This window comes from Triturus cristatus, chromosome 4_2, assembly GCF_964204655.1.
Source record: "Triturus cristatus chromosome 4_2, aTriCri1.1, whole genome shotgun sequence".
NCBI classification, from domain to species: domain Eukaryota; kingdom Metazoa; phylum Chordata; class Amphibia; order Caudata; family Salamandridae; genus Triturus; species Triturus cristatus.
The window spans coordinates 288,354,098-288,618,135 of record NC_140586.1 but is presented as its reverse complement, the minus strand read 5'-3'; the positions used below and the strand labels follow the sequence as shown (position 1 = coordinate 288,618,135).

At 47.1% G+C, this 264,038-nt stretch overlaps 1 protein-coding gene and 1 long non-coding RNA gene across 4 annotated transcripts; one reads left to right on the top strand and one right to left on the bottom strand.

Moving 5' to 3' along the window:
• Window positions 1-54,049: 54,049 nt before the first annotated feature.
• LOC146833663 (uncharacterized) lies at window positions 54,050-128,754 on the top strand. Its single transcript, XR_014960607.1, has 3 exons — window positions 54,050-54,150; window positions 54,232-54,288; window positions 128,085-128,754. It is a non-coding gene; the product is annotated as an uncharacterized LOC146833663 (long non-coding RNA).
• LOC146833662 (polyisoprenoid diphosphate/phosphate phosphohydrolase PLPP6-like) lies at window positions 69,553-244,289 on the bottom strand. Of its 3 annotated transcripts, none has more exons than XM_085601546.1 (3): window positions 244,102-244,289; window positions 93,033-93,485; window positions 69,553-75,517 (listed from the first exon to the last, which is right to left on the bottom strand). In XM_085601546.1, exons 2-3 carry the CDS (start codon window positions 93,370-93,372, stop codon window positions 75,147-75,149), a joined length of 711 nt encoding a protein of 236 aa, XP_085457672.1. In that variant the 5' UTR covers window positions 93,373-93,485; window positions 244,102-244,289; the 3' UTR covers window positions 69,553-75,146. The 3 variants fall into 3 exon arrangements, with proteins under 3 accessions (XP_085457672.1, XP_085457673.1, XP_085457670.1); XM_085601547.1 differs by lacking the exon at window positions 244,102-244,289 and adding an exon at window positions 115,456-115,530; XM_085601544.1 differs by lacking the exon at window positions 244,102-244,289 and adding an exon at window positions 114,658-115,363.
• Window positions 244,290-264,038: the final 19,749 nt, after the last annotated feature.

The following is a 264,038-nucleotide window of genomic DNA, read 5'->3' as shown; positions in this document are numbered from 1 at the left end:
ATTGGTGTGGGATCCATTTGTGGTTTGTTTGTCACTGTGTAACTGTTTGAAGTGTCGCACAAATACTATACACATGGCTTTGAGGTAAGCCTGACTGCTCCGTGCCAAGCTACCGGAGGGTTGAGCATAGGTTTATTTGGAGTTGTCTTGTGACTTCATCCTGACGAGAATTGTGGTTGCTGCTGGAGAAGGGTTTCACTCGCCTCAACCAGTAACCCAATGTTTTACAAAGAGTTTGCAGGTGGGTCAGATAAAGACTACGAGTGGTGCCTCTTCTTTCTAGGCAATTGCACAAGCCAGCTTTTGCTTTGTATATTTTCTGCATTCATCAGGTGTCCAGTGCTGCAAGGCTCAGCACTATCATCACTTTTATTCAATGTTTATGCAAGACCACAGCATCAATTGCCTCTCAGTATTGGTGTAAATCATCTCAAAAACATCAATGACAATCTCTTCTCCAAGAATAATCAATATCTGCTAGCAGCAGCAGCTCGATTAAAGACTGATCCAGAGAAAAAAGCGGATGATGACCAAAGGCCTTGGAAGCCTGAGATACTGTTGGCATGATCAATGACCAACACCAGCAAACAACTCCATTCCCACTCATCACTTGCGATCAAGAGCTTTAAAAAAAAGTAAAAACACAATGGGGGTAGTTTCTTTAACTGCACTTTAGACATGGCATTGAAAGTCAAATAACCACTTCTACCATTATTTATTACATGAAACATTTGTGGACTATTAAGCCATTTTCAGTTCAGTATAATGATAAAAATGTAGGGACTTTTAAAGACATCCATAACCCATATATTTTGTTTCAACATAATTTCCAGGTCATGCTCTACCTAAAGTAAAAAGCAGCTCAGCTAGTAATGGGGTGAAGCTGCAAATACATACAACAGCGCTCCAGGTAACACCGACCAAATGTGAAGTAACTCCCGACACACCTTTCTAATTTGCAAGCGGCAAGGTGAAACATTTGCAGTATAATAACTGGGGCCTTCAAGTTACATTTAGTGCACGTCAACCCCGACAGGGAACCAACAAGGGAGGATGATGTAAGATTGGAAATTCCTGAGTCAGCCAATACACCCCAAAGAATCAACCCTCTATGTACCTATTTAGTTGAAGAGCTGCACTCCAGGCCATGAGACCCTAAAACAGGCACTTGCCCGCTGCATCCTTCACTCACACCACTAAAAACGTCAAAACGGTGTTGGATTACACCCTCACCTTCATAGAGCTAGTAAACAAATTTCAGTCATTCAAATTGAACATTTGCTAAAAAACGCAAGCAATGATCTTGAACACCAAGGAATGCACAATGCCATGCACTAACAAACATTTGCAATGCAATAGGTCTCGCATTTGCGAGTGTTTAAGCTACTGGCATTGTAAATGACTATGCCTTTTATTTATGTGTTTTGCAAACCAAAACATATATAAAAGGCATTGTCATTTCTAATGCCGATAGCTCAAACTTTCGCAAATGCGAGACCACTTTAATGGCGGCCAGGCCCCTTTCTTTAGACGCTGCTCGCCGTATTCAGGTTACAGCGAGCACGTCTAAAGAAAGGGACGCAGCATCATTAAAATGAAAGCACAGCATGGGGTGAAGTTCACAAACAAATGTTTTTTTTGTAAAAGCGCACCCTGCTGTCCTTTCAGATTAATGGCGGCAGCGCCCTTTTGTTTAGACGCGCCTCACTGTAACCTGAATACAACGAGCACCGTCTGAAAAAAGGGCTGTGGCCACTATCAATGTGAAAGCACGGTATGGGGCGCTTTCACTCAAACAAAACAAAATAAAAAAAAAGGTTTTATTGCACGGCCACTAAAGTTAAAGCGGACCACGCAGACAACTACAATAAATAAAGAAGTGCCGCCGCAATACTTAAAGCGGACCACCATAACTAATTAAAATATAAAAGCGGGCGGCATGATGCGTTGTAGGAAAGCACGTCATGGGTGGAATAGGGGAATATCATAAAAAAAATAGTGCTCACAGACTAGATAAAGCAGACTGTGTAACAACACAAGTAAAAAGTCCAGTCCTCATAGGAGGTTACAAATGCACACAAGGCGGTACCAAGGAGGGATGACTAAGCCTATTCATGAATCAAAAGCAACGATTTAGAAAGGACAGTAACAGGAGCCAATTGAAAAGAAGGGCAGGAAATGGGCGGAGCTTCAAGTCCCTACCTGATTACAGCATACCTCGCAGAGCAGCACATGCGCTACCCAGGCTCGACCTAAAAAGATAGGGAGAGAGGTGGCCGTGCACAAAGCAAAACAAGTAAAATGGTGTGCAAATGTGGAAGAACTGCTGCAAGAATGAGTGATGAACACAACCATAATTTTTTCTGGCTTTTTAACAACATAGTCAAAAACTAGCAACCCATATGATCCCACCACCTGGCATGAAACTAGGGATAAAATAGGATGCATTCTAAGAACAAACAAGCAAGGCCACAAATTAAATACTTCAGTAAACATCAAAACATGATTTAAGACCGAATTAAGACCGGAAAAAGATGACGGGAGGCCAAACAAATTGCCAAGTAAAAGCAGTGGGTGTTCCTCCACAAATCCAGCTACTCTGAGAGCATAGGTGATATGGGTTAACAGAATTTCCTCCACTAGCAGTACTATTGCATGCAACGACGTAAAAGCTACTGAATGGCGAGATTATCCAAAAACATTATATGTGTTAAAGAATGTAATAAAAGAAGGCGATTTTTGATCAGATACCGATCAGAGTGCATTCACCATTACCAAAAGATCAACGAAGCAACTAAAAGAAAAAGGCCCATGTGCCCTGGGCTGGAACAAACATGTACATCTGCTCGGGATAATAAACAAAAGCCGAAAAGATGCAGCACCAGGACCAAATGGGATGCTGACTTCAAAACAAATCCATCTTATTGCTGACAAATTTGGGAAGGGTCTTTGAGGGCTGCTACTTCTCGTCCAGGGTTCCTGCATCATAACAAGGATATCAAATGTTTCCAATCTATAAAAAAGTTAATAAACTATATCCACCAAATAATAGGCTCATAGCCTTCTCCAATGGGAATGCTATATACTATGCTTCACTGATATGGGATGACCTCCAATGGGCGTCCAAACATAACCCGATTCCCTGGTTCCAAACAAGGTTCAGGTAAGAAAGCAAACCCACTGGCAACATGGTGGCACTATCACTACCTGTCCTATAAAGCAAAAGACAAGAGCAGAACCGTATACGCATGTTTCATCAAAAGCTTTTGATTGGATTGACAGAAAACTACTCTGGACAAAACTAAACAAGTGGGGTATCTCAGACAACATCTTAAAAGCAATCCTATCATTAAATTCCAGGAACTGGATCCAAGTGAAAATGAGACCAAAAGGTACTCTAAGAAAATATTTAGAAACAGAGGATTGAAACAAGGATGTATCCTCGCTCCAGTTTTGATCAATTTATTCATAGAAGATGTACAGAAGACCCTAATCAACCCAGAGCATGTCCACCACAGCTAACTGGGCATCCACTACACGCAATTCAATTCCCAGATGACAGTTAATTTAAAACTACACTTCTGTAGGTCTCCAGCACACTCTAAATAACCTGAATGCTCATGGTGTAGCCAACAAACTAGAAACAGGCTGAGAAAAGACTAAAGTGCTGAACATTTTGAAATGTTGCATTAGCAGTTCCTCGGTCACATCTTACAAATATCTAGGGGTGGAATCCAAATCACAGATAAATGCAAAATTCATATGCAGGGTCTTGAAAGAAAAGCAGTACCGTTAAAATGTGAACTTGCAAAGCTATCAAAACATCTTGCGGGTCCATCAATAGAGCCACTCTTCAATGTAATAAGTGCAAATCAATTTTTTTACCGTGTTAAACCTACGGGATTGAAGCGAGTCCTGGAAATCTAAAGTGTTGGCTAAATCAGGCTCTAAGTAAACTCTACAAACAACTATTAAGGCTGCCGACCTCTGCCAAGATAAAAAAGACTGGAATTTAATTATTACAACAAAACATTTGCATTAAAGCAGCTTTAGTGAGATTTTTCAAATTAAAAAAAGCGATCAATGATTTCTTCAAATGCTTTTTCTGTTAAACATTCAATCATGAGGTAAACACCCCCTGGCACTCAGGTATACACGAGTCAGAATTTATCAGGGCAAGCTAGGTTTATGCCCTAATGGCCTCTTCTAGTGAGCAGACAAAGAACAGGTGTTCTGTTCACTCAGAAGGTGTATGAGCAATAAAGATGCCTTTAAATCTTGTTTTTGTCTAGTAACATTTGCTCTGCCTTCAGAGACAGAGGTCAAAAGTCAGTTTATGTCTTCTTACAAGTACTTTTCTTTATCTGACTTATAAGCTAGAGGATTTTAGAAAGTGAACTGTCTGTCACTGGGGCTGTGCATAGCGTGTGAAATAAAAGGCTGTAGGATGTGCAATTTGTTTTCTAACACACATTTAAATATACAATAAGTGAACTGTGCACACATTCCAAAATATGCTTTACTAGTTATGAAAAAACATTTTTGGTAATTCTGTGTGATGAAAAACAAGATTTTAATAGGATGAAAACAAAACACAACACTTGGTGAAGTGCCAATGATAAATATTTTTGCTGAAACCCATTTTCAACACATTATTGTTGATATGCTATATTGTTTTATCAGTAAAACTGCCTGTTAGTGGGAACGTTTGTGGTAATTTCATTAGTGATGTGCTGTCTGTCAATAACGGTGCAACACCATTTCATACTTAAGACATCCTCTAGACATCCATAACCTGATAGAGGACAGTAGGCCAGACACCCTGTTCCTGACGGAAACTTGTATGAGCTAGGACTCTTGCCCTGATTTGCAAGTAGCTAGCCCCTATATTTATGCATGTGTGCACGCAGGTGGGGTTGGCAAAAGGGGGAGGGGGGCATCGTGAATAGGAAGATTTTTAAGTGTCAGATGTGTCTGATAGATGAGCTGAAGGGGGCAGAAACTCTCGGCTTTAGCATTTCTCCGGCGCCAAACACTCTTTTTCCAGTGTATTGATATACCACCCCCGGGATATGCAGGAGACTTTATAGCATCCCTAGATCAGGCCATAGCCCCTAAATGCATTGATTATGCAAACTTTACCACTAGGTGACTTTAATATACACCTGGACAAGGCAGATGACCCACTGTCCATTCGCTTTTTGGAAACCCTAGCTACACTCAACCTTACACGATCTGACATGGGCCCCACGCAAAGGACAAGTCATGCCATTGATAGCATCCTGTCTAATATATCAGCACAGTGGGAGAGCCCTGATCAGGTGGTTTGGTGGGATCATATCCTACTCCTGTTTTCTTGGCCTCTCCCAAGTCTTAAGGAAAGTAGAGTAACCCAACAGGAACTGTGGAAAAGATCTTGGAACAAAGTATCATTACCAGACCTCCAGGGAATTCTGAGTGAGCCTAGACCTGCGCTCTCAGGCACAGCCGCAGATAACAATAGAGCTATTAATACCTGGCTCATGAAGGCGGCCGATACAGTGGCCCAGATGGTGCCCTCTCGTAAGGGAGTTACGGCCTGTTTGGCCCACCCTTTCGCAGGAATTAGCCCTGGAGATAACAAAATGTAAAAAGCTCGAGAGAACTTGGCGTCGCCACTGTCGTGAGGCCGACAAAGCACACACAAAACAGGCCCTCAACTCATATCACAAAAGCATAAAGCACCTTATATTCCCAATGCATTAAAGAGGCCGACAAGGAAGGGAAGCAGATCTTCAAGATCGTCACAAGTTTCATGGACCCAAAGGCTATGGTCCCGCCAGCTGATTCCAATCGAGTCCAATGCTCGAGGCTTAGTGACTTCTTTGACAATGAGATCTTCAAATTTCAGGCAAACCTGTTGGGTCTTAACATTATGGATCCTGTTTCAGGGCTTGGAGACATGTCTGGGCCAACAACAAAAATGAAACGGACGCTTTTCCTACCTCCCACGATAGAGGAGCTGAAGGCGCAATTCGCAAACTGTAGATCTGGGTCCCCTGATGACCCATTTCCAACATACATCCTGAAGGTTATTGCAGACAATGTTGCCCCCTCTTACCATGAGCTATTCTCAATTTCTCTCCATTCTGGTATAAAACCGGACTCATGGAAGAGGGCAAATGTAATCCCCCCTTCTTAAGAAGGGCAACGCTGGCCCTGAAGTGCTAGTAAAATTCAGACTGGTCTCTCTACTACCAGGGCCGCCAACATTTTGGAAAAGACAGTGAACCGTCAGCTTACAACTTTTCTAGCACAAAACAAGCTGCTGCACTCTTCCCAATCCAGGTTCAGAGGACGACAAAGCACTGAAACAGCACCTCCGAATCCATTAAGATAAACCTTGATTCAAGACTCAATGTTGCATTAGTGCTATTGGACCTATCAGTAGCATTTGACCTGGTGAATCACAACATTCTGCTTCATAGGTTGGAATTCCTGGGGGTGACTGGATCAGCCTTAGACTGGCTGAGCTCCTTTTTGGAGAAACGAGAGCAGGTAGTCTGGATGAAGCCCTTTTCCTCCATAGCAAAACTTCTGAAATGAGGGGTTGGGGGGTCTCTCTGAGCCCCACTCTTTTTAATATATATGCATGACCCCATTAGCGTTCCTGATTGAGTTCTGCATGAATGTCATATCATACGCGGATGGTACACAGCTTCTGCTTACATACGAAGGAGACTCAGCAAGTGCCAAACAAATGTTTGCACTCTGCATGAATGCGCTACTTGACTGGCTCAGTGCAAACAAACTGCATTGCAACTCAGACAAAACAGAGATCTTACTGTTTGGGTTGGACCTACTCCCAGGGTTGACAGGAGCCTAGCCCAATAGCTTTTTCCCTCTGCCTCCCACCCCCCAACGGCAGCGGCAAGAAATCTGGGTGTTCTGTTTGACTCACAACTCTTAAAGTCAAGATTTCGGCAGTAGTGAAATTATGCTTCTGGATCCTATAAATGCTCAGGAAATTCCCCAACTTCCTTCCACATGAAGCACAGGCTACAGTGGTCAGGGCATTGATTTTGTAAAGGTAGGAATACATCAATGTTCTCCCAGTTTATATATCTCAACGTCTGCAACCTGTCGGGTTGCCTACTCTATCCGTCACCTAAAGACTCCTCTGTCTCTCATTTTCGAGAGAAACTACATCGACTACCGATTTGCAAGTGCATCATGTTTAAAACGGGAAAGAACCCTAACAGCGCAGGCATCACATTGTGATGCCATTACAACGTGGTCGTTACAATGACCGCGATGTAACCACCCAATGCCGTTACTACGCAAGTCGTTACATCGACTTGCGGTAGATGGCGTGCTAACATTAGAAATAGTATAGTTTACTATTCCAACACCTTCCCTACTGTTACGTAGGCTGGAGTTGGAATAGTAAATTATACATTTCGAATGTCAGCGCTCCATCTACTGCAAGCCGATGTAACGACTTGCAAAGGGATGGCTTTGCGTGGTAACAACGCGGTCGTTGTAACGACCGCGTTGTAATGGTATCGCGATGTGATGCCTGCGATGTAACGAGTCATATTCGTATAAAACACTAACACTGACCCATCAAACCCACCACAACTCTGGTACCTCCTACCTGAAGGAGAGGCTCAAGAAGAACAGACCTGGGAGATCGCTGCCTTCTAGTAATGCTTGCTTGCTGTCAGTTCCCGCTTTAAACAACAATGGAAAAGAAAAAGGCAGCTCTGTAAAATAAAATATTTGCCTAGGATCACACAATGTAAGACTAGTATATGGATGAAAGTACATTACAGTTAGGTCGGGTAGATTATTCAAGTTCCTAGGCCTGCTGCTCTAGTAAAGTTTTTATGATTTTTCGAGGTCTGGCTATAGACTCCATACTAACAGAGCTCTAAATGACTCCTCCTTGGGACTCCAATCTCCCATATGGAAGCTTTAAGTAAATGTTTAGGGCAGTAAATACCAAATCCAGGTACAAAGATCTGGAATCTTTCAAAACCAAGTGTCACAATAAGCTAGTCATGAGAAGCTACGAAACAACTAAGGGGCGATTACGATGCGGCCTGTAAAGGCTCTGACCACAGTGCTGCATCGTAATGGGTGCGCGGTTTCCTTTCCGACCACCTCATTATGATTAAGGCGGTCGCAAAGGAAACCGGCCGGTCATTCTGGCTGGCTACCAACAGTCTCAGACAGCCCTTTCTTATTAGGTCGAGCCTAGAACAGCGCATGCGCTGTTGCTCGACATTTAGTATACGGGTTTCCAAAGTGCTACCTACCAGACCTCGCTGGCCTAGCGCTGGCGTTCACGCGAGCGTGCACGTGCGCAGCCGCCAATCACTGCTGCGTGCGCACCACTCGCGTGCTTGACACACAGCGCGTCCCGTCCTCACGATCGTGATCACTTTCGCTGTGATCGTGATTACTTTCGCTTTCACGGCCGCGCGGCCGTTACTTTTACGGCCGCGCGGCCAATGCTTGTTTATTTTATGTTGAAAATACACTGGCATCTACTTTTAGTGCACTTCAAAAGCGCTATCAATATAGATTTGGGAATTTTTCATATTATTCCTGCCCTATTTAAGATGCAGGATTTTTTTTGTTGCTAAGTCTGAGAAGAGGTTGGAAAATAACCTACCTTTAATCCGTGTGTTGTTTCGATTTGCGTGTGCGCAGTCAAGGAGCCATAGCGTTGTGCATGTTTAATGTGCACACACTTGTCAGCAGTACCACTGACTGACTTGCAGTTAGCTACCGTGAACATAGCAGTAACTCGTAATACCGAGGCTTCCATTTTACAGCGCTGTACATTAAACGGGTGCTGCAGGATGTGTCAGTGTGACGTTTAACAGCACAGGCTGCCATTCTTGAGCTTGTAAGAAATGTAAACCTAGCACCCTGCTACTGTGGGAGCCATTCTCGGAATGCTGTGTTTGTCCACGAGTCGAAATTGACAAAGTTTTGGAATTGTGCTAAGGACAAACCAAGTGATTGCATTGAACTGTGTGAAGTGGAGAGGGGGTCAAGTTGAAGTTTTGGCTCTGACTAGTGACGTCATGTTTGTGTGCTACCCTATGAATCCTTTTATTGCGAATGCACCAGCGTACCTTAAAATGCCAAAAAGGAAAGGAAAACCTTCCGAAATTGGCATTTTCGATGCCTAGTTACGTAGCACTTGGTTCTGTCGCATCTTTGAAAAGCAGTTTTAACATTTACTGGGGATTTGCCAAATATAATTCCCACCCATGACATTGCATAGCCATCCATTCAATACCAGTTGATGCAAGCACAACTCCTCTTAGCTTTCGGCCTGTAATCTCACACTGGATTATTGTCCACATACCACATACTGAGTGCGCTGTGAACACTCAAACTACCGTAATTGCGCACGCAAAGGGCCCACGCTCTGCACAAAAATAATTGCTCTGCCCGATTCATGCTTCCCGTCGACACTGTAACTCAATCACAGTTTGTCCAGTACTTTAAGTGCTATGATTCTACACTCTGGCCATACCCTCTCCCACCCCCCGGTACAGTTCTCTGTAGCCAACAATTAACTGCACAAGCATAGTACCCCCAGGGGCACCCCGCTTTCCCCCCTCCCCCAAATTAGGTTACCCAATGAAAACACAAGAAACAGTTGTAAGTGGGTAACAAATGCTGCAGGTTTTATTACATAATTCCAGGATATGTAATAGGTGGGTTATCTTACGGGCGATCCAAGGGCAGGCGGCCATCTACTTCACCTGCCCGCCTGATGAGCCGGGCAGCACGGGAACGACCCGCAAGTGCTGCCCCCCAAGTGATTCTTTTTACGATCACGTGCCGTTGAAATTCTACTCACACCCCCCCTCTCGGGGCGGAGCGTCGCATAGCAAGCCCCCGGTTGTTCAGGCCCACAACCGCCCGCAGGCCTAGCGGGGCGCCGACCGGCTTCCGGGACCTCTCTGGAGGCTCCTCGTTTTGGCTCAGGCACCACGTGGTGCCGCGCAGAGGTACCCTTTGTACCGGCCTGCTTCCAGATCGCCCTGTAACTCCGCCTGCAACGAAAAGGAAAACATTACAACGCTCAGAAAAAACCCCACCCAACCACGCCTACGCCGGGTAAGCGGTAGGGAGGGAAAAAGGCGAGGTGGGCGACAAAAGAGGTCGCCAGTGAGGGTGGGGGAAGGCTAAATAGCCTCCCCCTCACACCTGGGCCCGGAAGTGACGCGCATTGCACGTCACTTCCGGCCCTGACACGGAGGGGGGCACCAGTCTGTGTCCCTGCCCCCCCCCCCGAAGGAGGGAGTGGGGAGGGGTGACCGGGGCCCCGGGGCCACTAAGGCGCCGACCGCCGAGTGGCCCCCTGCGGGAGCCGCGGTCAGCGGCATAGTACCCCCAGGGGCACCCCGCTTTCCCCCCTCCCCCAAATTAGGTTACCCAATGAAAACACAAGAAACAGTTGTAAGTGGGTAACAAATGCTGCAGGTTTTATTACATAATTCCAGGATATGTAATAGGTGGGTTATCTTACGGGCGATCCAAGGGCAGGCGGCCATCTACTTCACCTGCCCGCCTGATGAGCCGGGCAGCACGGGAACGACCCGCAAGTGCTGCCCCCCAAGTGATTCTTTTTACGATCACGTGCCGTTGAAATTCTACTCACACCCCCCCTCTCGGGGCGGAGCGTCGCATAGCAAGCCCCCGGTTGTTCAGGCCCACAACCGCCCGCAGGCCTAGCGGGGCGCCGACCGGCTTCCGGGACCTCTCTGGAGGCTCCTCGTTTTGGCTCAGGCACCACGTGGTGCCGCGCAGAGGTACCCTTTGTACCGGCCTGCTTCCAGATCGCCCTGTAACTCCGCCACAGCCCTGGAGGCGGCTAACCGTCGCAGCCAGGGTCCCCCACCACCTGCTATAGTCTTACCTGCAACCTCTCCTATCTAGGGCTTCCTGCAACTAGCTGGAAGGGAACCATCCTAGTCGAAAGAAGAGTTTGAAATTCTGCCACCTCAAGACAGTGTGACAGCGCTAGCAGGACTCAAACCCTGTGAGATCCCTTATATCCACAGGCCCAAATCTTACCAGTGAGCTATAGCTCCTGGTGTTGTAGATGGCCCCATCTATGCCCCCAAGGCCTGGGGAGATATGCCAAGAACTATTTCGCCCCTCATGCGGGCAGGTTACCCTCTTCACAATTCTGGGCCTGCCCTCTTTGGCTATGAAGGCGAGAAGGGTTTTTACTTAACCTTTGGCCAGACCTCTGATTGCTAAACCTGGAGCACCGGAGTGCTCCTGGCTGCCAGCGCGTGACCATGGTCAAGGGGCGACTCTCGCCCCTGCCCACCATCCCCTATTCCTTATGGGAATTGTGCCCCTACAGATCCCTCAGAGATGTAACCCCCTAGGTATACCAGCTTCGGGAATCTGTCTGGCTTAAACATTGCGCGCTGTCAGTAAAGTTCAAGCATTGAGGATTGACTAAGTCCTACTACGCCCCTCCCATCATGCTCCTCAGAAGGACCCAGAGCATCCCCAGCAGTGCCAAATTCCTGCTCCGTTGAAGTGGAGATTTAGTGCACCCTGGGTGTGTCAAATGTACTATTGACATACTGTCCCCTTGCGATTGCCCCGCTGACACCCCAGTTACTGTGCCAGCAGCACCCTATGTTTGCTGGCAGCGCCCCTAGCGCGGTAACGTGTCCGTACCCGGATCCCAGTCTCCCGCATCTGCGGTACGCAACCAGTGAAACCGGTGGGGGGGTACCCCCAACCGCAATGGTCCTCTAGACATTAAGAAAAGCCCTATTTTCCCTGGGCCCAGCTGAGAGGCCCGAGGCCCGCCTATGGAGCCTAATTACTTGTTTTGCTACTCGGCCCCTTTATGGGTAGGCCTCAGAATTAGGGCAACGCGCGTGCTCCCAGGGCACGGTGCTCCCAGAAAGCAGATGTCTGGTTGCAGTGGAATGCCCCCCAAAGTACACCTGGACCTATTCCTATACGGTTCTTTCCGCTACTTCTCCTGCAGGCCTAACTCTTGGTTATGGTGCCCAGCTCAGTGTGCTGCAGGCTAATCGGCTTAACAATGAACTATCGGTGGATTTGAGACAGAGGTACACTCCAAGACACCGAATAACCATGGGTTAAAATCTGCTCGCGAGCGGCGCACCCGCAACCACCTGGTCAATCACGCCGGTAACCTATGTGGTGCTAAGTCAGGGCGTCCCCGTATTCAATGCGAATGGGGCACTGAGCTACACCCATATGTACACCCATCTAGTGGCTCAATCCAGACTTCCTTTAGCATTAGATAATAACTACCATTCCCTCTCGGTTGCGTTGCCCTACCCGACTAGGCACCCACCTGGGTGTCTAGGTTACAGTTAGTTATGTGTGGTTTCCCCCATGTCAGTGTCACTATGAGTGACAGTTTAAGGCGGCCCACATAAGCATGTTGGCGGGGCAGAGTTGCGGGCATAAGCATACCTCTTATAGACTGTCAGCAGCAACCCGTGTTTAACTGTTACTAATATGGCAATGACCGTTCTACGTTAGGACTATCCCGACTCTGGTCCGACCTACCCCAGGACTGATGCACTTGGGAGCGCGAGGCCGTAGGCAATAGGGGTGGGTGTCGAGACAACAACAACAAACGACCCAAGCCCCCTTTCAGCAAAAGGTTGGAGACGAGCTACACGTGGAGACGTGTGGTCAGGATCGTACTGCGCGACCCTCGCTATCATTATCACTCTCATATTGCGCGAACTCGACCCGAATGGTGTGGCAGCGCTGTGCATGATCAACATATTTACACACATATTCGGGAATATTCATTGATTTACCCAGCGTCGCAACCCAGCGTGAACTCGATCCGAAGGTAATGGCGCGCCGTTCATGAGCACTGTATATACATGCATCATCGGGCACGTGGATATTAAATTATCTGCCCATAGTCCCAGCGTGACCCGCCCGAAGGTGTTGGAGTGCAGTACATGAGTCATAGGTATTAACATACCTATTCGGGCACGGTCGATTAGTGATTACTCAAACCGTAATGAGCGCGAAATTATTTGAGCGCCGGACACAAGGACCGACCGAATAACCCATTCGGGTGCAGGGGGAGTCGTAATGCCCGTAATCATCTAATGCGCGCGAATGTGGGCACAAGCAATTTGTGAATAATACGTGCACTTGTATCATGTGTCTGCCTTATAGCGAGCCAGCACATACATGTTGCATATTGTATAGCGCGAACTCAACGCCAAAGGTATTGCACCGCTTCACATAAGCACTGTATTTACGTTACACATACAGGCACGGGGAGCATGAGAGATTCGTACCATAGAACACAAACCCCATTCCAGGTCACGCGAGCACTGCACCATATTCACCCTTGAGGTGCGTGGGGGGATTAGCAATACCCGTAATCGCCTGATGTGAACAGTGCATGTACTGGTATCATGTATCTGCCTTATCCGAAGCCCAAAGCAGACGCCCGACCAGGGACATGAACCCTGGACCCTCATATTAAAAGTCTGATGCTCTACCGACTGAGCTATCCGTGCCCTTAGGATGCATATTTATCTAGTGCGAACTCGACCGGAAGGCATTTGGAGCACTTTACATGAGCACCGTATTTACATTACATCTTCACGCAGGGGCGCTTCAAAAATTCGTACCATTTTACCCGCTCCCCAAACCGGATCACACGAGCACCGCACCAGATTTTCCATTGAGGTGCGGGGGGTTTATTAATGCCCATAATCGCGTATGTGAACAATGCACGCACTTGTGTCATCTATCTGCCATATAGGAAGTCAGCAATACATGTTGCAGAATTATATAGCGCGAACTCGACCTGAAGGTGTTGGAGCGCTTTACCTGAGCATCCTAGTTACATTACACATTCCAGCACGGGGAGCTTACAAGATTCGTACCATACTAAACGATCCCGGTGCCATGTCCATTGCGCCTGCCGCACGCAGCCCACTGCATGCCCCCCCCTCCCTCAACGGCAGCATAGCCGACGGGAGGGGGGCGATACCCTTTACCAGGGAGCGCCACAGGTGTTGCACCGCCCGCGATCAGCGGGGACCCAGGCAGCTCCCAGCCTTGCAGTGCTGGTGCATTGGGGCCGTGAACCCACGCTAGTCTCCTACCGGCTCCCACGGCACAGGGTATGCGGCTTCAAGCCGGCCGCACCCCCGTTAATTTACTTCGCTCGCGAGGGCGACCGCCATTGTGAAGTATGCCCCGCGGGCGATCACTAACCTGTGTGCTCTGCCGGACCAAACGAAAGGTACGCCAACCGATACAGAATCAATGTAACTTGAACCTGTGACTTTGCGAGCAAGCGTCCCAAGGCAGAGGACTCACGCACGCTCATGCCCGCTCCCACCGTGCGCCGGGTGCGCGGGTTATTGGCCGTCCGCTCCCATACCAACTAACGTGCACGAGGTCCACCGCCAGCAAGCAATCCACCCCAGGACCTTAATGGAGCTTTCAAGAATCTATGGGACTTAAGGGATGGCCCCGGCTAGCAAGAGTCCCATTCCCTCATTCAAAACCGGGGATAAACACATATCACAGGCAACGTGGGGAGAGCCCACCTAGTGTTCTAATTGTGCATGTTTCAACAGCGCAAAGGTATCGGTAATTTGCCCCCTGCGCCACTTACACCCTTGTCCTGTCACGAGCGGGTTCCGTTGGTCAACCGGACACCAAGCACGATCTAAGAGAGAGAATGGAGAGGTGAGCGCAATTGAAACAAGGTATAGGAGGCGCTCGACCTGGTTCTGTCAAGCATGTCCCGATGGCCGTGCAAACGTACTCTCAGTACCCCCCCAAGCCTGCCCACGTATTGTAGCGCCGTCAGGGTCCTGAGGCGGAAGGCAGGTGACGTAATGTCCCGGGGACCTAATACGCCTTGTACGACAATGGCTACCTGAGAGAAGAGTTTGTACTTTTGCCCCCGCATCTTGGGGTCACTTGTATCATTGTCAGGGCCAAGCACCATTCAAGTGTTATTTATTTAATGTAGATTTATATAGCGCGAAGCTATTAGAGCGCTTTACATGAGCACCGCTTACATTCAGGCACGGGGAGATTAAGTGATTCGCCCAGAATCACAGGATGTGGCGTCGACCCCGAGGCTCGAACCTTGGTTCCCTGCACCTAAGTTGGAAATCTATGCATATCTTCTTTATCTAGCGCGACTCGACCCGAAGGTATTGGAGCGTGTAGCACCGTATTTACATACATATTTAGGCACGGGGGGATTAAGATTAAGTGATGTGCCCCGAATCACAGAATGCGGCCCCGAGACTCGAAACACCAACCAGATTGAGATTGAGGACCTGAGCCTCGGTCCTTGTATACGTTTCGCTCTTTATGCATATATCCCGTAGCACCGTATTTACATACACATTGAGGCACGGAGTGATTAAGTGATTTGCCCCGAATCACAGAATGTGGACGCGACCTCGCGGCTCGCCCCTGGTTAAGTACCCTGTATCGTTGTCAGGGCCCTTCGCTATTCAAATCAAAACCCAACTATAGTTGTACATCGCGAAGGTCTGAAAGCGCTGTACCCGAGCACCGATGTAAAAGCCGACAGACGCATTTGCTCCCTACGAGTGGAATCATGGTGGCCTATCGACGCGCGATGCGGACGCGGCTCTGAAGCTCGAAGACCTCGCACCCCCTGAGTCAGTGCGGCGGGGGGTGAGGAGATGCCACGACGGGCGGACAAGGTCCCGCACAGGAGGACACACCATGGGACAGGGATGCTCCCACCGCTCCCGTCCATACGCCCGGCCTCAGAAACCGGCACCGCTCCCCACTCTCCCTTGGGCCATATCCGTTCGCTGGGGATGAAGGTGTCTGCCGAACCAGGGATCAAACCAGGCGCGTCACATTACACAGGCCCTAGTAGAATCAGTGGCTGGCCTATCTCGCGATGCGAAAGCGGCCCCGAGCCGCGAAAACACAAACCAGATTCGGACCTTGAAGCCATGAGGCGTGGTTCATGTCTAGATTACGCTTTTATGCATATTTTATGAATCGTCTCCGCATTCAATATAAAAGACAATACCGACTCTCGCACCCTGGTCCCCGCTCCGAGGTTGCTTGTTTCTTGTTGGGCACGGGGAGATTAAGTGAATTGCCCCGAATCACGGGATGTTTTGCCGACGCCGAGGCTCGAACCTGGTTCCTATTTCCAATCTCGGCAGCTCTGGCCGTTACGCCACAACCTCTTTTTCTCACGCTGATATTGGTGAAAAAGACACCGTTTTAGAGATTAGGGTTTAAAGGATCTACAAAGCAGTGTTCATTATGGTACTTCTTTGTTTGACCTCTCAGATAGCAATGAGTTCATTTACCAGCTGTTGGGCTCGTATTTACATTAACTGGTTAATAGTTGCATCGCTTACTATAAGGAGACCCGTTTTAATCTTTAATTAAAATAATGCCTACAATATGCAATATGAACGTCAGGAGAGCACAAGGTAAAGCCCCCTGTCACTGCGGCCGCCCGGTATCAGAGGACCTGGACAAACAGGCCGAACTAGGCTGGCTCCCTCTCGCATACCTCTGCACGCATACCCGGTAAGCGCTGCCTGCCTCCCGGTTCTGTCGTGCACCACAATCACGCCCAGCACGCTCAGCCCCCGTGGACCTCAGGCGAGCAGCCGAATTATGGCCGTGGAGGGAGGGGGGAGCTTGTTTTATGAGGCAGGGTACCCCCAGAACGCCAACCCGTATCCGAGGTTCGAACCCGGTTCCCGAAGCTCCAAGGACGGGCGCAGATCCCCCACACCCCCCCCCCGACCAGCCGTGAGCACCAGGTGAGGCAGGGTGTCCGCGCGAAATCGCGCGTTAGCCGACAGCCTCCCAGATCCCACAATGGGCAGTGCAGCCATCCCGTCCACAGCGCATCGTGCGAGGGGTGGGGGGGGGGGAGTTACGTGCACGCAACCGGACTTGCCACTCACACCGCATCCCTAACGAGGCCCTGCGCCCTCCCCGCCCGTGGCCATCCGGGCCACAGGGCCCCGTCAACCTGGTACTGCCCAGGGACGGGGCCGGGGCGGGAAGGGTAAAGCAAGACTCACCGTAGTGCAAACGCAGGATGGCGATGGGGCCCGCGAGGCGATGACGACGGCAACGATCCCGAGACAGCGACCGATCAAAAGGCGAGGTGGGCGACAAAAGAGGTCGCCAGTGAGGGTGGGGGAAGGCTAAATAGCCTCCCCCTCACACCTGGGCCCGGAAGTGACGCGCATTGCACGTCACTTCCAGCCCTGACACGGAGGGGGGCACCAGTCTGTGTCCCTGCCCCCCCCCCCCCCCCGAAGGAGGGAGTGGGGAGGGGTGACCGGGGCCCCGGGGCCACTAAGGCGCCGACCACCGAGTGGCCCCCTGCGGGGGCCGCGGTCAGCGGCAGACCTATCAGATCGCTACGTTTGCTCCCTATCTAGAAGTAACCAGTTCCTATAGCTACAGGCTATCCACTCTCACTATCCAGCACAAACTTGCCTGGCCACTCACACCACTTGTTACTTTTAGGAGGAAGTTGGGAAGCACCTTTTGGACCTGCCAGTTCAGTATTTCCTTCAATCCCAAGGAACCTCCACGCTGTAAAGGAGACCATGGATTTTTCCATAATTGGCTCTAAGAAGTCGAATGGCCTTCCTTATAAAAAAAGCCAAACCTACTGCAGGATCTATAACAAGCATTTTCGATGCAATAGGTCTCGCATTATTAAAGTTCGAGCTATTGTTCTTGCATTATTTAGCAATGCCAATAGCTCAAACTTTAATAATGCGAGACCTATTGCATTGCAAATGCTTGTTTTTTGTTACACTTAACGCGATTTTAATAGATCAACTGAAAACAACCAACGCTTCACTGCCATGCCACATGTTAGAAATCCTGGGTATCCAATCTTTAAAAAACACACACAAGCATCTCGTGGCTTAGACTCCAAAACTCTCCCAGTCTGCTCCAGCCGAATGCTCTCTGTTGAGCAGGTCGAAGCTGCGTTTATGGTACAGAAGGCAAGTGGGGTCAAAATTCGTCTGACGCTTTCAGTAGAAGTATTTTATGGTAAAGAGTGTACTGCACCGCCATCTGTTGGCAGCAGGTAAATATGAACATTACAAATACACAAGATTTCAGACACACTAAACATTGGCACAGAGAGTGCACGTTACATATAGTCAGTGCTTTAAATGGGGAAAAAAATAGTGCAGGTACTCATTAAAATGAGGCGAGTGGGCGGGGCTAGGGGAGGGACTAAGAGCAAGACATCCTGTTACTTATTGACTTCGTAGAAGTTGCAGCACGTACCAAAACACACGAGAAATGCGTTTCTATAAACAAAATAGGTTAACTCCTAACAAAAGCCAAACGTGGTGATGTTTTAACATTTCCTTGTTTTATAATATTTGAAGTTTCCATGCTGTTATTTGGTGTTGCTTGGCACAATACTATATATTCTCGAGTGTATGCGCACACACACACGTACGCCGTGCTGCTATTCAACATAGCTTAAAGACATTAACATCGCCAATTGCTCTCGGATTGCCAAGACCTATTGGCTTTGCCAGTGCTTGTTTAAAGTAGTCGTTGGCGCATTCCTTGATGACATACCAATGGAACCGTTGTATAGGGATATGCAGCGGCCAGCATGGCTAATGTTGGGATTCCAGTGGGATCGCTTCAAAAGTAAGGGGATTTGAAACATACATGACATTCCTCCAAAAGTCAGAACCTTCATTTAGCGGACAATGGCGTCCGCCCTGAGCCTAAGAAGGTTGGAGATGGGAAACCTCAACTCAGAGACCCCAACCATGCCACCTTGACCTGGAGGTTTCCAAGCCAACCCCACTGAAACAGACACTGAAAAAAAAATATTGTAACCATGGGTCAATCAATTCCATGTCAGGACCGGAGGCTCCGATTATGCTTCTCAATCTTTACTAGAAGCTCACAGCAGCCAATAAAAACAGAGATTAAAATCCACGTGACAACCATAGAGTCTCGCCCATATAAGGTCCCTGTCAGCACATAGAGTCCTCTTTCTTTGCTGCTCCGCAGCCAGTTAAGTACCCTTATATTTGCTCTAGTTCTTAAGTGTGGTATTGTTACATTTGTATGCCTAAGGCTAGCGTTTCAGGTGTAAGGTGCGCGCTGACATAGGTGCGCGATCGCTGCTAACGCGATTTATTTTCTCTGATGTTTCATCTCGCTGCTGTTTAATTTCGCTGCTGTTTATTCGTAGAGATTAGTTGATTATTGACGCGCTGCGAGCGCTTACCGGAGTAGCGGTTTGTTTCGTTGGGTTCGTTCGTTCCCTCGCATCGCTCGGTTTCAGTGGAGCGGGAGGTTGAGAGGAGCGGGGACGCGCGTCTGACTGACGCACAGTCCTCTTTCAGTGTTGTGCGAGCCGGGGCCAGCGCGCATGCGCGGCGGCCATTTTTTGCCCGTAAACGTTATTGGGTCTTGAGTTGAACACCTGAGCGGCGTGTTTTGCTGCTTATGACCCGCATTGGTGCAGATTTTCAAGCGAAAGGCTCGTTTTGCTCCTCAGACGCCCTTCTGATATTGCACTCAGTGGGGCTGTATAATTCAGCATAGGCTTTGCCTAGAGTGAGGTTTTTTGTACAAGCCCTCCCTCCCTCCACATCCTAAAATAAGCAGTTGGATTCACCGGTTGGTGACTGATTTAGGGCTTGCCTGGGGTTACCACTCCCCCTGATCTCCTTTTTTGGAGTATTTCATTTACTTGTGAGCTTGGCAGAGTCACAAACGCTCCTCCAGGGTCGTTGATTGCACATTGTGTGCCAAAATGTCTGAGTACTATGAGGAGGATTATTACTATTATGAAGAAGAACCCTCAGCCTTCACGAAACAGCTCAAGACCTGGCTGTTCGAGCAGTAGCAGACCCCCTCCCCCAAGCGCCTTGAGACCCTTCCGGGTGAGTAGTGCGCGATATAAATTCCTTGATTGATTGATTGATTGATCAGGGTCTATTGAATATGACCTCGTGGAGGCATTGGACGCGGGTGTCCAGCAGTCGGTAAATTCGGCTTTGGTGAGAGCGTTTGCGCGTTTGAAACACCATCTTTCACTATCAAAATCAGCTTTATTCGGTGCAATACAAGTCACCATAAAAGCACAAGAATTAATTTAAAAAGAAACAATACATATAACTACATTGTCACAGTTTCAAAATACATTTGTAATAGTTAAAAGGTCACATCAGTGCAAACATCGCAATATTATCCGTATTCAAATCAGTTCGTGGGCAGGATAAAACCTATTAATTTGGCACCTTCACCCAGGGATAGACCCTTGATGCCCTTTGGTATTTCTTATTTTAGATGCAATTCTCAAGAAACTTGTTATACAAGCCAGGGTCAAAGGGTCTTCGGCCCTTTGTAAATATAACAACGCAACCTTGGCTTGTCTAAACTTTCCCTTTTTTTAAATTCCGACTAGGTAACGACGCCTGGGAAAAAAATAAAAAGGGCATAACAATACAAAATGAAGGGTATCCTGCGGAGATTTGTTATCGCAGCCGCAGGTTCCCTTCTGCTCAACCGTAGCAGTATAACCCAAAGGGTCCGCTAAAAAATGATGTATTTGGTTTAGCCTAAAACGAGTAAAAAGAAACCTAGTTTGAGCATTATGTATTAAACCGAGGTATGGTTCCATGTCTCCTACTGTCTTGGTCATACAATAAGCACGGGCAAGGGATTTCATACCTTCCTTGTCATTTCTGCAATCTGCAGCCTTAGTTAGGAGCAAACTCTTAATTTTGTTCTTATCTTGGCAAGTGATCGTTAGTGGGTTGGAAAAAAGATCAGAACAACCTATTCCCTCCAGTGTTGTTTTTACGTATTTGAGCCACGGGATGCACATCCCTTTATCTCTACTAATACAATCAGTAATAATCTGTCTTCCCAGTTCTGCCTCAATATTAGACCAGGTCCTGATCCACGCCAAAACAGGTCTAATCTTAATCAGGTCCTCAATATATGGTTTCCCTAGTTCAGCGTGGACAATATACGCTGGGGAGCTCTGCGGCAATTTGAGTATCTTACGCATGAATTTATTCTCTTCGATCTGTATTTGCCGAGCCCCAGCGAAGCCCCAAACTTCTGCTCCATACATTACTTTAGAGCAGCATATGGAATTATAGAGATGCATAACTTGCTCAGGTGACCACCGGCCCAATCTGCGACCATAATTCAATATTGCCCCAGATGATGAAACCAGTTTTAGACTCCGTTCTTCAGTTAAAAGTTTAAAATTTAAAAGCCCATCAAATAAAATACCCAGGTAAGAAAATGTTTTCACTTGTTCTAGTATATGCGCACCTAATCGGAATGTGTATTTTTTACAGGGTTTTGTGCCTGCAGTCAAAACATAGGACTTAGTTAGATTAGCAGACAGATCTAATGTGTCCATGAAGTCCACAAAACCGTCTATTAGACATTGCAGGCCACTTGGGGTACGTGCCAGGAGGACCGCATCATCTGCGTATAGCAGCACTGGGATTGGACGAAGCCCTACTCTTGGAGTATCTGCATTTAGCTTACACAATGCCTGTTCCAGTTCGTTTATATAGAGTGAGAATAAGAACGGGGCTAAAATACAGCCCTGCCTTACTCCACTCGTACAACGAAATGGTGCAGTTGTGTCTCCAGCCAAATTGAAACGTACTTTTGCAGAGGTGTTCCAGTGGAGTGCTCTCATGATGTTTATTAACCCTGGGTCTACTCCTAGTCTAGTCAAAAGGCTCCATAGTTTTTCTCTATTTACACGGTCAAAAGCTGCCGATAAGTCCATAAAACCCAGATAGATAGATTGGTTACTGGCTATAGTGTATTTTGCCACCACAAGATAAAGATTCAGGCATTGATCTGTTGTTGATCTGCCACTCCTAAAACCATATTGAAAATCTGAGATTATATGAAACTCCTCGGCCCAATCCAATAAACAATTTAATATCATTTTGCCTAAGACTTTTGCTGTCACGTCAATCAGGGATATAGGACGATAACACTGCGGGTCGTCCTTTCTTCCCTTTTTAAAAATAGGTACTATGGTAGCTGTTGACCATGAGCGTGGCATACCAGTGGCGATAGAGGCATTAATGACACGTGTCAGTATTGGGGCCCAGAATTCTATATTATATAAAAGGAGATCTGGGGGTATCCCATCTGGGCCTGGTGCCTTGTTAGCTGATAATCCTGAAATCCCCACTTTGGTTTCCCCAACGGTAAATTCGATCCCTGACCTCCATGGGCACATTTCCTCACCCACCTCTGTGTTTTCTGTTGAGAAATCATAGAGTTTTTTAAAATGATTAAACCAAGACTCTGGAAGAATTGAAGTACCAATTATCGGCGCTGCGGAATCCTGGAAACATGGATTGTTTATAGTTTTCCAGAAGGTCCTTAAATCTCTCCTTTCCGCAGCTGCCCTTAAGGTTTCCCAGGTTTGAAACTGTAATGAGGATCTCCTGCATTTAACTGCCTTTTTATAGGCAGTCCTACAGTGTGCTATACGTGATTTGTCCCTTGGCCTCATCTTCAAGGATTCTTTAAGATCTTTCTGTGCCCTTGCACAATCTTTATTAAACCATCTTGGTGCGCTATCTTGTTTCAGAGGGCCCGAAGTTTTTAATAGCCTGTCTATGTGTGTTGCCAGTGTTTCAAAAGCTTTTGTCACGGCCCAATCGGCCGCCAGGGAATCAAAACAGGTTTCAAACTCCTTACCTCCTTCCTTGATTAGAGTTTTATAAAAGGTATCTCCATCAATGCGGGACCATCTTAAGCGCCTCCCCTGGTCCGTAACCTTTTCTATACTGCCTGTCTGTACACTTTTTTTCCATTTAGTGGCTGGGCAATTTTTAATCCATACTATAAGTGGATTGTGGTCACTAAAAATGCTCCAGTCAACACTAGCCTCTTTTATCCAGTCCCAGAGCAGATTTGAGACTAGTATAAAATCTATAGTAGAACTACACCCCCTCCCTTTGAAGGTTGTTGGGGCACCAGCGCCTTCTTCAACCTCTACCAGATCAAGTGTATGTTTTAAAGAATGAGTTTTCATCACCTTCTCTAGCTCGCTTCCCTCCTTGGTGTGTTCAAAGTGCAAACCATTCCGTATAGTACATCCAGACCAGTCTCCCATAGAAAATTTAAGTTTTTGGCACAAGTGACAATTTAAATCACCCACTAAAATTATTTGAGGGGCCACAGTGGGTTTTCCCTGCTCCATCACCTCAGTCAAATGTTTATTTAAATCACATATTATAGCACCTTCCTTATTTGCAGCTGCAGCATTATAGAGATTTACAAGAATACAATTTATTTTGTTTTTATGGTATCTTAGACCATGGAAATAATTGGAACACCAGTTCAAATTGGTCCATACTCCTTCCAATTGCAGGTCTACGTAAATGATTAATCCTCCTGATGGCCTGCCTGGTGTTAATTTTTGAGCCGGGACAACAAAACATCCGTAACCTTCCAAGTGGAAGGGATTATGGTCCACCACCCACGTTTCCTGGAGGCAAATCACATTAAACCTAGTTACATATTCCCTCCATTCGATGTTATCGAATTTGGGGGATAGGCCAGCTATATTCCAGGATACTAGGCCAATGTCCCCAGTCATTGATTTCGCCGCACTACTCAGATTACAGGGGGGTGAGACAGTTAGTCAGTCAACACCCTCCATTCCAGAGAGTGTGGCAAAGCGGTTAGAGGTGGGGACATTAAATGTAGGACCCGCCATTATCTGAGTGCTCCGTTGTGTTGGACTCACATAATTACCTACCAAGGTCTTTGGGTAGAAATAACTCAGATCATAAGTGGATATGCCTCCCCCATAGCCCTCTACATACCAATCTTTGATATGATTAACCACTCTATGATCTCTGAAGTTAATGATGATGACATCCCCCTGTACTTTTTTTGGTCTTTGTCCCACCCAACCTAATCCTCTGACATGGAGAATTTCTCCGTCTAAGTTGGGGGGTAATGGCCTATTAACTCTTAACCAATGCATCGTTTTATTCTTGAGGGTTTGGTAACCTTCATTATTCTCCGGATCGAGTTCTGGTACCCCAATTAGTGCAATAACATAAGGAGCTGCCTCCGGAGGGAGATCAATGTGCCGGGAGGATCTCCTGAGCATTTTAACTATGGGGGCTCTTGTGCCCGTTTTACTTGGCCCAGTGTACTGCTTGTCTGGAGCCCCACTAACTCTTATCTTCTTTGGGTCAGTATGCTTGGACTGTGTAACTGAGCTAATATCACAGGAAGAAGGGGGTGCCTTATCACCCTCAATAGGATTTGTTATCTTCATCTCTGGGTCGGATACCAGGCCAGACAGATTTAGGGGGCGTCTATTCGTCAGTAATTCCCTCAATGTATTTGTGTTGGCCGTGCCCATATCTTGTATGAACCCCAACTGTTCAGATATTATCTTAACCCTTTCTACCAGGGGAGCTATCAATGATTTGACTAGATGTTCTATGTCCCTCATTAGATCTTGGTAGTGATGTACTACCAGGTTAGTTAAATCAATGTTACAATCTGACGTGTCTATTGTGTTCGCAGGACTTGCACTATTTGGAATTATACTGCGGCTTCCTTTTTGTTTATTTGTGCCTTGCTTCCTTTTTTGTTTCCGGGGACCTGGTTGTCTATCTTCTAAGTTAATTGTACCCTGCCCCTTTGTGAGGGAATTATTTGCTGGTTTAGGGCGCTGCTCATCTATAGAGAGATCAGCTTGCAAATTTGTATTATTTGCTATGGTGGGCAGTTCCTTTATACTCATTTGTTGATCAGTTATAATTTGTGGTGTTATGGGACTACTCACAACATTATTTTGTTCTGTATGTTTGGTATGATTAGTGTTGGGTAATGGGGTGGTGGCCAGCTGAATGGCCCCCAAGGAAGAACGTTTCCTCATTAATTCAGAGGATAGACGCCTTTCCGTATTCACAATTTCATGTTCTAGAATCGAGGCTGCCCTCGTAATGAACTGATCTAGGGTGCCTCTAACAGATCCCCCCACCAACGATTTCCTTCTGGAGCTAGGCCTGGTGTTCATACTCTTAATATACAGGAAAAACTTGTCTTTATGGGTTGTTCCAATATTATATGGCGGGATGATTAATTAACAGTGAGCGAGGTCCTTGATCCACAATAATAATCGACCTCACCACCTTTCACACTCTTATAACATACCCATCTGATTGTCTCATGTCATAGTTCAAACGCCAAGGTCGTAGTGTCTCAAATAACCTTACGATAGTGATGCGACTCCACTCCACCCAGTTTATCAAATCGAGTCCACAAACGGGCGAGTTTAGGCCATAGATGCAATCAGCATATAGTGCAACAGTACTTACGGATCCTGCCCCACTACAAACGTTAGGGGGTATGCCCAGCCCAGCCTTCACCGGTCTTCGACGGGCGAGGACGGGCCCGCCCTTGGCCCGGGCTTTGTCCGGGCGCGTCCCGCGCTGGGGTGAATGTGCGTGACTTTTATGGTCCCACGGGTGCCGCCTGATGACCACAAAGGCAGGCGCCCAGAGAGACCACTGGAATGCTGGGAGTTTGAGTCCACTTCGGCCGTTTCCCTCACGGCGATCAGCGATCACGGGCCAAATTCCAGGTTCAACCCCCTGCGGCCGTTCTCCTCACGGCGAATAGCTGGGTGAGTAATGCGGTTCAGAAAGTCAGCAAAGCGCGTCCCGCGCTGCGGTGAATGTGCGTGACTTTTATGGTCCCACGGGTGCCGCCTGATGACCACAAAGGCAGGCGCCCAGAGAGACCACTGGAATGCTGGGAGTTTGAGTCCACTTCGGCCGTTCCCCTCACGGCGATCAGCGATCACGGGCCAAATCCCAGGTTCAACCCCCAGCGGCCGTTCTCCTCACGGCGAATAGCTGGGTGAGAGATGCGGTTCAGAAAGTCAGCAAAGCGCGTCCCGCGCTGCGGTGAATGTGCGTGACTTTTATGGTCCCACGGGTGCCGCCTGATGACCACAAAGGCAGGCGCCCAGAGAGACCACAGGAATGCTGGGAGTTTGAGTCCACTTCGGCCGTTCCCCTCACGGCGATCAGCGATCACGGGCCAAATCCCAGGTTCAACCCCCTGCGGCCGTTCTCCTCACGGCGAATAGCTGGGTGAGTAATGCGGTTCAGAAAGTCAGCAAAGCGCGTCTTTGTTCTTATGCAAAACAACAAGGCTGGCTTCAATCGTCAGCTCCCCGAGCTAAATCTGGGGGTAAAGGAAGAGCGAATCCCCACGCTGCGGATTTTGCTAAGCTAGCAAAGTCAATGGCGGAACAAGAACGCTCTACTTCTAGTAGAGAGGCTACAATTACGGAAATTTCCCAGGAGGATGATTGTCACGACACCACCCCTGACCCTACCACTGACGAAGAGGAATCCCCTCGCCCTTCCAAGAAGGCAAGAAAGGAAAAGCATTCTGGTCCGTCCACGTCACCTAAGGTTCTCACTTTCAAGCCAGCTGACATTATCCATCCTAATTCCACATCCTGGCTTCTGTCCCAAGAGGTGGCGGACTATGTCCAGACCCATCTACGTCAGGCGTTTGACACGGACGTGCGGGCACGACTGCGGTCGGAGTGCCCTAGGCCTGAACTGGCGGATAAGGTGGCGGCTACCCCGGAAGTAGACCCGTCCATGTTGAATTACTTGAAGAAGTATTCTAAGGACCCTAAGAAAGGCTTGGACAGGTCCTGGCGATCCTGCCGAGATAAACTGCTGGACGTCATTGGCCCTCTAACAAAGATTCTCGAGCTCGGCTTTAGGGCCAAAGAGTCAACCCTTGCAATTAATCCTGACGAGCTGATTGGCTGGGCCCAACGGGCGGTGTGCCAACTGGGCAACGCTAATTGTGCATTGTCGACGGAGCGGCGCCGATCCATCCTCTTAAAACTGGATCCCAGGCTGGCCGAATTATCCACATCAGAATCGGGTCTGCTAGCCCAAGGTCTCCTGTTTGGTAAGCCCTTTCTAAAAGAGCTTACAAAGTTTGTGGCCACATTCAGTGGGCTTGACAAGGCCCAGGGTTCTTTAAAACGGGCTTTCCGCCCGGTTTTTGGCAGGGCCGGACGCCTTTGCGGGCGCTCGTTCGGCCGGGGGTATAATCAAGGCGCCCAACGTGGCCAACAAAGGGGAGGTTATCAAGACAACACCTCCACTACCTCCAACTTCTACCCCTCTCGACGTTCCAGAAACCGGTTCCGCAAAGGTGGCAGATTTGGTGGAAACCAACATGATGCCGGAAACTCAGGTGAGCCTAATTCCTTTTTCAGAAGTGACGTTGGGGGGCAGATTGGCATTTTTTCTAAGCAAATGGCACGAAATTTTGCAAGATGCATGGGTGTTGCAGACTGTACAGGGGTACAGGCTGGAGATGTACGCCTCCCCTTCGCAAGACTCTCGCCCTCCCCCTCTATCTTTTTCCCAACAAGATTGGAGCTTTATCACGGCAGAAATCAATTCCTTGTTGCAGAAGGACGCGATTGCGCCCTCCGTGATGCACCCTCATGGTTTCCTGAGCACTGTCTTCCTCGTAGAAAAGAAAGGGGGCGGCTCCCGGTTGGTGTTAAACCTCAAAGAGTTCAACTCGTTGATTGTTTACAGGCATTTCAAGATGGAAGGGATCCATCTGCTACGCGATCTTCTCCAGGAAGGGGACTGGATGGTCCGTTTGGACCTGAAAGACGCGTACCTATCCATTCCCATTTCCCCCCCCCCACAGGAGGTTCCTTCAGTTTGTCTGGGGAAAGGTATGCTACGAGTACAAGGTCCTTCCGTTCGGTCTGTCGTCGGCACGTGGTGCTTCACAAAGCTTCTGAGACCGGTGGTGGAGTCTCTCGGGGCCAGAGGAGTCCACCTCATAATATACCTGGACGACATAATTATTTTGGCGTCCTCCCCTCAGACGGTCCAAACACACCTCAATTGGGCGATAAACCTGCTACAAAGTTTGGGGTTCCTTGTCAACCCGCAGAAGTCAGTGTTAACTCCCTCTCAGTCGATCGAATTTCTGGGTTTTCTGATAAATTCTCTAACGTGTCAGCTCTTGCTGCCGATGCCAAAGGTCAGGGCAATCAAGAAGGAGTTGCGGTCGACCCTGCGCAAGCAGACGACGTCCTTGAGATCGTTAGCCCGCATAGTGGGGCTATTGGCTTCTTCCATCCAAGCGAACTTCCCGGGCCCCCTTCATTACCGAGCCCTTCAGAGGCTCAAGATCCGCCATCTCCGAAAAGGTCTCAGTTACTCAGAACAGATACCTCTCTCAGAGGAGGCGAGGCTGGAGATGGACTGCTGGTTAAACCACATGGAAGCCTGGAACGGCCGGGCGCTATTCGGATCGACCCCGGATGTGGTAATCGAATCGGATGCCAGCCGTTGGGGTTGGGGAGCCCGGTGCGGCACGTTGTCCACGGGTGGTCGCTGGTCGCCGGAAGAGCTTCAATTACATATCAATTGCCTGGAGCTATTGGCTGGTTCCTTTGCGATCAGATGTCGTTCGCCTCAGAAAGCAGATTGTTGTATCCTCCTCCGGATGGACAATATATCGGCGGTACGTTACGTCAACAAGTTGGGTGGTACCAAGTCGCGAATGCTGGCGGAGATCGCCAAAGACTTCTGGCACTTCCGTCTGCAGAACAGAATTTTGGTTGTTGCGGAATACCTGCCCGGTTCCAGCAACCAAGTGGCAGATTGGAATTCCCGCCATCTGCAAGACTCCAGCGATTGGATGCTGTTACCCAAGGTGTTTCGGCTCCTGACCCATCTTTGGGGCCCTTGCCAGATAGACTTATTTGCGTCCCGACTGAACAGACAAGTTCCCCAATTTTTCAGTTGGAGGCCGGACCCGGAGGCGTTAGCCACTGATGCATTCCTGCAGGAATGGCCGAAGTCTCTATGCTACGCATTTCCCCCATTTCTCATGATTCCCAGGGTTCTAGCGCGAGCAAGGACCTTTCAAGCAGAACTCATTTTGATCACTCCTTTATGGAGGGCTCAAGCATGGTTTCCGGTATTGTTAGACATGAGTTGTGCGATCCCGATTCTTCTTCCCCAGTTGCAGAACCTATTGCTGGACCCTCTTCAGAATCCTCACCCTTTGGTGACATCGGGCCAGCTTCCACTCGTTGCTTGGCGGGTTTCAGGGACAGATGGAGTGTCCCGGGCCTTTCACGCGAGGCTAGCAACTTCATCAAAGAAGCTTGGTCGGCCAACACCCACAAAAGATATTCCTCATCTTGGAGAAGATGGTGCGATTGGTGCGCTCAACGGGACGTGGATCCCGCTAAAGCACATGTGTCTTTAGTGGTCAACTTTTTAGCCTCTATGGCTTCCTCCGGGTTAGCGTACAGGACGGTCAACAACTTTCGATCCGCCATATCGGCGGGACATTTACCTGTAGAAGGTAAACCCATAGGGGAGCATCCTTTGGTATGTAAATTGCTGAGAGGAGTCAGGATGGTGAAACCCCCTTGCCCAAGGTACTCTCACCTGTGGGATGTCTCTATTGTCCTTAGATTTCTAGAAACCTGGCCATCCAATAGGTTCTTGTCTCGTAAACAACTTTCGGCCAAGCTGACTATGCTCTTATGTCTCGTTTCTTGCAAACGGGTGTCTGACGTTCGAGCGCTTGATTTGGCGGGGCGTAGATTTACCCCGGAAGGTGTGACCTTCACTTTGTCCAAAAGAACGAAGTGTAACACTACTTCAGTCACGTACCCGAGTTTTCCTAATAATCCTAAATTGTGTGTCGTGCAATGTATTAAGGATTACGAGGTAAGTACTGAGGAATTTCATGCTAATATGCAGGGACAGTTGCTTATTGCTTTGCAGAAGCCGTTACGCCCAGTGACTCCAGCTACCTTATCGCGGTGGATGCGTTGGCTCGTGGGCGAAGCAGGGATTGATATCTCCAAATTTGGAGCTCACTCTGCACGCGGAGCCATGGCTTCGAAAGCATTTGTGACGGGTGTCAGCCTGGCAGATATCATGAGTGCAGCTGACTGGTCTAATGAAAATACTTTTAAAACGTTTTATTATAAACCTATTGTCAATGTTGCCTCAATGGTGGTGGCTCGGCTTTGAACAAGCATAATCGGAACCTCCGGTCCTGACATAGAATTAAAAATTTGCAAACTTCGTGACAAGAATTTTCAATTCTATTAAGGACAACGGAGGCGAGGATTATCCCACCCAGAGATGCACATTGTTTGGTGTAATGCTATTGATTTCATATTCACATTTTATGTTATGATGCTTTATATATTTGATCGGGCTATGTTGTTGATCATGCTATGTATTTGCATTGCTCTGTGTATTCCCCCCCCCCCCCTATTTTTCTCGTGATGTAATGCTGTTGTAACAAGCAACCTCGAACGGCTTTTACGGGGTGTTTTCTTTCTTTCAGGTACTGACAGCAAGTAAACCTGAGTATGGTTTATCGGTGATTGGATGGTTTACAGTTCATTGTTCCTCACTCAAGCGAGTTGTATGGACCGGGATCCAGTGAGAAGTTCGGCCCCGTTGGGCGTGCAGTTTGTGGTTGGAGAAGGCCCTAACTATCGGTGATCCTCAAGAACAGGTCGTGCATGGACTTAACTACTGTTACAAAGAAAGAGGACTCTATGTGCTGACAGGGACCTTATATGGGCGAGACTCTATGGTTGTCACGTGGTTTTTATCTGTTTTTATTGGCTGCTGTGAGCTTCTAGTAAAGATTGAGAAGCATAATCCTCGCCTCCGTTGTCCTTAATAGAATTGAAAATTCTTGTCATGAATGTTCGCAAATTTTTAATTGATACATGCGATCAATACTGATAAGACAATAAAAGGGGCATCCATAATGAATTAAAATATCAGTTCGATCATAAAACCAAGAGAATGATAAGACATAGAACAATCACACAAGATCCATTACTGTATTATGAGCTATTTACAGGGACAACCAGCCTTGTATCCTTATAGCAGCATAAAAACATGACTAACACAAAAACAAATGAATGGTTCATTCAGTAACAGCAAAATAAGAAAAGTAGGCCTGCCTTTGTAAAAAAATAAATTTGTTTAAGAACAGGCACTATAAATCTATTTCTAGGTTTCTAAAATGTACAAAAAAATTAGAAATGTCTGCATTGAGATCGAGTCACACTGATATGCAATCAGGTCCTGGGTAGCAACCCAACGTTTTGTAAAAGACAGAAGGTGATGATATAAACCCAGTCTGAAGCGAGTCAACAGAAAATGATGCCCGAGGGTTAATCTCTGGGGAAAACAGGGCTCCATTCGATTGTTTTAAGTAAATAATGGCTCTTGACCGCTGACTTGGTTTACTCAATCAATTCATGTTTTAAGTTATCAATATCGTAAACAGGTTTCCAAGCCCGCATCCTGTCCTTGTTAATTCTGGCTTGCTAAGAGGGTTGAGTCTACCGGGTCAGACACATGCAGACATCACATGTTTCAACCAGGCCGATCTTGTTGAGAGGGCGGAGTTCAGACAGTCCATGATTATCTGTTTATTAAAAGTAGCTGCAGGATTGGTTCGTACAGCCATCCAGATCTGCGAGGGACACAATTTAACTGTGTCTTCCAAATAGGGTAAACCAAGCCCTCTCTGATACAAAATGCTGGGACAACTCAAAGGAACCTCCAACAGGCGTTGCCAGAATCTATTCTCTTGAACCGGGAGAGAAGGTCTCAGCAGAGCCCCATGCCTTGCCCCATAGCACACTGAAGACATGCGTGTGTTATTTTAAGGAGAGATCCTGCATGAAAGAACATTTCCCCCCAGATTTCGAGGCAGAATTAACCACACATGGCTGAGATTGCATAAAAAGCTTTCGCCCAGAGGCAAGATGTCCAGACCATCGTCCTGTGCTGTCAAAGACCACCCCTAGATCAGACAATGCCAGAGTTTTACAAAGAAAGGTGGTTATTGACTGAAAAAATCTAGATTTTGAAAAACGTAGCCCGAGGTCAATACAAAAGATTTGGATACATTAGCTCTGAAGGCCCTATCATTAATTAATTAATTAATTAATTTGTATTTATTTCATTTGAGGATTTTTATTTAGCGCGAACATGGTCCGAAGACGTCAGAGCACTTTACAGAGTGAATAACACGAGGAACATAAAGAGTAAATCAAAATACATAATAACGTACATAGTAATGATACAAAGCCATCAATAAGTTTCTGTAAACCATTTCAGTGTGAGCCATCAATACAACGTTGTCAGCATAGAGAAAGCTGGAACGTAGCTGGTTCCCACACGAGGCATGTCCTGGCCCATACCCAACGAAAAAGGTTATACAATCATTCCTATAGATCAGAGGTCTTCAAACATTTGTAGGTTGAGCCCCCCCGCCTGAATTATTTTAGATGTTGGGCCCCCCCCCACCACCTGGCAGAAATTACTGGAATTGACCGCCACGCACATATTCCAGGCATATCCAGCAAATAATGTTCAATACAATAAGAGTGTTTAGTAAATGGCAGGTTTGAGAGTGGGTGTAGTGAAATGACAGAGGCTTATTGCACAGCTCAAAACACCACTTTCCAAGATAAAATGTGAGAAAATTGTTTTTACTAGGATGCTTTGTTTTACACATGACATAGATTGATAATAACACCACCAACATAAATGTGAGAGGTGTGCCTGTTTTTCAGAGACGGGCAATCTGTGGATGGATTTTTGCTACTGCCATACTCAGGTTGTGCTCCACGTCCAGTCTTGAACGGTACTTAGGGCCATATGTAGGTAGGCCAGAAATACCGATTCCTAAATACCGAATTTTACCGAATCAGTATTTAGAAATCGGCATTTGCTATGTACCAAATAGTTCTGTAAAAATTACCGAATCGGTAAAATTCGGTCATTGAATACCGAATCCACAATACCGACCGGAGTTCCGAATCGGTATTTACCGAATCGGTAAATACCGAATCGGTATTTACCGAATCGGAAATTCAAATACACATCATGTGAGGAATCAGCCAATCCTGTGCAAGCACAACCCCACCCAACCAGGAAGTGGCCACACCCAGGCAGGTGCACACAATCCGCAGACTCTGGAGAGGCTGGGAGTGCAGAGGAGAGGAACAGAGCCAGTGCCTGATTCAGCACAAGAAACTGACACAATGGCCAGCGAGGACACAGAGAGAGATGGAGGGGAAAGGAAGAGAAAACTTAAATTCAGCCAAAAGGAACTGCAGGTACTTGTGGAGGAGGTGGTATAGCAGCACCATAAGCTGTTCGGAAAACAGTCACTGCAAGTGGCTGAATCGGAGAAAAGGAAGATCTGGCTGGGAATCCAGGCGCAGGTGAATTCCATGGGAGTGACCCCCCGGGACATTGATGTCCTCAAGAAGCGATGGTACGACATCCGTATCATCACAAAGAGGAAGATGGCGGAACTGAAGAAAGAGGCCAGCCGGACAGGAGGAGGAAGGAACCGGGCACCTGCCCTGACAGAACTTGAGGAGCTCGTGGAGTCAACAATTGAGCCTGAAAGTGTTGTGGGGATTGGGGATGCAGACAGCTCTGCCAGAGCCGCCACAAAACAAGGTAAGACGCATGCACAGCATTGTGCCCCCCCTACCCCTATCCCAAATCCCCAATTGGGCAATGAGAATCCCACTCCGGTACAGGTGTTAGTGCATACCAGCAATGCATTATGGGAGATGTAGTCTGTGAAACCCCAAACATGAAAAAAATTGCGCAGGACAACTAGGCATGTTACACACATTAGCGAGAAGCAGGCATAGGACAATGAGAGAGTGGTACAGAAATTTATTGTGATGATAGCAATGCAGGGCTGCAGGTACACTGAGCTGATGTTGAATTTCTGTCCGAAGCCTATACTTCGCGCAGGACTGCACAGGAGAAGCGAGAGAGGGCACCCCGGAAGGACAGCTTAGAGAAGACCACCACGAGCTCTGGCCAGACAACAGCACCACAGCCAGCCGCACCACCACAGCCAGCCACGCCACCACAGCCAGCCTTGCCACCACATCCTGCATCGCCACTCCAGCTGGCCTCACCCGCATCGACACCACCTGCATTGTTCAGGTCTAGGAGGCGTGCTGTTGCGAGATTACATGTCTCAGAGTCCTCATCAGAAGACTCGAGGGCTGCGGAAACATCCACTGTGCCACTGGATGGTTGCCATGCCGGTGTGCACTCCGCCTCTGAGGGAGCACACACCGGTGCCAGACGTCGCCGCAGGGCTCGGGTGCGCAGTCCACCTCCACAGGGTGAGAGCCATGGGGTGTTCTTAGGGCTGGAGGCCACCATGGTCAAGGTACAGCGCCTACAAGGAAAGGCAATCTTGTCAGTCCAGCGCCAAATGAAGGGCCTCAATGATACCATGGGCAATATTGACAGGGGCATAAGCGCAATGGCTGAGGGCATGAGGGAGATGGCTGCGGGCATGCGGGACATGTCCCAGTCCGTCATGCTGCTGTGCACGAAGATGGATGAGGACAGAGCTGCACGGCACAGGGAGAGGCAAAAGAAAGATCACCACACAAGGGCAGTGAACCGCCTGGCAACTGCCACTTCGCTGCTCTGCAGGCGCTCCGTGGCAATGCAGGAGGGGCTTGCGCACTGCAGCAATGATGTGTCAAGGGGGATGGTGAGGGTGGCCAGTGCACTTGAGGTGCTGCTAACAAGCCAGTCGGCCACAACTGGTGCTGTGGATGCTGGGGACAGCGAAGACACCACTAGCAGGAGCAGCATTACCCCCCCTGTCACATGCACACGGAGGAGCAACAGACGGCATGGGGCTGCCACTGGTACCACAGCCAGTGAGGAGACTCAATCCCTGGCATCCCACACTGTAGTGCGTGGGCGCAGACACTGATGCTGCACACAATTGCAGGACACAGTTGGGTGAAGTAACCCTTGACTTCAAACACTTGTTTTCACATGATTGATAGGGCCATTTATGGCATTGTGTTGTGGCGTAGTGCCGCATGATTAAAACTACGTCATGGCATACAACTACTGGCTGTGTCCCCTTACTTACTTAGAAATAGTTGCATGTGATCTCTGCCCGTCTCTCTCTCCCATCTGTTGCTGTTGCCACTCCTGAAGCGTTGGGCTCTGGCTGTGCAGACTCATCGTCATTGTCCTCAAAATCTGTTATTTCCACCTCTGTACCTGTCTTCGTGGCAAGGTTGTGCTGCATTGCACAAGTGGCAATGATCTTGCAGCAGATGATGGGTGTGTACTGGCGTGCGCCTCCGCTTTTGTGGAGGCAGCGGAACCTGCTTTTCAATAGTCCAAACGTGCGCTCCACCACGTTGCGTGTTGATTTGTGTGCCAAATTATATCGTCTTTCACTCAGGGTTGATGGGTGTAGGTAGGGAGTGAGGATGAATGACCGCACGGCATATGCACTATCGAGAGTAGCATTAGTCACATGCCTCAATACACATTCATTTGCGATAAGTATTAGGGAGTGTCACAGTGATTTACCTAGCAGGTATCCTTCTCCAAATTCTCCGGCAACCAGTCGTGTGTAGATCCCACTGTTCTGGAAGATGAAGGAGTCGTGGGTGCTTATGTTGCCTGCATCGCAGATTACCTGCACATTTATGGAGTTGGTGGACTTTCTGTTCCTGTAGATGTGCTCAGTGGCTGCTGGTGGGCAGATTGGAATGTGTGTGCCATCAATACAGCCTATGACATGCGGGAAGTGTGCCATCTGGTAAAAGTCTGTCTTTGTTTTCTGCAGCTCAGCCTGTGTGTTTGGGAAGCTAATGTAGTGTTGCATTCTCTGCATCATGGCATCCAGGAACTTCCTGAAGAAATGGGACAGGCAACTCTCGGATACCCCGCCTACCGCAGCTATCACCCCCTGGTAACTGCCAGATGCTAGTAGATGTAGGCTACAGAGCACCTGCACATGTGGTGGTATGGCATGCGTCCTTGTTGTTGGCTGGTCCAGGAGTGGGTGCAGGTCCCTTATCAGGTCCATGATGGTTTGGGGGTGTAGCCTGTACCTTTCATGTATCTCAGCCTCAGTCTGTTGGAAGAGTGTGATGCGCTGTCTGTAAATGCGTTCCTCCCGTCTCCAAATCCTCAGACCTGCTGCCTGTAGACGTAGGCGCCTTGCAATCACATACAGAGCGGCCATGGTGTTCACGCTGTAGCATTTTGGGATTGCTTATATGCACTGTGGCTGTTTACCACCTGATTTCAATCTGTGTTAATTACCGACTCTTAAATACCGAATTTCATGGAATTCGTAAATACCGAATTTACCTACATCTCATGTATCGTTTTACCATTTCATATTTACCGAATCGGTAAATATGAATTCGGTAATTATGAAGCGGTATATTTGGATTCGGTAAAGATGAATCGGTATTTACCGATTCATAATTACCGAATCCTTCTTTTTGGACTCCTACATCTCAATTGCCTAAATACCGGTCGGTAACGGGATATTTACCGAATTTCGGCCGTTACCGACCGGTATTTAGCTACCTACATATGGCCCTTAGTCTTTAATACCTCAAGTGTTGAGAACCCAATCTCACATAAATAGGACTTGCTGAAAGGCAAGAGAGTTTTGATAGCAGTTTCTCCCAAAGCTGAATATTCTGCAGACATTTTCAGCCAAGACAGGGACTGTAAGGGAGACAGTGTTGTCAGATATTTCAAGCACTCCCTAGTTCAGAGCTGGTACACGAGAAACAAATCTTCTCTAGAAATCATTAACAAACGTTTTAGGCAGCATTATAATGGGATAATTGCCCACCAACCAGTTATGGATCCGAAGACAGTTGAAAGTCTACAGAGAGGGCGCTGAACGAACACCTAATTGAGAATTCCTTAGTGGTACGATAAGTTGCTTGCCTGAAGCAGTGGGGGTTTAGGACACGTCGGGCTTATGTTTAAAAAAATAGAACTAATAATAAATTAATGATGTTGTCTATTTTACTTCAGAGTAATGTTGTCTGACAAACTTTGTGATGGCATGGACATGTTAGGGATTGTGGGTGCCCTGGGCCAAAACTAATTTGGGGGCCCCTGTTCAGTACAGTTTTGAGTTTAAATGATTTACTTTCAGCTCTGCCATACCCTATTTAGCCAGGCTACTAACGGTGGACAGGCGCTGTAGTCGAAATTCTGAAAGCGTTTACATCTAATATTCAGAGATAGTGATGTGTTTTCACTGTTGTAGAAAAGCAGCAGCCCTCTAATTTTACAGTGAATAATATCTGTGATATCCTCCAATTTCTCACATGTGAGGACCCGCTTGGATCTAACTTTTTTATGGTTAACTTTTTTATGATTGTTGCCTGAAACAAACACATTTCTCTGCAAATAGTAATAGACTCCCTCACATCAATCACATTAAACAGAAATTAAACAAAACAGTATTTGCAAGAATCTGTTTAAGAATTTTTCCAGGCCATCAGGGAAAAAACAGAACTGTCTCTATCAAGGGGCCCCTGGAAGGCTGGATTGCAGTGCATTTAGATGTCTTCTTTTGTAATTTAGGATGAAAACCTTGATGGGGCACGACATGCCCATACTTGTGTACAGGGGAGAGTGAGGTGACCATATGAATTTGGGTGCGCATTTTAGTGCAGAGTGGGATGAATTCGTGTATGGTTAGGGGTGGGCTTATTTGAGTGAGATTGCAGATTGAGCAGTGAGGGGGTCAGGTGTGTGAAGTATCACATGAGTGCAGGTTGAGTAGTGTGCGTGTGTGACTGCAGGGTGAGGTACAGGGTGAACAGCACAAGTGCATTGTGAGTGCAGAGCGATCACTGTGAGTGGAGGGTAAGTGAGTGAATGGTGTGAGTGTATTGGATCAGTGTGAGTGCAGGGTGAGGGTGCAAGTGAAGGACGAGAATGAGGAGCGAGTTGTCTGAATGCAAGGCGCAATCCCAGACACTTGAAGTAACTCAGCATGTTATTGACGGCAGAGTAGGGTTTCAAATGTGTTAAACTATTGCTATTATGAAAGTAACCAGGGATCAGGGTGGAGGAAAGAAATAATGTGCTGATCCCTCAACAAACTTCCAGTCTTATGATTAGGGTTGCCAGCTCATTATTTTGATGTCACACACGGTATAAAAATAAGCAGTCACCTAAAGCTGTATTTTCAGAACTTGTCTGTGCATACTTTGAACAGCAAATATAAATAAAAATAACTTTTAATTGTTTTCCAGAGCTGCTTGAATGATCCATGACTGATAATAAAAGGGAACAAAGACAGAAAAGTCGCATTACAAATAAATACATACTTCTTTATTTATATTCATATTTAGTGTCAAGACGAGCAATTTGCAGGCTGTTTAAACACATGGCTGGCTGGCATTTTGCGCGCCTGCCTGTGTAATTTTAAAAGAAACCAAACTTTGTCTCCTTTCTTGGAAGAGCTAACTCTACCAGGAGGGGGTTAATTCATAGGGGTGAAATGCTTCAGCTGCAATGGAAGGCAAGGGGTCTCCTCTGCTATGATATGGAACGCAAAGGAACAGGACAGTCTGTTCGTTTGCTTTCGGTTTTGGCAGAGGAGACATCCTGCCTCCCACTGCAGCTGAAGCATTTCAGCTCTATGAATTAACCCCCTCCTGGGAGAGTTAGCAAAACAAAAACATGGGCACGTAGTGCCCCATCGATTTCCCCTCCCTCCCCCCTCCAACCATACCGGAGTTCTTAGAGTGGAGTGCGCGCCCCCCCCTGAGATGGTGTCACGCCCCCCCAGGGGGGCGCGCCCCACAGATTGAAGAACTCTGCTATAGATGATATAGGGCCTCCCGAGTTCCCTTTTGCTTAAGGCCTCACAACTCGACTTTGCATTGAGTTTCTAGACTAGGGCCTCAAATGGCCTCTCGAGTGGGCTCATGCACACCCCAATTCAGGAAGTCCTTGCTAGGCTCCAGGCAGCCCTCACCTCCCCGAGAGATATCCCATGAGGTGTTGCTCTTCACCCTCATCTCGGTACCAGGTGTGGGCCTCTTTTCGCTCAGGAACTCCCCCTTACTGTCCATGCAGCCAAGTGGCTCTCCTGAACGATACTGGGTTCCCAAGTCTTTCAGGCACCATGAACGCCGCACCTCTTCCAGTCTTCGGCCTCTGTCACTTCCGTCTAGCAGCCCCTGCTCAGCTGCAGCGCAGTGCTTCCCAGGGCACAGGTAGGTAAAACCTACCCAATCCAGCGAGGGGTCTCTCACTCGCCGAGCTGCCTGTTATGAGCTTCTTGCGGCCTTCCTGCTGTGTCGGCTGAAGGCAATCACGAAGCACCAATGGCTTGGGCTTCAGTTGCTCCCACCGGGTCAATCCCAGACGGACCTGGGGGCCCACCAGGCCACATGATTTCTCATTTCCCTCGCGCCACAGCATCCAGAGTGCTGCGTCCTCTCGGACGCCTCCAGGCCTCTGTTCTCTCTGCCAGAGCCGGGCGTCTGTTCTCGCAACGCTCTGCCTACGTGTGCCGCCGCAGTGGGTTTCATGCAGTCCTACCGGTGTTAATCCTGTGCGGGTTGGGGGTCCCACCAGGTGATATGGACCATCTCCTCGCCTTCTGTTAGCACGGACGCTGCATCTTCTCAAACGGTCCCAGTCCTGTGCTTTCTCTGCCAGGGCTGTATACTTGTTCCCCCAGCACACGGACTAGATTTCCGACTCTCAGGTCCTTTTCTCCCGTGAGCCCACCACCGTGTCCGGGGAGGTGTCGGGTAGCTCGCGGGCTGCAGTCATTGGGTCCCAGAGCAGCCGCACCAACTTTTAGTCACCATGTTACACCTGGGCCGAGATGGAGCTGTTCCCTGAGCTTCCGCCGTGATCGCCATCTTGGCCATGCCCCCAGGGCTTTGTCATGGATGCCGGCATCATAAAGTATTGCGCAGAGGGTGTGGTGGGAGACGGTGTCGAAGGCGGCCGAGAGGTCTAGAAGGATGTGGGCTGTTCTTTCGCCTCGGTCGAGGAAGGTGCGGAGGTCGTCAAGGGTGGTGAGTTGTCTCATTGCTATAGTTGCTTCTAAAGCCCAATTGGGAGAGGTCCATGATGTGGTTTGTTTTGATGAACTCTGAGAGTTGGGCGTTGATGGCCTTCTCAATGACTTTGGCTGGGAAAGGGGAACAGAGAAATGGGTCTGCAGTTCTTGAGGTCCATTGGGTGGGCAGAGGGTTTCTCCAGCAGGGGGTTGATGCGTGTTTCCAGTCTTCAGGGAAGGTGACGGACTCGATAGAGGAGTTGATGGTGTGGCAGGGTTCGGGGGTAATGGAGGTGCTGGCTCTGTTGAAGATGTGAGAGCACAGATCCGAGGGGGCTCTTGAGTGGATGCTCATCATGATCATGAGGGTGTCATCAGCGGCATGGGTGGTCCAGTTGGCCAGAGTCTGCTGGGGTCTGGAGCCATTGGGTGCAGTGGTTTTGGGTGGGGTGCAGTTGTTTTGGGTGGGTGGGTCTTGGGTTGCGAAGTTGTTGTATAGATTGCCTTGATCTTGCGGTGGAAGAAGGTGGCAAGGTTGTTGTAGAGATCTTGAGAGGGAGGAATGTCTGCTGTCTCCATGCTTGTTTCGGTGAATTCTTTGGCCATGGTAAAGAGTTCTTTGCTGTTGTGTGCGTTGGTGTTGATACATTCCTGTATGGCTGTTATCTTTATTGTTCTGATGAGGTGGTGGTGTGCGGTGACGGCAGTTTTGAACCAGCTGACTTCTTGGAGGGCTGCCTGATGTGGAGAAAGATCCTTCGCATCAGGCGCCCAAACTGAAATAAAGCTTCAGGGGGCCACAGCGGACTGCGTCAGTTGTAGAGCTAAGCTATTCCATTGGGTGTCCACTGCTACAGGCTCCTGAGGGAGAGGAGGAACGAAGAAAGGAGGAGAGAGGGAAAGAAGGGAAACGACTTGGAGAAAACAGAATTGGGAACGGGTGGGAAGGATAGGAAGCGAGGCCTAAAATGTGTATAAAATAGTCTTACTGTGACATATTGGTGCTAAAAACCTCTTACTGGCACCATCTGAGCCCAAAAGTCCTTCATGGGCCTAAACTTTGGGCAGAACAGTCATAGAGACACCTGCATTCTACTCCAAACTCCCATACAAGGCACTAAGCTGTGCCCAAAATAGGAATTTTGGAGGAAGGATTTAGCCGCAAGTATCAACAATTGGATTGAAAGCGTCCAAAATAAAAGTAGATAGAAGACCTCACGAGGATCAAAATGTGGCCTGCCGGAGAGCTGCCATGTCCTGCAAAGAACAAGAGCCTAGCGGCCCACATTGCACTCACTGTTCACAGCGACATCGTGAAAGAGGAATATGTGCCTGACGAGGAGAGGAGTGTGCACAGATAAGGCCAAAGGAGGAGTGTGCACAGATAAGGCCAAAGGAGGAATGTGCACGTTCGGCCGAGGAGGGAATGCGAGAGATGGTGTTTACACACTCTTCGCTAATATTTTCAGACAAACCCAATTATATATGTGAAACAGTGAACACCGCACCTAGCACCGCCCTGCCGACGTTACAGGACAAGGTGTCTGCACACTCACTGTGCACACGGAGCACACATACAATCCTCACTGAAGGATGGCTGGCTCAGCAGAGTACAAACTGTGCATAATGGGGCAGCTTTTGAACACCAAGACACTCCCTACTCACTGAGGAATCTGCACACAGAGTACAGACTCTTGCACACCTAGGAAAGACCTACATCAATACAACGAAGCACTGGTGTAATAAAGCCTTCAGGTACCCCTAGCAAATGTAACGTGTTACATGCCAGAGAGAACTGAGGCAACCTCAGTCAGAGTGAAATGAAATAAAGCGCCAGGTCGCCACAGCTGACCGTGTGACAAACCGACCGAATATATGGCAAATCGACTGCAGGTAATCCAGAACACCGCAGGGCAGACTCTCTACAAAATTCCAAGGTGTATGTCAGCAGCACCAGCATTTATTTATTTATTTTTTTTATTGACATTTTCAATACAAACATTGCAATACAATAACAAAAAAAAAACAAGCCAGTTGGGCAGTGCGTCTCACCACTACATTATGTTCTAATGTGGGACAATCACCTAGAATAAAGGATACAACATCAAATCACACATTTGACTGGGTTTTTTTTTCCCGCCTGACTCTTAGCGTTGTGAATTTAGTACCTAAATGTTGCCCCCCGGGGACCCCACAAAAACACTTCTTTCCTGCATTTCGGTTCCGCCACCACCACTCCCGACATATTTACAGCCATGGCCACCTCATTGACACCTAATCGGCCCTGCGCACCATTCGTTGAGGCATGCGATAGGCCAAAGGGCCTTACCTGACCCCCACCCTCCCCACCCCCATTAATTCCAGGAACCAAGGGCCCCCTCATATCCACTAAGACGCGTCCAGCTGGCTCTGTGCCCACTGCAGGAATGGCTCCCAAATATCCCGCGGCCTAGAAGTGGGCGGCATGAGCTCCCAGAAAGTAGAGAGCTGAGTGTGCCCAAATGTTACCGCAGCCAGCCAGCCCTCAATCGTTGGCAGCCTCCTCCCACCCCAGCACAACGCCACCTGCCTTTTAGCAAACAATAATAGCAGAGTATGCAGTTTCCGCGCTTTGGGCAAGGTGTCTTTGACATACCCCAGTATCCCCACTTCAGGAGTCGGCAAATCAGATCTTCCAAGTATTTGATTGATGGAGTTAAATATCTTTATCCAATAGTCAATTAATTTTGGGCAGTCCCATGCCATGTGCAGAAACGTGGCAGGGGAGTAACCGCACCTCCAGCACCCATCGTTCTCACGCAGTCCCATCTTGTACAGCCCTATAGGAGTCCTATAAAATCTGTGCAGAAACTTGAAGTGAATAAATCGTAACCTGTAATTTGGCGACAACTCAGTTAGCTGCCCGCAGCAGAACTTCCACTGATCCTCGGTCAGCGGGGTGACCAGCTCAGCATTCCAGTATTGCAATGATTTGGGGCAAACCACCGGGGCCGTATCCTGCATGGTCTTATAAATCCGCGTTACCAGTCTGCGGGGGGACGCCGACCCAGCCACGCTTTCCAGGGCGGCCAGAATCGGCGGGGCAGCCGGAAAGTCCTCACTAAGGGCTTTACACGACGCTCTGAGCTTATGATACAGGAATCTCTCAGAAAAGTGTACCTCTCGGTCCCCCTCCGCAGACGGAGGGGGTCTGAAAACATTTTCCGGGAACAAGTCCGCTAAAATGCGGAGGCCCATTTTCTGCACAAGGGTCCCATCGATTCCGTCTATAACACACGGCAACAATGGATTCCGCGATATTGCCAAAGATGGGGCATATAGCACCGGAACCCCTGCCCTCCTGCGCAGCTCCCTCCACGCCCATCTTAGCGTGCCTGCGGTGTCTATGTCCACCCTAGGGCGGCCAGCTGGTTTGCAGATCGCCACATTCAACGGGGTCGGCGCCACCACATCCCGCTCCACCGCCACATGCGGCTGGAAAGGTGTGGGGTGCACCCAATAGTGTAAATACTGGGCCTGGGCACTGAGCGCATAGAGGCGCATATCTGGCGCTCCCATACCTCCCTGCCGCAATGGAAGCGTCAACAACTCCCAGGATACTCTCGCCTGCCCTCCCGCCCATGCCAGCGTCACAAGTTGTGATCTTAAAGTGTGGAAGAAGTGTGCCGTTAAGGGAACGGGAACATTCGCGAACAGGTACAAAAACTTAGGGAGTACAATCATTTTAGCCAAGGCTAGCCTACCAGTCAGAGAAATCGGGAGCTTCGTCCATATTTCAGCAGCACCAGCATTAGCAGCCCTGCACTGGCTGCAAATCCTGAAGCAAATACAGTTTAAATCTCTCTGCATGGTCCATCGTGCAGTGAACAAAAAAGGCCCCCAGCTCATTTAACACCTGGTGATGCCTTACATGCCAAGAAGAACATTACGCTCGGAGGGTGGTAATCTACTACTGGTCCTAAGGGTCAAGAAAGCAAGATGGGGAGGAAGTTCCTTTGCATATCTGGTGCCCAAACTCTGGAATGCTCCCCATACACACATCAGACTGAACAAATCAGAAATCAACTTCAGAAAACAGCTGAAAACATACCTATTCTAATCTCTAGGCAAGCGTGCAGTAATGTCTGCGAAAGTGTATTACCAGCGCTGGGAGGCCCATTGGGTAGCCATGCGCTATATAAATTCTGACCAATGGAATAGAATAGGATAGAATGGAATGTTGCCTTTCTTGGTGCAGTTTCTTTCTATGGTCCCTACTAGCATTCTTTGTGCACATTCTTAACACCAACAGTAGCAGAAAATTGCTTTAAATTCCAAATGCATATTAGGAGAATAATGTTTAATTGTGTGACAGTTTTTCTCCCATTGTTTTCATGGCTTCACTACCAGCTGCATTTTTTATATATATTTATGTGAGCCTTGACTGATCCTTTTTAGGTCGAGTCTAGGCAGCGCATGCACTGTCTCATGACATGTCGTATTCAGTCAGGGGCTTACAGCCCGCCTCCAGCTTCTGATTGGCTTTTGTCAGTGTCCTTTAAAAAAACGTGGCTTCTAATTGGATAATGGTTTCAGCTTGTCTCACCTTTTTTCCTCAATTGTTGACTCCCATGGATCGCCCCCAGGACTTGTCCTCTTCCACTTGTACTATTGGATGTCCAGTCTTTGAAACTTTTTTTTTTTACATAGTGCAGCACTCGATTCATGGTCGCCACGCTTCACCGAATGCCAGATGATTGGCCGCACGTCACTGCTTTTAAGTAAGTCATTTTAAGCTCTAGATCGAAACCGCACTCTACACTCGAATGGCGGAAGGAAAATCCCTAGCGTCTGTTCCCAAGTGCCACAGTGCTCCCTTACCTACTTCTGGAGCCAGGACACCAATACAGATCTCAGCGACGCCATCGCCAGCAGCCACTGAGACGAGGGCTTCACCACTGCATCCCAGAAGGCTGAATAAAACATCATGACTGGTGATTGTATGCTCCTGAAAAGAGTTTAAAGCAAGGTGAACTATGAGCTGTGGTAAAAACCAGAGTTTCTGCTGCCCCTTCACTAGATTTCTGTTTTTTTTGAGGGGGGGTGGACATTTAAAAACTTCAGTGTTCGCACATTCGTTATGCCTTTTACATTCTGGGAAGATTATAAATCCAGACATAATAAGGGAGGTGCCTATGCAAAATCTTTTTGCCTTTAAGAGAAGCATTTTATGTTTCATTTATTTCATTACAATTTCCATTTAACTCTCACCTCTTCTACACTCTGCCTACTTTATTCCATATATATTTAGCTCTTTAGGATTTACTCCACTTTTCTTCCGTCTTAAATTCTGCATGATTACTTCGAAGACAAGAGAGACAACAAGGCTGCCGTTAAGCTTCCGCTGTACTCTCGCCATCAGATTGCCCAATTTAAATTAGTTAAACATCAAGGGAGGTACACTGGATGCCAGTTTAAAAAGAAAATACATATTTGGAAAGTAATTTAGTGTACTTTCCCATTCATAGCTATCGATATCGAATAAATTGAATTGTACAAATAATATACATCAGCCATGTTTTGTTTCGGCACACTACTATAAGTACCCCTGGGGTATTATTATGAGTTTAACAGACTGCCGGTGAGCTCAGTCCGCAAATGCACTCTTCACAGCCTTCATTCTGTTCAGTAGGGCGGGGAAGAGCAATAAATCAACAAGTGGGGTAGGCGAGCAGCCGGGATTCAAAACTCAGAGGCTCGACCGCAACTATGCCTCACATGCACACTCCAGGCCTCCTCAGGTAAGTATTAGTTCTGCGCTGGCCAAACACGCTCCTTGTTCACATTTTGCATCCTGCGCCAATCCAATTTCAATACCAACATCTCTGCCCCCTCCTGCCTGTGCCACCCAACTGCCAATGTCCATTCCAGCAACCCCCGCTTCAGAACATCGGTGGTGTGGGTGACACAAGGCACACGCCACGGCTGGGCAGCAGCTCAGTCAACACCTACAGCTTCCCCATCGTTAAAAATATCCAGTACTCACCACTGCCCGTGCTTGGCTAACGAGGCATGTTTATATTATTTTCTACCCAAGCCAGTGCCACCCTCCACACTGTGGGGTCTTCCTGTACAGCTAGCCCTCCTGCCTCACCCCAAAGCACTTCTAGGCCTCCTTGCACTGTCAGACTGACCTGCCCCCCCTTCCCTTCTCAGATCCAGCTGCCCCTCTTTGCTGTCTTTAACTGCCTATAGGACTTTCACCGCAGGCTTTATGTGGTAGACCCCATTTTTGCTACTGGCCCCAAATCTTGTCCCAGGCTCATGTCCTTAGTAAATTACAACACCCTGGCCCACCTTCTGTCCGCAAGTGCCATTGACAGCTCTTACCTTATCTGAGGCCCATTACCTTGGAATTAGCGATAGATGCGGTTGTGTCCATCACTACAACTGCAGCACCCGGCCTTGCTTTATCTGTTCATGTCCTTATAATGCACTGTGTTCCTTATAATGGCAAGATAACTATATCATGTCGCTTACTCTTTTCAATAAAGGTTTCTGGATCTTTCTCCAAAAACTGCATGTGTCCATGTTTAGTCTAGGTGGGGTCATATCTCTGGTTAGCTCCAGTTATATGTGACTGCATTTGTGTGTGAGTTACTTATAGTGTAAACGCTTTTTGTTAAAAAAAATTTTTATAGAGGCTTCTATCATTTTCATTAAATAGCACAGAAGCCCATCCTTGGGCGTGTGGCCATTACCAGTAGCACGTGAAGCAACAGTAGATGTTGTAGCCTACAGGATGATATGCTGCATGGCTAAATACTTCTAAAGTTCCAAAGGCGAGACCAATTGGCTATGCCAATGCCTTCTTAGCATTACTGTCACAATGTTGGTTCAGAATCCAGAGGCAGATGGTGTTCACTGTTCATTTACTAATAAGTTGCATATTTACAACCACATCCACTGGGAAGTAACAATGCATGTCTAATAAAGATGACATTGTGATACAAACCGTAATACAGATTTTCGCTTCTATCATCACAATGTAGATCACTTTTTTCTCTGAAAAGTTACCTTAAAACCGCGTTGAAACATTAGAATTTCCTAGTTACAATAAATTGACCAACAGACAAAATAAACATGTTTTTGCTCTTCGTACAATATGGAATTCTGGCTTTTATTTTGAGTTTATCACAGCCTGGAATGGCTTGCCTTGTGAAGGGTTTGGGTATGGAGTTCATCGCCTTCACAGGCTGGATTGGTCCTTTTGCAAAGCGCTCACATGGTCTTTGTAGAAAACTGCATCTGACGCATCGGAACACAGAACACAGTGGTGCTGGCATCTTCAGTATTGGCAATTTACTTCTCGACAGACACAAATACAAAGGAACGAGGTGACACTGACATTCACATGAAGGAAAGAGCAGGGTTTTCACAGTAGTTTGAAGGTGCTTACCTCAAACCGCAATCAGCTAAAGATGTTTAGAGCAGTACTACCAGTAGAAGAGTGATCACCTGCTCTTGAGTAAACATATAACAGCGGATTGTGATAAGGGTAGAATCAAGCAGTATGAGGGGAGTGGGGGAGAAGGGGGTTATAGACCGCTTGAGGTTTAGGTCTAAGAACCTTTAATTAAGATATTGGAAACAATAGATAATATCACAGGTGCCTTCATCAAACTTCACTTGGAAGCAGGTAATCGGATTAATCAATATTGTACTCAGTTTGCAGAGTGCAAAATCTGTGTCCGATGCCAATGAGGTGGATTTACCTAGGTCTGACCACAAGTGTTGAAACTGCTCATTGACGCAATATCTGGAGACAAAAAGAGCAATATTGCAGTTCTGTGTACACTTATTTTCCAGTAGCAATCAGTCTGCTGTCATGGACTAACCCCCCCCCCCCCTGAATTCAGAAGCGTAAACTACATCCCGGGAGTCCGATCGGGTTAGAGGTCAAAGATAACAGAAAGCACACAAATGATTGATAAAAATGGTTGCATCAATTTAAAGCAATTGGTAAGTTACTTTGAGGAATTTGATCTTTTTTAGATTGTCCGTCCAATTGCAGGGATCAATCGTATGTAAATAGTTATGACTCCACCCCAAAAGGGAAAATCCAGACCAAACTAGAAGACAGAGTCAACAGTAACCAGGAACACAAGCAACCCCAAATAAGTTTGGGCCTTTTTGGGCCTCGTCAGTGAGGTTAGCTTGAGTTTCTATGGCAGAGAAAAAACGTGATCCACAGCTGGTGAGAGGAGAACTATAGTAGAACCAATAGCACCCACTGGGAGTTCCTCTAGACACATTCCGGGGCTTATTATCAAGGACGGCGTTAAAATCATCGCCGGTTCAGCGGGAGAAAAGCGGCGATAATGGGCTTGATAATAGGCCCTGGAGAATTCCAATAGAAGCCCATGTTCACACCAGAACATGGACTTCTATGGGAATTCTCAAGGGCATATTATCAAGCCCATTATCACCGCTTTAGCAGCAGTTTTCTGCCGCTAATCAGGTGATAATTTTTAACGCTGTCCTTGATAATATGCCCCTCCATTCCTTTGTTTTTACTCATCTCTGCCATTACTGACACCAAACAAACAACCATTTGTAAATCTGTAAGGGGATCAATGTTCTGCCAGTGCAATATTGAAGTATTCTAAGCCTACGAATCTGAGGACGATCAGTTTCTGAAAAACAATATTCGTGGTTGTAATTATTTTGTGGCATATAATTTTGTCCTTAGTAACGAATCATAAATTCAGGAGCTGGGCAACTCAGATTAAATTCTTGGTAGCAATGGCTCCTGCTGTACACTCTTAAGTGATGCAGGCCCAAATATGCTAATTTTCACATAATAATAAAGTTAAAATAAGATAAGCCCTACTTTGCATTTATTCACAAATCAGTGCTTCCCCAGTGCAACAAACTGCACACCCTTATTTCAATATACTACCATTTGTCATCAGATAATCGGCCAACCCATTACAACCCAAACATCCTACAAGATTTCTAAACATTTCGATCTCACACTTAAGGGGGCAATTATACCTGCCCTACTAACCTGCACAATAAAACACGTGAATTGGTGTGATTTTCACAGTTACGAGGTGTTCAAAAGACACAAATAGGTTGAAAAAATATCACTAAAACTTTCTCTGCTGTCACAATGGCACATTACTACATCAAAACCAAACACAGAACACTTCCTAGGTCTCAAAGATAGGGCCTCCCATTCCTCCTTCTGCACACAACATATTTGACATTAGCTGCAAAGATATTCGTAAAAACAGTGTTGTCTTTCCCCTACATGTAATGGTTTCCCATTTCAGCTACTTTAGAATAGGGACTTCCATTCAATGTGCAGTAGCCCTTCTGTGCCTAACTCAGGTCCAAGGGCCGTTGCTTTTAAAAAGACAATGGCACAGGCCAAAAGATTCCCTGGTTGTGTGAGCCCACAGGCCATGATTTTATCCTCCTTTTTGTGACTGAAAGGTCTCTCATTAAAATAACCTGAAAGAGAAAGAAGTGAGTTATTTTGCCTGGTGGGTGAGAGAACTAGCATTGACCCTGAGCAACATTTAGTCACTTTCATAGCAGCAGCAACGATTTCCCTTGAAGTGATGAGGACAAGGGTTTTTGGGACATTTACCTTGTTGTTGGTACTCTCCTTGCCACCTCTCTCACCATGAGGTTACAATAACAATGCAATTCTCACATGGGAACCTCCTTATTGCAGCACATCTTATACATAATTGTGGGTACCCTTTATCTTCAATTAAATTATGTTACCTTAGGGCCCACTTGAAAGTACTTCTGAGCAGTGACTTTATATTTTATTGCACAGATGTAACCACTTTGGTCTGTCTGGGCTTACAATGTAATGACCACTGAGCACCACAGCATGTGGGTATCAACCAGCAGTGGGATTTCAATCTCAAATCAGGCCCTCCTTACCTTAAAAAAACATCAATTCCATTGAGAAAGGAGCTGGATACTACATGCTATGAAGAATATCAACAAATTCACAACCGAAAGAGTGAATGCTTCTGCAATTGTTCAACCCCTTTGAGAGACTGTTGCTAGCTTCAGGTTGTGGCTTTATGGTGGGGTTTTACTTAAACCCATTCATGTTAATAAGTGGGGTTTCTCCTGTGAAAGAATACATACTTGCATCTTCTGCCTGGAACAAGGGGAACGTGGGACGGGGACACAACCCTATATACATTCTCTTTATCCTTCCTTCATTCTTGGAGCCCAGGGAGAGATCATTCAACAAAGATCTGCAGGGCTATGGTTGGTGTGTGAATGAGTCGGTTGCGCTACACAGAATTTTGCAAAACTGGTAATTTTCAAAGTTAGTGACCTCTTGGTTGGGGAGAGGTAGGCTATTGTTGGCCAATGCAGCTACTAAATCTGCTGCCGCAAGTGAGCAGATTTTCACTAGTGGATATACCAGCTCACCAGTTACGCATTGTATAATTTGTAGTATCCAACAACGGGCACGTTTGTTTAAATCCACTGAACTGCTATGGAGTTAATGACAGTTGTGGCTCGGCTGTTGTCTAACTGTGTCTATTGGCTTCTCTAGTTGGACAGGACTTGTGCTTGGTTTTTTGCTGGAAATATATAGTTTAAATGATAATAGACCACGTGCCACAACTAGATCCAGTAGAAGCAATTGGCAGACGGAATGTCCACTATCATTACAGATTGCTCCATCAAAGATTAAGTTGTTCTAATTTGAGATTGTTTTGGTACATTAAATACACTGAAATTACTCCCCCCCCCTCCCCCCCCCAATTAACTCCGACAGAAAGTTCTGCTTGATATCTTCCTTGCTGGAGAGCATATGAGTGAATACCTTACTCCCTAACAGAGGTGTTCGCCTACAAGCTGCAAGAGAATCAGATACAAACTAAAATTATTTGCTGCATCTGCATTTGTGACTTATTCAGGACACAATACTGCAGCTCAGGCAGGGGGCAGTGGAAAGGTGGCTTTAACCTAGATCATAGGGCCACCTACAAATACCACATAAATCAGCGAAAAATGTTTCTTCCTTTCTCACACAACGGGTTTAAGCACACTGTACTCAATCTCTTTCCTTGTGTATAGTGCCTCAGGATGTAGATTATAAGCGGCATTTAAAAAAGCACTAGGTCTAATTTTGAGTTGTGATTTCAAATCAAAAAAATCTTTCTTTAAAACAGCCCTGAAGCCAATACCTAGCTCCCCTTCTTCAGATCATTTAGGCATCCTGGTATGATCTAGGCCCACTTAAGCCTTTTCCATAAGCATGAACTGTTTGTAAAGCACATTTTGGAAAAGTGCCATGGCAAAATTTAAAAAAAATATATGCTTATAACTACTAGTGCTAAGAGCATTCAGAGTCGCGTCTGAAATAGCAGAATTCTTCTTTCCACAACACTTAAGACTTTGCAGGGAATCCCAGCCTCAGCCACAGCCGGTTACAGTTTTGCACAGAAAAATCTTGAGGAGGTCAGATTCAACTAATTCTACTAGGAAATACGGGGCAGTGAGTGAGAGTGACTAAAGTAGGGGTACAGGTTTGGTTTGAAATAAGGTATTATTTCTTGTAAACAGTCCAATTTAAAAAAAAAATTAAACAATATAATTTCTGATAAATCTTACCCATCATTTAAAAAAAAAAAATTCTCAGGAAAGATGAGTCATTTAATTCAACCCAAAAGTGGGTGCGGCACGCCGGTGTCTAACTAACGCTGGTGACACAAGAGTATCTAGAAATTCTGTTGAATAATAACTATACCCTAGCCTGAAAAATTGGTGCAGGGAAGCCAGATCGGAATCAGAAGTCCTGCTCTCTGTCTTCTCTGCACTCCAAAACACCGGCAATAGGTAAACAATGTGTGAAGGCAGAGATCCAGGAGGGCCTACTTTATTGCAGTAGATACTGGAATTCACAGCCTACATGTGGATACAGTGTCTACCTGCCCTATCTTGCTCTTTACCTATATGTAACCCGCGTTCAACACTGGAAACCCAGAGGCATGAAAATGTGTTGGTTCTGGGAAAAAGCTGCCACCTGAAAGGAGGAACAAACTTAAAAAAAATAAGCCCAACCCCACGCCAAAACAGACATTCACAACAAAAACACAGAGACGTAGACAGATATTGTAGAGTCCCCGTTAGGACAGTCAAATCAATTGTTCCACAGTCTGAAGAGAGTGGGTGCTGAGCTAGGGGACAGCCAGAAGTACTCCACCAAGCTGTACTGCATGTGCCCCATGAAGTAGCCGAAAGCCACGTCTGTGACATTGTGGCGGCCCAGCATGACCCGGGACAAGCTGACTATGGCTGCCCATAGCACAATCAGCACCCGCATAGGGATGGCCAGCACCAGATGGTCCAAGATAAAGCGTGACACCATGGCAGCTCGTGTGGCATGTCCTGATGGGAATGAGTACTTGTTCACGGAGAAAGATGCAAACATGTCCATTCGGTTGTGGGTGGGCCGGCGGCGTCGGACTAGCCCTTTCACTGCTCCCACCAGGATGATATCTAGAATCAGTGCTGAGTGTAGAAGAATGAGAGAGGACGAGAAAGAGAGAGAGACCATTAATCATTTTTATACAAAGGTGACCACAATTTCAATTTTTACACTTAAGAAAGAAAGTGGTGAAGGAAGCCTCACCAAGGAGAATAAAAAAAATATTCTTTTTAAATGGACCATTAAAGCATTTCTATGAACTGCTTATTCAGGTAACCAACACTCACTCAAGATCAATCCCAAGCCTTGTCTTGAAAAAAAACATTAAGGCGTGAACCTAATGCGAAGGTTGGATATCTAAAAATTACAAGTTTAATCAGCTTTTACTGAACTCACCAAAACATTCATAACACCGTGGTACAAGGCATAAACTTTCAAAGTCTGAAATACTCGTAGGTCAGGTGGCATCAGCGGGTTTCGTAGCCTACTGGGAAAACTATTGTTTTCGACAATGAAAGTGCCTCATGGAATCTAAATAGAACAAGCATTTTCAATGCAATAGGTCTCGGATTTTTCATGTGTATATTGGCATGTTATTGGCTGGTTGTGTACATAGTAATAAACAATGATTTATTTTTCCATTTATTTGTACAGCAGGTGTTTTCTGTAAATTCAACATCTGTCTGCGTGTGGTTTTTACAAAATGGTGAGAAGGTATCCAGAAGCGTGATTTATTACATTTTCATAAAAATGTAACGCTTATTTTCTCATGTATCCACCTACTGCCCATGGGGGTAGGTGTTAATCAATGACACACACATCCACACTCAACTTGCGCAGTCAAAGTCTTATATAAATAATACATTTGTGAAAAAATGCAACGGAACATAGTCCTGCATTGCTTGAATACAAATACATCAATATTCACTTAGTAAAGACTAAAAACAAGTTGGTGTAGTACTAACAAAAGCATTCAATACTCAGATAGTGCAGGGCTCCCAACACCCAACACCCAACAATCCAAACAATAAAGGGGTAAGTCATCACTTTCAGCAAAGCTTAACCTGCTTCTCCCAACAAATGCGGGACACATATCTGGCCCTATCAGCAGCAATGAAGTGTGCATGGGCCAAATTTGATAAGTCTTGAAAACCCTCAGCGAAAGCAGCTCAACTAATAAACCACAATGTCTACAGTTTTGCTCTATAATAGATTCAAAGAGTCTTCCTTATAAGCTACATAGATTCACAATGTTTAACTGCGGACAGAAGCAATACCGTGTGGCAATATTATAGACCGTAGTACAGGGCATACTTTCCTATATAGTCATGTTATAATGTTAATGTTATGTTGAAGTAAGTTTGCATCCTTCTGTGAAGTTAATACACCATCGCTCAAAATACTATCACTCTTCTTTGGAAAGCGTTTGAGTTCCCTCAAGTGACATCCATTCCCTAATGGCCGCTACTTTGGATGCGGATCAGATTCAACCACTCCAGCAACCTTAAAGCGCATGCGCCGCTCGGCCATGGTGCGGCACGCACGCGTATCGGCAGCCGGTATTTCAACCCACCAGCCGATCGTGTCTTTCCTATTGAGCACCAGCGAGAGCGGATCGCCGCACGGTTTATTAGGTAAGCCAAATCCCGTAGCTTACTTCTCCCTTGATTTATTAAGTCCGCCAGACTAATTGTGACCGCTATTGTCACTTACAGAACCCATGACGGCAACTGAACAGTAATAAATGTACTCGCTCACCGCTATGCTAATTGGTGAGTAGGGTCAATGACCCACATGCTGCATTGTGAACTTAAGTCTATATTAACTATGTCTTAAGACTAATTTTAGACTGTCAATGTTACCTTTCGACCAGTGAACAAAAATCATCAATAATTGAATTATTCACTCACCGCTCTATATCGGTGAGTAGGGTCACAGACCTCTGTGCTGATTTTAATTAATATATCTACGCTGTACTTTCAGGTGAGGGTAATACCCACCATTAATCATTATACACTGATTAACTAGTCTTTTACTGATAGGACCTACGGTTACCTTGAGTTACTGTGAATACTGCCTGAAGCCATTAAGTGGCTAATTCTTCACAAGAGTAAGCCGTACCATGAGCACCTCGATCACTTGCTTCAATTCATACACCATCCCTGGTGTTGATATTCATTCTTACCCATGCCATTGATAGGCCCCATAAACCTGAATACAACCGAGAAGTACCCATTTATTAGGAAGATTCCTGCACTTTGAGAACCTTAACAGTCCTACTGGGTAAGCAAGTCCTGTCCTTGACCTACAAGCCCACAGATCATTATTATTCCTACACGGTCACTAATACTATGTCCCACCTCCAGTCCCCAGTATTCCCGTCCTGAAGAGACCCCATATCACGAGAGGGTCAAAACGTCGTCGACAACTGAAAAAGGGAGAGCCCCTGTGAACTCTAATTTGTCTATGAAGAAGAGTTTATTATATCTCCCAAGGGCTCCCTGTGAGAAGTTGGCCTGGTATATGATGTTCACTAGTTAAAGTGACCACCTTGTACCATGCCAAGCAACCCTTATGGTGTGGTTGTAAGTCAACCTTTTCGGACTAGCTGCCCTAGTGGTAGCGTAGGCTAAGCAGTCTTTGAGGCTAAACTCGTGAAACGTGTTAAGCAAGCTGTTTTACCAACAGTAACCCCCTTTTATACCAATGAAAGGACACCACACAGATATATATTCAAAATATATATGTATTTATTTCTCAAAGTAACCCCTAGTCTCTTTATGAGCACAGGAGCACAAATCGTCAAACAAGATTACAGTAGAATACACAGAAGTTGCACGTTATATGGATAGGCCCTGGTGGCCACTCAAACCATATACTAAAATAGTGGTATAAGTACCACGAACAGAAAAGGGAAAAGGCCTAGGGCCTCTAGAATCGCTGGGCCTACAAGGAGCTAACTTCAGTTAGTGACCAGGAGGTCCACGGGTTGCGTGTGCAGAGCAAATAGTCACACGCGTGCTCCCATAGGTTTCAATGGGTGCGTAAAAAGTACAAAGTTACTGCAAAGAGGATCTTCCGGATGGACTAGGAACTTAAGATTGGAAACACAGACACTAGAGATGATTCTCTACACTTGGGCACCGGAGTGCCAGCTTTACCTCACCCACAGGAAGCGGGTGCATAGGCGTCGAAGTGCGTCGGGTTTCTTCTATCTGTTCAATGGAGCCTGTGGATAAAGATGCTGCAGGCGGCCGGTCCGGAAGAGATGCGGTGGATCCAAGAGTGGATCGGTGATGTTGAAGACCTGTAAGCAGAGGGGACAGTGTTCACAGTCACTAGCCAGTGACCAGCGTGGCACCAGGTGTGTACCAGGCGATGTCGGGTGCAAACAGGAAGAAAGGTGTAGCTTGTCTCTGCAGCCACGTGGTCCCTGAAGGTCGACGACGTCCAGGAGTCGGTTCACGAGCTGTCCCACGCAGGCTCTCGCTGTCGGCGGTGTCGGCGACTTGATCGAAGCAAACAAGCCTTGGCAAAAGCAATTTGTTGTAGGAGATGAAATAAGCTGATGGTTCTGACCAGCAAGGTCAGAGGGACTGCTCCTTTGGAGGGGAGCAAGGGCCAGTCTGGAGCAACCAGACCAGTGGTGTATTTCTTGAAGTTCGTCGCCAAGATGGCCACTAGCCAGCGGGCCAGCAACCGGTTAGGCGCGTCGAGTGGCAAAATGCAGAAGGGCCCCACGCAGATCGTGGAGATGCTGGAGGGCTCACCTTTGGTGCAGATGCTGCTCGGGTGTTGGGCTTCTCAGATCCCAAAGCACAACTTGGAGGGAGCCTCGGTTGTTGCACTTGCAGCTTGTCGTGGTCTTTTCAAGATGGCTGGCTCCACGTGTCTCGGTGCCTCCACGGGTCTCCTCTTTTCAGGGACTGTGGATCGGGCGGTGAGAGGTCTGGAGGTCCAGGTCTTGTCAGTCTCTGGGCTCGGGCTCCGGCGGGAGGCGGCGGCAAAGCAGACGTTGATTCGCTGGATGGTGCTTGCGTTAGCAAGGTGGTCACTCCCTGACCACAGGGGAGATTGGCTTCAGTCCTCTGTGCGGCAGAGCGTCGAAGTTCCCGTCTTCTTCTTAGTTTCAAGTTGATTCCAGGATGTCTGAAGTCTTAGGACACAGCTCCTACCTTTAAGCGGATTCTAGGGGCCGGACTACCTGCTAGGTCCCTCCCTAAGGGTGGGACCAGGAAGGGGGGTGGTTACACCCCCAATCCTTTGTCCAGCTCGCCCCAGGCCCGGGACTGGTGTGCCCCAGGACCGGATTGAACTGGCATATGCACCGAGGCTCCTTGTGAGCCTCAGGCATGTCTGGTTTCTTTCAAGCCCTACCTGACCAATACACAAAATCCTGTCTGGGGTGGTGCACGCACCTCCCCTGGCAGGAAACCCTTTGTCCACACCTCCCAAGCTGGAAGGACTCCCAGCAGCAGGAGGGCAGACTTGTGTCTGTGGTGGCAGCATCCATTTTGTGGAGCTGAGGCTATGTCTGATTTTACCCGGGTTTCAGGTACTGTACATGTCGTGTCCCTCTAGAAGGGTGGAATGCTAACCCCGTCGCCAGAACTGGCGAGGGGTTAGTATTCCAATTCGTATGACACCTTACTCGACATGTTTTGATAAAGCCAAACCAAAGTTAGCATTTAACCGCGAGGTTCATAATGCACTTAAGAGTATATGGTATGACGATATCTGGAAACAGTAGAAGGAAGTGGTTCCGACCACTGCAGACAGGCCCAGCTCATGCCAGAGCACCATCTCACATGGAACCAAGCACTCTGCCTTCAGGATTGTTAAGGCCTGCCATAGGAGTGACTTATAGGTTACCAGGTGTCCCATTTAAGGTTAGGTATAGGTATACTACACCTAAGTAAGAGGTGGTTACACCAACTTACCCCAGCTGAGTGATCAGCCAGTTGTGTCAAATTTGTTAGGCCAGTCCAGGGGTGGCACAATGCATGCTTCAGCCCCTGGTAGGCCTTAGATACACCAATGCCCTGGGTACCTAGTGTACACTGGTACAGGGGCTCACAGGGTGATCCACTTCCAATTGGTTATGCACCTAGGGTGCATAGTGTAAATTTAGTAGAGAGAACAGCAGGCTGGGGGTCTGATTGGCAGGCCCACAGCCTCAATATGTCAAAAACCAGTGAAGCAAAAAGCAAAAACTTGGGGTGACCATAGGATAGCAGACCCTACTCTCCTACACAACCCCCCCCCCAAACGCAGGGACATTAAACTAGCCTTGACCAGTCTCGTCTTCATGTCCTAAGTGGAAGTACCTGGAGAGACCATCTGCATTCCCATGGTCAGTACCTGGCCGGTGCTCCACTGTAAAGTCCATCCCCTGTAGGGAAATGGACCACCTAAGCAGTTTGGGGTTTTCACCCTTCATCTGATTTAGCCACAAGAGGGGCTTATGGTCGGTCTGAATCTTGAAGTGAGTGCCAAACAAGTATGGCCTCAGCTTCTTCAGGGCCCACACCACAGCAAAGGCCTCCCTCTCAATAGCTGGCCAATTCTTCTCTCTGGGGGTCAACCTTCTGCTAATAAAAGCAATGGGTTGGTCTTAACCATCTACATTAAGTTGTGACAGCACAGCTCCCACACCCAACTCAGAAGCATCTGTTTGGACAATAAACTCTTTGGAGTAGTCAGGACTTTTCAGGATAGGTGCAGAGCACATGGCCTCCTTCAGGTCATCAAATGCCTTTTGACAGCTTACTGTCCACTGAACCTTTTTGGGCATCTTCTTGGATGTCAGATCATTAAGAGGAGTCACAATGGACCCATAGTTCTTAACAAACTTCCTGTAGTACCCAGTCAAGCCCAAGAAAGCTCGAACTTGAGTCTGGGTGGTTGGAGGAGACCAGTCCTTGATGGATTGTATCCTACTCTCCAGTGGTTGAACTTGGCCTCCACCTACAAGGTGGCCCAAATACACAACCTTACTCTGCCCTATCTGGCACTTAGTAGCCTTGATAGTGAGGCCTGCCCTTTGCAGAGCCTCAAGAGCCTTCTTCAGGTGGATCAGGTGATCCTCCCAGGTGGAGCTAAAGACAGCAATGTCATCAAGATATGCTGCACAAAAGTCATCCAACCCAGTAAGGACTTGATTCACCAACCTTTGGAAGGTGGCAGGTGCATTCTTCAGACCAAAGGGCATCACCACAAACTGATAATGCCCACCTGGGGTTGAGAATGCTGTTTTGGCCTTAGACTCCTCAGCTAATCTGATTTGCCAATAGCCAGCTGTCAAGTCAAATGTGCTCAAAAACTTAGCAGAAGCTAGTTTGTCTATGAGCTCATCTGCCCTTGGAATAGGGTGTGCATCTGTCCTGGTGACAGCATTGAGACCCCTGTAGTCCACACAGAACCTCATCTCTCTCTTGCCATCTTTGGTGTGAGGTTTGGGGACCAGAACCACTGGGCTAGCCCAGGGGCTCTCTGAGGGTTCAATGACACCTAATTCCAGCATTTTGTGTACCTCAGCCTTTATACAGCCCCTGACGTGGTCAGGTTGTCTGTAGAGCTTGTTCTTTACAGGCAGACTGTCACCAGTGTCCACCACATGGGTACACCAGTCAGTTTGGCTAGGTATTAGGGAAAACAGATGTTGAAATGATTGTAGAACTTGTCTACATTCAGTCTGCTGATGGGCAGTGAGGTTGCCTCCAAGGGTCACTCCTTCAACTGAGCCATCTTCAGGGTTCTGAGACAACAGGTCTGGGAGAGGGTCACTCTCTTCCTCCTGTCCCTCATCTGTAGCCATGAGCAAGCCCATGTCTGCCCTGTCAACATATGCTTTTAACCTGTTAACATGGAGTACCCTGTGGGGACTCCTGGGAGTTCCTAGGTCCACCAAGTAGGTGACCTCTCCCTTCTTTTCCAGGATTGTATGGGGTCCAAGCCATTTGTCTTGGAGTGCTGCTGGGGCCACTGGCTCCAACACCCATACCTTCTGTCCTGGCTGAAACTCAACCAAGACAGCCTTTTGGTCATGCCAAGCTTTCTGTAAGGCCTGGCTTGCCTCAAGGTTTTTGGATGCCTTCTCCATATACTCAGCCATCCTGGAGCGGAGACCAAGTACATAGTCCACTATGTCTTGCTTAGGCTTTTTGAGAGGTAACTCCCATCCTTCCTTCACTAAACACAGTGGGCCTCTTACAGGGTGCCCAAACAACAATTCAAAGGGGCTGTAGCCAATCCCCTTTTGTGGGACCTCTCTGTAAGCAAACAGAAGGCAGGGTAGAAGGATGTCCCATCTTCGCCTGAGCTTTTCAGGTAATCCTTTGATCATACCCTTTAGGGTCTTGTTGAATCTCTCAACAAGCCCATTGCATTGTGGGTGATAAGGGGTGGTGAACTTGTAGTTGACACCACATTCCTTCCACATAGCTGTCAAGTATCCTGACATGAAGTCGGTACCTCTGTCAGATACTACCTCCTTAGGAAACCCCACTCTGGAGAATACTCCCAGCAAGGCCCTGGCCACAACAGGACCTGTAGTGGTCCTAAGGGGAATTGCCTCTGGATACCTGGTGGCATGATCCACTACCACCAGTATAAATCTGTGCCCAGATGCAGTGGGAGGATCCATGGGACCCACTATGTCTATTCCCACTCTTTCAAAGGGGACCCCCACCACAGGTAGTGGTATTAGGGGGGCCTTTGTTGTGCCACCTGATTTGCCACTGGCTTGGCAGGTCACACAGGAGCGACAAAACTCCTTTGTATCTTCATTCATGTGAGGCCAGTGAAAGTGAGGGACAAGTCTGTGCCAAGTCTTGTTCTGGCCTAAGTGTCCTGCTAAAGGAATATCATGGGCCAAGGTAAGAAGGAAGCCCCTAAATTGCAGAGGTATAACCAACCTCCTGGTGGCACCAGGCTTGGGGTCTCTAGCCTCTGAATAAAGGAGCCCTTCATCCCAATACACTTTATGGGTACCTTGAGCATTCCCAGCAGCCTCAGCAGCAGCCAGCTGTCTGAGGGGTTCAAGAGAGGGACAGGATAACTGAGCCTGCCTCAAGTCAGCCCTTGAAGGTCCCCCTGTCCCCAGAAACTCAACCTGATCAGGTTCAAGCTCTTCAGGGACAGTTCCTTCAGGGTTCTCTAGATCAGCTTCCTGGGAAGGTTGATCATCACTCTGAGGCAGGGGGGAAGGCACAGCCTTGACCCTCCTGTTCTTCGTCTTGGTAGGTGCTTGGTCCATTGTTCCAGGATCCAACACCTGAGGTTCAGTAAGGCACTTTTTGGCCTGTGACCTGGTCACAGCAAGGACATGTGGTGATATACCTAACATCTCTGCATGAGTCCTGTACTCCACTTCAGACCGTAGAGAACTCTCTAGGTCATTGCCCAACAAACATTCTACTGGGAGGTCTGCACTAACCACAACCCTTTTGAGGCCAGTTACCCCTCCCCATGAGAAGTTAACAACTGCCACACTATGTGAAGTAGTGGCATTGCTGGCATTGGTCACCAGGTAGTTCTCACCTGGTATGTACTGTCCAGGGTCCACAAAGCCTGGTGTCACCATAGTGACACTGGCACATGTGTCCCTGTAGGCTTGAGCCACTTTTTCATTTATTAAAGGAGTCTGTCTGTACTTGCCCAGGTTACTGGGGCTCACAGTCAGGGACAAATCTATGTCCCCATCACAGATCAGGACTGCCTGTGTCAGGGTTCTGTCTAAGTCAGAATCTCCTTCAGTTCCCATAGTGATTCCCACTACACCCTTTGTCTGGGGACCAACACTGCTAACAGTAGTACTGGGAGCAGGTGCCTTAGGGGCAACAGTGTTGGGGGCTCCACCCTTCTTACAATCACTAGTCCAGTGAGTTGTATTCTTGCAATGATTGCACCAGGGTTTCTTTTGACCTTCTTTCTTCTTTCCCTTGGATTGTTGTTGGGACCCACCCTCCTTAGCAGTAGTTTGGGGCCCTGTTGAAGACTTCTGGTCTTTAGATTTCTGATCTCCACCCTTTTGGTCTGTTTTCTTCTGATCACCCCCTTGGCCCTGGTTCTGGTTCTTTTGCTTAACCCTGGTTCTGACCCATTTGTCTGCCTTCTTTCCCAATTCTTGGGGAGAGGTCAGATCAGAGTCAACCAAGTGTTGATGCAGTTGCTGGTTTTGACAGTTATTTAAAATCTGTTCTCTCATCAAATTGTACAATCCTGTATAATCAGATACCTTACTTCCCAGCAACCAACCCTCCAAAGCCTTAGTGGCACATTCAATGTATTCAGACCAGTCCTGGGTCTGTGTCTTCTGGGTGTCTCTGAACATTAACCTGTACTGCTCAGTGGTTAAGCCTAACCCATCAACTAGGACACTCTTCAGGACTCTGTAATTTCTGACATCCTCTTCTCTAGTAGTGAGGAGTCTGTCTCTGCCTCTTCCTTCAAAGGAGAGCCAGAGGATTGCTGCCCACTGGTCTTCAGGAACCTGCTGCACTTTGTAGGCCCTCTCAAGAGCAGTCATCCATTTGTGGATGTCATCCCCACTTTTGTAGGGGGGCACAACCTTAGACAGGTTCCTATTGTCAAAGACCCTATCTTTGTCCTTAGGGACAACGCTGCCACCAGTGGGTATAGACCCACTCTCTCTAGGTTGCCTAGCCTTGTTCAGTTTTTCTTCCATCAGGGCTACTTCTAGCTCCTGCTTCCTGATCCTCAGCTGGGCTTCCTGCATTCTGGCTTCATGTTCCCTCCTCTGAGGGGTGGTCATCCTTCTCCTGGAGTGACCTTGAGAGCCTCTAGAGCCATGAGAAGCATTAGATTCACCTGAGAGATTCCTTTGCCTCCCAAGCCCTGTGTTAAGTCCACTGGGGAGATCCAATGGGGTGAACCCATTGTCAGTCCCTAATAGCCTTAGGTTAGCTGGGCCACGTATAACACTTGGCACTGGGCTAGTTCTCCCTTCATCCTCACTACCTTCTGTATCCCCACCACTTTCCTCTTCTGTAGTATGATTCTCATCTAAGGGATGACTATTGGAAAGGGGTACTTCAGTGGCATCTTCAGAAGGGGGGCCTCCTGTCCCTGAGGGGGCTAACTGGGAAGCTTTCTCGAGCTCTTTCTGATTTTCATCATTCTGTAAGAGTTCTCTGAGCTCAGCAGAGGTAGGGTTCTTGGGCTGTTTAAGGCCTCTAAGAGTTGCCAAATGCCTGAGCTCATTCTGATTTAGGGTAGCAAAGATGGATGGTGCCCTCTTGGGGTCACTCTCAACAGAGATGGGTACAGTGGACCCCTCTGCCCCAGCCATTGTTCTTAAGTGTGGGTGGATGTGTTGCAATCTACCTACACTTGGGTTTACCTACTAAACCTATCTAGTAGTTGTAGTCAGGGTGTGCTACTCCCTTTGCTCTACAACAACTAAGTTCAGTAGAACTTAAGTATATCTAATCTTGTTTTATATGTACCTACAGGTACCTATGTGATCTTTCAATTGGTAACCAAGAGATTACAATGGTAAAACACAGCAAGCTCAAATCCAACCGCTGCTCACCAATGTGAGAAGTTGGCCTGGTATATGATGTTCACTAGTTAAAGTGACCACCTTGTACCATGCCAAGCAACCCTTATGGTGTGGTTGTAAGTCAACCTTTTCGGACTAGCTGCCCTAGTGGTAGCGTAGGCTAAGCAGTCTTTGAGGCTAAACTCGTGAAACATGTTAAGCAAGCTGTTTTACCAACAGTAACCCCCTTTTATACCAATGAAAGGACACCACACAGATATATATTCAAAATATATATGTATTTATTTCTCAAAGTAACCCCTAGTCTCTTTATGAGCACAGGAGCACAAATCGTCAAACAAGATTACAGTAGAATACACAGAAGTTGCACGTTATATGGATAGGCCCTGGTGGCCACTCAAACCATATACTAAAATAGTGGTATAAGTACCACGAACAGAAAAGGGAAAAGGCCTAGGGCCTCTAGAATCGCTGGGCCTACAAGGAGCTAACTTCAGTTAGTGACCAGGAGGTCCACGGGTTGCGTGTGCAGAGCAAATAGTCACACGCGTGCTCCCATAGGTTTCAATGGGTGCGTAAAAAGTACAAAGTTACTGCAAAGAGGATCTTCCGGATGGACTAGGAACTTAAGATTGGAAACACAGACACTAGAGATGATTCTCTACACTTGGGCACCAGAGTGCCAGCTTTACCTCACCCACAGGAAGCGGGTGCATAGGCGTCGAAGTGCGTCGGGTTTCTTCTATCTGTTCAATGGAGCCTGTGGATAAAGATGCTGCAGGCGGCCGGTCCGGAAGAGATGCGGTGGATCCAAGAGTGGATCGGTGATGTTGAAGACCTGTAAGCAGAGGGGACAGTGTTCACAGTCACTAGCCAGTGACCAGCGTGGCACCAGGTGGGTACCAGGCGATGTCGGGTGCAAACAGGAAGAAAGGTGTAGCTTGTCTCTGCAGCCACGTGGTCCCTGAAGGTCGACGACGTCCAGGAGTCGGTTCACGAGCTGTCCCACGCAGGCTCTCGCTGTCGGCGGTGTCGGCGACTTGATCGAAGCAAACAAGCCTTGGCAAAAGCAATTTGTTGTAGGAGATGAAATAAGCTGATGGTTCTGACCAGCAAGGTCAGAGGGACTGCTCCTTTGGAGGGGAGCAAGGGCCAGTCTGGAGCAACCAGACCAGCGGTGTATTTCTTGAAGTTCGTCGCCAAGATGGCCACTAGCCAGCGGGCCAGCAACCGGTTAGGCGCGTCGAGTGGCAAAATGCAGAAGGGCCCCACGCAGATCGTGGAGATGCTGGAGGGCTCACCTTTGGTGCTGATGCTGCTCGGGTGTTGGGCTTCTCAGATCCCAAAGCACAACTTGGAGGGAGCCTCGGTTGTTGCACTTGCAGCTTGTCGTGGTCTTTTCAAGATGGCTGGCTCCACGTGTCTCGGTGCCTCCACGGGTCTCCTCTTTTCAGGGACTGTGGATCGGGTGGTGAGAGGTCTGGAGGTCCAGGTCTTGTCAGTCTCTGGGCTCGGGCTCCGGCGGGAGGCGGCGGCAAAGCAGACGTTGATTCGCTGGATGGGGCTTGCGTTAGCAAGGTGGTCACTCCCTGACCACAGGGGAGATTGGCTTCAGTCCTCTGTGCGGCAGAGCGTTGAAGTTCCCGTCTTCTTCTTAGTTTCAAGTTGATTCCAGGATGTCTGAAGTCTTAGGACACAGCTCCTACCTTTAAGCGGATTCTAGGGGCCGGACTACCTGCTAGGTCCCTCCCTAAGGGTGGGACCAGGAAGGGGGGTGGTTACACCCCCAATCCTTTGTCCAGCTCGCCCCAGGCCCGGGACTGGTGTGCCCCAGGACCAGATTGAACTGGCATATGCACCGAGGCTCCTTGTGAGCCTCAGGCATGTCTGGTTTCTTTCAAGCCCTACCTGACCAATACACAAAATCCTGTCTGGGGTGGTGCACGCACCTCCCCTGGCAGGAAACCCTTTGTCCACACCTCCCAAGCTGGAAGGACTCCCAGCAGCAGGAGGGCAGACTTGTGTCTGTGGTGGCAGCATCCATTTTGTGGAGCTGAGGCTATGTCTGATTTTACCCGGGTTTCAGGTAGTGTACATGTCGTGTCCCTCTAGAAGGGTGGAATGCTAACCCCGTCGCCAGAACTGGCGAGGGGTTAGTATTCCAATTCGTATGACACCTTACTCGACATGTATTGATAAAGCCAAACCAAAGTTAGCATTTAACCGCGAGGTTCATAATGCACTTAAGAGTATATGGTATGACGATATCTGGAAACAGTAGAAGGAAGTGGTTCCGACCACTGCAGACAGGCCCAGCTCATGCCAGAGCACCATCTCACATGGAACCAAGCACTCTGCCTTCAGGATTGTTAAGGCCTGCCATAGGAGTGACTTATAGGTTACCAGGTGTCCCATTTAAGGTTAGGTATAGGTATACTACACCTAAGTAAGAGGTGGTTACACCAACTTACCCCAGCTGAGTGATCAGCCAGTTGTGTCAAATTTGTTAGGCCAGTCCAGGGGTGGCACAATGCATGCTTCAGCCCCTGGTAGGCCTTAGATACACCAATGCCCTGGGTACCTAGTGTACACTGGTACAGGGGCTCACAGGGTGATCCACTTCCAATTGGTTATGCACCTAGGGTGCATAGTGTAAATTTAGTAGAGAGAACAGCAGGCTGGGGGTCTGATTGGCAGGCCCACAGCCTCAATATGTCAAAAACCAGTGAAGCAAAAAGCAAAAATTTGGGGTGACCATAGGATAGCAGACCCTACTCTCCTACACTCCCCTTTTAATTACCAATAACCATCGCCTCCTTTCCTTAATAGCACTACGTTTAATGCACCGTTTTGGTTATGGTCACTTCACTGGGTTCACAAAGTCACGTCAAAATTGTGGAAATGTATATAGTGTAAATACACAATTGGAAATTCTTGTATATCTGCTTTTTACTTGAAATACTGTCTATGCAAAATAAATTATACTCACTTCAGCTGAAGTGGGAACAGCTAAAACAATTGTTCTGTGGGTGTCTACAAAAACTTTGCTACAAAAGGGATAGGCCTAATAGAATTATGGTTTAATTTTTCATTTTTTTCTGTCTCTGTTTAAGTCACGCAAGATATATTATTCCTTGCAAGAAATTTTATTAATTGATTCAAATGAGTTGCCCGTGAACGTTGTTTTCTGCTTGAAATGTTGATGTTTATAGCGCACTTATCACCGAAGAGGGTATCCGGGTGCTTGCATATAGTATAGTATGAAGTAAAGAAGATTCAGAGCTGGAGGACTCCCATTTTGTCGCTAAAGATGCAGGCACAGTAGTCCTCAAAAAGTTCTCCAAAACTTCTTTATTACCTCACTTCTGTTTTGAAGAGACAAAATAATAAATAAAGACTGAAATATTTGAGGACCACTGTGTTTGCATCTTTAGGGATGAACTGGGGGCCCCTCCAGCTAAGAATCTTCACTATCTTCTGCATTTGCACCAGCAGTATCCTTAATATGATGCTGTTTAGGGAAGCAATACTGCATAGGTGGAGAGGTGTGGCGCAGCGGCCAGGGCAGCTGACTTCAGAGCACGGGGCTCACAGTTTGATCCCCGGCTCTGGCGGCAGCTCAGCTCAGCACCATGTGACTCTGGGCAATAGCTCACTTAATTTTCACGACGGCCCCCAGCGCCTTGAGACCCGTAGGGGTGAGTAGTTGGCGCTTTACAAATACCGGATATGACCATGAAGGACTGACTGTGGTGTGCGGTCATTACCCATAGCTATTTTTGTAAATTATTTAGTGTTTTGGTAAATAGCACCTCAATTTGCTTTAAAAATAGGGCTTCTTCTCTTGGCTTAAAATCACTGCAATGAAGCTATTTATCAATTAACTCTGTAGTATTGTTTACATTTATCAGAAACCAATTAGCACTCATATTCCATTACTATAACTGCAAAGCTTCGTTGTCAACACTGCTCGCCCACATAACTGTTTATTCTATTAATAACCTCATTCAGGACGAACATGGATTAGCAGATTGGGCAGGAGTGACCCTTTTGAAGCAGACCTGTACTGATTTTCATATGGGTTTATTTATTTTTATTTATTTATTTGTTGAGTTTTGTATTGCGCAATCTTAGCCCGAGGGTATCCGAGCGCTTTACAGAGTTAGCACAATAACAAATTACATGAGGTGCATGTGGCGTACATAGAAATACAAAATATGTAGTGACAATATATAAAAAGTAGAATACAGGGGAAACGGCAAATATAACGACAGCAAAACAACGCATTGCCTTTGCAACATAATAACGAATGCGTCTAAACCACGAATTACATTTACAATGCAAGTCGTTACAAAGACATGCGTTAGGTCAAGCGGCATTGGACTTTAAAGTCCAACGCTTTCCCTACTGTTTTGGTAACTGGAGTTGGAATAGTAAATTATACTATTCCAAAGTCCAGCACCCCCCTAAGGCAAGACTTTGTAATGACTTGCGTTGTAAATAGAATGCGTGGTTCAGACGCATTCGTTGTTCCGCCCGCCTTCTTAAGGAACGTGTGGAAAATCAATGCGTGGTGGTGTCATACAACCAGAATACAGTAGATAGTAGGATTTGTGGACAGTATAGTCCGGAGGTAGATATGGTAGCCCAGCAGCAATTGCATGAGGGGTAGGTAAAGAGAGATGCAAACCTACAGAATGGAATGGAGTGTGCACAGAGAAATTACTCGGGTATATTTAAGTGTCATCCGGCAACTTGCGAGCAGTTTAGGTGAGGATTAAGTAAAGAGAAAGGTCTTAAACTTGCTTCGCCAGTCTCAAAACCCAAAACACTAGTTGGGTGGCCTGTGTTACTGTTCAGCTGGAACATGCCCTATTCATTCTGGCTAGTCAATCTGTTTTTCAGAACATCTAAAATTGATTTGCATGTGGCTGGCCCTTTTTAGTCCTTTATTGCCACTGATTTGGGTTGAAACAATGGAATGCGATGTATTCATACAATTAACAGTGCTAAAAACTGAATCGGGTATTTTTAACCATCCCTTTCTTTCCTTCGGAAGAACCTTTCCAGTGAAATATTGGGTCAATAAAGCCATGCTCGATCCAACCATCATACACAGCTGTAGAAAAATCGCTGGCCTCCCAGTGACAGTTCATATCCATTAATAACTTGCTTTACTGAGCTGCAGCTTATGCCGTCCGTAACCCTGTTTTGGATAACAGTGTTCCCTCATAACTAAGTATTTTCTGCCAAGATTTTTAAGGGAGAAGAGGCAACTGGGCACACATTATCAACATTTCAAATATGACATAAAATTGTAAAACTACCTACAAGTGGTGTGTATGTACGTCCTATTGGCCATCGGCCTGATGTTTTTCAACCAGTGGCAGCTGCCACAGAATAGTACAGGTGGTGTGGGGAGGTTTGAAAAAAAATGGAACTTACCTGGCTGCCAGCCACAGCCTCTCCTCCATCCTGTTTTGTTCCTCCCGGAAGCAGGAAGCATACAGACTCCCCTAAGCCAATTAAGAATCTGCTGTTATTTGCATGAGAGCAGCTTCGTGATTGGTCTGAGCACTCTGGTTCGGTGTTCAGACGGTGAGTTGGAGCCTGTACATGTTCTCCACCCATGTTGTGCAATACAGCCAGGTGGAGAAAATGCCAAGTGCACATGACTGTTTGGCCGGCTGATGAAGGCAGGCCAAACCGTCATGCGCACTTACCTGCACCAACCACTCCTCCTCCTGCTGGCCGTGACTAAAGCCCAGCCCCGCCCCCACAAAACTGCCGGAGTACAGAAAAATAAAATGATAACACTGCATTATCATTTTACTTTTACTATTTCCACTGCTCAAAGAGCAGTGGGGCGGCGCTCCTCCGCCTTAGCGGGGGAGTGGCTGCTGTTTTTAACTTTAAATTTTGTATCATTCTTACCTCTCTCATGCCGGATTCTCCTAGCTTAAGGAAACACATTATTTTGGTTCACATATTTGCTTTTGAATCCCTCTGGATTACTTATTAGTGGCTGCATGAGCTGCATTACTGTTTTGTGTATCTTCAACACTTGTGTTCAGTGATGTTTATGTGGAGTGTGAAGCAAAATCAACAGGACATTTTTTGGAAACATGACTGTGAAGTAGAATCAATGTCTGATGTTTAACAGAAATGTGACATTTTGTATGGTAAAGAGAGGCAATGCACAACAGCAGTGTGGCATTCGCAGCAGACAAAAACTGAGGAACTGATGCATTCTGGGAATTTTAATCTTTGTTCGAGTGCATTGAACCCATTGGAAGTATGCATCTGACAACCATGATTTGTAAAATAAAGCCCATGACTGGAAACATGTGGTCCTTCTGTCAAGGACCAGCATGGCATCTGTAATATTGCATTGCATTTTGAGGGGATCCTGTCCACTGTCTACTTGATTTCCAATTTTTCACGAGTTGAAAAAACAACAGGACAATTTGAACCAGGTAAGAACAATGTTAAATAGGATTTGGACGTCAGCGATGATGATTCAATTTATTAATGAAACTACAAGAGTGGTAAGCACGAGGAAAGAGCAGAAAGGGTGAATCCGAACATCAAAGTCTTCGAAGATCTGTTTATGAAACTTCTGGAAAAGCAGGGCACTCATTAATCTCAAAATACCAGATAAGGTTGAATCAAACAAAGAACTATTTTCCCCATGCCAATGGATGGAGTGGCTTTTAAGAGTCAAAGAGGGAACGACTGCCGCTCCAAACCCAATCTATTGCAAGGTGGGCAGATTAGAAGTTTTGAGAACTGGAAGAGGATACATGGGGTGACAGAGAAAGAATGCTTCAGATACCATGAATTTAGACACTGGCTGAGGAGGTACTCAGTTAGCAGGATGGCGGTGACACAGAAGATGCCCAATGAAACTTTGATCACTACTTTTACGGGAACGCAATAGTTTGTATTGGGGTTATGAAAATTGTTCACAGGCTGGATTGGTCCTTTTGCAAAGTGCTCACATGGTCTTTGTAGAAAACTGCATCTGACGCATCGGAACACAGAACACAGTGGTGCTGGCATCTTCAGTATTTGCAATTTACTTTTCAACAGACACAAATACAAAGGAACGAAGTGACACTGACATTCACATGAAGGAAAGAGAAGGGTTTTCACAGTAGTTCAAAGGTGCTTACCTCAAACCGCAATCAGCTAAAGGTGTTTAGAGCAGTACCACCAGTAGAAGAGTGATCACCTGCTCTTGAGTAAACATATAACAGCAGACTGTGATAAGGGTAGAATTCAGCAGTCAGGGGGAACAGGGGGTTATAGACCTCTTGAGGTTTAGGTCTTAGAACCTTTAATTAAGATATAGGAAACAACATATAATATCACAGGTGCCTTCATCAAACTTCACTTGGAATCAGGTAATCGGATTAATCTATATTGTACTCAGTTTTTGGAGTGCAAAATCTGTGTCCGATACCAATGAGGTGGATTTACCTAGGTCTGACCACAAGTGTTGAAACTGCTCATTGGCGCAATATCTGAAGACAAAAAGAGCAATATTGCAGTTCTATGTACACTTATTTTCCAGTAACAATCAGTCTGCTGTCATGGACTAACCCCTCCCCCTAATTCAGAAGCGTAAACTACATCCCGGGTGTCCGATCGGGTTAGAGGTCAAAGATAACAGAAAGCCCACAAATGATTGATGGAAATGGTTGCATCAATTTAAAGCAATTGGTAAGTTACTTTGAGGAATTTGATCTTTTTTAGATTGTCCGTCCAATTGCAGGGATCAATCGTATGTAAATAGTTATGACTCCACCCCAAAAGAGAAAATCCAGACCAAACTAGAAGACAGAGTCAACAGTAACCAGGAACACAAGCAACCCCAAATAAGTTTGGGCCTTTTTGGGCCTCGTCAGTGAGGTTAGCTTGAGTTTCTATGGCAGAGAAAAATCGGGATCCACAGCTGGTGAGAGGAGAACTCTAGTAGAACCAATAGCACCCACTGGGAGTTCCTCTAGACACATTCCGGGGCATTCTATCAAGGACGGCGTTAAAATTATCGCCGGTTTAGCGGCAGAAAACTGCAGCTAAAGCGGCGATAATGGGCTTGATAATAGGCCCTGGAGAATTCCAATAGAAGCCCATGTTCACACCAGAACATGGACTTCTATGGGAATTCTCTGCGGCATATTATCAAGCCCATTATCGCCGCTTTAGCAGCAGTTTTCTGCCGTAAAAACCGGTGATAATTTTTAACGCCGTCCTTGATAATATGCCCCTCCATTCCTTTGTTTTTACTCATCTCTGCCATTACTGACACCAAACAAACAACCATTTGTAAATCTGTAAGGGGATCAAAGTTCTGCCAGTGCAATAGGGGAGTATTCTAAGCCTACGAATCTGAGGACGATCAGTTTCTGAAAAACAATATTCATGGTTGTAATTATTTTGTGGCATATAGTTTTGTCCTTAGTAACGAATCATAAGTTCAGGAGCTGGGCAACTCAGATTAAATTCTTGGTAGCAATGGCTCCTGCTGTACACTTTTAAGTGATGCAGGCCCAAATATGCTAATTTTCACATAATAATAAAGTTAAAATAAGATAAGCCCTACTTTGCATTTATTCACAAATCAGTGCTTCCCCAGTGCAACAAACTGCACACCCTTATTTCAATATACTACCATTTGTCATCAGATAATCGGCCAACCCATTACAACCCAAACATCCTACAAGATTTCTAAACATTTCGATCTCACACTTAAGGGGGCAATTATACCTGCCCTACTAACCTGCACAATAAAACACGTGAATTGGTGTGATTTTCACAGTTACGAGGTGTTCAAAAGACACAAATAGGTTGAAAAAATATCACTAAAACTTTCTCTGCTGTCACAATGGCACATTACTACATCAAAACCAAACACAGAACACTTCCTAGGTCTCAAAGATAGGGCCTCCCATTCCTCCTTCTGCACACAACATATTTGACATTAGCTGCAAAGATCTTCGTAAAAACAGTGTTGTCTTTCCCCTATATGTAATGGTTTCCCATTTCAGCTACTTTAGAATAGGGACTTCCATTCAATGTGCAGTAGCCCTTCTATGCCTAACTCAGGTCCAAGGGCCGTTGCTTTTGTAAAGACAATGGCACAGACCAAAAGATTCCCTGGTTGTGTGAGCCTACAGGCCATGGTTTTATCCTCGTTTCTGTGACTGAAAGGTCTCTCATTAAAATAACCTGAAAGAGAAAGTGAGTTATTTTGCCTGGTGGGTGAGAGAACTAGCATTGACCCTGAGCAACATTTAGTCACTTTCATAGCAGCAGCAACGATTCCCCTTGAAGTGATGAGGACAAGGGTTTTTGGGACATTTAACTTGTTGTTGGTACTCTCCTTGCCACCTCTCTCACCATGAGGTTACAATAACAATGCAATTCTCACATGGGAACCTCCTTATTGCAGCACATCTTATACATAATTGTGGGTGCCCTTTATCTTCAATTAAATTATGTTACCTTAGGGCCCACTTTAAAGTACTTCTGAGCAGTGACTTTATCTTTTATTGCAGAGATGTAACCACTTTGGTCTGTCTGGGCTTACAATGTAATGACCACTGAGCACCACAGCATGTGGGTATCAACATGCAGTGGGATTTCAATCTCAAATCAGGCCCTCCTTACCTTAAAAAAACATCAATTCCATTTAGAAAGGAGCTGGATACTACATGCTATGAAGAATGTCAACAAATTCCCAACCGAAAGAGTGAATGCTTCTGCAATTGTTCAACCCCTTTGAGAGACTGTTGCTAGCTTCAGGTTGTGGCTTTATGGTGGGGTTTTACTTAAACCCATTCATGTTAATAAGTGGGGTTTCTCCTGTGAAAGAATACATACTTGCATCTTCTGCCTGGAACAGGGGGAACGTGGGACTGGGACACAACCCTATATACATTCTCTGTATCCTTCCTTCATTCTTGGAGCCCAGGGAGAGATCATTCAACAAAGATCTGCAGGGCTATGGTTGGCGTGTGAATGATTCGGTTGCGCTACACAGAATTTTGCAAAACTGGTAATTTTCAAAGTTAGTGAACTCTTGATTGGGGAGAGGTAGGCTACTGTTGGCCAATGCAGCTACTAAATCTGCTGCCGCAAGTGAGCAGATTTTCACTAGTGGATATACCAGCTCACCAGTTACGCATTGTATATTTGTAGTATCCAACAACGGGCACGTTTGTTTAAATCCACTGAATGGCTATGGAGTCAATGACAGTTGTGGCTCGGCTGTTGTCTAGCTGTGTCTATTGGCTTCTCTAGTTGGACAGGACTCGTGCCTGGTTTTTTGCTGGGAATATATAGTTTAAATGAAAATAGACCACGTGCCACAACTAGATCCAGTAGAAGCCATTGGCAGATGGAATGTCCACTATCATCACAGATTGCTCCATTAAAGATTAAGTTTTTCTAATATGAGATTGTTTTGGTACATTAAATACAAGGGAATTACTCCCACGCCAATTAGGTGCGACAGAAAGTTCTGCTTGATATCTCCCTTGCTGGAGAGCATATGAGTGAATACCTTACTCCCTAACAGAGGTGTTCGCCTACAAGCTGCAAGAGAATCAGATACAAACTAAAATTATTTGCTGCAGCTGCATGTGTGACTTATTCATGACACAATACTGCAGCTCAGGCAGGGGGCAGTGGAAAGGTGGCTTTAACCTAGATCATTGGGTCACCTAGTAATACCACACAAAATGTTTCTTCCTTTCTCACACAACGTGTTTAAGCACACTGTACTCAATCTCTTTCCTTGTGTATAGTGCCTCAGGATGTAGATTATAAGCGGCATTTAAAAAAGCACTATGTCTAATCTTGAGTTGTGATTTCAAATAAAAAAAATCTTTCTTTAAAAACAGCCCTGAAGCCAATACCTAGCTCCCCTTCTTCAGATCATTTAAGCATCCTGGTATGATCTAGGCCCACTTAAGCCTTTTCCATAAGCATGAACTGTTTGTAAAGCACATTTTGGAAAAGTGCCATGGCAAGATAAAAAAAAAAATATATGCTTATAACTACTAGTGCTAAGAGCATTCAGAGTCGCGTCTGAAATGGCAGAATTCTTCTTTCCACAACACTTAAGACTTTGCAGGGAATCCCAGCCTCAGCCACAGCCGGTTACACTTTTGCACAGAAAAATCTTGAGGAGGTCTGATTCAACTAATTCTATTAGGAAATACAGGGCAGTGAGTGAGAGTGACTAAAGTAGGGGTACAGGTTTGGTTTTAAATAAGGTATTATTTCTTGTAAACAGTCCAATTTAAAAAAAAAAAATTAAACAATATAATTTCTGATAAATCTTACCCATCATTTAAAAAAAAAAAAAATTCTCAGGAAAGATGAGTCATTTAATTCAACCCAAAAGTGCATGCGGCACGCCGGTGTCTAACTAACGCTGGTGACACAAGAGTATCTAGAAATTCTGTTGAATAATAACTATACCCTAGCGTGAAAAATTGGTGCAGGGAAGCCAGATCGGAACCAGAAGTCCTGCTCTCTGTCTTCTCTGCCCTCCAAAACACCGGCAATAGGTAAACAATGTGTGAAGGCCAGGGCCGTTTCTAGGTGTTTTGCCACCCTAGACAAGAATTGAAAAATGCCGCCCCCTCCCTTTTTCTACCATCACTCTCTCCCCCTGTCAATTAGGCTAGAACAATGAATGCATTAGATATTCCCAAACTCATGTTTTTTGCCGCCCTCCCCCTTGTGCCGCCCTAGGCGGCCGCCTAGTCTTGCCTAATGGTAGAAACGGCCCTGGTGAAGGCAGAGATCCAGGAGGGCCTACTTTATGGCAGTAGATTCTGGAATTCACAGCCTACATGTGGATACAGTGTCTACCTCCCCTATCTTGCTCTTTACCTATATGTACCCCGCGTTCAACACTGGAAACCCAGAGGCATGAAAATGTGTTGGTTCTGGAAAATAGCTGCCACCTGAAAGGAGGAACAAACTTAAAAAAGAAAAATAAGCCCAACCCCACGCCAAAACAGACATTCACAACAAAAACACAGAGACGTAGACAGACATTGTAGAGTCCCCGTTATGACAATCAAATCAATTGTTCCACAGTCTGAAGAGAGTGGGTGCTGAGCTAGGGGACAGCCAGAAGTACTCCACCAAGCTGTACTGCATGTGCCCCATGAAGTAGCCGAAAGCCACGTCTGTGACATTGTGGCGGCCCAGCATGACCCGGGACAGGCTGACTATGGCTGCCCACAGCACAATCAGCACCCGCACATAGATGTCCAGCACCAGATGGTTCAAGATAAAGCGTGACACCATGGCAGCTCGTGTGGCATGTCCTGATGGGAATGAGTACTTGTTCACGGAGAAAGATGCAAACATGTCCATTCGGTTGTGGGTGGGCCGGCGGCGTCGGACTAGCCCTTTCACTGCTCCCACCAGGATGATATCTAGAATCAATGCTGAGTGTAAAAGAATGAGAGAGGACGAGAAAGAGAGAGAGACCATTAATCATGTTTATATAAAGGTGACAACAATTTCAATTTTTACACTTAAGAAAGAAAGTAGTGAAGGAAGCCCCACCAAGGAGAATAAAAAAAATATTCTATTTAAATGGACCATTAAAGCATTTCTATGAACTGCTTATTCAGGTAACCAACACTCACTCAAGATCAATCCCAACGTAAATGTAAGATGAACAAATATTAACCAATCAAACAGACAGTTGCTCATCTTATTTCAGGGGGCTTCGAGCATTGTCTTGAAAAAAGCGTGAACCTAATGCGAAGGTTGGATATCTAAAAATTACAAGTTTAGTCAGCTTTTACTGAACTCACCAAAACATTCATAACACCGTGGTACAAGGCATAAACTTTCAAAGTCCGAAATACTCGTAGGTCAGGTGGCATCAGCGGGTTTCGTAGCCTACTGGGAAAACTATTGTTTTCGACAATGAAAGTGCCTCATGGAATCTAAATAGAACAAGCATTTGCAATGCAATAGGTCTCGGATTTTTCATGTGTATATTGGCATGTTATTGGCTGATCGTGTACTTAGTAATAAACAATGATTTATTTTTCCATTTATTTGTACAGCAGGTGTTTTCTGTAAATTCAACATCTGTCTGCGTGTGGTTTTTACAAAATGGTAAGAAGGTAACCAGAAGCGTGATTTATTACATTTTCATAAAAATGTAACTCTTATTTTCTCATGTATCCACCTACTGCCCATGGGGGTAGGTGTTAATCAATGACACACATATCCACACTCAACTTGCGCAGTCAAAGTCTTATATAAATAATACATTTGTGAAAAAATGCAACGGAACATAGTCCTGCATTGCTTGAATACAAATACATCAATATTCACTTAGTAAAGACTAAAAACAAGTTGGTGTAGTACTAACAAAAGCATTCAATACTCAGATAGTGCAGGGCTCCCAACACCCAACAATCCAAACAATAAAGGGGTAAGTCATCACTTTCAGCAAAGCTTAACCTGCTTCTCCCAACAAATGCGGGACACATATCTGGCCCTATCAGCAGCAATGAAGTGTGCATGGGCCAAATTTGATAAGTCTTGAAAACCCTCAGCGAAAGCAGCTCAACTAATAAACCACAATGTCTACAGTTTTGCTCTATAATAGATTCAAAGAGTCTTCCTTATAAGCTACATAGATTCACAATGTTTAACTGCGGACAGAAGCAATACCGTGTGGCAATATTATAGACCGTAGTACAGGGCATACTTTCCTATATAGTTATATTATAATGTTAATGTTATGTTGAAGTACGTTTGCATCCTTCTGCGAAGTTAATACAGCATCGCTCAATATACTATCGCTCTCCTTTGGAAAGCGTTCGAGTTCCCTCAAGTGACATCCATTCCCTAATGGCCGCTACTTTGGATGCGGATCAGATTCAACCACTCCAGCAACCTTAAAGCGCATGCCCTGCTCGGCCATGGTGCGGCACGCACGCGTATCGGCAGCCGGTATTTCAACCCACCAGCCGATCATGTCTTTCCTATTGAGCACCAGCAAGAGCGGATCGCCGCACGGTTTATTGGGTTAGCCAAATCCCGTAGCTTACTGCTCCCTTGATTTATTAAGTCCGCCAGACTAATTGTGACCGCTATTGTCACTTACAGAACCCATGACGGCAACTGAACAGTAATAAATGTACTCGCTCACCGCGATGCTAATTGGTGAGTAGGGTCAATGACCCACATGCTGCATTGTGAACTTAAGTCTATATTAACTATGTCTGAAGATTAATTTTAGACTGTCAATGTTACCTTTAGACAAGTGATGAAAAATCATCCATAATTGAATTATTCACGGGGCGTGGCCGAAGGCGTCGGGATGGCGGTCGCACTTTGAAAGTGCTCTGGACCCCCTCCGTCATCCGCCTTTTCTACGGCCGCTTCTGCTGCCTTCTACCTGGGTCCCGTGCTGCTGGGGCTCCCGTGCATCTCCGGCGCTGCTCCGGAAGGTTTTGGGCCCGCGATCGAAGCTGCCGCGGCCGGTGGGCGTCAGTTCACCCGGCCGGCCGCCGCGGAGCAAGATGGCGGCCCCGCTGAGGTCCCGCTTTGCTGTGGCGGCTCCCTGACGCGGTTGACCCCTCCACCCCCTTGGCAGGGGCTCTCCCGGTGGTGTGGACGGCGGGGAGTCCTGGCTGCTTCGTCGGAGTGTCCTTGAGCACCGCTGTGGAGGACTTTCAGGGTTGGGCGGTTCCCGCGTGCGGGAACTCGCTACCTCTTGACTGCGGTGAGTGCGGGCCTCAGGGAGCGGGAGATCGGCTGCCGGTACCGGGCAGCGGAGTGAGGGGAGGCTGCTTGCACCTGTTCACAGTCTCTTCACAGCGTCCCCCTCCCGTGCGGTGGTGCTGAGCAGCGGGGGAGGTGCGGCAGCCCTGGCCAGCCTTAGCTATCGAGCCCTGATTCCCCCCCCCTTGGACTGAACCGACGGTGCGGAGTGGAGGATGATGCTTTGAGGGTTTGATTCGTCATCCTGCTGGTTGACCTACAGAACTTGGGGCGGCCGGGGGGGCGCAGCACGGCCTGAGCTGCTGACCCCCAGGCAGGCTCTTCGGCACCCACCTCCAGCCTGATGTGTGTGGGCCCAGGAGGCTTGGTGAGGTGCTGACTTTGGCTACCATGGCGGGTAGCAGAGGGTGTGCCCAGGGTCGGGCCGACGGTTCGGCTGGAGGCGTTGATGTTGGCAGTGACTAGTGCGGGGGTCTGCCGGCCGCACCGAGGGTGACTCCGGTGAGTGGTGTGGGGGTCGGAGATCGGCCACTACGTCGGGTGGCGGGGGCGGTCGGGCGGATTGATACCCTGCCCCCCCTCCTCTGCTGCCACCCTCTGTTCCCGCGCCTCCTCTGGTCCTGGACCGGTTCCCTCCACAGACCGTCAGGGCCGAGCATTGGTCTGCCTCTCCAACGGAGCCCCTGGGGGGGGGGGCCGAGGTGGGATTCAGCCACCCTGTTGGGTGGCGGCGAGGCAACGCCTCCTGCCCCCCTCGTCGGAGTGGCATCCCCCGCGTCCTTCTAAACCGCGCTCCCGGATCTGAGGCGCGTCCTTGACCCGTCCGGCGGGAGTGGGAAAGCTTATTACTTATCGGACTCCGGGCCTCGGCCTCACATGGACTGCCTGTTCGTCGTGGCCCTCCGCTTTGCCCCCGAGGGGAGGTGGCGGCTACTAGACGGGGGGGACCGGTTTGAAAGCGCTGGAGTAGTGGTCGCCAAAAGGAGTGCCCGTTCCCCGCTGGTTCATCGTGTGGGGCCTACCACCTGGAGCAACCCATTGGACTGCGACCGCCTGTCTTGGGCTCGAGGGGGACTTTAGGCGCCTGGACCCGAGTACTGACGGTCTGGGTGTGGCGGGTCCCCTCCCTCCTCCACCGTGGAACAGCTCGCCCGTCCTGTGTCGTTAGGGGCCAGTTTTGTTGGCCATGGGCAAAAGCCGTACCCAGTAGGCTTCGGCCCCCCCGGACCCAAACGACAATGGACCAATTTACTACACCGGACAGAGACCAGGGCAGCGGTGCGCCCAGTGGGTCGGGTGCCCCCGGGGGTGACCTCACCACCATCCTGCAAGCGATAGGCGCATCGCAGGCATCCGTCGAGAATAAGATCGGAGAAGTACGGATCGACATGGCTCTCATCCGTCAGGATTTGCGCAACGCGACGGCACGAGTCGCAGAGGCGGAGGCTCGTATCTCGTCAGCGGAGGACGACATCGGCCAACTCAAGACCCAGGTGGCGCACCTTCAGACTCAGACCTCGGAGCTCCACCGCAGGGCTGAGGACGCCGAAAACAGGTCGCGACGTAACAACCTGCGCCTGGTAGGATTTCCTGAAGGAGTGGAGCACGGTCGTGTTGACACTTTTGTGGAATCCTGGGTGCGCTCCTGGATGCCTAAGGACTCCCTCTCGCCATGGTTTGCTGTCGAGCGGGCCCACCACTCCTTGGCTCCTCAACCTCCGCCCGGAGCTCCTGCCCGCCCCATAATTCTGAGGGTCCTTAACTTTAGAGACAGAGACGCTATCCTGGGCGCGGCCAGGGCAAAGGGCCCGCTACACTTTCAGAACGCCAGAATCTTGGTCTTCCCAGACTACGCCAGGGAAGTGCAAGCTCAGAGGCGAACTTACGACGAGGTAAAGCAGAAGCTCCGGCAATTGTGTCTCCGGTACGGCCTTCGCTTCCCGGCCCGGCTCAAGGTCCTCTTCCAAAATCAAACTATCTTCTTTGATACCCCACAGGTGGCCTGGAGCTGGCTCATGGAGGAGCGGCCCCTTGCGACTCGGTTGCCCTCCCCTTCAACACACTGGGATCCTTCACAGGCGCTCCCGACTACACCTCAGCCCCGGAGGCGTCGCACCAGGTCCCATAAGAAGAATGCCCGTCGGGGGGGGCGTCCCCATCACCAGGGGTATCGTCCGGGCGCCCCCCTCTCAAGCTTTGATCCAGGGCTCCGGTTCCGCAGACCCGCCTGTCCGGCGGGTGGACTTGAGTGGTAGCCCGGGCGGCCCGAAGACCCCATGCCAAGCAGTGTCCGACTCTGACCTGTCTCGGAGCCCGGCGCTCCGTGGCTTTGGTGACGACGAGGTTGCTTGACTGCGGCTGACACCGATCACTTACCGATTCAACTCTCGACCTCTTAAGTACGGAGCCGCCCTTCTGCCCCCTGGGGCAGAGACCCTGCAGCCTTTGGCTGGAGGTCAATGTTGTGATCGGTCCCCCGGCTTGGCTCTGGACCCGCGCATCTGTCCCCTTAGCTCTGGAATTGGGGGGGGAAGCGCGCGCTCTGGGGACTCTTCACTGTTGTTTGACTCATTTCCTCCTTCATTCCCTGGATTTACCTGCATTTCATAATGTATGCAGTTCTATGTGTTGTGGCAGCTGATATGGCATTTCATCCGTATTTAAGGAGGGGGGTCCATCTTCACAGTATTCCTGCCTCGCTAAACTTTTTAGCTTAGCACCTAGTCTGTTTATAAGGTTGCTCTTTTGACTTATTTCCTTTCAGGGTGACAGATGCTTCCTTTTCAGAAGTGTAGGGTGGGGAGAGTTGGGGGAGTGGGAGGGGGGGAAGACCGTTGTCTCCCGATTGTTGTTTTTAGCCGCCCACGGGCCACTGTCTCTGGGCTTTCTTGTTAGACACACACGCACAAAAGCCTTCGACGCCGACAAGCGACTCCTTGCCCCACGCGCCCCTCACACCGAGGCACTGGGTGAGGTTCATTGTGTTCCCTGGGGCCGTTCACACTGCGGTCCCTCTTTACGCACATTACCCACCAAGATGATATCCACTCCGCATAGGGCCCTGCACATCCTTTCTTGGAACGTGAATGGTCTTTTGGACCGGACCAAACGTACAGCGGTTCTACGCAGTGCTCAGCGCCATGGCCCGGACATCTTGCTCCTCCAGGAGACGCATCTCCTGGGTTCCCGATGTAACTTCCTCACCCGCTATGGGTTCGACAGGGTTTGGCATTCAGGTTTTACGCGAGGTTCCCGAGGGGTGGCGATACTGCTCCGGAAAGGGCTTCCCTTCACCCTGACGCAGGTTGTAACGGATTTGCAGGGCCGATATGTGGCCATAACGGGCATGATCGAGGGACATCCTCTTAGCCTTCTGTGTACTTACATTCCTCCCGCCAATCTGGCCGCTACCCTTACCCAGCTAACGCAGGTCCTTGCTTCCCTTCCCTAGGGTCTGATGGTTGTGGGGGGCGAATTTAACGCGGTCCTGCATCCCTCACGTGATGCGACGGGCACCCCATCAGCTTCCCGTTTGTCCTCTGCAAAACGACTATCTGACTGGTCCTCCGCCTTAGGCCTCTGTGACACCAGGAGAGTTAGGAATCTCCGTAGAGCGCAGTACACACATACATCCGCAGCCGACGGCACGCACTCTCGTGTCGACCTGCTCCTGTTACCGGCAGCAGATTGTCAATTGGTGACCAGGGCCGCGATCCTACCAAGGGGCATCTCTGATCACTCCCCCGTCTCCCTCCGTCTCGGAAACCCCCTGGCCGGCGGATGAATGCCTGGTTCCTGCAAGACACAACCTTTGAGTCTCTCAGGCAGGAGTTGAAACACTACTTTTCCACCAACGCCGGCTCGGTCTCCTCGCCGGGGACCTTGTGGGTGGCCGGCAAGGCGGTAATGCAGGGGGTGGGTAGGGGTCTGGTGCATGCGAAACGCAGAGAGCGGTCCGCCAGGCTGGCGCAGTTGGAGGCCCAGGCGGCGCGGCTAGAAGGCGCCTAGGCGGACCTTGAAGATGTCGTCTCCATTCGTCAGCTCGCACTGATCCGGGAGGAGATCTGCCAGATCTCGCTGGAATCGGCCAAAACGCTTTGGCGCTCCTCGGTCGCACACATTTACGGTTGGGGCGACAAGAATGGCAAACTCTTGCACAACCTGGTGTCCTACCCCAAGGCCAACCGCATCATTCCGGAGATCCGAGGTGAAGGGGGGCTCACCATGTCACCTCTCAGGCCATCGCTCGGACCTTCGCCAGCTATTACGCGACCCTTTATGCCGCCCGAACCCCTCGGTCTTCCTTGGGGGCCCTATTGGCGGACACTGGGACCGAGTTGCCCTGCCTCTCGCAGACTGATTCAGCAACTCTCGACCGCCCCGTCACGGCCGAGGAGGTACAAGGGGCCATCTCATTGTTGCGCTCCGGCAAAAGGCCCGGGCCCGACGGCTACCCCCAGGAGTATTATGCTGCGTTTCGGGATATGCTGGTCCCGTGTTTGGTGGAATTGTTCAATCACGTGGTGGAAGAGGGGTCCTTTCCACCTGAGACGGACGTGGCCACTATTGTAGTCCTTCCGAAGACGCAGCCACCCTCCCTCGCCTGCGCGGACTACCGTCCCATCTCCCTTATTAATACGGAGATCAATCTTTTTGCCACAGTGGTAGCCCAGAGACTCCGTCCCCTCTTGCAAACACTGGCTCATCCGGACCAATGCGTTTTTTTGCCTGCCCGGGGCACTCAGCATTGTATACGCCGCCTCCACCTCGCTCTGGCACACCGCAGCCATCTCACCCCGTATCTGGCCCTGCTCCTATTAGACTTTGAGAAAGCCTTTGATACGGTGGACTGGGGCTACCTGGGTGACGTATTGGAAAGGATGGGTGTTGGTCCCGCGTTCCGGCGTTTGATCCGGGTCCTATACTCCACTCCTAGGGCTAGGGTCCTTGTCAACGGTGTACTCTCGGAACCCTTCCCCATCCAGAGGGGCACCCGTCAAGGCTGCCCGCTCTCCCCGCTTTTATTCGCCCTTGTGATGGAGCCCCTGGCTTGCCTTATCCGCCAAGATCCCCTCATTCGGGGCTGGGCCTGGGACCCGACTCAGATTGGCAAAATAGCCCTATACCGGATGACGTCCTCCTCTTTCTGGCGGATCCCGAGTGTTCCGGCCCGAGATGTCTGAATGCTCTTTTGGCCTTTGAGCAGTCTTCCAGGCTCAGGCTTAACTCTGCGAAATTCACGCTGGTTCCCCTGCACCCCACACGGGCGTGCTTTGATTGGCAGACATCCATCCCCCTGCGTAGGCAGTCCTTTAAATATCTAGGGATGTGGATTGCTTTACACCCGGAGCTCGAGTGGGCCTTGAACATCACCCCCCTGGTTACTAGGGTGAGGGCGGACCTCATGAACTGGCAATCTCTTCCCCTCAACCCTCTTGGTAGAAGCGCCCTTTTCAAAATGTATTTATTTATTTATAAAGCGCCTGGTTACACCTAGCGGTGTGTCCCCGCGCTGAGATATCAAAGGGTAGACCTAAATAGTGACGTGCGCCAATCAGAGATCTGTTTTATGAAATAGCCAAGTCTTCAGAGTTCTGCGAAAAATATTTTCGCTAGGTTCTGTTCTCATGGTCATTGGCAGAGTATTCCATAATTTGGCCGCCAGGTACCTAAAGGAGCGTGCTTCCATTCTGGCTCTAAATATTCTAGGGACAGTCAGTAAGGCCATATCCCTGGATCGTAGATTACGTCCAGGGATGTATCTTGTCAATAGTGATTGAAGATAAAGAGGGCTTTTGTATGTGAGTATGCGATGGCAATAACACATAGCCTTGAATAGGATTCTCTTTTCTAAAGGCAACCAATTCAAGGTAGCCAGGGCTCTTCTAGTATTCGTTCTCCAGGGGAGGCTGAGGACTAAGCGGGCAGCAGCATTTTGCACCCTTTGTAATTTAGTTAGTCCTCTCTTAGATGCACCCAAATACAGTACGTTGCCATAGTCTAGTTGGGATGTGATTATTGCATGGACTATGGTTCTCTTGGCTTTTAATGGGAGCAAATCTATGACCTTCCTCAGGGTTTTCATTGCTCCGTAACACTTTCCCGCAACCTTACGTATCTGGCTGTCAAAAGACAGTTTGGAATCAACCCAGATCCCCAGATTCTTTACTTCTGTTTTAGGGAGGGGGACTTGTCCTAGTGTTTCAGGCCACCATGCAGAAGACCAAATGGTAGGTGTTTTCCCTACTACCAATACCTCTGTCTTATTCCCATTAAGTTTGAGACAGTGGTCAGTCATCCAGCCTGCCACTTCTTCAAGGCATTTTGTAAAGCGGATCGCTGCCTGTTCTCTGTTCTGGGATAGCACAACGATTAGTTGGGTATCGTCAGCATAGGATACGATCGATATCTCGTGCTTTTGCACACACTCAGCAAGTGGTCCCACATACATGTTAAACAGGGTGGGGCTTAGAATAGATCCCTGAGGGACTCCCTGCATTAATGGATGACTGTCTGATATATGTGCGAGTTGGACTACTTGAAAGCTCCGTTGGGATAGGAAAGAAGTCAGCCATTTGAGGGCATTGCTCCTGATGCCACAAGCCTCTAGTCTCTGTAGTAACAGGGGATGTGAAACGGTGTCGAAAGCTGCGCTGAGATCCAGTAGGATCAGCGCAGCTGTCTTCCCTTCATCCGCATATTTTCTTAAGGTCTCAGTTGCTATTAGTAAGGCTGATTCAGTAGAGTGCGCCTTTCTAAAACCTGATTGAGAGGGATGAAAAAGATCATTAGCGTTAATGTGCTCCACTAGTTGTTTATTGGTAATTTTTTCTGCAATCTTTGCCATCAGAGGTAGCAATGAAATGGGACGTAAGTTCTCTAGTACAGTGAAATCAAGTGAGGATTTCTTCCTCAGAGGTTTGACGATGGCCTGTTTCCAACTTAAAGGAACTGTCCCAGTCCTAAAAGAACGTTGGATAAGTTCAGAGATGTACGGCAGGATCATATTAATCCCTACCAATACTCTTTCAGGTCGTGCTGGATCGCGGGGTGATCTCGATTTTATTCCATTAATAGTGGCTATAAGTTCTTCCCTCTCCTGTATTATAAATTTGTTTAATGTCACTCCAGTAAACTCATCCTGATTGCCCGTGGGCTGATTACAGCCCAATTGGGCCTCAGTCGGAAAAGACGAGTATATCTTCGTGACTTTGTTGGCAAAGAAATCCGCCACTTCATTGCAGATCTGTTTGGAGGAGGTGGTAACTCTTTCCTCATCATTGTTTTTGAGGAATTTTAGGATAGTAAACAGTTCCTTGTGGGAGTTATCGGCATTATCAATTTTGACCGAGTAGAAGTCACGCCTAGTTTTTTTTATCAACGCGTGGTAAGCTTTTAAATCCTTATTGTATTTTTCTTTTAATCTAGTACAATAGGTTTTCCTCCAAGTTCGTTCTGCCTTTTTACATCCTTTTTTAGCCATACGTAATTCCTCATTGAACCAGGGTGCTGTTGCTTTCTCTCTCTGTGGGATTCTAGTATTCCAAGGTGCAACTTTATCTAAAGCCTTGGTGATCCAGGCCTCAATCTGCTCATTCGCTGTGTCAATGTTATTATCTAGCATAGGTTTCTGCTCCCCCAATGCGAGTGTGAAGGATGAGGGGTTAAAATTATTCCACTTTCTAGTGGTAATTACCTCCTTGGGAAATTATGGTCCTCCCCCACTTCCTATACATACTACAAAATGTTACCCTGTATCTCCCGGGGAGTTGGTTCCGGGAAATGGACTGGGGCCTTACTCGCTTCCTGTGGGGGGGGGGGGAAAGAGGCCGCGAATGTCCCTGGTGCGCTGCCGCATACCCCCCTATGATGGGGGAATGGGGGTGACTAATCTCCACCTCTACTACCTGGCCACACGGCTTATCGTGATCCATGATTGGTTTGCGGGGGGCTGGTCCGACCCAGCGTACAGAGTGGAACTTAGCTCACTAGATTTTTCGCAGCTCCAAGCCTATCTGTACGGGAGCCCGGTGCCACAGGCTCTTCCCACCGTCACCAGGGCAGTGCTTATGGCCTGGCGTGCTGCGCTGAGATATGTAAAGTGGGATCGGAGACTTACCAGGCACACACCCCTGTGGAGTGGGACGTGGTTGGCGGAGGTTTCCTCTCTCCAGGGCTTTCGCAGGTGGGACCTCATAGGGTTTCGCTGTTGGGAGACGTCTGGGTGGGGCACCATGTCAGATCCTTTGCAGACCTACAACACCGTCACTCCCTCCATTCCTCCCAATTCTATAGGTATCTACAATTGCGGCACGCCCTTCAGGTCCACGTCCCCTCCCCCGTGTCCTTTCCTGAATTCAGCCCCCTGGAGGCCCAGGTGATGATGGGGAACCTGGGTAGAGGAGGGGTGTCGCGGATCTACAGCTCCCTCGTGAACAACAGCCCTGTGGTCCTAGATCGGCTTCGCGCTCGCTGGGAGGGGTGGTTGGGTCCCCTGGAAGACGCAGATTGGAGGGATGCCCTTATGGCACCCAAAACGCTGATGACCTCCTCCAAGCTGCATCTAGTCCAACTCTACTATCGCCATGCAGCTTACCTTTCCCCCGCACGCCTATACACCGCCCGCTTACGTCTCTCTACATCCTGCACACGCTGCCAACGGGCTCCAGCTGACTTCTACCACATGGTGTGGCAATGTCCCGCCCTAGCGACATTCTGGACCGTGGTGGAGCGGGAGCTCACGCAGGCCCTTGGGTGGGAGGTGCCCCATGAACCGCGGCATCTGCTCCTGGGGGTGTTTGACGGCCTTGATGGATCCCGGGCTGATAAGCGCTTGTTGGGCACGGCGTTGGCGGTGGCAAAGCGAGACATTGCGGCATTCTGTCTCAGGCCAAACCCCCCTCAGTTCGGAGATGGAGGAAGGGAGTGGACTGGTGTGGCACTCAGGAGGAGCCTCTCTTTGCAGCCCGGGGATGTCCTGAACTGTTTGGTAAAATCTGGGGCAAATGGTTCAACTTATTGAGGATCTGAGGTTTTCCAGTGTTTTTGTACACGGTCCTTTTCTCAGTGGAGGGTATGCCCTCCCCCGGAAGGCTTTTAGGAATTCTTGTCCCTTCTGTTGCTTGCATTGTGCGTGTATAATGTGTCCGATTCAATGTCAATGAATTCCTTGTTCTCTTCAAAATCTAATAAAATTGATTATCAAAAAAATTGAATTATTCACTCACCGCGTTATATCGGTGAGTAGGGTCACAGACCTCTGTGCTGATTTTAATAAATATATCTACGCTGTACTTTCAGGTGAGGGTAATACCCACCATTAATCATTATACACTGATTAACTAGTCTTTTACTGATAGGACCTAAGGTTACCTTGAGTTACTGTGAATACTGCCTGAAGCCATTAAGTGGCTAATTCTCCACAAGAGTAAGCCGTACCATGAGCACCTCGATCACTTGCCCCAATTCATACACCATCCCTGGTGTTGATATTCATTCTTACCCATGTCATTGATAGGAACCATAAACCTGAATACAACCGAGAAGTATCCTTATATTAGGAAGATTCCTGCACTTTGAGCACCTTAACAGTCCTGCCGGGTAAGCAAGTCCTGTCCTTGACCTACAAGCCCACAGATCATTATTATTCCTACACGGTCACTAATACTATGTCCCACCTCCAGTCCCCAGTATTCCCGTCATGAAGAGGCCCCGTATCACAAGAGGGTCAAAACATCGTCGACAACTGAAAAAGGGAGAGCACCTGTGAAACTCTAATTGGTCTATGAAGAATTGAGTTTATTATATCTCCAAAGGGCTCCCCTTTTAATTACCAATAACCATCGCCTCCATTCCTTAATAGCACTACGTTTATTGCACCGTTTTGGTTATGGTCACTTCACTGGGGTCACAAAGTCACGGCAAAATTGTGGAAATGTATATAGTGTAAATACACAATTGGAAATTCTTTTATATCTGCTTTTTACTTGAAATACTGTCTATCCAAAATAAATTATACTCACTTCAGCTGAAGTGGGAACAGCTAAAATAATTGTTCTGTGGGTGTCTACAAAAACTTTGCTACAAAAGGGATAGGCCTAATTGAATTATGGTTTAATTTTTCTTTTTTTTCTGTCTCTGTTTAAGTCACGCAAGATATATTATTCCTTGCAAGAAATTTTATTAATTGATTCAAATGAGTTCCCCATGAACATTGTTTTCTGCTTGAAATGTTGATTTTCATAGCGCACTTATCACCGAAGAGGGTATCCGGGTGCTTGCATATAGTATAGTATGAAGTAAAGAAGATTCAGAGCTGGAGGACACCCATTTTGTCGCTAAAGATGCAGGCACAGTAGTCCTCAAAAAGTTCTCCAAAACTTCTTTATTATCTCACTTCTGCTTTGAAGAGACAAAATAATAAATAAAGACTGAAATATTTGAGGACCACTGTGTTTGCATCTTTAGGGATGAACCGGGGGCCCCTCCAGCTAAGAAACTTCACTATCTTCTGCAATTGCACCAGCAGTATCCTTAATATGATGCTGTTTAGGGAAGCAATACTGCATAGGTGGAGAGGTGTGTCACAGTTCGATCCCCGGCTCTGGCGGCAGCTCAGCACCATGTGACTCTGGGCAATAGCTCACTTAATTTCCATGACGGCCCCTAGCGCCTTGAGACCCGTAGGGGTGAGTAGTTGGCGCTTTACAAATACCGGATATGACCATGAAGGACTGACTGTGGTGTGCAGTCATTAGCCATAGCTATTTTTGTAAATTATTTAGTGTTTTGGTAAATAGCACCTCAATTTGCTTTAAAAATAGGGCTTCTTCTCTTGGCTTAAAATCACTGCAATGAAGCTATTTATCAGTTATCTCTGTAGTATTGTTTACATTCATCAGAAACCAATTAGCACTCATATTCCATTACTATAACTGCAAAGCTTCGTTGTCAAAACTGCTCACCCACATAACTGTTTATTCTATTTATAACCTCATTCAGGACGAATATGGATTTGTCAGATTGGGCAGGAGTGACCCTTTTGAAGCAGACCTGTACTGATTTTCATATGGGTTTATTTATTTTTATTTATTTATTTGTTGAGTTTTGTATTGCGCAATCTTAGCCCGAGGGTATCCGAGAGCTTTACAGAGTTAGCACAATAGCAAATTACATGAGATGCATGTGGCGTACACAGAAAGACAAAATATGTAGTGACAATATATAAAAAGTAGAATACAGGGGAAACGGCAAATACAACGACAGCAAAACAACGAATGCGTCTAAACCACGAATTACATTTACAACGCAAGTCGTTACAACGACATGCGTTAGGTCAAGCAGCATTGGACTTTAAAGTCCAACGCTTTCCCTACTGTTATGGTAACTGGAGTTGGAATAGTAAATTATACTATTCCAAAGTCCAGCACCCCCCTAAGGCAAGACTTTGTAATGACTTGCATTGTAAATAGAATGTGTGGTTCAGATGCATTCGCTGTTCCGCCCGCCTTGATAAGGAACGCGTGGAAAATCAATGCGTGGTGGTGTCATACAACCAGAATACAGTAGAAAGTAAGATATATGGACAGTATAGTCCGGAGGTAGATATGGTAGCCCAGCAGCAATTGCATGAGGTGCATAAGGGGTAGGTAAAGAGAAATGCAAACCTACAGAATGTAATGGAGTGTGCACAGAGAAATTACTCGGGTATATTTAAGCATCATCCGGCAACTTGCGAGCAGTTTAGGTGAGGATTAAGTAAAGAGATAGTTCTTAAACTTGCTGAGCCAGTCTCAAAGCCCAAAACACTAGTTGGGTGGCCTGTGTTACTGTTCAGCTGGAACATGCCCTATTCATTCTGGCTAGTCAATCTGTTTTTTGGAGATCTAAAATTGATTTGCTTGTGGCTGGCCCTTTTCAGTCCTTTATTGCCACTGATTTGGGTTGAAACAATGGAATGGGATGTATTCATTCAATTAACAGTGCTACAAACTGAATCGGGTATTTTTAACCATCCCTTTCCTTCCTTCTGAAGACCCTTTCCAGTGAAATATTGGGTCAACAAAGCCATGCTCGATCCAACCATCATACACAGCTGTAGAAATATCGCTGGCCTCCCAGTGACAGTTCATATCCTAGTAATAACTTGCTTTACTGAGCTGCAGCTTTTGCCGTCCGTAACCCTGTTTTGGATAACAGTGTTCCCTCATCACTAAGGATTTTCAGCCAAGATACTTAAGGGAGAAGAGGCAACTGGGCACACATTATCAACAGTTCAAATATGACATAAAATTGTACAACTACCTACAAGTGGCGTGTATGTACGTTCTATTGGCCATCGGCCTGATGTTTTTCAACCAGTGGCAGCTGCCACAGAATACTACAGGTGGGGTGGGGAGGTTTGAAAAACAATGGAACTTACCTGGCTGCCAGCCACAGCCTCTCCTCCATCCTGTTCTGTTCCTCCCAGAAGCAGGAAGCATACAGACTCCCCTAAGCCAATTACGAATCTGCTGTTATTTGCATGAGAGTAGCGTCATGATTGGTCTGAGCACTCTGGTTCGGTGTTCAGACGGGGAGTTGGAGCTTGTACATGTTCTCCACCCAGGTTGTGCAATACAGCCAGGTGGAGAATATGCCAAGTGCACATGACTGTTTGGCCGGCTCAAGAAGGCAGGTCAAACCGTCATGCGCACTTACCTGCACCAACCATTCCTGCTCCTGCTGGCCATGAGTAAAGCCCAGCCCCGCCCCTTAAAACTGCCTGAGTATAGAAAAATAAAATTATAATAACACTGCATTATCATTTTACTTTTACTATTTCCACTGCTCAAAGAGCAGTGGGGCGGCGCTCCTCCGCCTTAGCGGGGGAGTGGCTGCTGTTTTTAACTTTAAATTTTGTATCATTTTTACCTCTCTCATGCTGGTTTCTCCTAGCTTAACTAAACACATTATTTTGGTTCACATGTTTGCTTTTGAATTCCTCTGCATTGCTTATTAGTAGCTGCATTACTGTTTTGTGTATATTCAACACCTGTGTTCAGTGATGTTCATGTGGAGTGTGAAGCAAAATCAACAGGACATTTTTTGGAAACATGAGTGCGAAGTAGAATCAATGTCTGATGTTTAACAGAAGTGGGACATTTCGTATGGTATAGAGAGGCAATGCACAATAGCAGTGTGGCATTCGCTGCAGACAAAAACTGAGGAACTGACGCATTCTGGGAATTTTAATCTTTGTTCGAGTGCATTGAACCCACTGGAAGTATGCATCTGACAACAATGATTTGTAAAATAAAGCCCATGACTGGAAACATGTGGTCCTTCTGTCAAGGACCAGCATGGCATCTGTAATATTGCATTACATTTTGAGGGGATCCTGTCCACGGTCTACTAGAGTGCCCATTTTTCACGAGTTGAAGAAACAACAGGACAATTTGAACCAGTTAAGAACAATGTTAAATAGGATCATGTCTATTTGGACGTCAGCGATGATGATTCAATTTATTATTGAAACTACAAGAGTGGTAAGAATGAGGAGAGAGCAGAAAGGGCGAATCCTAAGATCAAAGTCTTTAAAGATCTGTTTATGAAACTTCTGGAAAAGCAGGGCATTCCTTAATCTCAAAATACCGGATAAGGTTAAATCAAACAAAGAACTATTTTTCCCTGCCAATGGATTGAGTGGCTTTTAAGAGTCAGAGAGGGAGCGAGTGCCCCTCCAAACCCAATCTATTGCAAGGTGGGCAGATTAGAAGTTTTGAGAACTGGAAGAGGATACATGGGGTGACAGAGAAAGAATGCTTCAGATACCATGAATTTAGACACTGGCTGCGGAGGTACTCAGATAGCAGGATGGCGGTGACACAGAAGATGCCCAATGAAACTTTGATCACTACTTTTACGGGAACGCAATAGTTTGTCTTGGGGTTATGAAAATTGTTCACCATGCCTTTAATGAAAATCATATTGAAATATATATTAAGGAGGGGGCTACACTGGGTAGAAAGGTTCTGAGGCCCTGCTGGGTAAGATAATGGAACAACAACATTAAAATATGATAAAGGCACTCTGTACAGACAATCATCCTTTAAGATTTTGACAGATTGGTATTGAACCATAGACAAACAAAGCAGAACCTTTCTGGGATACTTGATCCTCATGCTGGAGGCAGTATGGAGGTGGGTGAACCTATTCCTTTTTGGTGGTCTTGCCCTACGCTAAAGACGTCTTGGAAAGAGACATTAGCGGGCATTAGGAAAGTAGTGGGCTAATAAGCCCTCTCATTCCTGAAGCTCCCTCACACTTGTTCAAGGTTTAAGACTGGTGGCTTGGGAGGAAATGGGTATCAAGGAGTTAAGGATTAGATCATAACTGTTAGTAGTGGCCAGATTGGCAACTAAAAGACAATGGAAACAAACAACTAGTCAAACCATCATCATTTAGTACTGAAAAGTCTGGAAGAAGATAGTCAAGACGGTAAACAACGTTTACCCCGAAACTTTTTCCCCGCTTGGAATCACAACGCGGTCGTTACAACGGCCGCTTTGTGATTCCGCATACCATTACTCCGCAAGTCGGAAGAACAACCTGCGGAGGGTGGGAGGGGGGATGGGGGGGAGAGGTGTTGGATTTAAAATCCAACACCTTCCCTAGTGTCCGCACACACTGGAGTTGGAATAGTAAATTATACTATTCCAACATCCAGCTCCCCCCCTCCGCAAGTCGTTGTTCTGACTTGCGGAGTAATGATATGCGGAATCACAACGCGGTCGTTGTAACGACCGCGTTGTGATTCCAAGCGGGGGAAAAGGCGGCGGAATAACGTCGTACATTCAGTCAAGGCCAACTAACTAGGCACTCAGTGAAAAGACTTCCTGTCAGTATGACTAGCTGTCCTACTGTTTTGTTTAGGTGGGGAATCGCTTAGAAATAACATGCCCTCCTAGAAGTCGGGCCCTACATCTCACTACATGATGACATTAATGAAGCATCTACATCTGAAAAGAGAACTGCAATGTACTTTCGGTGTATACTGCAGTGTGAGCCATGGGATAGGAAAGTTAGGGGTTTCTTGTAAATCCTTAGTTGGTTTATTGCAGAATTATGTGATGGCAAGGATCAAACCTCATGCATATATTTGTTGGCTGAAGGCATGACCTCCTAATACTACATACAAAGTTGTGTCAAAAAGAAAGGAAAAGACCTCACCAACGAAAAGATTAAGGGTGACTTCCTGTCCTGCTGAGCTATTGCTCTTGTATAGGCAGTAGAGGGTTCCAGCGATCCATAGAATGCCATGCCCAGAGATCTCAATGAGTTTCATGAGGGGCCGGGCACTGCCCCAGGATGAGCCGTCACCAGCACAGACCCCAATACGCTTGGACAACCACAGGTCAATGGCCAGGAGTGAGCGGAGGGCGATACCCAGAAAGGATGGATGTCGCTTCATGCAGTCCTCCTCAGGGAAGTCCTTCTGGGAGGAGGAGGAATCCTTGTGCCGCACAGGGCTCTCTGAGGAACGCAGGCGGATAGTGGTGGGGTCTGCCATTTCAGTCCGATTGTTCACCAAGGAGATAAACTCCAGCCTTCAGTTAGTGGGCCCGGCGCTGCTGTTCACTGTTCTGCTCTCAGGCTGGGCATCTCAGTGTGCTTTAGGAGAACCTAAACAGATAATTAAAAAGATCAATTAAAATGATGAATTGTTGTGTGTTGCTCAAACTCACCCTTCAGGGCACGCAAGATTACTCTGAATGGTAAATGCACTTTTAAGGTGTCTGTTTATAATATTTATGTGTGTCTGTGTACCTATGAGCCAGTATACTGTACCAACAAATTCTAACAGTACAGCACACGCACTCATTAACACCAAAATATATCTGTTATGTCCATAAAGTCAGTGAGCGTAGCGTTAGGAAAGAACATTGACCCTTCCCTATTTGGAGTATAATAGGTTGTTCTTGCTGATGTCACAGGGCTACTAAATAGCTGGGAGGCACATTCATGTGGCAGGGTTTCTCAACCAGCAGATGTGTGTGTGCTACCTACAGCCACTGACTACTGTGCTCCGATTCTGGCCAACTCCAGGATCTCACACTGGCAACGAGGAGGGCCTGATCGTTGTCTTACACCCACACATCCAGGATCTCTAGGGGTGCAGTCGCACACACAGTGGAGGATGGTACCCTTTTCAAGTGTCCCGCTAGCACCATCAAGTCCTCATAGTGCGCCCGCGTGTCTGCCAGTGGGCACATGGCCATGTCTTGTTCATCCTGCCTAGCCTCAACATCACTGAAACCAGAGCAAGAAATCAAGGATTGCCAAGTCAACCCCAGCAGCCTCCTGCACAAAAGCATTGCGGCCTGAAAGAAGGAGGAAAGACAAGAAATTAGGGGCACAAAGTGAAACGTGTATGCCTATAATCCGAATACATATAGGGGCATCTGATGGGCAGCACACTCGCTGAAATCATCGCCAGATCCACTGGCTATGCATATGTCCCAACTGCTCAAGTTTGCATTGCTCCCGCACACATGTGGTAAGTCAAGCCACCGAAAGCGACGTTCATCATTGTTAGCACTCCAACAAGCGAGCATTGCATGAAGTCTACTATTCACCATGATTTTCCATAGGCCACATTCAGACACCAAGGACACAATAAGGGCAGTCCTCACAGAGATTAAAGTACTTAAACAACATATAGAACAGACTGTCCTTTGATGTCACTGAATTGTACAGCAAAATGTAGGTACAAAGCACCCCTCCTATTTTGCCATTTTATTTGAGCTGCCTGATAATCAGTGGTTGCAACATAGAATAGGTCACAAATGCTGATAACTACAAAGCAGTGAATAAAGACACCAACTCTGCTAAAATACTCTCCATTCTGCAGCAGTCCTCCCTGAAACCAAGCTGTACCTGGCTGATGAGCCCAAAACTAGGGGGAAAATGGTGCTGGGTTGCTTGTGTTCCGTTTCAGGGAGGACCTGGCTTGACAGTTCGGGCTGGACTGCTCCAATTGGAGCAGGGTCAATCAAGACTGATTTGCATATAGCTGGGTCCAAACAGTGGTGACATGGTGGGCAAAATAATGATGTATTGGGATGTGGCCCTGAGTAATTACCAGTGGCTGAGATTTATTCAAGCATTCATCCATCACTTTTTTGTATATGTTCGGGTATGGATTCTAGCAAGGCTCTGATTCTGCTACTTCTCCGCAAATCTACATTAGCTGGAAGTAGGCGGGAAGCGGTAGTTCTAGGTTGGAATCCCCTCAAAGTCCAGGCACCCCCACAAACTAAAATGTTTAAAAGTATTCAATAACTTTTTGACAATCTCTTCCCACTCTGGAAAAGGTTGGAAATGTACTCCTGACAAGGACAGGAATCAAATATTCTCCAGAGTGAGAAAAAGGGAGGATGTAGGGAAAGTAAATTTGCAATTGATCAGCTGATTTTCACACAAGCAAACATACACGTATGTGTTTTCCAAAGAAAAAATGAAATTCCCCAAAAATTGATAGGAGTGCAGTTTCAAGGCCTATTTATGCATGCCCTTGTGACTTCTGGAAGTTATACATCTGCATCAATGTAAGGACATACACATGTGGTGCAATTTTGTGGCTTTGTTTACGAATCAGACCCTAACTTATTTTCAAGTTGCCCAAAATTATTTTAGACTCATTCTCCTTTGGTAATCTTTTTTTTTTTATATTGACGTTTATCAAACATGTTTTATTAAATGAGGCCTCAGAGAACAGAATTTAAAATTGTGCAATACTTTAGTAAAACCTTTTTTTCAAGCTGCACATTTTTTCTTTACATTTAATTTTGGAAGTGAGCAATCACTGATCATGCTTCCATGATTATGCATGTATCTGTCTATCATCATTATTAACAGCTTCAATTGTTACATAGTACATGCTTTTACAGTGGAACCACTATTGGTAATGTAAGCTGAGTTCACAACTCACATCATTTCCTTAGAGTGTTCTCGCTTATTGTAAAGGTTTGGTATTATTGAATTATTTACACAAGTTGAATGTAGATCCAAACACGGTTTTAATGGAAGACAATCCTCTTTCATGGATCCATACTGTGGGACTGTAAGCTGGCAGCCAAATGGTGCGTGATGCATGAGTTGGGGCTTATTTGTCCAGTGGACACAATATACACGAAAACGTGTTGTCCTTGACCCTAAACAAGAGGTCCTGGGTATTGGGCAATCCCACACTCCTGACAAATCATTGAGATATATAACCTCATGTGTGCCTTCCATGATGTAAAAGCCTGAATTTTACATCTGAAGTGCAGCTGAAGTGTTTCAAAATTGCATTAAAGAAGTACTCTGTGGATTAATTGGGGTCATCAACATCAGTGATGACATTATAGTACATGCCGCCATTGCCATCACTGAGCAACACCATACCCGACTTAGAGCAGTGCGCAACAGAATCTGTGAGAGTGGCCACACACCACTTCTCAGTAAGCGTGAGTTTCTAAATCTAGAAATTACCTGTTTCGGCGATAGAGAAGGGCATCCACATCAAAAGTGCTTCACCTCCACGAGGCATCTCTGAGATATGCAGTTTCTTGGGGATGGCGACCTACAGTAATCGTGTTATTCACAACAGTTCACCAATGGATGGGTCCCATACTTTTCAAACTCATTGGATGTAAAAGCTCATCTTACAATGGGACAGTGTAGACTGCCGGGACAGTGCCCTGTGTCCTTCATGTATGGTACTGCATCATACTCTTGCACCAGCACCAAAGCTGCTGAGAGCTGGGTTAGGTGGAGAAATTACTAGGACGGCCGAGGCAAGCTCAGGCTTTCTCATACTTTGGCTGCTGAGAAAAATACTACATTTAGCCTTAAGACCAACCAAGCCGCAGGTATCCTCTGTGGCAATCATCCTCTCTGAAACAGATTATTGCGATGGTCTGTACCTTGGCTTCTGAGCTCATCTAATGGTCTAACAAAGGTTTACAACTTTACAGTCAGGACTGCCTACAACCTTCAGAAATTCGACGATGTCTCAGAGGAACTACCTGATGGTTGAACAAAGATTGTTTTTGTAAATGTCTCTACTTCAGCCATAGGGTGTTTAATGGACATGAAACATTGGAAATTGTCAGCATCCCACAACCTTACATGTAAGGGAGGACACTTCGCTCTGAAAATCAGGGTTTACTGTGTTTTCCATGCATTAAGAATGTTCCTTTCCTTACCCTTTGGAACTACTTACCCTCACAACACAGCAATATTGAATGTCAATGGGCTTTTAGGAATGCACTGTACACGTGTCTGTTTTGGTAGGGGTTTAATGGTGGGTGATCATGTTTCAGGCAGCAGCTAGTTTTCTTCCTGGTCGTCTAGGTGTCAGGAAGCTTCTAGTTGTGAGTGTGCTTTACAAATAAAATAAGTGCAGAAATAACATACAGCCCTCTTAGCCTTTGGTGACTGTCCCTCTCCACCTTAGTGGAAATGGCCTGGAAAACTTGGCCAGCACTGATTGGCTAGGTTTTGTGTTTGAACATGTCCCAGCTTTACCTTGACTCTGGCTTCCTGCCAATGTCCCTAATCCTGGTCCCTGAGCGAACTCCTTGCATTCAACTGAATCTCCAGCAAAACTCAGTAGCCTCGGTTGGGACGGCTTTCTATATGGATCAAGACTATGGATGTTGCCATGTTCTCCCCAAGCTCTCACTACTGGAAAAAGCTTTACTGCAGCAGGTAAAAAAATGTGCAGCTGTTCAGGTCCCGCTATCTAGATTAGACGATGACTTGAGCAACTGTTGCTGTCATAGAACTAAGACTTAATAGTCAGTTGGCCAAAACCAAATAATAGAAATCTGCTTCACCGGAGGGTTGAGAATGTGCTTGGACCGTTGAAGGAGTGCTCCCGTGGAAGGAGCGCTCCCGTTGAAGGAGTGCTCCTGGTGTTGAGGAGTGCTCCCGTTGAAGGAGTGCTCCCGTTGAAGGAGTGCTGGCGTTGAAGGAGTGCTGGCGTTGAAGGAGTGCTCCCGCTGAAGAAGTGCTCCCGGTGTTGAGGAGTGCTCCCGTTGAAGGAGTGCTCCTGTTGAAAGAGTGCTCCCGTTGAAGGAATGCTCCTGGTGATGAGGAGTGCTCCCATTGAAGGAGTGCTCCCGTTGAAGGAGTGCTCCCATTGAAGGAGTGCTCCCATTGAAGGAGTGCTCCTGGTGTTGAGGAGTGCTCCCGTTGAAGGAGTGCTCCTGGTGTTGAGGAGTGCTCCCGTTGAAGGAGTGCTCCCATTGAAGGAGTGCTCCTGGTGTTGAGGAGTGCTCCCGTTGATGGAGTGCTCCCGTTGAAGGAGTGCTCCCGTTGAAGGAGTGCTTCTGGTGGTGAGGAGTCCGGGGCCTTCACCACGCGTAACTTTATGAGAGCCCTATCCTTTGATTTCCAACCCAGAACAGTGCTTTTCACAATGTACTGGGATGGTGTTCATTTGGCTACAGCTTATTTCTTACTTCCAGAACCATTTGAACCATCGTTCTCCAACATACAGTTCTGGAGATGTCTGAGAGTGGCAGCACTCACACATTTCATTCCAGTGTTTCCAGTAGGAGCAAGAAAAACGGGTGGGTGCCATAGGACAAGTGAGTGTCCCCCACTCTATTTGGAATTATCTTACTGATCAGTTGTTTATGAAACACATCCATTCAGTTTGATTCTCTCATGGCCCTACAATTAAACGCTGATACCACTTATGACAGTAACTTGTTCACCTTCAACTGTGTTACGCACCACCCGTTCAAATACTACCAGATACCCCATTAATAGATGGCCAGTAGGTATTTTATTTTGATACAGATTTCTATTGCCAAACAGCAATCTCTTTTTTGGACTCAGAATACCATCTCTTTAAGGTGTCAAGTTTTCAAATGTTGAAAGATTTCGGGCAGATTCTCAGCATCCCTGGCTTAATCCTTCTGAGCTGTCCTTTCTTGTATCCATGGTGACCGAGAACAGAAACTACAACCAAAGGCAGACATATTGTAGCACACCTAATTCATCAGCATCATTGTCTTTAGTTGGAAAGGCAAGGAGCTATAAACAAACCATGTGGCACACGAGTTACACCGAGACTACTGGAAATGTCAAGCTAGTAAGCTTGTAGCCAGTGCTAAGTCAGGGCTTTTAAGGTCCCTTCAAAGCTACACAGGTATCTTTGCGCCGCAATATGACTGTTTTTTTGGTGCACAGGTTAATTGTCAGGTTTCCGAAGAGTACAGAGTTGAGGATCACTTCAGGCCTGCCAACCCACATGGAACCACAGTGTGTCACAGGGTTTCGGTTCCCTTCACATAGTCACCCGGTGAGTAGCCAAAATCACAGGGTGCTAGAGAAAACTAGCTGAAAACCACTGTAAACAGTAGATTGGTAGCTCACTTTCGGATTAAGTAAGCAGCAGATGTCCATTTAGAGGTGTGAAAACACTGCAGGACTTCGGCAACAGCATCAATTACCCTTTGTTGTGTTTTGGGAGGATGTGGGGGTTTGGTGAGGGGCAGAGGGCCTCTTAGGTAGCTCTTGGCAAAAGGCCCTGCCCCCTCCTAGCCCCTATACCGCCTCTCCTCACACAGTTTCACATGACTGTCTTAGATTGCCTAACTCTTGGTGATAGTAAGAACTTTCTGCAGTGCCCCTGGTACGTCTCCGGGTTCTTTGTTAGGAGTAGGCTATTCTGTTGTCTGCTTTCAGGCTGGTGCATGCATCTGCAATGTGGGATGCCATATACAGTTCCACTGTGGCGTTCTTTAACATTTTCCTTGCATTTGTGGGGATAATAGCTAGTAGGAAAAAGTCTAACAAATTCTCAGCAAAGGCACTCTGAAGCTGGTGTACTAGATTCTGCTTCTGGCTTGCCTCCTTATAAAAAGCTAAGATGTATTTGACTAAACAATCTTCCTCTTAACCACTACAGAAAACCAAACTAATTAGGGGATCAGAAATTTCAATTCCAACTAATAGGATGAGGAGAAGGTCCATGCAAGAATTACTTGCTCCATCTATTCTGACGATACCCAAATAATTCTAAAACTGGAAAAGACTTCAAACTTGTTCATGCCAGGACTCAGGGAATTCTTACAAACAAGAAACATTTGGGTGGTAAAGAACCACATTAAACCCAACTCTTAAAAAAAAAAGTAAGATCCTCACCTGCGAAGCATGGCAAGAATATGACCCCGCCACCATTTTTTATTTTTTTTAATTTTTTTTATTAAGAGTTTTTCCCATATAATTTGCACAGGGCTCAACACATTACAAAAAAAAGAAAAGAAAGCACAGAAGAAGTAAAAAAAAAAGAAAATACAGAAAGTGAAAAGCAGAAAAAATTAATAAACAAAACCGCAATTTATACAGACTGTTCACTACTGCCGTTTTCTTAAACCTTAAACAGTTCATAAAGAATCATATATTATATACAAACATATTATCAATTAATTATAATCTGACAAAATATATTAGCTCAGACGACCCAAATAATTCTAAAACTAGAAAAGACTTCAAACTTGTTCATGCCAGGACTCAGCGAATTCTTACAAACAAGAAACATTTGGGTGGTAAAGAATCACATAAAACCCAACTCTTAAAAAAAAGTAAGATGCTCACCTGCGAAGCATGGCAAGAATATGACCCCGCCACCATTAACCCTCAGGAAACTGGACCTTTCAAAAAACCACTACAGAGGTAAATGATCTTGGTGTAATCATGGACTCCAACCTCTCATTCATCAAGCCTTGGGTTAATCAAGTGACTAAAACTGCTTTCTTCACCATGAAGAATCGCACTCTGGATTGTTCCTCACCTGGCACTCCCCCAAGTATAGCTCCAACATGTCTTGACTGTGTCTAAGGTCTCTATCCTAGGCTCTCAGAGACTCCTAATCAACAAAGAACTCCGAATATAGAATATCACAGCTAGACAAGTGCTAAACCTGAGTTGGTGGGACCACATCACCCCTGCCCTTAAAAAGGCCCAGCTCCGGTTTCCCGTTGCTAGAATTATATTCAAAGTTCTCTGCATCACCCACCAGGCGATTCAGGAGACGGGTCCTATTTTTCTATAAACCATGTTTAGGCTCTGTTAAGGGAGGGACCTCGGATCTGGAATGTCTCACTTGCTATTCATCTTCTATTTTAAAAGAGCATGACTGGGGTAGCGGTCCATCCCAGTAGAGATATGCCATGTTTAGAACATGCTCCGAAAGAAAATTAGCATGATCAGCAATCAACTACAACAACTGACAAGCAAGAAAGGCCTTACAGTTTCCTAAAACTTAATTCCAACTGTTCACAATTTACCAGAACTACTGGGCTGTATATGTACGCTGCAATCATACCTGTCCCTCTTTCGTTCCGTGCCTCATACAATATTTCTCGCTCTACGACATAGCCAGTGCAACACGACTAGACCACACTTGAGATCCTCAATAACAATGTTAATACATGTCTCCTATAGGTAAAACCTCTGTCAACACTCTTTTACCCATGCACAACATATGCATAATACTAAACTCACCATCTTGAAACCTGCTTGGGGCTCTCAAGGGGTAAGGAAGTGCTAAATAAAAGCAAACCCACTGTAATGTGTCAGAAAAGCTCTACTTGAGTGGAAAATTTGTCTAACTGTTGATTATAATCTGATCTGAGATTTCATCTTGTTTCAATCAATTGACACAGTGTGTTAATTGATTGGAACAAAATAATTTTACCTTTTGGCATTGCATTTATGTTACCCACTAACAGTGAAGAGGGGTAGAAATTAGCTAAATGCTGGCAATAAGTAATATTTAACTAAATACGCATTTACATTGACTTCTGTAGTTAGGCATTCGTCTTCCAAATAATTAGGTGATTTTTATATATCCTAAACATATGACTAGTTGATATAGAGAGTACAGCACATGAAGGGATGGTATCAAATGTAAGTGAAACTTTTAAAAACCAACTACAAAACATTTTAAAGGTTTCACAAAACGTATAAATCTGGAGATCCAGTCCTGCATTTATCATTAACTAAATAAGGTAAGTGGTATCAACACTGCCTGGGAGGGTGGAGGGATGTTGGTGTGGGGCGGGGGGGGTACTAGTGAGGGAACTTCGAGGGTCTACACAGTCTACAATCCAGAGATTCAAGTTATACCTGCCATCCATGAAAATGGATACAGCTATGGACTAAATGGAACGTATACCGTGGGAACATATGTGAGCCCCCACTGGCCCCCTCCCTAGAAGAACAATGTAATGGTTTGCAGTCCCAGAATCGAGGCAGCACAATAGTGTGAGTACACTGTTAAACAACTGCTATAACTAGTGACCAACACTGTACCTTGCAAGAAGAAAATGTACGCTTGTAAGCCACTGTCTTTTGTTGTGTTTAATAAAAAGATTTTTTTTTTAAAAGTTAGACCTGCCAATCCCGACCCACTGTTGTCTTCTGGTGGAACCATTCCAGAGTCTAGCTTCCCACTTCACACCTTATTCACTAAATGCAATCTAAATCTGAGATACTCCTGGCCGATCATTTTGAAACGTGCAGAATAGTCCAGTAACACCACCAGCTGTACCCTGTCAACCCTAAGACATCATCACTCAGCCTGATGACAGCTGTCCGTGTCTTATGATTGGGCAAAAAAACAGACTTCAGTGCGCATAGAGTACGACACTTGCCTAGATATTCCTACACTTGCTAACATAGTCATATCTCAATAATTTTGCAGCTCACTGGTATTTGCAATATAGGCCCAAAATTACCGGAAACCCCTGGGTCCAGATTTATTTTGTCTAGAAGGGGAGTTACCATGGTATTTTGTAGACTGCCAAGCATTACTGAATAGGCCAAAAACTTATTTTTAATTCAGGTGATAAACCCTGCCATTATCTCTGCAACATTAAAAGCATTCATTCAATGCTGATGCTGCACTTAGCCGGTGCTAGAATGTTTCTCTGTGAAAGCGTACACAGTGAAGAAGTGGTGTTTTTTACTAGCCTATGTTTCTCTCTTGTGCAAGACAGAGTCTTCTGAGATTTCTTATCTTGTTTTGTATTTCTAGAAATTTTCGCTGATGAGAATACAGTTGAGCAGGTAGACTGTACATTTTCTAGTGAGACGTGAGATTGTGACGATCACTCAGGGGCACAATAAGTTCATCCAAGTATGGTTAAAAGAAATAACTGGCACATGCATCAAAAATGCCATTTGCGATTCCTTATTAGCGAAAAATAAGGATTCGCTAATAAGGAATTGCAAAAGCCTATAGATGTAGGACTCTCTAAAAAAAATAGCGATTCCTACCAATTCCTTAATTGTGACTCGCAAATTGCGAGTCGCAATTAAGGAATGGCTTTCCATTCATTCCTATGGGCCTACAGACCCATAGGAATAAATGGGAATTGCATGCGCAATTTGCGAGTACCCATTAGGTACTCGCAAATTGCGCATGCAATTTCAAGGGTGCAAATGTGTCAAAAGGACACACTGTTGCACCCCTGAAATTGTAATGTGCACCCATGTTGCATACACACATGCCCCAAGGGCATGTGTGCGTGTAACATGTAACTGTGAAAAATGCTCTTTAGTGCATTTTTTAAAAAAGTTTTTGCAAATTACCGACCTGTTTTATTTTTCGGTAATTTGCGACCCCCAATAGCGAAATCGCTATTTTAAATTGCTTCGAGCATTGCATTTAAGGAATCGCAATTTGTGATTCCTTAAATGAAATCGCAATTTGCGATTTTTGCATTTGGGATGATGCATCACAAATGCAAAAATACCAGTTGCAAAGGGGCAGATTCTGAGAATCGTTTGCGACCGGTTTTTAGTTTGATGCATGGGGTCCTAAAAGGGACTTTATCTTCTTGGGTCAATGCTTTGGCAACATCATTGGAACAACAACTTCCCATCCCTCTGGACACTACGTACTTACGTACTGCCCGTTGTGCAGACAGGAATGTAGGAGAGCAATGAAGACCTCCACTTCTGTCTGTCTTGGCATCTTTCAGTATAGAGCACCAGCTGTGGTTCAGGGTCTTAATTTTGGTTTCCACAATTCACCTCTAGGTTTCTTTTGGCCTTCCTCTCTTTCACCTGTTTTCTGGTGTGCAGTGGAGAGCTGATCCTGTTCTCTTTTGTTGGTGTCCCATCCATAATTTTCTCATGATGATGGTGTCCATGCTCTCTTGCTTGCATCTTGTGAGCAGTTCCTGGTTGCAGACGGTCCGTGGCTAGAAAACGCACAAGATTCTTCTGAGGCAACTTGTGTGGAAGGCTGAAGTTGTGGTGATGTCGCTTTTTGTCTTCTGTCAGCATTCTGATCCATACAAGAGTGTGGACAGAACACAGCTCTGGCAAAGCCTTATCCTGGTGTTGGTGCTGCACTGAGATGACCTCCACACATTGTTCAGCATCCTTAGCCTTGCTTAGTCTGCTCTTGAAGTCCCTGCCTGCGTCTTCGGACATTAAGATGGCTGTAATCTCAACGACATTTTCTTCAAGCACTAAACTAGTCAAACACTTTAATTTGCCAAAATACTTTTGTTCAGCTTCCCAAGCATTAATCAGCCTCTCTTAATCCCCAATGGCTGCTTAAAATGCACTACACCATATAGCCGGAACAATCATAAAATAGAAAACAAATAACTGAATTAATCACGGTCACTCTGCTCAATAACCTGAATGACTACCTCTTGATTCAAGAATTAAATAAAAATTGATTTGCGTTAATTGTCTCCATCTGAACAAAACAACAAACTTTTATAGCCTATTGATCATCTTGAGAGGCTCTTGGGAGCATTTGGCAAACCCTCTGTGCACATTTAAATACATAATGGCCATATTTTTGGTCTACAAACAAGGAGTAGCAGCTGACTCTTTGTACTTTACTAATCAGGATCTGAACATAACAGTTAATCTTGTCCATGCTCCAGAAACAAAAAATGATCTTTTTCCAAGTTGAGTGTTAGATAAACTGTTTTTCGAGTCTTCTGTAATGATCACCACTACCCACTCGGTTGCATTCGCCAATCATATTTGTGCCCTCTTCTAGACCCTACTTTAAGCCCTCACCCCTCCCTACATATATATCTCTTACCCACTTTCCCTTATGCGAAGTATGTGTTGTCTGAGGATGAAGACTTTGCACCCCTTTATATTCTCCCTGTGGCACAGTTCTATATAAACATAAATCCTGAATTACTACTCTCTCCCACCTCCCTTTTGTTCCACACTTCATACCCAGAAGTCGTATGTGTGTATATCACAAGAAATATCACTGGTGTGAGCAACTCTCTAATAGTGCTGAATTAATTTTCAGATGTCAGGTAAAAATCTGAACTGGTTCCTGTAAGAGATGATCTGAAGCAGGGTTGGACTGGCCTATAGATGAATTAGGCATGCCCGAAGGATTGCTTTGACAGAACAGTATAGGGCCCATTTTTTAGGGCTGTTGGTGGGCCATTTTATGTGCAGGTGAGCTGTTTTTAGGTCTCGCCTAGACGGCGCATGCGCTGTCTCTTCGAGACCTGTTGTTTTCTATCAGTGGGCTTGGAGTCCTTCCACTACTTACCATTAGTTGGCTTCATTGCCTCTCTCCTTTATTTGCTTCTTATAGGCCAGCTGGTATAATCTCCCATCCTCTTCTTGCGTTTGTGCCTTCCTTGGAGCTTGGCTACATTACATGTGACCTTCCTCTGCCCATGTTTTTTAGGCGCTACTTTTTTCTTTGGGCTTAAACACTCAACCAAAGTGAACATTTTTAGTGTACTTCTCTCCTCTCTGTGCCCCTCCCTTGTGTTACTTGCTCTCACCCAATCACCCTCCATTGATTTCCTCGCTGTCTTTATGCCACCTTCAGTTGTGCGAGTTGCTCGCATCCTTCCTTCCCTTCCTTCGTCTTGCCTACTGAGATGCCCTCCGTAATAAATTTTAAAAAAGCAGTATGACTTGCATTCCCTCGTATTCTACTAGGGTTAGCAGTCCAATGCCTTTGCAGGAGCACTTCATTATTCGTACATTGCTGGCCTTGATCCTTTTGCAACACTCTCTGGGGCTCATGAAGTCATAGGAGCTGTAAATCCAAGATCAAAAGGAGAGAGCAGAAGCAGGTCTAGCACTAACACAAATAGTCACCCCCAGCTCTGCACAGCAGTTCTAAAACTGCCTAATTTCTATCTATTTGCCTGTAAATGATGGAGAAAAATGAAATCTGGGCTTAAGCACTGTACCAGAGTGTGACTTTTCAGAAGAACCCCTCTGTGTTCCTCTCTCTCCTATGTTGTTTTCTTCCATCCGCCCTCCGCTGATGTGCTTGTTGCTGCTTACCCCAGATCCTCTCCACCATCCTTTGCTCTCTGTGCTGCCCCTAGGCCCTATTTCCACCCCCTCATCTTCTGTTGTCAGTTTCTCTCCTTCTCTCCCCCTTTCTCCCTCTGAGTTGCCGAATGATCAGCACTCCTTCCATAATAAAAGAAAAAGCTATGATACGGCCACCGTGTCTTAGCGCTTTTTTAGGTCGACCTGGGCACCACATGCGCTGCTCTGCGAGGCATGCTGTATTCAGATAGGGACCACTCTCCACCCATATTTTACATTGGCTAGTGTCATTGTCCACTGTAAACTGTGGCTGTTCATTGGTCACAAAGCTTAGCAGTACCCCTTTGTCTCATTTTGTAACCTCCCATGTCGACAACCCCTGTTACGTGTGTTGTTACTCGGTAGGCTTTAATTACAGCACTATTTTCTCAAATAGCTTTGTCCTACCTGCTGTTGCAGGCAGGACACGCTCTCTCCTAACATTTAAAAAAAAAACTTTTGTAGCACGGGCGATGGCATTTGCAATGCAATAGGTCTCCCATTTGCAAGAGTTTAAGCTATTGGCACTGTAAATGACAAAGCCTTTTATTTATCTGTTTTAAAAACAACACATAAATAAAAGGCATTGTCATTTACAATGCCAATAGCTCAAAGTCTTGTAAATGCGAGACCTATTACATTGCAAATGCTTGTCCTAACTTCTATCTACTTGACTATATTATCTCAGCATGTGAAGTGCTCTTTGCTACTAAGCAACTAAGCGAGTTTAACACTGGACATGATCAATTTAGTAGATATGAGTCCGACTGCTCCCCAGACCAACCAACCGTTTAGAGGATGAGAGTCATAAATGTGATGGAGTTCAAATTACTTTATTTGCAAGACAAATACAACAAAGATTACTGCAATTACAAACAATGTAAGATCTGAACTTGGTCTTTCCAGGCTTTGATTTGAACCAAGGAGCGATTTGATTCCTCCGAAGCACATAAAAAACACACACAAACATGTCATATCCAGATAAATGACAAAAGGATGTCAAAGGCTCCAGGCCAGAGCAATTTCCACAAGATGAAAGGGGCGCTGTGACTGACAAACTTATTTACTAGCCACTTGGTTTGAATAAAGAGAGCAAAGTACAAGACCCATAAAAATATTTTGTCCTATTGCAGTATATGCTCAACTGAGTCGTTTGCCTTCAAGGATTAATCATGTTCATAGATTGCATGCAAACATATCAAGGGCTAGCAAGAAAATAATTTCCATTGGCTACCTGCTAATCTTCAAATTGTATTACCAGCAGCTGCGTTGTCCTGCTGCCGCCCAAACACCTTCCCTGCCTCCGTGTTGCAGGGCCAGTAATGAAAACAAGCATTGGCAAAGCCAATATGCCATGCCTGTGCAAGAGATATTGGCTCTGTCAATGTCTTTTAAACAGGTTGTGCAGCAGCACGGCTGCTGTGCCTGACAGAAAAAAAAACAGTATAACGCAGCCAGTGCTGTTGCATCATAGTGCTTTTTTTCATACCGATATAATGCAGCACAGCGCTATTTTTTCATAACTTTCAGCCATGCTGCACAGCAGCCGCGCTGTTGAACAAAATGGCTAAAAGACATTGACAAAGCCAAAAGCTCTTGCATAGGCGAGACTATTGGCTTTGACAACGCTAGTTTACTGCTGACTGCTCTGATATTACCATACACATTGCTTGCAACAAGCACACACGCGTTCAGTCTCCCACACCTTGAAAAACACCTATACGTTGCATTCATTACAAATTCAAAACTGCCCCGATTTGAAAATTAGGGTCACTTTTTTAGCTTTCTGATCTATTGATGGGAGCCATATTTATTTTGGTGCCCCGGCCCATTTTTTGTCGCCAGTCCGAGGTAAACACACATTCTTTCCGTAAGAGCCCCAATCTGGTGCCAGTGAAGGGTATGGTCGTGTGTGGGTTTGAAGGCAGTTGCTTGTCTCAGAGCCGTGGATCAGAGGATGACTTAGAGCCATCTCAAATTGAATGCTTCCAAAATGGAAATACTCACGTGTGGCAATTGGAAACGTTATGACCCGCTTGCCACCTGGCCTGATGAACTGGGATCACCGCCTAAAGTATCGAAGGAAGTAAGAAACCTCAGAATGACCATGGACTCCAAGCTATCGATAAATGCCCAAGTGGACAAACTAGCAAGATCATGCTTTATCACTATAAAAATGCTGCAACAAATTTCTCCTCATTTGGGATTACCACACAAGGTCCAACCTACCATCTCCCTTGTTCTGTCCAAACTCGATTATGCCAATAGCCTGTACCATGGATCTCCTTTAACGACCATGAAAAGACAATTGGATTAAGAACTCGGCTGCCAGAGTACTCTTGCATATCAAACCACGAGACCACATCTCACCTGTCTTGGACGCCCTGGATTCGTTACCGGTTGCCAGAAGATCCACATTCAAGTTGCTTTGTATCAACTACAAAGTAATACATGGAATGGGACCGCTCTTCATCAGGACTAAAATCACCAAACACATTCAACAAAGGAACCTCCGCTCTAAAGGGGCACCGCGCGTCAAACTCCCAAGATACAAGAAAAAACCATGGGTGGCACATCCTTCTCTGTTCAAGCAGCCAAACTATGGAACTCCTTACCCCCCAACATAAGATCCACGGACAGCCACCTTATCATCAGAAAACTACTCAAGAATTGGCTATTCCCCACATAAGCACCATACGCAAACATAAATTTACAGCATATCCCTCTGTATATAAGCATTTATTTTCACTAAAGATATGTACCTATCTTTGTGTATTGCTTTGTATAAACATGTAGAATAGTTATGTTGTTTATAAAAAATAAAAAAATTAGGTACAAGAAAACTTGAAAACCGGAGTTTATCTGGTGCATCTTTGGTCTACATGTACATTGCTTCCTTTGTGCATCTATGTACCTTCCATGTACTTGGATCTGTGTGTTTGTTACTTATCTCCTGAAAAAGCATTTCCAATGCACTACCCTATTTCTCATCCTGTACCTCTATCAATATCTTTAATCTACATATACTTACCTCCTTTATGCATCTATATACTTTCAATGTACTTATGTATCTATATATTTATCACTTTCCAATGCCCCTTATTTCTCAGCCTATTCTTCTCTCAATATATATTCTAGCTCAACTTTCTGACTCATCTCAAACTTCTTCCTACTACTTTTTCCACCCTATACATCTACCAATATATCCTCTACATCCACTCTCTCATTTATCCCAAACCCCAAACCATTACTATGATCCCCAAAATAAACCTTTCTAGACTCTCCCCTACTCTACCCCTCCTTGCATGATCTGACACCTCTTTTAATATACCGATCCCCCAAAACAAACCTTTCTAAACTCTTCCCTCTGACTCTTTCCCTCCACAACCCCTATTTACTCATCCAAAAGCCTCCTCTTACTGCTATGACCTCCCAAAAAAAACTGTAAATCCTTCACTCCTCTATCCCTCAACTATCCTTTTCAATCAAAATGACAGACTAACATTTTAACTTCTCAAATTTCATATTACACTATACTAATTCCCCACTAATCAATTATGGGTTCCAGAGTAGAGTGCTACTCGCCAATAAAGCGCTTCAACACCCCATCAGGGTTACAAGCTCTATATAAATGCAAACCTTTTTCCCTTTTCTACCCCTCCCCAACCCTTCCAATGGCGTAACGAAAGTTGAGAGGGCCCCCCTGCCACGGACATGGAGGGACGCCTGTTCCGAATTTAATCCGGAGATTTTGGGCCTAAGCACTGTGCTGAGGGGGCCCCCTGCAGCTCGAGCCCCCCCCCCCGCACCGTGGGGGCTGCGGGGGCCTGTGTTACGCGCCTGAACCCTTCTCAATCCAAATAACTGACTAACATATCCACCACTCAAATTACTTTCATATTTCACTTTATTAATTCAAAACTAATACTATAGATTCCAGAGTAGCGTGCTACTTGCCAAAAAAGTGCTTCAAAACCCCATCAGGGTTAGCAAGTGCTATATAAATAAAAACCTCTTTCCCTCGTCTATCCCGCCGTCTACCCTTCTCTATGCAAATAACTGAATAACATATCCACCACTCAAATTACTACATATTTCACTATACGAATTTTCAACACTAATCCTTTATGGGTTCCAGAGTAGCGTGCTACTCGCCACAAAAGCGCTTCAACACCCATCAGGGGTAACAGGTGCTATATGAATGCAATCCTTTCTTCCCCTTCTAGCCCTCCGCTATCCTTCTCACTCCAAATAACTGACTAATATCCACCACTCAAATTACTTTCATATTTCACCATACTAATTCACCACTAATCCTTTATGGGTTTCCGGAGTAGCGTGCTACTTGCCAAAAAAAAGTGCTTTAACACCCCATCAGGGGTAACAAGTGCTATATAAATACAAACCTTTTTTCCTCTTCTTTCCTTCTGCTATCCTTCCGAATCCAAATAACTGACTTACCTATCCACCACTTAAATTACTTTCATATTTCCCTATACTAATTCAACAGTGATCCTTTATGGGTCCCGCAGTAGTGTGCTACTCGCCGAAAAGGCACTTCGGGGCATATTATCAAGCTCGGCGTTAACATTATCGCCGCTTTAGCGGCAGAAAACTGGCGCTAAAGCGGCGATAATGGGCTTGATAATATGCCGCCGAGAATTCCAAAAGAAGCCCATGTTGACACCAGAACATGGGCTTCCATGGTAGTTCTCAAGGGCATATTATCAAGCTCATTATCGCCGCTTTAGCAGCAGTTTTCTGCCGCTAAAACGGCGATAATGTTAACGCTGTTTCTTGATAATATGCCCCTCAGACTCCTCGTCAGGGGTAATAAGCGCTATATAAATGCAATTACAATACAATAGCGCCCTACACATTTATCACGTCTTTAGGCACTAGGACCTAGAAGACGGACTAGCCCCAATACCCTCAGACGAGTGTGCAGAGCATGGGTTGGCGCCATCAAACCAGTGATCCGAAATCACCTCAAGGCCCAAAAAGCGATGCGAAGCTTCCCCGAAGGGGCGAGGGGGCAGGCCGACACAGCAATCTATCCAATAAGGGAAAAATGTGTTAGTGCTGCAAAAAATAAACGAATGCAAGTATTGACGCGATTAGGGTGACCAACTGGCATTGGTGCAAATGCAGGACGGTGAGTGCAAAAATTCAGGACAAAGGGTCAAAATTCAGGACACAAATTCAGGACAGGAGGTCAAAAGTCAGGACAAAACTTCAGCACAATAGGTAAGTTTTACAGACACATCAGAGGAGGCCGCGCAATAGTATATAAGTAGGCCCAGCCATATCCAAACATATTCAACCATTTGCAAACCTATCCATCATGTATCCTTCCATCTATCATTTCACTCATCCATCCCTTCATCCATCCTTTCACTCATCCATCCATCCTTTCACCCTATCCATCTGTACACTCATCCATCCACTCTTCCACCCATCCATCCAATTACTCATCCATCCAGCCATTTACCCTTTCACCCATCCAGCCATCCTTTTACTTAGCCATCCTTCGTTCCATCCACCCATCCATCTACTCATCCACTCATGAATCCATCCATTGACCCTATCACTCATCCATCCTTTCTCTCATCCATCTATCCTTTCACTCCTTCACTCATCTATTCATCCTTTTGTCGATCTACCCTCCCTTTCACTCACTCATCCATCCTTACATCCACCCTTTTACTCATCCGTCCATCCACTTATCAATTCTTCAATCCATCCATCATTTTACTCATCCATCCACCCACTCACTCACTCCTCATCCACCTTTTCACTCATCCATCCTTTCACTCATCCATCCACCCTTTTACCCATCCAGCTACCCTTCCACCCATACATCCAGCTATTTACCTTTTCTTTCATCCATCCTTCCACTCACTCATCAATCCATCCATCCTCTCTCATTATCCATCTATTCAATCGTTCATTCATCCATTCACCCTTTCACTAATTCATCCAGCCATCCACCCATCCCTTCACTTACTCACTCGCCCACTTTTTCATATTCATTTTGAGCTGAGCCTTTTTGAGAAGAGACCCATCAAGAACTTCACCCTCACTGTAGGAGCCATTCCAGGACTGGGACAGAAGCCACCCAGGGCGGAGACGGGATCCACCACAGTGGGGGGACAGGAGCCATCACAGGGGGGGGCAGGAGCCACCACATGGGGGGACAGGAGCCATCACTGGGGGGGGGTGCAGGAGCCATCACAGGAAGGGGAACAGGATCCACCAGGGTGGGCACAGGGGTGGGCATGCAGTATTCTAGGTCATCTTGGTCTCTTCCAGGGTGGGGTAGGGCTCCTCACCCCCTCCTGGACAAGACCACGAGACAACAGGCTCTCTTTCTAAAATGTTAGTTTTACCATCCCCCACTGTGATGTACAGTACTTAAAGGAGATACTCCAAGAGAACTGATTTAACTGATTGTCCTCCATACTTTGTTAATCAGAGTGGGTGCGATTGTGCCGTTTCTTTATTTTATTACATTATAGACTGCACGTTTGAAGAACAGAGGTTTGCTTACAATTTAGTGACAGTAATTAAGCTCTGTGAAGAGAACCATGTGCTGCCTCGGTGTAATCGGGGCCGGTTCTACGATTTTTGGGGCCCTGGGCAGAAAGGGAATGTGTGAGGCCCCTCTAAATTGCAGAGACATGAGGCATTTAGGGCTGTTTGCATCTGAATAGATGCCCCTGCGCCTGAAGCTGCAGCCCCTCTCTCTCAGTCACCTTCAAGCACCTCTTAACAGCTCATGAAGGGTGGAAGGTGTGAGGGTGGCCATCCCGCTGTGCCTCTCCAATGCTGCTGGGTATCTGAGCTTTGGTACTGCATCGAAGTCAAGAAGGGAGGTGGGTGGAAGCTGTGCCGGCTTTAGGGTGGTGCGATCGGTGCCCGGTTAAAATTACGGACAAATAGCGTCCGTTAAAGAATCCTTCACGGACAACGGACAGACGGCCGAAATTACGGACTGTCCGTGAAATTTACGGACGGTTGGTCCCCCTAGACGCGATGCCTAGAGAGGCTTTTCATGCTGCTCTCGCCACAAACAGGACTTGGAGTGCAGCCCCGCCAGGATATTTATTTCCCGCCCGAACTGCAGCCTTTGATCTGACGATCGAAATCAGGCAGGTTTTCTAGCCATACTTTTTAATGTGCTCTCGCCCTTAAAGGTACGGAGTCCATACCAGGTTCGGGAAATACTACCCATTCTAAGTTCCCGCTCTCGAAATGATTGATAACAGGTGGATTGAATGTTTCTCGCACCACAGTACACGTTTCGCATTTTCACCTTCCATTTCCCCCCCGATTTCACCAGATTTTGCCTGACAATATCTCAGTGGCCGCATGCCATGCACTCATTACAGCTAATCTGGTAATTCCGATGCCTGCGCAAACTCCAGAATTTACCCATGAACTCCGATTCCTGCCCCGCAATTTAACTAAATGCAAAACAGATTTTAGGGTGATAGAATGCAAAAAAATGTACGGTTGAACACAATACATTTGCTTCTCTGCTATAAGCAAACAGAACTTTAACGCAAAGGCGATTGAGCATTTACCCAATAAAAAGCTCCATTCGGGGATCACAGGTCATGCAGGGGCTAACTGGCCTCAACTGTGGGCGTGGAGGTCGTTTGCCACTGGTGTATCAAGGCTCATCCGAATATGAATCTATAAACGAGGCCAAGTACAACCCGCCTCTGCGCTTGACTCTCAGAGTAGTGAGGGTGTCACAGGCTTCTCAGAAAGGTAGTGTACAGGTGTTTGAGCTGAAAAATCAACCAATAGACACGATAAAGTTAATGTCCAGCCCAATGCTGATCTTTGCCTAAAAGAGAGTACTTTAATCACACAGCTGCAGTGTTTAATTTCAGCCAGTGGTTTCCGGTGCTGAAAACCAGCACTTAATTGTCAACACTGGCCCTTGTTTCAGTCCACCACATGGTGGCGCTGTTTGTCTAATTCCGAAATGAGCACAACAACAATTTAATAATTTAATGTACATTAAAAAGGAGTAATACCTGCTACCCAAGCCATTCTTATAGCTTTAGGTGGCCTGGAATGGTCTGAATTGCTACACTTGTAGGACTGTGATGGTTAGTAGTTGTGTTGGTACTGTCATTGGCAGTGCTGGCAGGGGCAATGGCTGGTGCAAGCTGCAATGACCTCCTGACGAGGGTCCTGGCACCTATTATTTTACAAATAAAGCACTGAACAGCTGTACTGAATACTACACACTTCCTCATACATACACAAGTCTGTGACTCTGGGAGATATCTTATGTTGGCACTAAACAACCCGCTCCACTCTGCTCCCTTCCAGTCGATCTATTCGCCTCCTGGGTTCCACCTCTGAGGGCAATCAGCAGTAGCATGAATCAGGCTCAGGGCATGTTTTGAATACCCACAGTTAAAAACTTGCTCAGTCCGCTTACCCCTTTCTCAGTTAGCGGAGCTTTCATGAGTCCTTTCTACTGGTGCCACACTTGGAGTGACTCTCCAGTGAAATGGAAAGACTCCCGGAGAGCCATCGAGTCCTTGTCAGAGTTTGTTGGAGTCAGACGGGGGCTGCGTTCAGCAGTGCGTCATCCCAGCCTTTCCTTCGGGCCCCGGGTCCTGCGGGGATGATGTGGAGGATCCAGCCACAGCAGTTTTGACAGTGCAGTTCTGCTGTAGCAGGTGCAGCACGTGTGTCTGGCAAGCGGCAGCTTTGAAGGGTTATAGTCCTGATCAGACCAAAGGTATGTGAGGTCCCAGGAGATATTTTTAGGTCAATCCTAGACGGCACATGCGCGGTCTCTCAACGTTTTGTAATCTATTCTGTAAGCTTACATCCCACCAATGCATTTACATTCCTCACTTAGACTGTTGTGTCCTTCAAAAAGGTTTCCTCCCTACAGGTCAGTCCTTCTTCTTAGTACCGCCTTATTGGCATTTGTATCATCCCACGAAACAGCAACTTACTTCCCATATCTTTACGCTCTCTTCTTTATGTGTAGTTTATCGCTCCCCTCTCAGCTCTGTTGCAGATATTGTCACTGCCCCAACGCTGCACCGTCTCTAACTAGAGTTTTATAAAAATGCTTTGGAAAAACGCTTGTTATCGACAACAAACCTTCTATCAAATGGCACGCAAGGAAGTGTGCCTGCAGAGCGTTACACATTACGTTACATATTCTGTGCAGTCAAAAAAATTGTAGAATGTAAAACATTGTTTGCTGAGGGCTGTTTACTTTTTTTCTCTGACTTAAAAGCGAGAGAAATTGCGGGTGCTGGACACTGTTTTCTCATCTCCGATCTGCCATCCGACGTGAGTCTTGTCTTCGTCTGTCAGATGCCTTCTGACAGCGATGAGTTTTTGTATACCGAAGCAGTCTCATTACGATCTCGCCATTTATTTGAGTCCCTCTTTTGTTTCTTACACTACAGAACCTTCTATTAAATGGCATGTAGGGAAGTGGTGCTGCATAGGTTAACTAACACTGTTATTAATCACAGTAGAAAGATTATAAAGGTGCATATGTTTCATTTCAGAAATTTGCTTACTGAAATGTCAATTTGGCAAATTATTTAAAACAGTTGCTGGATTCTTCCGTGCAACTGCTACTCTGAAATGGCTGAAATACTCCTCCCACATAAACAAGAGCTCACTCGTTGTCCTTCTTTCATTTCAATGCAAAGAACGACATTGCTGATCTCTATGGTACTGAGGTGGCCCTCTCTTTTCTATTTTGTAATGCTCCTTTATTCACTTTTTCCTCCGCCAATGTATTGGTCGTTGTAAACGCTTTTTCATAGTTGTGGTCTGCAGATCGTCAGCAAATACAAGGTAGTGTACAACGATAGCAAAAATCGCAGTGCCAATAAATATTAGCAAGCATTGTAGCTAATCATCACACGAAATTTGCAGCACTGTTCCTCTAATGAGGGATATGTATGTTCTGTATAAGTCCACACTTCTCGTAGAACCCCTGCCATAAAAAGAACACAGTTGACATGACCATTGGAACCCCTCATGCAAATACAAATCCAGTTGGGGAAGAGAAAGGATATAAAATACTAGGCATGTACCTAATGTAAAATTTCTATCGTGACATCTGTAATTTCTGCGGGATCCACCCAGCCCTTCTGGTACAACCCATGTATGGGGAAAGAAGAGAAAGGCGGGTGCCGGTATCGGCCCCGCCGCAGATATGGCGGGGCACCGACCCCCTCCCCCCCTCGCCTGTTCGCCCGGCCCGGCGCGTCTACCCCGTCAGTGTGACGCGGTGGGCGTGTCGCGGCCGGGATTGGGTGGCGGCAGGGAACCCTTGGCCCGGAAGCAATTAAGGTGCTTTCGGGTCAAGGGGGCGGCAGGGGACAGGCCAGTTAGAACTGGCGTGCCCCCAGTGTTAGGATAAAAGGCCGGGGAGCGCGGGACGCGGTCTGTTGGTTCTGCGCTCTCAGGCAACCGGACGCAGCCCCTGGGAGGCTGCTAACTATTTGTTTGTTTTTGTTTCCCTGCAGGTTCGGGGTCGGAGATTTCATCGGTTTGCTTCCCGGCCAATGCGGTAGAGCAGTATATGCAGCGCCGGTGGCTGTCTACTACGTGGAGTCTCGTGGGCGAGGCGTTCTCTGGGCAGCGCGAGTACGGCGGAAGCAGGCCTGCGGTCTGTCTACGTGGTCGGCGGCGGGAGTGGCATGGGAGAGGCTCCTTAGGTTTGGCGCAAGCTCGCGCCCATAAGGTAGTCTTTGGAAGGGGGGGGGGGGCCCGAGGCTCACAGCGTGTGGACCGGAGCGCGTAATTGAAGGCTGTTGTGCACCGAGGGTGCTCATTGTTATATACGCGTAGGTTCCTGATCGCTAATGCTGTGGTTCTTCGTGGGGGAATACATGCTGCGCGATCGGGCATGATGGGGGCCCTGAAATAGAAGCATGCAGCGTAATCTGACACGGGGGGGGGGGGCACGGAAATGTTGGAAAGAATAACAAGCGGCAAACTGATACAAGAGCTCTTAGACTCTTACTTTCAAGGTTAATGACCAGAAGCTATAGCTCAATGGTAAGTCTGGGGCCTGTGGTTATAAAGGGTCTCTCAGGACAAGGGTTCGGGTCCCGCAAACGCTGTCAAGGTGTCATAAGCTGGCAACATTTCAAACTCTTCCGAATGTTGTGGTGCGATCGGTTAGCACGTTCGCCTGCTAAACTTTAAGGTTAGTGATTCGAAGCACACCCAGGGAGGTTGTTTCAAGTTTCAATTCGGGCGGGGAGGTGGTCCAACTCTGGTGCTGGAAATTTGAGCTAGAGCCTCGAGGTCACGTCCACATTCTGTGATTCTGGGCTAATCACTTAATCTCCCCGTGCCATAAAAAATGTGTAATGAGAATGCGGTGTTCGTGTAAAGCGCTCCAATACCTTCGGGTCGAGTTTGCGCTTTAAAAACCATTGATTCTGTCCGAGTGTCATGTTGGCCGAGCGGTCTAAAGCGCTGCGTTCAGGTCATAGTCTCCTTTGGCGGCGTGGGTTTGAAGCCCACTTCAGACATAAATGAGTTTATTTTGTAAAAAGCAAATGATAGTTCTCTTCGCATATTATGGGGCGGCAAGATAAGGCTAATAGTTAATTTGTGAAACATGAAGGGTGTAGCGTAGCGGCTACGGTGAACGACTCGGACTGGTGGGCGGTGTTTCCCTGACACTTAAAGTACCGTGGGGGGGAAGTGGGACGCTCTACTGAGAGAGCGGGGGGGAAAGTCCAGAAAACTTTGTGATTATAATGACATCGCTGGTCATCCTGCAACACCAGTTTCGCGTTTTGTTTTCTAGTGGCAGACATTACTCACTGTGCGGGTAATAGTAGCATCTAATGTGAGCTGCCATGCTTATTGCCATTTTATTTGTCCCAGAAAGCACCCATTGCCAATGCAAATTAACTCGCTAAATGCTGTGTCACCGGCAGTGGTTCACCATAGAACCTTCTTGCTTAGGGGATCATACCAGCTGCACGATGCCACAAACCCATGCCCTGAAGGCAGGCAACGTCACGGTAAAGAGAGGAGAGGATGTTGTTTGATGGCTAAGAGCTGCCGAGTTTGGGGTTAGAAAGCAGGGATTGAGCCTTGGGTTGGCGTGCAAATCCTGTGAGTATGGACATAAATTTCCCCACGCACACTAAAAAGTACATGGACGTGTTCTTGCGTAACTTACAGGGTGCTCATGTAAGCGCCCCGATACTTTTGTGGCGATTTCGCGTTTTTAATATTTGAGAATCGAACCATATTATTCCATGCCTTACACAAGTTCTCACAGGCTAATTAACAGTGACGTCGTATGTTCCCTTGCGGGACACAAATTTGTTAGTTGTATGTTGAAGTGCTGACATACTAACAAATCCGCCTCTTAGCTAGAGGCATTGCCAAAACTGTTTCAAATAGAGGTACTTTAATGATCTGCGTGTAACTTTGAGGGTTAAGTTTTACGCTCTCGACAAAGACGGTCCGGTTTGGCAGGTTTTGTATACTACGGCAACGTGTACTATGTTGTGCTATGTTATGCTGCGGGTGCTAAGCTAGGCGGTCCCAATCGAAAAATGAGTACGTAACTCCTCAAGTATTACTCATGGTAGGCACTCTCCTTTTGGGTGATTCCAATGTTACCTCATGTGATGCGACCAGTGCTATGCAGGGCACTCCCTATTGTAAGTCTGAATATAGTGTCCTTGAGGTAGTGCATCTGGTGTTATGCTAAGCGCCATTTTACGTTTTAATGTCCGCTTTCAATGTTCCTTGTGCGATGAGACTGGCGGGACAGTTTCAAAGGAGTCTGCTTCCAATGATCCGGAGGTGATGCATTTGGTCTTAGGTTGAGGGCCATCAATTTGTGAGTCTGATTAACAATTGCGGTTGATGCCCATGGCAAAGGTTCTCGGATTGTGTAGGTCTCACCTACAGGGGAATACAGTTGAATAAGGCGGCTGATGTTGACAGCCGTTTTTTAGTTTTCAACATTAACAGGCTTCGGATTAATTGGGAACACATACGGGTGCTATAGGCAAGTCAGTACTCGGTGGCGTAGAGTCAGCATTTACATTTGGGCCAATTCAAACTGTTTTGGAGAGTCATTAAATGGCTGAAGGCAATGCCTTGGCCTGTATTACAAATTCATTAGGTAACATTGTAGGAAGCAGTGTTAGGGGACTGGCAATTGATAAGGGAAAAAGGAAGTAGGCAGGGATTTGAAAAGTAGAATAGGAGTCAGTGTTTTTGTTCATGCAAAGCGGGACAACATGGCCTATGAAAGCGTCCTATGGTGATGTACCTGGTCTAATGAAGAATATTTTAGGATTACAAGGGGTGTGTGCCTTGGCCTCTAAGCCAAGTACTGCTGGTGGGCCTGTACCACCAGCATTGCCAACCGCCGGGGTAGGCCCACTTTTTTAACAATGTGTGTCAGACCTATCACTGTAGGGTCTGCTCAAATAGTAGATATATTGCCAGTTGGTCCAAACCTTCATTTATTTACTTATAAGGTACCTTTATAGTAGGCTACAGGGTTGCACATTGGGCGACATTGCTTAGTTCGCGAGTTAGGCTTAGCATGTTAACCGATGCTTTTAAATGATTATGAGGTTCGGCCCACTAGCACGTATGATGTCAAAACACAGGACATTCCAGGCTTTATTGTCACACCGTCAAGGGTATCCGTGTGTGCGGTGTGGGGGTACATAGGAAGGAGGGGTCTGGCTCAAGAAGCCCTAGGCCCCATGTGCAGGGGAAGTAAGCTGCAGGGGGGCGTTAAGTCACACGGCGTTTCTGCGCTGTCCGCTTATACACAGTGTCTGTACACCCATTTATGCGCATACATGTAGGCACAATGATGTATTGTATCACACGGTATCTCTGCACTTATGTGCTTGTGCACTTGTCATTTGAACGTCGTATGGCGCCACACAGTACAGTCGCTCCCCTAGTGCGTGTACACTGCGGCATTATATGCCTGGGGTGTGTTATGTTGTATATATGCACCATTGCCCGTGCACTTGCACAGTGAAATGTATGTGTGGGGTCACACATTGCTGGCGTGCATTGGACTTGTAAAATATGCAGGTTATTCTTGGGTTGTGTCGCGCTGGACCCACTCTCTGGGGCTGGTTCACATTCGGGGTATTTGGGGGCCTATGTTGTCAGACCCACGCAGTATCAATGCACCCGGCGGGTTATGGGACTTGGTCGTGTCACACCTCGAGAGGGGTTTAGTGTCGGCAGTACCAACGCATCCTTGGTCCGGCGGGCCAAAGAATAGTACCGGTACACTTTAAAAGCCTGGGGGTGTGGTTAGAAAGGGGAGAGTACAATCTCACGAAGTAGCGCTGACTTAAAAAATCGTTGTTGGGCATCTCACAGCATAAGGCACTAATCATTGATCTTTGATTTTCATTTATGTATGCCGGGATCCACGCCTGATGCATGGAAGTGCTACACGCCGCTATGACAACAAGAGGTGGACAATCAAGGGGACGGGTGGATCCGGAACGTGAGTGGCAAGCGGCGACATCAAGTGGGATGGGTGATCAACCCAGTGGCTCAAGCGGTGCTAGCCTGAGACAGTGCTCCATATGCTTCATAGTTGGAATGTATAGTTGTCACCCATTTGTTGTTGCCATTTGTGGTAAGTCGGCAGTACGTCTGCCTGGCAGGTGTATACCTTCAGAGCTGCTCATGCATTATAGTTGAAGGGTATGGTAGTCACCCATTTATTGTTGCCATTCGTGTTATGGTAGCAGTTCGCTGCCTTGTAGGTGTATACCTTTACCGATGGTATAAAACACAAGTATTAGGGGCAGATACGACACATTAATTGCTGTGTCATGGAACGGTTAACTGCCATTACGGCGCATGTGCACGCAGGCGCCTTTCAGTGCGGAGCGGACATTGAGCAGTGTTGGGATGCTCCGTGTAGGGGGATAGGCTGGCACTGAGCCTATCCCAGAACATTGTGCTCGGATGCAGATAGTTCACGGTTTAGGGCTCCAAAACGGCAGGTTCATTCCCTATGAAGAGTCCAGCCCCGTAGCATTATTATCCGGATGCTCCGTAGTAGGGGCAGCAGCCAACACAGAACCTATCTTAGAGCATATTGGTTCGGTTTCAATAGTTCATGAGGCACATGGTAGGCTTATGGGAACTCTTTGGGAGTCTGTGGGACACTACTGGGTTAGTATCCCAATTGTATAATCACATCGGCAAGGAGTACCGGGGTATGTGAGTGGCCGGTTAACCCTGACGGTTTAGAGTATGGTGCTAATAATACTAGGGGTGTGGGTTGCAACGTGTTACATCGCGATGCGTTCAATCAAGACCATTTAGTGGCTCCCTGACGGTATGTCAATTTTGTCTGATTCAGTCAGCCCTGGTATTTGGGTTATTGTACACTAGGAAGGGGGTTGCGGACCCTACGCCTGGGTAGAACAGTGGGAATACTTCGCATGGGAGTTGGAATGTCACACATCTATGCCGAGGTACACCGCGGCATGGATTGCAGAGATTGCAGTAGGGGGGAGGCTAGCTAGCGTTTTTTACACCTGCAGACTATACAGACAGAGCGGAGAGCAGGGTGGTTTCCAAGTATCTTTCCTTGGCCTCAGTCAGTTTAAGGTTTTTTTTATGACTGATCTTCTGAAGAGACACAGTCCTTCGCCACAATAGTCCTTTTAGTTAGTGGGGGTACAACTTGATACCACTAGGCAGAAGGGTCTTGCTGGAGGCGGTAATCTCCAAGGTTGGCTGGTTAGCACAGGAGTGCCAGGGCTGCAGCATAGTCTGGTCACATGGGGTGTCAGGGGGAACTATGCTTCATAGAAGTCGGGGTCCATTCGACTAGGTTAGATGATGAAATAGTGTTGAAAAATTTTCATAAGCTGGGTCAGGGAATTGAGGCAGGGGCATGACCTTTCTGAGTTTTAGGATGGGGGGGGGGGCCAGATAGTCGGTCAACTATACTGGCCTGTGGCGGTAAGGTCATGACTGGTGAGCAGTAAATTTAAGGTCCTTAGGGGGCGGTGCCATTCACGGATGGGGTCCCCCAGGAGGAGGGACAAGGGGTCTCTCCTAGAACTCCAGGGGCGGTACATCCGGTTGGATGGATGGGTGCGGGGAAAGAGGGGAGTCACGCTTTCTTTAGGCTGGTTGGCCACCCCGCACTGGTATGGACGTCATTAAATGGCGCAGAGTGCAAGTCCCCCCAAATTGGAATGGAGTTCAGGGAACGTATGGGGGTAAACGGGGGGGTAAGTACCCTCTCGGTAAGCGGGCCCTCTGCGCATGCGCAACACCTACGGGAGGGCGTGGTTAATTGATAAGGATCTGACACCGGTTAGCGACCTTGCCGTAGGCCCAAATAGGATACGCAGAAAATAATTAATGTATGATATGTCCAGATGTTAGATTCGGATAGAAAAACTATGTATTAGTGATAGTTTAAGGTTAGCCATCTGATATCTGTGCATATGAATTGTAATCAAATGTTGTGTTATGTTTCTGCGTATAATTGTGTAAATATTGTTATTTCAAAATTTTTAATTTTGTTTTCATATTTTAATAAATACGGCCGGGGGTTGTACGACCCCCGCCTCCAAAAAGTAATTACCTTCTCATGTCCCTCATTAGAAATGTGGTTTACGCGCAGGGGGAGGGGGAAATTCGGTAGTCCCAGACCATAGAGAAAGGCGGGTGCCGGTATCGGCCCCGCTGCAGATATGGCGGGGCACCGACCCCCTCCCCCCCCCTCGCCTGTTCGCCCGGCCCGGCGCGTGTGACGCGGTGGGCGCGTCGCGGCCGGGATTGGGTGGCGGCAGGGAACCCTTGGCCCGGATGCAATTAAGGTGCTTCCGGGTCAAGGGGGCGGCAGGGGACTGGCCAGTTAGAACTGGCCTTCCCCCAGTGTTAGGATAAAAGGCCGGGGAGTGCGGGACACGGTCTCTTGGTCCCGCGCTCTCAGGCAACCGGATGCAGCCCCTGGGAGGCTGCTAACTATTTGTTTGCCCACCCACCATCCCCTGTTGCAACATGGTCATTGGGTAATGAATGACGGTGCGGTTTTGTTTTTGTTCCTTAGGTTTTTTCCCGTTTACAGGTCATCTATCGTCGTATTTATTGCTATTCCTTGGTCAAGCGGTAAGGTCATGACTGGTGAGCAGTAAATTTAAGGTCCTTAGGGGGCGGTGCCATTCACGGATGGGGTCGCCCAGGAGGAGGGACAAGGGGTCTCTCCTAGAACTCCAGGGGCGGTACATCCGGTTGGATGGATGGGTGCGGGGAAAGAGGGGAGTCACGCTTTCTTTAGGCTGGTTGGCCACCCCGCACTGGAATGGACGTCATTAAATGGCGCAGAGTGCAAGACCCCCCAAATTGGAATGGAGTTCAGGGAACGTATGGGGGTAACCGGGGGGGGGTAAGTACCCTCTCGGTAAGCGGGCCCTCTGCGCATGTGCAACTCCTATGGGAGGGCGTGGTTAATTGATAAGGATCTGACACCGGTTAGCGACCTTGCCGTAGGCCCAAATAGGATACGCAGAAAATTATTAATGTATGATTATGTCCAGATGTTAGATTCGGATAGAAAAACTATGTATTAGTGATAGTTTAAGGTTAGCCATCTGATATCTGTGCATATGAATTGTAATCAAATGTTGTGTTATGTTTCTGCGTATAATTGTGTAAATATTGTTATTTCAAAAATTTTAATTTTGTTTTCATATTTTAATAATTACGGCCGGGGGTTGTACGACCCCCGCCTCCAAAAAGTAATTACCTTCTCATGTTCCTCATTAGAAATGTGGTTTACGCGCAGGGGGAGGGGGAAATTCGGTAGTCCCAGACCATGTACATAGGAGTTCATTTCTTGCCTTCCAAAAAACTCCTGTACAAGCTACAAAAATTCTTGGGGCGACTTTGAGGAGAAAGTATATAATTCGGATTGTGTATTACAGAACAACATATCTCTGGACCATTGTGTCAGAGTAGGGGTGAACCACGCGCCCAGTGCATAGCAACAACCAGCTTCGCTATTAACAGCCCCATGTCAACCAGATGCCGTATGTCTTTACGTACCCGCTTAGAAAAGCCCAAAAGCGCCAACAGAGGGTCAGGCGTTAGGGTTCCCCCGGTTATGACACTTACGTTTTGGAATATTGAAGTTCAGAAGTTTGCTATTGAGGGGCACAACCAAGCTAGATGCATGAATCCTGCTTGCTCTTCCCCACACCTTTCGCACTTAGCTGTATCACGTAAGCCAAATCTATGCAAACGGGCAGGGGTATGGTAAACCATATTGAGGTGTTTAAACTGGATGAGTCGGTGTCGCCCATTCAAAGAAATACGTTCTGTGGCTTCGCAGCAATACCGCCAGGTGTCATCGTCCAGCGTGACCCCCAGGTCTGTCTGCCACTCTAATCTGGCCTTAAAGTAGTGGTTCTTACGATAATCTTGCACCGTGCTGTAAATATGTGAGACAAGCTTGCACGGTAGTACTGAACGTAGCATTAGCGAGAGGGGGGCAAGTTCCGGAGGCTCCATCAGCTCCTCACCCAGCATCTCGCGGAGTGCATGACGGGCTCTGCAAAAGTGGAACATCGTAATTGGAGAAATATTCTGCATTTCTGCAATTAAGTCTTCCCAGTATTGCCCTATCCCATCAGTGAACAAATCACCTATTCCAGAAATATCCAGATTTTTTAAAGCTCGCACCACTTCAGGTTCCGCAATTGTCGGAACCCAAACACACCACTCAATTGGTGTTAGCAGGGAGTACAAAATGGAGTCGGCCTATCTTTTTGTTAGATTGTGCCAGGAGTGTGTGATGGCACTGATCAAGTCTAAAGTGTTGGTGCGCCTCACCGCAGCGCGGAACAAAGCCGTAGCCAAGTGGGAGGGTGCTGTAGCTACCCTTTCTATGTTAAGATGGGTAGGAGAGGTTTGCTGGTGGAGCCAGTAGAAACCGTGCAAGCACTGCGCCACTCGGTAGCTCCAAATCCGGAACACCAAGCCCACCCATGGAATATGGGAGAGTGAGGATGTCCCACCTAACCTGAGGCTGCTTACCGGCCCAAGCTAGCTTAACCTGCAAGGACTTAAGGTGCTTAAAAAATTGTGTGGGAGAATCATAGGTATGTTTAGGAACAAAAAGAGGAATCTGGGTAACATCACAATCTTCATTAGGGATACACGTCCCAAGAGCGACAGTGGGAGCCTTACCCATCTGTTTATATCTTCCTCTAGTTTGACAATCGCTCTACTGTAATTCTCCATTAAGACCGTCTCTGAGCATGTGTGCACCTGAATCCCCAAGTAACGTACCAGGTCTGTAGACCAGGTCAGAGGGAACTCCAATTCTATCTGTTCCATTGCTGAGGTGAGGGGGAAAATAGTAGACTTAGGCCAATTAATTTTGAGTCCAGAGAATTCTCCAAATCTTACCACCTCCCTTAACACAGGGGAGAGGTTAGTCTCGGGGTCTCTAATGTATAGAAGGGTGTCATCCGCATAGGTGGGAATTATTAAGTTATAATTGGGGAATCTAAGCCCTCTGTACTGTCGTACTCCCTTGGGCGCAAGCCAGTGGCTCCGCCACCAGCGCATAGAGTAGTGGGGATAACGGGCATCCCTGCCGGGTGCCCCTGGAAATTGTGATGGAAGAGCTTACAATGTTTCCTACTCTCACCCGGGCCGTAGGGGAATTATAGAGGACTTCCACCAATCTCAACACCAGAAGCATATAGGTCCACTCAACTGAATCAAAAGTCTTTTCGGCATCTAAAAATATCGCAGCTGCTTTGATATCTGGCTTAGTGTGTTGGATAGCACCGAATACTGTACGTAAGTTACGTTGGATAGCACTGAATACTGTACGTAAGTTATGTGTCAATGTACGCCCAGGGGCAAACCCTGCCTGTTCGGGGCCGACCAAAGTCAGGATAAGGGGGGCCAACCGGTTCGCCAACATCTTGGCGAATAATTTAGTGTCGATGTTTAAGAGAGGCAACGGCTTGTATGATGAGCATTCATGAGGAGGCTTGCCTTGCTTCAATAGCGTGACCAGCATGGCTTCGCGCATTGAAGGAGGCATGATTCCACTCTCACCCACCTCTTCAGATAGTGTGATCAGATGAGGAACTAGTTGCTCCTTGTACTCCTTATAGAAGGCCACTGTTAGGCCGTCTTGACCTGGAGCACTACTTGCTCGCATGGATTTTAGCGCGTCTAGGACTTCCCAGGCTTCTAGAGGCCTCAGAAGATACTCTCTATGTTCGTCTGCCAACCAGGGGAGTTTAAAGTGATCCAGGTAATCTAGCATAGTAGTAGCTGTACTGTGCGATTTGGTATGGTATAACTCTGAATAGTAGCTCCTAAAATGGTCAGCGACAGAGTCTGGGTCACTAGTCTTTGCACCTGATACTGAACTGATCTCTATGGGACCTGACGCCTCCCGTCTACCTTTCATTGTGGTTGCCTATGTAGTGCCGGGGCGGTCCCCCTCCCCATATGTCCTCTCTAGGGCGTACTTCTCCTAGAGTTTAACCTCTCTATCAGCTTCTTCATGATATTCCTCCAGTGTGACTTTAAGCTCGTCCATGACCTGGTCGCTGCCTCCTTCAAGAGTTTCCGGCTCCAAAATAGCCAGTTTCCTTTCTATCGATTTGAGGCGCCCTCTTATAGAGCGTAAGACCCCTGAGTGCTTAGCGATTGCTATCCCTCTGATAAAAACCTTAAAGGTTTCCCATATGGTGGCGAATTGAGGTACTAAAACTATATTAGTATCAAAAAAGGTATCAATGGCCTCTGACATCTCCACCCAAAAGACGGCATCCAGAACAGCATATGGGGGGGAACCTCTGCTGGAGCAGGGTTTTCTGTTGAAAATTAATTGGGTTTTAAGCTCCAGTTTTGTCTATGTGACATAACTAAAATTATTAATTTGTAATCACTAATTGGCGCAAATTGTCAGTCAAAACTCTTAAAGAGTTTCTAAGAAAAAGAGAAAGTCATTACAAGGTTAATCAATAATTAATAATGGCAAAAATATCCCATAAAGAGAAATAAATGCAATTTAGCACCTAAAATCTAAATCTGTTCTGATCATTTCAGCTTTTTCCCTCTGCTTCGCTGTGCTAGTCTGTGTCTCTGTCTCAAGCTGCACCATAGCCCCCACAGAATGCAGCCCCTCCCTGTCTCTGTGTCCAGCACAGAAACTGGGCCTGGAGAGAGACGAAAAGCAAGAAAAAGAAAATAATTAGAGCTAATATTGAAAAGAAACAAAAGAGGTCAAAAAGAGACCCACAAGAAATAGAATTAGAAGAATTAAGAGAGAGTGTTTACTTGGAGACAAAAAGGGATGATGAAAGGGAGTCTGGTGTGTAAAGTTGGGAAGAAAGAAAGAGACATTTCAATTTCTCCTAAATTGGGACAACATTTTTTTTTTGGGGGGTTTTGATTTGGTGATAATATCACCAAAGGGGGGATTGCTGGAGCAGGGTTTTCTGTTGAAAATTAATTGGGTTTTAAGCTCCAGTTTTGTCTATGTGACATAACTAAAATTATTAATTTGTAATCACTAATTATCGTTTTTCGTGACAGATTCTGACTAATCAACATACTAACAAGAGAAACTACACGTGGGAATGCATATATGTTGCTCAATAATATGTGCGTTTAAATAAATGACGAGAGTGCTATTTGTTTTATATTCATGTTTTTTAATAACGTGTACTAATGCTTAAATATGTTGCAGATGGCTAGATAATTACATACACATAAGGGTATTAGTGGGGATTAACACTGTTTAATCATTGCGATGATGTAGTAACGTTGTTTGTGTTTCTTTCAATTAAGATGGTCCGTTTTGGCCTAAATGAAAATGGCTGCCATTTACAGCCTGCGTTCGAGTGAATGAGATGTGACGGAAGGCCTTGCTGAATATGGTTGAAAGTCACCTGATCGCAGCCTCTGCACAATTCGAAAAACTTCCATGATGACAGCGATTCCAGGCGTGCTGCCAATCCGCTGAGTTGTCCTTGGTTGAGAATGAAGCCACAATGAACTATTCACAATTGTGATGGCTTTGCTATGATTCTGAGGAAGAGCTTCTATTAATGCAACATTTTCAAGATTGAGTTTCCTTCTTCCGTCTTTTTATTTTTGTGATTTTTCCTGAGCGGAGGTTTTTCAAATGTAGCGATGCTACATCCTTTCTGCTCGCTCTGCTTAGCGGTTCAACGGATATTCAGAACTTATTTGTTGCTATCATTTTGCAAGTTTCATTATAAATATACTAGACTAGAGAGGGTCTGTGTCTTTGCATTTGGGATTTTTGAGGCCACTTCTTTCTGAACCCATGCTGGTGAGGATCGATGCTGTGAGGACGGCGACTCGAGAGACTTTACTGAGAGACCTGTCCTGACCCATTTATGACATTTAGCTAGAATAGGTAAATATGAGAATAACGATTTTGCTATTGATTGACTTTCACTTGAACTAATTTTAGATAAAATTACTTATGTTTGAATTACAGTGTCAGGTGGTTATTTCTTTGTCAATTATTGAATTCCTTATTGTGACAATTATTGTTTAAATCATAACTCAAAGCAATATCAATTTGGTCGCATCGGCCTTAGTGTAGATGCAGAGTGTTCAAGGAGTTTCCTCTCAGGTTCAGTGCGGATAGAGTAATAGAGCGTATGTTGGTGTGATGGGCCCTAGTGAATGAAGAGTGTATGTGCGTGTATCTGTGAAATTACTCTATCTGTGGAAGTAGGGAGAATTTATATGCTCTGATCTGCAGCAATTTCCTGGTAGCAGAGTAATGGTTTTGATTATTGTATTGATTTGATAGGTTGCTTGTACATAGGCTTTTGGTTTCATTGATTATTGATTAATGTTGATATATGTACTAATACTATATGTTGAAGTCGTTATGTTAAGTTTTATGTAGTGCTTCTGGAACTTGGGAGCTGGTGATGGTTCCGTAGTAGGGCAGAGGGAAGTGTGTGCTGCTCTCGGGAAAGACGGGATTGTTGGAATTACCTGTACGTATGCAGGAAAAACGTGTGACAATTGAAGTTGCGCGTCACATTGTCTGGGTTCGGAATTAGTGACATCGTCGTGTGTTACTACTAGAGATATTTCTGTGTATAAGAGTGTGTATGGTAGCAAAGGTTATCTGTGAAACTCTGGTCTTAAGTCCCAGGGATCCGTAAGGTTTGCCGTTAAAGCTTACCGCTGGAGAAGTAATAGGTATACTCTGAGCTTGCTTGAAGGACTGAAATTGTAGTAACAATGGGGTAACCCAGTATCCCTCAGAACCTGGGCGATCATATATCAAACAAACAATGGTTCTGTCGGGTATGCACTATTTCTTTAAACATTGAATCAATCAAAGGTTAATTTCATGAAAGACAAATTCTCATAAGCAACACACATAGAGACCAAAAGAGGGGGTATATGACAAGTTTTATAAATTACTTCATTTATAAATCCCCACATTCAATTTGTATGGCTGTCACTATAAAAAAAAGTAAACTGTAATTTGTGACAAGGTGAAGAGTGGTGCTCAGTGCTATAGTGAGGTGCGTAATATATACAAAGTGACTTTCGTGATAACGACGTTTTAAAAGGCCAGAATACAACGGCTGTTTGAATAGGTCTGTAGACTGAATAAGTGAGTCTTTATACAGAGTCTTTCAGCTGGTCCAGGGGATATGTCGACGTTTCAACCCAGGTAGGCATTACTGTCTTAGTCAATGCGGGTCTTCATCAGGACAAGGAAATGGGGGACAGCCTGGAGAATAATAATGTTTGGTCAGGTGTGTTGGCGTGAGAGGCTGAATAAATCACAGTATGTAGAGTTTATAGGGTAAAGGACTCACCAACTGGGGCCCGTGGTGATTCAGAGGGCTGGTGTGTATGCAGTAGCAAAGGGGTACTGCTGGTGTTCTTCCAAAGTGAGTATCCTAATTGGGAAAATTCGCATAATAAGATCTCTACTTGTTTAAATCAGGTGATTTACTGAAACTTAATATTGAGGTTGCGGTCGACTTACCCACTGAAGGGAATCGACCACTGTCTTCCGAATTCTAGAGACCTCGATGTGGTGGAAGGTTACAGGCAATCGTCCTGTCTCTTGTGATCACTTTATGATTCTGCGAAGAAGGGGGGGAGGGGATTAGTCACCTATTGTGAGGATCGCATCTGAGCGATTGCGCCATTAGCTGTTATACTACAGCGCTTACCTCAATGATAAAGGTGCCAGGAAAAAATGAATTATTTCGGTCCGTGGGTGCAGGCTAACGTCCTATCTGCTCGAGCTCCGACACCAAGTGTGCCGCTGGGCGTCTATTTCATGGTAGGGCAGAGCGCGTGTACGTAGCGTGTGTGATCGCCTCCAGGGCTCGTTGCTAAGCAACACGCTAAACGTATGACGTACCTCCGTCATATGAGTCAAAGGAAAAGCGTCCCGGTCTTGTTGCTAGGCAACCGGCTACGTGGTGCATGCGACTCAATATGCGTCTATGGTAGGGCAGAGCGCGTAGACTCGGTGCATTCAACTATGTAAGGGGCATTACAATAGAATCTCGTCATGAACAGTCAATGGACAGGTGAACTGGGCGCATTCAAGAGTAGCGGTTTAGAGCCAGCATGGTTGATTCGGACAAATCATACATTTAAACAACAGTATGCAATTAAACAAAAATGTACAAACTTTCTTGGATTAAAACAACCAGAGATCAATGCATAGAATCGCTGATACTGCGTTATAAAGTGAGTAAGCTATACATTGTGATTAATGCTACTGAGTTCATGTTTCGTGAGTTCGTGACCACAAACATGAACTCAGTAGCATTAATCACAATGTATAGCTTACTCACTTTATAACGCAGTATCAGCGATTCTATGCATTGATCTCTGGTTGTTTTAATCCAAGAAAGTTTGTACATTTTTGTTTAATTGCATACTGTTGTTTAAATGTATGATTTGTCCGAATCAACCATGCTGGCTCTAAACCGCTACTCTTGAATGCGCCCAGTTCACCTGTCCATTGACTGTTCATGACGAGATTCTATTGTAATGCCCCTTACATAGTTGAATGCACCGAGTCTACGCGCTCTGCCCTACCATAGACGCATATTGAGTCGCATGCACCACGTAGCCGGTTGCCTAGCAACAAGACCGGGACGCTTTTCCTTTGACTCATATGACGGAGGTACGTCATACGTTTAGCGTGTTGCTTAGCAACGAGCCCTGGAGGCGATCACACACGCTACGTACACGCGCTCTGCCCTACCATGAAATAGACGCCCAGCGGCACACTTGGTGTCGGAGCTCGAGCAGATAGGACGTTAGCCTGCACCCACGGACCGGAATTAATTCATTTTTTCCTGGCACCTTTATCATTGAGGTAAGCGCTGTAGTATAACAGCTAATGGCGCAATCGCTCAGATGCGATCCTCACAATAGGTGACTAATCCCCTCCCCCCCTTCTTCGCAGAATCATAAAGTGATCACAAGAGACAGGACGATTGCCTGTAACCTTCCACCACATCGAGGTCTCTAGAATTCGGAAGACAGTGGTCGATTCCCTTCAGTGGGTAAGTCGACCGCAACCTCGATATTAAGTTTCAGTAAATCACCTGATTTAAACAAGTAGAGATCTTATTATGCGAATTTTCCCAATTAGGATACTCACTTTGGAAGAACACCAGCAGTACCCCTTTGCTACTGCATACACACCAGCCCTCTGAATCACCACGGGCCCCAGTTGGTGAGTCCTTTACCCTATAAACTCTACATACTGTGATTTATTCAGCCTCTCACGCCAACACACCTGACCAAACATTATTATTCTCCAGGCTGTCCCCCATTTCCTTGTCCTGATGAAGACCCGCATTGACTAAGACAGTAATGCCTACCTGGGTTGAAACGTCGACATATCCCCTGGACCAGCTGAAAGACTCTGTATAAAGACTCACTTATTCAGTCTACAGACCTATTCAAACAGCCGTTGTATTCTGGCCTTTTAAAACGTCGTTATCACGAAAGTCACTTTGTATATATTACGCACCTCACTATAGCACTGAGCACCACTCTTCACCTTGTCACAAATTACAGTTTACTTTTTTTATAGTGACAGCCATACAAATTGAATGTGGGGATTTATAAATGAAGTAATTTATAAAACTTGTCATATACCCCCTCTTTTGGTCTCTATGTGTGTTGCTTATGAGAATTTGTCTTTCATGAAATTAACCTTTGATTGATTCAATGTTTAAAGAAATAGTGCATACCCGACAGAACCATTGTTTGTTTGATATATGCTTGAAGGACTGGGCAGAAGTAAATGCTGCTTGGTTAACGTGTGTTATAATTCTGTAGCGGGACAGATTGTTCGCTGTTCTGGGGAAAAGCAGGATTCTGTGTAAGTGTACTATGTTTTCTTGTGTGAAAGTGCGTGAATGTATGAGCATTTAGTTAATTGTGAAAGCTCCTAGGAACAGTCCGGGAGGAAGCAGTTACTGGATGTGTGTTAGAAGGGCAGAGTAGAGGGATGTGCTACTGTGTCAACGAGAGTAATAATTCCGTGGTAGAGCAGAGGTAAGCGCTGTTCTAGAGAGAAGCGGGATTCTTGTGAGAAAGATTTCTTTACTATTCTGTGGTTAGCGAAGCAGACAATGGAGATGTTTATATGTTGTAACTAATAGATTTTGTAGAATTGTGAGACAAGGCCAACGGAGACGGCTTTGTAAAGGAGGGGTAGTCGAGTGACAAGAGACAGGAGTCAAAGCGGCTGCAGCGACTACTGACGTCAGAAAGACCGCGCTCTGATTGGATAGTGAATCGGAACAGTGCTCGCGCTGGGATTGGTGCGTTAGTGTGAGCCGCGCAGGGATTGGAAGAAGTACAGAGTGACGTAGACGCTCCAGGATTGGTGCGTTGGTGTGAGTCGCGCTGTTATTGGACAAAAGATTCGCAACTGTACGGAAGGGACTAGAGAGTTTTGGTAAACGCTGAAATGTATTACCAAGAGGGGAAAAAGAAGAAATCATTGTTCAGTAAAATAAAGAAATGGTTTGACAAGGATAAGGACATTAAAACAAGAGAAGGTGAATTGCTACCTCCGACGAAAACACCTGCATCCTTCATGGTTGCGAAATATGGGTATCATACTTGTATATGGTTGGACAATTGGGTTAGGTATACTAAAGAAGATGGTGTTTTAGCTTTCCCGGAACATGGTTCATTTAATTTGGCTGTGTTGAGAAATTTACAGGAAAAGATGTTGTGTCTTGAGCCGAGACCAAGGCCGACACAGTTCGAGGCATTGGTAGAATGGGAAGATGAGGTGCATGAGCGAGCGAAACAGAGAAGTGGGAGTCAGTATAGGTATATGTTTGGGAGGAAATATGATCGTGAAACTCATCATGACCGAATGAGGAGATGGCGAGATGCGAGTATGACAGAGGGATTATACCCTATGAGGACAGTTGATGAAAAGGAGGACAGGAAGGAAGCAGGGAGGGTACCTGATGCAGAAGTGAAAAGGTTTGGAGCTAATGATTATGAGGATGAGGTTCTGGATGACATGATTTACAAGAGACCACCTCCATATAGACCAGAATCAGAAGAGAGCACACCAGTGGCTACTCCAATAAGGGATACTTTGCGTATCATTGAGACAGAAGTTGTGTCTCCTGATTTGAAAGGTGGTAGCTCTTTCATGGAAAGGGAAAGAGAGAAAGAGCGAGAGAAAGAGGATCAAATTAGTGATGAGAAAACAAAAGAATTAGCCAGAACAACATCTGAGCTGACTGAAAAGATCAGAGAGCTGACAAAGAATCTAGAAGCAGTTACGGTACCTGTAACCATAGGTCCGGTTATGCCTGTTTTTGATAAGCAGAGGACGGGTGAAAGTGGTTTAATGGTTCCATATATAGGGAACGGATTGGCTGGTTCTTCGGGAGAGTCAGGAATGAGGGTGAGAGAAAATCAGTTGAGGCATACCATAGGCGATGATGAGTTAAATGTACAGTCTAATTCAGGATTGAATACCAGTTGTGTAGGAATGCCAATATTGGAACCACAGAGGATGGCAGAACCAGTGAGCACAGTGAAAAAGTCTACTGAAATAACGGCTGAGGATTTGAATGATTGGTTGAAAGTTCTTCAAAAGAAGGAGAAAAAATCTCAAGCAATTGATGTAGCCAGGTTGCGCATAGAATTGGACTAGCTTATTGCAGGAACGGTTTCTATGGAAATTCTGAGAGATCATCATGATGGTGAATTGTTATATATGTGTAAGAGTATCACCTGGAGGGCTAAAAGTACACATGATAGGTTAAGAGGAATAGCGAGTGAATTGGGAGTAGACATGGAAAAAGTGAAGGCTTTGCAGAAACCTTATCGAGTGGATTTTTCTGAAAAGGACATAGAAAATTTGAATAATGTAGGCAGAACAGGGCAAATTAAAGAGATGATTTCCTTGTTGCGGAAATGGGGTGATGTAGAAAGATGGAAGGACAGGTGGTACAAGGAAAGGCAAGAATCCGTGGATAGGACTTATTCTGCATTTCCAGTGAGGGAAAAGGAGAAAACAGTGGATGCTTATCCTATTAGAGAAATACCTGGAGGAGGATATGTACATGTTCCATGGACTAGACAGGATATTTTGTCATTTACAAATGATTTCCCTCGACTGAGAGAAAAGCCCGTCGAGTGGTATAGGCAGGTAGACAGGTTTGTGAAATTGTCAAAAGTGCTGTGGATTGACCTGAATAGTCTGTTTGATATAATTGTTCCGGTAGACTTGTGGGCTGAGTGTAAAATAGTCACAGGTTGGCCTGATAAGGAATACCCAAGAGATCAAAAGACAGGAGCTCCAGATCCAGAAGTTATGAAAAAATACGATCAGGTTATTGTGTTTCTGAAAAACAAGGTACCTCCAAAAGAGACAGACTGGGTTAAAATAGATCGAACACATCAGGAAGCAAAAGAATCAGTTTATGCTTTCTATGAAAGGCTGATACTAGCTTTTAAACAGTTCAGTGGAGAAGAACACCTGGGTGATAAAGATTTGAGTCATTTTGTATACAGATTTGTATATGGCCTGAGACCTGAGATTAGTGAAAGAATTCGTGAGCATACAGTTGATTGGCAGAGTAAGAAAATTGATGAAATCCTGAGACATGCTAAATATTTCAGTGATGAAATTGAAGCAAAACAAAGGAAGCTGAAAGAGAAGGCAATGTGGGCACAGGTGAAAGTTGCAGAGAGACAAGAAGCACAGTTGGTGGAGCAAGCAAATAATCCAGGAATTAGGCCCAGATATGCAGGAAAAGGAAAGGGAAGCTTGGAGGAGGCCAAGAAGAAGTTCCCTTGCCACAATTGTGGTCAACTGGGACATTGGAGATCCGAATGTACGAATCCACCATTAGTAAGTAATGAGAATAAATCTTTGAATCAACAGGTGCAGAACGAGGGGTGTAATCATCAGCAGCAACAGCAGAAGGGTGTTAAGCAGCAGAGTCAAGAGCCAAAACCGCCCTTGCCGCAGAATAGAGGGTCCCAAAAGAACAGCCAGGATTCGGGATTGTACAATGATGAGCAGGTAAACAAACAGAGACGTTCGAACCTGGTACAGCAGTACTGGTTAAAGAATGAAGGGAGTGAGTCTGAGGGTGATTATTGACGGTGCCGAGGAGAGGAGGAAGAGTGCATACTTGGTGCAACTCTAGGAATAGACCAGGCAGGACCATTTGTGGATGGGAAAATAAATGAAGAGAGTGTTACTTTTTTAGTAGACACAGGTGCAACGAGATCAACTGTCAGGTCAGCAGATGTGAGAAATCTTCCTCTCTCGGACGAAGCAATCCAAGTAGTGGGTGTAGCCAACACACAGATTAAGACTCGTCTTACTGAACCAGTAAGGGTAAAAATAGGGAAATTTTCAGACATGCACAGATTTGTGGTCTGTGACACCAGTCCAGTGAACTTGTTAAGTAGGGATTTATTGTGCAAGATGAATTGTACAATTTTCTGTACTCCGGATGGAATAGCTTTTGAGACACCGGATGAGGATGTCTTGTACAGAATGACTCTAGATAATAGAGAAAGTGAAATTGTGAGTACATATGCCGTCTTTAATCCAGATGACTTGCCTAAAGAATTAAGAGACACAGTGAAAACAGCAGTTTGGGATTTTACTGGAGAAGATGTGGGATTGATGAATAATGTAGATCCAGTGAAAATTTCAGTGAAAGAGGGAATTACTTATCCTAATATTCCTCAGTACAAAATGACACCAGAAATAATTGAGGGAATAACGCCTATAATTGAGAAAATGATCCAGCAAGGAGTTTTGAGAGAATTACTGAGTAGTCCGTGTAATTCACCGATAATGGGGCTAAAGAAGCCTAATGGGAAGTTCAGGATTGTACAGGATTTGAGAAAGGTTAACAAAATTGTGGTGGCATGTTGTCCCATTGTGCCAAATCCGTCAGTGATTTTGTATCAGATTCCGCATGATGCTGAATGGTACACAGTGATTGATTTATGTCATGCTTTCTTTTCAATTCCATTGCATCATGACAGTCAGCCTATTTTTGCATTTAGGTTTGGACAGCGTATTTTAGCATGGTGTCGTATCCCACAGGGGTATACAGAGAGTCCTTCGATATTCAATCAGTTATTGAAAAGGTCATTGGAGAGTTTGATCATGCCTGAGAGCTCAGTGCTAGTGCAGTACATCGATGACTTACTTGTGGCATCGAAGACACGTGAAGCTTGTGAAGTAGATACCATAGCTTTACTGAATCATCTGGCAGATGGAGGGTTAAAGGTATCTCCAGCCAAATTACAATTTTGCAAGAAAGAGGTGCATTATCTTGGACACAATATTGAAAAAGGTCTGAGAAAAGTGACTGATGACAGAATTAGAATCATCAGAGGAATGAGAGCCCCAAAGACCCAAAGAGAAGTGAGGATGTTTCTGGGGATGGTGGGTTATTGTCGTCAGTGGATAAGTAATTTTTCCCTGATAGCAAGGCCATTGATTAAGCTGACCAAAAGTGAGGTGAGAGACCCATTGGAGCTGGATGGAGAACAAATGGCAGCATTTGAAGAGTTAAAGAGCAGAATGTGTGAAGCCCCTGCTTTGGGAATGCCTGATTATGAGAAAGAGTTTGAGTTGTACTGCAGTGAGAGAAATGGATGTGCACTTTCAGTGTTAATACAAAAGCATGGACAACTGAGAAGGCCTATTGCGTACTTCTCATCGACACTTGACCCTGTAGCTGTGGGTTTACCAGGTTGCTTGAAATCAGTAGCTGCTACGTGCAGAAGTTTGGAACAGAGTGAGGGTATTATCATGGGATATCCTGTAAGGGTATTCGTACCTCATAATGTGGCGATTCTTTTGACAAGAAGCAGAACTCAATATATGTCACATAGTCGGCTGACTAAATATGAGAAAATCATTCTGGGAGCATCAAATGTGACTCTTGAAAGATGTGTGAATGTGAATCCAGCGACATTGTTGCCTGATGCTGAAAATGTGGTTGTGAAGGATGAAATTGATCATGATTGTTTGGATGTACTTGACTACTGTACGAAACCAAGACCAGATATTAGAGATCTTCCTCTACATGTGAGTGATCATGTATTGTTTGTGGATGGATCTTGTCTGAGGACTGACGATGGTGTGCTGAGTGCAGCATATGCAGTATGTAAAGTTTCAGAAGTGATGGAAGCATCTTCTTTGAAAGGAGTAAAATCTGCTCAAGTTGCTGAATTGGTGGCATTGACGAAAGCTTGCAAAATTGGAAAGAATCTGAGAGTGACTGTGATGACTGATAGTCAGTATGGTTTTGGAGTTGTGCATGATTTTGGCCAATTGTGGCTACAGAGAGGTTTTTTGACGTCGAGTGGAACTCCAATAAAGAATGCTGAAGTGATTGGGAAGTTGCTTGAGGCAATACAGCTGCCTAAAGAACTAGCAGTTGTAAAATGTGCTGCTCATGGACAAGGAGATGATTTTGTTACCCTTGGTAATAGATTTGCCAATGACATAGCACAGTATTGTGCTAAGAATAACCAATCGATTAATCGGGAACGAGAAAAGGAAATGTCTTTTTGTTCTGTGATGTTTACTAATGTCCTAGAAACGTGGGATGAAGTGAAACTGTTGCAGGATGAGGCAGGAAAGGAAGAGAAGAAAGATTGGATTAAGGCAGGTTGTGCTCCGAGAGAATCAGATCATGTTTGGGTCTGTAAAGATGGAAGACCAGTCATGCCAAATAGCATGTTGTCGACAATGGCAAGAATGTATCATGGCCAGGGACACCTGGGGAGGGATGCCATGATTAGGTCTTTTAAACAGACCTGGTATAATGCAAAGTTCAGGCTGATTGCAGAAAGTATCTGTCAAAGATGTTTGATTTGTCAGCAATTCAACACTGGGAAGAAGACAGTGGTGAGCCTAGGAACAATAGGCAGAGAAGGAGGTCCTTTTACCAGAATGCAAATAGATTTCATTGAAATGCCCCAAGTGAACAGATTGAGGTATGTTCTAGTGGTAGTCTGTTTGTTCTCGAGATAGGTGGAGGCTTATCCAACTAGGAGAAATGATGGAATAACAGTGGCAAAGTTACTGTTAAGAGAACTGATTCCTAGGTATGGGTTTCCAGTAACGATTGAGTCTGATAGAGGTGGACACTTCTATAATGAGCTCATGAATTTAATTTGTGAAGCATTAAGCATACAGCAGAAGTTACATTGTGCATACAGACCAGAGGCTTCTGGAGTTGTTGAACAGATAAATGGCACAATCAAGAACAGAATTGGTAAGATGTGTTTAGCTACTGGAATGAAATGGCCTGAGGTCTTGCCTCTAGTGTTGATGACTATTAGGTCTACTCCAGATAGAACTACTGGTTTGAGTCCGCATGAAATCCTAATGGGACGTGCGATGAGACATGCATTTGTGCCTGTCAATAAGTTGATGACAATAACTGATGACATGATTTTGGATTACTGTAAAAGGCCTGGCTGACGCAGTTCATTCTGTGTTTCACCAGGTTGGAGAAGACGCTACTACACTTGAAAGGAAGCAAGCCCATGATCTGAGTCCAGGGGATTGGGTGAGGATAAAGGTGCACAGGAGAAGAAATTGCTTGGTTCCAAGGTGGGGAAGACCAAGACAAGTCATTCTGACTATGACAACTGCTGTAAAGTGTGCCGGTGTGAAGAACTGGGTGCATGCAAGTCATACTCTGAGAGTTCCAAATCCAAGAGAAGGGACTGGTAAAGAGTATTTTGAAGAGTCAGACTCGAGTGATGATGAAGAAACTGAGCCAGTGAGAAGGGAAAAGAATCCTGAAAGAGCTGAAGGAGAAAGAGAGTCAGGTGATTCTTTCCTTCCAAAAGAGGCTTCAAGGCAAGCATTGAGAGTTTCAGAGGAGAGATCAGATTCTGTAAGAGTGCCTGAAGTTCCAACGAGCAGTGGAGAAGAAAGGAGAGAAAAGAGCAATTCCACAGGGAATACTCCTGAATCAGATGAGGAGGTTGAAATTCCACTTGAGATTACACCTGAAGAAGCAGGGTCAGAAGAAGATAGAGAGGGACAGATTGCGGAAGACCCCCGAGGAGGTGTAGGGAACATTTCTAATGAGCTAGGTGAAGGGACAAGTAGACAGCAAGAAGATTGCGTGTTGGAGACCCGAGGAGGGACAGGAATAGGGAAATCTCGAGTGGTGGAAAAGAAGTCTGTGGAGCAAAAAAGAATTGCTGAGGGACAAAAGGCAGATGAAACAGAATCGGATGAAAGTGAGAATGAGAAACATGAGGGTCGAGTTCTGAGGAAAAGGACTTGGATTGGAGAAAGAAACAATAAAGAAGTGAGACCGAAAAAGGTTGTACGAGGAGATATTTGGCCTAACAAGATAAAAAGGCTGAGGTACAGACTGACACGAGTGGATTCGTCAAAAGCTGAACAGGTGAACGAAGTGTCGAGTCAAAACAAAACAAAAGGTGGAAAACAAGGAGAATCGAAGAACCAAGGAAGAATAAAGAGAATTAGACAACCCAACCAAAAGTACAGATCACCGGAATGGTCTTATGTGGCACTGTCTGAAGGAGAAGAAGAAGAAGCAGAGAGTCAAGACAATCCGGAGGGGATCTTGAGAAAAGTGGTTGAGGGAGAGGAAAAGTCTGTTGGAATCTTGAAAGTTATCCTGACTGACATTGGAGAAGAGTCGGATGCACAGGATGTTGTTGAAGATTTGATACAATTCGATGTTGCTGAAGAAGAAGTGAAAAATGATGAAAATCCAAATTGAGTGAACTGAAGGAGTCACTTGGAGAAAGTGAAAGAAGAAAATTTGGAAAATTAGCTGTTTTGAGATAATTTAGAGTTCTAAATCCAGTAGTGGAGTAGAAGAGGCTAAGTCAAAAGACACTGTCAAAGTAGTAAAATGGCTAACACGGAGAATAATCGAAGTAGATGTGCCTTTTTGAAAAGATGGTGTAGAATGTGCTGCTGCTGTACTAGTTTATTAGTAATATTATGGTGTGTACTTGCTTTATTAGTTACCTTTAGGGTTACAATAGACACTTTTGGAATACATACTGAGAATATGACTAATGTAGGGAAAAGTTCACAGAAAATAGTTCCAACTAGAATTAGTAACATTTACATACATAAAGATAGGTCAATTAATGATTTTTCTAGCAATGTTTTTTCAAAGTTGTTGTATGAATACGTAAAGACAATGGAAGTTAGAGATTGCTATGTATGTATGCAATTACCTGCATCTGTTTCAGAAGGTGTTACTTATCACCATTTACCAGCTACGTATGGAATTTCTTGTAGTGTGTTAAGTAGTGTTTTTTATTTGTTAGGGAAAATAGATTATGAGATGTCTAACAAAGATAATATTTTTGGGCAATTGCCTATGAACAAAAAGCTGAATCCAGCTAAAGAAGCTAACATTTTTGGTGAAATTTTTATTAAGAAAGAAGAATTAACATTAGATTACATTTTTAAGAACAATTTAACTTGCAGTTTGAAAGAAGAAGAGAAAGTTTTCCTGGACATGGTAGAGGAAAGGAGAATGAGCATGCATGAGAAGGCAGGGAAATATAAAATGAGTGAGACAATTTGGGACATTGAAATGGGAAGAGAATTGAAGAATGGGGCCAGTCCAACTTTGGCTTTAGATGCACCACAGAAGGGTAAACTATGCATTACCAGGAGGAAATCCCAATATGATAAATATTTTGTTGGGACTAGTGAGTTCCATGATACATACTTTATTGCAACGGGATGGGGATTCAGAGGAGGAGAAGATCCAGTTTTCCCGGGAGTGTATTTTATTTGTGGGAACAGGGCTTATTACAGGTTGCCTGACCATTGGTATGGCACATGTTATGTTGGTCTGGTCTTCCCAAAGATTTTTCATATAGATAAGATAGAAGATGTAGAACATATTAACTTACTAACGCGTTTTAAGAGAGAGACTTGGTCAGAAATAGTAGGTGATATTTTTGGAGCTTTAATTCCAGCAGTGGGAATTTCGTTAAATGCATATGGAATTCGGAAACTGTCAACAGTGGTAGATCGCTTATCGACAAGTACCGCTGGAGGGTTTCTTTTGGTAAATACGGAAATGGTTGCCGTACGTGCCATGTCTATGCAAAATCGACTTGCCCTTGATATTCTATTGGCCAAAGAGGGTGGAGTTTGTGGAATGCTGAAAGTTCAACATTGTTGCACTTACATTCCTGACGAAAGTAAAGACCTGAAGGTCTATATCAAAAATATTACTGATTTGCATGAGGAATTAGTACCACTGGAAGCTGAAAGTATCTGGACTAAATTAGCTAATAAGATGATAGCTGTTAAGAGTTTTATTGCTAAAATAGGTAGTACTATTATAGGTAAGGTGTTGTTTCCTTTGACATGTGTGATTGTTGCTTTATTGATACTAAGATTGGTGTGTTTGTGTTGTAAAAACAGGGGAGGGAAAAAGAAAAGAATTAGAGCTAATATTGAAAAGAAACAAAAGAGGTCAAAAAGAGACCCACAAGAAATAGAATTAGAAGAATTAAGAGAGAGTGTTTACTTGGAGACAAAAAGGGATGATGAAAGGGAGTCTAGTGTGTAAAGTTGGGAAGAAAGAAAGAGACATTTCAATTTCTCCTAAATTGGGACAAAATTTTTTTTTTTGGCGTTTGATTTGGTGATAATATCACCAAAGGGGGGATTGCTGGAGCAGGGTTTTCTGTTGAAAATTAATTGGGTTTTAAGCTCCAGTTTTGTCTATGTGACATAACTAAAATTATTAATTTGTAATCACTAATTATCGTTTTTCGTGACAGATTCTGACTAATCAACATACTAACAAGAGAAACTACACGTGGGAATGCATATATGTTGCTCAATAATATGTGCGTTTAAATAAATGACGAGAGTGCTATTTATTTATATTCATGTTTTTTAATAACGTGTACTAATGCTTAAATATGTCGCAGATGGCTAGATAATTACATACACATAAGGGTATTAGTGGGGATTAACACTGTTTAATAATTGCGATGATGTAGTAACGTTGTTTGTGTTTCTTTCAATTAAGATGGTCCGTTTTGGCCTAAATGAAAATGGCTGCCATTTACAGCCTGCGTTCGAGTGAATGAGATGTGACGGAAGGCCTTGTTGAATATGGTTGAAAGTCACCTGATCGCAGCCTCTGCACAATTCGAAAAACTTCCATGATGACAGCGATTCCAGGCGTGCTGCCAATCCGCTGAGTTGTCCTTGGTTGAGAATGAAGCCACAATGAACTATTCACAATTGTGATGGCTTTGCTATGATTCTGAGGAAGAGCTTCTATTAATGCAACATTTTCAAGATTGAGTTTCCTTCTTCCGTCTTTTTATTTTTGTGATTTTTCCTGAGCGGAGGTTTTTCAAATGTAGCGATGCTACATCCTTTCTGCTCGCTCTGCTTAGCGGTTCAACGGATATTCAGAACTTATTTGTTGCTATCATTTTGCAAGTTTCATTATAAATATACTAGACTAGAGAGGGTCTGTGTCTTTGCATTTGGGATTTTTGAGGCCACTTCTTTCTGAACCCATGCTGGTGAGGATCGATGCTGTGAGGACGGCGACTCGAGAGACTTTACTGAGAGACCTGTCCTGACCCATTTATGACATTTAGCTAGAATAGGTAAATATGAGAATAACGATTTTGCTATTGATTGACTTTCACTTGAACTAATTTTAGATAAAATTACTTATGTTTGAATTACAGTGTCAGGTGGTTATTTCTTTGTCAATTATTGAATTCCTTATTGTGACAATTATTGTTTAAATCATAACTCAAAGCAATATCAATTTGGTCGCATCGGCCTTAGTGTAGATGCAGAGTGTTCAAGGAGTTTCCTCTCAGGTTCAGTGCGGATAGAGTAATAGAGCGTATGTTGGTGTGATGGGCCCTAGTGAATGAAGAGTGTATGGGCGTGTATCTGTGAAATTACTCTATCTGTGGAAGTAGGGAGAATTTATATGCTCTGATCTGCAGCACCTCCACGTAAATGAGGCAGGCCGTTTCTGTGGACACTCAAGGTCTAATAGAAGTGGTGAGTGGTGAATACGAGCGAGTGAGCACCTCGCAGCCACGTATTGCGTGTCTCAGCGAGCCAGCGAGAAACCAGTAGTCGATTCGGGTGCAGAGATCATGTGAGGCAGAGGAGTGTGTGTAACCCCCCCTTATCCCCGAACTGTGAACGCCAGACGTCTAACATGCCCAGCTCAGCAATCGCATCCTCAATCGCCTTAGCTGCTGATGACTGACGCCGAACAGGGCCCCCAGATCTATCAACAGCAGGGTTTAGTCCACAGCTAAAATCACCTCCCCATATCTGCAGGAGCGAAGGTGATGTCGTGCTACATCAAGAAGAGTACGATAGAATTGTGGGTGATCAAAGTTAGGCCCATAGACGTTTATAAGAACGAACTCCCTGCCTTCCCCCTCACAAATCTGCCCTCTGGATCGGTATAGAGTCCTTCCAGGGGGAGACCAGCTCTTGGGTTTGCCCAGGTAAGCACTCCACGCGCAGATGTTAAAAAACCCGCCGCGTGGAACGTGCCGTGCAACTTTCTATGACTTAATACTGGGCTGTCTAAGGGAAGGTGAGTCTCTTGTAATAGGGCAATATCTTTGTTATGCCTGTTGAGGTACACAACTACTTTCCTATTTTTCTGGTAATCATTCAATCCCCTAACGACCCAGGTCAACAATCTTAACCTATCACCCGACATCTATGAAAGGGGGATAGTGTCCCAACTGGGTCCCTCTGATGCCCACCTATGTAGTCATCCCAGAGCAGCCCTTTACAACGGACCTCGTTTGACAATGTTATCAAGTACCGTACCCACACTGTGACCAAAACAAAACAGACCCAGGTCAAGATTGCCGCCCGCCACCCACGCCAGGGAAACCCCAACTCAGTATAGTCGAAGTACCCCCACCCGTCCCCCTTATGTAAAAAAGGTCATTAGCCATAACGTGCGTAACACTCGGGAGCGGATGTTACCAAAGCACCGTGAACTGCCCCGAAACCCACAGCCAGTTTGCTATTCCATCGAAACTAATAAGGCACACCTAAAACCAACAGTGCTAACAGTATTTTAACATTGCGGATGGGAGAAGCATCCACATGTCTATATATGCAAACCATGTGTCACCCAATTGAGCGACGTGTGCAAACGCACCAAAACAGTGGCCCTCCCCCGCTGCCACATTATCACTTAACAATACTTGCGAAAGTCCTGATTTCTCCACACCATCATCTTGACCTTTGCAGAGCACTCAGAGATTCATTGCACAGTGGAGCACGATCTTTAGGTCCCCCTATGGGAGGAGGACACACTGATGAATCAGGGCCGAAGAGATAGGCAGCTGGCGCAGAACTAGGGGTCACTCAGTCTTGATCATCCAAGCCGCCACCGGGCTCCCCGCCAGATGCCTCATCAGGTCTATTCGCTTACAAATTCCACTCTTCTGTCTTAGCAGTCTTTAAGAGTTTTTTGTAGGGATTTGGGATCCGTGAAAATCTTAGCTTTACTGTTCATTATGACTTTCAGCCTGGCAGGGTAGAGCATAGCATAGTCCAGGTTCTGCTCTCGAAGGCGGCGCTTCAGTGGGGCAAATTGTCGTCTAGCTACCTGGACCTTCATGGTAAAGTCCGAGACCAGGGATATCGCATAGCCCTCGTATGACAGAGCACCCTTTTCTCTAGCTTGATTTAGGGCTGCATATCTGTCCCTGTAGTTTAGCAGTTTTGCTATCTTCAGATGCGGAAGGGCTCCCGGCGGTGGCCTAGGGCCCAGCGAGCGGTGGGCACGCTCCACCACAAACATTTCCGAGAAAGTTTAACGCCCCAGCAGTGTGACAATAAGTTTCTCTGTGAACTGTTCAATATTGCCCATCGCGGTGGATTCTGGCAAGCCTGTAATCCAGATATTGCTCCTAATGGACCTGGCCTCTAAATCTTCTGCTTTATCTAGGAGCGCAAACAATGCTCTAGCCATTTGTTTTTGGACTGTGTCGGACTCCGACTGCGCCTCCTCCACTTCCGACACGTTTCGCTCAGTCATGGTGATACGCTGTGTTTGTTTGTCAAGGCGCTTCGACATTCTGTCCATCCCGAATACCAGTGAGTCTATCTTGCCATCGATTGTTAATTAGCTCTTCTGCACTGCAGCATACATCTGTTTGACATCACCAGGTTCCTCTTCAGGGGCATCTACCCGGTCCTCCGAGGAGCGGGCCCCCTACGCCTCCCTGGTCCTTGATTTCCTTTGTTTGGGTTTTGTCCACTTCCATGGTGGTGCCGGCTGGGGTGCACTCTCCTTGTGCTGCGCTCCAGCTCTCCGGTATGGGATCTATATTACTCCTGAGCTTTATGCTGTAATCCTCCAGTTGCTGCGCTAGCCTTGAACACTGGCAGCGGAGGGGAAGTCATCTCCCGTTCACTACCGCCAATCAGGTTCAGATCCACAAGGACTCTACCAGTGCTTATAGAGGTTGTTAGCTGGGGAATGCCCCAGGGGAGACAGGGCCTGGTGTACCAAAGGTGAATGAAACCTGATGATAACCTCCTAGGAGCCGTAGACTCAAAGTAGCAGTGTTTTGTGGTGCAGCTGTGGGCCAGTGTCCGGATCCTCAGCCAGCCGTTGATTATCGCTCAGGGGCTGGATTATAGGTATTCCTAGGGTCACACTGGAGTAGGGACGTCGTCCTTACGGGGCTGCCAGCAGCCACCCCCCTTCACTGAAAGAGCTTGCAGATCCAGCAGCTATATGAAGCTGTCGAAGCAGCCCCAAAACAGCCGCGCCACCAGGGGATCTCCGGAGGCTTAGGCCCAGCAGCAAACCAATTAATCCTTTAGAGGGCTACACCGGTGGGACTAACACCAGGGGGATGATACTCCGCACCATCCACCTGGTCCCGGAGTCCGTCACCAGGGTGAAGCAGAGGGGTGTATAGGGACACCACCCCCCTACGGCCCGTCCAGCTGTGCCCCTCAATGGCAGCTCAGCGGCATCGGGAGGGGCTGTGGCCAGCAAGGTCTGCCGAAATCAACAAGGGCCAGCAATAAGACTGCACCTCGTCCACAGCGTCCCGCGGGGCACACAATGCAGGTGCGACGTCACACCCCCAGCGAGACCTCCTGAGGCTGCGCCGTCCTCCACACCAGTACCGTGTAGCCAGCGACAGACGCACCGGCAGCAAATCGAGCGCAGTGCGTCGCAGGGTAATGCACCCTGCATCCGATTTCTCCCACGAAAGTCCAGGTTCAGGGCTCTTTCTTTGTACTGAACGGGAGCTAAGGTCTTGCCCTACACTCTCCGCCCACAGGATATTGTGCAACGGCCTCAGGTGTGAGGATCCGTGATGAATTGAATGGATGGCTCGCGGAGCTATTCGATCACGCGGCCATGTTGTGCTGCGGTAAGCTCCACCCCCTTCTTTGGGAAATATATATTTTGACTGACTATAACATGGCCATAACTCCGACTGACAATATATGCATGTGAACGGGGAGCAGGAATATTGAGGGTGCTGTTACGGGAGCTGTTTTCAGTTGAACGTGGATTTTCCATCTCAGACTACAAGTGCCCACGAGCGCTTACATATAAGGGAACATGCGCTGATCCCACTGGAACATGCAGTTTATGCAGGAGTCCACCGGGGAACCACACACCGCAAGACCCCGCAGGTGCTACATGTTTTCACGTCATGCAAAGTATGATTTACGGAGTCAGCTAGTTCTTGTCACCTGCAGCACCACCAACCACCCTGGCACCAGGCATTTGGGAAATAGAACATGGTTTCTTGGATTTTTACGTGTGTGACTGCACATACACACATCTCCAGGTGACTGGCACTACAAGCGTTTCAGGCATTTTTGGTTCTTAGCACTGCAAAATGGGGCCCCGCAGTTGCATGTGTGCATACAAAACAGACTCTTGTCATGGCATCACTGATACTCTATAGATAACAAGATTGGGGAGTGTAGAGGTGACACCCTACAGGGGCATCGGAGGTGGATATGTCCTCCACATAGAATCAGTTACAAAACAAAGGAATCCACCTGGGGGGAGGGGGGGGGGGTGGGGTAAGATAAAGACTGGGGTCAGATAGCATGGATAGTGGGAGGTGTGTATCCTACGGTGGTTGGACGCACACTGTGTTTGTTTAAATACCCCTCACACACCAAAATGGCCCTTGGCGTCATGCTTCATCATAGGGGTCTTCCCGCCCAGCTGCGGGGCGGGGCGTGCTACGACCTGCAACTACGCGGGAGCACTGATTCTGTAGTGCTATGTGTAATGCAAGGGGGAGGGTCTGGAGTGTAAATAGGTGGGTGAATTAAAAAGACCTGGCCTCGTTAGACATAAATACTTTAATAAGTCAAGGGAGGCTGGCGCTATTAAAAGTGTGGTGCGGAGATGTCCTGCGTAATGTGCGGATACTCCTAGTGAGTCCTGATACTCTGCCTCATTAAATGCCTTCTGTAGGCTCTCCACCTACAGATTATAAAACTGTTGAAAGCAGCCTGTCAGTGCCTGCCTAGTGATGCCATTATTTAAGCTTCAAGGGTTATCTGATCAGCGGGGATGCGGACTACAGTGCAGTAATGTTAGCCGAAGGCCCAGTTTGGATCACGGCCAGTGTTCGAGGTGTGAATGTAGCTTTAACAAATGTATTTTAAGCTGTTTCGTAGAGTCTGGCAATGGTTTTGTTTTAATGTTACTACCTTCATAATCTGCTCCTCGTATGTATTTTATGTACAGACCTCATCATTAAATGCACATATGTGATGTGGCATGTTGGCCTGGCTGCTTCAACCATATTCCCCGGAGGGATATTGTGCATAAACACACAGTAGGCATTATTTTAAGGGAGTAGGGTGTCCTTTGTAGAGTGAGGGATCATTTATTGCTAATAGGTATTGTTATCACTTTCTAAACGTAGATTTGTAGGCGACTGAAACATCTAAACTTATTTAAGACTGGCTACTGTGAGTCTCACTGACCCGTCTGTGTGTATAGTAGGCATTATCATCTTGACCTGCATTTGGAAATGTGCTTTTGGCTCCTTCCTCTTGCTATTGGTTTGCACTTTAATACGCCTTAGGTGATGAAGGCAGTGGCGCATCACGTCTAGTCCAAAAAACATTCTTTACCCAGTCTGGGGCATGGTTCCTCCTGTGATGTGTTTGCAAAACTGTCAACATTTTATGAATCGGTAATGCACCTCTCTGCTTATCCTTAATATGTTCTACCCACTGTTGATGTTCCCATGCCGTCCACCAGTGAAGCTAAACAAAATCCATTCTGTCAAACTTTGAACTGCAGTAGGTGGCACGCCTTCGTTTCTGAATAATGATGTTTGGTCATGTTGCTGTAAACAGACGCAAACAGGGATTCAGTTATTCCAGGTCATCGGTGTGTAGCTTGACTACAATTAGTTGTAAGATACACGAATACTATACTATAAGTGCGCGGTGGTCAAATGGATATAGGAGTTTTGGCAAGGATTCCATCTCTCCGCCAAACGGAACTGTTAAGTTCTAAATCCTAATCGAGCAAATCGAACATGGACAAAGCATGGAGCATTTTACATTTTTCAGTTTTATTTTATTTGTCCCCAGTATAAAGCCAATGTTTTGCTTCATTGAAAAAGGTAACTATCATATACTTTTCTCAGCTCCAAAATCTTCTAAACACTTGAAAATTTCTTCTGTAATCAAATGTCGAGCACAAAGTTCCCCGGCTGCCAAAGAACGCTGCAGGCTGCACTGCATGGTTTTCAAGGCACACCGAATTTTGAAGAGAATACACATCTATTCAATGTATTAATTTCTTAGTATAGCGCAGTATTCCCAAGTGCAGCTCCAGCAAAGTGACCAGGCGTCACAGATTTTTGACAATTCAGAATGGGACATTGCTACTTTCATAATGGATTTTCATATGGAACACTTCATGCCCTGCTTATGCGCTATCATTTACAGTACTTTATAGTCCTATCCTGTAACCTCTAGTGATGGCGTGTGGTAGTGCCACATAGTTGACACATCGCTGTATGTTCCTATCTGGGAACCTCTAGTGATGGCGCGTGGTAGTGCACCAAAGATCACTCTGCACTGACACTGGCTCTACCGAAACTTCTGACTGTCTGCACATTTGAGCTACTCCCTGTTTTTTAGGTCTCGCGACCTGCGTTGCACTGCGCAATAGTGCTCCCGCAGGCGAGAGTCCTTTTGTCCGGGGTTCAGAAATGGACCTTGGAATCGCACACGCTCGTGCGTGTGTTTTTAGGTCTCGCGAGCCAAAGGCTCGAAGAGACATTTTATATGTGGGCTTTACAAAGTGCTGCCGTGGCCTAAAGCTACAGTGCACGTGAACGTGCACGCGCGCAGCGCCATGTGTCTTTCCTCCGTAGCGATCGTAGTAATCACGATCACTTTCACTTTCGCGGGCTCCTCTGTTGCTGGCATTCCCCCCTCCCTTCTCGCCCAGCCCTTCTTGTCCCACTTACTAACGAATGTTGTTCGCCCCAAGTCACTCTGGCTGAATTAATATAAGCGAGTCCCCACTCCACGGCAGCATTTGTTACTTTATGCCTACGTCCTGATTTACGTCAGCCTTTTTATGTCAGAGCTGTAGATGCCAGGTTACACAGCCCTCGGAGGTCAGCAAACTGAATGCAGCCAAAACTAGGCAATACTAACCACAGTGCTTAGAAACGGCTGTGAAGCGCTATACACATACACAAATATTATTTTTCAGGAAACCGCTTAAACCGTTTCTTTTCTCTGCTTCTTTTCAACTAAATCCCTATTACACTTACAGTCTAGTCAAGATAGCGCCAAGACAACCGGCTCCTGAGTAACGGTGCGCTATGGAAATACTAAAGCAATTCACATCAATACTGACGTCTGTTTGATGTCGTCTCACTGGCTTAAAGATCTGGTTTGCATCTTGTCTCTTTGCCTCCTTCGCCCTTTCCCCTCCTCGTGCCCTCTGTTGCTCGTCGGCTCTGTTTATTCCTAGGGCATGCTTCTCTCTTTGTTACTCTTCCCTGTGTCTCTCATTTGTCACCACAGTCTGCCAGCCGCTTTGTCACACTTGTCTGTCTTCGTCTATCTTCTGAACGCTTTCTTGACACCTCTCGTTGTCTCTATCTCGGTGTTGTCACTTCTCTTGACATTGCTCGCTGTCTCTTTCTTTCCCTGCTCTCTTGACATAGTTCATTTTTTTTCATCTCCATACATCAAACGCTGTCTCTACCCGCGCTCTGCCCTAGTTTCCTCCTAGCGTCTTTCACTCCCTAGCGCTGTGTCTGTTGGAACATCTATCTGGCTGTCTCTATCACGTTCGCTCTTTCTCGCTATCCTAACTTACTGAGTTCCTGTCATTGATTTCATCACTCCCTCGGCGGTCTCTGTCTCTTCTCTTTTAATGAGTTTCAGTCTCCAAACTTTCATATATAGCATGCTAATTCAGTATTGGAAGAGAACTCTGCAACACACCCCTTACATACTGAGTTTGTATCCATTCGCAATCCCATTTTATGAGTCAGAAAAACTTTGCTGATGCCTAAAGTGAGATTAGCACACCTGAAAAATAATTTCTACTGTTATTACTGCCAAATCGGAGAGTTTGTGACTATAAAAATGCTTAGTACATCTTGACCTAAATTTGCCAAGTTTGACTCATCATGGTACTTGGTAACTTGATGTTGCTTCACTTTCCAAAAAGTAAAGCACAGAACAGTCAATCAAAATCTAGAACCAGGGTATTTTCACATGCAAATGACTCAATGGGGGACCCGTGCAGCAGCAGTGCCTCTGTGTGCATTTGCACCCCTCGAGCCTATGTCAGGCGTGCCAGTAGGCATGACTCTATGGGTTCCAAAGCACAGCTTGTTTGTCTAGTTTGCATGGTACTGACAATCATGTAATGATGATGGAAACTCAATGAATGCCATCTTTTCTTCAATTTTGAAAATATGTTTACAAAAGAAAACAATGACTCAATGTGTGTTGTGTGCTGTCTTTGCACTGTCCTTTGTTCCGACTCCCATCTCGTCACTGCACGTATTGTTTCCCAAACTTTAAGTACAAAACATGCTTGAATTGCAAGATTTATTCGTTATTTCCTCTGCCTTGACATTAAATTACTAATGATTTATCAGTCCATATGCTCATATTGATTCATTCCGTTTTAAACAGCGGCCTCTTCTGTCATTGTATCCTCTACAGTGCGTGCAATTAGAGTACATTCCAACTCTTTCAAATCTTTGCAAATGCATACTTTAAAGGCTTCTTGAATGGTTTTGGGTGAATTACAACTGACAGGTGTCGCTGTCCACTTGTCATTTGTACCTGAACGTGAAATAGAGCAATACGGGCACCTAGAAAGGGAAGGCGATGACCTGAATGCTGATTTTCATACTAATGAAACATAATGCCAATCTGTACCTTTTATCTCCCTTGACCCACATGCCTTATATAGCTTAGGTAGAAATGCATGTAAGTTAGATTGCGTTGACGGACTGTCTCTATCACGTTCGCTCTTTCTCGCTATCCTAACTTACTGAGTGCCTGTCATTGATTTCATCACTCCCTCGGCGGTCTCTATCTCTTCTCTTTTCTCCTTCTTCGTTTCCATCCTATCTGAAGGGGGTGGTGGTCTAGCGCCTAGAGCTGCCTGCCATGGAACAGGCAACATCCTGAGATTTAGGGCAAACCACTCAATCTCCCCGTGCCTACAAGGGGGGAAAAGATACATACTCCGGTCCTATTGGAAATTGCTCTAAAGCCCTCGAGCTAAGTTGGCGCTATGAAAACAAGCATTGACATAGCCAATAGGTCTCGCCTTTGGGACCTTATAAGTGTTTAGTTATCCAGCACAATATCTTTGGTGCAACAACATTAACTGTTGCATGGCTAAACACTTATAAGGTCCCAAAGGCAAGACCTATTGGCTATGCCAATGCTTGTCTGTTTTGGGGTCTGTAATTGGGCTTTGAGTGCGTGTTATGTTTCAACAGAGCACGCAATAAGCCAAAGGCGGGCGCATTGCTCCGCCCACGGCCTATTGGTGTCTGTTAAGCGCACCAAAACCCATATGTTTTCAATTATCGTGCCCAGACACGGGCGCGATAATTGAAAACATATGCCTCGCAGTGGCGCGTGCACGCGGGCATACCATTTGGATTTAAAGTTTTCCCTGTTTTCAGCCTGCCTATCTCACCCTGGATCTCGCTCAGCGTTAGATCTTCCTGCAGTAGTTTCCTATCCTCTTCACTGAGTGTTGGGATTTTAATCTCCTCTAAGTAGGCACGTATTTGGGTTCTGTCGGCCAGCACACTAACTTTGTAAAATTGTGCATAGAACTTGGCGAATTCTCTGGCAATGTCTTGAGCCTTGCTAAGGGGCTCGTTCCTACTGTTTACTATTTCCTGCACCCATCTTACCTCCCTCTCCTTCCTCCCCAGCTATGCCAATAGGCGCTCTGCCTTATTTCCAACATCGTACAAACGGTGTTGTGTTGCCAAAATCTGCTTCTTTACCTCATAATTTGCTAGTGCCTGATCTGAGAAGGGAAACATGTTTACATCATTTATTGGTTTTACTTTTCATCAGCGGGCTCTGCGTTGCTGAGAGTGCAGGTAAGCGGAATTTGGTTTGATTTGTGGCAGCCGGCTGTATCACATTTGTTAAAATTACGGTGTTAAAAAGTGGGAGTGAAGAAGTGAAAAATGGGTCTGCTTCTGTGAGCTCTGTGAGCTCTGTGTACCCAACGAGAGAGAACAGTTCTTTGTGTGTGAGCACTTTCCTGCGCAGTATGTGTTTTTTCCGGGCTGAATCTGGTGCATGACCAGGGACATTTTAAGGATTTTGGGGGCCCTGGGCCAAGCATATTTTGGGGGCCCCTGTTAGGAACAGTTTTGAATTCATGATCCAATTTCAGCTTTTTCATGCCCTCTTTGGCTGGGTCATTGAAAATGCACATGCGCACTCGTCCAAATTCCAATGATATTTACATGTAATATTCAGGGATAGTTATGTGCATGGGCGTAGGAAGTGTGGGGGACGCGGGGGATATATCCCCCCCAGATTTTGGAGTGGGGGGGACACGGGGGACAAGGGTGGGGGGGACGAGGGAACAAGGGAATTTCCCCTCTCCCTTCTGTTATCACAGGGCCATTAGCACGCGAAAGCGCTACCTAATGGCCCTGCACTTGACCTGCCTGGAGTCAGAGGCCACCCGCCCTCGGCCTTTTGTTCTGCTGCAGGAAGGCTCAGCCGTTCTGGGAAGGGCAGAGAACGGAGAACAAATAAACGCTGTCACTTTTCCTTCATGGCAAGGACCGTGTCCACTACTCCTGACCTGCCTCTGGCGGCTGCCCTCCTCTCTTTATTCCTCCATCTCTTTCTGTCTCTGTCTCGCTCCTGCTTACGTGCTGATTTCAAGAGGCAGCTCTTAAGGTACTCTCTCTTTCCTCTCCTTTTCTTTATTTGTTCCCCTGTGAAATTGATCCAAAAAAGGCTGAACACTTTGGCTGTAAATGTCCTCATTTTCTGACCGTTTTCTATTGAAAAGAAAAACCTCGGAATGGAGAGAAAAAATAGTTAAATACCTAAATAAAGCAATACAGAGTGGACAGCAGACAGGCCAGACTGTTATTCACACCCACACACATTAGCGCCACTTTACAGAGTTTGCCAGTGAAAGCGCTTCTTTCTTTTTATCTTCTTTCTTTGAACAACATTGTTTTCCCAGGGCGGGTAAGTGCGCCATTCCTAAAGGGACTGCAATACCTGGTTGATGGGTAGAGTGGAAACGTTTAATATGATCGTTTCCACTTTTTAATTATTTTAGCTTATAAAATGCGGCTTTGTGTTTAGGGATGTGGTCTTTTTTAAACCAAACTGCATACATTTTGAAAGGATATAAGCAATGGACATTGAAAGGGGTCCCTTCCTGGTCCTGTAGCCATGTCTTGAACTTTTCAGGCAAAATCACTTACTGATTTCTGAATAATGAGTTTAAAACCGTTAAGGTAACCATGTTTTTTTCTGATTACAGTTCACATGCTTTGCTTATTCTTGCATTCCCTATGAGTGTTTGCTTTTTCCAGGGTGTTATTCATTTTTTTTCAGGCAGCATTTTACTGTTGTCTAGTGCATAATTTGAATTTAGTCGCAGCACAATTGAGTCGTGCTGAAGGCAGTGCGAGTTTCTCTCAGTGGGGCAGTATGGTGTTCAGTGTGGGAGAGAATGTAGCACTCTGGCCAGAGCTGCTGAATTTGGAACTGGAGAACCATGTTCAGACCTTCATGACCAGTTCACCATACCACACTCCTGACAGAGCTTATTCTGATGCTACACCTTAGAAGGCCCGATAGTCCTTAGAAGCCCAGGTGTCTTAGCACCCACAGGTGGACCTGTCCACCACAATCCATACTGCAGTTCACTTCCAGTCTTACGGGCAGGCATATGAAGAAGCACATCCTAGATCGACAGTGAATCTGTCACTGAGGTCACAAGACCCTTGAGGCCAGTCCACCTCACCCATTGGTACCTCCATTGGCCTTTTTCCAGCACTATTAGTGCAACTTGACAGGGGTTGGCAATGTAGGATTTGCATGCACACCAAACTTAGGGGGTGATTATAATGGCAGTGGGACCTCCACGTCACCCCGTCGGTGGCGGTCCCTCCGCCATTGGTGACTGCATCACAGCCCGCAATATTACAATGGCGGGTGGTTACCTGGCGGTCGGAAAGACCAACCACCACGCACCCGACGGGCTTCTTGAGCCCGCCGGTGTGGTGGAGGGGCTTGTGGTTCCTACAATGCTGGTGGTGCCTACCATGCACCGCAGCAGGGATTACGATGTCCCTTACCCGCCAGCTTATCAATGGCGGTTCACCTGCCATGGAAATGCTGGCGAAAGGGACATTGGGGGCCCGTAGCAGGCCCCTTTACCCCTGGCCCTCAGACATGGGTCCTGGGGGGCATCTATGATGCCCCACAACATATCACTGCACCATGTGGCAGGCACCGATATATTTAACATGTTCCTTTTTTTTTTAATTTGCGGCGGATGATGCAGCCAGCAGCACCTGCTGCAATGTAAAAGATAGGCACTGCGAACACCGTAGTGGCAGTCACATTGTAATGCTTATCGTGGGGCCCCCACCTGGAAGGCCAGCGGTCCCATTCCCTGATTCGATGGCGGTGGTACTGAAGTCCGCCTGCCATCGTAGTCAGCCCCTAAGTTTGCATTTTATGAATATGATTCAGCGGGAAATAAATTGATGTTTGCAATTTAATTGACTTTGGTTGGCCTCTTATCTATGAGATTTCCCTGTTGAATGTGCCTTTACATTATACATTTTTGGTTGTATGAATTGATTGCATACTACACTCTCCTACAGGTATTAATTTGAGTGTCATTAGGAGTGTCTGGGACCAATTGTTTTCTTAGGAATTGTTTTCTTTACTAACCTTTGCAAAGGGCCCTAAACTTCACAGCAACACAAGTCACATTTATTTTAGTAATTTGGGATCTGTTTGAGCTACAAAATTGTTTTGGAGGAAATCGTTAGATTATGCAGCAGATGATGTATTATGTGGCAAATATGATACAGCCATAGTTAAGTGGAAAACATTTTTCCACTTAATTTTGCCCCAACATTGTAGTTGATCAATTTGTAAGTTCCCCAAACCCAAAAGTCGAGTTTGGGCACAATTTGCATTTTAAAAGCAGCCCTATAACACAGGGCTACTTTTAAACTGACCTCAGGCTTCAGCAGTGCACACATGCAAGCACAGAAAGGGCTGCTGGCCTCTAAACTGCCATGCCCTATTATATTCTAGGGACTTAAAAGTGGTTCTAATCCCCCTGCCCTATTATGTACTAGGGCCTTATAGGAGAGGTCATGCCAATCATAGGGGTACCCTAACCCATAGTGCACCCTAGTGTATGTAGGTGTTTTCACTGTATTTTTAAGTGCCTCTTTCAGAATAGCACTGGCTGTTTAGGCAGAGGCCAGGGTCAGTCAGTCAGGTACCACCAGTACCAGTCAGCAAAAAGTTGGGGAGTGCCCAGGGCGGCTTTGCAACACTAGAGAAACACAAACTCAGAATGTAAAACATAACACCATGGTTGGGGGGTTCTCTTCAATAATCAGAATTGATTTCTATCCTAATGAACCCATTTTCCAACATTAGGATAGGGAAAGACTGGGGAAAAATCACAACGTTCTAATCTATACAGTGAAGTTTTTATGCAGCTCTTTGATGACGGTTAATAGCTCACTGTTCAATGTTAGGATTTTAACTTATAAACTTCAAATACCAAAAGAATATCTCAGACAAAAGCAGTAACTCACTGACCTATTGAATTAAAACTTTCAATAGACAAGCCTTCGATCTCTCTCAAAAAAAGAACATTAATCACCAAAGTTATCTTCACATTTTTATTGTTGCCTGAAAATTGCTGGAGACCAGGAATGCAGCAGCAGGTACTTTTCAAACCCTAATGCACTTGCAAACACGACGCCCCCATCCTAAGTCAGCGGCCTTTGTTTGCTTTGTGCATTAAGATGCAAGATTCATATATATGTTTTTTTTAAACATTTGGTCTCATTACTATATGAATGTAAATAACAATAAAGCATACATGCAAACTGTGACTACATGCCCGCTTTTCTCAATATTTCACTCCGAAAGTATGCGATTGTATTTGTTTAACAGGCGGTGATTTGTATAGGGTCACTGGAAAGTGCACAAGGTTGTCGCTGTCCCCCCCAGAATTTTAGTGTCTCCTACGCCCCTGGTGATGTGTGTTTTCAATATTGTAACGTAGCAGCTGCTCACTAATATTACTGCAAATAATCTCTGTGACACTCTCCCATTTCTCATATGTGTGGTTCTGATTTGATTTTATAACTTGTCTATGGCTGTTGCATGTCACATAAACACAACTTTTCTCTGCAAAATGTCTATAATAGACACTCACATATCAATCACATGGAAAATAAAGCAAAGGAAAACGGTATTTGAAATAATCTGTGTAAGAGTTATTCAAGGTCATCAGGGCAAGACTGCAGAACAGAGCTGGGTCTGTCAGGGGGCCCCCTGAAGGTCTGGGGCCCTGGGCCAGAGCCCACTTTGCCCCTGCCTTAAAACGTCTCTGTGCATGACTTTATGAAAGAACAGGGATTTCAGAACAGAGATTATCATTTATAAAGTTTTTGAAAATACGGCGTCCTGTGTCTTGAAACGTTTTAACATGCAAAACGTACTGGGAATAGTTTGAATTGGAGCACGTTTTGCTCACATGCAGCTGTTTCGTCTTATGTTTACAAGGAAAGGCATTTTGGAAACCGACAGAGAAGTAAAAATGTTTGGTTACTGTTCCCGGCATTTTAAGCTCTGTGGCATTTCAGCATTGTAATGTCGTGCCCCTTACTCACAGGTGATACCCCCACAGAAGATAGTAGTCGTGGTGGTGGTGTTGAAGGGTATTTATTACGAATTACAATTGCCAGCAGGAGCGACGGTACGGAGCTCCGATCCCCTTTGAATCGGCGCGCTAGTGCCGAATCCAAGATGGCCGCCGCCGGAAGTCCGGTGACGTCGCACGTCGTGCGCGCCGCGGACTAGACCGCAACACCACATCTCCCTCCTTTATAAACACCACATGCCATGTTCCCCTTACGCACGTGCACAGTCTTACTTGTGGTCCAGGCTGAACTCTTCGAATCTTCGTGGCAGCATTATTCTCCTCCCGCAGCGTGTTCTCCTACCTCCTGTGCTCGCGGTTGGAGTGGTGCCCCCCCCACTCGGGGATGCTGCTCCACTCGCTTCATAGAGTTCAGGACCACCCATCTCTGTCTCTATCGCTGTCTCTTGGTCTCTGAGTCCTGGTGTCTCAACTCCCCCTCCTCTTGGACTCCAGGCCTCTTGAGGAGAGCCTCCCGCTTCTTCTTCCAGTCTTCTCCTATCTCCCTTTGTCGCCGGTGTGGACCTGGTTCTGTCCATGTTGTTCAGTTCCGTTCCGTGCTCTGTCTCCTCGGCCCTGGTACATCTTGCCATACGATCTTGGGCCCATATCTTCCCGTCGCTCAGTAAGGCCGATGTGGAGTAGGGTTCCACTACTTGGAATGGGGGCGTGAATTTGCTGTCCCCCTTTCTCCCGGGTGTTGGGAGCTTCACCCTAACCCACTCCCCTTTTTCCAGTGCGACTTCCTTGGTGTTGTGCCTTGAGTCATAGTAGTTAGTGTACCCGGCTTGCGCCTTCTCTAAGTTCTTGCGCACCACTGCCGGTGACCAATGACTCTGCACGGTGAGCCTCTTCCATGCCACGTTGTCTCGGGTGAACGGTTCTCTTCCTCTCAGTATTCAGAACGGGCTGTTGCCTGTGGAAGAGTGCGTTATCCTGTAAGCCCATAGCATACGCTTAAGTTCCTTCTCCCAGCTTGCCCCTTGTCCGATTGCAGCTTGCACCGACCCCATTATTACTCTATTGAATCTCTCCACTGCTCCATTCCCCGCGGGGTGGTAGACGGGGGTGCGTCTGACCGTTATCCCATTTCTGTCCATGAAGGCCTCCCATTTGGTCGACGTGAACTGCAGGCCGTTGTCGCTTAGGATTCCCTTGGGGATTCCTTCCCTGATGAATATGTCCGTGAGGAATCCTAAGATGGTGTCTGTCTCCGCGTTCTCATCCACATGGATTTCTGGCCACTTCGAGTACCTGTCCACGACGACGGTGAGGTACTTCTGGTTACCACTGGCGTCCTGTATGGGGCCTAGGACGTCTATTGAGATTTCTTCCCACGGATTTTCCGGACACTCAAAACGTCCCAGTGGTGGACGCAGCATCCTTTGTGTCTTGTCTGCATTGCTGCACTGTTCGCACGCCCTGACGTGTCGCTCCACCGCGAGGTCCAACCCTGGCCACCAGTAGTCCTCCTTCACTCTTCCCTTCGTTTTCACGATTCCCAAATGCCCTTCGTGAGCCAAGGCCACCCCTCTAGGTCTCAACGCCATCGGAGGCACTACCTTGTTACCCCGGAACAGGAAACATGGGTCGTCTCCCAACGACAGCTCTTCTCTGATTTCCCAGTACTGTTTGAGTTCTTCTCCGAGTAGCCTCTTCTCCGGCCACCCTTGCGTCACATACGTTTTGACTGCCTTCACCTTCTCGTCAGCCTCATACTCTTCTTCCCACTCTTGCCTGCTGATGGCTTTCTCGTGATCCCCCATGAACGCCACTGCGTACTCTGCCCACTTTTCTGTGTCTTGTGCCTCTGCAGATTCCTTCGCTGCTGCCCTGCTTAGGTAGTCTGCTACTCTGTTCCTGGTACCGGGTATGTACTCCACGTCGTACACGTAGTCGAGGAGCCGTAGCGTCATTTTGGCGATCCTCGGTGTTGCGTGCTCATGGCCGTTGGACGTGAGGACTTTTACCAGGGGTTTGTGATCTGTTCGCAACAGGAATCTTCCTCCCCACAGGAACTGTCGGAACCTCTCCACCGCCCACACCACGGCCAGCATCTCTTTTTCAATCACGCTGAATTTGCGTTCATTGTCAGCCAACGTGCGGGATGCAAAGCTGATCGTGGCTGCCGCTCCTTGTGCGGACTGTTGAGTTAGTACTGCGCCTAGACCTTGGTCGCTCGCGTCTGTGGTCAGGATCGTGGGAGCTGTTGGGTCGAATCCTTGAATGGGCACCGCACCGCATATTTCCCCTTTCATCCTCTCGAATTCCTGCTGTTGTTCTTCCTTCCATGCAAACGCCGTCTTGTCCTTCAGGATCGACCTCAGGTGGTGTGTCTTTGACGCGAAGTGGGATACGAACTTGCTGTAGAATTCAGCCATCCCTAAGAACGTCCGTACCTCCTCCTTGTTTGATGGTGTGGGTGCGTTCCTGATAGCCGCCACGTTTGACGCTTTGGGTTTTATGCCGTCCTGGCTGATTTCATGCCCCAGGTACGTGACACTCTCCATTCCGAACCTGCACTTGTCCCACTGGGTTGTGAGACCATTATGCTTGAGTACTGCCAGTACGTCCGCCAGCTTCCGGTCATGTTCTTCCCTGGAGGCTCCCATCACCAAGATGTCGTCCTGGAAGTACTGGATTCCCTCCATCTTGTTGAACAGGCGGTACATCAATTTTTGGAACACTGCTGCAGCAGAGGCCAGCCCGAACGGCATCCGTAAGAATTTGTAGCACCCAAACGGCGTTATGAACGATGTGAGATGGTTGCACGATTTGTGGAGTGCGATCTGGTGGTATGCGGACGTTAAGTCTACCGTGGAGAACCACTTGGCGCCCTTGGTCTTGGCCAGCATCTCGTTGATGCGGGGAAGAGGGAACTTGTCCACTACGATGTTTTTGTTGAGCTCCCTGAGGTCCACACACAACCTCACCTTCCCGTTCGGCTTCTGTGCCACAACTAAGGGGGCCAACCATTCCGCATTGTCGATGGCTTCAATGATCCCGTTGTCCTCCAACCTCCGCAGTTCCTCTTGTACTGCCTCTCTGGTGCGGAACGGAATGTTCCGCACTTTGTGTGACACCGGTTGGGCTCCTTCCTTCAGGTTTATTCGGTGCGTAAATTTCGTTAACTTCCCTATATCATCTCTGAAGACTTCGGGAAACTCCTCCTTCCACTGCCTTGCTCCCACTCCAGGGTCTTCCTCCATCATGAGCACTTGAACGCGACCTCCCGGGTTCAATTTTATCCCAAGCTTTCCTTGATCCCTCCATCCTAATACTGATGGCCCTTTTTCTGCCACGTATAGTTTCCCTTCGCACGTTCTGCCCTTGAACTCGAAGGTTAGAGGGCAATACCAGACCATCGGTATGGGTTCCCCGGTGAATGTCACAGGATGGATGTCTGTGGGACGCAGTTGGTGTGTTGTCACCGGTTCGAAGTCCTCCTCCCATATCTTCCTTCTTATGATCGTGTAGGGGGAACCCGAGTCTGCGACCATTGTGACTCTCACTCCCCCGATGTTCATGTCGCATCTGGGTTTCTTGTCGACCGCCCCGTCAATCCCCAATATCTGATCCTCTATCATCAGGATCTCTTCTTCGTCCTCCTGGCTTTCCGCTTCTTCCTCCTTGCCCGTCTCCTGTGCCACGTACTTCACTTGCTGCCTCGGCGCTTTCCTTCGGCATACCCTTTCGTAATGGCCCATCAGGCCACAGTACGTGCATTTGGCCTGGGCACCCTTTGTCGTTGGCGGCGTGTCTATTGCTGCCGCATCTGTAACACGTGTTGGTGCTCCCCTGTCCCTGTACTTGCTGTTTCGCGCCCTTGGTCGTGGGCTTCCTGTATGGTCGCGTGTTGTGTTGTTCCGCCGCCGCTTGGCCCTTCCGTTCCTCTATCCTGCACACCGCTTGTTCCGGGAGACGGTCTTTCTTCGCCACCTCTGCACACCTCTTGGACAATTCGGCTTTCTTTACCATGGCCACCACTGTCTTAAGGGGTTCGTCGCCATTGGCCCACAGCTTGTCTTGGATGGACGTGTTCGCCGCATGCATAACTATTTGGTCCCTGATCAACTCTTCCTGGAAGGTCCCAAATTTGCACGTTAGGGCCAGCTTCTGTAACGCCGCCACATACTGGTCGATCGTTTCCCCTTTATGTTGCGCTCTGTGGTAGAAGTTGTACCTGTCGACGACTGTACACACGGTCGGGCGGTAGTGGGCATCCATATCGTCGATCGCGTGCTGAAACACATCATCGTCGTCTGTGGGCCGCACTACCTTCACCAGATCGTCGTACACTCTCTGACCTGCTGGGCCCAGATGGTGTAAGAGTATCCTCTTCCTGCACGTGCTCGAGAACTCTGCGCCGCCTTCCTCCTCTAGAGCGAACAGGTAGTTCAAGAAATACCGCTTCCAGTCCTCCCACGGCATCTCCGGGACCCCCGCCTTCGTTAGGAAGGGTACTGGGTTCGGCAACCCGGTCGATGTGGTACTCATCTTACTCCCAGCCTCCGTCCGCCGCGTCCTTGGGCTCGAACTTCTCGACGCACTGGTGCCGCTGGAGCCCCCTTCGCCTGGGCCGTCGTCTTGGTCGGATTTTCCGCTTCCCGCGTGTCTTCCTGTGACCCCCGCCACGGTGCGTGGAGTTGCCTGGCCACGTACACTCTCCCTGGCGCTGTCCCTTACTGCCGGGCTGCTGCCGTCCTGAACCAGGCTCGGGTGGGACCTTTCTGCCCTGATGCGTGCCCTCTGCCGCTCTCCGTGACACTGCCGCGCTCCTGCCGGTTTGGGATGGTGACCGTGGGTGTAGACAGCGTGCTCACCACGTGGCACTCACCCTGGAGGCAGCGCTGGGCCGTTTCACCTCCTCGTCGCCATTGTAATGTCGTGCCCCTTACTCACAGGTGATACCCCCACAGAAGATAGTAGTCGTGGTGGTGGTGTTGAAGGGTATTTATTACGAATTTACAATTGCCAGCAGGAGCGCCGGTACGGAGCTCCGATCCCCTTTGAATCGGCGCGCTAGTGCCGAATCCAAGATGGCCACCGCCGGAAGTCCGGTGACGTCGCACGTCGTGCGCGCCGCGGACTAGACCGCAACACCACAAGCATTACCGTTAAACTGTGCTCGCATTACAAGATTGTCGGTAATACTGTGCCAGCATTACAAGATTGTCGGTAATACTGTGCCCGCATTACAGCATTGTCGGTAATATTGTGCCCGCGTTACAGCATTGCCGGTAATACTGCCTGTTCTCACTGGAATAATTCTTGGCTGGGTTTTCAGGCGGCTAGAACATGCCAATAAGCACACCGGGGAAGATGGAATATACCGACAGAGGGCATTTTATCTCTCGTCTCTAGCAATGACCACTAGTGAACGTGGTGGTGGTAAATATTTCCTAATTAATTATTAAGAATGAGTGAGGAATATTCAGGGAAACTGAAAAATGCTTGACGCTTGGAGCTTTACATGGGTATATTCCCTGTGTGTCATCTGATCTAAGATGCCATGTACTCAGAGTGTAACCTGAGCGTGATAGTCACTTTAACCCAGGGTTATAATAAGTGACATCACGCACCCACTGGCCTCCCCCTGACGTCATAGGGGTGACACCTTCTCACAGTCTGACCCATGAACAGCCTCCTAGTTGCAGCGGAAGTGGGGGGGCGGGGTAGTAAGTGTGGACTGCACGTAGTAAACAAGTCTCTTTGAACCCTTTTTGTTTTCTCGTCCCGTCAAAACTTTCATGACCCCTGAGACCAGGGAGAGTAAGGAGAGTAGTAGGGGGTTCAGCACCAGCCGCCCTAGCCTACCTCTGATCAACACCTTCAACAATGCTGCCCAGTTTAATGCCCTTCCTGCATATCCAAGACCCGAAGGCTGGAAGACCCATCTCTTCTGAGAAGTTTACCTCTATCAGGGCCTCCAGCTATTTTCCGGTCCCCCTTCTGTCTGTCTGGTAGACACTATCAGGTTTCCTCTCCCAGCCCCTCTAAGCCACCAGAGGGCTCTGAAACTGATTGCATGGTTCTATTGAGTGAGTTTGGTATTATCATTTAGGAGGCAGATAAAAATGAGCAGCATAGGTGGTGGACACAGACAGGCCAACGTGACATAATTACTCTCTACTTAATGCAAGATAAATACACTCCACACAATACCACTCTGTGCCACATAATAACACAACACATCATTACACTGTACTCAATGCAACATAAATACACACCTTTCACTCAAGTTCGTGCTACATGAAAAAAAAACAATTGCAATGCAATAGGTCTCACATTACTGAATCTTTGAGCTGCTATTGGTGTTGCATTATTATTAGCAATGCCAACAGCTCAAACTTTAACAATGCGAGACCTATTGCATTGAAAATGCTTGTTCTTATTTGCGATCTTTATTAGTAGCATTTAGGCCGATTCCACAAATGTTATTTTTGTGATTGATGTGTGCCTTTTCCATCTTGTTTAACTTTATGTATCCCTTCTTTAACTGTCTGCCTGCCTTGTTGTCATGCTCTGTTTACTCTTCCAGTGGCTAGCTTTTCCACGCCTTGTATCTGCCTTCCTGTCTCTCCTAGTCACATGGCACATGCCTGTCCAAATATTCATTCATCCTTTTGCTTTTTCTATCGGCCTCCTTTGGCCATTGCTCACTCTGTCTTCTTGCTCTCATTTTCATTTTTAAGTCTCACCTAGGCAGCACTTGCGTTGCCTCTGCGAGAAATGCTGTGTTCAGGATATGGGCTTTAAAAGGTCCTCCAATTTTCAAGGACTGCACCATTTACATGTGTTGTTACACCGAGCTTGTGAGCACTATTTCTTTTTTAAGATGAAGCACTGGAGACCAGTTTTCGTGGTTTACAAGCTCTGGTGTAAACTGGGCTTGCTTTTATCTTGTAATCACTTGGGGGTAGCTGTTCCTAAAGAATTGTAATAATGAGAGTCACCGCCAATTGTGGCTGTGAGTCTTGCTTAGTGAGATGTCCGTCTCATTCAAGTTGGGTTTTGAAGTGACGGGGGATCCCTCCTTTTAGAATATAGTGGCCTCACACACCCTTGCGAGTGTCATGCTTCATCATCGGGCGTTGCTCCTCGTGGGGGTGGCGCTGCTGTCCTCCACGGGCCTCGCGAGAGGGCTCTTTATCGGAGATGTTTTAAGGAGACGCCGCAGTTGTGCATGTGGGTGTGTGGGCTCAGGGTGATAAAGAAGTGAGTGAGTTAAAATTACCAAGCGGTACCCAGAATCCAATTTTATTCGGGGGTCCGTGTGGCAAAATTAAAAGCAGGAGTTAGAGATTGGAGCTACCCCTGTCCAGCAAATAAGGAGAGGGGGGATATGATTGTCTGCCCTTTACTCTCAGAATCTCTATATGTGTGCGTGATTATAGTGAAGAATGTTCAACATGTTTTGCGCTTCTCATTGGTCCATAAGGGATCCTTGGGCGCTTCGTCAGGACCGGAAAGAATGTGAATGAGGAAATAGTGTTTTAAGTAATCAGGGGGAATAAAAGACCCCCTGTATACCTGTGATACCCCTAGTCAGGTATAGATGCATCTTCGCGCTGGAACAAACCTATGGTGCAGGTTTCTAAAACCCAACCTTGTAAAATAAAGAGAGAGAGAAGGACGTACATATACATATAAAATTCACATACAGTACATGTAAACAATGGATTTCACTGGAGCTTAAATTAAACAGTGATTTGGCATACCACTCTGTAGGCGATCGTATGTGCATGCCAGAAGGGGTGTGACCAGTGGTGGCTGGTGACTTATGAAAGTGGTAGGGCATAAACGTTAGAGGTAAGTATTGTGACGCGAGCGAGCCTGACCGTCGTCATGAGAGTTCAAAGGGGTTCTCACCACAGGAGGATTTTTAAACAAGCATTGGCATAGCCAATAGGTCTCGCCTTTGGGACCTTATAAGTGTTTAGCCATGCAACAGTTGATGTTGTTGCACCAAGGCTATTGTGCTGCATAACTAAATACTTATAAGGTCCCAAAAGCGAGACCTATTGGCTATGCCAATGCTTGTTTTCTTTGACTTTGCCCCTTTATTTTTTGCTCGTAAGTGTCTTTGAACGTCATAGACTTTGTTCAGTGAAAACAATCGTCATGAAAAACTACTTGATGTCACCAACTGATACAAACTCCAACGTCCTACTCATGTAGCTCTTCCACCCTCAGATGAGGGCCTCTCGCTCGGTTTACATGCGTGTTATTACAATTTCAGACCCTTCAGAGTCTTGGTTGTATCTCGATATTACAATAGTCTCTGTGAGTGAAGGTTGTAAGCACCAGAGGCCGAATAAACAGTAGAAAACAATTTAGCTGCCTTCTGCATTATCAATTGTGAAACATCTTGCTGCATGTAAAACTAATCAAATATACAGTCAATTTATACACCGAGAAATAATACAAAAGCAGCGCATGGGAATAGAATATGACCACTTGCTATTGGTACTACATCGGAAGAATGGACTGCGGTGAATGCAATTTGAAACCTAATATCTGCTAAAATATTAAAATCAAAATACAGATTAGAGGAATGAGAGAGTCATTTGGAGATAGCCCAAAAAACAAATTGCCTAAATTGGGAAAAAACAGAAACCTTGCCCACAGGAGATTACAGTACAATACTGTAATAGAATGGAAACATTACAAACAAAACACAGAGGGTTTGAGGGAGTTACTAGAATATATTTCAAACAAGTGGAAATAATTTCTCTAAATGGAGGGAAATTTATTTTAGACGCCTTAAGCACGCCTCAGTCAAAGAAGCACTTCTTAGAAGCAAATCCGCTCAAGAAAAGCTTCTCCACAACCGCTTGAAATGAACCAGTCACGGCATTGCTTATTAAGTTTTGCTTGATTCCTCCAGACAACCGCTTAAACAATGACTGTTGGGAAATGCCCCTCAAAGAATCGACAACAATGGCAGGGAACCAGGACTTTATATATTTCGCTAATACTGGTTAAAAGAAGAAGGCATATTTCTTCCTAAAGGGATTAATGGCCGATTTATAAGAAGACAGCTGCAGGTGAAACAATTGGCAAGAGATCTTTATCGTTCCTGATAATATCCACGCCCTTTATACCCACTGGGGCTCGCGCTGAGACAAATATTGCTCTCGGCCCCGACCGCGCGCGCTGGAAAGTGCTAAGCTAATGTTAGCACTGTTACTACTTAGTTAGCAAAGAGACAAATCCTAGTAAGAAAAGCGACTGTACAACAAGCAGTTCAGAAAACGACGGCAGTGCGCTCCGAGCCATCTATTGCGCTAGAACGGGGCACGCTGTTCCATTCTACCTCAACCATCCCAAATACAGCCCATTGGCGGCATGAGTTCGCAGGCCAAAATCACGTACGACAAACTGCACGAGAGACACAGTGGCGGCCGGTATGCTCGAGGGAGGGGGAAGTCGCGGGTGGGGAATACAAAAATCAACAACAACAAAAAATATACCTACCCGAGTTGCCTCCGCTTAAGGCCGGCCACACTGTACTGGTGGGTCTGTGTGTTCCCTCCCCTACGCAACGCAGCTCAAGCCAATCGCAAGGCTGGTAGGTGCAGCAGGCGAGCGCCCCAGCCGGGACATTTTCTGTTGTGGGTACTGTCTGTTTGGTCGGCTCCAGGGCCGACCAAACAGTCAGTACCTACAACAGTGGGTAAGCCACTCCCCCCTGCCCTGGAGCAGGACCGCCCACCCTCCCGCCCCCAACCACACACAGCGGCACTTCTGCTTTCTCGCAATGCGAGAAGGCAGAAACCTAAATGGTAGTTTTTAACGTTTATGTTTCTGCCTTCTCGCACAGCGAGAAAGCAGTGGGGCGACGCCCCAATGGGCGAGCCGCCACTGGGTGTGACTCATATTCTACATCATGGCTAAGTTCTCCATGAGTGTGGTGTGGGTCCAAACCAACCCAGTGAGGCCACCGCTATCTGTGCTGATACAACACACAGGATATATATCTGTATCGGCAGGCCGTGGTGGCGGTGGAAACGTGATATGTAGGCAAATACAGGCACAGGTGTCTTGTCTATTCAGTGAGGGAGGTGAGAAATGAACATCATTTAGGATGGAAAAACAACTTAGTATCGTGTCGTTCAATACTACAACAATGGCATCTCAGTGGTGCCCTTAAAAAAAGACAGCCAGAGGATGTCATGTAACTATAAGTAGGAGCATCCGGGTAGCTATGCATACGTGAGGTTATAAGGATGAAGAAAAGTATTGCGATGTGCCGGAAACAGGCTATGTTAATTAACGTGAGGACAACGGTGTGGCATACATCATGTTTTGAAAAAGCATCGATAGAAACTAAATGTTAATTTTGACAGCATACCCCCAAATTCCGCAAGGTGGGCACCTTTGGCGCTCTCTAAGTTCAAGGGGCTGAGTATCTGTAGATAGAAATCACAGCATACAGTATTACCTCCCAAGTTTGAGGATCCAGTAGTAACTAGAGAACCCACGTACCTTGAATTGGTGATATGCGGTAGAAACTTACAGTCGCTCACCCCTTGAGACGTCTGTAGACCTACCCGTCCGTCTTAGTGGCGCCGGAACATGCTGAGCGTTCAGACTTGGCCGCCATATATCTCCATGTTGTGCCCCTTGTGGATGGGCGGAGCTTGCGTACGTGTAGCGTGGTGCGTCATAGGGAGGCGGGACGAGACTGGGTGAAGACTCCTAGTGGAGCTGGTGAAGGTCGCGGCCATGTTGGAAGAGGCAACAAGTGTGTAGTAGGCCATGTAAAAATGAAGGGATAATGGAATAGGTCAGGGCAAGAATTTATAGAGTGGGCACAATGTGGCAATTCAAGTACGATTGTGAGACATAGAATTACCAGTTATGATGATACTGGTAATTGAGGTATTGTGACTCCACATATCGGTAATTGAACCGGGAGGTGAGCACGACCCATTATGCTGTTATGTAATATTCATGTACAGACCCTCCCAATTTCACGTGGCAAATGTGTACAAATGTGAAACATGAGTTGGGATAGTGGTCATGTTCCAAAAGATGTCTATGGTGTGAGATGTCTATTCATAGAGAGCGCTTAAGCTGGCTACAGGTAAGAGAGGTGCACGACTAGGTCACATGCACTTTTAAAGTCTCAGGGTGCATGATGTATCCAAGTTCCCAATTCGGCCCAGGGTATCTCATCATTTAGCTCTTCAGTGTCGCATTTCAATCTGTGGACCCAGCACTGTTCATGCCTGAACAGCGTCTTTTGGGTCCATTCTGGGTTCGATTCTATCACTTTCCAGCTCAGATTATCCGGGTCGTGATCTTTCTCTAAAAAATGATTCAGTAGTTTGGTGTTGGTTTTTCTACGTCGAATAGTGCTCCTGTGCGCCCCTATTCTTATCTTAACAGGCCTGGTGGTCATGCCAACATATCTTTTGCCACAAGGGCATAAGATGGTATAGATACAATTCTTGGTGTTGCAATTTGTATGTCTCTTCTGATGCCAAGGTCTGGCCAGACCCAGGTCAAGATGTTTGGAGACTTTTGTGAGAGCACACACAGAGCATAAGCCACATGCAAAGTGTCCCTCCACTGGGGGAAGGGCCCAAAGGGTTTTTTGTGTAGTTGGAGATGCCTTAGGATGGGTGTGTACCAAGTGATCTCGAAGATTCTGGGTGCATTTGAAAGCAAAAAGTGGTTGGGGGCCAGGGGAAAACGTGCCCGTTTCCAGTATGCCCCAATGTTTCCTTATCACTTTTTGGACTTTGTTAGAACTGGGTGTGAACGTGGTCACACATGTAATGGCTTCCGATTTAGGTCTCTCCTTGATCTCAAGTAGGGCTCCTCTATGGTTATTCCTGGCTCTTTTTCGTGCTTGGCGAATTATTTTCTTGGGGTAATTGCGTTAGGTTGTCAGAGTATACTGGCTTGTTTCTCAAACTCAGTCAGGGTGTCACAGTTCCTGCGGAGTCACAGGAACTGACCTACAGGAAGGTTGTTTCTGAGTGCCTTGGGGTGGTGACGGTCGTAGATCAGGAGACTGTTCCTGTCAGTGGGTTTCCTATAGTTGGTCGTGTGTAGGGAACCGTTGTCTAATGAAATCAGAAGGTCCATAAATGGGATATTATCCCGCGACATGGTGCTGCAAAATTTGAGGAAAGGGTCGAGTGTTGACCCACTCACAGAATGTTGTGCATAATTCTTCCTCACCCTTCCAAAAGAGGAGGATATCATCAATCTAACGACGCCAAATCAAAATGTTTTCTTTGTAGGGGTTATTTTCTCCTAAGATGAATTTCTCTTCAAAGTTGGCCATGTTCAGGCAGGCTAGACTTGGAAGCAAAACTGCTTCCCATGCTGGTACCCTGGACTTGATGGTATAGCTGGGTATGGAATGCGAAGAAATTTTCTTTTAGGGCTATCGTTGCACATTCGCAAATGAATCGGATGGGTGTTTCATAGGGCCAAGGCTCTACATTGCCCATGGTAGATTCCAACAATCCCAAAGTAGCATCCTGGGGAATGTTTGTGTAGAGGGCCTCTACATCTAAAGTTACCAACAGGTTGATGGTTGTTGGTTCAGTGAAATTGTCAATGAGATTCAGTACTTCAGTAGTATCCCTGAGGTATGATGGTGTTTTGCTCACCAGGAGGCGTAGGTAGAAATCGCAGAATTTGCTTAGAGGTTCCAGCACAGATTCAATGACTGCTCTTATCTTGCCATATTTGCGGTGCACTCAGAGACGGCGGTCTCTTTTGGCTGCAGCTGCCTCCTGCTCCCTCTGGCTTTTGAAACCCACAGCCTGACGTCACGGTCCTTGCTTTCATATGGCTGCTGCCTTCATCTCAGAGCTCAACAAGCATTTGCAATGTAATAGGTCTCGCATTTGCGAGAGTTTGAGCTATTGGCATTGGTAATGACAATGCCTTTTATTGATGTTTTTTGAAAACCTGCAAGCAGTGCGTAATCACACAATCTGGGCTTACACTCGTTGCTTACGAGAAGCAAGGCTAGCAGTAACTGCACCTCATTTACTGCCAGCCTTACTTGTCGTTATAAAGGACTAGAAGGACAAAGTGCGTATTTGCGTGTGGTTAGAATCCGAGTTCTCTGGTTGGCACAGGTAGGTACTTGTGACAAGCAGGGAACCTTTCCTCTAGTCAGGGTAAGGGGGTACACTCCTAAAATAACCCCTGCTCACCCTCTAGGTAGCTTGGCGCGAGCAGACAAGGCTTATCTCAGAGCGTTATAGGTTAAGCATTTGAGAACACATACAGTAACCCAGTGACAACACTACAAATGGGCACCACACATGTTTTTATATTAAAAATAAGGATTCTTTATATAGAGTTACCACAAGACCATTAAACGACAAAAATACACAATACTGTTACTTTAGATGGTAGAATTTTGCTTAGTTCTCTTAAGTTCTTAAATGTGACACTTTAAGTCAATGTACCTTTTAGATGTGACACACAGGGCAACGAAAGTGTTGCAATGATGTTGATGTGATGAAGTTTTTGGTGCAAAGAAATAAAGACGTGAAGATCTTCCAGATGCGTTACGCTTCTCCGATGTTGCGAGAAGACTCGACTCGATGCATCAGTTACAGCGGCGTCACCCTTTACGCGATGTGACGACAGAGGCCTTGGCAGCGGCACTCTTCTCTGACGTTTGCGAGACGCTTCCGCTCGATGCGATGTTACAGCGGCGACACCCCTTTACGCGATGCGACGACAGCAGCTCCGACGGCGGCACACTTCTACGTGGATGCGAGGCGCTTTTCTTGATGCGGTGCAATGCGACAGCTGCGATGGCGACACGCTTCTTCCTCGATAAGAGACTCTTCTCTTGATGCGTGCGATGCGTCAGCTACTATGGCTGTGATGGGGACACGCTTCTTCGGCGTTGTGAGACACTTCTTGGATGATGCGAGACGCTTCCGCTCGATGCGATGCTGCTTTACGAGATGCGACGACAGCAGCTCCGACGGTGGCGTGCTTCCAGCTCCTTGCGATACGCAGTCCCTCAGAAGGCCCAACAACAGCAGCAGGCACTTCCAAAGAACTCTGGGGAGCTGGGGGGTGAAGTCTGTTGTTCCTGAGACTTCAGCAGGAGGCAAGCTCTATTCCAAGCCCTTGGAGATCTTTTTAAGCACAAGTTGAAATAAAGTCTTTTGTAGTCTTTCTCCTCTCCTTCAGCAGCAAGGCAACCACTGCAGGCCAATCCCCCAGGTCAGGGACAGTACTCCTCCTTACAGCTTTCCCAGTTCCTTCTCCTCAGGCAGAGGTTCTTCTTGTCAAGCAGGATCTAATTTCTTGGGAGCAGGGTCCCAATACTTATACCCCTAATTCCTTTGTTCCTCTGGGGTAGAGGGGCCTTTGCCCAGTCCAAACCAGTTCCTGAGCACTTTGTTGACATGACTCTGACTTTCCATTCAGGGTACAGGGCAGAGACATCAGCCGCTCCACAGGAGGTGGAGCCAGCATTGTGGTGGCAGAGCACATCCCTATTCAGAGTCCAGGTGCACTCCTCCCACCCATCTGGATGTCAATCTCTCTATTCACCTCCAGACTACCTAGCCCTGCCCCTCTGGGTTTCCCCAGCCCTGTCACTCACACAAACCAGACAGGCAGATACACATCATAGCAGAGGCGGGCTGAAATGGTTAGGCAAGCAAATACCAACTTTCTAAAAGTGGTATTTGCAAACACAGAATATTAAAATAAACTTTACTAAAAGATGTATTTTATTATTCTGAGTTCAGGCATACTAAACTCGATTTTCTACCATGTTCCCTGGGTCTGTTAGGATCATAGGATGTAACAATTCTAACAGCCCATTCTGGCCTATGGGAACAGGTAGCCTTGTAATAGTGAAAAACGAAAATGGCTGTAATTCACTACTAGGACATGCCACACACATCAGGGCTTGTCCTACCTTATGCTTATAATGCACCCTGCCCTTGGGCCTACCATAGGGGTGACTAATATGAAGCTAAGGGAAGGTTTAGGGACTGGCAAGTGGGTGCACTTGCCCAGTCAGCATGACAGTACCAGCCTGCATGCAGGTTCTGCAGTGGCAGACCCTAGATACATTTTATTAGGCCGCTTCTGTGGGTGGCACAACCAGTGGTGCAAGCCCACCAGCAGCATTTGTATTTACAAGCCCTGGGCATTCCTGGTGCACTTTACTGGGGTCTGACAGTAAACCAAATAAGCCAATCATGGAATCCAACCAACATATACATTTTAAATAGGGAGCACTTGCACTGTGGCACTGGTTGGCAGTGGCACAGTGCTCTGAGCAGCTAACACCAGCAAAACACATGAGGTACAGTGAAAAAGAGTGGCAGGGAGACTCGCGCCAAGGTGCCAGGTTTAACACGTGTTGTTTTAATTTGCAATTGCAGCCTCTGTCCAACCCTATTGCAGATGCAGCCCGACTGGGCCTTCGGCAATCATGCGATCACAGTGTTGTGGTTCCCGCCAAGACCTGGAGAGAGAGTCTGAGGTGAGATGCCTACAAATTGCTCTTGTGCAGTCTGCCTCTTCCTAGATTACTTACAGCCACTGGGGATGTGCTGGTCCTCGCTCTTTCCTGGACAGTTTCTCGTCTTGCAAGGCCAGGCAGGTTTCTTTCCTTTTCTCAGAAGCAGGCAAGGTTCTAGGTGCTTGAGGGCAGGTACACAGCTCTGCCGGCAGGAAATAAAGACTTCAGGTGATGTCCCTCTGCCTCTGGAGACAGGCGGTCAGGGAAACACCAGCCTTGTTTGCACAGTAGTCCTCTGAGTGCTCTACAAAGCACCTTCTTATTTGAACCTGGAACAATGTGGGGTCATTTTGGTACCACATTTATACTCAACTTCTACACTCAGGAGTTGTGGATTCTCTGTCTCAAACCTTGGAACCGATTTGGAGTGGTTTTTCTTAAACATGATCTTTACAGGCTGTTCTTCAGACACAGCCTTTATATACAGTGAGGGTTCCCACAGCAGGCTGCCCTATGGCTGTCACCATCCTAGAGTACCCACAACACAGGGACAAAAGAAATGTGAGGTTTAAGCACCAGGCTATCACTAGCCCAACTGAAGGAGTAATCAGGGGAAGAAAAACCTGCAGGCCTCACCTAGAGCCTTCCTAACGTTTCACATGCAACATCCTGGCACTGTGCAAACTGGTAATGGAGAGGGGGGGTGTGCCCCCACTCCCACCCCCACAAGCCATGGTGGAGGCCCTGCAGTCGTGGGGTGAGTTTCCACACTCTGGGCAGAATCTCCACAATGAAAAATCTAATTGCGGTAATTCCGCCCAGTGCGGATACTCTCCCGTGACTGTGGGGCCTCCGCCACGAGTGCAGAGGCCCTTTGTGAATCAGATCCTTAATTTTAGCAATAGTAATTGTTTAGCAACAAATGCTTACGCATGATGGTAACATACAACAATCCCCAGCACACGTCTAAAGGTGTCGCAAAATTATAATAAAAGCACAGAGTAGGCAAAGGTTTCTTCAAAACACATATAGATTCTCTTGTTTTATTCCTGTATGTCTTCAGACAGTAGCAGCCACTGTCTGAATACATACAGGAATAAAAAACAGAGAATCTATATGTGTTTTGAAGAAACTTTTGCCTACTCTGTGCTTTTATTATAATTTTGCGACACCTTTAGATGTGTGCGGGGGATTGTTGTATGTTTACATGTTGTTTTTTTTTAACAACAACTTTTATTTGGTCATTTTGCAAAACAACAAGCAGTGATCTTGTATTAGCTCGTTGAAGTAGTCTGATAATATGCACATCTATAACTATTTCCATAAAAGCAAACAGTCCCTGGGAAACATGCAGGTAAATAAAAATGTAAATATACAGACAGTGGGCAAGTATCGGAATACAGCACAGAATACAGCAGGTAGGAAAAGCCCAGTCCAGTGAAACAGTAGAACAGGCAAGCAGCAAGTACTAGGGAGACCCCTGACAGAGGATGGCAGATCCCACTCAGAGGTCCTCCTCAGGGAGAGGGGGTAAGTTAATCCCACGATATACCGCCCACCGTTATCATATCTTACGATGTTTCCGTGGGCAGCCCCTAGCTTCGAACACGGCAATTTCAGCTCCCATGCACCTGTCCATTTCAGTCTTCCATTTGCTGAGTGTCGGAGGAGAGGATGCCTTCCATCTCTGTGCAATGTCACGTTTGGCGATAGTAAGAGCAAGGAACAAGAGGTGTTGCTTATATTGGTTACCCCCAATGTCATCAGTAGAGTGCAACAGAAACAATCGTGGGTCCGATGGGAGCACCCACCCCAATACCTCGCCAAGACATGACCAAATTCTGTTCCAAAAGGGCTGTAAGGCAGTGCAAGCCCATACAGTATGGAAGAAGGACCCCTCATCCCTGCCACACCTCAGACATACTGGTGATTGAATAACTCCCATTCGCCACAGTCGTACTCTTGTATAATAAACTCTATGTAGGCATTTGAATTGAATGAGCCGATAACGTGATGTTTACATGTTTTGCTGGCCTAGGCCACACAAATTTTGAGGAGGCTGGTGGTTCTCACCACCCTGGTAGCACCGTTACCCAGATATTTGCTTTAGTATATAATTTAGTGATATTCTCCTTAGCGGCGCCGATTCACCTATAGAAATATACCACTTATCAATCTATTAACTTACTCAAGATGGTATTTACACCTCCAAAAATAGGAGAGGGCTTCCAAACACTTAGGAAAGCAACATTAGGATTCGAGTTTCCAAATAAGGAACTCAAGTGCTGTCTATTGGTGATTGGGGTACTGGGAAGCTGACAAATGAGTTTCAAACTAGACACTCTAGACTGAAGCAAGAAAACTATCCTCTTTGAAAACAATGAAATACTGTCTATAATTGACAAACTAGAGTGCTCCATATTTTCACTTTTCTGCAAGATTGACACCTAAAACACAGAAGTCTCATCACAAGAGTGTTGGGATTCACCCTTTCTGCAGAGTCCTCCCCATACATTTTGCCTTCACTCCTATTTCTTTTTTTCCAAAACATATTTTATTGTATCAACAACCATACATGGTCCGGTTCGACCGAGTTTCATAGTAGAGGCAATATAATTCAGTAATACATATATATGTTGTCAACATGCATTTTATCAATATGAAAAAAATAAATTAACTAAAACATTAGCATTCAAAAATACAACATGTTGTGTGCCATGTCAATGTTACAGCCCCTATGCTGCTCCCCTCCACCATGTCCTATATGTTATTGGATCATAGTATCATACAATCCCCCCTCGCCCTGTTGTCCCAGTACTCCTATATCTGTTCTTGTTGGAGCGCGAGGCTCTAAATATAGACCTCGGTATTCCGCCCACCTTTTTCCAAAATTTGGGGTGCTTCTGTGGGCATCCACTAGCTTTAAATATTGGTGGCTCCATACCCATGTAGAAATCCAACCCCTTTTTCCAGACTCCCAATGAGGGAGAGGACGGGGCCTTCCAGACTCTGACTATGTCCTGTTTCACCAATGTGAGACCAAGGATTAGTAAATGGCGCTTGTAGCAATTGCCCCATATCCTATGCTTGATGTGTAGTAGGGCCAGTTTTAGTGACATAGGAATATCCCATCCCAGTACCTCGGAAGGGCATGCCGTAAACCCTCTCCAGAACCTAGTAACAGCAGTACAGTGCCAAATTGTGTGTATAGAAGTGCCATCGATGTTACTGCAGTGCAAGCATGTAGGGGACGCCACGAGACCCGCTCTCCACAGCTTATATCTGGTGAAATATACCCGGTGAAGGTATTTGAATTGAATAAGTTGTAAGCGCGAAGCTATAGCTGCTCCATGCAGGGATTCCAGCGCCTCGGTCCAGTCATCATTGTCGAGTGGACCCAAGGATTCCCGGACCTGAGCATTGATTCTAACCCACCCCGCTAGCGGTTCCATAGCCATCGCAAATAGATACAGGGATAGGGAGCATCCTTGATGGGTGCCTCGTCTAATAGGAAAAGTATAGGAGACCGAGTCTGCCACCTGAATAGAGGCTGTGAGGTCTGTATATAGAAGTTGTATATATGAAAGAAATCGGGGGTCTATATTTAAACGTTGAAAAAGCGCAAAGAGATTTGCCCAGCTCAGCCAGTCAAAGGCTTTATCTAGGTCTGCTAGTAGCAGTGCTGCAGGGCCATCCAAGCAGTCTATTGCTGCTATGCCATTATAGCGGCGCAACAGATATTATGGCGTGCGGAGCGACGGGGCATGAAGCCCGCCTGATCTGGGTGAACTAAATCAGTCATGTATGGCAAAATGCAGTTTGCATAAGCTTTAGCAAGTAACTTGGCTTCCACATTTAACAGAGAGATTGGTTGGCCTGGCTTAAGGAACACTGCTATCTCTGCATGCCTCCAATCAGATGTGAGACGCCCCACTTTCATGGCCGTGTGGATCACTCCAAAGTAGTGGGCACCGAGCTGGGATTGTTACTGTTTAAAGAATTTGCACGGAAAACAGTTAGGGCCTGGTGCTTTGCCCAAGCACAAGTCCACCAGGGCAGCGTCGGGTAGAGCTCTTGGGGGCAAGTCGTCCAAGAAATGTTGTATGGTGGGTTCCGGTAATGTCTTACTAAGGGCGTACAACTCTGCATAATATTCTGCAAAGCTAATTGCAATCTGTTAGACGGCGACCTCAGAGGAGCCCGGAAAGGGGGTCCTGACTACCCTGAGACCCACCCTCAAAGTATCGTAGCCGGGCACTGGCGGGAGACTCCTCAGGAGGAGGAATCCCGTATCGAGGATCGTACTTCTGGCACCACACGACACAGAAACACCACACCGTACGTTCTTAGGAATCACTCTTTATCAAACAGGTTAGCACTGCAAATATGTACAGGGAGAGCGCGGGCTCAATGAGTCTCGGAAGGGGTAGGGGGTAGCGGGACAGTCTCTGGTAAAAGGTTCACGGCAAGGACGTACCCGGCGCACAGCTCACAATCCTCAAGCTGGGGGGGAGGCTTGTTGTCATTGGGGTCCGGCGGGACCAGTGGAGTCTGTGGAAGCCGCGAGTCACTCAGCGGGCTCAGGTACAAGTTCGGAGGTCTTACGATCTTCAGGGAGCCGCGAGTCACTCAGCAGGGCTCAAGTACAAGTTCGGAGGTCTTACGATCTTCGGGGAGCCGCGAGTCACTCAGCAGGGCTCAGGTACAAGTTCGGAGGTCTTACGATCTTCAGGGAGCCGCGAGTCACTCAGCAGGGCTCAGGTACAGTTCGGAGGTCTTACGATCTTCAGAGAGCCGCGAGTCACTCAGCAGGGCTCAGGGGGTTTTAAGTTCCAGGAGCCGCGACCGCGTCAGCAGGCTCTCGTTGTTCCAGCGTCGAATCTGCCGGACAGTCTCAGAGCACCCCTTGTTATAGGTCGACCCCTCTTTGATGTCCGGAGTCTGTGCAGGCAGGGGTCTTGTCACCTGGGGGTCGCTTGTCGGGGTTTCCTGCCATTGTCTTTTGATCCTCTCAGGGCCGGGTCGGGAGGAGTCCCAGACACCCATCAGGCGTGGAGCCAGCTCTCAGGGAGGCCGGAGGGCCGATCGAAACTCATCGTCCCAGGGGAGTTCAGAGGTGCGATAGAAACTGCTCCTCCCTCTCTCATCCCCTGGCAAGCGTGGTGTCCTCCAGCCGGAGTGGCGCCGCTAGGCCCGGGTCGCGCTGGGGCCGGGCGGCCATCTTGGTGCATGAAGTGGGCACGCGGGCCCGGGGTGGCCGAAGGGAGAGAGGCCATGGACGAGGATGTCCGGGTCGGGTACGTGTGTTCTGGTGGAAAGGATCGGCTAGGCCGTGGGCTCGGGGCTGCAGGTACCAGGTTAGGTGGTGCGGTGACAAGTAGAGCCATGCTACGAGGCCGGGACCAACACAATCTGAGACGGGTCGGTGAGTACCATGCCGTCTGAATCACGGATACCGAGAATATTAGGTGGGTGCAGCGCCTGTTGACATAGTCGAAGTAGTAATGTGTTCGATTTATCCCCCCCATTGGTATATCCTGCTGCGTGACGCACACTCCTATTTTTTTTGCTGAATTATTTTTTGTTGGCCTTAGTACTGCGCACTTTACAGCTAACCAGTGCTAACGTGATTGTGTTACAGTGGTTCTCTGGTACCCAGAGTCTGTAAATTAAATGCTACTATTGGGCCTGTAGCACTGATTGTGCCACCCGCCTAAGTAGCCCTTTCAAAAATGTTTCAGGGCTGCTATTACACCCTGTGTGTGCAGTTTTAAACTGCTGTTTCGACCTGGCAAAATAAACCTTTTGCCAGGCCCAAACCTTCCTTTTTAATATATGTAAGACACACCTAGGGTGTCCCTGGACAGCCCAGAGGGCAGGGTGCAGTGTATTTAAAAAGTTGGATATGAACTTTTAAGCTTTACATGCCCTGGTAGTGAAAAACTTCTGCAAGGCTTACCTTTCCCGTAGGATAACATTTGGGTTTCCTTATTGCATTTGATAAGCTGTAACTTTCAAATGGGAAAAGGTGACCAGTTCAAGTTTGATATCTTTGGAATTGTAATGAGAAATCCTCTCCTATGGTAAAGTCGGATTTTAAATTACAATTCTGAAAATACCACTTTTAGAAAGTTGGCATTTTTCTGTCTTAACTACTTACAGCCTGTCTCTGGGTCACATGACTGGGTGTGCCTGATAGTTGGGCCTTTTGTATTCCTCCTCCAAAACCACACACAACAGAGCTTAGGTGTGCCTAGATGGGCCATCACAGGCAGACTGGGATGCCAGAGCTGGGTACAAACCTACTTACACTTGAAAAGGCTGTGTCCTGCTCCACACAAATGGCAGTATACCCCCTATAGTTAGTCTGAAGCCAAGGCAGGGGAGGCAGGACACCTGAACACTTCAAAGGCACACCTTTAGAAACTACTCTGACTTCAAAGGAGGCACCTGGTATAAATATTGAGCCTCAGACACAAAGTCTTCAGTACACTTCTGGACCTGTAAAGACTCTGCCAGGAAGAAGGGCTGATGTGCTGCTGAAAAGGCTGCCACTCTACTGGATTACTGCTCTGCTGGACTACTGCTTTGCTGGACTGCTGCCCTCTTGCCTCAGTCAGAGGGATTTCGACCTGCACCTGAACCTAGAACTCTCAGAGTGACTCCAAGGGCTAGACTGCTGGCTTCCTGTGCAGAGCCAACAGGAAATAACAGACTCCCAATCCCCTGACCCAGCGCCTAGATCCAGAAGGAGCCTGACCCCCAAGTGGTGCCCCTCAGATACTGGACCCTTGATGTTGCCTCAGAGAGGCTGATTTGAAGTTTTGTGGCTCTTCATGACTGCAAATGGGCCAACGCAAACTTCTGTCAGCCCAACCCTTCAAGCTACAGAATCTTGCGGGGAGAGCCACTGTGAAGCACCAACTTGACCGTTCGCAACAACATTAGGATCTTCGCACTTCAGCAGTGCCCATCCGCAATGCAAGGCCTGCTCTTCTTGCTAAATCGATATCCATTTGCGACGCTTCCCTGCTCATCATGGCCCCCTCCACCACGAACAGGACTCTCTGAGCTGGACTGAGAAGGAAACTTTTCAGCAGGACTAACCTAGTCCCTGTACCCGGCCCACACGCCATTGTGGTCGGCCTGAACTTGTGACTTTCCCCCAGTCTTGCATGACCAGATGACCAAGAGTAGGGCTTTGTTCTTTTTTGCGCTAATTTTACTTAAATCTTTAAAATTGCATATCTCTGATCTTCCTGACTAGATTTTTGTCGTTTTGGTCTTGATTTATTTATTTAGTTCTCTATTTTTCTAAATTGGTGTGGGATCCATTGTATGGTTTGTTGTTACTGTGTAACTGTTTGAACTGTCGCACAAATACTGTACACATGGCTTTGAGTTAAGCCTGACTGCTCCGTGCCAAGCTACCAGAGGGTTGAGCATAGGTTTATTTGGGGTTGTCTTGTGACTTCATACGGACGAGAATTGTGGTTGCTGCTGGAGAAGAGTTTCACTCGCCTCAACCAGTGACCCAATGTTTTACAAAGAGTTTGCAGGTGGGTCAGATAAAGACTACGATTGGTTCCTCTTCTTTCTAGGCAATCACACAAGCCAGCTTTTGCTTTATATATTTTCTGCATACATCAAGTGTCCAGTGCTGCAAGGCTCAGCACTATCATCACTTTTATTCAACGTTTATGCAAGACCACAGCATCAATTGCCTCTCAGTATTGGTGTAAATCTTCTCAAAAACATCAATGACAATTTCTTCTCCAAGAACAATCAATATCTGCTAGCAGCAGCAGCTCGATTAAAGACTGATGTAGAGAAAAAAGTGGATGATGACCAAAGGCCTTGGAAGCCTGAGATACTGTTGGCAGAATGAATGAGCAACACCAGCAAACAACTCCATTCCCACTCATCTCTTGCGATCAGAAATTTAAAAAAAAGTAAAAACACAATGGGGTAGTTTCTTTAACTGCACTTTAGACATGGCATTGAAAGTCAAATAACCACTTCTACCATTATTTATTACATGAAACATTTGTGGACTATTAAGCCATTTTCAGTTCAGTATAATGATAAAAATGTAGGGACTTTTAAAGACATCCATAACCCATATATTTTGTTTCAACATAATTTCCAGGTCATGCTCTACCTAAAGTAAAAAGCAGCTCAGCTAGTAATGGGGTGAAGCTGCAAATACATACAACAGCGCTCCAGGTAACACCGACCAAATGTGAAGTAACTCCCGACACACCTTTCTAATTTGCAAGCGGCAAGGTCAAACTTTGGCAGTATAATAAATGGGGCCTTCAAGTTAAATTTAGTGCACTTCAACCCCGACAGGGAATCAACAAGGGAGGATGATGTAAGATTGGAAATTCCTGAGTCTGCCAATACACCCCAAAGAATCAACCCTCTCTGTACCTATTTAGTTGAAGAGCTGCACTCCAGGCCATGACACCCTAAAACAGGCACTTGCCCGCTGCATCCTTCACTCACACCACTAAAAACGTCAAAACGGTGTTGGATTACACCCTCACCTTCATAGAGCTAGTAAACGAATTTCAGTCATTCAAATTGAACATTTGCTAAAAAACGCAAGCAATGATCTTGAACACCAAGGAATGTACAATACCATATATGAACAAGCATTTCAATGCAATAGGCCTCGCATTTGCGAGTGTTTAAGCTATTGGCATTCTAAATTACAATGCCTTTTATTTATGTGTTTTGAAAACCAAAACATATATAAAAGGCAATGTCATTTCTAATGCCAATAGCTCAAATTCTCACAAATGCGAGACCACTTTAATGGCAGCCGGGCCCCTTTCTTTAGACGCTGCTCGCCGTATTCAGGTTACAGCGATCCGCGTCTAAAGAAAGGGATGCAGCATCTTTAAAATTAAAGCACAGCATGGGGTGCTTTTAAAAAAAAGAAAAACATTTTTTTGTGAAGTTCACAAACAATTTTTTTTTTTTGTAAAAGCACACCCTGCTGTCCTTTCAGTTTAATGGCGGCAGCGCCCCTTTGTTTAGACGTGGCTCACTGTAACCTGAATACAACGAGCAGCGTCTGAAGAAAGGGCTGTGGCCACTATTAAAGTGAAAGCACGGTATGGGGCACTTTCGCTCAAACAAAAAAAAAAGGTTTTGTTGTACGGCCACTAAAGTTAAAGTGGACCATGCTGACAACTACAATCAATAAAGAAGTGCGGCCGCTATACTTAAAGCGGACCACCATAACTAATTAAAATATAAAAGCGGGAGGCGTGCTGCGTTGTAGGAAAGAACGTCATGGGTGCAATAGGGGAAAAATCATGAAAAGAAATAGTGCTCACAGACTAGATAAAGCAGACTGTGTAACAACGCAAGTAAAAAGTCCAGTCCTCATGGGTGGTTACAAATGCAGACAAGGCGGTACCAAGGAGGGACGACTAAGCCTATTCGTGAATCAAAAGCAACCATTTTTGAATGGACAGTAACACGAGCCAATTGAAAAGATGGGCAGGAAATGGCCGGAGCTTCAAGTCCCTACCCGATTACAGCATACCTCGCAGAGCAGCGCATGCGCTACCCAGACTCGACCTAAAAAGATAGGGAGAGAGGTTGCCGTGCATAAAACGAAACAAGTAAAATGGTGCGTAAATGTGGAAGAACTGCTACAAGAATGAGTGATGAACACAACCATAATTTTTCTGGCTTTTTAACAACAGTCAAAAACTAGCAACCAGCATGATCCCACCACCTGGCATGAAACTAGGGATACAATATAATGCATTCTAAGAACAAACAAGCAAGGCCACGAATTAAATACTTCAGTAAACATCAAAACATGATTTATGACCGAATTAAGACCGGAAAAAGATAACGGGAGGCCAAACAAATTGGCAAGTAAAAGCAGTGGGTGTTCCTCCACAAATCCAGCTACTCTGTGAGCATAAGTGAGATGGGTTAACAGAATTTCCTCCACTAGCAGTACTCTTGCATGCAACGACATAAAAGCTACTGAATGGCAAGATTATGCAAAAACATTATATGTGATAAAGGATTTTTGATAAGATACTGATCAGAGTGCATTCACCATTACCAAAAGATCAATGAAGCAACTAAAAGAAAAAGGCCCATGTGCCCAGGGCTGGAACAAACATGTACAACTGCTCGGGATAATAAACAAAAGCCGAAAAGATGCAGCACCAGGACCAAATGGGATGCTGACTTCAAAACAAATCCATCTTATTGCTGACGAATTTGGGAAGGGTCTTTGAGGGCCGCTGCTTCTCGTCCAGGATTCCTGCATCATAACAAGGATATCAAATGTTTCCAATCTATAAAAAAGTTAATAAACTATATCCACCAAATAATAGGCTCATAGCCTTCTCAGATGTAAATGCAATATACTATGCTTCACTGATATGGGATGACCTCCAATGGGCGTCCAAACATAACCCGATTCCCTGGTTCCAAACAAGGTTCAGGTAAGAAAGCAAACCCACTGGCAACATGGTGGCACTATCATTACTTGTCCTATAAAGCAAAAGACAAGAGCAGAACCTTATATGCATGTTTCATCGAAAGCTTTTGATTGGATTGACAGAAAACTACTCTGGACAAAACTAAACAAGTGGGGTATCACAACATTTTAAAAGCAATCCTATCATTAAATTCCAGGAACTGGATCCAAGTGAAAATGAGACCAAAAGGTACTCTAAGAAACTATTTAGAAACAGAGGATTGAAACAAGGATGTTGAAACAAGGATGTATCCTCGCCCCAGTTTTGATCAATTTATTTGTAGAAGATGTACAGAAGACCCTAATCAACCCAGAGCATGTCCACCACAGCTAAATGGGCCTCCACTACACGCAATTCAATTCCCAGATGACAGTTAATTTAAAACTACACTTCTGTAAGCCTCCAGCACACTCTAAATAACTTGAATGCTCATGGTGTAGCCAACAAACTAGAAACAGGCTGAGAAAAGACTAAAGTGCTGAACATTTTGAAATGCTGCATTAGCAGTTCCTCGGTCACATCTTACAAATATCTAGGGGTGGAATTCAAATCACAGATCAATGCAAAATTCATATGCAGGGTCTTGAAAGAAAAGCAGTACCGTTAAAATGTGAACTTGCAAAGCTATCAAAACATCTTGCGGCTCCATCAATAGAGCCACTCTTCAAAGTAATAAGTGCAAATCAATTTTTTTACTGTGTTTAACCTATGGGATTGAAGCGAGTCCTGGAAATCTAAAGTGTTGGCTAAATCAGGCTCTGAGTAAACTCTACAAACAACTATTAAGGCTGCCGAACTCTGCCAAGATAAAAAAGACTGGAATTTAATTATACAACCAAACATTTGCATTAAAGCAGCTTTACTAAGATTTTTCAAATTAAAAAAAGCTGTCAATGATTTCTTCAAATGCTTTTTCTGTTAAACATTCAATCATGAGGTAAACACCCCCTGGCACTCAGGTATACACGAGTCAGAATTTATCAGGGCAAGCTAGGTTTATACCCTACTGGCCTGTTCTAGTGAGCAGACAAAGAACAGATGTTCTGTTCACTCTGAAGGTGTATGAGCAATAAAGATGCCTTTAAATCTTGTTTTTGTTTAGTAACATTTGCTCTGCCTTCAGAGACAGAGGTCAAAAGTCAGATTATATCTTCTTAAAAGTACTTTTCTTCATCTGACTTATAAGTTAGACGATTTTGGAAAGTGAACCGTCTGTCACTGGGGCTGTGCATAGAGTGTGAAATAAAAGGCTGTAGGATGTGCAATTTGTTTTCTAACACACATTTAAATAGCCAATAAGTGAACTGTGCACACTTTCAAAAATATGCTTTACTAGTTATGAAATTTTTTTTGGGTAATTCTGTGTAATGAAAATCAAGATTTTAATAGGATGAAAATATAACCGAACACTTGGGTGCCGATTCCGATCCTGTAAAACCCGGGTACGAATGGTCGGACGGAGCGTTTTTGCCGTCCGAATGGTACCCGGGAAAAACACCTTACAAACTCGCAAGTACCATTTGCACAGAAATACCATTGCCGCCCGAGTCGGAAAAAACACAGACCGGCAAAATTTGTACATACGAATCACTGTCGGGACGGCACACGTGCGACGTCCGGACGGAGTCAGGCAGCGTTTCACGGACCAGCAAGTACGATTCGTGCCGACGTCACTCCGCACGCTGCAGTTTTTACGGGAGCCAAAAACTGCCGGGAAAGTGAGGACGCCGCGAACAAGGAGCCCCGGCACGCCTACCACCTCGTATACAGAAACCGACGCAGACGCCACAGAAGGTCAGAACAACCCCCAGGGACAAAGGGGGGGGGTGTGTACAAGGGCCAGGAATCATAACCCACACCCCACAAATAACTACAACAGCATGCACAGCAATTGCCACCATGGACTGGTCACTTCGGGGGGCGTGTCCACCAATCCAACGTCCAGCCACAACGGAAGTGGACGTGGACGCGTACCCGTCACCACCACAATGGTGGCACGGCACATACCACGCCCACCCCTACGTCACACGAACCATGCCGGTACGGCCACACCTACGTCCCAAAGGCATGTGTACGGGCCGCACCCCCAAAGTTGGGGCACCCTAGGGGCACGGGCCCCACCCAGGCCATCAGCGCGTGGTTACGGCACATACCACGCCCACCCCTACGTCACACGAACCACGCCGGTACGGCCGCACCCACGTCCCAAAGGCATGTGTACGGGCCGCACCCCCAAAGTTGGGGCGCCCTAGGGGCACGGGCCCCACCCAGGCCATCAGCGCGTGGTTAAGGCACATACCACAACAGTGGACAGATACATAGGGGTGTGTGCCTATCACTCCCAGCAGTGCCCAGACATATGAGGGGTGGGTGCTGAGGACCCCCAGCAGTGGACAGAGACATGGGGGGGCCAACATCATTATCAGATGACCACAGCTCCATGGGTGAATGTACGTATCCCTAACTCAGGACAATGACGATAGTGCCATAACAACACATCACTGACAGCAGTGTCCCACTCCCAGGAGGATGGTCGGCCTACCCCCACTGCATGACACACCACATGTGGGTGTGAGGACAAATTGCACATGCATACCCACCCCTGGCGGAGGCAGCACAATACACACACTGAGATTTTGCCACAAGACGGCACCCTCATGTCAAACACCACTAAACAATGCGAGCCAAAGGGAACACACACTGTCACGCACAGTCCACGAATGAGAGGAATGCACAGGTGCCGGGGCAGCCAACAAGCAGTTGGCCCCCATGGAAGTGAAAGGGTGGAGTACACACAGATACAATGCCCACAATTGCCAGGCAGGTGCCCAAATACTCTGCAGAACACGCAACACATGTGTGTGAGGCAGGGAGTACACACATGCAAAGTGCGGAAAACGGAAAATGTCCACATGAAGTCATGTCAACTTACGCCATACACAAGTACAGTGACCAGCAAGGATGCCACAAACGATGCAGGTGGAGACATTGCAGAGCATGCATGGCCAAAGTCGAAGGGATGTGTCACACACCGAGGCAATGTTGACACAGCTCAGCACAACAATTGGGAAACACCATGCAGGGAAGATGACAGGTGCCACAGAGGAAGGAACACACCTTGGGACAATGTCACCATGCAGTAAGAGCCAACGTGACCCACGAATATATGCAGATACCATGTGACGGCATGCAGATACCAGGGTCCACCCCGTGAGCAGGACACAACAACATTTATCAGACACCCAAAACATCATCACCACCCCAACCCAGGGAGCAGCAGCACCAGCAGCAACAGCAGAATAGAAATAGTGTGCAAACGAGAAAATACCAACCACATTCAGCATCTCGAAGGAAAGTAGCCACAGTACACCATTCCACAAGCCCATAGGCCACACCAGATGCGAAGCACCGGGGGGAGACACGTAGGGACGCGTCTCCCCAGGCTCGCCTGCACAGTACACTGTACCATATTATCCACAGAAGTGGGGGCATCATGTGGGGGGAAGAACCAGACACCGCAGGGACAGGAGGGGCACGGGTAGGTGTCGTGGCTGCAGGGACGGACGACCCCACCACAGGGGGTGCGGTGCCTGGCACGAAGGAGACATGTTTGGCGTACCACAAACTCCCCTCAGAACCCAGAACCCCACATCCGACTAGCTAAGTGTCCCATTCGATATCCGAGGTTGGGCCCGGCAGTCCCAATGTATAGACAAGCCAGAACAAGCGACTTACAACATCCCCATGAATGGTGTGAATCAGACATAGCTGTGCGTCATGCTTCACAGATCAGTCCACAACAGAATAGACACAGACAAGGTAAAGTTTAATGAGTACACTCAATGAACCTCGCGTCCTAAGATGCAGGACTGTGGCCAACATAAGCAGACAAATGGTCAAGGCCAGAAACATCAGCATTGTTGCAATATCATAGACATTGAAAGGAACAATCTTAAGAAACTGACAGTGGAAACAGCAATCTTCCTGTCGGCAGTAAACTAATAGTAGTATCATTCGACTAATAGCAGGTCCCTAAGCTAGAAGGGGGGACCCCCCACCGCACAGATCAGCTCAGTGGTATCACATCACAGGATCATCTAGTCCCATCTCCTGCAAAAGTCCTCCATCCATTAGGGGCGCTAATTCGAGAACGCAGAGTTCAAGTTTGATAGAACGGAACCAAGGGCATGAACTGGAAGTCCATAGAAGGGAAGCGAAAAAGTCAGAAAAGAAATGTCAAACCTGAACGATGTTGCAGGGAAATCAACCATGTAAAAGGGGAGGAAAATATCACATCGACGGATGCACCATGAAATGAGCGGGGCTAAAGTTCATCCATCAAGGCATAGGCACTATAAGTTGCAACAGCTTCCAAGAGGAAATCATCTGCACGTTCCGAAAAATTGTCTGCCATCCAGTTAAGCAGGGGGAAAGAACACACGTGTTCCTCAACAATCGGGCCATCCAGCACAACTTGTGGACAACAGGTGGGGACATCAAGATAACTCCTGGTTAAGAACTCATTTGCTGCTGTTCGGATGTCCCAATTCCCCAGGACTCCATGTGCAGCAGCACAGGCCATGACACTGACGCCAGAACAGTCCAACTCATGAGCCACTAAGGGGCACATCAGTCCATCCAAATCCGGGTCAGGAGGCACCGAGTTACACAGGCACACATCCAGAGCCCATTCAAATGGACAGTCTAGGCAATGAAAGACAGGTTGCACGCAGGGAAAGAAGGGAAACCGGAAGGACAATCCATAGGCACTGCTTAAGGTCGCCAGCGGCAGAGTGCCGTATAATTCAAGCATCATGTTCCGAAGATGGAGCAGCCGGTGTATGCTGTCTTGTAACGCAAGAGGTGAAGCCACAGCGTAGTACGCTGATCTATTATGGCACCCCAGCTACGAGGGCGAGAAGCAAAGGGACACCTCCGAAGACGGTAGACAAAAGCGAATGATGAAATGCGGGGAGCACACCAAACAGAGTTTGAAAGGAGGTCACGAGGCCGGAGACCACAATGTAAAAAAAAACAGCCAGGCCACCTGTTGACGAGGCATGAAAGTTAGTCTGAATCCGAGTTCCAAATATGTAGTGGGAGATCAGTGTTAAAAAGCCTCTTGCACCTCTGTGGGCGTGTGATCTTCGTGAAGGCCAAATGTTTCTCGGGAAGAAGTCAACACGACTTGTGTTTGAGACAATGGAGCACTTATACTGCTCATCTTGTTGAACTCCGCTTTCAAGGTTGCAATGGAAGGCCAGATGGATACATCCAGCCGGACATGCGAGGGTGGGAAAAGACGAAATGACAGAAAACCACTCGTAGTGATACAGTCACGATCTCAGGAATTGCCGGAAGCATCCCACAGCAAGCTTCTGCATTGAATAGCACATAATTGCCGTTAGCAAGCAGCACACAAGATGGGGTCATGACTGGCACACGAATCCACTTCAGTATACAAGCCACGTCATGAGCGTGCATGTAACAAGCACCATGCACTTGAATGTGCCTACACACCACAGAATGATCCGGAGTGGAAGTGCACTCTCACCCCTTGAATACACCTCCTTGCCGTCTCTCACGCACCTGTTGTCGCCTAGCACGGACACAAGGGACCCGAGCAACTGGGGGGGCGGTGATGAGAATGGAGGGTGCGCCGAGGGATGGAGTGCTGCCTTCAGCACTGGGGGCAGCCTCCGCCCCCTCTGGGGGCTCAGCCCCGGACCGGTCAGCGTCATAGTCGGTGTTGGGACTAGACGGGTCTTCCGCCTGACTCCCCTCAGCCTCCGTGCCACATGCTGCGCCAGACTCCCCAGCACTGGTGGCCCCGGTGCTGGCTACCTCCCCCACGTCCATGCCAGTGTCTCCCTCTGTTTCCCCCGACGATGCTGTGGCCAAGGTGAAGAGACAGGAAATGACCAGACACCTGTATACACATGACACATGAGTCCAATCTACATAGGACACAGCGCATAGCATTAACGCCAACATGGGTGACATCTACAAAACTACTAACATAAGTGGGCCCTGCACCACACAGTTGGTTTACCCACCATGCCACTGGGAAACAATGGGGAGCATGACACAACAGAAATTTACTTGTCCTATATCGATACAGAGGAGCTACTCACTGGGGACAGTCGAGCACTGCATCACTGGCATGCCACGGTCACCTACACCGCAACTGTCCACCGATGCCAGGGACACGGTTAATGACACCTCAAATGTTACTACCGGCGTTGCACGTTGTGACTATGTCATGTGAGTGTCATGTGATCCCATGAGCCACCCGTATGAGTTCCGTGACATGCATCTGCATTTGCTGCATCCAACATGTGTGTGCGTGTCGATGGGCATGGCACACTATTACGCACACCAAGCCACATGTGGAATCAGACGTAACGGGTGTATGTGTGCATCGCACATGCACTTGCGAGACAAGGACTATTCTGCGTAGTCTCAATGCATGTGTCATCATACCCGACATGTCCCCCTTCCTGCCAAGGTGTGTGGACTGTCCTGTTTCAAGGACATGCGACCTGTGCCTCTAGTGTCCCACAACCGGTCTGTGTGATAATACATCCTTCTAATGCACATATGTGGATGTCTGTCACTCCTGTTATGCGTCAGCCTCTTCACTTACACTGGCCCACAGCTAGTTCCATGTCATGTCATGTTGACCTTGCGCACCCATGTGTGTAGCTGACTGTTGTTAGGGGTGTTACCTGGCTGGCATACGTGTCCTGGATGCATTGCACAGTACAGACTCTGTATGTAGCATATGTGTATTAGCTGTTGAACATGTGCTCAGTTCATTGACAGTGGTGTATTGCTGTACTCAATCTTCGTTATTCCTTCCAAATTTCTGCAGGGCACCGCCTCTCCCCCGACCAATGCCAGACTTGGCTGCCATGAGGGAACGTGACTGTATACGCCGCTGCCGCTTCACCCAACCGTTGATTAACGACTTGACCACAAGGCTCGAGCCACACCTCCAACCGCTACACAGGTATCCTACTGCACTGACACCCAAGATGAAGGTGATGGCAGCCCTACATTTCTTTGCCACCAGTACGTTTCAATTGACTATAGCTGATGTAGGTGGCATGTCCCAGACCATGTTCAGCCGTGTCCTGCATGATGTGTTAGAGGCCAAGTTGGTACACCTTGATGAATTCATTGCCTTTCCAACTCGTGACCAGTTGACAGGTGTCAAGGGTGAGTTCTATGCCCTGGGAGGGATGCCCCATGTCATTGGGGCCATTGATGGGACACATGTGGCTTTGGTGCCACCACACACACAGGAGGTAGCCTTCCGTAACCGCAAGCATTACCACTCCATCAATGCCCATGTGGTATGTCTTGCCAACATGATGATATCCCATGTCTGTTCACGTTTTACAGGATCAGCACACGATGCCTACATCATGAGGCGTAGCAGGGTGCCCGAAATGATGCTGCAGCTGCGCAACGAACGTGCATGTCTTGTTGGTGGGTATGATCTGTTAGTCCTGTATTTAGCCGTTTCTTCATGTCCTACTGCTTCTCCTGACCCACTTCTGTCCATGATGTTTCCATGTAGGGGACGCTGGCTATCCCAACATGCCATGGCTGATGACGCCTCTCCGCCACCCCAGAACAGCCGCAGAACACCGGTACAACGACACCCATGGGCAGATGAGGCGCGTGATTGAGATCAATCAATCAATCAATCATCGCATTTATATAGCGCGCTACTCACCCAGAGGGTCTCAAGGCGCTGGGGGAGGGGGGTACGCTACTGCTCGAACAGCCAGGTCTTGAGTTGCTTCCTGAAGGCGAGGTGGTCCTGGGTCAGGCGGAGGTGGGTGGGGAGAGTGTTCCATGTCTTGGCGGCGAGGTAGGAGAAGGACCGTCCCCCTGTGGTGGCTCTTCGGATGCGGGGGACGGCGGCGAGGGCGTGGCTGGTTGATCGAAGCTGGCGTTTGGGAGCGTAGAAGTTGAGGCGGCTGTTGAGGTATCCTGGGCCTTGGTTGTGTAGTGCTTTGTGTGCGTGGGTGAGGAGACGGAAGGTGATTCTCTTGTTGACTGGGAGCCAGTGCAGGTCTCTCAGGTGACCGGAGATGTGGCTGCGGCGGGGGATGTCCAGGATGAGTCGTGCTGAGGCGTTCTGGATCCGCTGGAGTCTCTTCTGGAGTTTGGCAGTGGTTCCGGCGTAGAGGGCGTTGCCGTAGTCCAGACGGCTGGTGACGAGGGCCTGGGTGACCGTCTTCCTGGTCTCGGTGGGGATCCACCGGAAGATCTTACGTAGCATGCGAAGGATGTTGAAGCACGACGAGGAGACGGTGTTGACTTGTCTGGTCATGGAGAGGGAGGAGTCCAGGACGAAGCCCAGGTTGCGTGCGTGGTCTGTTGGTATGGGTGCGCTGCCTAGGGCGGGGGGCCACCAGGAGTCGTCCCAGGCGGTGGATGAGGATCCCAGGATGAGGACTTCCGTCTTGTCTGAGTTCAGTTTCAGGCGGCTGTTCTTCATCCATTCGGCTACCTCTTTCATCCCTTCGTGAAGGTTGGCTCTGGCGGTGGCAGGGTCGTTGGTCAGGGAGAGGATCAGCTGGGTGTCGTCGGCGTAGGAGATGATGTTGAGGTTGTGCTGGCGTGCGATGTCTGCGAGGGGGCTCATGTAGGCGTTGAAGAGGGTAGGGCTGAGCGAGGAGCCTTGAGGGACGCCGCAGATGACTTCGGTGGCTTCAGATCTGAACGGAGGGAGGCGGACACTCTGTGTCCTTCCGGCGAGGAAGGAGATGATCCACTCCAGTGCCTTCTCCTGGATTCTGACGTTGCTGAGTCGCTGCACTAGTGTACGGTGACAGACAGTGTCGAAGGCTGCGGAGAGGTCGAGGAGGATGAGGGCCGCTGTTTCTCCGTTGTCGAGCAGCGCTCGGATGTCATCGGTGGCTGCGATCAGGGCGGTCTCGGTGCTGTGGTTGGCCCGGAAGCCAGACTGCGAGGGGTCGAGGGATCCGTTCGTCTCGAGGAAGGCGGCCAGCTGCTTGTTGACGGTCTTCTCGATGACTTTTGCAGGAAAAGGGAGCAGCGAGATGGGGCGGTAGTTCTTGAGGTCGGTGGGGTCGGCCGATGGTTTCTTGAGTAGGGCGCTGAGTTCGGCGTGCTTCCAGCTCTCTGGGAAGGTGGCGGTGTCGAAGGAGGTGTTGATGATGTCCCGCAGGTGGGGTGCGATGACAGTGTCGGCCTTGTTGAAGACGTGGTGTGGGCAGGGGTCGGTCGGAGACGTTTGGACGTTTGGACTCCTGAAGCGCAGATTCAGGTGCCTCCACAAGACCGGCGGCGCCCTCCCATATGCCCCGGTGAAGGTCTGCAAAATCTTCCTTGTGTGCTGCATGCTGCATGCTGCACAACATGGCAGTGGAGAAGGCCGTGCCACTCATCCTGGATCCTGATGAGCAAGATCATCCACCCGTGGAGGATGAAGGGCTTGGGCACGGGGCAAGTGAGGATGAGGATGAGGATGAGGACATCCGGAGTCAGCTGATCCGCAACTTCTTCTCATAATGGTGAGTTCCGGTGTCTGAGTGTGCACGCCTAGTGCCTTGTGTGGCATGTGTTGCAATGTGTGTGTCGAGCTGACTGTGTGCCAAGTTACTTGGAGGTGTGTTCTGATGTGTCACACAAGTGCAAATGTCATTCCCCATATTTGTGCAGGTGCACAAAAATCATTATTCCCATGGTGACAACATCAATCCTGTAGGGTGCATGTACATGTGTGCGGATTACTAGCTCCTCGCTGACTTGTTGTGTGTCTGTCCTCCCCAGGTTCCTGCGGCTGTCGTCTGCTCATGTCATCACAGCACTCCTGCTATTCCTCATGATTTTTCCAACGTGTGCTGGATCAGAGTTACATGCACAGAGATGGTGAGAAGTCTTTTTTGGTAAGGAGTGCAGCAAGGCCTTTTGTGGGTGGTACGAGTTTGTGATATGTGGGTACTGCTCCTGTGCATGTTGTGTTACCATGCATACATGTCGACTCACCATGGGCAACGTGACATGTTGCATGGCCCCCATTAAATGATAGTCAACCTTCCTGACAGTCATCTGTCATGGATTGAGGATTCTGATGAAGGCATCAATGTGTGTCTAACGTCCCTCAGGAACATACAGGATGGTCATGCTGGACATGGTGTGGGACATCCCCATATGAGGCTCAATGTGGAATTGTAGACTCGCCGTGTGCAGCAAGGGGTGTGAGATCAACCCCTTCACTTGTGTGCCAGCTCAGTAGGATTTACCACATCTGTGTGTTGCAGGGGGTGTCCAGTGTGGGTCACACATGTTCAGCCGAATGACCTGTGATTCTGTTCCAATGGATGCAACTCCATTAGTGTGAGGCTGAGTAATAAAGGTGTTCGTCATACTCCAAGGTGCCTCGTCTCTGTCAATGCTGGTCTCTTGCCACTTGGCATGCGGCATCTCTTGCATACTTGCTGTAGATAATGCATAGGAGTCCTTGTGTAGTTTAGCGACATGTATGCAGTTGCTCATGGATTTGGCTCCCTATTGGGCATGTAGTATATGGTCTTTTAAATTTTTTTTTTTTAGCGAGGTCAACCACACAATGGGCCATCACCAGTTGCTGAGGGTGTGTCTCCAGTGCGCAGGTCGACCTTCAGTTTCCTGATCTTGTGTAATGGTTCTTTGGGGATTGGGCATGCATTGTCTCTGGGTGTGCCATGTGACACTGGACACTCCTCACTTTACACACGCGCCTGTTGCAGTTGCCCTTCTGACATCCTAGTGTTTGTGTGCAAGATGGGCCATTTGGCAGGGGGATGGCGCCTGCTGCTGCAGGCCCTGCACAGGCACACAGTGGCCACACTCACAAGATGTTGTGCATCATGTTTTGCTCGCTCACATTTGCCATGCTAGTCCACAGCATCTGTACCCCATGCTGTAACGCACTCTGCATCATGCACATGATCCACAGATAGATCCACTCCAAGTTACGACAGGCCATCCCCCAGGTCCATGACGACATCCATCTCATATACTGCCCTGCCCTCTACGGAGCAAGTACATCCACACTCCAAGGACACTGGTCCACTTCCAGGGGGCATCTGCACACCTCAGCTTCTACGCCCTGCACCCCAGCCACCTCACCGTCCACCATAGCTGGCTGCAATGGATCACTGTCTGCTGCAGGATGTCCTCCGCACACCCCACCCACACTCAGGAGGCAGTCCACAAACCCGACCCCACACCAACCTTGTACGTCTGTCATCCTAGATCCCGTTGGTCCATCTCCGTGCATCCAACTTTTCCCTGGCCCCCGTTCTTCTCATCCACCGTACTCCAGCATACAGGACATAGTTCTCCCACCTGGCCACAAATCCCTGGGACTCCCTCCCCGGGTACCTCCACATGGGCCATGACCTCTACGCCTTGATGATGATCTCCCAAATAGGTCTGTCCGCACAGTTTAGCAAGCCCCCCCTCAGCAGCCAGAGGCCTCACAAGTGAGTGTTGTGCTCCATGCCTACATTGACTGATACTTGTGACCCATGTGTGTCCTGTACCAGACTCTGTTCCCAGGGGATGGATGGCTGGAGTTGGTTCAACACTCACGCATAGCTAGACATTTCCACACACATATGTCGTAGAATAATGCAAAATGACAGCAACATCTCATGTGCAGAACAATGTGACTTTATTTTTGGTGGGGTGCGTCTTTTGGTAGATGTGCTAAGGTGCACTACCGGGGGAATAGAACCCAAAGTTCACTGGGGGAGATGGCATCCTTGGCATTGGAAGTCATCAGAGTCCAGACCACAGTGTTGGTCATCATTGGTCAGACTGGGACCAGCAAGTCCATGTGGCAGAGAATGTCATTGGGTGAGGTGCTGCTGTTGCGCCCGAGGGCCAGGTGCCAGGCCAGGTGACCTGGGAGATGGGGATGGCCCGCTGACTCTCATGGTCTCTTACGTGGACGACCCACTTTCCTCCGGGGACCCTCAGATGCAGGCCTTGACGATGCTAGGGACGCTCCATCAGATTAATCCTCCTCCTCCTCCCTCCCTGTGTCTGGTGCTGGTCTACGCCTGGTGGCACAGGGAGGGTTTGCCAGACTTTGGGCGATCTGACGGAGTGATTGGCTCACGTCCCTGTGCACCGCCAGGAGCTCAGCCTGTCTTGCCTCCATCCGTCCTTGTTGTTGTTGGTGACTGGCATGATGCTCGACCTGCAGGTTCTTGATCTCATCGAGGGTCCCCTGCATCCCGGAAAGTATGACCACGACCTGGTCGATGCCTCTGGTGTCACGCCGGTATGAGTCCAGGATGTTGCGTAGGTGGGCCATACCGGGCTCCTGAGCTGGCTGGTTAGGTTCGCGCCTCCGCCTGCCTCCACTCCCACCACCCCTGCCCACACGTGCCTGGCCTGCCGTTGTGGGCACATCGGGTCTATGGGACCCCTGAGGAATGGTATCGGCAGGGTTGTCTGCCTCCTCCTGGGTGCCCGCAGAACATTGTCCCTCCCGGTCAGACTGGCTGTGTTGTTCAGTGCGAGCAGGGATCCTGGGTGTGTCCTGGGATGTGGCTGGAATGGGGGTGGTGGTTGATACAGATGTACCTGACGCAGGTGCTGCAGGAGCTTGTACACCAGAGGGGCCAGGTTGGTCGGGGTCATCCACGGAGTGGTGAGAGTCGTCGCTGCCGGTGGGATCATCGTCACGCGGTGCCTGGGACTGTGAATCTTCCCCCCCAGTGTTGGGGGGAGATCGTCGACATTGCCCTGTGTGTGAGAGAGGGACAATGTTAATGCTGTTTCATGCCACATCCATGTTTCATACATATTCAAGTTGACACAGTTCCCCCAGGTATTTGGATGTCCCTGGCATTCCTCTCAGTGTCCACTTGGGGATGGGTATGTTGCGGGGGACAGATTGGGATGTTCTCCTGAGTGTGTGGCCTGTAGATAGTTGGCTCTGATCAGGCGCGCAACACCCATTGGGCTAACCGGGCTTGTGCCCACCCCCCGTCATGTGTGTCAGCCCGGATGAGACAGCCTCGCGGGCTGGCGTCCGTCTAATTGCATCCGGACCCGAGAACTTCACAGGTGTATGGTAGACCATTTACTCGAACATTCGGCTTTTGTGGTGTTTTCACCCACTCTTACAGCCACTCTGCCTAGGGCTGGTTGATTTGCCCCCCCCCCCAATCTTTTACTGCCCCCCCCGGAAGTTGGCTGTAGTTGCCCGCCTGGCTCTGATGCTTACTTGGCTCCGGATTGGTCTTGTTGTGTCACATGTCCATTGTGGGAGTGGGTGTATCCGTTGCCTGCCCCGGGGGTGTGTGCTTGTGGGGGGGGGGGGTGACCTGGCGTGCTGTGGTGTGTTGTGTGAGTCGTCATTGGGTCTCCCAGGTGATTTGCGTGTCCCCTCATGGTGTGTGCTGGCATGACAGTGTGTGTGGGTTCCTGTGCTGGATGCCTGTGCTTGTGGATTTGGTGTTTGAGTGTACAGTGGTCCCAGGAGGGCCTTGTGCTGCATACAGCAGGGCCCAGTGTCAGCGACCTTGTTAGTAGTTTGCCAGTCTCTGTGCATTGTGCATGGGTATGTCCCTATGCCATATGGGCTGGGACATTGGTGTCTGCGACTCATTTTCACGATGTGTTGTGTGGGGCCCAGCCTCCCGGACATCCTGTCTTGTGTTTGTGGTTGTTGTGGCCTTGGACATGGCCTTGCCTTGATTTGTGAAGGGTGAATGGTGACGTTCGTGGCATGGCCATGGTTATTGAGTGTGGTTGTGTGCGGTGAGTGCTTGGGGGTGGGTGCGTGCATTTGTTGTGGTTGGCAGGCACGCAACACCCATTGGACTCACAGGGCTTCAGCCCCACCCCTGTCGTGTGTGGCAGCACGGGATGAGACAGCTTCCCGGTGCACTCACAGCCGCACCCGAACACTTCACAGGTCTTTCAGAGGCCATTTGCGTGTTAATGAGGCCTCGCGGTTGTTTCACCCCTTTGACAGCCCCTGCAGCTCCACTCTGCCTATGGCTTACAAGATTCATCCCCCCACGGCAATTTTTCTTAGCCTCCCCCGAAATTTTGCTATAGTTGTGCCTCTGGTGGTTGGGGTGTGGATGCCATTCCCCCAAGTTACATGAGTTGTTTGTGTACTCACCAGGCTCTGCGACTCCGTCCACTCCGTGTACTCCCACCGGCGGAAGCATGGCCATCACCTTCTCCTCCCAGGGATGGTACTGTACGCGTCTGCGGGGCGGCCCACCTCCAGTGATGTTGGCCTGGGCATGTTCTTCATTCATCTTCCTCTTGACCGCCCTGCGCAGATCGTACCACCTGGCTTGGCATTCATGCCTGGTCCTTCGAGCGGGCGCAACAGCATTCACCTTGTCGACGATCCTCTGCCACATGGCAGATTTTTCAGATATGCTGTTCTGTCTGACCATTGTTCCAAACAGCTGTGGCTCGACTCTGATGACTTCGTCGACGAGGAGCTCCAGCTCCGCCGTAGTGAACTTTGGATTCTTGTCTGTGGGCATGGTGTGGGGTGTGGGCGGTTGTGGGTGTGAATGTGTGTGTGTGTGACTGTGAAGAGGGGGATGTTTGTGGGGGAGGTTGTGTGAAGGTGTGTGAGTGGCAGGGTAGCAAAGGTATGAGTTCTGTGGGGTGGTTTGTGTGTGAGCTCTGTCCGCAGTAGGTCTGTTGCAAGGGCTCATGGTTTGTGTGTGTGGGCCCTTTTTATTGGTCCATTGTTGGGTGTGGCTGTGTTTGAATTTTGGTGGCTGTGTTATAAGAGGTGGTTGTGTTTGGGGCCTCTGTTGGGCAGTTTGGATGTGGCAGGTCAGTCATTGAGTTGTGTTTTTTAGTGTAAACGTGTTTTGTGTGTTTGTGCGAGTCGCTTTGGACCTCCTTTTGCTGTTTTCCACTGTCCTGGTTCTGTATGTGTGATTTTCGCGTTGGTAGGCGCCGTACATTCGCGATGGTGTGTGAGGGTGCTGGGTTCGGGGTTGGTGTACGGCAAGTTAATGCGGTGGGGGGGCTGGGGGTACAGTGCGGACAGGGTGGTGTACGGTGCAGACGTATGGGGGGGCTGTGCGACTCGTACACGGGCATGAATTTACCAGTGTACTTGTGTGCTTCAGCGTTGGCTCCGTACGGGCCTTTTTCCGTGCGATTGGGTTTTCAGACGGGCGGTCGGGATCGTACTTGCGCGCGCGGACTTGTGTTTTACGATTTGTAAGTGGAACTGTCCGGATCACTTTCGTACACTTTTCCAGACGATATTCGGACGTGGTCACTTTCCGACGCACGCTCGTAGACTTTTCCCAACACTATTCGTAGTTATTTTTCACGTCCCATTCGTACTTGCCAGTTTGTACGGTACTTGTGCGACTCGTACGTAAAAAACATACGGATGCGAGTCGTACGGTATTTTTTTTTACCGGATCGGAATCGACACCTTGGTGAAGTGCCAATGATAAATATTTTTGCTGAAACCCATTTTCCACACATTATTGTTGATATGCTATATTGTTTTATCAGTAAAACTGCATGTTAGTGGGAACGTTTGTGGTAATTTCATTAGTGATGTGCTATCTGTCAATAACGGTGCAACTATAAAAATGGGTGGTGAGCGCACTCGCTTTTAGTTGTTAAGCTGATTTTTTAGCGGTATGCGTGCAAAATTGCCATATGCTTGCGCAGCACGTGTAATAAATAAGGGGGGTGGCCTAGTATGAAAGTAACTAGGGCTACAATATGCACTGCTGTGTGGTTCTTTCAAACATTTTATTATTTTTAGTTATTATCTTCACAGACCTGAGATTGTGCCACATCATTTCATACAGAACCATATACAACCGACCAGGTATGAATTAGGGATTCTAATGCGCGTTTGAATTGAACTAAATTAGAGAGATGAGTTTTTCTCAATTTCTACTTCTCACACTATTTTTTAGAAAATGAATACGCTCATTAGCGAACACTAAAAAGGTATCGTATACCCTACTTTAAGTTCACACTACCATTTACTGATCACGCAATGTATAAGATTTTGATATTTTCTCCTTCTCTTTTTACAGTTTACCCCTGATGAAGGGACTAAAAATGTCCCGAAATGCATTGGGTACATGTATTGTAATTTGTATTGCAATTATTGTTTGACGATTGAGCATAAATGTACATATATTGAATGATTATGTATATTCAACAACCATCGAAATTCTCATTTAAAAAATGTATATGACCATTGTTAATTGATGAAAAAATAATTAAATGTTTGAAAGAACCACACAGCAGTGCAATAACGGTGCAACACCATTTCATACTTAAGACATCCTCTAGACATCCATAACCTGCTAGAGGACAGTAAACCGGACGCCCTGTTCCTGACGAAAACTTGGATGAGCGAGTATTCTTGCCCTGATTTGCAATTAGCTAGCCCCTATATTTACGCATGTGTGCACGTGGGGGTTGGCAAAAGGGGGGGGAAGAGGCGTTGCCATCGTGAATATGGAGATTTTTAAGTGTCAGATGTGTCTGCTAGATGAGCTAAAGGGGGCAGAAGCTCTCGGCTTTAGCATTTCTCCTGCGTCAAACACTCTTTTTCCGGTGTATTAATATACCACCCCTGGGATATGCAGGAGACTTTATAGCATCCCTAGATCAGGCCATAGCCCCTAAATGCATTGATTATGCGAACTTTACCACTAGGCGACTTTAATATACACCTGGACAAGGCAGATGATCCACTGTCCATTCGCTTTTTGGAAACCCTAGCTACACTTAACCTTACACCATCTGACATGGGCCCCACGCAAAGGACAGGTCATGCCATTGATAGCATCTTGTCTAATATATCAGCACAGTGGGAGAGCCCGGATCAGGTGGTTTGGTGGGATCATATCCTACTCTTGTTTTCTTGGCCTCTCCCAAGTCTTAAGGAAAGTAGAGTAATCCCACAGGAACTATGGAAAAGATCTTGGAACAAAGTATCATTACCAAACCTCCAGGAAATTCTGAGTGAGTCTAGACCTGCGCTCTCAAGCACAGCCGCATATAACAATAGAGCTATTAATACCTGGCTCATGAAGGCGGCCGATACAGTGGCCCAGATGATGCCCTCTCGTAAGGGAGTTACGGCCTGTTTGGCCCACCGCTTTTTCTCAGGAATTAGCCCTGGAGAGAACAAAATGTAAAAAGATCGAGAAAACTTGGCGTCGCCACTACCGGGTGGCTGACAAAACACACACAAAGCAGGCCCTCAACTCATATCACAAAAGCATAAAGCACCTTCTATTCCAATGCATTAAAGAGGCCGACAATGAAGGGAAGGAGATCTTCAAGATCGTCACAAGTTTCATGGACCCAAAGGCTATGGCCCTGCCAGCTGAGACCAATCAAGTCCTATGCTCGAGGCTTAGTGACTTTTATGACAATGAGATCTTCAAATTTCAGGCAAACCTGTTGGTTCTTAACATTATGGATCCTGTTTCAGGGCTTGGAGACATGTCTGGGCCAACAACAAAAATGAAACAGACGCTTTTCCTACCTCCCGCTATAGATGAGCTGAAGGCGCAATTCGCAAACTGTAGATCTGGGTCCCCTGATGACCCATTTCCAACATACATCCTGAAGGTTATTGCAGACAATATTGCCCCCTCTTACCATGAGCTATTCTCAATTTCTCTCCATTCTGGTATAAAACCGGACTCATGGAAGAGGGCAAATATAATTCCCCTTCTTAAGAAGGGCAACGCTGGCCCTGAAGTGCTAGCAAACTTCAGACTGGTCTCTCTACTAACAGGGCCGCCAACATTTTGGAAAAGACAGTGAACCGTCAGCTTACAACTTTTCTAGCAGAAAACAAGCTGCTGCACCCTTCCCAATCCAGGTTCAGAAGAAGACACAGCAGTACTGGGGGTCTCCGAATCCATTAAGATAAACCTTGATTAAAGACTCAATGTTGCATTAGTGCTATTGGACCTATCAGTAGCATTTGACCTGGTGGATCACAACATCCTGCTTCGTAGGTTGGAATTCCTGGGGGTGACTGGATCAGCCTTAGACTGGCTGAGCTCCTTTTTGGAGAAACGAGAGCAGGTAGTCTGGATAAAGCCCTTTTCCTCCAGAGCAAAACTTCTGAAATGAGGGGTTGGGGGCCCCACTCTTTTTAATATATATATGACCCCATTAGCGTTCCTGATCGAGTTCTCCTGCATGAATGTCATATCATACGCGGACGGTACACAGCTTCTGCTTACATACGAAGGAGAGTCAGCAAGTGTCAAACAAATGTTTGGACTCTGCATGAATGCGCTACTTGACTGGTTCAGGGCAAACAAACTGCATTGCAACCCAGACAAAACAGACATCTTACTGTTTGGGCTGGACCTACTCCCAGGGTAGACAGGAGCCTAGCCCAATAGCTTTTTCCCTCTGCCTCCCACCCCCACGGCAGCCGCAAGAAATCTGGGTGCTCTGTTGGACTCACAACTCTCTTTTAAAGTCAAGATTTCAGCAATAGTGAAATTATGCTTCTGGATCCTACAAATGCTCAGGAAATTCCCCAACTTCCTTCCACACGAAGCACAGGTTACAGTGGTCAGGGCATTGATTTTGTAAAGGTAGGAATACGTCAATGTTCTCCCAGTTTATCTAGCTCAACGTCTGCAACCTGTCGGGTTGCCTACTCTATCAGTCACCTAAAGACTCCTCCGTCTCTCATTTTCGAGAGAAACTACACCGACTACCGATTCACAAGTGCATCATGTTTAAAACGGGAAACAACCCTAACAACGCAGGCATCACATCGCAATGTCATTACAATGCGGTTGTTACAACGACCGCGATGTAACCACCCAATGGCATTACTACGCAAGTCGTTACATCGACTTGCGGTAGATGGCGTGCTAACATTAGAAATAGTATAGTTTACTATTCCAACACCTTCCCTATTGTTATGTAGGCTGGAGTTGGAATAGTAAATTATACATTTCTAATGTCAGCGCACCATCTACTGCAAGTCGATGTAACGACTTGCATAGTATAGGCTTTGCGTGGTAACAACGCGGTCGTTGTAACGACCGCGTTGTGATTAACCCTGAGCAAAGCACTACGCTACGCTCGCGTAGTTTGCGCTACTTCGCACTACGCGAAGTACACGTAGTACAGTGCAAACACGCGTAGGGGTCATTTTTTTCTTGCTCACGGTTCTCAACGTCAAGTTGGCGACCGCGAGCAAGCAAAATGACATCCTGGCGAGACTTTTTCCTTGTTCGCGATCAGCAACATCAAGTTGCCGATCGCGAGCGTGGAAAATAAACCTCCCGGCGAGATTCTCAACGCGGGGAGGTCAGGTTTCTCATTGCGAGTGGTGGCGTATGCTCGCGACTGCTCGCGATGTGAAACTGCCAGTCCGCGTTGAGAAAGCTGCCGCTCGAGTAAAAATCGACTCGAGCGGCAGAAAACTACAGCTCGTACTGTGCAAGATGCCGTTTTCAATGATTGCACAGTGCCGGATGCTTGTCCGCACTGTGCAATCATTGAAAACGGCATCTTGCACAGTGCGAACAGGGTACTACGCAGTTCGCGAAGTGCTACGCGGAGCTCGCGTAGTGCGAAGTGCACTTTGCGTAGCTTCGCATAGCGCTACTTCGCGAACTACTCCCAGGGTTAGTTGTGATGGTATCGCGATGTGATGCCTGCGATGTAACGAGTCAGGAAATTCCCCAACTTCCTTCCACACGAAGCACAGGTTACAGTGGTCAGGGCATTGATTTTGTAAAGGTAGGACTACGTCAATGTTCTCCCAGTTTATCTAGTTCAGCGTCTGCAACATGGTGGTTTGCCTACTCTATCAGTTACCTAAACACTCCTCTATCTCTCATTTTCGAGAGAAACTACACTGACTACCGATTGACCCATCAAGCCTTCCACAACTCTGGTACCTCCTACCTGAAGGAGAGGATCAAGAAGAAAAGACCTGGGAGATCGCTGCCTTCTAGTAATGCTTGCTTGCTGTCAGTTCCCGCTTTAAAAAACAATGGAAAAGGGGCTCCTCCGTCATGGTCATGGCAGGAGGAGGTCACCTCATATGCAGATAACACCCAGATGATCCTCTCATTAGATAATGGTACCATTGATGCTGAGACTAATTTTAAAAGTTGCCTGACTGCTGTTCTTTGGTGGATGAGGAATAATCAGCTAAAATGCAACACGGACAAAACAGAAATTCTCCCGATAGGGAAAGATGTCCTCTTCCAGCCTTCCAAATGGTGGCCTGAAGGCGCGACTCCTCCGCCAGATGTGGTAGAAGTTGCTAAGAACTTGGGGGTACAATTTGACACCTCACTCTCCTTCTTACCTCATGCTAAGGCAGTGGCAGGAACCTGCTTCAGCCTGATTAAATCTTTTTAAAAAATGCTTTAAATTCCTCCCTTTGGCAGCAAGGAAATCTGTGGCTGTGGCTTTGATACTCTCGCGCCTAGATTATTGTAACGGTCTTCTTGCAGGAGTTAATAAAGCCATTTTAAAGAAATTACAGTTTGTGCAGCATGCAGCAGCACGGCTAGTGCTTAAACTTCCAAGAAGATCTTCAGGCTCGGCTGCTTTGAACAGTCTGCATTGGCTCCCGGTGCATAAGAGAATCCTTTTCAAGATTCTCTTGATCACTTTTAGAGCTAAGCTTAATGTGGGACCCAAATACCTGGCGGCACGTTTTGTCCCATATACTACAATAAGACCTCTTAGGTCTTCCTCAGCAAATTTACTTAAACTCCCCAACTTTAGATTCAAATTGAAAGGAGGTAAGACTGCGGCTTACCTGGGTGCCAAAGCCTGGAATATGCTCCCTTCCCATCTTAGGCTTTGCAATAGTGAATCTGTATTTAGGAAGGCTTTGAAAACCTGGGTTTTCAGTGCCTCTGATGAATTCTGTCTAGCTCTGATCTAATTTCTCATAGGGCTCATTCTCACCGCCAATCCAGCGCCAGGATACTCCTTGCGGAGTGACAGTTGCGCTTTACAAGTACTTCTTCAAATCAAATCAAATCAAGCAGCAAAGATGTGGTATCAGATGCCTGTTCATCTGGGATTGACTACTGACGAAGTAACTTCAAAATAAACTCTGAAAACCTATTGATTCAAACTTTAGGGAATGTTGGGCACCTTACTGACCAGACACCCCTTCACCTGGTAAATAGACATAATATCGAATTAGAAATATCGAATAAGAATAATATCGAAGTAGAAATATCAATATTGCCCTAATATAGAAGTATAGAATATCGTTGTAATAAATATCCCTTAAATTTTTATGTTTAAAATATCGAAGTATAAAATATCGATGTAGTAATATCGTTTGTAGATATCGATTTATTAGTGTTGTGAGAAATATCGAAAAATAATATATAGAATGTGTAAAATATCGATTTTCTATATATCGAATTAATAAATAGTTTTATTTTATTATTACTTAAATTGTTTAAATATTATAATTCATTTATTTAAATAATTTTATGTAAAATATGTTTTAGGAGCGGGATGTTGGGTTATTAGGGGATAAGGGTGGGGAGTGTTTTAAAAATATTAATATAAAATTACATATAAATTACGAAATTTAGAATTTTAAATAATTAAACATTTAGAAATTTAAAAATAATTTCGAAATTATATAATTAAAATTTTTAAGTAAATTTGAAAGTTATATTTGAAAATGTATAGAAAGATTGAGAATTTAGAGTTATAAATGTTAATTAAAGTTTTAAGTAATTATTTTGTTTGAGGAGCGGGATTTGGGTTAATAGGGGATGAGAGTGGGGAGTGTTTTAAAAATAATAGTATAAAATCAGATATAAATAAGAAATTTATAAATATAAATATTATAAAAAAGCGAAATTTTAATTTAAATTAGAAATTATATATTTTAAATGTATAAATTCAAATGTACAAAAAAATTGTGAAATGCATAGTAATCTTGATATTATATATTGATAAATGTAAGTATTATTTTTAACAAAAAATGTAGTTATAGGAGTGGGATAATGGGTAAATAAGGGATAAAGGTGGGTATTTTTTTTTTATAAAAATATGTAATATCTATAATTATAGATTACAAATAACAAAATAATGGAGTAGTAAAATGTATGTTTTACATTGGAATATAGTGATGTACTCTAAATGATATTTTATTAATTTCTATAGTATTGTATTTCAATATAAATGAATAATGTTGGGGTTGTGAATTATTATTTATATATGTTTACTGACCAGTATATTACCACAAAAAAAATGATTATGTGGGAATAGTAAAATGTATATAGTTAATGTTCTGCAAATTCCCTGACTTTCGAATAACTGGAGTGGGAATTGTAAAATATATGTATTTGCTGTGCAGCACCTTCTTGGATTTAATGTTAAGTGAAGTGAGAATAGTAAGTTAGATATAGGGTTAGTGTCCAGAACATTCCTTAACTTTAACCGAAGTGGAGTGGGAATACTAAATTATATAGGGTTAGTGTCCAGCACCTTCCCTGACTTTATGTTAACTGGAGTGGGAATAGTAAATTATATAGGGTTAGTTTCCAGCACCTTTCCTGACTTTAATCTAAATGGAGTTGGAATAGTAACTTATATAGGGTTAGTGTCCAGCACCTTCCCTGACTTTAAGTTAACTGCAGTGGGAAAAGTAAATTATGTAGTGTTAGTGTCCAGCATCTTCCCTGACTTTATGTTAAGTGGAGTGGGAATAGTAAATTATATAGGGTTAGTGTGCAGCACCTTCCTTGACTTTATGTTAACTGGAGTGGGAATAGTAAATTATATAGGGTTACTGTCCAGCACCTTCCATCATTTTATGTTAACTGGAGTGGGAATAGTAAATTCTATAGGGTTAGTGTCCAGCACCTTCCCTGACTTTATGTTAACTGGAGTGGGAATAGTAAATTACATAGGATTAGTATCCAGCACCTTACCTGACTTTATGTTAACTGGAGTGGGATTAGTAAATTATGTATGGTTAGTGTGTAGCAGTTTCCATGAATTTAACCTAACTGGAGTGGGAATATTAAATTATATAGGGTTAGTGTCCAGCAACTTACCTGACTTTATGTTAACTGGAGTGGGAATAGTAAATTATATAGGGTTAGTGTCCATCACCTTCCCTGACTTTAACACAACTCGAGTGGGAATAGTAAGTTATGTAGGGTAAGTGTCCAGCAACTTTCTTGATTTTATGTTAAGTGGAGTGGGAATAGTAAATTATATATGGTTAGTGTCCAGCACCTTACCTGACTTTAACCTAACTGGAGTGGGATTAGTAAATTATATAGGGTTAGTGTCCAGCACCTTCCCTGACTTTAATCTATCTGTAGTGGTATTAGTAAATTATATAGGGTTAGTGTCCAGCACCTTACCTGACTTTAACCTAACTGGAGTGGGATTAGTAAATTATATAGGGTTAGTGTCCACCACCTTCCCTGACTTTAAGATTTATATTATGTTTATGTAATTTTTTGGGGATTTAAACAATTTATATTATTATTTGTAGAAATATTATAACATATTTAATTCAAATTTTATTACTATAAGATATGTATATTATGTGGTGTTAGTATGTATTTGTATTGTGTCAATGAAGTATATTTGATTATTTAATATTTGAAAATAGTTATTTAGTAGAATATTTTTTAAAAAATTATTAAAATAATATATGTCAGTGAAACATTATATACTAATAAATCATTTACATTTTCTTTGAACAAGCTTTATTTTTGTGGAAGAAAGTAGAAAGATTTATTTACAGAATGGAGTATACATTAGTAGACTTAATGAAAACATGATATTTTTTATTAATTTATGTAATGTTTTAAGGAAAACAACATTTCTTGATATCACATTTTATAACATAAGTATTGATCATTTACAAAAAAAACATTTTTAACAATTGTCTGAAAAAAATTATATTTACAGTATTCATCTAGAAAATGTTTTATAGCATTTATACATAAAATAAATCATTGGCTATTTTATTTCTGAATTATATTTTGAGATTATAATGGTGTTGTTGACAATATTTACAAATTGACAAAAGTATATACTTATGGCATGTAATCCTAAATTTAATTAATAATATTATTATATCAAATATTAATATTATTAAATATTACATTTTTACATAATGTCAAAATAACAGGTAAGTTTTATTTGAATTTTGTCATTAATTAATAAGAATTTTTAATAATGTGTAGAGTTACAAAAGCAAAGTAATGAATAATAATAATACATATGTATTTATATTCATTCTGAATATAATTTTATTAAGTATAAATAAGTAATTTTTGAAGATTAAGAATTTTTTTGTAATATTTACAGTTCATTACTATGCTTTTTTTCCACTGTATTATTTTTTTTAAAGGGATTTAAGCAGATATTTTTTTTTTACTGGGACTATTTTGTAACCGCGTAATGTTCTTTTGGGTCATTTTGGACTGGAGAAGCTCGCTGTTGGAAGCTGCGTCGCGTTCAGTAAGGCAAGGGGAATTTTAAGTATTATATGTTACTAAATACTTATGTTTAAGTGTAGTTAGGATATATATAGTGTATTTCTTGTTAGCTCGTCGTGTTTTTGGTGTGTTGTAGGTGTTAGTTGTGTTTTAGTCAGGTGTCGTGGTTTAGTGTTTGAGACCTAGTTGGCGATTCCGATCCTGTAAAACCCGGGTACAAATGGTCGTACGGAGCGTTTTCTCCGTCCGACTCGTACCCGGTAAAAACACCTTACAAACTCGCAAGTACGATTCGCACAGAAATACCATTTCCGTACGAGTCGTACAAAAGACCGACCGGCAAAAAAATACATACAAATCTGATTCTGGACGGCGCATACGCGACGTCCGGACGGAGTCAGGCAGCGTTTTATGGACCAGCAAGTACGATTCGTGCCTACGTCACTCCACACGTAGCATTTTTTACGGGAGCCAAAAAACTGCCGGGAAATTGAGGACGACGCGTACCCCTACGTCACCGCCACAATGGTGGTACAGCCCGTACCCACGCTCTGGGGGGCGTGGGTACGGGCCGTACCACGCGTACCCCTACGTCACCTCCACAATGGTGGTATGGCCCATACCCACGTCCCCCAGAGCATGGGTACGGGCCGTACCACGCGTACCCCTACATCACCGCCACAATGGTGGTCCAGCCCGTACCCACGCCCCCTACAGCGTGGGTACGGGCCGTACCACAAGTACCCCTACGTCACCGCCACAATGGTGGTACGGGCCGTACCACGCGTACCCCTACGTCACCGCCACAATGGTGGTACGGCCCGTACCCACGCCCCCCAGAGCGTGGGTACGGGCCGTACCACGTGTACCCCTACATCACCGCCACAATGGTGGTACGGCCCATACCCACGCCCCCCAGAGCATGGGTACGGCCCGTACCACGCGTACCCCTACGTCACCGCCACTATGGTGGTACGGCCCGTACCCATGCCCCCAGAGCATGGGTACGGGCCGTACCACGCGTACCCCTACAGCCCCATTACATGATGGATACAAGGCATACACACGCCACGGATGTAGGTGTACGGCTTGGTGCAGCACATCAGCTGTAAATTGGGGGTGGTGTATGCCCAGGACAGCAGTGTAGCACAGCAAGGGCGCAAGTGGGTGGGTGGGTGGTGGGTGCAGAGGAATACCAGCAGTGGACAGGGACATGTGAGGGGTGGGTGCCCATCACTCCCAGCAGTGGACAGAGACATTGGGGTGGGTACAGAGGACTCCCAGCAGTGGACAGAGACATGGGGGTGGGTGCAGAGGACTCCCAGCAGTGCCCAGACATATGAGGGGTGGGTGCAGAGGACACCCAGCAGTGCCCAGACATATGAGGGGTGGGTGCATATCACTACCAGCAGTGGACAGACATATGGGGGTGGGTGGAGAGGACTCCCAGCAGTGCCCAGACATATGAGGGGTTGGTGCAGAGGACACCCAGCAGTGCCCAGACATATGAGGGGTGGGTGCATATCACTACCAGCAGTGGACAGACATATGGGGGTGGGTGCAGAGGACTCCCAGCAGTGGACAGACATATGAGGGGTGGGTGCAGAGGACTCCCAGCAGTGGACAGACATATGAGGGGTGGGTGCAGAGGACTCCCAGCAGTGCCCAGACATATGAGAGGTGGGTGCATATCACTACCAGCAGTGGACAGACATATGGGGGTGGGTGCAGAGGACTCCCAGCAGTGGACAGAGACATGGGGGTGGGTGCCGAGGATTCCCAGCAGTGGACAGAGACATGGGGGTGGGTGCAGAGGACTCCCAGCAGTGCCCAAACATATGAGGGGTGGGTGAAGAGGACACCCAGCAGTGCCCAGACATATGAGGGGTGGGTGCATATCACTACCAGCAGTGGACAGAGATATGGGGGTGGGTGCAGAGGACTCCCAGCAGTGGACAGAGACATGGGGGTGGGGGAGAGGACTCCCAGCAGTGCCCAGACATATGAAGGGTGGGTGCAGAGGACACCCAGCAGTGCCCAGACATATGAGGGGTGGGTGCAGAGGACTCCCAGCAGTGGACAGAGACCTGGGGGTGGGTGCAGAGGACTCCCAGCAGTGGACAGAGACATGGGGGTGGGTGCAGAGGACTCCCAGCAGTGCCCAGACATATGAGGGGTGGGTGCAGAGGACACCCAGCAGTGCCCAGACATATGAGGGGTGGGTGCAGAGGACTCCCAGCAGTGGACAGACATATGAGGGGTGGGTGCAGAGGACTCCCAGCAGTGCCCAGACATATGTGGGGTGGGTGCAGAGGACACCCAGCAGTGCCCAGACATATGAGGGGTGGGTGCATATCACTACCAGCAGTGGACAGACATATGGGGTGGGTGCAGAGGACTCCCAGCAGTGGACAGAGACATGGGGGTGGGTGCAGAGGAATACCACCAGTGGACAGGGACATGTGAGGGGTGGGTGGCCATCACTCCCAGCAGTGGACAGAGACATGGGGGGGTGTACATCATTATCAGATGACCACAACTCCATGGGTGTATGTAAGTATCCCCAACTTTGGACAATGATGATAGTGCCATAACAACACATCACTGACAGCAGTGTACCACTCCCAGGAGGATGGATGTCTTTCCCCCACTGCATGACACACCACATGTGGGTGTGAGGACAAATAACACATGCATACCCACCCCTGGCAGATGCAGCACAGTACACACACTGAGATCATGCCACAACACTGTATAGTCATGTCACTGCCTAATAAACTAAGAGAGCCAAAGAGAACGCACACCGCCACGCACATCCCAGGACTGATAGGAATGTTCAGGTGCTGGGCCAGCAACCAAGATGTTGTCTGTCATGGAAGGAATAGGGTGGAGTTTCCACAGATACAATGCCCACAATTGTGAGTCAGGTGTTCAAATACCCAGCAGAACAAGTACCATATGTGTACTAGGCTGGGATTACACACATGCATTGTGCGGAAAAGGGACAATTTATCCATGAAGGCATGGCAAAATACTCTATACACAAGTACAGTGAGTACCAAGGATGGCACAGACGATGCAGCCGGAGACATTGCTGAGCAGGCATGGCCAGAGTTGAAGGGATCCATCACCAACAAAGGAAATGTAGACACAGGGCAACACAACAATTGTGCAACCCTCTGCAGGGGAGATGTCAGGTGCCACAGAGGAAGGAACACTCCTAGGGACAATGTCTCCAAATACAAAGAGCAGACACGACCAAAGATTCTTTGCAGAGACCTTGTGAGGGCATGCAGATACCAGGTTCCACCCCATGAGATGCAGACTACAACATGTCCATGAAACATAACACATTCCCACAACCCCAACTCCTGGAGCCTCAGCATCAACATCAATACATGAAATGCAAGACTTTCAAAACGGAAAACAAAATGCTTTATTCAGCATGAAAAAATAAGATGTAGTAAAGAACACTATGTACAAAGGCCAATGGCCAGTCCAGATATGAAGTCATTGGGGGGACACATGGCCACGCGTCTCCCCTAGCTTGCCTGCACATACTAAACCTCTGGTTCAGCGACTGGGGGGGGGGCATCATGTGGGGAAGGACCAGGCACCGCAGGGACTGGAGGGGGAAGGGTAGGTGTGGTGGGTGCAGGGACGGACGACTCTACCACAGGGGGTGGGGCAGCGCCAAAGGTGGAGGCGAGCTCTGCGCTGCACACTTCTGCCAGTTCTTCAAGCATCTCCCCTGCACCCGGAGAAACAACAGGCCCCAAGGAGGGGGGGGGGTCGTAGGGATGGGTTGCAGCGCTACTGGTGGAGGTGGTGGACAGGCTGGGGAACTTAACTCCCCTACCCGTGGAGTGCCTTGACCGTTTCCGGCCAGGTGAACTAGTGGGGCTGAGGCCCAGCCCAGCAAAGTAGGCCTCCTTCTCCGAATCTGGGGCAGGGGAGCCAAGGGGAGTGACATCGGAGGGAGTGGGGAGTGAGTCATGTGGACGAGGACTGTGGCTGCGTGCCTGCCTGTGTGCCCCAGACCCAGTGGGTGTGCCTGCTTCCCCCTGAATGTGCGTGTCAGGAGTCGTGCGCTTGCCCTTACGTGGTGGTGTGCTGCTTGTGCCTGGTGGGGTGCGTGTGTATGGATGTCTTGGTGTGCTTGGGACAGGCATGGGTGTGGGACTTGTGGATGGGGCAGGGGTAGGGGGGGAGGCAGCGCTGCAGGTGACTCACTACTGCCATCAGTGACGAGTCCAGGGACCTCAGCAACATCCGTTGGTCAGACATCGCTGATGACGTGCCCTCCATGTACGACACCATCTGGGTCAGCAGTCTGGTGTGGCCATGGAGGACAGTCAGGATCGATGTCTGCCCAACTTGCAACTGCCGCTGAATGTCCACAGACTCGGCAGTGAGGGCAGCAGGGGGGACAGGGGCAGGGGGTGCGGTGCCTGGCACGAAGGAGACACAGTGTGGCCTAGCACGGACAGAAGGGACCCGAGCAAGTGGGAGGGCGGTGATGGGAATGGAGGGGGCGGCGAGAGATGTACTGCTGCTTTCAGCTGTGGGAGCAGCCTCCGCCCCCTCTGGGAGCTCAGCCTCGGACCCGTCTGTCTCGTAGTCAGTGTTGGTACTGGGCAGGTCCTCCGCCTCACTCCCCTCGCCCTCCGTGCCACTAGATTCCACCGACTCCTCAGCAGTGGTGGCACCACTGCTCGATCCCTCCTCCACGTCCGTGCCCTGTCTCCCTCGGTGTCCTCCGATGATGCTGTGGGCAAGGTGAAGAGACAGGAAAAAATCAGTCACCTGTATACATCTGACACATGAGTCCAAACTAAATAGGCAACAGTGCATATCAGGAAGGCATCATGAGTAACATCTAGGATACTCCCCACATATGTAAGCCCTGCACTCCCCAGTTGGTTGACCCACCATGCCACTTGGAAACAATGAAAATTAGGACACAACAGCAAATAACTTGAAATCACAAGATCATGAGAAGCTAGTGTCTGGGATCAGTTGAGCACAGCAAGACTATGAAGGCATGCCACCTCTTGTTTACTGTGAACCAAACAGTATTGTCGCACCCAAGGCCAAATACCACATGCCAATGCAGAAGGTGTCCCCACACTCAGAGACCTGTGAGTACTTTTGACACCCCAAAGAAATACATTGTGACTCCTGGAGAATCACAACCCTTTACACAATGGACATGTCTAGCATGTGTGAATGTGGCATTCTGTGAACACAACACACATGTGTGTGTATAGCAGAAGTCACACAAGGAGGTGCACACCAAACTACATGTACACAGTCATTGTCTGAGCTGCCAGACTCATTCAAATCAGCCACTGTTAGGCAGAAATGGCGTATCAGTAAGTACATATACATGGCACCACGGTGGTCTGGATGAATTGACACTCGTAAGTTGGTATCAGCAACAACCAAGGACTAACCCAAATGCTACCACACTGTGGGAACATGTATATGTATGAACTCCAAACAAGTGTTGTTCAAACAGTGCCTTACTTTAAAATGTGCCAGCGTGTCCCTGGAAAGTGTAAAGGTGGTGTCTTGTGCACTTCCTTGGGAGACATCTGTCATGCAGGCACATCATTGTCCTTCACAACAAAACAACAAGGTCAAGCATATGAAACATTGAGACATGTTGACAGGTGTAGTGAGTGCCAATGGACATTTTCTCTGAGAAACAACTTGAATAATGTCATTTGTCACATGGCTATCCGTCACCTCATCACACAGTTGGCTACACATATGACCTACTGACTGTCATCTGGAGTGGCACACATGTCCACACCCAGGACAATGCATAAGCTAATGGGCCTGCAATTGTTAAGCAAATAAGCCTAGCTGTACTGTGGGTTCCCCCTCATGGCAAGCCAGAATGTACCCACAGATGTCAGCACACAAAGTCACAACTGTGTAGCATCTGAACCACACACAGGTGCCAAAAATGTACAAGCAGGATACATGATTGTCAAAAACTGACACAGGCAATGAAGCACGAACATTAAGCACTGGCCAACATCACGGGGGCACTGCACGATGACTTTCTGTACTGCGAATCATCACACACAAGTCAGAACTGGCAATGAAACATCAGGGTTGAACATGTTCGCCCCTCCCGCACACACCCACCCATACCTGAGTCAATGTGACTGATACTGATCAAGAAGTGACACCTCTTATTCAGGGTTACAATAACTGTGCTTGAAAAATAGCTTCATTAACACGACATCATCTTGTAGGGCTGCCAAAACATATTGGTCACAAACAAACATCAACAGATTGTTGTGAATAGCCACACAGGCACTGCCCAGTGTGAGTATGCACAAGCAAACTGGTGTATCCCTGTCCAGTGGGCAAATGTATCACACATGTGAAAAATACTACCTAGGCCAGGGAACAATGCCACAGAGGCAGAGCCATGCTGAACCCACAGTGAATGTGCACAGTGTTGGATGACACACATGAGTAGGAGGGCAGGCTGTGTCAGGGCACTGTAGTGGGCACACTGCTCCATGGTCCTGGAATGAGCTGACTGTTACAGGAGCAACCGTCCCGGCACTATGCATATATCCCACTCATGCACATCATGTCTGAGGCCACAACATTGGTAATGCATGCTGCAAGTCTGTTCATTTGAACCCTCACACTCCTATGTTGAGACTCGGCATCAGTGCCAACAATTATGCACCCCCAAATGACTGAACAGGACAGGGCACAGGCAGACAACCCCCACACATGATGCTGAAAGCAGTGTGCACCTAGATGACCATGTGCAATAGTGATAACACACAGACCAGGTAACACATGTCAAGGAGGGGAAGGGAGGAAGAACAGCACAGGTTGACTTGGGGGAACAGGATATGCACTGCACATGTATAGCCTGGCAGTGTATCCAGGCGACTGAGCAGCTACAAAAGCTGGTGACACACAACAAACACACATGTACCTACCCCCTTCCTGCTGCTGTAACTCCTGTATCCGCCTATCCAGGTCAGGGAAGACCACCGCCAGGACACGCTTCATCTGGTGGGTCAGGCGCTGGCGCCCGCCATGCTTGCGAAGAGCCTCCTCCTTCAGTATGACCCGGGCGATCCTCCGGGTCCAGCACCGGATGTCCTGCCATCTCCTCCTCACTTGTGGCAGGCGCCGACTACGACCCTCCACCGATTGCACGGCCTTGACGGCATCCTTCCAGATCTTCCCCTTGTGGTAGGTGGATACCTGTGTGGATGACAAAGTGGGACAACATCACTACACCTGCACCATGTCACAGAGACACACATTTGAACATCTTAGATTTGTTGAACAGGGCATAGTATGCTGGCAAGTAATAGCACCTTAGTCATAGGGACTTTTTCCACTGTGGACGCACCAATGCACTACATGGCATAGTAAGTACACAGGTGGCATGAGGGGTGCGAAACAATCCCTGATCATGGCACACACTGTGCATCCCAAGCAACACAAGGCTGATGGACAGCACCGCAAAGCAGTCACATGCCCCAGGCCACTGACGAAACCTCAGCAGAGTACACAGACACACACAGGCACACATCAATCACCTGCCATTGGCAACAGCGGATGCAAACCTCACTCTGCACATGTGCCACTTGCCAGGGGGGGGGATCACAGGTGTGGGGCTAGCTCAGCAAGTCAGACACACAGCACGGCTTACTTCACACATCAGATGGATTGAGCAGTTGCCTCCTCCATGCAGCTGTGGTGCAACACTCCACATAGACAGTCACCCACATGACAAGAAACATTCACACACATCAATGTCCAGGGGGCGTACACATCATTTGGACACTCTCACCACTCTCACCACAGCTCCACTCAACCCCCACACACATCTGTGGGTACAGTCACCTGTCACACCGGGGTGACCACTGAATCACCGCAGGACAATAGAACAAGAATGCCCAAGAGGATTTGGCTTGCTGAATGTGCCATGCACTATGCAGTGAATGTCACAGTAAGCACAATGCAAGTGAGGAGTGCACACATGAACTACATCAAGCCCTGCATGAGAGACATAAGCCATCCACCCCCCCCCGGGACCCACTCCAACCAACATTGCATGGCTGTCACACCTGGCCACAATGCCAGAAGTGACAGACACAATAAAGGTGCACAGGCAAAGGTAGTGGAGTCAGCACTCTCCTGCTCCCCTGGTCGACCATACAGCATGGGGTACCGTGGGAGGATCACATCCAGCAGGGCCTCGTTCTCCTCCTGGGTGAAAGGCTGGGCCCTCTCCACAGTCCTTGACATAGTGCCAGAGGGAGACAATACAGCAGCAGTGGTATCGACTGACATGTTGTGCAGGCAAGTGCCCTCTCATGGGTTCTGCCTGCCTTATATCTGCCTGGCTGGCCTATTTCATTTACAGGAGTACAGAGTGATTGGTCAGACTCATTTGCATCCTACGTTTCCTCCAATCCCTTTAAACATACACCAGTGACAGCCTTAGCATCTTTCAATTTTGCAGCATCATGTCAAGTCAACAACCACTTTGCAACAATGTATAATGTGGCCAACTGCTTTTTCCAGACCACATGATGTTAAATTTTGAACTTGAAACTCGGTATCCATGACAACCAGCATGCATTTAGGCCCTAATATTTGTCCCTCATGTGTCCCCATTGTAATTCTTAAATCCCCACACAGGTGCGGCGCGTTTCACACGTACCCCTAGGGCACCATCACTACAGTGATACGGGCTGTACTCACGCGTGTACGTGCCGTACACGCGTGAGTACGTGCCTATCACTATAGTTGGGGGTACCGTAGGGCCTAGTGATATGGGCCGTACTCACGCGTGTACGGGCCGTACACGCGTGAGTACGTGCCTATCACTATAGTTGGGGGTACCGTAGGGCCTAGTGATACGGCACGTACTCACGCGTGTACGGGCCGTACACGCGTGAGTACGTGCCTATCACTATAGTTGGGGGTACCGTAGTGCCTAGTGATATGGGCCGTACTCACGCGTGTACGGGCCGTACACGCGTGAGTACGTGCCTATCACTATAGTTGGGGGTACCGTAGGGCCTAGTGATACGGGCCGTACTCACGCGTGTATGGGCCGTACACGCATGAGTACATGCCTATCACTATAGTTGGGGGTACCGTAGGGCCTAGTGATACGGGCCGTACACGCGTGAGTACGTGCCGTATCACTCGGACCTACAGTAACACAACTATAGTGATAGGCACGTACTCACGCGTGTACGGCCCGTACACGCGTGAGTACGTGCCTATCACTATAGTTGGGGGTACCGTAGGGCCTAGTGATACGGCACATACTCACGCGTTTACGGGCTGCACATGCGTGAGTACGTGCCTATCACTATAGTTGGGGGTACCGTAGGGTCTAGTGATGCGGGCCGTACTCACACGTGTACGGGCCGTACACGCGTGAGTACGTGCCGTATCACTCGGACCTACAGTAACACAACTATAGTGATAGGCACGTACTCACGCATGTGCAGCCCGTAAACGCGTGAGTATGTGCCGTATCACTAGGCCCTACGGTACCCCCAACTATAGTGATAGGCACGTACTCACGCGTGTACGGGCCGTACACGCGTGAGTACGTGCCTATCACTATAGTTGGGGGTACCGTAGGGCCTAGTGATACGGGCCGTACTCACGCGTGTACGGGCCGTACACACGCGAGTACGTGCGTATCACTCGGACCTACAGTAACACAACTATAGTGATAGGCACGTACTCACGTGTGTACGGCTGGTACTCAAGCGTGAGTACGGGCCCTACACACGCCCTCAGAGCGTGTGTACTGCCTTTCACAGCTTACACTGGTGATAGGAGGCGCATACGAAAGGAATGGAGGTGTCAGACTCGCACAAGGCTGTACATCAAGTCATTGTCAGTGCAGTCCTTCATGTGCAGGGCCTAGGTGTGTCAGGCAGTGATGTGGCACATGTCTCCTCATGTTGTGGCACAATAGATGTGTGATGAGCGGTTTACACATGTCATGTGTGATGGGGCACTACGTGGCACACTTCCCCTTCACACTCTGCACTTGTGTACATGTACGACACACGTGTCAAGCACTGCATCACTGGTATGGCACAGTCAGCAACACCCGCAACTGTCCCCTGATGCCAGGTACACGGGTAATTACACCTGACATGTGACTCCCAGCGTGCCACGATGTGACTATGTCATGTGTGTGTCATGTGTTCCCATGAGCTTTCCGTTGGTGTTCCGTCAACTCCATCTGCTATTGCAGCATCCAACATGTGTCTGTGTGCATATGTGCATGACACACGTATACGCACACCATGCCACATGTGGACTCACACGTTACATGTGTCATGATGGTTCGAAGATGACTTCCTGACATGAGGCAATATCTGCGTTCTCTCAATGTCTGTGTCATCAGTTTTTGACATGTACCCCTTCATGGAAATGTGTGTTATCTGTCCTTTTCCAGATGACATGTGACCTGTGCGTCTAGACTCCCGCCAGCTGTCTGTATGAGATGACATCCTTCAAATGCTGATATGTGGATGTCTGTCTCTCATGTAATGTGTCTGGCTTGTCACTTACACTGGCCCACAGCTATTTTAATGGCATGTCACGTCAACATTGCCATGCAACTATTGTGGCTGGCTCTTCGTAGGAGTATCACCTGGCTGGCCTACGTGTCCTGGATGTATTGCACAGCACAGACTCTGTATTAAGCAGATGTGTATTACCTGTTGAACATGTGCTCACCTCAGTGACATTGGTGTGGTAATGTACTCACTCTTCGTTATTCCTTCCAAATCTCTGCAGGGCACCGCCTCTCCCCAGACGAATGCCAGACCTGGATGCCATGCGTGAACATGACTGCATACGCAGATACCGCTTCTCGCAAGAGTTGATAGAGGACTTGACCCGCCGGCTTGCACCACACCTCCAACCACAAAACAGGTATCCTACAGCTCTGACCCCCAAGATGAAGGTGATGGCAGCCCTAAATTTTTTTGCCACCGGCACGTTTCAATTGACCATAGCTGATGTCGGTGGCATGTCCCAGACAATGTTCAGCCGTGTCCTGCATGATGTTATAGAAGCCATGTTGGTGCACCTGGATGATTTCATCCATTTTCCCACTCGTGAGCAGTTGACAGGTGTCAAGGGTGAGTTCTATGCCCTGGGAGGGATGCCTCATGTAATTGGGGCCATTGATGGGACACATGTGGCTTTGGTACCACCACAGGCACAGGAGGTAGCCTATAGAAACAGAAAACAGTACCACTCCATTAATGCCCTTGTGGTGTGTCTTGCTAACATGCTGATTTCCCATGTCTGTTCCCGTTTTCCAGGGTCCACACACGATGCATACATCATGAGGCGTAGCAGGGTGCCAGAAATGATGCTGCAGCTGCACGCGGAACGAGCATGTCTTGTTGGTGGGTATACTCTGTTAGTCCTGTGTTTAGCGCTATCTTTGTATCTTACGGCATCTCCTGACCCACTTCTTCACATGATGTTTCCATGTAGGGGACTCTGGCTATCCCAACATGCCATGGCTGATGACGCCTCTCCGCAACCCCAGAACAGCCGCAGAACAGCGGTACAATGACACCCATGGGCAGACGAGGCGCGTGATTGAGAGGACGTTTGGACTCCTGAAGAGCAGATTCCGGTGCCTCCACAAGACCGGCGGCGCCCTCCCATATGCCCCGGTGAAGGTCTGCAAAATCTTCATTATGTGCTGCATGCTGCACAACATGGCAGTGGAGAAGGCCGTGCCACTCATCCTTGATCCGGATGAGCAGGATCATCCACCCATGGAAGATGAAGGGCTCGGGCACGGGGCAAATGAGGATGAGGACATCCGGAGTCAGCTTATCCGCAACTTCTTCTCATGATGGTGAGTCCCTGTGTCTGAGTGTGCACGCTTTGAGCCTTGTGTGGCATGTGTTGCAATGTGTGTGTCGAGCTGACTGTGTGCTAAGTGACTTGGAGGTGTGTTCTGATGTATCATTCAAGTGATGATGTCATTCCACACATTTTAGCTGGGACACTAAATTTATTAAGGGCATGGTGACAACATCATTCCTGTAGAGTACATGTACATGTCTGCGGATTACTAGCTCTTCACTGGCTTGTTGTGTGTCTGGCCTCCCCAGGTTCTTGCGGCTGTCGTCTGCTCATGTCATCATTGCCCTCCTGCTATTCCTCATGAGTATTGCAACGTGTGCTGGATCAGAGTTACATGCACAGACATGGTGAAAAGTCATTTGGGGTAAGGAGTGCAGCAAGGTATTTTGTGGGTGGTACGTGTTTGTGATATGTGGGGACTGCTCCTGTGCATGTTGTGTTACCATGCATACATGTCGACTCACCATGGGCCACATGACGTGTTGCATGGCTCCCATGAATTGATAGTCACCCTTCCTGACAGTCATCTGTAATGGTTTGTGGATTCTGATGAAGGCATCAATGTGTGTATAATGTCCCTCAGGAACATACGGGATGCTAATGGTGGACATAGTGTGAGACATCCCCATATGAGGCTCAATGGGGAATTGTAGACTCTCCGTGTGCAGCAAGGGGTGTTAGGCTCAACCCCTTCACTTGTGTGCCAGCTCAGTAGGATTTACCACATCTGTGTGTTGAAGGGGGTGTCCAGTGTAGGTCACACATGGTCAGCCAAATGACCTATGAGTCTGTTCCAATTGATGCATTTCCCTTAGTGTGAGGCTGAGTAATAAAGGTGTTTGTCACACTCCAAGGTGCCTCATCTCTGTCAATGCAGGTCTCTTGCCACTTTGCATGCGGAATATCTGGCATAGTTGTGGAAGATTATGCATAGGAGTCCATGTGTAGTTTAGCAACATGCATGCAGTTGCTCATGGATTAGGCTCCCTATTGGGCATGAAGTACATGGTCGTGTATGTTTTTTGGCATGTTAGTCCACACAATGGGCCATCAACAGCTGCTGAGGGTGTGTCTCCTGTGCGCAGGTCGGCCTTCAGTTTCCTGATCCGGTGTCATGCTTCTTTGGTGATTGTGCATGCATTGTCTCTGGGTGTGCCATGTGACACTGGACACTTCTTACTGTACACACGCGCCTGTTGCAGTTGTTCTTCTGACATTCTAGTCTTTGTGTGCAAATTCTGTCATTTTGCCAGGAGATGCCGCCTGCTGCTGCGGCCCCTGCAGCAAGGGCCCACAGAGTATCCAGATTTGGCAACACACACGCCTCCAAGATGCTCCTCACTTCCTCCCTCCACCCATTCATTTGGCTGTCCTCAGCTTGTCTATGCCACTGTTGCCACCACGCTGTGCCAAAGGCTGGACCATCAGCACATGTTAGGTGCACATTGCACCACCATCCTGTCCTTGCATAACCCACATCACACTACAGTCTGATGTATCAGCCACACTCTGAGCTATGTCCATCCGCACATCTAACGCCTGCTGTCAGACATACCCTGGGCACACACACGACACCTTTGCATGCTGAGTGTGCAACTCCAACTGCCTACACTGCGCTGCCCCGCCTTCCAGGCCCTGTCACACCAACCAGGTCACGTCCCTAATACTCCCCACCGGCTCTGTAGCCCAGCAAGGGCATGGGAGTGGGACTCAAGGCTTTAGCATGTAGTATGGTGTCATCGTCTGGGACATGGCACAGGTATCATCTCTCAGCATGTCAATCTACAGAGTGTCCAGGACTCCCCTCTCCACCATCACATGCGCACAGCACCTCATCATCAGCTCGTATGCCATTGACAGCCAGGTGCTCCTCACCCTCAACAAAGACACAGACATTGGCAGTTCCATCATTCAAGTATGCATGAGATCCATTGATGAATGGCTGAACACGAGCCACCTGAGGCTGGACTTGTACAGGACTGAGGTGATCATCTGAGGATTGTCCCCTTCCAGCTGGGTCAAGTGCCTGTGTCCCACCCGCAAGAGCCCTGCACAAGCACCCAGTGGCCACACACACAAGATGGTGTGCATCATGTTTGGCTCGCTCACATCTGCCATGCTAGTCCACAGCATCTGTACCTCATGCTGCAACGCCCTCTGCATTATGCACATGATCCACAGATAGATCCACTCCAAGAAAAGACAGACCATCCCCCAGGTCCATGACAACATCCATGTCAAATACTGCCCTGCCCTCTACGGAGCAAGTACATCCAAACTCCCAGGAAACTGGTCCACTTCCAGGGGGCATCTGTACACCTCAGCTTCAACACCCTGCGCCCCAGCCACCTCACCGTCCACCATAGATAGCTGCAATGGATCACTGTCTGCTGCAGGATGACCTCCACACTCACCACCCACACTCAGGAGGCAGTCCACAACCACGACCCCAAACCAACCTTGTACATCTGTCATCCTAGATCCCGTTGGGCCATCTCCGTGCATCCAACCTTGCCCTGGCCACCGTTCTTCACATCCACCGTACTCCAGCATACAGGACATTGTTCTCCCACCTGGCCACACATACCTGGGACTCCCTCCCCGGGAACCTCCACATGAGCCATGACCTCTATGCCTTGATGATAATCTCCCAAATAGGTCTCTCAGCACAGTTTAGCAAGCACCCCCTCAGCATGCCTACATTGAATGATACCTTGTGACCCATGTGTGTCCTGTACCAGACTCTGATCCCAGGGTATGGATGGCTGGAGTTAGTTCAACACTCAGGCATAGTTTGACATTTCCACACACATATGTCGTTAAATAATGCAAAATGACAGGAACGTCTCATGACCAAAGTGATATATTTATTTGCGGTGGGGTACGTGTTTTGGTAGATGAAATTAGGTGCTCTACCGGGGGAATAGAATCCAAAGTTCACAGGGGGAGATGGTATCCTTGGCATTGGAAGTCATCAGAGTCCAGGGCACAGTGTTGGTCATCATTGGTTAGACTGTGACCAGCAAGTCCATGTGGCAGAGAATGTCTTTGGATGAGGTGCTGCTGTTGCGCCAGAGGGCCAGGTGCCAGGCCAGGTGACCTGGGAGATGTGGATGGTCCGCTGACTCTCACGGTCTTTTCCGTGGACGACCCACCTTCCTCCGGGGACCCTCAGATACAGGCCTTGACGATGCTGGGCACGCTCCGTCAGACGAATCCTCCTCCTCCTCCTCCTCCTCCTCCCTCCCTGTGTCTGGTGCTGGTCTACGCCTGGTGGCACAGGGAGGGTTGCCCATGCTTTGGGCGATCTGACGGAGTGATTGGCTCATGTCCCTGTGCACCGCCAGGAGCTCAGCCAGTCTTGCCTCCATCCGTCCTTGGTGTTGTTGATGACTGGCATGATGCTCGACCTGCAGGTTCTTTATCTCATCGAGGGTCCCCTGCATCTCGGAGAGTCTTGATATGACCTGGTTGATGCCTCTGGTGTCACACCGGTATGAGTCCAGGATGTTGCGTATGTGTGACATACCGGTGTCCTGAGCTGGCTGGTCAGGTTCGCGCCTCCGCCTGCCTCCACTCCCACCAACCCTGCCCACTTGAGCCTGGCCTGCCCTTGTGGGCACATCGGGTCTATGGGACCCCTGAGGGATGGCATTTGCAGGGTTGCCTGCCTCCTCCTGGGTGCCCGGAGAACCTTGTCCCTCCTGGTCAGACTGGCTCTGTTGTTCAGTGTGAGCAGGGCTCCTGGGTGTGTCCTGGGATGTGGCAGGAATGGGGGGTGGTGGTTGGCACAGATGTACCTGACGCAGGTGCTGCAGGGGCTTGGGCACCAGAGGGTCCAGGTTGGTCGGGGTCATCCACGGAGTGGTGAGAGTCGTCGCTGCCGGTGGGATCATCTTCACGTGGAGCCTGGGACTGTGATTCTTCACCCCCAGTGTTGGGGGGAGATCGACGATGTTGCCCTGTGTGTGAGAGAGAGAGACAATGTTAATGGTGTTTCATGCGACATCTATGTTTCATACATATTCAAGTTGACACAGTTCCTCCAGGTAGTTGGATGTGCCTAGCATTCCTCTCAATGTCCACTTGGGGATGGGTATGTTGCGGGGGACAGATTGGGATGTTCTCCTGAGTGTTTGACCTGTAGATTGTTGGCTCTGATGCTTATTTGGCTATGGATTGGTCTTGTTGTGTCACATGTCCATTGTGGGAGTGTGTAAATCCGTTGCCTGCCCCGGGGGTGTGTGCTTGTGTTAGGGGGGGTTGTGACCGGGCCTGCTGTTGTGTGTAGTGTGAGTTGTCATTGGGTCTCCCAGGTGATGTGTCTGTCCCCTCATGGTGCATGCTGGCATGACAGTGAGTGCGAGTTCCTGTGCTAGATACCTGTGCTTGTGGAGTTGGTGTTTGAGTGTACAGTGGTCCCAGGAGGGCCGTGTGCTGCATACAGCAGGGCCAAATGTTAGCTACCTTGTCAGTACTTTGCCAGTCCCTGTGCATTGTGCATGGGTATGTACCTATGCCATATGGGCTGAGGGCATTGGTGTCTGCGTCTCATTTTCACAATGTGTTGTGTGGGGCCCTCCCTCCCAGCCTCCCGAGCATCCAGTCTTGTGTTTGTGGTTGTTGTAGCCTTGGACATGGCCTTGCCTTGATTTGTGAAGGGTTCATGGAGACGTTAGTGGCATGAGCGTGGTTTTTGAGTGTGGTTGTGTGCGGTGAGTGCTTGGGGGAAGTTGCGTGCATTTGGTGCATATGTGGTGTGGACCCCATTGCCCCCATGTTACGCAAGTTGTTTGTGTACTCACCAGGCTCTGCGACTCCTTCGACTCTGTGTACTCCCACTGGCGGTAGCAGGGCCATCACCTTCTCCTCCCAGGGATGGTAGTGTACGGGTCTGCAGGACGGCCCACCTCCAGTGATGTTACTCTGGGCATATTCTTCGTTCATTTTCCTCTTGACCGCCCTGCGCAGATCGTACCACCTGGCTTGGCTTTCATGCCTGGTCCTTCGGATGGGCGCAACAGCATTCACCTTATCGACAATCCTCTGCCACATGGCAGATTTTTCAGCTATGCTGGTCTGTCTGACCAATGTTCCAAACAGCTGTGGCTCGACTCTGATGACTTAGTTGACAAGGAGGTCCAGCTCCGCCGTTGTGAACTTTGGATTCTTGTCTGTGGGCATGGTGTGGGGTGTGGGGTGTGGTTGTGGGTGTGTGGGTGTGAATGTGACGGTGTGTGTGTGAATGTGAAGAGGGGGATGTTTGTGGAGGAGGTTGTGTGAAGGTGTGTGAGTGAAGGTGTAGTGAAGGTATGAGTAATGTGGAGTTGTTTCTCTGTGGGGTCTGGCAGCAGTGGGTCTGTTGCAAAGGCTCATGGGTTGTGTGTGTGGGCCCTTTTTATTGGTCAATTTTTGGGTGTGACTGTGTTTGAATTTTGGTGGGTGTGTTATAAGAGGTGGTTGTGATTTGGGGCCTCTGTTTGCCTGTTTGGATGTGCCAGGTCAGTCATTGAGATGTATTTTGTCATGTAGACGTGTTTTGTGGTGTTGTGCGAGTCGAATTGACCCTCTTTGTGCTGTTTTACAGTGTCCTGGTTCTGTAAGAGTCTTTTTCGCGTAGGTACGATCCGTACATACGCGATGCTGCGTGAGGGAGCTGGGGTACGGTGTTGGAGTGTGGCGCGTACATGCGGTGGGGGTACGGTGCGTACACGTGCGGCCCTGGGGTATGGCGCATACATGCCGAGGTACAGCGCGTACATGCGGTGGGGGTACGGTGCGTACATGCGGTGGGGGTACGGTGCGTACACATGCGGCCCTGGGGTACGGCGCGCACATGCGTAGGTACGGCGCGTACATGGGGGGGTAAGGCGTGTACATGCGGTGCGTACACGTGCAGGCCTGGGGTACGGCACGTACATGGGGGGTAAGGTGCATACATGGGGGGAGGGTGCGTACATGCGGTGGGGGTACGGTGCGTACACGTGCGGCCCTGGGGTACGACGTGTACATGCGGCGGTACAGCGCGTACATGCGGGTTGAGGCGCGTACATGGGGGGGAAGGCGCGTAAATGGGGGGTGGTACGGCGCGTACAGGTGCGGGGCTGGGGTACAGTGCAGAAAGGGAGGGTAAGGCGCATACATGGGGGGGTACGGCGCGTACATGGGGGTACGGCGCGTACAGTTGCGGGGCTGGGGTACAGTGCAGACAGGGTGGTGTACGGTGCTGACATATTTGGGGGTGGGGGTTTGACGGCTCGTACACGGGCATAAGTTTACCCGTGTACATGTGTGCTACTGCGTTGGCTCCGTACGGGCCATTTTACGTGCGATTGTATATTCGGACGGACGGTCGGGATTGTACTTGCGTGCTCGGACTTGTGTTTTACGATTTGCACATAAAAATGTCCGGCTCACTCTCGTACACTTTTCCCGACGATATTCGGACGTAAAAACTTTCCGACGCACTCTCGTACACTTTTCCCGACGCTATTCGCAGTTATTTTTCATGTACGAATCGTACTTGGCCGTTTGTACGGTACTTGTACGACTCGTACGTAGAAAAATACGGATACAGGTCGTACGCAAATTATTTTTAACGGATCGGAATTGGCACCCTAGTGTTTATAGTTAAGAATGTGAGTAAATATGTGTTGTTTTAAACGGATGTTATAGTATTTTATTAATGTATTTGGGTGTATTTGTGTGGGTGGGTATGTTTTCCACTTTTTTTCCAGGTTAATTTTCATCGATGTTCCGTTGGAGAGAAAGACGCGTTTTTCTTTTGATTTTTAAGGTGTGGTTTAGTTGATTTAACTAATATTGTTATCACACTTTTTTTCGGGATATCCTGGAGCGTTTTTTACTATTTTGAAACATTTTCGGGTTTTCAGGGTTTGGATGTTATGCTGGAGAGAGAGATGCGTTTTGTTTGTTATTAAAGTGTGTTTTAGTTGATTCAACTAATAAAGTTATCACACTTTCTTTTTTCGGGATTTCCTGGAGCGTTTTTTTAACATTTTTATATCTTTTTCGGGTTTTTTAGGGTTTTGAGTTCTTGGATTTGTCGAGGATGGATTTGTATTGGACCTCTTGAATTTTTGCATTTTTTTGGGGGACATTTTTTATTATTACCATGGATTGACAGACAAATGCAAGGATTATTACTTGTTGGCATTCATCTTCTATGGCTCAATCAATCGTAAGTTTCTTTTTTGTTAATTGTTTGGGTGGGAAATGTTATTATAAATCATTGTTATATATATAATATTTTGATAAATAATATTTAATTGTATATATATATTTAATATATGTATAAATATTGTATATGACAATTACATATTATTTGTGGAAATATAGTACTAATATATGTGTGTAAGTGTTTGTTGTGTCAACTAATTTTGTTTATTAGCTGTGGATTGGTATTTTATAAGATGGTTTTGGCTATTAGCGATAGGTAGTCTAGGCCTCTTGTTGATGGGTATAGGCTGACCTGACTTTGTAGTAGCTCAAACATTTGTTTAGTTTGCTTAGTTAATTTAGGACCAATTTGAGTTACAGATTGTTGCATCCGTAATTCTTGGTAGCTTTGTTCTTTTTTTTAAACATGAACTCAGAAACATTCCTGCTCCTGCCCCGATCGTAATGCTATTAGTGAACTACGAGGAAACGCAGGGGTCATGTGTACCCTATATATAAGCTATATTCAAACGTTTAGGCTAATAAATCAAACTAAAGAATTTTTGGAAAGCAGAAATGCTGAACTCACATATTTGAAGATGCTATCATATGTCGTAATGAAGAAAAAGGCAGCTCTGTAAAATAAAATATTTGCTTAGGATCACACAATGTAAGACTAGTATATGGGTGAAGTACATTACAGTTAGGTTGAGTAGATTATTCAAGTTCCTAGGCCTGCTGCTCTAGTAAAGTTTTTATGATTTTTCGAGGTCTGGCTATAGACTCCATACTAACAGAGCTCTAAATGACTCCTCCTTGGGACTCCAACCTCCCATATGGAAGCTTTAAGTAAATATTTAAGGCAGTAAGTACTTCAAAGGCATTATCATTTGCAATTCCAATAGCTCAAAGTCTCGGAAATGCAAAACTTTTTGCATTGCAAATGGCTTGTGTTTTTTTACCGCAACTGTGGAGATAACTTCCGATTTAATTTCTTCCAGTGTGAATGTTTCGTTTTCCAGCTTCCGGTCAGTTACTAGAGACAAGCTTTCCCTTCCGTCGGTGTTTAAAGTTGCTCTGCGCAGGAAGCGAGGAGAATCGCCCTCACTGAGCTTGTAAAGATTTTTGACTGTGGGACCAGGTATGTGTCGCAAAATGTTACTGGGTCTGGAAGCTGCATGTTTTTTGTTGTGTAATACATGAGTAAGTGACACTCAATCACGCTCCTTTAAACACTGGTGAATTCACTTCACTTTAAAATAGTTAAGCGAAACGACAACCATGTCAATTTGACTTGGATGACAAGCTTGTTTTCTGAGAACATGGGCGTTACACAATTTTGAGGGGTGTGCAATTAGAAAATGGCATTACCAAATAGATCCGCATCGGGGGTAATCCAGGAAAAATGGAAATAACCTTTTAAGTTTTAAGAGTATTTATTTGTAAGAAAAAAACTGCGTAGTGAGCTAGTTTTCCATTCCTCTCGGTATTGCAGATACCACCATTGTCATCTTCAGGACTATTCGGTGTGGTGATCGCATATTCTATTTAGTGTTAATTACTCTCACAGCAAACCTTTTTAACAAATGTATTCAACTAGGAATTGTAGGTGCCTAGTTCATTATACATTGTATTGACTGCTTGAGAAAATGTGCAAGTCTGTTTGGATTCGTGGCCATAGCCGTCGGATTCAATTATATTGGGTCGACTTGGCATTGCCTCTCATTGGTTTTGTCGCTGGCAGTGTAGCAGCATTTTGTAGGTGTAAGACATTCTTCAGACATGAGTCCGTTAGCATTACTGGAATACTTATCTGGGAGGCTTATTACTGTGAATAATGACGCATTACTAATGTGCGCAGAAATGAATCATTGCTTCGACTGTAGTTTTATCTGGTCTCTGTACAAATTATTCTGTCTCCCTTCAAATAAGTATTCTTGCCATGAAATTAGAGCTTTGAAATAACAAGTCTGGCTTTTTTTGATGCAAACGAAAGACACTGTGGTGCTGCGGAACAGATGTGGGTTTGGTAAGGTAGGTTTTCTAATTAGAAGGTACTTTTAAGTCGTTTAGGTAACTTGTATGCAGAGAAGAGACTGCGATGTTAAGTGTGTGTGTGGAATTTTAGAACAACGGTTCCGTTGGTCTTTTTTTTTTTCCAGGACTTCTCCAAGTGTGAGAACGTGCAAATGACACACTTTTCATTCAGTGATTTAAAAACAGAGGCGTTTCAAGTTGCAAATCCATTATATTCTTGTTTGCACCTTAGGTAGTGCAACAATAGTGCAGACAGTGCTCAGAACTGGGATATGGAGTGTACAGTATGATGCACATATATGGAAGCAAAAGTGTCTATTGTTTAGACATGACTATAAGTCCAATATGAGTATTGTTACTTAATTATAAAAAAATGTAAATGCTATCCCTGAGATATTGTTGACGTTTCCACCCAAAAACACATCTACCTGAACTAGAACTTAGCAAGCCCTAAATGAGAGTACACATTTGAGGTTCACTCCTGAAAATACTGTACTTTCACCGGGCAACCCCCTTTGTAGTCCTCACGAAATGGTTTAATAAAATAGATTCCATTTGTAATAGTTTCTTATGGGAATATAAGAGGCCAAGGACAGCCCTTGCCCCTTTGGTAAGGTGGTTGGGCCTACCCGAGCTTTAGATATTATTACTGTTAGACCTGTCACCCTTGGTGTGGGTATTCGGATATGACCGCTCTGTAATCCTGGCTTAATTTATCATAGGCAAAATATTTATTATGCGATAATTATCCTTTAGTCTGATCAATCTGTTTAATGTAAGTTGCTTTTTTGATATTTGATCGACTCTGTTTAAGAATATTTCAGCAGTGAATTAATTTATATTGCCTACAGGATGTTTTCACATTGTATTGTATATTATTGAATGAACTTAAATTCCGGAAATGATGAAGCAGTTAGCAAGTACAAGCAATCATCTCTTTTTGTTATTTGGTGAGGTTCTGTATTGTATTTATTATATGTCAACATCATGATATAGTCATATACCATATGCAACGAAAGCCATACTGAACTTCAGTTTTTTCCTTTAGTATTCCCTTCAATAATGCGCTGCTCTGAGTCTTGGGAGAATCTGTTTCCGGATCAGAGCTGCGGTTTTTGTATGCCACTGTTCCTTCTCCGCCTCACACAATGCAAGAACATATATATTCATTGGTTTCTTTCTGCACCTTTGAAAAGTAGATTAAATTAATTGAAAATTGCCTGTAAACTATGCAAAAGTGAGCAGTGCAAGTGACTACATACATTTTGCAGCTGCTTAGAAGCCATAGAGTTTCTGCCTCTGTACCGCATAAACACGTTCATAAACTGATTAGGAATATTATTTTTCAGTACTTTGAATTCACACCTTAAAAGGCATCCCCAAAGTAAACTTGTCCTTGTGCTTTATGTATAACGCCAATAGCTCTAACTCAAACAAATGCGAGACCTATTGCATTTCTAATGCGTGTTTGTTACACTTATCGCGATTTTTTAATAGATCAACTGAAAACAACCAACACTTCACCGCCATGCGCAGCACCGGCACGCCACGTGTTAGAAATCCTGGGTATGCAATCTTTAAAAAACACACACAAGGGACGTGGCTAGGACGCCGACGAAGATGGCCGCCTACTACAGGAGCTCCGCTTTGCCAGGACGATCTTTCACGAAATGCTGTATTCTCGGAACCTTAATATGGGCGTCTCTGATAATTTCGACAACCGGAACCTGCCGTCCATCTCCTGAGGTCTGCATAATTGTTTTTTTTCCCTCAAACACATCGATAATGCCGCTTCTTCAGTCCCCCTCATCGCGGCCGCCATTTTGTGCATCTCGGAGCGCTCGTATGTGCTCAGCGCGCGCACACGAACTGTTCTAAATGCTGCCTGCTTTGCTCCCTTATGTCTTTTTTTTGCTCATTTTGGTGATTTTTTTAGGAGAATCAGGAGAGGTTTCTGCTCAGAGATGCCATAAAGAGTTGACCTCTAATTGTATTTTACCCGCTCCTTCACTTGGTTTCATCATCTGCGGACTTCAGCTGAGGTGACATATTATGTCCCTTTTGTGCTATGTGCGTGAATGATTATTATATGGCGCCAACTTGTTATTGGACATGACATCTTATTCCCTGGCTCGCTTCTACTGCTTTTTGAGGAGGTACTTCAGGGATACTTGTTGAATCACGCGACGTGGTACCGGAACTCCCTCTTTTGAATACCTTCACTCTGCGTTGTGGCTCTAGGAGGTTTGGTGATAACTGTGGTGGTCGCACGTACACAATACCTGACAGCTCTCATGGTTCTTGGCTGAAGTCCATTATCGCTTCGACTCTTATTAAGGCGTCATACCTTTTCCTGTCTCATGCTTGCCTTCAGGGATTTGAGTGTTTTTGCGATGCCTTGCTGAGTTCAGGTTTTGATTGCTGTTGCTGTCGTCCACCTCACATCTGTGCTGCCTAACTGCACTGTACGGTGCCTGCCTGTCAAGGTCAGGAAGATCTTTTCTTCTCTTCCACCTAATCGCCTTAGTACATTTGCGTTACCTAGCCCCCTCAATACCTATGGGCAAGTTGCGTAACCCGAATTTTGTTTTTGTACCCTCCAAAAACTTTTCTATGACGCTATCTTCCTCCTCCTCAGCTGCGGATTCTTCATCTAATCCAGACCAAATGGCTGCTTCAGCTCCCAGTCGTGCTTCCTCCTCGCAGTCCTCTTCAAGTAAGGTCTCTCCTCCTTCTACATCGTCTAAACGCTTGAAGAAGGATTCTCCGCCTCCGGACAAACCGTCTTCTCCTATCTCTCTGGAGCTACTCCTGGAGTAGATCCGTGCTTTACGTCCATTTGTTGAGGAGACCAATAATAAAATGCAGAATTGTGACCTGAAATGGTCAACTATGGACAACAGAGTCTCTTCAGTGGAGCAGCAGGTTTCAGAGATCCAAGTTAATTCTCAACGTATAACCTCACTAGAAAAGTCCGTTCTTGCCCTCCAGCAACATACTGAGGAGTTAGAAAATAGGAATAGGAGGAATAACCTGCGCATTTATGGCCTTCCTGAGTCTTTGGAAGGCGATGATCCTGTCTCGTTTTTCTCCTCCTTCCTCCTGAAACTTTTGGATATGCCTGCTACTACCTCTCTTAGCATCCAAAGAGCTCATAGACTTAGCCCTCGCTCCTCCACTTCATCCAAGCCTCGTGGAGTCATCATTCTTTTTTTAAAATTCACAGATCTACTTCTGGTCGTTTCTGCGGCTAGTAGATCCAAGCGTCAAGTTTTATGGTTGGGCCAGAGGGTTTTTCTTTCCCAGGATGTTTCAAATGCAACTGCAGCAAGACGGAAGGAATTTTTTTATCTTCGCGCCCCTCTACGCTCTCTTGGAGCCAGATACAGCTTATTCCATCCTTGCATCTTTAAAGTTACTCATCAGAACCAAACTTGGACTTTTCAAGATCCTGCGGAACTTAAAAACTTTATTCACATTCAGTCTAATGCTGGCATGGATACTTCTACTGCTTGTGGTTGAATGTTTAACTTTCTTTTTTCTTGCAGGTTTTATCTAAAATATTTTTGCATTGCCTTGTGTCTTATTGTTGGTTTGCCTTTAGATCAATTCTTTTTCATCTAGCATTTTGCTGTTTGTTTCTTCTTCACGCATTTTGTTTTATTGTTATTTTCTTCATCATAATTGTTCACATCCTCTTTTTCTTTATCTAGGCCGACTGATGTGTTCCTCTTCATTCCATATGGTTTGTATTTTTCGTCTTCCGTCCTGACTCGGTTTGTTCTCCTGGTTTTGGGTGGTCAATCTTGTTGAATCCTTCCACAACCCAGCCATCCTTTTTATGTCCCCTTCAGGTACGTTATCTTCAGTCATCCTTTTTGGATATGTACTGTCTCTTCTTGTACTTTTTTCTCTTGTCCTTTTCCTTTTTTCCTCTCCATTTTGCTCTCCCTATTATCCTCTTTTGTCTCTTCTCTGTTAGTATCATGTTTTTGTCTTTCTACTTATATTCTTCCATTTGATTCTATTTCCTTCTACCTGTTGCGACTTCCTTTTTTTTAAATTTGTTGTCTTTGATATGATATCTTTTCGCTTTTTAATTGTTGCTGTAGGTATTGTTTCTATTAATGTTTTATTGCGTTCAAATTCAGAGTAATCTCCTGGAGCGTAAAGGGTTTTATTAGTCCCATTAAACGTCAGAGGATTCTTTCCCACCTTGCTTCTTATAACCCTGACATTGTTCTGTTACAAGAGACTCACCTCTCGGAGGCTGAGTCTCTCAAGCTAAAGCGAGGTTGGGTGGGTACGGTGTTATTTTCTCCCTCTACCAATAAGAAGAATGGTGTTGCTGTCTTGTGTCATAAAAGGTTAACATGTAAAGTATTATTACAAGAAACAGATTCTGATGGTAGGTGGATACTAGCTAAGTTACTGATTAACGATGTTCCTCTGACTGTCTTCAATGTCTATGGTCCTACACAACCCGATTTATTTTTCTGGCCCTCAATTACGAGCAAATGTATACAGCATAGAGATGACCTCTTTATTCTAGGTGGTGACTGTAACCAGATTGTGGACCCTTTTCTGGACCGTAAGTCAACTGTTCGGTTTATTCCTCATAAACCTCATAAACAATTTCTAGATACTATTTCCCAATCACATCTCACTGACTCCTGGAGACTTTCACACCCTGACACTCTTGACTATTCCTTTTTCTCTCCTCCTCACTCATCTTTCTCTCGTTTTGACTATATTTTTCTTTTTCCTTCCTTATTGCAAAATCTACTCTCTTCTTCTATTGAACCTATACTTATCTCGGACCATGCCCCTATTGTAACGGATCTTGACTTCCTTCCTCCGCGCCCCAAGTCTTCTCGCTGGCGATTTAATAATTCTCTTCTTACTGATCCTTTCTTTTCCTCCTCCTTTCGATCCTTTGCTACTGAATTTTTTATGTTAAATGATGTTTCTAACATATCCCCCCATTCTCTTTGGGACTCCTTTAAGGCCACGGCTCGCGGGTTTGTCATTAATTTTGTCTCTAAGAAGAAGAAGCGTTTTCTTCAGAAGCAGAAAACTACATTTGCCCATATCAAATCTTTGGAACATAAGTTTTACTCTTCTCCCAATAATTCCGTCCCTCCGGATCTTATTCGTGCCAAGCTCAAGTACAATAAATCTACTACTGACACCGCTTCGTCGGTGCTTCTTCGCAGTAGTGCTCGTTATTATGGCGGAAGCAATAAGGCAGGTAAACTCCTTGCCAACTATCTTAAGTCCCGCAAGGAGCGTTCCTTTATTGAATCCATCTACTCATCTGAGAACACCTTATTACATAAACCTCAGGATATACTTGACCAGTTTCAATCCTTTTATTCTGCGCTTTATACTCCGGAAGCTTCCCCCCCTCCCTCTTTGGTCCAGGCTTATTTTGATAAACTTCCTAAACCTTCGAACTCTCATCTTAATCTCCCAGACTTGGATGCGGATCTCTCTTTACAAGAGCTCTCTGCGGCTTTGAATATTCTTACCAAAGGCAAAACCCCAGGTCCTGACGGTTTTTCGGTTGAATTCTATCTAGACTTCTCTGATCTTTTACTCCCCAAACTTCTTTCTCTCTTTCAATCGTTTTGTTTGTTGGGCAAGGCCGAGGGTACATTCCAGGAAGCCACCATTTGTCTCATTCCTAAGGATGGTCGCGACCCCAAATTCTGCAAGAACTATCGTCCGATCTCTTTAGTAAATGTGGACTACAAGTTGTTTGCTAAAGTTCTTGCGTTACGGCTTGACCCTCTTATGCCCCATCTTATTGGGAAGGAACAATGCGGTTTTGTTAAAGGCAGACTTACCTCCGATAATTCTCGTCTCTTTCTTAATGTTTTAAATAAAGTCCCATCCCTCTCTATCCCCTTGGCAGCTATTTCTGTTGACGCTGAGAAGGCCTTTGATAGAGTTGACTGGTCTTTCCTTTTTGCTTCTTTGCGTTGGTATGGTTTTGGCCCTCGTTTCATCTCTCTTATTTCTCTCTTGTATTCCTCCCCCAAAGCTGCTGTCCTGGTTAACGGTCAAGTTTCTTCGTACTTCCCTCTTCAGCGGGGTGTTCGTCAAGGTTGCCCCTTATCTCCTTTACTTTTCGTCCTTGCCCTTGAACCCTTTTTGTCTTCCATTCGTAACAATGATTCTATTTTAGGTTTTCCTTATGGGGCTAGTCAATTGAAGCTTTCTGCTTATGCGGATGATATCCTTCTCTTCATTTCTGCTCCGGAATCTTCTATCCCCCCTCTACTGTCTGAGTTTGATTCCTTTTCCCAGGTCTCGGGTTATAAAATTAATTCGGATAAAACTGAGATTCTCCCTCTTACCAAATTTTGCACCCCTTCTGTATTCTCTTCTACTGGATTTGCTTGGAATAGTTCCAAAATTAAGTACCTAGGGGTATGGTTTTCCAACTCTATTTCCTCCTCAATTTCTTTAAACATGTCTGCGGTTTTGTCTCGTATTGATCATTTATTTTCCACCTGGAACCCCATCTTTCTTTCTTGGTGGGGACGAATGGATTCAATCAAGATGATGATAGCTCCCATTTTAATTTATATCTTGTCTATGTTACCTGTTCATATACCCGCAATTTATTTTAAACGCATCGATTCTTGTTTGTCGAGATTTCTTTGGAGCAAGAAGAAGGCTAGAATCTCATTAGCACGTCTTCGCAAGCCCAAATCCAATGGTGGGGTTAATTTCCCAGATTTTCGTCTCTATCATAAGTCTTTCTCTCTCCGTCAGGCATCCAGGTGGCTGGCCTCTACTACCTCTCCTCTTGCTCCTCTGTGGCTGCATATCGAACAAACATTGTTGTTGCCTTTTTCTTTCAAAGAGATTATCCGCTTCTCTGCCAAGGCTCCGCACTCGTCATTCCCTTTATTTAAGCACACCTCTTCTCTTTTAAAGCCTCTCTTTAATCCTTCACCTATTACTCGGGAGTCCTTTCTGGATTCCACCGTTTGGTATAATTCACTTATTCTTATAAAGAATAGACCCATCTTCTGGAAAGCTTGGAGGTTTAAGGGCATCATCTGGGTGAACCAATTTTTTGATGGACATTCTCCTTGTTCCTTTCCTCAATTTCAGAGGTCCTTTCACTGTCCTCGCTCTTTTTTGCAAAAGTTTGTTACTCTAATGACACTTATTCTTGATATTTTCTACTCTCTTCCTTCTTCCCCTTCTTCTGCTTCCCACGCTCCTCTTCTTAAGGTGCTTTCTGTCCTCCCCAAAGCTTCCCTTATCTATAAATTCTTTTCCGCTCCTAACCCGGATCGTCCTAAATCTAAATTGGAGCTTTCTTGGGAGGCGGATTTGGGTTGTGTTTGGTCCGTTGCCATATGGGATAAACTCTGGTCCAGATCTCTAAAAATTTCTCGTTCTGCTTCTTTTACTCAATCTCTCTTTTATCTGTATCATAGGCATATCTATCTCCACTTTCTCTAGCCCGTTTTTCCTCCTCTGCTGATTCTCTCTGCTGGACATGTTCTTCCCCAAATGCCAACCTTTTTCATCTCTTATCCTTATGTCCTTCTGTTTCTCACTTTTGGGATTCTGTTTGGCTATACATCTCGTGTATTTTCGCAATTTCCTCTCATTATTCTATACCTACCCTTTTTCTTGGCAGTTTATCAGATTCGCTAGTTATCCCTCTTCATTCTCGCGGTCTTTTTGACCTTATGCTTGCCTTAGCCTTTCAGCATATTTCCTCCAACTGGAAGTCCCTCACTAAGATTTCCATACGCTGTTGGTGAACTCTCTATGTCACTTCCACAGACTTGATACCGCTTTTGCTTCCTCCTGTAATCCCACTCACAATAGGGATCTCTTTTGGTTACCTCTTACCTCATATCTAGACCGGATGGTTCGTAAGAATCTATCAAGTACCAATGCAGAAAACTTTGATCCGCCTTGAGGAAATTACATCTTCTTTTCTTGCAGTAACATTACAGGATTTATTTATTGTTATAATTGCTCTTTCGTGTTTGCTATTCGAATATTGTTTCGCCTACAGCACTTACTTTCTAAAGCATGTTATTGTATTTTCATAATGCATTGTATCATTTCCTTTTTCTTTTTTCCCTCTTTTATCTCTTTCCCCCCTTCCCCTGTCCCCCTTTCTCCTGTTTTTCCCTTAAAATCCTTATAAAAATGCTTTTGGTTGTTTCTTATGATATTGGCCTTTTCATGCTATTTAACTGTATTTATGCTGTTGTTGATATCTTTGTACTAATATTTTCCTGAAATAAAGCTTTTCAAACATAAAAAAAAAAAAAACACACACAAGCATCTCGTAGCTTAGACTCCAAAACTCTCCCAGTCTGCTCCAGCCGAATGCTCTCTGTTGAGCAGGTCGAAGCTGTGTTTATGGTACAGAAGGCAAGTGGGGTCAAAATGTGTCTGACTCAGTCAACACGCTTTCAGTAGTAGTATTTTATGGTAAAGAGTGGACTGCACTGCCATCTGTTGGCAGCAGATAAATATGAACATTACAAATACACCAGAGTTCAGACACACTCAACTTTGGCACAGAGCGCACATTACATATTGTAAAGCCGCCTGTACATGATACAAATGCAAGCATACACCCACCACAGACATGCAGACTACAAGCAGTACAGGCGCCAATGCAGCACATTACACAGGGGCTCACACTGCATACACATTAACATGTGTTATATACAACATTCATATTATACACAAGGGCATCACATTGACACACAGTGAACACAAGTTAGAAGTACACAGAACAAATTGGGAGCATACAGACACAGGCACATGCGCACTCTGTAGATATATACACAACAAAGGTGCAAATACACACCACAAACACATAAGGTGGCTACAAAGAAAGGCAGTACACACAAAACAGAGGTACACAGACTTTTTTTTATCAGCTTACACCACAGAGGAGTGCACACACATATACACTATCCAGGGGCATCCATAAAGATACGAACACCACAAACACAGCATTGGTGAACATACAAGGACACATAAACAAAGACCAACGTCATACACAATACTGGCCATAACCGATGGTGACCTGTCACAGAGACATCCTTTGTAGTCCAAGAGGGAGCAGTTGTCATGTGCTTAAAATAGCACCTCCTACTTCGGTTCTTTTCGAGTCAAAAAGAAGCCATTTAGTCCCCTGGTTTGCTCCATTTGCTTGAGCTATCTTTGTTTCGCTCCAGACTGGTTCGTGACTGAGCAGTTTATGCGAAGGTAGTTCTATACCTCACAGCTACTCTCAAATTATACAGTAGCCCTATGAAAGAGTAGCGCTATAACACGGACAGCGCTGGCCGCATCACAGCGCTTTTCCCCATAACTTTCAGCCATGCTGTACAGCAGCCGTGCTGCTATTCAACATAGCTTAAAGACATTAACATCGCCAATTGCTCTCGGATTGCCAAGACCTATTGGCTTTGCCAGTGCTTGTTTAAAGTAGTCGTTGGTGCATCCCTTGATGACATACCAATGGAACAGTTGTATAGGGATATGCGGAGGCCAGCATGGCTAATGGTGGGATTCCAGTGAGACTGCTTCAAAAGTAAGGGGATTTGAAAGAAAGGGATTGGAAACATCCATTATATTTCTCCAAATGTCAGAACATTCATTCAGCAGAAAAAGGCGTCCGCCCTGAGCCTAAGAAGGTTGGGGATGGGAAACCTCAACTCAGAGACCCCAAACATGCCATCTTGCCCTGGAGGTTTCCAAGCCAATCCCACCGAAACAGACACTGAAAAAAATATATTGTAACCACGAGTCAATCAATTGATACATGCGTTCAATACTGATAGGACGATAAAAGGAGCATCCATAAACAATTAAAATACCAGTTTGATCTTAAAACCAAGGGAATAATAAGACATACAGCAATCACACAAGATCCATTACTGTATTATGAGCTATTTACAGGGACAGCCAGTCTCTTATCCTGATAACTGACACAAAAACAAATTAATGGATCATTCAGTAATTTCAATATGAGAAAAGTAGGTCTGCATTGGTAAAATATAAATTGTTTAAGAACAGGAACTATGAATCTATTTCTAGGTTTCTAAAACGTACAAAAAAAAAAAAAGATAAATGTCTGCATTGAGATTGAGTCACACCGACATGCAATCATGTCCTGGCTAACAACCCAACGTTTTGTAAAGGACAGAAGGTGATGATATAAACCCAGTCTGAAACGAGTCAACAGAAAAGGATGCCTGAGGGTTAATCTCTGGGGAAAATTGGGCTCCATTCGACTGTTTTAAATAAATAATGGCTCTTGACCGCTGACTTGGTTAACTCAATCAATTCATGTTTTAAGTTATCAATATTCAATTCAATTCAATTCAATATTTCTTTATTTCGGCCGGTTAGGCCATAAAAGATACAACAATATAATATCACATAAACAGACACTTGAATAAAAACATTAAATCGTAAAAATACATTTATATAAAAGTTCTAATCACGGGGAAGGATTACAGTTCATATCATTAATGTTTAGTTGTTTAGTAATTTTCTCCTTATCTGCCACATGGCCATTATAAATTTAGCAACTGCAAAAACTATATGGGGGAGAGTACTTGTTTTCAGTATTCTGTACGAATGCAGATGGCTCCTTATACCCAGGTTTCTACATAATGGCACTAGCCAATATTTCCTGGGTCTATTGTAGGCTGGGCAGAAGAATAGTATGTGGTCCTCGTCCTCCTCGTGGTTGCTGCACCCTGGACAGATTTTATCGTCCCTCTTTGTCCATTTGCAGGTGAAAGTTTTAATGGGCAAAGTGCCTAACCTCCATTGAATAAACAGTTTTCTAGTTAAGATAGGAAAAATAGTATCCAGAAAACCTGCAAAGTGATAAGAATTTTTAAAATCCAGAAATCGATCGGTTAAAGTGCCATTTTTAGATGCAGAGACCAGAGAGGCTAGGCTTTTCTCCTTGTATATCTCCACCAGTCTTTTTCGTGAAACCCTTTGGCAGCCTTGTTCGGGAAGCTCCCATAACTCTGGGAGTCTCAACCGATAAAGTTCTTTCTTTATAAAAGCCAGCCACGGGATTCTATCACACTGGTTCAGATTCATTACGTGAATGAGCTCTTGCATGTAATGCACGAGCTCGCCAGTGGACCAGAGCCTGTGCCAGAATCTTAATGGCATTAATTCCAAGTCATCTCCTATAGAGGGAAGGCCCGAATCTAATCTTAGGGGGAACAGGGGTGTACCACGGGGAAGGGCCAAGAGACGTCTAAGGAAACTATTTTCTATAGTGACCAGGTCTGCTCCTGCTTTATGCTCCCATAGCTCTCCACCGTAAGATGCGGCCGCTTTAGCTTGGGTTTTATACACTTCTACTGCCGGGCTGATGAGTTTGAAACTAGAAGTGTTTACAACCTTCAGAATTGCCCCAGACAATTGGGACAGCTTTAGCCGACATCTTGCTATTTGAGGTTCCCAAGATAAGTTCTCTTGCAAGGTTACCCCCAAATACTGAAAGGTTTTTACCCTCTCCAGTCTTACTGAGCTCAGTAATGGATTAGGTCGGGTTTTGGGTGAGGGATTAAATATCATGAACTTGGTCTTCTCAGTATTGATCTCTAGACCATATTGTCTACAGAAAAGACCAAATCCATCTAAGATCCGTTGAATCCCCATCGGGGATTTTGAGAGCAGGAGGGTATCGTCCGCAAACATAATAGCAGGTACCCTCCTGCCCGCCAAAGATGGAGCGTCATTGTCCCCAATATTGTCAAGATGGGATATGACATTGTTAACATAGAGACAAAACAGGGTTGGCGCCAAAACGCAACCCTGTCTTACCCCTCTAAGGACTGGGAACCTAGATGACAGCGCTCCATCCCTCCCACACCTGACCTGAGCAAAGTTGTTATCGTGGAGCCTAATTATGGTATTTAATAAATGGGTAGGAACAACCAGCTCCTTTAGGACCTCCCATAGTTTCTTACGAGGGACTAGGTCAAAGGCTGACCTCAGATCCACGAACACCATGTACAGCCTCCCACCCTCAATCCTCACGGTTTTCCAATAGAGGAGAACAAGGCGGAAGATCTGGTCCATGGTGGACGTTTTTTTCCTGAAGCCAGCCTGGAGGGGGCTAAGGATTTCCTTATCCTCCATCCAGTCTAAAAGATGGTCCAAAAGGAGGCGAGAAAATAGTTTTTGTGAAACATCTATGAGGCTGATCGGCCTGTAGTTGGCTGGGAGAAGAGGAGAGCCCTTTTTGAAAATAGGCACAATCTCCGCCCCCAACCAAGTACAGGGGATCTCCATACCCCCCACGATGGAATTAAAAAGAATGAGGAGGTAAGGACCCCAGATCTCTGGGTGATGACGAAAAAGGTCACCAGGCAATCTATCAATATCGTAAACTGGTTTCCAAGCCCGCATCCTGTCCTTGTTAATTCTTGCTTGCTAAGAGGGTTGAGTCTACCGGGTTAGACACATGCAGACATCACATGTTTCAACCAGGCCGATCTTGTTGAGAGGACGGAGTTCAGACAGTCCATGATTATCTGTTTATTAAAAGTAGCTGCAGGATTGGTTCCTATAGCCATCCATATCTGCGAGGGACACAATTTAACTGTGTCTTCCAAATAGGGTAAACCAAGCCCTCTCTGATACAAAATGCTGGGACAACTCAAAGGAGCCTCCAACAGGCGTTGCCAGAATCTGTTCTCTTGAACCGGGAGAGAAGGTCTCAGCAGAGCCCCATGCCTCGCCCCATAGCAAACAGAAGAAATGCGCTTGTTATTGTAAAGAGAAGTCCAGCATGAAAGAACATTTCCCCCCAGATTTCGAGGCAGAATTAAACACACATGGCTGAGATTGTATAAAAAGCTTTCGCCCAGAGGCAAGATGTTCAGACCATCGTCCTTGGCTGTCAAAGACCACCCCTAGATCAGACAATGCCAGAGTTTTACAAAGAAAGGTGGTTATGGATTGAAAAAATCTAGATTTTGTAAAAAGTAGCCCAAAGTCAATACAAAAGATTTGGATACATTAGCTCTGAATGCCCTATCATTAATTTATTTTTTTATTTATTTCATTTGAGGATTTTTATATAGCGCGAACATGATCCGAAGGCGTGAGAGCGCTTTACAGAGTAAGCACAACCGAATAACACAAGGAACATAAAGAGTAAATCAAAATACATAATAACGTACATAGTAATGATACAAAGCCATCAATAAGTTTCTGTACACCATTTCAGTGTGAGCCATCAATAAAACATTGTCAGCATAGAGAAAACTGTCAGCATAGAGAAAGCTGGAACGTAGCTGGTTCCCACACGAGGCCAGTGGTTAATTTGTATAAAAAAAAACATAAGTGCTGGGGCTCTCATCAGGAGGCAGCTTGCACCAGCCCAATTCTCCTGGTAGGGCTGCCTAAAACCGAACCAACTACTAACTATGAAAGTGGGGCGAGGAAGTGGCATAATGGCCGGAGCTGGGGATACACGATCGAATCTCGGCTTTGGCTCAACATCCTGTGATTCTGGGCAATTCACTTAAACTCCCCTTGCCTACCACCGGATCAAATTTAGCATTTCAACTGCTGGAATTAACCGTCCTGGGACGAATGTCTTTTCATACAAAGTGGGGGGGGGGGGGGGGGGGGGGGGAATGTGTAAGCTCTTTGCTGACAACCATGCAAATAATGCCACACTTGGGAGTTGGGATTTGTTTTTTAAAATTAGTGCATTATACAACGAAACCAGGCTCCCTTTTTATAGCCACAATCACGTGTACCTGTCCCGCATGTTCAAGTATAAAGCAAATAGGCTTATTTCCTTCATAATAATCCAAACGTGTACAACGCATGCCCCACATACATCGTGACTCCACCAGATACAATCACGATTGCGAGCCTTAAAACACCATCCTGACAACCATCGGAACGCAAGAAAATGCTCCACATGTGCAGACACGAATCCATTGTTAAACTAGAATTTAACTCCTCATTCCGCTGAACGTAATAATTCCCACATACATAACCGCACATTTCAATCCAATCTAGCGTCCCGCATTGCCTATACTGCCTCACCTGAATCCGTATCAAATCTCGAGAATATGGCGTCCTGTCTCACGAGTGATTTGGGAAAGCAGAAAACCACACCCGTATCGAGTCCGCTTTTATAACACCTCACGGCCGCCCTTTAAGCTCAAATTTGGGCCCGATACAGAGGTGTTGAGAGGATTAAAGGCTTGTCCCGCCTTTCCCGCCCGCCAGCTTTCTTCCTCTATAATCCTTACTTAAAGGACAATCCGGTAATATTTTTTGTTGGATTGATATCCTAGCTGGCAGAATACATTGATATTTAAAGGCAGCAAAGATAGACAGTGTGTCACGAGCCCGATTTTTGGCAGCCTGCACGGATTAGGACACTCTGAAAGGGGGAGGATACTTCAAGGGCAGGGGCCGGGTGGGCCCTATCGTGATATAAGCGTGCGGTCGGCGGCGGCGGCCCTGAAAAGTGCCGGTGCTAAGCACCGGCACAAATTAATGTCCTGGCCCGTACCCAACGAAAAAGGTTGTACAATCATTCCTATAGATGATTTAGGGCCTCCCGAGTTCCCTTTTGCTTAAGGCCTCACAACTCCACTTTGCGTCGAGTACTAGACTAGGGCCTCAATGGCCTCTCTAGTGGGCTCATGCACACCCCAATTCAGGAAGTCCTTGCGTAGTCTCCAGGCAGCCCTCACCTCCCCGAGAGATATCCCATGAGGTGTTGCTCTTCGCCCTCATCTCAGTGCCAGGTGTGGGCCTCGTTTCTCTCAGGGACACCCCCTTACTGTCCATGCAGCCAAGTGCCTCTCCTGAAAGATACTGGGTTCCCAAGTCTTTAGGCCCCATGAACGCCGCACCTCTTCCTCTGTCACTTCCGTCTGGCAGCCCCATATCAGCTGCAGCGCAGTGCTTCCCAGGGCACAGGTCGGAAAAACCTACCCAATCCAGCGAGGGGTCTCTCACTCACCGAGCTGCCTGTTATGAGCCTCTTGCGGCCTCCCTGCTGTGTCGGCTGAAGGCAATCACGAAGCACCAATCGCTTGGGCTTCAGTTGCTCCCACCGGCTCAATGCCAGACGGACCTGGGGGCCCACCAGGCGACACATGATCTCTCTTCTCCCTCGTGCCACAGCATCTAGAGTGCTGCGTCCTCTCGGACGCCTCTGTTCTCTCTGCCAGAGCCCGGCATCTGTTCTTGCAACGCTCTGAAAGGCTGCCCGGGGGTGGGAGCTGCGCAGCAACCCCCCTAAAAGGGCGGCCGCCTTAGTGCTGCATGATGGCACTGGGGGTAGCCGGTCTAGTCCCTGGGGTTTGGCCAGGGAAGACGTCCGGCAAAAGACCACTTCCGGCGGAGGGGGCAGGGGTATTTAGGCTGTCCCCGCCCCTTCCTCGCCCTCTTGTCCCTCTCGTCTTGCCTTGCCCGTCCCTCCGTTTACCCAGCGGACGGAGGTACATAGGAGGGGGGGTTACGCTTTCTAACATGTTACTTTGTGTTGCAGGAGGAGTTACAGGGCGATCCAGAGTCTGCAGATACCAAAGGGTACTTCATGCAGCAGCACAGCGTGGTGCTAAGCCAGGATACCCAGGGATGTCTAGAGTTGTCCCCTGGAAGAACTACGGCGCCCCGTTAGTCCTACGGGCGGTTGTGGGTCTGAGCAACCGGGGGCTGCCAGCATACGCTCCGCCCACCTCTTTCGGGGGGGGGGGGGGCGTGAGTAACCACGTGGACTGGTGGTCCACGTGGTTAGACTCTTGTCCCTCTCGTTTGCCTTTTGATGCGCCGCCTCGACTGGTTGTTTGGCGTCGTGGTTTTGTCGTCGTCGCGTTCGTGGGTGAGTCCCCCGCTAAGGGGGTGCCGATCTGCCTGTTTGTTCAGGATCGTGTGCCCCTTTTGTTCCCTCGGGGCAGGGGGCGCTTGAGCGTGCATTGGTTCATTTACGGGCACTGTTTCCTTGTGGGGTGGATGCTCGGTGTCTGGGGGAGGAGGCGGCGCTGTGCGGGGGGGGCGGAATTGCTTCCCTCGTGGTTTGTCTGGGGGCATGCGGACCAACTGCCGCGGGTCGCCGCTCCGAGTTTGGGTTACACTGTTGCCTGCTAAGGGGTTTGTGCGCTGGTGATGGCCACAATTTGTCGGGTTTGCTGTCTGGAGGGATCACCGGGATGGGTGGCCCTATTGTCAGGTATACTGCAGAGGTCTGGATGCGGGAAGACGTGGATGTGCAGTTGCGCACGGCTGAAGACGGGGGAGCGTTCTGGGGTGGGACTGCCTGGACTGCGGCAGCATGATCCCCGGCCCGCGGTTTCTTGGTTTCAGGTGTGGTAGGGTTAGCCTTGGATGGGTACGGCAGGCGGTCGGGCGCGTACTGGATGAAGCGCTGCCCTGCCTGATGGATAGGACTGTGCATGGTGCACAAGCGTTTCAGTTTTCTGCCTTTGGACGTCATACCTGAAACCAGTGCGTTGTGTTTTAGAGCACTGTTTGGGGGTGGATGCGGGAACGAGACATTGTCGGGTTGGCTGCCCCAGTCTCCGTGCTGTAGAGCCATTTCACTTGGTGGTCGGGCACTCCAAGGAACAAAGGAAATGCTATGGCCTGGTCTATCTCGAGTGCCCTGAAGTGTCCGTTTCGATACTAAACGCTAGTGAATAATCTCGGCTACAGGTAGATGAGTACGGCGCTTGACATGCCACCATGTTCCGATGTCTTGTCCTCTGTCGCGGTTCCCTGCCGTCTCCTCCTGCCTGGTTTGGAAGTTTATTATGCTTTGAAGCACCAGATGCTGCATTTCTTTCCGCGGCAATTCCAGGCCTCACATAAATGTCAAGATAACTCGTGTGAATCGTTATCTTCCTGGAGAGAGATCATGAATTTGTATAGTTGAGGTTTTGACTTCGGTGTAGTTAGTGCAGAGGGTTAATATGCCCGCTGCAAAGAACGTGTGCCAAGTAGATTTCAGAGTGCGTATGATGTAAATAGGTCAGCAGGTTACTGTGTTCAAAAGAGGCATCCTTTTGTTTCTTGCAACGTATATCTTAAAGCCCTAATAGTCAACAGTGAGCTACGAACGCTCATCCTAGAGCTGCATACACACTGCTAAGCATACATTATTAGAACATTGATTAATGTTGCAAAGAGGGTTAATTTGGCTAGAAACCGACTGAGCTTGTGCTTCTCCGCACCAAGCAACCTTAACTATACTGCCTGCCAGTAGGGATGACATGAGTCTCCTACACTTTGAGTCCTTTGGCTCAGGTAACATTTCCTATACACTGACTCACATGCATATGATTGATTGGCTCGGCGGATTGTGTGTGAGATGCAAAGTCATCGGACACCCTACACTGGTAGGAGTGGCGCTATATAACTAATTCAATGCATCTGAGAGTGTGGTTATGGAAACTTGGTCAACTGTTAAAGGGGGCTAGTGAGAGAATCTGTGGTGGAGGCGGCATTGGGGGGGCGCCAACAACATTCTTGCACAGGGCGCCACGATCGCCAAGGCCGGCATTGCCGTTTACCGCGAGAGTGCGTGAGTTCTACAACACTTTTAGGGGCGTGCTGAATTACATTAATCATAACCAGCATAGCGCAGGATACAAACCAAATTATTTCCGGCAACTAAGAATAATTTTCTAGGGATACCCAATGAAACTTGTTTATCGGGCGGAAAATAACAGATTTCAAACTTTACCTACTGCAACTTATGCTTTCCATGCACAACTAGCTAGTGCATGGCCCATTACGATATGCTGGAGAGAACCAGGCCCGAAGTCTCAGCGCCTTATCAATATGCAGTGATTCTGGGAAAATCACTTAATCTCCCCGTGCCTAATATGAAATGAGTGTGTCCTTGGTGTAGCGTTATTTGGTGCGCAGGTAAAGCGCGCAAACACTTGATACCTTTCTGGTCGTGCAGCACTACCATAAACTGAAAAATATATATGGTACCACATAGTCTAGCATGAGGGTGTGTTGCAGACATATTAGGGTAATCGCCAGCTCACTAGTTACTTTTTTAACAAGATAAGCTGTTTTACATAGCGTGGACGTCAGTGACCTGGCTTTGTCATTCGAAATCTGCAGCATGCGCTTTATCTATTTACTGATATTTGGGATCCGTAACAAGATATTACTCACACATATTTTATCTATTTACTGATATTTGGGATCCGTAACAAGATATTACTCACACATATTTTCAGTATGAGCATCCCCCCTGTGCCAGCCGGTTAGTTGATAGCCCTAGCCTGGACTGACACAGCTAGATCTCTACAGCAGCCGCCTGTGTCTCCAAAATATCGTAAAATAAGTTCCGTTTGACACCATAGGTGTTTGGCGGCAGTACATCTAGAGTATTGACCCACTGTGGGTCACGGGTGACTGTGGGGCCTGCTGGTCTGATCTTCGCCGTGTAAAATGAACTCTTGTGGCCCTGGTACAGAGTCACAGAAATATCAGTTAACGCTGTTTTCTCTATTAAAAGCAGGCAAAGTGTCCTGATAAAAAGGGGGCCCAGAAGCGTGGGGAACATGCGTGAATAGGGGCCAACTTCTTTAAGGCTCGATTTTAGCACCCTGAAAGTATTTCCACCTGTAGTATTTGCACTTCGTGTGGGTATAGACCAAGGCTAAAATCCTGCATCAGTTGTAATTAGGACTCCAGCCCGCCTGAAAGAGATTGTTTATTTGTTGTTACTATGCAGGATATGGTTTAACTTGGTTGAAGACTGTTTAGATATCACCATCTGATTATGGTGAGGAGCATAGTTGAGTAGACTGCCTTAAGTCTTTAGTGACTAGGCCCTATTTAAGAACTATGCTTCATGGGTGTGATATGATTTTCATCTGGCAAGGAAATATATGGAGAGGGCTTTTAGGGGACAAGATAAGCTGAGTGGCACAAATTGGCAACCCAAGCAAAGGTATATGCGACTTTTCAGCTCATTTAGGTGCGGGCGGGGTCCGCACGGGGCACCTGTCTTTTTTCCAAACTGCAACACGGCATCAATAAGGGCCCTTAAATTTCTGGTGTTTCGCAACAGGGGTACGATCTTTTGGGTTTGTTGCGCGAACTGGTGCATTTTCGGATATGTATGTCTCATTGGCTTTATTATGCTGGCGATAAGTGTCACTCACACTTGGGTAACTATCACTCTTCACTCTGTTGGCGAAAACGTCACACATAGCAAAATTAATCTTTGGCAGTATTGAGTATTGTTCAATGTGTTTGACCCCACTCTGGTGCCATCCATATCCGAACTAATTCATCTATGGGTATGTTTAGAAAAGAAAAGAAAAAAATAAATCAGGACATCATGCAGCGAGTCTGGGATTTGGGTCTCGGCCACGTGCGTGCGGGCAGCCCTTAGGGCCTAATCTTCGCCTACTGGTCAGACAGCTGTGGATTGGTCCCCTGATCAGCGGTCTGTTGGGAATGTCTGCGAATGTGTTAGACATGGTGAAGGGGGCCAGGTTCGGGAACTGAACCCTGGATATGGTTGAGCCTTCTTGCATCAACGTTTTTCTTATTTCCGGGTATATTCTATCTTGGGTACTGTTGCTACACGGGTCTCTGCGTTACAGCGCTTTCATTAAAGAACTATTAGTAGGTGGTGTGCAGTTGATAGGCGGGACACATTAGTGTTATTGGGAACGTTGGTCGGTTGTTCCCTTCCCTTCATAAGAGCTTGGCTGTGTGTGTGGCATATCGTCCAATTTCCGTGACGGTACAAGTAAATTCAATGAAGAGTAGAATTATAGAGCAGGGATGAGCGTCCAGATGGAATTTTGGAATGTTATTGGGTTACCTGCATGCTAGCTTCATTCAAATTACTTCGGGGCCCGTGGTATCCCATGTGCATTTTGATTCAAATAATATTTACACTGAAAGGGCTTGGAAGTGTAAACCTTTAGTAAGTTTGGCTAGTAGGGTTGGTGACCCGGCGTTACCAGCCTTGAATGGAGGCATTTTCAAAAGGATATGCCTGTTAGCCACTATGATGACTCATTTATCTTATGCAACAAAGAGGCATAGTCAAGCCAGTACTGATGAGGAGAGATGGGAGGTTGATTGATAGTATTCCTGCCGCAGCGGGGGACTGGGCCTGGTGTTGGGGGGGCTTGTTTGCAATGCTCTGTTTCATTGGCAATTGAGACCGAGTGGACTTGGAACACCTAGTAAATGCGCGGTGTGTTGGTGGCCGGTCTGTAGGCCACAGCCAGTGCCTGAGCATGCTGGGTAGCCCTGCAGACCAGTTTAACTCTGGAAAACACTTGTAGCTGCGCAGGGCTTCCTCGTTTCTGTGGGGTCTTTATATTAGCGGGGCACCCCTGGGACGCTTCGCCACTATGGTGGGGAGCAGGGGGCGGTGTCACTTTGCATCCAGCACCTAGGCTAAGCAAAGAGTTACGCCTAAGGTTGAGTGAGTGTTAATGTAACCTGGTCGTTCATTTGGGGCTCCTTAGGGTAGGATGACCTTGCGGCTAGGAACAGCCAGGATGGTTTACGTGTGTTTCAGCGAGCATGAAGAAAGTATGCATCGCGGGCCCTGGCTCACACGGAAGTGGGCAAAGATCACTCACACTACAGGTGCCGAGGCCTGCCCTGATGCCTGGCATTGGGGTCCCAGGTTACTTCTGTAATGGCTAGGCCTTCAGATGCTGAAAGGATGTGTGGTAACATCCTCACACCTTCACAGACTGCTTGGAGTCATCTTTATCAAAGGATGTCCGTTGTTATTTACTCGATTGTTAAACGCTTGGTTATTTCCTGGGTCATCCGCGGGTGTGGAGCGTTAGGCTCTTGTTGTCTTTCCATCGGGTCGGTTGATGCGGGATGGTGGTCTTTGGGCACAGCCACGTGGTGGGTCTTTCTGTGTCTGACTGGGGTTAGCCTTCCTTTAATCTCCCTGTCTGTCACACATGGTTGCAAGACGGGGGAGGCAACTAGCTCTGTGCTGATTGAGTTGTTACCACTGTTATTAGTATTAAACACATCAGGTACTCGTGGTACTGTCATTTGCACCCAAACAATAGGTACTCTAGCCGCATGTCCTCCATTACACACATCTCCAGACAGGACTGCCCCTCCTCCCCCCTCCAATTCTTGGAGCAATAGGGGTCCAAATCTTGTGGGGTTGGCAGGCTTGGACAGAGGTTCGTGGCGAGCTCCCACATCATTCGGTAGGAGGATTTCGTAGAGTCTTGGGGCAGGTCACAGGCCGCTTCCTCTCGCTGTGTTGTTCTTCTAGGTGTGGTCGGGTCAGGCAGTGACAAGTGAACTGGGACCATGTGTACTAGAATATACAGGAGTGGTTCCCACCACGGTTGGTCAGATGGGAAGCTGTCATCTTTATTCTCACTGTTTACCCTTACTCCATCACTCCTATTGTAAGCTGAGGATGCCTGTTGACGCTGTTAGACCTGCTATTAGTTATTACACTCACTTGTGTGCCTTGGCATGGTTTGGCTCGCATCAGGGCCAGTTTGGGGTTACTGGCGAATTGTGTGCTCTAGGGCTGAAGCGGGCGCTTCTAGAACAGGGCAAGATTGATTAGGCCAGGCAGCATGACAAAGGTCTTTTCGGCACTGGCAGAATGGTGCAGGCTGCGAAGTAGTGCCATTGCAGAACATAGATTTGTCAACATTCTGCTAGGAAATGATTAGCAGCAGGAAGGTATTGAACCATGGTGAGCAATTGGTTGTGGGTTCGTGCTCAACAGGAGCAAGGGAATTGCATTCTGTTCCATCAGGCTACGGGTACCGTCTATAGCACCAGAAACTGTGAAGCCGCTATTTTCACCCGGGTCGGGGCTGCCAATGTCATCCAACTTTGCAGCCAGACGCTGAGTAGGCAAAGGCATACTTGCGATGGTGCAACGGGCACTCAGCAGTAGAGTTAGATGTGTGTCATCATACCCCGATATAACGTCAGTGATAAATCGTAGGTTGTGGCTACACACGACCAGGCACTCTAGGGCAGCTGGGGCGTGAGTGTGCCAGTGCCAAGAGGGTGTGTGTTGCCTGGGTAGGGCTGCTGGTTTGGAGGGAGCACTGATACGGATCGCCACAAGAGCACATTTTGCATTCATAGAAGGCTGAATTGATACTTTTATGGCTTGGGCCAGTTGCTTTAGTTATGCGCATGTTTCTTGGCAGGTCAGGAACATCCAGAATGCAATGCTGGCGGTTAGCCTGTTGGCAGGCTGTTCAGAGGTGTTTTAGCTCAGGGATGGCCAAGCTTGGGTTATAGGCCGGTGGTCTGCCCTGGGATTCGTGTTAACAGGCAGCTGAAGCAGCAGAACTGGGAGGGGCTTGGGTTTGACCTCTGGATAAAAGGGCGGAGCCTGGTGCTTACTTAGTAGCCCGTCCTTGAGTTCGACGAAACAGGTACCATTGGTGTGAGTACCTGTACCGGGTTAACGTCTCCCGCCCTCCAGCACTGGCTGGCAGCTACGCAGGTTGTGGAAGTGGCCTTCCAACGGGGGCGATTTGGTCCATATGATTGGGGGGAAACTCCTGGGAAACAGATCTGGGCTACAAAGTAGCAGGAGAACTATTGGCTTTCCCAGTATTCAACATAGAGAGGTATTTATGCCTTGGTCTCCCCCCCCCCCCCCGGGTCACGCTGTCCTGTCTGCTCCCTGGTATGCTGGCAGAGGTTTGGGAGGGCAAGGCTTCACATAGGGTGGTGACTGTCGGAGGGTGATGGTCACACTCCGACTAGTACGGGACTCAGATGACTGAGGAAAGAGGAAATAGAGCGGGCTTGTCAACTCTTAACTCCACCAGTATTGGCACTTCCTGGCAGGAGTGGCCTGTCATAGGTATTTTCTTCAGCCAGGCAAAGGCAACATTGGACCATCGCCTATTTTTAGGTTTCAGGTCAATTCAGTCAAAAATCCACGGGGAATTAAGAAAGCATGGGGGCCTCTGTCCTGAAGGGGCATGCTGGCCTCCGGCCCTGTAATGGTTAAGACCTGTTTTGGCGGGACCTGGGAGAAGCCTGGCAATCAGCAGGTTGTAAGTAAAAAGGCCTACCTTGGTGGGGGGCCCTGGTAGTGACGGTGGCCACTCCCTAGGCTGTGGAGGAGTTACAGGGCGATCCAGGGTCTGCACATACCAAGGGGTACATCATGCAGCAGCACCGTGGTGTGCTAAGCCAGGTTACCCAGGGATGTTTTAGCGTTGTCCCCTGGAAGAACGACGGCGCCCCCGTTAGCCGACAGGCGGTTGTGGGTCTGAGCAACCGGACACTGCCATGTATGCTCCGCCCACCCCTCACGGGGGGGCTTGTGAAGCAAGTGGACTGGGGGTCCACGGATGGGAGGGGTGGCCCCTCCCAATATTTGTTATACACCATTTGGCGTTGCCATGGTGACTTTAGGCTTATCAGACGGGCAGGCGGCATAGGGGCTGGCCTGCCCTGGGATCGCCCGTAAGATAACCCACCATGTTTGCATATTGGTTATGCTAATAAACCTGCAGCAATATTTCTCCACTTACAATACAGTGTCGTGTGGTTTATTTATGTACTTATGTGTTTTGTGACAACTGTTGCCGATATTGGCACTATGTAAGGCTGCCCGGGGGAGGGGGGGGGGGTGGCGCAGCAGCCCCCCCCTAAAAGGGCTGCCGCCTTAGTGCCACAGGAAGGCACAGGGGTGAGAGGTCTAGTCCCTGGGTCCACCAGGGGAGACCCCAGCAGATGGCTACTTCCGGCAGGGGAGGGGACAGGGGTATTTATACGGTCTCCGCCCCTTCCTCGCCCTCTTGTCCCTCTCGTTCGCCTTGCCCGCCCCTCCGCTTACCCAGCGTCCGGAGGTACAAATGGGGTGGTTTAGGTTTTCTAACATGTTACTTTGTGTTGCAGGAGGAGTTACAGGGCGATCCAGGGTATGCATATACCAAGGGGTACATCATGCAGCAGCACCGCGGGGTGCTAAGCCAGGATACCCAGGGATGTTTTAGCGTTGTCCCCTGGAAGAACGACGGCGCCCCCGTGAGCCGACAGGCGGTTGTGGGTCTGAGCAACCGGGGGCTGCCATGTATGCTCCGCCCACCCCTCACGGGGGGGGGGGGCGTGTGAAGCAAGTGGACTGGGGGTCCACGGATGGGAGGGGTGGCCCCCCCAATATTTGGTATACACCATTTGGCGTTGCCATGGTGACTTTAGGCTTATCAGACGGGCAGGCAGCATAGGGGCTGGCCTGCCCTGGGATCGCCCGTAACATAACCCACCATGTTTGCATATTGGTTATGCTAATAAACCTGCAGCAATATTTCTCCACTTACAATACAGTGTCGTGTGGTTTATTTATGTACTTATGTGTTTTGTGACAACTGTTGCCGATATTGGCACTATCCTCTGTCACTTCCGTCTGGCAGCCCCATATCAGCTGCAGCGCAGTGCTTCCCAGGGCACAGGTCGGAAAAACCTACCCAATCCAGCGAGGGGTCTCTCACTCACCGAGCTGCCTGTTATGAGCCTCTTGCGGCCTCCCTGCTGTGTTGGCTGAAGGCAATCACGAAGCACCAATCGCTTGGGCTTCAGTTGCTCCCACCGGCTCAATGCCAGACGGACCTGGGGGCCCACCAGGCGACACATGATCTCTCTTCTCCCTCGTGCCACAGCATCTAGAGTGCTGCGTCCTTTCGGACGCCTCCAGTCCTCTGTTCTCTCTACCAGAGCCGGGCATCTGTTCTCGCAATGCTCTGCAAGGCTGCCCGGGGGGGGGGGGGGGGGACTGCGCAGCAACCCCCCTAAAAGGGTGGCCGCCTCAGTGCCGCATGATGGCACTGGGGGTAGCCGGTCTAGTCCCTGGGGTTTGGCCAGGGAAGACGTCCGGCAAAAGACCACTTCCGGCGGAGGGGGCAGGGGTATTTAGGCTGTCCCCGCCCCTTCCTCGCCCTCTTGTCCCTCTTGTCTCGCCTTGCCCGCCCCTCCGCTTACCCAGCAGACGGAGGTACATAGGAGGGGGGGTTACGCTTTCTAACATGTTACTTTGTTTTGCAGGAGGAGTTACAGGGCGATCCAGAGTCTGCAGATACCAAAGGGTACTTCATGCAGCAGCACAGCGTGGTGCTAAGCCAGGATACCCAGGGATGTCTAGCGTTGTCCCCTGGAAGAACTACGGCATCCCGTTAGTCCTACGGGCGGTTGTGGGTCTGAGCAAGTGGTGGGCTGCCATATTACGCTCCGCCCACCTCTCACGGGGGGGGGCGTGAGTAAGCAAGTGGACTGGTGGTCCACTGATGGGAGGGGGTGGCCCCTCCCAAGGTTTGGTATGCACCAATTGGCGACTGCCGCGGTGTGATTCAGGCTTATCAGACGGGCAGGCGGCATAGGGGTTCGCCTGCCCTGGGATCGGATCGCCCGTAAGATAACCCACCATGTTTGCATATTGGTTATGCTAATAAACCTGCAGCAATATTTCTCCACCTACATATGTGTCGTGTGGTTTATTTATGTACTTATGTGTTATTCCAACAGTTGCTGATATTGGCACTATGCCTACGTGTGCCGCCGCAGTGGGTTTCATGCAGTCCTACCCGTGTTAATCCTGTGCGAGTTGGGGGTCCCACCAGGTGATATGGACCATCTCCTCGCCTTCTGGTGCTGACCGCGGCACCCACTAGAGCGGTCAGCGCTCTAGTATCGCCTGGGCACCGGATACCCCTCCCCGCCCCCCTCTTCCTGCCTGGTCCTGACGCGAAGGGCGTCACTTCCGGGGCATCTTGGTCCGGGGAGGGGGGGGGGGGGAGGCTTTATAGCCCTCCCCCACCATGTTGGCGACCTCTTTTTCGCCACGCACGCTGCATGATCGCCACACACGCCGTTTTTGGTTCGTCCTGGTGACGCCGCCGTCGTGTCTGGGTCTGGCGTCGGTTTTTGTCCGGTGAGTGTGTGGGCATTGTCGTCCCCCATCCAAGTATTTCCCATGCTGCTCTGGCCACGACAGCGTGTTTGAGCCAGGTCGTGCTGGGCAGGGTTTTGGGACTCGTGGGGTCCCCCTGGCCTGGCGGGTATTGTGTGCGGGGGAAGCAGCGTGGGTCCGTGGCCTGGTGGGGCTCAGCTTCTGGTAGGGCTTGGGGAGGGGACGTCACAGAGTGGTGTTGCCGGTGTGGCAGTGCTCCGCGGATCGGTCGGCAGATGCAAATGAGGCGGAGTGGGGCAAGTGAGTTGTTTGTCGAGGCTATTTTTGAAGATATCTCGTTTTGTTGACAGTTGGGTGCATGCTTCTCTTTTGCTTTGAGCTTCGGAGTGAGCGTTTTGCTCCTTGCACACACCCGGACTGCTTGGTTTTCTTTTGGGGCACTAAGTGCGCGGAGTGGCCGACCCCAGTTCACTCCTCTGGGTTCCTTTGAGTGCTCAGGCTTCATTGTGTTAAGCGGTGCCGCCACCTTGTGGTAGTGTAGTATTTGTCAGATGACAGAGGGTTTGTCACCAGGTCCGATCGTATGACGTTTGCCTACTACGTTGACAACGGGAGGCAGGATGGGCACAGAGTTCTAGCTAGCCATCACGTAAATTGGGCTGTGAGCGCAATATGCCTCAATGTTGTGTTTGTTTGTGTACATTGGACTGCTGTGCACTCATGCTTACCTTGTGAGTCCTGTTGTGTGCAGGAAGTGTCAGGTGGGGCAGACGGACACTTCGTGAGGTGTGGTTGGGTATCGACTGGGGACAGGTTTGTCCCGTCGGACCCCGGACTGCCTGGACACGCTGTCCAGCCTCACGGGGTCGTCGTCGCGAGGGCGTCAGGTGTTGGTGCGGGCCAGGAGGGGCCTTTGCCCGGGCAGACAAACCTCCTTGTGGTTGGAGGACTGGGGGCAGAGGGTGTCCAGGGTTCCCTTTGCAGCGGTGTGTGTGAGTTGGTGCCGGCAGCGGCTGCCGCCTGATTGGGGCGGGTCTCCTGGCTGGCGAGGGGTTTGTGGTGGCCCGCAGGCCTGGTCGGGCCAGGGCCCGACATGTTTGTCGGACGCCTGGGCGGCCTGCCGGGGGGCAGCTGGGGATGAGGGTGCAGTTGGTAATTTGCGAGGCCCCCAGTCTCCCCTAGACGGCCTGCCCCTTAGGCCCCCCATTGGCTTACCTCACTTTCAATCTTAACCAGCAGTGGTCCGCGCTGGTGTACTCCGGTGCAGCGCACTCGTTTTATCTCCTATTGGGATTAGTCTGCACAGTTGCGCTTCAACATGCGGTCGGAGCGAAACGTCCTGTTAACCGCACCATTTAAAAAAAATGCTTGTCTGGCGTAAGGAGCCAAATGCAGATGTAATTGTCCATTGCGGCCAATATTAGCTGTACGTAACAACTCCCTGAAGGTGCCCCTTTTTACGTTTGATGGGGTATTTTCACTGATTCCAGATCTGACGTGGGTGCAAAGATTGACGAGGTGCACGATGGTTCATCACTGGTGTCGGGCGTCCGTGCTTGTGTGCGCGGTGGGGCCTGTTGCTCCCAGTATTTCAGATGTAGCGGATGGTGGAATGGGGTGGTGCAGCAGGAATCTCCCGCTGCTGCTCTCTGGGTTGGATTTTCCACGCGGAGGTTTTCTCGGGACTCACGAGGCCGAGGGGGGCGGGCGCGTGCTGGGCTGTGTGCGGCCTCCCACTCCGTGTCACGGAGTCGTTACTGTTTGTTGTGAAGTTGGTAGACAGTGCAGAGGCGTGGTTTAAATACCAGCCGTGGGTGAAGTTTGCTGGTTGTACCAGACGGGGCATTGAAGTGCCGGTGGCACCCGTTTTCTTCCAATTTCGGTTCTGGTTGAGAGCTGCTCGTGGGAAATTGTAGTGGTGAAAGAGAGCAGAGATGGCAGGACATGGCTGTTGTTACTTGGCTTCTTGACCGCACAGCGCATGCGGAGTCAGACAGTCTTGTGCTTTTCCCGGTGAACATTTCTCAGGTATTTGGGCCGTGCGCTGTAGTTACTACGGTGAAGTCTCGGTCTAGGACGGGTCCTTGAGAGGGAATTCAGAGTGTTCCGGTGTTTCCTTTAATTTAATATTATAGGTGATGTCTGGGAGTCTATTAAAGAAATTTTGCAGAGATGTTAACAGCAACATCGGTAAAACGAGTTTCGTTATCATACAGGACCTCACAAGCGAAAAATGGGTGGGGGTAACAAAGATGACAATATTATTAGTGAGCTGCTGCTGTATAATCTAATATTAAAATTGGTATCTTCCTTATTATTAGATCTAACCCATGTAGGTTTCGGACCAGGGTACCTGCGCACTGCCAAGAACTGGGCCAAAGAGGGCATGATAGAGCTGACATTGGATCATAAATCCTGTTAAGGGGCTGGCCTTCTCTGCCTGCTGAGGCTCTTCCTAACCCAGCTGCTTGCGGTATTTGCTGTTTTTCTGCTGTGCCTGTGGGGCAGGATTCCCGCAGGATTTCTGCGGGCGCCAGCTTGATCTCAGGCGGAACCTAGAATTACTCGGAGTTTTAAGGGCATCCCAGCCCTGCCTGCTGAGGCCCTCCCACTCAGCTGCTTGCGGTATCTGCGGCTTGGCTTTTGCGCCACACAGCATTACAATGCCGTAAATTTACGTGCTTCATGGGGGTGTGCAGCTGGTACGTGCAGGGTGTATGTTAGGAACCGTTCCGTGGGTTCGTCGTCAGGATCGAACGGCGGAAATGCGAAAGGAAAAGACTACATTACCCAGTAGGCTGTGCGTCGCACCCGGGACGTGCCTTCGCTCTTCCGGCACGTGATGACGTTTGCAGTGCGGCGCATAGGTGAAGAAGGGAGCGGAAGCGCAAGGCTGCGCCGGATATTCCTAACGGTTTCTGAGGAGGACTACGTTCTGGCGAGAGGCTGTCACGGTGGGGTAAGGGTGCTTGGCGCACCGGGATGTTTGCTGTGGAAACCTCGGAGTAATACTTGATACAGGGGGGGATCCTGTTATACGTTGTTGCATTGTTCCTGTTGCTACCACAGTCTTTGGAACTTATGAGCACTATCACTCTAGGCCATAAAGACTAAGTGTGTGCCGAGTGAATGAGAGCGAGAGAGAGAGAATTCCCGCTGATAGGGAAATAGGATTAACTATTTGCGCCTTGCGCAAAAACATCTGAGCTTTGAGGCAATTCATGCTGTATATAATTTGGGGAGCACAGAGTGACGAAGCCGGGTTGCGAACCGGCAACTATGTGCCTGAATCTTCCGTGGGCGAAGCCGTGTTGAGAAACGGTGGATGTGAAGGAAGAAACAAAGGGGGATGTATCATAACTTTCATGGATGTATTAGTCCTTTTTGGTAATTTGGCAGGTTCTTAGTTGGGGAAAGTAACCACTGAACCTCATCTCGGTTCATGACTTTCAATGAAATTCCTGGTTCTTTTCTTTTACAGGTAGTTGACCAAACTCCAGGCATTTTACATGTTCCATGTGTACTGTCTCCATTACTCATAGATCTAGTGTATAACCTTGTGCTTACATTTTTACAGGTCTCCCTCCCCGCTGTCCCCATTCTTTCCTTCCCTCACTTGATCCGATCTGTCTCTTGTGCTATTATAGCTATCAGAGAGGAAAAGATCAAGGGGTGGAACCCTTTTGAGCAACGAACCAATCCTGAAGAGGTCCACGGATTCCACTCGAGGCTATAAGAGCTGACAGAATATCCGGCCTTTACCTAGGATTACTTCCCGGTTGGTTCGGGGCACAATGGCCACCCTAGAAGAGGTTATAGCCGCTTTACAAATAGTGCAAAACGAGGTAGCAGCCTCTAGAGTAGAAACCGCGGCGTTGCATGAGCGCGTAGAACGATTACAGCGTAATCCGTTTGACGCAGTAGGGAGTAGAGCTCAGGGTGGAGGTGCATGGGGAGGAGGCTCGTCCTCACTGCAGCCCACTCCTGTTACTGTTGAAGTACCCACGCCCATTCCCTTAGCAGCCCCTGAAAGATTTCATGGGGATGAAAAGAAGGTCCAGGTATTTTTAACACAAATCATGATGCATTTCACCTGTCGTCCCAAGGTCTTTAGTACAAATCAAGCGAGAGTCGCCTTCCTGATCTCATATTTGGCAGGGGATGCAGCGCAATGGGCGGTTCCTTTGGTAAGGAAAGACGATCCTTTTTTGTACGACTGGGATGGGTTTCGGGAGGAGTTTGAACGAGTATTTGATCAACGAACCCAGTCGTATTCGGTAGACAGGGAATTGTTGGAATTAAGACAAGGGAATTGGGAACTATTAGTGTATGTGAACGCTTTTCAGCGTTTAGTGGCCGAAACACACTGGCCCGAAGATAAACAAGCAGCTATCTTTCACCATGGTCTGAGGGAAGAGTTGAAGGACGTAATCGCCCAAATAGACCCGCAACCCCGATCCTGTATCGAACTCATTAACCTAGCGAGACGGTTGGATCATCGTCTGTCAGAAAGACGGGGGGATAGAAAGAAATATGACCGTCCGTTTGTGAGGAGCGATAAACCCCGCGTACCGGTGGGGGGATCTGGTTCAGTAACGGAACCTATGGAAATAGGGTCCGTAAGGGCGACCCTTACCCAGGAAGAAAGGGAACAGAGGAGAAAGCAAGGCCTATGTATGTATTGTGGGAAGAAAGGGCACTATGTAAAAGACTGCTTGGCTAAACCCAAGGCTAGAGAAGGAGGGTATGCGAGGGCCACTTCCCCGATCGTACCAAAGGCGGAAAACTAATAGGCCCAGGGATTGGGGGAGGAAATGCCAGGGGCCTGTATGAAATTCCTTCTGTGATAGGCGAGAAAGATCATTTTTATATGAGTCTGCACTTCCGTCTCAAAGGAGAAAAAGTAGAAGTGAACGCTCTTTTGGATTCTGGTGCGACAGGCATCTTCATGGATGAAGACGTTGTGCAGAAGTTAGAGATCCCCAAGGTAGCTAAAGAACATTTGGAAACCGTCCTGACCGTAGACGGTAGGAACCTGGTTTCAGGACTCATTGGTTTTTGTACCCCTTCTCTTGAGGTTTGCTGTGGAGAAAACCACATTGAATGGCTAACCTTTAATATCATCAAGACCCCCACGTATGGGGTGGTACTAGGACTACCCTGGTTAAAGAAACATAACCCTACCATACAGTGGGCAGATCACAGCATAGTTTTTGATTCCCCGTTCTGTGACCATAATTGTCTTCCGGAACACAGTCCCGTAGACAGGTCAGTAGGAAAGGAATACATGATCGCCACCGCTGCCGAAAAGGATGTGGTGTTACCTGAAAGATACGCAGAATATGTAGACGTCTTTAATGAAAGACAGGCGAACAAGCTTCCTCCGCACCGCCCATACGATTGTCAGATAGATCTTGTTCCGGGGGCGGTAGTGCCTTGTGGGAGGATTTATGCACTGTCAGAGAAAGAAAACGAGCATTTGCGAAACTATTTGGAGGAATACCAAGAGAATGGGTTTATTAGGCCCTCCAAATCCCCAGCTGCGTCACCCCTTTTTTTTATACCAAAAGCTAATGGAGAGTTGAGAACTTGTATTGACTTTCGCGCTTTAAACAAGGTGACCATCAAAAATAGCTACCCCCTTCCTCTGATATCAGTCCTGCTGGACCAGGTAAAAAAGGCGGTAATCTACACCAAACTCGATCTCCGAGGGGCATACCACCTCGTTCGCATGAGAAGGGGTGACGAATGGAAAACGGCTTTTCGCACCCGATACGGATTATTTGAATATCAAGTAATGCCGTTCGGGTTGTGCAATGCCCCTGCCGCATTTCAATATTTTCTAAACGAGGTGTTAAGGGAGTATTTAGACAGATTCGCTATAGTGTACATTGATGACATTTTAATATACTCAGAAGATGTCAACCAGCATGAACAACATGTGGGGAAGGTGTTAGGTGCCTTGAGAGCCAATGCACTTTACTGTAAACTCAGTAAATGTGAGTTTCACGTTGACCAGGTGGAATTTTTGGGGGTTATGTTGTCAGCACGAGGACAAACCATGGCCGACAGAAAGATCAAGGCAGTGCAGAGGTGGCCTATCCCTACGAATGTCAGGATGTCCAATCCTTTCTTGGATTTGCCAACTTTTACAGAAGGTTTATCCTTCACTTTTCGGATATAGTGGCCCCAATCACGCAACTCCTCCGGAAAAAGATCAAATTCGCATGGACTCCAGAAGCCCAACAGGCGTTTGACCAGCTCCGAGAGGCATTTACAACGGCCCCAGTGCTGGCCCACCCTGATCCGGAAAGGCCATACCTGGTGGAAGCAGATGCCTCAGAAGTAGCAATAGGGGCGGTGTTATCCCAGAGGGATCCCCAGAACGGCCTGTTGCACCCCATCGCTTTCATGTCACGAAAGCTCAGTGGAGCAGAAATAAACTACACAATAGCGGAAAAAGAACTGCTCGCTATACGAGACGCATTTAAGGAATGGCGACACTATTTAATGGGGGCCAAACATACCACTATAGTATATTCCGATCATCGGAATTTGCAATATATGACTTCAGCTCGCCTCCTATCCCCCCCGACAACTCAGGTGGATGTTGTTTTTTGAGGAATTTCGGTTTATACTCACCTACAGGCCGGGGAGTGCGAACAAAAAAGCGGATGCCCTCTCAAGACAAGAAAGCACTCCAGCGCCTCTGGAACCTATAGCACGATCCATTATACCGCCAGAGCAAGCAATCTGTGTGGTGAAGTCCGAACAATTCCTCAATAAAGTAAAGACCGAAATGGAGAGGCCAAAATGGAAAAAGTGGTTAGTGGACCACCCGGATTGGAAAATCCGTGAAGGCCTCCCTATGAAAGGGACACAGTTATTCATACCTACCCCGAGCTTAAGGCAGGAAGCTCTACAATGGTGTCATACTTCTCCCACCGCAGGACACAACGGAAGAGAAAAGACACAAGAAAGGCTCTTACGACAATTCTGGTGGCCAACAATGACCAAGGATGTGCACTCCCTGAAACAGACATGCCTCGTATGTATGCAAACCAAACCCGATCGGGGGAAACCCTACGGGATGCTCCGCCCGTTACCCACACCTGAGCTGCCTTGGGAACACATAACGTTGGACTTCATTGTGGGGTTGCCGAAAGACCAAGGATGTACCACGATATTGGTGGTGATTGATAGTTTGACCAAGATGGGCCACTTCATAGCATGCCCTCGAATACCTACTGCTGGACAGGTAGCACAACTACTGCTCACGCATATAGTGCGGCTGCATGGCCTTCCAAAGACGATTGTCACAGACAGAGGCACACAATTCACGTCGCAGTTCTGGAGAGTGTGGTGCGCCGCATTACGTATTGATTCAAATCTGTCAACAAGCTTCCACCCCCAGACGGATGGACAAACAGAAAGGCTAAACCAAACCTTGAAACAATATCTAAGATCTTACGTACACGGTGATACCGAAGCGTGGGTTGAATGGTTATGGCTCGCCGAAATAGCCTACAATAGCGCACAACACAGCACAACGAAATATGCCCCGTTTTTTGTCACCTATGGCTTCCATCCCCGGTTTCTACCCTTTATCCTCCCAAGAGAGGCCACAAAGGTGCCAGAAGTACAAACGAGGGTCAAAAAGATCCAAAAGGTTCTAAAACACACGCAAAGAAACATCCAGAAGGCCAAGACCGCGTACAAACGACAAGCCGATAAACATCGAAGACCTGAACCAAGGTACAAAGAAGGAGAGGTGGTGTGGTTATCCACCCGAAACATACGTTTTCGGCGCTACAGTATCTTCAATCCTCGCTATATTGGTCCTTTTAAGATCATTAAAGTCATCAACCCGGTAGCAGTGAAGCTGGCATTACCGAATCATATTCATATACATCCGGTTTTTCACGTCTCGTTGTTGAAACCAGCTCACAATCCAGTACCCAGACACCCAAAACCCATCCTGATTAACAATGAACCAGAGTACGAAGTACGTACAGTGGTGGACTCCAAGCAGAGAGGGAGGAAGGTGTGGTATTTGATATCCTGGAAAGGATATGGCCCGGAGGAAGACTCATGGGAA

Bases quoted from the DNA above. Each gene is read 5' to 3' on its own strand.
- LOC146833662 (XM_085601546.1), bottom strand. From the start codon at position 93,372: ATGGCAGACCCCACCACTATCCGCCTGCGTTCCTCAGAGAGCCCTGTG. The intron at 75,518-93,032 runs GTGAGGTCTTTT...TTTTACACTCAG, and splicing joins CACCCTTAATCTTTTCGTTG to CATTGATTCTAGATATCATC.